Source organism: Sorex araneus, chromosome 6 (genome assembly GCF_027595985.1).
Source record: "Sorex araneus isolate mSorAra2 chromosome 6, mSorAra2.pri, whole genome shotgun sequence".
Classification (NCBI taxonomy): domain Eukaryota; kingdom Metazoa; phylum Chordata; class Mammalia; order Eulipotyphla; family Soricidae; genus Sorex; species Sorex araneus.
Window position 1 is genome coordinate 112,614,214 of NC_073307.1, and position 288,358 is coordinate 112,902,571.

The 288,358-nt window shown below is 41.7% G+C and overlaps 1 protein-coding gene, 1 non-coding gene and 2 pseudogenes across 2 annotated transcripts in view; 1 reads left to right on the plus strand and 3 right to left on the minus strand.

Annotated features, from left to right (window-relative positions):
• Nucleotides 1–3,031: 3,031 nt before the first annotated feature.
• LOC101536956 (ATP synthase F(0) complex subunit B1, mitochondrial-like) lies at nucleotides 3,032–3,883 on the minus strand (annotated as a pseudogene).
• Nucleotides 3,884–95,075: 91,192 nt separating this feature from the next.
• On the minus strand, nucleotides 95,076–222,444 carry LOC129405937 (uncharacterized; annotated as a pseudogene).
• Nucleotides 180,251–180,409, plus strand: LOC129406364 (U1 spliceosomal RNA). Its single transcript, XR_008630966.1, has one exon. It is a non-coding gene; the product is annotated as a U1 spliceosomal RNA (small nuclear RNA).
• A 64,567-nt stretch (nucleotides 222,445–287,011) lies between the features above and the next one.
• GALNT18 (polypeptide N-acetylgalactosaminyltransferase 18) overlaps nucleotides 287,012–288,358 on the minus strand; it is a 383,589-nt gene continuing 382,242 nt past the window's right edge. The window contains exon 11 of the mRNA XM_004613599.2: nucleotides 287,012–287,471. Within this exon, the coding sequence (XP_004613656.2) occupies nucleotides 287,325–287,471 (147 nt within the window). The 3' untranslated portion in view covers nucleotides 287,012–287,324. The remainder of the gene's footprint in view (nucleotides 287,472–288,358) is intronic.

Below are 288,358 nucleotides of genomic sequence, written 5' to 3' on the forward strand. Positions count from 1 at the left end.
CTACTTTCAGCACACATCTCCCATCCCGATCAATCCCTCCAACCATCATTGTCTTAGTGATCCCTTCTCTATTCCAGCTGCCTTCTCCCCCAGCTCATAGGGCAGGCTTCAACTATGGAACTATCTTTCTGGCCCTTGTGTCTACTGTCCTTGGATGTCAGTCTCATGTTATGTTATTTTATACTCCACAAATGAGTGCAAGACCCATACTTTCAAGGTAAGTACTCTATTGCTGAGATACCCAGGAAAGTTCCAAATTTCATTTTTAAAATATGTGGATGTTCATTGCCCCAGGTCTACTGGGTGAATCTTTCTTCCTTTGAATTACATTTGTACCTTTGTCAAAAATCAATTCAGTATATTGGTGTGGTTTACTTCTGGGTTCTCTATTCTGTTCCATTGATGGATGGCACCTATTTTCTTACTAATCTCAGTAAATTCTCATTACTATGGCTAGATAATAAGTCTTGAAATTGAATGCATTGATTTTGTTTCCTCTTTTTTCAAGATTGTGTTACTTTTCTAACTTTATTGGCTTTCCATACATTGCAGGATAATTTTTTGTAAAACTTAAAAAAAAACTCTTTATAATTTTAGCAAAAATTGCAAAAGACCTATATATTAATTTAGGGAAAATTGACATACTTTCCATGTTGTCTTTCCATCAATAAATAGAAAATATATCAATTAATTTAAATTCTTTTTTGTATATTTCATCAGCATTATGTAGCTTTCAGCATGTAAGTCTGGTATTTATTTTACTATTTTTGCAATATTTTAAATAAATTTATTATTGCATTTTTTGCTCTGTTTATATATTAATTGCTAGTACATACATATATACAATATTTGAAATATTAACATTTATCATAGTCATATCATAAGAGTCATTTTGTAAATGCTCTAGAATTTTTCTACACAATCATATCATCTTCAAATAGGGACAGTTTCATTTGTTTCTTTCTGATTTCATATACTGAATAAGGTATATTGCCTTATTCCACTGAATAGAAATTTTGACTCTGTTGTTTATGTTCTTATGTTGAATAAGTGTACTGACCATAGACATCCTTGATTTGTTCATCATTTTATGGGGAATCCGCTAAAGTTTTCACTATTCTATTAGCTGCATATTTTGTGTTTAGTAGATGCTTTTGATTAGGTAGAGGACTTGCCCTTTATTATTATTTTCCTGGAATTACAAAAATGACTAAATGTTGAATAGTTATGGTTTTTATGCATTGATGGATTGATAATATTTAAAATTTTTTCCCTATAATGATTGTAGGTTATATTGATTGGTTCTAAATAATGAGTTAGCCTATATCCTTTTTTTTTCTTTTATGGGTCCCTGGCAATGCACAGAGGTTACTCCTGGCTCTGCACTCAGGAATCACCCTTGGCAGTGCTCAGAGGACCATATGGGATCCTGGGAATGGAACCCGGGTTGGCTGCGTACAAGGCAAATGCCCTACCCGCTGTACTATTGCTCCAGCCCCCAGCCTATATCCTTAAAATAAAGCACACTTGGTCATACTGAGTGCTTTTTAAAGATATATTGTCAAGTTCTACTTGTTAGTACTATGCTTAGGGCTTCTGTATTTATATTCACTGGGAGGTATTGGTCAGTACTTTTCTTTTTTCATAAGTTTTTCTCTTGCTTTTATGGGAGGATAATTTTAGTTTTATAAAATGTTGAAAAGAATTTCTTCCTCTTCTGTTTCTTGCAAGAAGCTGTAGAATTGGTATTCTTCTTTCTTAGAATTCTCCAGTGAAACTGGAGGATTTATTTCTGGAGATTTCTTTCCTTCCTTATTTTAGTTTAAAAATATGAATTAAATTATTGTAATACTAAAACAGTTTATCTTGGGAGTTGGAGCAATAGTATAGTATATAGGGAAAATACCTTGCGTGTGGCTGACCTGAGTTAGATCCTTGGCATCCAATACTGCTTGTGAGCCCACCAGGAGTAAGTATTGAGCATTGCTGAGTGTGGCCCCAAACAAAACAAAGCCAAAACAGAACAAATAAAAAAAAACCAGTTTATTTCTATTGGGTGAGTTGTGGTAAGTTTGTTGTTGTTGTTGTTGTTTTTCAATGGCTCGTTTTGTGCAAGTTACCAAATTTAAAATGTAAATTTGTGTATTCTCATATTATCCTTTGATGTTCAGAGGATCTACACTGACACCCCTTGTTTTATTCCTGACATTGGAAATTATGTTTTTTTATTCCTTTTTATTCTAGAGATTTGTCAATTTTATTAGTTTTCAAGTAACTCATACCTTGTTTTATTAGTTTTATTTATTGCTTTTCTATTTTCACCATCATTGATTTCTGTTCTTTGTTGTTTCCTTCTTTTTTGTTCACTTTGGATCTATTTTGCTCTTTTTTGAGGGCCACACCCAGCAGTTTTCTGGGGGTGATTCCTGTCTCTGTGTTCAGGAGTCATCCCTAGTGGTATTCAGGGGACCATATATGGTTCCAAATATTTAAACTGAAGTCAGCCACATAAACAGCAAGTGACTTACATACTATGTCTCTGGTTCCTATTTTGCTTTTCCCCCCAAGATGGTTGAGATAAATTAGGTCATTCATTTAAGATACTTTCCCTTTTCTAAGGTATGCATCTAGTACTACATTTCCCCCCCCTCAACATTGCTTCATTCATGTCCCACTGATTTTTATATATTTTATTTCTTTTTTTTCTTGTTTAAACTGTTACTTTATTCCCAGCTGATAGAGTTAATTACAAGCTTAAAATATAATTGGACAACCTTTAGTCAGGCACCAAATTTTACTAAAGACAAACTGTGTATTTAAATGTGTTCATAGAACAGTTCAAAACGCAGAGAAAGTAGGATGGGAAACATCTCACTGGCCAATACATTGCTCATTCTTTCATTCTCTCGCTAAAACTGAACTTTAAAGGTAAACTGTAACTTCAGTAGACAGCAAAACAGAAAGATTCAGTCAAGCAGGAAAGTTTCTATTTAGTGCCAACTGCCTCTAGCTGGCTCAGGGGCCAGCCATCTTACATAACTGGCTGTGATTGAGCCTTCTTTGCCAGCAGCTTTGGGTCTGAAATGCTCTCGGCGATTGTCTCCTTTTCCTGCTGGGCAGAAATGCTCGGCACCATGTGCTCCTTCACTGAGTTAATCATCTGCTACGCATCATATTCCGAACAGATACGACAGTCCAAGCGATTCCTTACCTCCTTGTGTACTCTATGCAGCCATTTCCAATAAGTAATTTCCAAGACCATAGCAATGTTATTCCTCTGGACACCAAAAAGGTAATGGTGCTTTTGAACCAGTGCCTGCTGTGTCTTCTCCATCTCAGTCGCATTGTTAATTTGCTTGAAGGAAGCCTCTTTCACCGGTTCTAGCCGGGCGATTTTTTGCTGATTGAGTTTATCAGCTAAAATCTCAGGGCTAGGAGGAATGGAGACGTTACTGGTGCCTGCTCAAGCAAATGGATGAACAACGACGATGACAGTGATACAGTGAGCTTATCAGCAAATTCTCCAATAGGGGCACCCTATTTTTTTACCAAATAGATAAGCAACCCTATTGCTGCTACGGCAGAGAAAGTGTCTGGGAAAATCACATCTATTTCTTTGGATAGGAAATACAAGATAAGCCCAGTACCAAGCACATAGGGTCCTGTTACACCACTTTTAGGATAAAGGAACTGGAAAAATTCCTCAGGGATCATCCCTGTGTACTTTCCCTCCATGTTCAGGAAGAGGTGGTACAGGGACGAGACTTGGCTGCCCTGTGTGAAATATCCTTGTTGCCTGCAATAACCCCGATCCGAGGAGGCCTGCGTTCTTCAGAGTGGGGGCTGCTGCGGTGGCCGCAGAAACTAGTACACAGGACAGCATGGTCAGAAAGGGTCCAGGTAGCAGCCGTCTTAAGGTCCCAGGGACCCGGACCTCCTGTATGTTCTATTTCTATTTAGTTCAAGGTACTTACAACGCTTTCCCACTTTCCTTGAATGGAACCCGGGCACGTTACTCCATAAGGAGCACCTGCCTTGCGTGCAGGAGCGCATGAATTTGAACCCTGGCACTACAGGGCACGATTGAATGCAAACCAAGTATGCAGCTCCCACCGCTGCCACAAGTGTGCAGTCCTCACATAACATAAAAGATGCTGTCCCTGAATGCAGCAACAACAAACAACAAACAAAATTATAATTTTTTTCTCTTAAGACTTCCTTTGTCATCCGTGGATTACTTAGAAGTATGTATTTGGCTAGAGCGATAGCATAGCGGACAGGGTGTTTGCCTTGCATGCAGAGGACCCCGGTTGGATTTCTAGAATCCCACATGGCCCCCTGAGCACTGCCGGGAGTAATTCCTGAGTCAGGAGTAAACCTTGTGCATCACTGGGTGTGACCCAAAAAGAAAAAAAAAAAAGAAGTATGTGTTTAGTTTCCAGATGTTTGGAGATCTTCCTATTACCTTTCTGATGGTGAATTCAAGCTTTATTGTAATAAAATAGATTATTTTATGGTGAAAACGTATTTTCTCTGGCTTAAAAATGTGGCTTGTTTTATAGCCCAGGGTAAGATTGACTTGGGTTTATGTTCCATGGGCACTGAGATGAATGTGTATAAAGCTATTGGTGAGTAAGTTTTCTATAAATGTTAATTAGATCTTTTTTGCCTGAATGTGCTCTTGGCTTTTTCATATATGCTGATTTCCTACTTATTTCATTTTTGAAATGGGGCATTGAAATCACCAGCTAAAATTGTGGTTTGATTTGTCCATTTCTCTTTTTATTTCTATTATTACTTCATATGTTTTGCAGATCTCTTGTTTGGTGAATATCAAGTTGGAGTCGTTCTATTTTTTAGTATGTTTGCCCTGTTATTGCTAAATGTGTCCCTCTATGACTGATCATTTATTGTCTCCGAAATACACTTTTTTATTAATATGATCATTTCTATTTTACTTTAATGTTTGTAAAACTTTTCCCATCCTTTTGATCCCTTGATTCATGTATATCATTATATTTGAAGTGAGTCTTTCTGGGGGGGAGTATTGGGTTACACCCTGAGAATGTGCTCATACCTGGCTCTGAGTTCAAGAATCACCCCTTGTGGTACTCAGGGAACCATATATGGTACCTGGGATTTTAATCAGGGCCAGCGGCATGCAAGGCAAATAAATGCCTTACCTCTTCTACCATCTCTCTGGCCATGAAGTGTGTTTTTATAGACAGTATATGATTGTGCCACTTTCTTTTAAATTAATCCATTTAAACCACTTATAGTTAATGTAAATATTTATATATTAGAATATATCTGTCATTTTAATTTTCTCTGTTCTCTCTAGTTTCATTTTTCTACTTAATTTTCCTGCCTTCTTGTGGGTTACCTGAACAATTTTTATAATTATATTCTTATGTACTTATAGTAATTTTTGTATGATACTTGGGATTATGGACAGTCAGGTTCAGACAGTAGAACTGCCAGCATTGTGCTTGATGTATTCAGGATACTAGAAACAAAAATGCTTATCTCTTGTTGCTTTAAGAGTTACTCATTTATTTAACTTGTTACCCCCTCTTCCATTTTTGTTGCAATGATCAGAGGTTGCATATACCTGACTTCAGTTCTTGCATATTGGTGGTATTTGCTGGAGGCTGCACATCTGGCCGTAGTGTTCATACATTTACTTGTGTTTTCCTGGATATGTGGTACATTTTTTTTTTACTTTTTTTTTCTTTTTGGGTCACACCCAGCGACGCTCAGGGTTTACTCCTGGCTCCTCACTCAGGAATGACTCGTGGTGGTGCTATGGCTCTGGCCCCTATATAGTATATTATTTTTGCTGGTGCACTAGAAATCCCAAATGACAGTGCTGCAGGTATTATGGTTGTTGCATGTGGTACAGGGTTGGGGAACAAATTGATGTCCTCACACTTAGAACACTTTTGCTAATTCCCCTTCTTCATAAATTTGTAAAATTTTCAGTTGGTACTTCTTTTATATTCTCTATATTTACTGATGCTTTCTATTTCTTTGCTGACATTTTCCAACTTTTCCCTTTTCAAGTATGTTTATAAACACTCATTAAGGCATTAACAATAACATTGATACTTTAAGCTCTATGTCAAATGATTGTATCATTTCTTTCATCTTGAGGTTGACATTTTTTGGCTGTTTTTTTGGATAATTTTATGGTATTCAGGGAACCATCAGTATATCATTCCTTTGTTCCATGGTTTCTAGCTAACTTAATTACTTTCATCATATTTACAAATAGGCTGGAGCAATAGCACAGCGGGTAGGGTGTTCGCCTTGCACATAGCTGACCTGGGTTCAATTCCTCCGCCCCTCTCGGAGACCCTGGCAATACCCATGGTGTATTTGATATGCCAAAAACAGTAACAAGTCTCACAATAGAGATGTTACTGGTGCCTGCTTGAGCAAATTGAGGAGCAACGGGATGACAGTGACAATATTTCCAAACGCTCTTAGCCTTGGTTTTTGACTAAAATGCCAATGAATGGCTGTTATACTAAGCATTATGAATAGGGAGATTTCCCCTTAATTTTACAGGTGTATATCTGTATATTGACTACATACTGACTCCATTTATACAGGTGTATGTCTCTTTGGGTGAGAGACTTTTTTCATTTACAAGACATAATGGAAGGACCAAATTCAAGAGAACAGGTGGCTGTCCTAAGGCACTTAATACTTGCTGTCTTCCTACAGCAAGTCTGGGACAACCAAATTACCTGGTATAGCTGCAATATGGAAACTAACTCCACATTTTGCTTTGTGGATTAGCACTGTATGCTCTTTAATGCATGGAGGGAACTTTCCAGCTGCTAGCACAACTTTTCATGTTCAGACAGCCTGTCATGGAAGACTTTTCTTTTTTCTTTAAAATTTTTTTTTTAAATTTTTACATGAATCACCGTGAGGTACAATTACAGACTTACAAACTTTCGTGCTTATGTTTCAGTCATACACTGATTGAGTACCCATCCCTCCCTCCCTCCACCAGTGCCCATTCTCCACCACCAATGATCCCAGTATCCCTCCCACCATCCCCACCCCTCCCCCCACCACACCCTGCATTCCTTTTCACTCTCTCTCTTATTTCGGGTGTTGTGATTTGCAATAGAGATATTGAGTGGCCATCATGTTGGGTCAATCGTCTACTTTAAGCTCGCATCTCCTATCCCGAGTGGACTCTCCAAGCACCCTTTACTTGGTGGTCCCTTCTCTATATGAGTTGTCTTTTCCCCCAGCATATGAGGCCAGCTTCCAAGCCATGGATCAATCCTCCTGGTACACATCTCTACTATTCTTGGGTATAAGTCTCGCATTCTGTTACTTTATATTCCACAAAAGTTACTTTATATTCCGCAATCTTTCTATGTCTGTCTGTCTCTTTCTGACTCATTTCACTTAACATGATACTCTCCATGCTGATCCACTTATATGCTAATTTCATGACTTCATCCTTTCTAACAGCTGCATAGTATTCCACTGTATAAAAGTGCCAAAGTTTCTTGAACCAGTACTGTTCTCAGGCACTCAGGTCTTTTCCAGATTCTGGCTATTGTAAATAGTGCTGCAATGAACTTATAAGTGCAGATGTCATTTCTACTATAATTTTTTGCATCTCTGGGATATATTCCCAGAAGTGGTATTGCTGGGTCAAATGGGAGCTCAATTTCTAATTTTTTGAGAATCGTCCATACTGTTTTCCAAAAGGGTTGAACCAGTTGGCATTCCCACTAGCAGTGAAGGAGTGTCCCTTTCTCCCACTTCCATGCCAATACCAGTTGCTTTTGTTCTTTTGGATGTGTGCCAGTCTCTGTGGTGTGAGATGATATTTTCTTGTTGTTTTAATCTCCATCTCCCTGATGATTAGTGATGAAGAGCATTTTTTCATGTGCCTTTTGGCCATTCAAATTTCTTCTTTGAGAAAGTTTCTGTTCATTTCATCGCTCCATTTTCTGATGGGGTTGGATGTTTTCTTCTTGTAGAGGTCAACCAGTGCCTTATATATCCTTGATATCAGCCCCTTATCAGATGGGTATTGGGTGAATATCCTTTCCCATTTTGTAGATTGTTTTTGTGTTCTGGTCATGGTATTTTTTGAGGTGCAGAAGCTTCTTTGCAGAGATCTAAACTACTTTTCCCTGGAAATGTTACATCAGAGACTAAAAAATCAGAGACTAGGTTGGGAAGGAGGAGATGTTAGACAACTTATGAAGGCTTTCTAATTCTATGATGATGAAATGAGCTTGCTTGCCCTTTTCCCTCATAGGTTCTCAGAAAAGAGAGGCCATGTATCATTTTTAATTGTTTGGCTTCAGTGTCAATGCTGAGCTTTTCACACAAAATGCTCAGTTGGTATCTCAACAGAGTGCTGACTGAATGGCAGGCTGTCTGAGGAGTGCAGAATCTATCTGGTATTCTATCAAACAACTAAGTTTAAGCACAAAATGTATATGTGTAGTTGAGAAGAAGTGGTTAATACTCAAATTGTGCTGTGGAACTGGGCAAACATATGCCAAACTTCCTCTTATACCCACCAGCCTCGTATATGATATAATTCTCAATCATTGTTGCAAAGATGAGCTGACTTAAAACTCACAGCACATCAGTTATCCTTAGAGAATGTGCAAGCATTTTTCCTTGCCTTGCCACTTTATCCTTGGCTTAAGACAATTGGTCCCTCCTGGATCTGATTACAGCATGGGAGCCAGATATCCAGAGTTCAGATTTAAAGATTTAGAAGTACATTAAGTGGGGTGGCGGGAGAGGGAGAGAGAGTGGAGAGAGAGATTAAGTAGGGAAGAGAACGAGGTGATATAGAGTTGGCTCAGCAATTTTCTTCTGAGCTGTGCATGACATCAACTGAAGAAATAAAGCCATTAAGAAAAGAACATTGAAGAATTCCTTTCAAGTACATGGAGGTCCTCCAAAGAAAAACAAGCTCATGGCTAGAGATTCAGGAATCTCTGGGAGAAAAAGTCTCTTCCCAATTGTTTCTTTGAAAGAAGTAGCAACTGCTCTATTTCAGACACATTCAGATAATCTCAGTTAAGTCTCATGGAAAATCCATAAGTAAGTCATTGTTAACTCAGTTTTTAGGAATTTTTAGATAAGAGGTTGAGAATGTTTTCTAAGTTCTCATAGCTGGCAAGTTGCAAAGCCATGATATGTTCCATCTACTGACTGGCTCCATCCTCATCCTCATGCCATCATCCTGCCTTTGCTACAAGTAGACGAACAAAGGGAGAAGTAACAAAATGTGCTATGTAGAGATTACAGGATTAGAAAGGTAGAAGGTGAAACATTCTTTGTCTTTGGTGTTTTGCAGATTCACTATGCCATGTCTTAGAATGGTTTATTTTAATTATTTTGCTTAGAATTTTCTGAATCTAAAGATTAAAATATAAGTTAATCAAAATATATAAGTTCTTAGTCACTATTTTTTGGCCACAACATGTACTTGCCCCTTACTCCTGGCTTTGTCTCAGGGGTCACTCCTGGAGATGTTTAGGGTACAGTAGAAAGTGCCACAATTCAAACCAGGGATGGCCACATGCAAGACAAGTGCATCAGCCTTGTACTATTTCCGCCACTCCCCTACCCTGTTCTTCAAACACTTCTCCCTCTTGTAACTTTGGTTAGATATAAGTTCTTTCTTTTGAAACTTTGGTTAGGTCATTTCAGTGTCTATGTCTCTTAACATTTCTTTCAGATAATAAACTTTAAGAAAAGTTCTATGTTGCATTTTGTAGAATTTTCCTCTCCTCTCTCTCCTCCCTCCCCACATTTCTACCTGCCTTCATTGTTGATCCTGTGTATGACTAGGAGTTGCACCCAAGGCTGTCAGTGATGGTCATAAATTTTAACTTTGGTGTTTGCTGGGAGTAGTGTATCAGATTGTAGTGCTTGTACACTTGGCCTCAGTGCTCAACAAAGTTTGCACTTCTTTAGCTGTAGTGCTTGCTAGGATCACTCATTTAGTGGTAAGGTATGCTTATTCCAGTTGCAGTGTTTGCAGTGGGGGAGGCAGTCACTGAGGTGCTCACATACATGCTTGCCAAGGTTTGCCCTTTCTGGATATGGGGGTTGCACATGTTTTTATTATGGAGCTCACCAGAGGTCATATACCTCTGTGGTCCTTAGGCTGTGTTGCAGCTGGAAGTTGTGGTGTCTGGAAGAGTAGACTGTAGGGCTTCCAGGTGCAAACAACTAAGCTATCAGGATCATACTTGGCACTGTGGTGAAACCAGGGATTGAATTCATGACCACGTGCTAGCAAGGCATATGTTCTATGCCTATGGGTCTCATTTTTGTTAATTTAAAAAATATTTACCTTAAAGCTGATGAAATATGTCTTAGGTCTATCTATAAATATTTATTCATTGCCTTTTCCCTTGTCTGTAGATTGGTGCATTTGATTCTTTTCCAAATGTTTTATCATGCTCTCCCTACTCTTATTTTTATTTTCCCTTTTCTTTCTACACTTACCAAACATATTTTATATTTAACAGCTGTTAGTACTTCACATATGTTAGTCTTTATAGGTATGATGAGGCTGATATTGTTTCTGCTGGCTTTCCTTGTGGTATCATTTATTCTCGTGTTTGGTGCTTTTTGGTGTATAACTTTATATTCCTTGAGTTTCATCTGATGAAATTATATGAGGCCTGAATTGATGTGTTTTTCCATAGAAAGCTTATTTGATAGATTTTTGAAAGCTGTATTTTCAGTTCTATATTTTGTGAACAATCTAAGAATTATCAATTTATGCTTCAAATCCTGATTTTGACCTTTGAGATTTGTAGCTGCAATTCTTAGAAACTTGTGTCCTCTCTATAGGTGCGAGGTAGTTAGTTTTATTTACTATCCTCTTTGGGGTCAAGGGATAAGCTATAATTTCTACTTTACCCTTTAGAGGATATGACCCCTTGGGTTTCTAGCTTTATGCAGGAGGATGTGAGTCTTTTTGTTAGTTACTCCATCCCCCACTGCACAGATACACATAGACGCTCTGGATAGGTCACAGCTTTGGCACCTTGTTTCCTATAAACTAACAGGCCATGAATATTGAAATTCAAGATCACTTGGACTTGCTAATGCTTTCAAGAAAATTATTGACTCCATCAACATTTTGACTAATATATTCTGAGATTCATCTTTACATAGTTTTGAACACTGAGAATTTTTAATTTCCTAATTAATTTTATAGCTTTGTTTGTTTATCTTTGGAGTCATGCCCTGTGGTGCTTAGGGCTTACTCCTGGCTCTGTGCTCAGGGATAACTCCTGGTGGGGCTTAGGGGACCATATGTATGCTTGGGATTAAACACAGGTTGACCTTGTGCAAGGAAAACACCTTACCTACTGGAGCTATAGCTCTGGCCCCAGTTTTTATAACTTGTTTCTGTTTTGGGGTCACATCCAGCTGTACTAAGTTACTCCTAGCTCTGTGCTCTGGGATCACACCTGGTAGTGGCTAAAAGCCTGGTGCCCAAAGGTCTATAGGGGTTAACCAGTTGCAAAGCAAGCACATAACTACCTTTATGGCCCCTATTCTATGCTTTCTTTAGGATAATAGAAGGGATTGTTAAACTATCTAGTTTGATCTAAGTACTAGATACAGCTAAACTAAATAAAATGCCACAGTCTTCACAATAAGCCTAGAACTATTTGCTTTTCATTTGGCCCACAAAACTCAGGTGAAATTTACATAGAGAATAATTTGCAGAGCAGGAATGGGTTTAAAATTATGTATTATCTCCTACCATATTTTTTCTTTGTTCTCCTTACTACATTGTCCTGGTTCCTTGTTTTTTTCTATTTAATACAAATTCTAGATCTCTTTGGAATTTGGGGTGCTCCTTAAGGAAGGACCTTGACATTTGAGCATAGAAATGTCTTGGAGGATTCAGACTTCACTTTTTCTCTCACTGGACCAAACACTATCTATCTTATTCAAAAGAGACCCAACTTTATTAGGGTGAAGGACCTAATAAGGTCTGTTACAACTGATAAAGTGTGTCTTGTGGTTGCGACCTGTGTTTCCCTGGAAACTGTGGAAGTGAAGGGGTACAATCTCCTTGGACAGCATTTGCATCCTTCCAGTGTTTACAGAATGTACTTTGCATTCTGGAGTCCCTTTGGGAATAGAACACTTGTAGAAAGCTGTCCCTTTGTCTTACGAAGCCCTCTATTCCTCCCTCCCTTCTTGCTTATTTATCTTCCTCTTCTATCTAGTCCTCTATGACTACAAATAGGGATTCAAATAAATTCCGGGAACTGAATACTTGTGTCAAACAGACATCAATATTGGAAACATCAGAAATACACATTCTGCACTTCTTCCAGTCTTGCAGAAAAAAAAATGGGGCCAATTAAAAGTGAACTTTTAAGAGAAATGAACATCTTGCACGCCAGGTTTCAGCTAAATGTCACTGCAATTGCCTAAATTATAACTATCAGGGAAAAAATGCATTCTAATTATGGAAATGCCATTAAGAGGAGTTCCTTCTGCCTGCAGCCAGCTTAAAGGATGACTACCACCCACCCCTACTTCTTTCCCATCTCTCAACAAAATTTCTGTGTTTCCGAGGGATGAAAAGCAAAATGTTGCAGTGCAAGGCAAATTTATATTTTACAGAATCTGCGGGTATTTCCTGCCTCCATTATTTATTGACTGTGACCTGGACAAAAGGTTCACCACTCAGCTCACCCAAATTCCATATCTTTAAAATGAGGCTAACAATCCCTACTTCAAGTGGTCATAATAAAGACCAAATGAGAAGGTATATATGAATGTACATAGCATCCTGTGATTATAACAGACACAGTAATATAAATATTTCCTCCCTGCCACAATCTCTACTGAGATGCTCTTTAAGTATGGCAAGTCACACACTCATTTATATATTTCTTCCTGCTGCCTGTAGGCATGGGTGGCAAGCTGTAGGTATAAAGTGAAGAAACATGTATGACTGAATCTTTCTAGAGAAGCTTGGCATCTCCTTTTCCAGCTCTGGGAGCATCCCCATTTCTTGATATTTCCATACCTGGTTCCATCTCATGAAGGTACTTGTCATTTGGGACAGACACTCTCCTCCCACTAACAGTGACCCCAAATAACCTGGATCGATCTCTTCCAACCTGGGAAAAGTGAACTTACTACGAAGTGTTCCAATGATGTGTATGCTCACCCAACATTGCTTATTGATAAGGATAACTTAAAGTGTTCATATGCAGTTATATTGAAAATATTTTCACAAGTTCTTGTGAAAATGGAAATAGTGAAATGCAAGAGTAGAGTCAGAGAATTCTTTGAAATTGTTTCCTTAGTCAATGGATATAAAATGTGTAACCATGGTCTATAGATGTGAATATGAAAAAATGTTTAATCTGGAAAGGTTAGAAGGATCTGATAAAGTTGTCATGCGCTAATGGGTTAACCATTCTTCCATTTTCCCAATCTATTGGGCAGGTACTGAGGAAGAGGATGGTATCATCTCTATCTGCCGTGAAGGCGTCTTTCCGAATGTAGTGATAGCCCACCTGTGCTTCCAGCTGTTGTCCCCATTGCCCCCTAACTAGTTAGTTCTTGACTTTGTGCTTGCTTTTCACGCTCAGGCTGGTCATAGTGGAAGTGGAGGCTCAGCAAAGATCACATCAAAGGACAGACAGGGGTGGGAACACTGAACGGAAAAGGGTAAGGTTACTGCAATACAGAGAAGCAAGATGAGAAAGGGTTGGATGAAGAATGTGAAAATACACACACACATGCATGCACACACACTGGCACACACACACTAGAGTGTGTACGGATATTTTCACTTACAATTTAAGAAATTACATTGAGGGCAGATTCAACCTCCATATTTTCCCCTTTTCTCCAAATTCCTCCCTCATTTTTTTTTAATCTCCTATTCCCTTCATTTTCATGTTGGAGTGCTTTTCCTACAGCTTATCCTGCCACAGGCTTTGTCCCACAGCCTCTCATAATTTCAGAGACTCAAGTTCAGTCATCAAAAGTTTCTTTTGCATTTTAGCTTTCCCATGGTTTCCCCCAAGCAAGCATGTGGTCACTGAACTTGAAGTCACTGAGCTTGAAGAGATAAGGTGTGTGATCTGTCAGTTCCTCAAATTAGTGTCATCTGGCTTCTGTGTCTATCCTCAGCCCTCTCTGGGAAAGTGGCCAGTGTCTTCATCATCACTCCAAGCAGACAACTCCCAATTGTTTCCCCATCGGGTCTCTCTGGACCATTCGACAACAGATCAATCACTTTGCTTGCAATTTCCTTATTGTGAGACTCAGCTTTAAGCCTTGGTGATCTTTAGGAGTCTGAGTTCTCTTGAATTTTTTCCTTTTGCTTTTACCACATTCCACTCCCAGGACAATTGGTGGCTATAATCACTATAATAAAAGCAATCTCTGAGCGTGATTTCCAGATCTGCTCTGGACCTTCAGTTCTGGACTCATATATATACAATCAACAAGTAGATTTCTCCTCCTGGGTACCCCAGAGAATTAGCCTAACTGATACTTGTCATCATCAAACTGCTGAGCCACTTGTTTCCTGCCTAGATTTTGTGTCTATTTGGTGATACCCCCCATCCATCCAGTTAATTAAACTAGAAGCCCACTACCACTCATTGCCCTGTCTGCTCACCCCATCTCCATTCAAAGGTTGAAGGTCTAATAGTCAGTGCCAATGCTGTATCTAGAGAGAGGGTTTGTAAAGTTAAACAGTCTATATGGGTGGGTTACTAGCCCCTGGGACTTTGGTTTCATAAAAGGACCCATGGGGACACAGCAAGACAGTGGTTGTCTAAAACTAGAAAGAGAGTTCTCACCAGAACCCAACCCCCGTGAACCTTGATCTCGACTCTTAGTTTTCAGAAGTGGGAGAATAAATTCTTGTTAGCTGTTTTACAGTGGGAGAATAAATTCTTGTTAGCTATTCTACAGTAAATTCTACAGTATCACTCACGATTTCTGGTAGCCTGAACAGACTAACATCCTACCCCCATCTTGTCACACTTTTTAAAACTTGTCACAATTTACACTTGATCTTAGCCAAAAGCAATAAAACTTATCACAATTTAGAGAGTCCTGTCAATCTAAGTGTCTACAGAAGTTTTTTTCCAAAGTGGATGATGCTAGCCCTCCACTCCCACCTCAGGATGGCACTAGAACAATTGGGGGTGGTAGTAACCTTGGGTATTGGGAAGAATACTTTTATTTTTCTTTTCTTTCCTTTATTTGGTGGGGGGCTCACTTAGTGATGCCCAGGGGTTCCTTCTGGCTCTGCACTCAGGAATTACTCTTGGTGATGCTCAGGAAACTATATGAGATACAAGGGATTGAACCTTGGTCAGTTACATGCAAAGCAAGTGCCCTATCCGTCTTGCTCTCTCTCCAACTCTGGAGGGATACTTTCTATTTGTCTCTCTAAAGAAAGTCACTTTTCTTGGTGTACTGACTTTTTTGTTTAAAGTTTGTGGTGGGTCAAATAAGCTTGGGGATTCTGGATCTAAAGAACTCTTGTAGTTAATATTTGAATTAATTATTTTAGTTAAATTAATTTTTTATCAAGATTTGGGATCATACCTGGTGGTATACAGAGGTTATTCCTGACTTTGGGCTTAGGAGTGATCCCTCACAGTGCTCATGGGAACATATATAGTTTTGTGGACTCTAACTAACATTGCTGCATCCAAGGCAACTGTCTTACCTCATGTATTATCTCTCTTAATGTTTTTAATAGCAAAAAGGGACTTTACTAACAATGAAAACAAGAGGTTGCGAAGAATGTCTATTAGCACTTATTAGAGAATGGCTTCAAAGAGAAGGAGTAGGAGATTTGGTTTTATACCCAGCTGAGATAAATGTTTTAATTTTAATTTTTTAAGTAAAATTTGTGTATGGCCCTATAGGTTATCAGATAATCCTTCACAAAAATATGGTAATCCCCAGCTGAGGTCACTCCATCTTGGTAATTCTTATTCCTTTTGTGGTTATTGTACTGATTTCCTCCAGCTTTGAATTATCTGTTTATATTCCCACTTCTTGGTAGTTCAGCCTTAATTTGTTCTGTCAGCATTCTCTGAGAACGTTGAGAATTTAGTCTCATTCCACCCTTCCTCCTTATGTACACACAGCACACACATCTGCAACTATCCTATCTACTTTTTTTAATCCATGTGATAATTTTGGTTTGATCAAGATTCCATGTTCATATGATTGTGATTATGTAAATGTTATTTGCCACTTAGTTATTAATTGCCCTTTCTTGCACTACTTTTTGTTCTCTGTGGAATTTATAATTATCTTCCATTAAAAATTCCCTCATCACTTTCTTTGTTCTTTTAACTAATTCAATCCTTGTGCTTTCTCCCAATGTCAAAATCTCCTCTCAGTTTGTTCAAACATATAAGTCACTTTATTAACGTCCAGAAGAAGTTGCTTTGGAAGCTTCTGCCAACTCTGCTCTCTATACTTACTCCCTTTATCAGGTTTTTATATCATTGTTCATTTGTCCTCTACTAACCTCCTAAGAAAGCATCACTGGAGGGCTGGAGAGATAGTAGCGATGTCAAGTCTCATGTCTTGCATTTGACCGATCCTGTTCAAATTTCTACCATTACATGTAGTTTCCTATGCACTACCAGGAGTAACCTTTGAGCACAGAGCCAGAAATAGCTACTGAGGACTGCTGGGTATGGCCCAAAATCAAACAGAAAAAAACAAGATTCACAGGACACCATATGTTTTAATTTTATTTTATTCATTGTGTGTGTGTGAAGGGGGAGCACACGTGGCGGTGCTTAGGCATTACTCCTAGCTCTGCACTCAGGAATTACTCCTGATGGTGCTCAGGGGACCATATGAGGTGCCAGGCATTGAACCAGGGTTGGCTAAGTGAAAGGAACATGCCCTGTATTATTGCTGTATTGCTCTAGCCCTGGTCATAAATTTTTTAAAGTGGCAATTACCTAAGTATTCTTATTCTGCTTTCACATTTATTTGATATCATAAACAGATAAAATACTAAGATGAAAATTATTTTTCTTTGTGTCTGGAAGGCATTGTTTCATTCTCTTCTATATTTCCGAGTTGCTATTGGAAAGTCTCTTATCAGTCATATTTAGATAGATTACTTGTAATCTTTTAATAGTCTACACCCCCCCAAAAAATAGTCTACACCCACTCTCTGTAAGGTTTCAGGGGAGTTTGTTTTGCCCCAGGGACCTGAAATCCCTTCTGTGTCTAGAGTGACTATTTTTATCAGCTGTGCTTGGATATGCAATGGATCCTTTCATTCTGGAAACATGTCATTCAGCTAGAGGATATTTTCTTTTCTTAGAGAAAAAAAAATTCCCCTCCCCACCACTTTTTATTTTCCATATCTAGATTTTCTACTTTTCAACTATTAGATCTTTAGAGTTGAACTTCTAGTTTTTAAATCTTCTCTCTCATTTTCTATTTATCTTGTCCTGTATTTTGTGGGAGATTGACTCATTGTTATCTTCCTTCACTTCTACTTAATCATTTATTTCTGCCATAGTTCCTATCAAGCTCTAATAGTTCTTCTTGCTTGTTTACTTAATATTATTCAAAAATTGCAAGTTATTCTATTTTAATAAATTTGGAATCTTAGCATTGTTCTGTTGGGCTACCAGTAGATAGTTGGGAACTTTTTCTACTATAGTTTCTTTACCTAAAATTGTGTTTTTTTTTCATTTGTTTTGGTTTGTCTGGGTGCGGATATCTTTTCACAGGTTTGAGGGTCCTTATCTATCTGTTCATGATTGGGACACAACAACACTCGGTAATTTTTTGAGACTGTATGTGATGTCATGTGTTTCAGCATTATTGTTAGATGGGTCACATTTTCTAGAGAAAAACCTTATAGTTTCCTCTATGGAGAGTATAGATCTGGCTTAACAGAAATCATTGGTGTTCATGATTAGACTCCAGAAGAAGATGGGATAACTCAACTTTTAATGCAAAACACAAATGCTTTTGAACTTCCTCTGTTTCTACTATTATGTTTCTGTTTTCAGATGGTTGGGTGTCCCTTAATTCAGAGATAAAAACTGAACTCTCTAACTTACTAGCCCATGAGATGAAATGTAGCTAGTACAACTGAAGACTCAAACCTTTGATTAATTTATTTTATATTTATTTAGTTTAAACTTTATTTAATCACTGTAGTTTACAAAGTTGCTCATAATGCAGTTATTTCAGGTGTTTGATGTTTCAACACCATTCCTACCACCAGTGTGCCCTTCTCTTCACTATTGTCTCCAGTTTCCCACCTCCCCCACCCCATGCCTGCTCCCTGGACAGGTACAAAATAATTTATTTTATATTGCTTGTTACAATGAAAAGGTGAGTGGGATTATCATAAAACAGTTCAGTAAAGTTTTCAAAAATTATGATATCTCACAACAGGGTTATTACAGTCATTATTTAAGGATTTACTGAGCTATTTGTTGCAAGTTCTGCCTTGGCTTCTATGTTACTTCTATGTTTCCTATTTAATTTGCTGTGCTCCTTTGGGGCTGTAAGGATTGTGGAATATGGCGGTGTTGCACAGTGCTCTAGGAGCTCCAGGATCTGTGTATCTGGGAGTTTTGTTAACTTGGCATCTCTTCAGAGATTAGTGGTGAAGCAGTGAAGTTGGATTTTCCATATGGCAGTGGTTGTGGGGTATGTGGGTGTAGCTTCTGGGGCTTCAGTAGGTCAAGGAGTCGGCCCACCACCCTCCTAAGAGTGCTCCAGAGTTTTTGGCTCAAGACCAGTACCCATAAGTTTCAGCGATTTGGCTTGCATCTCTTCTGAGATTAATTGTGAAGCAGTGAGGCTGAACCATTTATATGGTGGCAGCTGTGGAGAGCTGGTGTGGCTACTGGGGACTTCTGGCAGTAGGAGGAGGTAGGGGAGGCTACGCACACGCATAATTAATTATTTTTTAAAATGCCAATTATATTTGGTGTTGGGAGACTTTTGCTTGTTGTTTTGGTAAAAATAATTGGACATATAGATCTACTTTTTAGATAGTAGATTTTATGAAATCAAACAGATAAGAGTATTTCCTATGAAAATTTATCAATGATGTTAAATAAAATCAGAGGTATTTGGTAAATATGAAAGCAGAATATAAACAATCTCATCAATAATTTTGAATAATGAGGAGGGGAGCGGGTTGAGTCTCCCTCCCCACCCCAAGTAGAGCCCCGGCAACCGAAAACCTCCAGAACTCAGCCACAGCCATGCCCAAGGCCACTCTCTACACACTCGGATGAGCCTCACCCATGAAGGAACCGTCAAAGGAACCCAGGTATGCGGGACATGTGGCTAAGACCTCCAAACCTGCTCGGATCGGGACTGGACCTCTCCACCCAGATCCCCAGTTTTCCAGTAGCTTGGCAGTAACACCCACAAACTGCCCCTAGTGCCATGTAATCTCATCAATGGCAAGATCCAGAGACAATAAAACAAAGCTCCTGTAAGAGAGTGATGCAGAATCTCGTATGGCAGAGCCTGGCAAGCTACCCATGGTGTATTTGATATGCCAAAAATAGTAACAATAATGGGCCTCATTCTCCTGACCCTGATGCGACAGGGATGAATGAAGACATTACTGTTTCTCACTTGAGCAAATCGATGAACAACAGGACAACAGTGATACAGTGATAATATTTTTGATTCATTTGGCTAAATAAATTGCATTATTAGAGTTAATTTAACCCAATTCTTCTTCCCTTTTTGTATTAAATTCATTTTATTTAGAAAAATGTGAGGGTATGTGTATGTGGGGGTGGGGGGAGAGAAAGTACACATTAGAGGTTGTGATGTTGTTGTGTATATATAGAGAGAATATGATATAATGTAAAAGTCAACCTTTACAGAGGTGACATAGTAAGACTTTTCCCAAACTGCCCTACCTTGGTCTGCACTATAGCACTGTTGTCCCATTGTTCATCAATTTGCTCAAGCGGGCACCAGTAATGCTTCCATTGTGAGACTTGTTGTTACTGTTTCTGGCATATTGAATATGCCATGGGTAGCTTTCCAGGCTCTGCTGTGCAGGTGGGATACTCTCAGTAGCTTGCCAGGCTCTCCTAGAGGGATGGAGGAATTGAACCTTGGTCATCCTTTAAAAAAATGAGGATGGTAGGTTATTTAAAATTATGTATGTTTCTCACACTGTATTTGTTTGGCAATGCTGTACTAGAGACAGGAGATATGTTCCAGTAGGAAAGATAGTTCTTGATCTTGGGCCCAGACTTTTTCTTTGACCATTAACTAGACAATCTCCTATGGGCTCTTGCACTTCCCTCATTGCAGTGGTTCCCAAGGCTGCCCATGCCCCACACAAAGGGTCTTCTGTGGTGTTGTTTAAGTGATTCTTAGTTTTGCTCATTGTGTGGTTTTAGAAACCTGTCAGGTATCTAAAAATTAATTGTTATTGACTCTATTCTTGTCTTTAAGGCTTATTGTTTAAAAATACTATGGCTTTAGTGAAATTTCTAGAGGGAACAGAGATAAATGCATGCTTTCAAGGGTCTAGAAGATGTCAGAGGAGGGGAACATCTGGATTCCAGACTATAAAAGGCTGAAGAAGTGTGTGGTTTGGCCCTGGCACATGTCTGGTTGGGCAAGTGTGCTTCTCATTGGTTCTCCAAGTCATTGGCCTATACTGTGGGTCCACAAATGATACTATAAATAGTCAAATGGTCCTTAGCATAAACAAAGTTCATCATCCTTGTTATAAGAGCTGGAGCACATGCCTAGCATGCAAGGTTCCCTCAATTCAATCCCCAGACTTGTATGGTTCACAGAGCCCAGAGAACTGCAGGGGAAAATGTGTATTTACCAAAGATAAATTACAAAGGGGGCCTCACGTGGCTTTCTGTACCTCTCTCTCTCTCCACTGCCTGCATTCGGTAGTCTCATGCTTCTTCTCCCACCCCGGGGAGGTCGAATGGGATGGGCAGGTGAAAAGAAGGAATGAGAGCCAGGCTGGTTGGTGTCAGTTGCAGTTTATTCCATTCCCATCTCCATTCTCCTCTGATTCTTCTCCTGCTTCTTCCTCCCCCATGCTACTTCATTCTCCTTCTGGATACCACTTCATTCTCCTTCTCACTCTGTAATTCTCCTTCTGGTTCTGGATTCCCCAGGCCCCTCTTACAGTCTAGTTAAATCCCCAAGTATGAGGGGTTGGGGCTTACACATAGGTGTGGTCACAATCAATAGGGGTAAAATTTTTCCCTCAGGGGATGCTTCTTCTAGGGCAGATACTCATTCAGCAAGATGACCTATCCAAGACAGAATCCCATGGGTGTGTTTCTCCTCTCCTTGTCCAACAAAAATATAGGCATTCATAATAATAATAACATTTTGTATGGACAGAGTAAGAGATACATTAAGCTTATAGAATTGCTCTCCTGGGGTCATCTCAACCTCAGACTAGAGTGCTCAGGCCATATTAGTCTTTCCTATCCCTAGCAGGGTCCTAATCTTGTCCTTACTTTTAGATCATGGCAGCATTTGTCCATGACTATGCTTTCAACTTATAGTTGAGTATTGTAGCACTTTGGCCTGGCCCATTTTGATTCCAGGGTAGCTCACAGCTTGCCCTGGGTCCATTCAGTCCCTCGCTGGAACCCTAAGTTTGGGATGCTAGGAACTAAGGGGAACTGAGGCTTAAGTCAAGAAAGCAGATGCCCAGGAGTGAAAATTATTTGGAGACAATTTACACCCAAGTTACAAAAGCATAATATTAACTGTCTTCCTTTGTCCATACAAAAAGGACATTGTTTTAAACTAAACTATTCAAAAGACATAAGGAGAAGAGAAAGGCATTATTAACTTACAATACAAGTTCAATATCCTAGAAGGATCTGACCTTAAAAATTAACAGAAATAATTAGGGGGAAAGCTGACTAACTGGCTGGGGAAGAGAGCATAGAAAAGTGGTTATAGATAAACAAAAGAATGGCAGTGACTTGGGGGCACTGTGATGGGTGTGACTCAATAAACCGAAGATCCCTGTAGCAAGGGAGAAAGGGCAAACCAATGTTATGCCTGAAATAGTTAGAGCTATATTCCAACAGGAAGGCCCCTATAATGCATGGATTCAAGTTGCCATCTTCAACTGACTATCCTAAATATAACTTGATTCTCTTTCTTGATCCATATAACTTTGTGTCTTCATCATTTCATAGGAGAAAGATTATATCAATTTTTGATCTGCTTACTCTACTTCTAATTTCTTCCCATGTCAAGCTGCTTCCAAGGCTGCTAATATGATTATGTAGCCCTTCTCCTTAAAACCTTTCAACAGCTTCTGACACACGGAAGCCAAACTCCTAAGCATGACTTATAGATCCCCCAAGAGCTGCTCCATACCTAGTTTGCTACTATCCACCTCTCAAAATCTTATTATTACTCCCACGATAGGCTTCTCCAGAAAACATATATTTTAAAAAACTTATTGAATCACCATGAGCTACAGTTACAAAATTTCCTGGAAAACATAGCTTTTGTTGTCTTTACTTTGCTCATGCTATTCCATCTTCCTCCTATCTCCTCTTTAAAGTTTCCAACTCCCCTAATCTTTGACAACACAGCTCTCGAAGCCTTCCCCAAACCTTATCTTTGGTGGTGTTGTAGAGGGGGGAAGGCATACGTTGAGTGCCCTGTTAATTAGACTGGCAATCATAATGGCCAGCACACACAGCTGATCATAACGGCCAGCACACACAGCTGGTAACAATCTTTTGGGCTCTGTATATATGTTAAACTTTTATTACCGTCCTCATTTTTGACATGACATAAGGGAGCACAGAAAGGAGCAATGACTTATCCAGCTCAGCAAGAGTTGAAAATTAAGCTCTCAGGTTGCTGTGAGAGCCTATACCTCAGAGGCACCCTGTGCTTTCATCAGGCTCAGTTGCTGGAATATCAGTCACTCGCACTAGACAGGGAAGTGCCCAAGGCTCAGAACCAGGTATTAAAAAACAAAAACAAAAAAAACCCTTTGTGTAGAATGCCTGGTATATAGTATATGTGCTCAGAATATATTTGTTAAACAGACTTTAATCATTTTATTGTGGCCACCCCATTTTCCTTAGGCGCATGATGCAGTCCTTGGACCAACTTTTCTGATCTATTCCATTTCCCAACCCAATGACAAAGAAAACCTCAGTTACTGGTTTCTGAGGTTGTTGGGAGATAAGGACCTATCACAAGACACCTTTAACGGCTTCTTAGGCATTTGTTTAAACATATTTTGTGTATTTTAGAAATGCCATATTATTGTTTTGTTTGACATTTTTGCAAACCCACTTAAGTTAACACAGAAGCTTTAATGATGTGGAAAATTCTAATGATATTCTTTGGATTATTTTTTTTTCTGTCTCAATACTTAGCATAGTCTACCTTTGAATGACTCCAGGAAATCATGAAATTAGTGCTTTATTATATTTTTGTGGTGATTCTCCTTTTGAATGCCATACCAGTGAACCATGAAAAGGCATTATTTTGATATGAATTACCCAAATAAAAGTTCCATTTCAGAGGGATCTCAGGCATTACCTGGAAGCCATGAAGAGACCCACAGAACATAATGGCCCCTGATGGCGATTTTTTGGGGCGTGGCCTCAGGCTTGAGGGCAGGTTCATTCATAACAGGAAATGTCAGACTATAGATCCAGCAGAGAGGAGTCTCTGGGCTGATGGACATGAAGGTCAGTGAAGTGGGCTTGTAGAGATTCTTCCTCAGAGTCTATCTGCTACATGTGCCTTTTCATGTCTGGGGCAAGAACACACATCCAGATGGGGGATAATAGACCTCAAATTCCTGAGATCAGTACTTATGGGTGGGAGTGGAACCTGGCCGCTTGGGCTCAACAGCAGTGTACATCAGCAGGAAATAGACTGATAACATCTCTGACTGTATACACTGCTGAGGAGAGTCTCCCTTTGATGTAGGCAGGCAGGTAGATAGGGGAGGCACCCCCAACCAAGGCAGTGGAAATGGATTTTCTGGGAAATAATATTGTCGACAGTATTTATGAAGTTGCAAAAAACTAACTTTGCAGAAAACAGGAACTCAGGCCTGATAAGACTTTCACCTGGTGCCTGCAAACACACCCAGAGAAGGCTGAACCCCCCTCCGAGAGAAGCTCCATCCAGGAAAGGAATTTCAAAGACCATCAATGACTCCCAACTCTACTCCAACCCCCACCCCGCCCTTGAAAACCTCCCTAGCAATGGAATTTTACCCATTTAGAAGCCCCACATGAGGGCAGTTTGGGCAAACCCTATAAAAGCCACCTTGAATAAAGAAAGTGCATATGCTGCCTGAACCCATGTGCTGCTTGTGCCCACATGGCCAAGCACACATGGCACCTGAGCGCATGTGGCAGGTATCTGCATCTCCTGTCTTGAGGATGTGGACTTTCATGCTTCCACATCTAGTGCTGGAGTGTGTATAGGGGCTTCTCCACCTTTGGGAAAGCCTGAGCTTAAGAGTGAGTGCATTACTCTCTACTCTCTCCACTTTCTCTCCTCCCTTTCAAAGATCTCCAAATAAAATCTGTTTTTACTTCACTGCTCGTTTACTCCTGAAATTCTTTTCTGCAAGGTGAGAAAAGAATTCAAAACCCTGGGTCCCAGGGTAGCAGAGGTGGATGGAGAGAGAGCGACTGTGGGGTCCACCGACATCACCTTTACTCTTCCAGATGGGGGTGTGGAGAAGAGTGATGCAAATCAGTTTTGTGTGGGTGACTAGATAACATTCATCAATGTCATTTCAAGAGGCGTCTCAGCAGAAGAAGGCAGGTCAGCCTCAGGAGCCCCCGTAAAGCAGGATCTGCAGGTCCGAGATGGCATGCTCGTGCAGGAGGAAGTGAGGGTTGGCCTGTGCCTTACTCAGTCCCTTGACTTGCTGTTCCTCTTGGAGATGAGGCATTGTTGTCTCCTCACTGGCCTGCTCTGCCTCCAGGATCCCTGTGCCAATTTAACCACCTCTAGGGACACAGGGCTGATGAGACCCTGGCAGGCAGGCCATTGGCATGGAGCACGCTCACTGCAACTTAAAACATGGACAACAGTCTTTGACACTAATCTTGACTAAATCAGCCTTTCTGAGTGCTCTTCTTTCTTCCTCTGGGGCTAATGAAATCCCGTGTGTAGGCCTGTGATGCTAAATTGACTAAAGTGGTGAATTCTTTCTTGAAGAAGATCAGGGACTAGCAGCCTGAGATGGCACACATATTGTGTGTGTGTGTGTGTGTGTGTGTGTGTGTGTATGTGTATATACACCCACTGGAGGTATATAAAGAGTCTTAGCACAATGACACAGTGGAACCTGTACAACTCCCTTTTCCCACCTACCCTTGCTCTTCTTAGGGATCACTACTTGTTGAAAGCCACGTAGGAGGCCTTGCTGGGATTTAATTCCCACCTTTCTTTTTTTAAAATTTATTTATTTTTAATTAGTGAATCACTGTGAGGGTACAGTTTTATATATACAGATTTATACACTTTTGTGCTTATGCTTCCCTCATACAAAGTTCGGGAACCCATCCCTTCACCAGTGCCCATTCTCCACCACCAGTAAACCCAGCATGCCTCCCACCCTCCCCAATCCCATCTCCCCCCACCCCACCCTGCCACTGTGGCAGGGCATTCCCTTCTGTTCTCTCTCTCTAATTAGCTGTTATGGTTTGCAATAAAGGTGTTGAGTGGCCACTGTGCTCAGTCTCTAGCCCTCATTCAGCCCACAACTCCCTTCCCCCACATGGCCTTCAACTACATTATAGTTGGTGATCCCTTCTCTGAGTTGCCCTTTCCCCAGAATGTGAGGCCAGCCTCCAAGCCATGGAGTCAACCTCCTGGTACTTATTTCTACAATTCTTGGGTGTTAGTCTCCCACTCTGTTATTTTATATACCATAGATGAGTACAATCTTTCTATGTCTGTCTCTCTCTTTCTGACTCATTTCACTCAGCATGAAACTTTTCATGCCAATCCACTTAAATACAAAATTCATGACCTCCTTTTTTTCTAACAGCTGCATAGTATTCCATTGTATAGATGTACCAAAGTTTCCTCAACCAGTCATCCGTTCTAGGGCATTCGGGTTTTTTTCCAGATTCTGGCTATTGTAAACAGTGCTGCGATGAACATACATGTGCAGATGTCATTTCGATTATACTTTTTTGCCTCTCTGGGATATATTCCCAGCAGTGGTATTGCTGGGTCAAATGGGAGCTCAATATCTAATTTTTTGAGAATCGTCCATATTGTTTTCCAGAAGAGCTGAACCAGTTGGCATTCCCACCAGCAGTGTTAATTCCCACCTTTCTTATACAGTCCTTTGAAAGATCCCTGACAACGGAGTCAGATGGACCCAGATTATAAGCTAAATGCCCCAGTTTACTACTTCTATGTGTTTAGGCCAGTCTCTTGGACATGATGAGCCTTTGTGGTCAAATGGAGATAATGGCCTTTAATGGTTGCATGGGGACTAAAAGAGACGACGAATGTGCACATGTGAGGTACAGAACCATGCCCAGAACAAAGGGAGATAGAGCAAATGGTTGCTTATGCTGTTTGCTAAGTTATGAATGGGTTCACTGTGCAGCATATGCATGAAGTAAGTGTAGCTTGGTGCTTGCCTTAGCAGGCTTCAATTTTATTCTTCCAGCAGTTCAGGTTGGTAACCACAAAAGTTGTATGGAAGAGGACATAGACCTTGATTCAAAGATGCTGAAATTTGTAAGGTACAAATATGTGTTTGGAAATAGCTGTTTGTGTAGTGGGGTGGGAAGTGAGAGAGAGAATTGCTCTTTCACTTAGAACACATTCACTCTGAATTGCTGTTATAAGACATACTGATTTATAAAACATGAAAATATTGACAAATGTGTACCTTTAAAAATGTAAGATTGTCGTTAATACTTTCCTGAAAGCTTGCTATGAATGGGGACTTGCTATGTGCCAGGTGCTGTGCATCTTTGCATCAGCTATATGGTTGAATCCTCACAATGACTCTTTGGGTTTAACCTGTTCAGGATTCTCACTGGAATAAAGAAAAAGAGAAAGCTGCTGGAAATCTCTTCAGACCCTGTACCAAGCCAATTTCACCGAGGCACCTCAGATGGAGCAGGTGTACCCTCTCTTCCCACTCCAGATGAAACCCCGGCGGTCACGAGCTCCCAGAAACAAAACCCAGGTATGCAAGTTCCAGGACTAAGATTCTAGGCCTCGTGGCGGCAGCATAGATGGGCCATCCCTCCCTGTCTCCCCACCTACTTGGGGTCCTGCCTGTCATACCCACGATCTGCGACCGGGTGCCATCTCAGTGCATCAGTGGCCTTGATTCAGAGACTCCCAAGTGAACCTCAAAATGGATTAGCTCCCTACAGAGATGTCTCTGGACCTCAACTATTTATAAGTTTAGAATTTCAGGAGCATGAGGCTGCACAACCTCTCATGATATTCATAATAAGCAATAGAAATTAAATGATCTTGCATCTGCCCCTGACAGGCAGGCTTGAATATTGAGCAAACCATAATGCTCAAAAGTCGAGACAGTGTATGGGAGAAATTGCCATAGAGGCAGGGGAAGGGCTTGGATGGGGGCAGAGATATACTGAGGACATTGATGGTGGAAAATGTACACTGGTGGAGGGATGGGTATTCAATCATTGTATGTCATATTCAGTGCTTCAAAGGAAACTCACATTTAAAAAATTGTATTGAATCACTGTGAGATAGTTACAAGCTTTCATGTTTGGGTTACAATCTCACAATGATCAAACACCCATCCCTCTACCAGTGCATATTCCCCCCACCACTATCCCCGGTATACTCCCCTTTCCCATCCTCCCCATGCCTCCATGGCAGACAATATTTCCCATAATCTCTCTCTGCTTTTGGGCATTATGGCTTGCAATACAGACACTGAGAGGTCATCATGTTTGGTCTATTATGTACTTTCGGCATGCATCTCCCATTCCCACTGATTCCTCCAGCCATCATTTTCTTAGTGATCCCTTCTCTATTTCATCTGCCTTCTCCCCTCCGCTCATGAAGAATGCTTCCAGCTATGGGGAAATCCTCCTGGCCCTTGGTTGTCAGCCTCATGTGATGTTATTCTATACTCCACAAATGGAAACTCACATTTCTAAACCCACTTCTGGTAGGGGCACAGATGGCTCAATTAACATATGCACCACTTTAAGTTCTCTGGTTTCAATACAATATACTTCCTAGAAAGAACCTATTAACCGATCACACTTTAATGTGAATTCAAGTCACAGAATCATATAATCTTACGGTGTCAAGGGACATTAGATTGCATCTCATTTTACTTTTCACCACATGCAGAATTCTCTGGATGGTGATGATAAGCTGGCCACCCAGACTGTCCTTTGCTGCCTCTGCTGACAAGGAGCTCATTGGCTCCCACTTCACCACACAGGAAATTGCTAGATTGTGTCAAACTGAAACTGCCTCTCCTCACTCCTCTCTGGAGCCATTACAAACTAAATTTGCTTCTTCCTTCATGCGACAACCTTTCACACATGTGTGAACTCTCAGATCCCTTCTCTCTTCCAGCAATGTGCCTGGTTTTTTTGATATATTCCCCCTAGGACTCATTTTCAATTTTCTCACCCTTCTGGCCACCTGGACATCCATCCCTGCTCCAATTTTTAAAATTCAGCACTGAACGCATCTTCCCAGGCAGAGACCTTCTTTGGGGCCTCTGGAAACTCCAGCTTGACTCAGTGCAGGGGATGAGGTCCTTGATCCAAACAAAAGAAATTTCAAGCATGAGCTTCTAGCAGGGAGAAGCATTCTTAACCAAGGGCCACTTACCTGTAGCCCTCCCTGGACACATTTTTAATTAATTAATTTTATGGAATCACCATGGAATACTGAGTTACAAAGTTGTTCATGGTAGGGTTTCAGTCATACAATGTTCCAAGACCCACTTCTCCACCAGTGTACATTTCCCACCACCAATGTCCCTAGTTTCACCCCTGGCAACCTCCTCCCAGTTTGTCTCTCTGTCAGGCACTTTCCGTCTTTCTCTCTTTCTCTTTCCTTTTGGACATTATAATTTGAAATATGAGTAGTGAGATGTTATTATGTTGGTTCCGCTACCTATTTTCAGCATGCAGTTCTTATCCAGTGTGATCATTTCCAACTGTCTTAGCATGGTGGTCCTTTCTCTATCCCAACTGCCTTCTTCCCCAACACCTGAGGCAGACTTCCAACTGTGGAACAATCCTCCTGGCCCTTGTTTATACTGCCTGGACACATTTTAGAGGCCTATTAAACTGGATGGGGACAGTCTGCATGTCACTTGGTCATTATCCTAGATGAGCATTGTCCACTCTTCTCAGGGACTCCCTAAAAGCCCCCTGCATTTTCTCAGTTGCCAATAAATGCTGGTGTATGATGGACTCGCTGGGGCCTAAGAAGTCATTTTCTGCCCTACTGCATTTCAGGAAGGATCCAGCTGTGCTGAGTGGAGTCAGCTCTGCTGCTTGTCTGTTTCCTCCATGAACGTGAACCTGCATCCTCACGGCCCATGGATCTCAGTGGGATACCTTTCACGGTGGAGTTCTGTTCTCTTGTACCTGACCAGAGGGTGGGCATGGGAGGATATCAGAATTTGGAGTGGAATGACATCTCCTCATTTTCAAAGAGCTCAGAATCCCCACTTCCCCGGGCATGGGAGGGAAACTTCTATGTTTCTGCCAAAGCTTAGGGAATGACATTCTCCAAGATGGAGGCTTTCCTGGCCTACCATCTGGAGCAAAAGGGGAGTCGTGGCAAGCAGATGTTTCCAGCCTGTCTTCAGAGAGCCAATTACCTCCTTCATTTGTGGCCCTCTCCCTTCTATCTGCCTTGTCCCTGATCATAAATATATGTATAACACCTCATCTGAAAATTGTCATCATCCAAATAAAGAGATGATGTACAAGGAATTCTGAAATAGCAAAGAATAAGCCAAATACTTCAATTTAGTGGTAGCAGTAAGTCAAGCGCCTCCAGACTCATCCTGGGAGGAAGAAGCCAGCAGGTCTCCATGGTTTCAAAATGACAAAATGCTCTTGGGTGTATTGTAACAAATCAATTATCCCCATATTGAAAACTGAGAAACTCTTAAGATACACTTTTAAGGATGCATTAAAAGAGGGGGAAAAAGCCTCAGAGAAGGAGAAGACCAGAATCCTTTAGTTATTTTTCTGGCAAAAGAAAAGTGGGGAAATAATAACTCTGCAGACAAAGCTGTCTGAGATGACATCCTTCACAGATCAGCACCCTGGGTCCGTGGAAGGCGTTCCGGAGATGCTCCAAGTTGGTTTTTCTTTTCCTTTCTTTTTAAAAAATCCAGTCTGAACAGGTTACAAGGAATCTGCCTTCACTCCGGAGGCATTTGTCATCCAATTCACAGGCAGCTCTCCAAAGAGCCCCAGAAGGGCATCCGGTCCTCACGCTCCCCCAGGACACTACCTGGCATTTTTCATTTTATGGAGACTTTCTTCTGTTTCACTTAAGGAAGCAGTCATGTCTCAGCAGCTGGCTCTGACATGGGGACCTGTGTTATCTCATTACATGCCACCCCAACTGTTGGGGGCCTCAGGAAGACTGGCATCCTTTCCCAGCCTCTGTTTTCCATTTCTCCCTCACGGCATTCATTTTGTCACACAATGAAATGGAGGAGCACCTTCTGGAACTGCTGGAACTGCTACCCTCAAAGCAGACCAGGGCTCAGTCAGGCTCTCTGCCTCCATGTGGCAGCTTTGTCACTTTCAAAGGCCTTAAAAGACTGGAGAAGGGTTTTGTTTTGTTTTGTTTTGTTTTGTTTTTTTTTACAATTTATAGGGTTTTTTAAAAGTCAAATCCCCATGAGATATACAGTTAAAGTTGTTCATGATTGAGCTTTAGTCATGCAATGTTCCAATACCCATCCCTTCACCAGTGCACATTTTTTGCTAACAATGCCCCCAGTTTCCCTCCTGCCCACCTCTCTCTGCTCTTCTCCCAGCCCGCCTCTATAGCAGACACTTTCCTTCTCTCTCTTATTTTTCTTTCGGGCACTGTGATTTGATACACTGTTTCTGAAAGGATATCATGCACATCACTTTACCTCCTTTCAGCACTCAGAAGTTTAAGGTTTTTAATGTTGCAGTTGTTTTGTCTCACTGGACTTTAGTTACATCTTATGCTTTGGGTGCCATTGGTAGCAGCATCTTGAAGAAAGCGTCTTGAAAGGTTCCTTAACTGTCCCTTTGTTGTGGGTAACTTCTATGAAGGGGAGAAGAAAGAGGTAGCAGCTCTAAGAAGGAGGTCTGGCCTTCCTATCTAACCCACTTCGGTACCCATGGAAGTACCTGGGGAAGTTTAGGGCTGATAAGAGTCTGATGAGCCCCTGCACAGTCGGAACCTGATGTCTCACCAGCCCCTGGAGGCGAGGCAGTTGCCAAACCACATCTGGGTCCCACTTGTTCTGCCTGGTTTTGAAAATGATCCCTGCTGTCCAATTTCTCAGGGGAGTTGTGGGACTCAGGCTGAAGCAAGGAATTGTCCTTTATAGAAAACGGAAGTCATTCATCCTAAATCCTACCCAGGTTTTTCCAGGAGTGGAATAGTGAAATAAAAGTTTTATTTAGTAATTATGAGGAGATTGAGATTGAGATTGAGAGAGAGAGAGAGAGAGAGGCTTTCAAGAGAAGTTGGTCTAAAAAGCACATAAAAAATCTCTGTATCACTAAGCATCAGGGAAATTGCAAATCAAAACAACAATGAGATATCACCTCACACCACAGACACTGTTATTCATCAAAAAGAACAGTAGCAACCAGTGTTGATGAGAGTGTGGAGGATATGTGCTGGTGGGAATGTCGACTGGTCCAGACTTTTTGAAAGACAATATAGACATTCCTAAAAAAACTAGGAATTGAAGTGTTAATGCTACTGGAATCCATGTGTTGCTGCTGAGCACATGTGTTGTCTGAGCACATGTGTCACCCACATCTCCCCTCTTGAGATGTGTACTTTCATATCTAATGCTGGGTATGTACTGGGGCTCCGTTTCTACCCTGGAGAAGACCAGGCCCATGTTCTTTCTTGAACCTATTCTCTCTCTCTCTCTCTCTCTCTCTCTCTCTCTCTCTCTCTCTCTCTCTCTCTCTCTCCCTCTTTCTCTCTCTCTTCTCTCTCTTTCTCTCTCTCTCTCTTCTCTCTCTCTTCTTTCTGTCTCTCTGTCTCTTTGTATCTTTATCTCCTCCCCCCTCAAACTTCCAAATAAAATCTGTTTTAATTTAAACAAAACAAAACAACCTAACTACTGAGCTTCCATATGACCCAGCAATTCCACTCCTGAAAATGGACCTCAAAACTGGAATGTGGTGGTGGAAAATGTGCACTGGTGGAGGGATGGGTGTTTTATCATTGTATGGCTGAATCTCAAACATGAAAGCTTTGTAACTTCATCTCATGGTGATACAATTAAAAAATAAAGTAATGTGGAGTTCATGCCCAATCTAATCAGCTTAATCAATGGCTGAACAACTAGCGGTACTCCTACATTATTAAAAAAGAAAGAAAGAAAAAATAGACCTCAAAGACCCCCAAACACAAATCAGAAAAGACCTCTGCACTCCTCTTTTTACTGCAGCACTATATACAATAGCCAAAATAAGGAAACTACCCAAATGCTCATGAACAGATGACTAGGTAAAGGAACTAAAGTAAATATGTACAATGGAATAATATGCAGTCATAAGAAAAGATAAAGTCATGTGATTTTGCTGCAACATGGATGTATCTGGAGAATATAATGCTGAGTAAATCAGTCAGAGGGAGAGGAACAGACTCAGCAGGATTTCTCTCATATGTGGGATATAAAGAAACTTCATAGGGTAACATCAAATGCCCAGTGGAAGTGCAGGAGAACTGGTCTTTGGTAGGAAGCTTGGCACTGGGGCAGGAATGAGAGGGGTAAGTTAGAGAAAGGAACACGAGGACAATGGGGAGGGGTAAAATGCCTGCACAGAGGCAAGCTGGGAATTGGGAAGGAACTTAGAGCATTGGTGGAGGGTAGTGGGCACTGGTGAAGGGATTAGTTTTGAAACGATATATGCCTGAAACTAAGTCAGAAATATATTTGTAACTTTATAACTCATGGTGATTGTATTTAAAGGAAAAGAAAAGAGAAAAAGAGAACTCAGGCTTTTCTGGAGGGAAGCATGGAGAGTATCCTCTTAGAGATGCCAGCTACCCTCTTCCTCCCATCTCACCCCCACAAGAATGGGAAGTGTGCTGCTTGCTTTTGCAGAGTTGGTTTTTATAGGTCTTTTCCTAAACTGCCACCCTCATAAGATCTTCTATGGAGATAAGAACCCATTGCTAGGATGTTGTCAAAGGAACACAGACCTTCAGATCCTTAATCACAACCTTTGTTCCTGCTGGAGCTTCTCTCGGAGGAGGGGTCCAACATTCTCTGGGAGGGTGATAGTGTCACTTAGGGTCTTATCAGACCTCAGTTCTTGTGTCCACAAAGTGGATTGGCCATAATGTTTTGGTTACTTTAGAAATGACAGTAATTTCTTTAAATCCTACCTTGGCTTTATTACTTCCGGATGGATCCCCTTCACCCACCTATCTACCTGCCTACTTCACTTGATGAATGGTTAAGGGACTATGATTGCTTTGAGAAAACTCATTGGGTAGGGTTGGGGGTGGGGGAGTGATGCATAACTAGTGCAGGGAGTACACACTGTCCATGGCTCAAAGGATCCATCCAGAAGTTGACTGGGTAGGAGGTAGTAGGTCACAGATGACCCAAATGGCTCCCTTGGCCCTTGCTTCTTAGACTTGTGTGACCCTGTCCATGCTGACTCTCCTTCCATAGTCCTAGTAGTGAGCTTTATCTACTCTGTTGGCCATACTCCTGCTGGTCTGCTCTCTGCCTCATCTCTCTGACTTATTCACCAATCTTCCATTCCACCTTCTTTCTGTTTTCCATAAAGCCTTATTTTTCTCAATATCTTCCTTTCAGTAAACAAATTTAAAAGTATAGTTTAGGTAATATGGCTGCAATAGTGTCCAAATTCATAGTATCAGTGAACAAAGTTACTCACACCACTCACACCACCACCATCAAACTTCCCATGACCTTCCACCACTGTCCCTCTGTCACCTCTGGTCTGATCTCTACTCTCTGCTGGCCCCCTCCTCTATTTATTAATTAAGTTTTATAATCCAAGGCCAAGGATTTTTCATTATTTGTTATTATCTATTCCTTTGTTTTGTGTCTCTTTATCCCACAGATGGGCAAGATCATCAGTACTTGTTCTTCTTCATCTGGCTAAATTTTCTTAACATGAAACCCTCAAGTTTCAACTACTCTGATGAATGGTTAAGGGATTCGCGAATTACGAAGTCTTGTTGATCATCAAATTTCTCGAATGGTCTCAGTAACCTCTCCATTCGTCCTATCCCTGAGATTTTAGAAGCCTCTCTCTATTCGGCCTTCCCAACAATGCCGCATTGGAGGCTCTTTCAGGATCAGGGGAACAAGATCCAGCTTGTTACTGGCTTTGGCATATGAATACACCATGGGAGGCTTGCGAGGCTCTCCCATGTGGGCAGGGAACTCTCAGTAACTTGCTAGTTTCTGCCAGAGGGAGAAGTAGGTCATAAGATATCGCATGGCCACAAAGCTTCTGGGAGCTTGCTTTTAAGTCTCTGGATGTTGGCCGTTGATGGGATTACACACACCTGAGTTCCTCTGCTGGTACCTTCATGCATGAGGCTTGTTCGAATGTGTGGAGACGGGCCTTGAGCATGGCTGTGGCTAGGTTCCGGAGGTCTTCGATCGCCGGGAGCTCTGCTCGGGGCGGGGAGGGAAGCTGGAGCCTATCCTCTCCAAGGGGCCCAGGGAAGACAGCCAGGCGCTCGGGCAAGAGACTCTCCTAAGGAATTAATTTAACTTAATTTAACTTTTAGAGGAAAGGGTTGTGTCACACCCAGTTGTACTCAGGGTTTACTTCTGGTTCTGTGCTCAGAGGACCATATCTGGGCCTGTGGATTAAACTGGGACCAACCTTAGAAAAGGTAAGCATCTTTACCCCTGTACGGTTTTTCTGGCACTAGGTTTTCTTTCCTTTGTATTTCATACTCTTCCTTTTCCCAATTCTTAAGTTGCCTTATTGGGCTGGAGAATCAATGGTCCTATTATTTATTCATTGGTTGATGGCATTCAGCAATTATTCTGAGTGCTTTTGATGGCTTAAACAAGAACACTTACATAATGCTTAATTTTATATATTCACGTGGCTGGGCTAAAAAACGCCCAGAGAGCAGGTGGACCATTATTTTCTTGGTGTGTTTATGAGAGTGTCTTCAGGAGAGAGTATCATTTGAATCTATAGATGGAATGAGAGATTGTCCTCTCCAATGCAGGTAGGAGTGTAATCTGCTAGGGATTTGAAAGGAGCAAAAAGGTAGACTAGGGTGACTGAGACAGCTCTTCTCCTTCTCTTCTCAGGCACCATGCATGGAGCTCCTAGATCTCAACATCAGACTTGTACTGAGACTTTCACCAGTGGCAACATAGTCCTCAGACTTTGGATTGGGAATCACACCACCAAATTTCCTTCTTCTTTCAGCCTTGGAGGATAGACTCTGGGGCAGCTCAAATCTCTGTAATCACTGAGCTATGAATCCTCTGATCTCTCTAGTCTTATAGTCTCCCTCTCTAAAATAATATTACACATTACTATTATCATTGACTCTCTATTTTTGAGGATAATAATAATAATCATATTATTCCTATATTTAATAGTGGTTCTGTTTCTCTAGAGAACCCTGACTAATACACTATAGAAGAAATTATACTTTATGAAGGCAAATGCAGATATTATTAGAGAAAATTACAAGGAGAACCTGTCTTAGATTGAATAGTTAGGAAGCACTTCTCTAAAGAAAGTTTTTTAAAAACAGAATTGGAAAATGAGAAATTCTGCAGATGAGAGCTGAAATGAGAGAATCCAGTAAGAGATGAGAATGTATAGAGAGCTTGGAGTGTTCCAGAAACTGAAAGAAATCAATCAGAACTTATTATTAATGAACATATTTATTTTTATGACAGCATTTGGGCATGACAAAACCCTTCCCATCTCCATCCAGGTCTCTTAAAAAAAATTTTTTTTTTGCTTTTTAGGTCACACCCGGCAATGCACAGGGGTCACTCCTGGCTCTGCACTCAGGAATTACCCCTGGCAGGACCATATGGGATGCTGGGAATCGAACCCAGGTTGGCCACATGCAAGGCAAACGCCCTACCTGTTGTGCTATTGCTCCAGTCCCACCATCCAGGTCTTTAAGCCTGCTTTTTTTTTCTACCTGGAAGGCAGGATCTCATGGCTGGTGTCTTCCCATTGTTTGTATCTCTGGTTATTGCCTTCTCCAAGAGGCCTCTGACCACCCATTTTTCTTCACCCTCCTTTATTAAACTTTATGGACTTATATTTTGTGACACCTATCATTGAGATTGTTTATTTGATTACATATTGATAGATGATATTTCCCCATTAGAAAAGAAATCCCACAAATAGAAACCCTGTACAAACAGCAGGCACTTAATAAATGGTTTGTGAAGCTAATGGATGATGAATGACAGGTTGAGCATTGGTGAGGAAATGTAGTTCCATTTATAATCAAGCACCCACAGGAAAAGTGCTCAGAGGGTAGGGGAAGGATATGTTAGGCACCCCTGCCAAGACATTGTTAGGTAAAAAGATGTGTAATGAGCTTATTTATTATGTGAATATAAAGGCTCAAGCTCCTGGCTTTTAAGTATGCTAACATGCCTGCTATTTGCATTATGAATCTGCGTAGTAACTCCTATTGCTTTTGTGATAAATAAATACAGATATTTTTCACATTTCTGTAACAGGCATTTTTAATCACTAAGCTGCTGCCAAGTCCCTGGTGATTTTGGTTTTCATATCCCTATAATCAATGCTCTTTTAGGCTGTAATCTGCCGATGTGACTCCCATTCCATGTCATACCCTTCTAGGTATTACAGCTAGTAATTTAATGTTTCTCTAGCTCTAACGGATGGGGAGAGCTGACCTGTACTTCAATTATTCATAGTTCTTTGTTGGACCTTTTAGGAACTCATGAATCCCTTCTGCATTCTTTCTATCAGGATATTCCAGTTGCTATTCATTAATCAAACATAACTTCACTGTCAAATCCCAACAAAACAGTAAAACTAAAAGATCCAAGTATTTGGAGAATGAAACAGCTTGGAAAGTAACATAGCATATTGGAAGGAACTTGGATGTGAGGCATGACAGAAAAAACAATTGAAATGGTATTTGAATTATCGCTTAGGTGACTGGTGAATGTGACTGGTGAATGTTTGTATCAGTCAGATTTCAACCAAAGAGCCATTCTAATACCTATCAACAATCAATAAATCTACTACTCTCTTATCTACCTAAAGATATACATATTTGTCCAGATATAAACAGATACGGATTTATTGTAAGGGTATATAATTGTGCAATGTGGGAGCTGGGTCAACAATTTATGTATGTTACTTTTGTGGAAATAGAGCAGGAATTGAGAAAAAGAGGACTGACATGATATGGAGATACAATACAAAAGGGAATATGCAGGGATGAGCTGGAACACACGAGATTGACCTAGATTATGCCTTGAGCTCTTGCAGGAGAAGCTGATTTTCCTCATTACATAGCTGATATGCACTGGCAAGCCTGCCTTGCTGAAGGAGAGAGCCAGGAAATGGAGGTGCTGCATGCTTGCCTATGTCTCAGATGAGTGAAAGGGGCTAGTGGATAAGCAGCCAAAGCACCTGCTGCCCTGGACAAGCTTTCTGAGAGAGCAGAACAACGTTATCTATGCTTCACATATGACCTCCATGTCTCACAGGAAATATCTCTCATCCTCCATACTAATGTAAAGCTCTGTAGGGAACTATGGGAGACATAACTTTAGGCTAGATAAATAGAAAAGTTTCCCACAACTGAGACTGCCGGATCCTCATTTAATCTAATGAAATCATTGTTGTAGATGAGATGATTCAGGAATTCTGTAGAGCCAGAAACTCTCTTCATTGAAAGGATGGTCAGAAGATAGAAATATATCATAGATAACAAGGAGAAATAAGAGGTAGACAGAATCTGTGAGAAGTGAGACTGAGGTTTTGGGTATAAATGTTTGAGAATATGGAGTCCATGAATAATGGTGATGACAATAGGTATGCCAATAGTTAGGCATGGTACTGATAATTGGTATCTATGGCACTGGCCAATATGAATGGGTACTGGACTATGAGGAGGTTTCAGGGTCCCAGGATAAATCATCATACTCCCATATGATCATAGGCATTGGATGAACAGTGGTTTGGAGAAGCAGCTACTTAACATTTAGTATGGGAGTTTCCCACTTTTTTTTTGGTTTTTGGGTCACACCCGGCGATGCACAGGGGTTACTCCTGGCTCTTCACTCAGGAATTACCCCTGGTGGTGCTCAGGGAACCATATGGGATGCTGGGATTAGAACCCGGGTCGGCCGCGTGCAAGGCAAACGCCCTACCCGCTGTGCTATCGCTCCAGCCCCCTCCCACATTTTGATAACCACTATTCTTCTTGGTGCATATTAATGGAATATTAGCCTTCTAGGCAGCTAACATCAGTTGAGTGTCTAATAAGGACTTGGTGCTCAGCTAAGCAGTATGAGTCTCTGTGGGATGGTGGATTTGCGTCTTGAGTGCTTCTACTGGCTGCAAGAGGAACCAGAATCTTAGATCTGGGCAGAATAGACTGTCACACCCAGAGCCAGAAAATATCTGCTACCCACTACACATTCTACTGCAGAAGAATAGACATTGGAAGGCTGTGTAATTCCTACTCCATTATGGGAGAGAATATTTGAGCAGGCAGCAGCTGCTAATGCTTGCCAGGCTGCTAATGAGAACAACTGGGAAAGGAGCAGCTGCCCCACACAGTGGTGGTTTGCAATGGTTGAAGCAGCAACATCTAATGGTTGGAGTACTGGAGGCTCTCTCTGTGGGACAAATTCAGGAAGCAACACAATTCAGGAAGACCCAGGGAGCATTCAACTTGGGAGTTTGGGCTTGAGTGACCTTATATGACTATCCACTCAGATCAAACACCAGATACCTGAGCTGCCAGTTTGTTGGGTGACTTATGTGGCATAGGTACCACATCTGATGGAGAACACACCAGGTAACAGGGAGTTCACCCACATTGGATTCATCTTTTCTCTGGAAGCAGAAAGAACATCATCTTCCACTTGACAGGTCAAGATTGATCCTTCCATCTCTCCATTTCTGAGAAATCTTAATTTGGGAAGCACTCCTGGTGGTGCTCAGAGGCTAATTCCTGACTCCATCCTAAGGGATCACTCCTGGCAGTGCTTGGAGGTCACATGCAGTGCCAGTTGAACCAGAGTTGGAGGCAAGCAATGCGAGTGTCTTACTCCTTATACTATCTCTCCAGTCCCTCAGAGAGAACTTTGAAGAGGTGCCAATGCATCATTAGCTTACATGATCTGGGCATTGATGTCAGTAAAACTACCAGATTGTCCAAGGGATTATCCTGTTCCAAAACTGCCTGCTGCCATTTGACTTGGCATTTGTTGAGACTGATGTGAACAGACTCAATTCACAAGGGGACCAAAGTAGCCTCACTCTGGTCACAGAGACATCTGGGCACTTGTCCAGCTAAGCTTTTGCTCTTGGGGGTGCAAGAAGGATGAAGTGAGCTTCTTATCCTCTCATCATAATCCTTAGGTAAGAGTACAAAACACATTCTTTGTTATCTGTGGAACAGTGAGCACCATTAACTTTATGGGACCACTTTATGTGACCACATGTTCTTAGTCTTCATCTCTCTCCTTAAATATTTTCTCTACATACAGAAGGAACCGATCAGAAGATAGATTTAAAGTTGCGATTTTCAGGAAATTTGTTCAGGAAAATAGTATAGTAGTTAGGGCATATTCCAAGTATGCCCTCCACCTGGGCTCAGTTCCTACTACTAAAAAGTCCCCTGAGCATTGCTAAGTCTTACTGGGTGTGGCCCTGGAAACCCTTGGCACTGCAAGGGTGGCTAGATATCTCCAGCACTGCAGGACCCTAGGAACGTCATGTCCTCTCGAACTGGAATTGAATCACCACCCTGATTGGCCAATAATCAACGGGACAAAAATAACAAAACAAAAGTTTGTGCATGATTTCTAAGACCTTAAATTGCATCATAGGGGCCGTATGCAAAGTGGCACCCCTGCTACTATTTGGTATAAAATAACAGGCAGTACAGTTGGAAGGCAGAAGGGAATTCCAGACAGGAGCAAGACACTAAGTTGTGGAAGTTGCTGGGTTTTAGTTTTGGAAGAAGTGGTGAGTCAGCATGAATGCTAGGTGTGGAGGGAACGAGGTTCAAACAAAGCATGTGTTTTCATTTGAATAACTTCAAAAGAGAGACTCACAGTGACTGTTTCAAATGTCCAAAACCAAAACTACAGTTTTATATTGTTGGCCAACAATGGCATTTAGACAAGAAAAAAAAGTTGAACTAATTTTATGCTTAATTATACAAAATTCCATCATGATTTCTTATACCTATCATATTTATGACTTCTCACTGCTATATAAAACATATTTCACAATTCTTGATGTTTTTATGTATACATTAAAGGTTTAAATTTCACATGGGTAAAGACAGGTTTGTCGAAATAATTTGATACAATATAGTTCCACCACTGGTGGGAATGCTCTCTGGTTCAACCCCTGTGGAAAACAATATGAAGAATTTTCAGTAAACATAGAATGGAGCTGCCATATAATCTAATAATTCCATTTTCGAGCATCTACCTCCAAGCCAAAACATTTATTCAAAATGGCATTTGCATACTTTTAGTACAATAATTTTAGTATTTTAATTTTATTTAGTAAAATAATCTTAGTACACTAATTGCTGCACTTAGTACAATAACTAAGTTATCTAATCAACCTAGGTGTTCAACAACAGATGAAAGAATTAATAAAGATGTGGTATATATGTACAATGGACTACTATGCAACTGCAAAAAATAATTAAGTCATGCAATTTTCTGCCTGGTTGGAATGGAAAGGAATCCTGTTGAGTGGAGTAAGCCAGAAGAAGACAGACAAACACAGGATGATCTCACTAATCTTTGGTATAAGAGTAATAGGATAAAAAAATGCAATGTAGCCAAAGGGAGATGCTTATATCACCCTTGGCCCCAGAAATCAGGGAGGGCATGGACAGAGAAAGAAAGAAATTGAGAGAAGAAGGAAGAAGGTGAGAAAGAGAAGTAACAGGGAACAGGGGTCAGTGTTACAGTTATACAGGTGATATGGGAGAGTTGTGTAGCTACATATCCAAAGCACAGACTCAACAATACTGAAAATATAAAATCTAAACTACATCCACAGAACTTTAAAATATTTATATCAAGGAGGCAGGCAGGGATGGAGTCGTGGGGGTGGGGGAAGGTGGTAATATAGGCAAATAAATAAAAAGGGACCCCATGGCAATGCAATTCCCAGGAAATAATAGAACCAATATCCCCAAGGCTACCTAGCCCACCTTATGAGCTCAGGATCCTGATAAGACTTCACCTGGTGCCAAGAGACCCAGAAAAAGCTGGACCCCACTTTGAGAGAGAAGCTCCAGCAGGAACAAAGACCAAGGAAAGGAATTTCAAGGAAGACTGTCAGCCAATTCCAACTTACCCCCTTAGGAACTACCCAAGCAGCAGACTGTTACCTAGCTAGAAAGCCCACATGGGGGCAGCTTGGGAAAACCCCATAGACGCCAACTTGAAAAAAGGAAGAGTCTGCATATACTGCCTGAGTTGCCATGCCCATGTGGTGAAGCACATATGGTGCCTGAACACGTGCCACATACATCTCCCCTCTTGAGATGTATACTGGGGTTCTTTCCATCTTTGGAGAAACCTGATTTCTTTCTTGAGTGTATAACCTTCTCCCTTTCTCTACCTCCTTCCCTTTCCCCTAAAAACCCTCCAAATCAAATCTGTTTTTACTTCACTGCTTCTCTACTCTTGAAATTCTTCTCTGTGAGAAGGACAAGGACCTGTAAGCCCTGGGTAAGGCCTGAACCGACTTTCTTATCCTGCAAACAGCAATTCCTCACTCCAGTCTGAGTCCATGGCTCCAGAGAAATTGGATGATGGGATTAACTCCCGTGCTGTGCAGAACAATGTCAGGTATGGCTTTACAGCTGCCTAGTGGTGTGGCGGGACTCACATGCTGGACAGGGGCTAATCACAAACTTTGTCAGTCCTAGCCTTCTCAGCAGGCAATGGGGTGGATCAGGAGCAAGTGGCCATCTCTCTTCTTCCCACCTCACATGAGGTGAGAAGATACCATGGAGATCCACAGACTTCAGCAGGCACAAAGAAACATGTTAATACTTGTGGAGGGAAGCCGACACTAGTAGTAAAATTGGAATATTGAATACTTAAGACTCAACTATACATAACTTTGTAAATCACAGATCTTTTTTAAAAAAAGCAATCTTTTTTCCTAGGTGGCAGCTGAGAAGCTTGTCACTTAAGTAGTAGATAATCTGTTTAGTTTTACTGGGAACCTTGTCTCAATTTAACATGTAAGAATAGATTTTTAACTGCCTCGGTTGTAAATAATCTTTACCCTCCAGCTTCTCTTATCAGCCAAGAAAAGCAATTTGCGGTTTAATGCCTGAATAAACAAAAGTGCTTTTAAGTCTATGTGATTGTCTTCAGTTTCTCATTATTATAAAGGTGATTTGTTTCTCATTTCTATTTTTTGAGGGGTGGGGTCCATTTGGCAGTGCCAAAGATTGAACATGGGGCTCTTGCATGCAAAGCCATAAAGTATTCCAGTAATTCCTTTGATGATTTTGCTTTGACAAAATCAAGTGTACTTTCCCAGCAGTAAAATATGAAAGGACCTTCTCTAGCTCATAGTCTCATGGGCAGAACCAGACATTACAGAACCCTCTTGCTGTCTACATACTCCATTCTGTGCCCCCTTACTTTAGTCCCATGAAAGTTGCTTTTCTTCCAAACACCATAGTCTTCTCTACACTGATCTTGAATTCATGTGCTTTCCCTGGCCTGGTGCATTGCTTTTCAAGGCTACCTGCCTTCACCAACTACTACCAGCCAATTTTTGCTTAGAAGAAATTCTCTACCTAGGGAATTTTCTCTGATTACCCTCCCCAATACTTTCCAAGAACTTCCACCAACCCTGCCCTCGTCTCATGCTTCCACTGCAACTGCTTTTTTGCTTGCAATCTTCTTATAATAGATACTAATCCATTCTGGGTCTGTCCTTCCCACAGACAGTAAGTTCCTTGGGGACAGGACTATACTTGTTTGTTCACTGCTGTATCCCACTGTGTGACGAGATGTACTTAGCTAAACATCTTTTGATCAGAAAAATATGACTCTTTATTAAAGACACCAAGTGCATTAAAATAGAACACTTTATACACTTTTCAATATGAACACTATATAAGATATTTACTAAACAAGATTTGATTCAATAAACTAGACACATTTCAGCATCCTTTCTATTGATCCTTAACCACTAGTCATTATGAAAAACATTTCTTACTGATTTATCCTGGAATCATTATCCTAAAGTCACAAGTATCCCCCAGGCCGGCAATTTTCTCTGTGGCTTCAGCCCAGTGAATTCAAGATAGTTTAGACACACATGCACTTCCATCTAAGAACTCTTGGTGGCAATTTCTGTCTCAGTTATAAGAAATCTATAGTTTGCTCATGGATTCAGATCAGCAGATTTTTGCTACCTTCTTAGTCTCCAGCAAGGCATTTGCACTATAAGGCTAAAGGCACTGCCAAACAGTATTCCTCAAATCAAAAGGAAGAAATCTCTTACAACATCACCTTTTAGTGGCCTGGTGAATTGACTCTTCCTCCTTATCGGGCAGTGTGTGAAACAAAGTCTCAGTAATCCATATTTACTCACTGTGATATCCAATTCCTGCTCTTAAAGAACTTAACAGGTGTTTAGATACAAGAAGGTAAGAAGCAATTTAAGCAATTTAAGAACATTCTCAGAGTTTTGTGGTTGTCCCAGAATGAAATTCTCAAATTTAGGGGAGGAAGTGCTTTCCAAAGAGTTCATGTTGATCTTTGAAGAAGACTTTGAAAGTTGGAGGATAGGCTTTACCAAGATGTTCTAAACGGGCCTCCCAAAACATTTCACTTTGGCATGTGAATGACTTCAAGCTGAAGTTAGTGGGGGCCCTACAGACTCACAAAAAATTCAATAAGAAACAGAATCATTCATATTTAGTTTTTTTTCTGTGGAAGCAAACTTTCTTTCAGAGAAGCCTACGTATGTATGGGTTATGGCAAATGTCTCATTGTAGACAGTCTTCAAATGATTCATCCTTATTTGACAAGCTAGTGTCCTCTCCTTGCAGACCCTGACTCCTTTCCATTATTTGGCTCAAAGTAACTACCATTGGCTTCAGAATCCACATTCATAGAATTCTTGATCCATATGTAATCAAACTTAATGAGTTTGTTCTTATTGACATTAATCTGATATTAATTTGATTACTTGACTAGCCTGATAACTGGTCTGCCCTCTACAGTTTGGGGGTGGGAGGATTTTTATTAGCTCTTTTAAGCTCTTATCCTGGTTTTCACATTCATATTTCTGATCCAAAGTGATAGCTCATAAAAAGCCTTTCTGAACTTCCCTTCCTAAAACAGACACACAGCCTATACAGTTCTTTTTCTTCCCTTGGTTTTTCTCTGGCAGTGCTCAAGGGCTCTGACTCTATGTTCAGGGATCAGTCCTGGGGGAGCTCAGGGGACCATATAGGATACTGGAGGTCTTACTATGTGCACGGCAAACACACTATTGACTGTACTATTGCTCTGGTGCTGCCTGAGTAGTCCCTTAGCTCTCTTTTCACCAGCCTTTATTTTCCATCATCCCCTTTAAAATGTAAGAGTGAAAGAACTTTTTATTGGTCTTCAGTGGATCCCCACCATGAAGGGTGTTAGCACTAATGCTTGCTGAATAAGTGGCGGGTGGGAGTCGGAGAATGAGGTGCAAATACATACATAGGGACAATGGGAATTCTGATGGCAGAAATGGCATGAGAAAGAAATAAGGCTGTACTTACAGAAGAGAGTGGATCATTTAAATGAGTAGTGAAACAGTGGAGAGGAGGTTTGTGAGTACAATGAGGTAGATAATAGAAGGCTCTGATCCCCAGAAGTCAGCTGTTATACTTGAGGGCTCTGTAGGGTGGGCTCTGGACCCAGGACACAGCAACAAGAATAAAAGGTTGGGGAGATGTTACAAAGAAGCCTGCAACAGGATTTATAAGAGACCAGAGTGGAGAGAGGGAATTCCAAGAGGTGCTTCTGCTGTTGAATTTCCAAAAATGTGGTGCTCTGACAATCTGAGTGAAGCCAAAGTAGAAAAGGATTTTGAAGATAAGATTGGTGGGTTCAATTGGATTTTTTCTGGGGGAAAGAGAATGGCAGCACATGCTGCAGAGATGACCTGCAGCCTTGGGTCAGTGAAGCTCATGCCTATGTCTACACCACTCTTAGCCTGTATCTATGGTTCTTTGCTCTTTCTTCCAACACTCCCCATACTTGGAATATCTTGAACTCCAGATGCAAGTTGCACCTCTCTGATCCAGCTACAACTCTGCCCCTTCTCAGCTGCATTTGCAGTCTTCCTGCTCAGACTCAGTACAAATGTCTTTTCTATTCCAAGGAAGCATTATTCATGCCTAGCTAAGACATTATTCACATCAAGCCTTGGCCTTCTCTCAGGTATAACCAGCTGTTTTCCCACATCTCCATTTCTTTCTCATACTGCTAATCCTGGAAAAAGAAATGCTTCCTATTCTTAACTCTTTCCCAACAAAGGCCTATGTCCGTTTAGATGGACAGATACTTTCCTCAGAGAACTAGTTCAGTGGTGAATGTGGAAAATTCAAAATTGTCTTTGGACCCTCTCTCTCCATGTGTGTCCTGTTCTGGTCCCCTTCCCTCCATGGATCTCTTCCCAGTCCAGCTCTTCTTAGCAGAGTTTCCCTTTCCCCCTACCATTGTCCCATCTAGGGTTTGAGAGGGATCTTGTGACAAAGGATGATTTTCAGAGCCAGACTGACCTGGGGTTATAGCAAGGGTCTGTTGCCCTCTACAGATTGATGCAGGACAACTTACTTAATATCACTGAGTCTCATTCCTTGCCTATCAAATACAGGAAATTTCCCCTCACAGGGTTAATGTGAGCCAGACTTAGTCTCAATTAATCATCTGCATGCTTTTGTCTCAAGCAGCATTCCAGAAAGTTAGCTTCTTTTGTGTGTTTCTTTTTCTAAGAAAAGATTTGATGGAGTATTATTTAATTTACTGAGGTATTAATAGCTGATGAAGCTGAACATGGATTTGCCCTGAAGGAAAAATCTTTGGTGAGGTTTTAGGCAGAAACAAGAGTCTCTGGTGGGTTCTGGGGCCTCCCTCCAGGCTCTCCTATATGACATAAACACACTTGGCCATGGAAACACTTGTCTATCTTTTCCCTTTAGCCCTGATGCAGAACCTTCTTTTTTTCTTCTGTCAAAGTTATGTTCACCTGAAGTAGTAGTGCTCAGAGCATAGCCTTCTGTTTATCTGAGGTGTTGGTTCAAAGTAGAGGTCCCCACCTTCATCATGAATTCCCTGAACCTGGCTGTCTCTAGGGTGGGAATTGGGTATTCTTCACTTTACAAACAGTCTTTCCAATATTACTTTTGTATGTCAAACTTAAAATCAATGAATTTAGATGAAAAGGAATAAAGCTACTGGGACTCCAGAGTAATAAATCAGTGAGAGAAAAGTAAAAGAGTTTAAGACTTGGGTGCATCAAAATTCTGAAGATACAGCTGTTGGATATTAACCCTAAGTGTCTTAGGCTTCATCTATGAATTGCCCCTTTTCTTCCTCCCAGAGTAGTTTACCATGCTCTTGTTAACATCCCCAATTTGGTTAAAGTCTATCTTTAACCTTTCCTTTGTAGTTTATATGTCATTGTAACAGTTCCTAAAGTCAGTCTTGATTATTTATAAGCCAAAACTTTCTGGTAATTCTGAACTTTGTATTTGTACTGCTTTGTATTTGAAGTACTGTATGAGTTCCTGCTTTTCTGTTTCCCTTATGGCCTTTTTTGTATCTTACTATAGAGCAATGTTCTTTGATGAAACACAGAAAGACCATTAATACTATGCTACTAATGTTTGGAAGTTGAATGTCTATGAAATATAACTACTCCTGGGCAGAATTTCTTGGTCATAATTACTTGACTCAGGCTCCAGTTGCTATAGTTCCTAACACCCCAAAAAGGAGATCCCACCGTGAGACTGCAATGGACCCAGGACGAGTGGTAAAGCTACCCTGGCATCAAAATGGGACATCTAGAAAGCATAAAAGCATGGCCTTGATGCAAGCTGTTACAACTTAAGAGACAGGACCCCCATGGGGAAGGACAAACTGAATTGTCCTACGGACTTAGTCTGGGATTTACGGTAAAAGCCTTACTTACTCTAAGAGCCCAGAGAACTAAGTGCAAAAGGCCTTGTTTGCTCTCAAAGCCCAGGGAACTAAGTGTTGGGATCTTTGTCTCTTACTGTATTTACCCAAACAATTGCAAGTATTGAAAACATATACAATTAGAAGGAAAGATAAAAGCAATGTAGATGTCCCTGGGAGACAGAGTGTCTCCTTGAGTTAATCTCCCCAAGAGAATTTCCTCTGCCAAATGTTTATCTTTGTAAATGATCAATCACATCTATGTTCTTACCTCAACTTCCCTTCAGATGTTTTATAAGTATGCTATGAGCTCTGCACTAAGTGGGCCATTTTCACCATCAAGCTGTGATCCCCTGTCTCCCTCTCTCTGTCTCTCTTTTGGGGAGGCCTGGGAGGCAGGGAGGTGGGGAGGCAGGGAGGCAGGGAGGTGGGGAGGCGGTTCTGGGCCACTGAACACACATGTGTCTCAGCAGCAGCCCTTCCCCCTCCCCCATTTTACTTTGTGAACTCACAGCTTCCTGTGGAGCCGAGGTCTATTCATCTTAGAAAGCCTTCCTTCCTCTCAGGCCCCTTCGTCTTCTCTCATCTCAGCCTGAATTTCAGGCCCCTTTATAACACTGGTCTGAGCAGATCCTGTGAGCTCTGGGCAGATGGGCTACCCCTGTTAGAAGTCAGAATGTCCCTTTTGGATCCTTAGATAAATTGTCTAATTTATACAATCTCACGAGACTACAAATCTCCAAGAGTACTCATATTTTGATTCATAGTATTTTGTCTTCTAAAAGCACTGCACCTTCCCCCCTCCCCTGATATTTTCCTGCTAGAATACAAAAGTACACTCAAATATGTGTATGGATGTGCATGCAACCCGGAGCAGACCCCCATCATCCGTGGAGTCCAAAGCCTCCATAATTCAGTGAGACCAATGCCTGGTACAATGTGCTTGTCTAATAAATGTCACTTATCTTCTCTTGACCCTTTCTATTTTCCGGTTGCTCTATTTGAGTGCAAACCTGTTCAGAAAAATAAATGGGAGGGAGTTAGAGAGGAGATACATGCTTACTAAGTTCTAAAATCTGATCAGTGCATGGGGCTGGCTGCTGGGTTTCCATGCCTGCATACCAATGAAGTTGTGTCTGGAGCAGAATAGTTTGTGCCCATAAACCGTGACCTTCATTACCCATGGAGGCGACCAGCAGTGGCAGTCCTTGTAGAAATCTTTCCAATCCCAATTGCAAGGATGGCAGATGCGACAAGACGATGCCATTTGTCTCGGCCTCACTAACAAATGCTTTCTATAGTGCTCTGCAAATTCTTCCTGGCTGTGATGGGCTTTTTTTTCCAATTAAAAATTAAAATAGCTGCTGAATTTATATTCAGTTCTTGGGTCTGCAATTCACGCTCCATTTCTCATAAGCAGCCTGCATTATCGTGAAGCTCATCTGCTTATATCACCTCTTGGAAAGAGACACTTAAATCTCTGGTTGGTTAAAAATGATTTCTTCATATCAGAATAGTAGGGTGTAGTGAGTGACTTATGGAATAGAGTGAGGGTAACATAAGGCCGTACAGCATGATCCTCATCCTGAAAAAGAACCCCCCCCATCCCAGGTCAGCTTCAAGGATTGTCTTGAGTCACAGAGAGACAGCTTCAATTCTTAGCTTTTTAATAAGTAGCTGCAATTTGTATCCTTATAACTTCTAGCTCCTGTTCATAGGTGTTCCCTTTAAGATACAAAAAAATCACATAATAAAGCTCTTCCTTCCCTCCCTTCTTTCTTCCTTCTTTACTTCCTTCCTTCCTTCCTTCCTTCCTTCCTTCCTTCCTTCCTTCCTTCCTTCCTTCCTTCCTTCCTTCCTTCCTACCTCATTTTCACTTTGTTTTGGGATAAATCATGATATCCCAAGATTTATGTTGAAGTAATTCAGCTGACTATTTGGAAATAGAGTAGTTACATATAAAATTGATTAAGATGAGGCCATACTGAAATAGGGTGTAATCTTAATCTAATGTGACTGATACCCTTATGAGAAGATCCACAGAGCCACAAAGCAAGAGTATTATATGAAGATAGAGGCAGCAACAAGATAAGTAATAGTGATATTTCCAGCATCTGGGAGAATCCAGGTCCCTTCTTTAGAGACTTTAGAGAGGGCATGGCACTAGAAATGCCTTTATTTTCAACTTGTAACCCACAAAACTGTAAGAAAAGTAATTTATGTTGTTTGAAACCTCATAGCTTTCAGTTATACAGTTTCTTAGAGCAATCCTAAGAAATGAGCACACACTGAGACTCCTGTAGGTAGAACATACTCAGCTTCCTCAGTTGTCTCTCACATGATATTGTCTGTGCCCAAAGAAATTGGCATCAGACAGATTAGTAAGGAAAAATGGCAAAATTTAATAACATACATGTGAACATGTAAATTCTAGAACATATATCCAAGTAAATTTAAATGAGTTTGAAATCAACTGGGAGCTTGTGTCTTGTGCTAAGGAATTGGACAGGAGCTTGGATTGTCAACAAGAGAAGTGAGAACTCACATGACCAGGAGGGGTAGCTTCATGTGACAAAACCTTGCTTCTAGATGTTTGTTCTGCCTTAACATTAAAATCGCTCCATCCAGACAACCATAAAAATATTTCTGAAAATGTCTCTAAATTTAGATAATCTGTGCTCTTTAAGGGTATGGTAACAATTTCTCTTGAGGTTCAGAAGAATTGGATCTGCCTACATTTCTCCTATTCAGGCAATGCATATGGGGAAAAGTCAGTCTGGACATTTTTGAGAAGGTCAATCCTACAATACTAGCTCCAACCTATTTATGATTTCCCTCCTTTGGACATATTTCAAATATCAAATCAATAACTCTAAATTTATCTGGGTCTATCACTTGTATTTGGACTTCATACTGCAGAGCACAGCTACTTTCATGACAACTTTTTCATATCTAAATTCCTACTGCATTTATGATGACTAGAATTCATGACTCTTCCCAAGTGCACTGTTCCTGAATCTCATCTCTGGCATGACCATTCTGCTAAATTTCTTATCATAATATTCATTATTGCTCTGTCATCTTCAGATAATTTGAAGCATGAGTTGATTCACCAAATGCACTCAGAATTCTTCCCAGCACCATTCTTATTTTATCTCTGTCCCCCCATCCTTTTATTTTTTCATTGAATTATTAATCATGGTGTGCCAAGAACAGAGAAACCTGGCATATTATCACAGAGTTCTCTGCAGACTTGCTGTGAATCCATACATTTGTTCACTCACTAAATTTTATTGACTTCCAAATATGTGCCAGACAAGTTCGAGGCATAAGGATTTGGTGATAAATAAGACAAATTTCTAGTCCTCAAGGAATGTAATAGTTCCACTAGTTAACCTATGGGGTATGCCTGACAATTAGCAGAATGTGCAGATACCTAAGTTGTGGCAGATCATTTGTCTTTTCACAAACACCACTTCCAAATCTCTTGAGTCAGGGACTTAGAGAAATATTATTTTCTAATGAAGAATTGAGTGGGGTTGTTATTTCTGAAAAGCAAGAATGTTTACTTTTATTCCTGTCTTCTCCTTGATTAGGTGTTTCTGTCTCATTTTGCACAAGCTTGATACAACACATGATGTAGGAGCCGGTGCAAGGGAGAAAATCAGAGAAAAACAAAATTAAGTTCAGTAAAGAAGGATTGATGAAATGGCACAAGGAAAGGAAAACTTGAAGGAAATGAGACCCAAATCTAAATATTTATATGAATCCATTTCTTTCCCTAACATTTAGATATTTACAAATGAGCTAATAGAATTTGTAAGCTGTAAGGAGCCTGGATGAACTTACAAGTGCATATCTCAGTTATGGACATTTGCTGTAAAGTACCTGGCGCTCTCTCAGTGTTCTGGCTGTTTGGGGTTCTGACACTGATCTAGTTTGCATAGCTTCTATTCTATTTGCATGTCATTCTCCTTTTCTTCTTATCCCAAACTAGTTTTGTGTTTTCTGGATGGACTCTTGGAGGGAAAATATGTGATAATCCTAGTGAACTATCACCAATCCCATTAACATCATGTTACTTTTTTTTTCAGTCTGTGGCCAGACTAGAGATGGGCTAATCTTTACCCAGATGCCTACTTCAGTCCATTTCGCTGCCAGCCCTTGCTCAAGTGATAATACAGGATCTTTTCTCTTGGCAGGGAGCACTGGGTGAGCACTTTCCCCTTTAAGGGAAGAGTAAATGCCTGATCTCCTAGATTGTCTCTTCAGCCCTCTCCATCATTTTTTAAGGAAAAAGTCAGCTTAGCTTTTGCTTTGTTTTTCCACCTCCGAATGTGACCTCTTCAAGCTTATCTCACTGTCCCAATTACTCTTTTATACACCATCAAAGGATAGCATGCTTTTAATTTTTTTTTCCTTTTTTTGGGTCACACCTGGTGATGCACAGGGGTTACTCCTGGCTCTGCACTCAGAAATTACCCCTGGCGGTGCTCAGGGAACCATACGGGATGCTGGGAATCGAACCTGGGTTGGCTGCGTGCAAGGCAAATGCCCTACTCACTGTACTATTACTCCAGCCCCGCTTTTAAATATTATTTTGTTTTTGTAATATTTCCTTACTCCTTGAGAGGCACTGTAGCACTCTAGCACTGCCGTTCCCTTCTTCATCGATTTTCTCAAGTGGGCACCAGTAACATCTCCATTGTGAGACTCGTTGTTACTGTTTTTGGCATATCAATTACGCCATGGGTAGCTTGCCAGGTTCTGCCGTGCGGGCGGGATACTCTCAGTAGTTTCCTGGGCTTTCAGAGAGGTATCAAACCCGGGTCGGTCGTATGCAAGGCAAACACCCTACCCACTGTGCTATTGCTCCAGTCCACTCCATGAGAGGCAAGGAAAAAAAAATCATATTTATGTTCAAAACACATTGGAGACATCACCTTCTCTGGGAAACCTACTTTAGCAACCACCTCTGCTTCTGCCTCCAAGCTAATCACTTTCTCCTGTGTACATTGTACATGATTCTATTGTTGTACTTATCATGCTGTATTAGACTTTCTTTAAAACATTTCTTTCTCTTCTACTAATTTGCATGCATCCTCAGAACAAGAGCTGTTTGTTATGCATATTTACATCTCCACTATTCACTGCCAGTGCCTCAATAAATGTTTGTTGAATAAATGAACGAATGAGGAAAAGATGGAGAAGAAGATAAACTAACCTATTATATACCAGCACTGTGCCAAGTGCTTTACATGCATTCTCATTTAGCTATCTTGTCTAATTCTTGCTACTGGATATCATCCGGAGATCAAGTACTGCTTCCAAGGTCAAGCATCTAATAAGACGGGGGGATTGGAATTTATCTGGTTCTTAAACCCTTGCTGTTATCACTGTGTTACAGGAGAAAGAAAGGTCTATAGAAATGGTTTGGCTTAATGAAAGGAGTTTTTAGTAAAGGACTGTTGCTATTCCAGAAGGAAAAGGCCACTCCCATAATTTCCATGTCAACAGAATGGGAACAACTGACACATAGCAGATAGTTTTTGGAAGCTGATAAACTTTTCAAAAGGTTATGAAATTTAACTCCCATGCTAATACAAAATGATCATACATCAATGATTTCACTCTACTCATTAATTAATGAATGGACCAAGAAGCTACTAAAATGGACTCAAAAATCATTTAAAAGACTAGGCATTTTGGGGTAATGCCAGGGGAAGACACAAAGCTCTTTAATGTCTAACAAGATCATAAAGGTAAACTTTAGGGTCATCTTTTTCATTGACTAGAAACTATTTGCAACTGTAGTAGTCAAAACCAACAAATTATTGGGTAAGAGAAATTCTGGGACTTTAAAATAAAATAGTGAGTTGAACCAAGTACATTATCCTAGACATTTCTTGGGTGCCCTTTGACCACTGAAAGGGCATGCCACCCACTCTTTTGCCTGATGTTGAACTTTTGGATACACAGTCTGACAGGTAGCTGTTCTGCTACCCTCAACTCCAGGGTCTCATCCAGAAAGTTTGCTTCAGGGTCTGACTGGGGGTTGGAATCTCTTCTCTCATGGGAAATGAAAAGAAGGACGTTTGATCATCAGGACACAATGTCCAATAAGCTTGATATTACAGCAATAAATCCTAACTAGAATGCTTCAGCTGGTGGGAGGTCCACCTTGCAGTCTCATTAATCCCATCACATCACCAAATAGGGAGTTTGATCTCACTTGCTTCTTGGCTTTATTTGGTTAGAAATAGTAAAGCACATCTCAAGCATTCTGTCAATTGACTTCTATATTGTTTAAATTTTCATTTTCCTCTCTATCACCAACATGGAGGAGGGGAAGGAAGCACTTAAATGCAACACTGTCACAATTATCTTCAAAATTAACAATAATTCCTTTTTAGTGTTTTTTTTTAAACCATACCTGGTAGTACTCTGAGTTTACTCCTAGCTCTGTGATCAGTCAGTATTCCTGCAGTGCTCAACAGACCATATCTGGTGCTGGGGATCTGACCCAGGTTGACAGTATGCTAAGTATGTCTTACCTGTCGAATAATGATTTCTTAATGTTAATTCTTAATATTTCTTAATATTAACTTAATTCATATTTAATATTTACATTTCTCTGATTGTTTTAAATGTATGTTTTTATAGCTCTGGCCATTAACATGTGTTGCATACCTAGTTGTGCTCACAGTAAAGAATGCTATGGACAGGATCTCTGCTCTAGAGGACTTGCACTCTCAGAGGCAGGAAATGTAAAGACTGATCCTCCCCACAGCTTGAGAGATAAGCTCACCTTGGAGCTCAAATGGCTCAGTGAATCTCCTTGGATTGGTGAGTCCCCATTCTGTCTGTGTATTTCAAAGTCAACAAAAATCATTTGATATAGTTCATTGGTTTAGTCTCTATAAGAGGTAGCTGTTATAGATTTAGGCTACAGACTGCGTGGAAGAATAGATGGTTACAGAGAACTCAAGGAAATAGTATCCCTTGAAGAATGAAAGGGCCTTGGGGCCAGAAACATTGTGTGTGTGTGTGTGTGTGTGTGTGTGTGTGTAGGGGGTAGAGTTAAGGCACTTGTATTGTTTGTGACCAGGTCTGGCTTGATCCTGGGCACCCTGAACATTGTCTGGAGTGACCCTTGAACACAGAGTCATGAGTAGCCCCCAGGAACTGCTGAATGTATCCCCATCATAGTCCCTCACAAAAAAGCAAACAAATGAAACAGCACAACAACAACAACAATAAACCCAAAAGAAGAAAAGAAAGGGTCATAGACTGTGGTACAGCATTTTCTTGTATCAGAAAGACTACAGGAGAAGGGCTCACCACAAGAAGAACAGAAACTGAGAACTCCCCAAAGGTACATATAATACCTAAGTGGGCAGAAAGATGACCATATGGCATAAATGAAACAAATTATGGTCTAATATAAAATTATTTTAAATAAAAAATTCATCTTCATAGAGATAACTAACATTGGCTTATGCTATATTTTTGCTCTGGCTATAACTATCAATACTATTTTGAATAATAGTGTTAAGAGTGAATTTGTTCTTGTACCTTAGAGAAAAATTTTTCTTTCAATGTTTATATGACTTTAGCCATAAGTTTTCATAAATAGCCCTTATCAAGTGTAGTAATTTTCCTTCTATCCTGACTTTGATGATATTTTTTATTTTATTGAGAATTTTAATTAAAATGCATGTTGAATCTCTTAACATGTTTTCTCTATTGTTCAAAAGGAAAATATGTTTTTTTAATCTATTTTTGAGGATGAGGTGTATTGCAATTATTGCTTTGTGTATATTGAATCATCCTTACTCACATAGAACAAAGCCCATCTGGTCATAATGCTTAATCCTTTTAATGTTTGGTTGAAGTTGATTTGCTAAGATTTTATTGAATATTTTTATATCTTATGTCCATTATTTTATTTTATATCTTATGTCCATTATTCTTGTGTCCATTATTGTGATCTTGCCCTTGTGCCTGGCTATTTTCACCAGGGCCCCTCAGAGAGGGGCAAGTTGAGTTTCTCTCCTCACCCCAAGCAGAGCCCCGGCAGCCGAAGACCTCTGGAACCCAGCCACAGCCATGCTCAAGGACCCTCTCCACATGTTATAACTAACCTTATGCATCAAGGAACCAGCAGAGGGACCCAGGAACTGAGATCTCTAAGCCTGCTCAGATTGGGACTGGGTTTCCTCCAACCAGACACCCCATTTTCCAGTAGCTTGCGAGCCACACCCACAAACTGCCCCAGGCACCGTGTAATCCCATCAATGGCCGAGATATAGAGACTATAAAACAAAGCTCCAGAAGCAACCTCTTATAGCCTAGTTGGTACTCCCTCTTGGAGAACCTGGCAAGGCATCAAGAGCATCTGCCCACACAGCAGAGCCTGGCAAGCTCTCCATGGTGTATTTGATATGCCAAATATAGTAACAATGATGGGTCTCATTCTCCTTACCCTGAAAGAGCCTCAAATGCGGCAGTAAAGAAAGGCTGCTAAAATCTCAGGGCTAGGACGAATGGAGACGTTACTGGCACCCACTAGAGCAAAACATGATCAACGGGATGACCTTGATACGGTGATACAGTGATGTCCATTATTTTATATCCAATATTTATTAGGAATTTTGGCCTGCAATTTATTTTATTTTATATATATATTTTGTAATGTCATTGTTTAATATTGGCATCAGGGCAATGTTAACACCATAAAATGTTTTTGTTTTTGTTCTTTTCATTTCATTCATTCATTTATTTAATTAATTAGTTAATTAATTAAATTTATTTATTGAATCACCGTGAGAGCAGTTACAAAGCTTTCGGGTTTAAGTCTAGGTCATACAATGATGAAACACCCATCCCTTCACCAGTGCACATTTTCCACCACCAAAATCCCCAGTATACCCTCCATCCCACACCCTTCCCCTACCTCTGTGGCAGATGATTTCCACATTACTCTCTCTCTCTCTCTCTCTCTACTTTGGTTACATTCAATATTTTGACACCAGACCCACCATTATTATTTGGGATTTTACTCCAACACTCAGTTCTACTGAAAAGGCAACATTGACAATCTGCTTTCTGTTGCCTATTATGTATAGCATATGCTGATTATGTATAGCATATGATTATGTATAGCATATGGTGTCAGATTTTAGAATTCTAAAATTTTAATAATTAAATCTGGAGGGATTTCTGCCAAAAGCTGCTGGGTTCTGAGATTTGTTTCTGAGTCTCTGGGATCATGGCCATTAAGCAGCTTGATCCGTAGCCAAAGGGGCCATTTGTGGGTGGCAACTCGGTGTCTTGTTGGGGCAGAGGAGGAACGGGCCAGCTCCACCCCCATCCCATGAAGCCCCACGTGTCTTGTCACTGCTGGCCCATACCTGACTGTCCATTGACCTCTGAAAAATGGTGGCCACTGAGCCGCCGGGGAAATGGGTGGAGGGACGGCACCTTTTCCCACCCGGGGTGGCCTGGCGCCGGTAACCTAATGTGAAGTCCAGACACCTTTCTGCCAAAAGGCGCTGGCTTCCGAGATTTGTTTCTGAGTCTGGGGATCATGGCCGTTAAGCAGCTTGATCAGTAGCCAGAGGGCCATACAATGATTTTGGAGGAAAATCTTTCTACCTCAGTTTTTTAATGAAGTTTGAGAAGGTATTTGATCATCTTTGAAGGGTTGGTCAATTTCATGGGTGAAGCAATCTGGTACTAGGCTTTTGTTTTTGGAGAGTTTTTAAGTTACTTTTTCAATTTTCTTGCACATAATTATTTAGGCTTACTATTTTCTCCTGATTTTCTCTTAGAAGGTTGTTTAATTCCAAGAAATTTTCTTAGAATTTATTTCTTATAGATTTTTCCAACTTACTGGTATATAGATGTTCATAGTATTTTCTTGAGAGCCTTTGCTTTTTTGTGACACCTATGTTACTCTCTTCTCTTTCATTTTTGCTTCTACTTACTAGAATTTTGACTCATTTTTCCTTAGAATTTTTTTCTTTTTATTTACGTATTTAAAATTTTTTTATTTTTCCCTTACATTTTATATAAACACTGTGGTTTGTAAAGTTATTCTTAATGATTTGTTACAAGCATTCAATATTCCAGCACCATTCCCACCACTGTTATGCCTTGCCTCCTTTACTGAGATGTTGTTACAGGTTAAACCTTCTATGCTTATATTTTGTAAATCGAAATTGGTTACCATCTACATTATCATTCCATCCAATCTGGTGTGCTACTCCTGGATTTATCGGTGTTTTAGGGTTTGAAATGTTTTACAGCTGCAAATGTGGCCACATGATCTGGGAAATCAAAAAATTTTAAATGGTTAATACACCTTGACTTAAATTTTTAGTTGGAGATTTGAGCCACAAAACCTACATACCTGGGCTTTTCAGTGGAATTATTTCTGCATGAGGCTCGAACTGAGCAGTGGAGTCCAGTCCAGCAGGGTGGTGTTTGTGGAGTTTCCCTTTAGCAAGTCTTTATAAGAATTTTTCCATTTTGTTTTGACACTTGAAGAACTAGCTCTTGGTTGCGTGAATATCCTTACTAGTCTTTTATAAATCAATTATTTTTGCTCTAAGTTTTGTTATTTTTATCCTTCTACTGATTTTTGGCTTCACTTATTTTTCACAAGTTTCTTTGAGAGTATAGTTATATTGTTTTAATTTAGTATTTTTCTTATATTATGATATAGGCTTATATTGCAATGAACTTATGTTTTAGTACTGCTTTTGACCACTCAAAAACCATGATAGTTTATGTCTTAATTTTTGTTTCCAGCAATTAAAAAATTTCTTCTTTTATTTCATCATTGATCCAGTAGTTTTTATCAGTATGATCTTCAGTCTTTCATACCTTTTGGATTTTTCCAGGTTTCTGTGGAATTTCTATTTTTATCAAAAATATATCTGATATGATTTCATTTTTCATGAATACATACACTTGTTTTATGTCATAAAATGTGATCTATCGGGGCTGGAGCGATAGCACAGCGGGTAGGGCGTTTGCCTTGCACGCGGCCGACCCGGGTTCGAATCCCAGCATCCCATATGGTCCCCTGAGCACCGCCAGGGGTAATTCCTGAGTGAAGAGCCAGGTGTAACCCCTGTGCATCGCCAGGTGTGACCCAAAAACCAAAAAAAAAAAAAAAAAAAATGTGATCTATCTTTGAGAATGTTTCAGGGGTGCTTGAGAAGAATGTACACTTGACTTTTCTGGGACAATAGTGCCCTGACTTTCTGGGGCCATAATACATTATGGCCTCAGTTTTAACTCCAAGTTTGAGCTCCAGTATCCTTTTATAAGTTTAGCTAGCTATTGAATTGCCCTAATACTAATGTGTGACTGTTACTATCATTCTTTAAGACCACTAGTTATTTTATATTTTGATGCTTCTTCATTTGATGTATATGTATTTATGAGTATTAAGTTATTAAGTCTTGTTGATGAATTAATTCTTCGGTCATTATAAAAGAAATGTGTACTTTGCGGTTTTTGAGTTTTTAAAATTTTTTATATTTATTTATTTATTTATTTTAATTTTTTTGGTTTTTGATTTTGAAGTCCAACTTTCTGATCTAAGTATTGCTGCTCCTGCTTTTTAGCTTATCATTTGCTTGTAAAATTGTTTTCCAGATTTTAATTTTTTTGGTTATTATTTTTGATTTTGGGTTTGGTTCACACCTGGCTGTATTCAGGTCTTACTCTTGTCTCTGTGCTTAGGGATCACTCCTGATGGGGCACATGTGGTGCTGGGAATTGACCCTTAGTTGACCACATGTAAGGTAAGTGCTATCTTTATGGCCCCAGACTTTAATTTTGAATCTATGCTTATCTTTAGTTATCATAATACTTGTATCACTTGTCACTTGTAGTCCAGTTGACCTTCAATTTGCTCGAGCGGGTGCTAGTAACATCTCCATTCATCCCTGTCACGAGCTAGTGCAGCCCAATGATATCTGCTTGCTCCAGGAACAGGAAGAGCCTCAAATCGTTCATTCAGGGATTTGATGAAGAAATCTGACCATCTAGTTGGTGGGCGGCCACAAGGTCTTCTGACTTTCTGTGGAATCCAGTCAGTAACAGCTCTAGTCCAGCAGTCGTTTCTGAATCTCATTACATGACCGGCCCATCTGATTTTTGATGTCTTGGCAAAGGAGACAGCATCCCTGATTTTTGACCATTGACTGAGGTCAGAACTCTGGATTCCTTCTCTCACTCAAATGAGACAAGATATTCCTAGCATAGCTCTTTCGATTCCTCTTTGGGATACCCGAATAGCATTCTCATCCTGTTTGCGTAGGGCCCAGGTCTCTGAGGCATATGTTAGTGCAGGAAGAACGGTGGAATCGAAAAGATGTGCCCGGAGTTGGAGGTTCTTCGTTCTCCTAACCAACTTCTTTGATGCTCTTGAATGCATTCCACACTGCTCTCTTCCTCCTGTGCAGTTCTGGCACCAAGTCATTCCTCATGTTGATTTCTTGACCCAGGTACACATAGCTGCTGCATTCGGAGATGTTCGTTCCATTGAGAGCAAATGGAGCTTCAGGGACCAGTTTGTTTTTCATGAACATCGTCTTGTTGAGATTCAGCTGCAATCCAACCTTTCCACACTCGTGGTCAAAGTCGGCCAGCATTTGTGCGGCTTGGTTAATGTTTGGTGTTATGAGAACGATGCTATCAGCGAAGCGGAGGTGGTGTAATTGCCAACTGACTATCTTCACTCCCATTCCTTCCCATTCCAGTCATCGCATGATGTTCTGAAGGTTGGCACTGAAGAGTTTCGGTGAAATAGTATCACCCTACTGCACCCCTCTCTTTGTATCATCATAATACATTTCCCTGAAATAGCAGAAAGTTGGGATTTACTTTTTATCCTTTAGCTTCTCTCTGCCTTTTGATTGATGAGGAATTAATGTTTAGGGATATTATCAACATATAATTCTTTGATATTTCAGTTTTCTTTGAAACTTACCTTTTGAGTTATATTTAGATTCTATTTTACCCTTATTTGTTTTTTCTAAGTATTTTATTTTGAGTTTACTTAGAACCTTAAACATAGTATTCTCAGTTTATAGCCAATTTTCAATTCAAAGAAAGTTTTTTTCAAGCTTGTTCTAATAGGACCCATTATTACTCTTGTCCTTCCATTCAGATCTTATGCTTAATGTCTTTCTGCTTCTAGGACTGGTTTATTTTCATTCTGCAAAGGCCCCTTTAGTATTTTCTGAAAGGTTGGTTGAGTGGAGATGCATTTTATTTTTTATCTGTTGTTGTTTGTCTGGGCTGGAGCGATAGCACAGCGGTTGGGCGTTCACCTTTCATGCAGCAGACCCGTGTTCAATTCCTCCGCCCCTCTCGGAGAGCCCGGCAAGCTACCGAGAGTATGGAGCCCACACGGCAGAGCCTGGCAAGCTACCAGTGCATATTGGATATGCCAAAAACAGTAACAATAAGTCTCTCAATGAGAGACGTTACTGGTGCCCGCTCGAATAAATCGATGAGCAACGGGATAACAGTGACAGTCTTGTTTGTCCTTACGTGTGGCCCACCCAGTTTCGATTCTTCCGTCCCTCTCAGAGAGCCCAGCAAGCTACGGGGAGTATCCTGCCCACACAGCAGAGCCTGGCAAGCTACCTGTGGTATATTCTATATGCCAAAAACAGTAACAACAAGTCTCACAATGGAGATGTTACTGATGCCCGCTCGAGCAAATCGATGAACAGGACGACAGTGCTACAGTGCTACAGTTTGTAGCACTCCTTATCATTTCTTCCAACATTGAGAGATAGAGTGCTTGTGTTTCTGAGTCTTTTTCATACCAGACCTAGGGCAGATCAGACCATTCCTTTTTGATCTGCAGAGTTTCTGCTGGGAAATTTGCTAACAATCTTGTCAGGGTACCCTTTCACATTTTTCTTTGTTCATCTCTTGTTGATCTTAGGATTCTTTTACTTTGATTTTCATTATTTTAATTATACTTTGTCCTTATACATATTTGTGTACTGTTTGGGTTTATTTTGTTTGGAGCTTGGTGAGACCCCAAGGTCTCTGTTTATTTGCTTCCCCAATTTGTGAAAGTTCTTTGCTATTATTTCTGCAAAGAAGATTTTTTTCTGTCTCCCTTTTTTTTTTATCTGCTTCTAGAGTTCCTGTGATGTGGGTATTGTTTCTCTTCATGTTATCTCATAAGCTCTTTATTTTAATTTTTAAAAATTTATTTTCCTTTGTTGTTACTTTTGTGTGTTTTCCACTTACTTATTTTTAAGCTTTGTCCATTCTACAAGTTCCTCTAGTTTTGTGTTCAATTACTGCCTTCTTTAGCTCTGTGAATTGTTTGGATCTTTTGCATATTTCCTCTGTCCTTGTTGGAGTTCTCATTTTGTTCATTTATTGCTCTTCCTATTTCAGTGGGCATCGTTATGACTGTTGCTCTGAAGTCTTTTCAGGTAGTTTACTTAGGTTTTGTTTCTTTTTTACATTAGGAGTTTTTAAGTTTTCCCCAGGGTTTTTCATCAGTTGGGTTAATTTCCTGGTCTCCTACTTAAGTATGATGCTTTGTCTTTTCACTTCTATGTTTTAACCTAAATGGTTTCCTTCCCAGTTCTGATATAATAGTCTAGAGTTAAAATCAAAGTTTTGAGTACTGCTCTAGGGTGTTGGCTTTGGATGTTGAGCTTTCTGTTGTTGGATAGGTTATGTTGAGTCCTCATTAGCAAACAGGATGACTGGAGCCCGAGGGCCAGTACAGAGGGGGGCTCCGGACCCCAGTCTATAGGGTGGGTCTTGGGAAATGGGAGGCACAGACTTGCTGTTCTAGTATTCCAACAGCCTATCCCTCCCTACGTTCTGTATTTGCTTGAGCTGAGGAAAGGCTCAGAAATCACTCTTTGTTCAAGATAGATTTTGTTAGTTGTGTTTTCTCAGAAGCCCCAGGCTGCAGCTGACCTCTCAGTTGCATCCTGCCTCTGATCTCAGCAGGTTTTGCAAACTAAATTTTTCTGCAGAGACTCAAGAAGGAGTTGGAAGGGAGATACAGAGGATGACTATGAATTTTCTATTACAGGTTTCCCAGAAACCTGCTGAGCCTGGTGGAGAGTCAGGGTAGAGAAGTGGGAGGTGGCTGTTTACTGGGACATGCTCTGCCAGCTTCAGCTAGCTAGTGCTAGAAAATTTCCCCCCAAAGCATTAGTTCCAGCATTCACTATAAGGCCGGCAAAGTGTGGGAGACCTGCTAAATCACATATAGGAAAGGGCAGGTGTTTCCCAGGATTATAAGCTGTTCACTCCCAGTTACTTCCATGAAAGCACAAAGAGCCTGGCAGAGGCTGGGGCACCAGGTGTGGTGAGCCTCTCAGGAGACAGGGGCTGCAGGTGCAGAGAATTCCGCACATGGCTTGAGCCACAGGTGCAGAGAGCCTTGCAGAGATTTCGGGCTGTGGGCAAACCCTCAGCTTTGGGTTTCTCAATTCTTAGTGAAGGGTCACAGAAATGAGTGCTTCTGAATTAGTGCTGTGCAGCAGGTGGAAAATAGGAGAGAGAGAGAGAGAGAGAGAGAGAGAGAGAGAGAGAGAGAAAGTGCTTCCCCTAATTTTCAAACCCAGATCATGCAGAGCTCAAACCCATGGAGATTCTTATTAGTGAGTCATTGACTGGCAGGGTCAGTTGCTTCAGATCCTCCTGTCACAACAGTTCTAGTGAAAATGCTACAGTTTTCAGCTCCTTTGGCCCACACTCTGACAGGTGCTGGGTGGTTTTCATGTGTTTGGGCAGCCAGTCCCTCAGGTTTACTGCCGCCTTGTTGATGCAAAATGAAGGGGAGCTGCCATTCTGTTACACAAGAGACCCGGAGTCCATCCTTGGCACCATGAAGGCAAGCACGTGCTTTTCTCAAATTAAACATGACAAGTCGCACCTCTGCAATAGGGATGAGGACTGGTTACTAAAAATAAGGGAAACTTTTTTGTTGTTATTAATTAGCTGTAAGTGTTCATATGCCCTTGCTCAGTTAACCCACTGGAATTGTTTTGTGGAGAAATAGTACAACAGGTAAGATGTTTGCCCTGCATGCAGCTGACCTAGATTTGATCCTTAGCAACCCATATGTGCCCACAAGCATTCCAGGAGTGATTTCTGAGTGCAGAACCAGGTTAACTCCTGAGCACTTCTGGGTGTGGCCCCCAAACAGAAAAACAAAACTAAACAAACTGTTTTTGTGAGGACCATTCCTTTTCTATCTGGGTAGTCTTCCAAAGACTCCTACTTTAACCTGGGAGAAGGGATGAAGAGGCTAGCCTGAGAAAGACCTTTAGTATCAGTTCCAAATCAGTTTTTAAAACCTCCAAAGGGAGGTTTTAGGAAAGAAACAAGATACATTCCAGGTTAAAGCAGAAGTAATGCCAAAGGGTGAGAGTTGCAGGAATACAGCTTTGTTCTCACTGAAGGATGTGCCATCCAATCATCTGAGCACTCAAATACTCTTGGCTTTTAGGAGTTGGAATAAGTCAACAGGCAAATAAAATATTGGAAGAACCTCTGGGACTCTCTTGGACAGTAGCTACAAAGACTAGTCCAAAATTCTAGTCCTGTGCACCTGGTAGGGTGACAGTTCAGCCCAGCACCCAGCCAATCAGAGCCCCAGGAGTCGCTTGCTCCCACACTGCAAAATCACTGCCATGCCTCTGGCTGGAATTCATTGTCTTGAGACCAAGTCTCATCAGGAAATCAACCTGCCAATGACCTTTCATTATCTGTATTGCAATCTATAATACCCATAAGTAGAGAAAGAGTAAGAGGGAAATTGTCTTCCATAGAGGCAGGGGGAGGGGTGGGATGGGGGTGGAAGGGATACTAAGGATATTGATGGTGGAAAATGTACACTGGTGGAGGGATGGTGTTCAATCATTGAATGACTGAAACTCAAGCATGAAAGTTTTGCAATTGTAGCTCACAGTGATTCAATTTAAAAAAAAAGAAAAAAATGAAATTAACCTATTGAAAATTCAGGTAGGCAGGTCTTTGTGACTGAAATCTCCTGGTTTTCTCAGGGTCAGATGGGCTACCTCCCCACAACTCCCTGTATTTCTGGGAAGCCTTGGCAGTTCCATCCATACCTCAAAGCCACTGCTCAGTTAAAAATTAAACTCCAGCTGTATCATCCAGTTAAAAATTCTGGACTTCCTTTAGTGCATGGCTGCAAACTCTACAACAGTGATAATCCAGTAGTAGCACATCAGATTGAGTGGGATGTAACATAGAAGACAACCAATCTCAAGTAACCAAACAATAACATGGAAGGCTTAATCTATAATATATTAATAATCTCTCATACAGGGACTTAATGTCTCCATGGTCAGATACAACAATTTACACTAATTTTCTTCTGTCACTGTCACTGTCATCCCATTGCTCATCAATTTGCTCGAGCGGGCACCAGTAACATCTCTCATTGTGAGACTTACTTGTTTCTGCTTTTGGCATATCCAATATGCACGGGTAGCTTGCCAGGCTCTGCCGTGTGGGCTCCATACTCTCGGTAGCTTGTCAGGCTCTCCGAGAGGGGAGGAGGAATTGAACCCTGCTCGGCCGCATGAAAGGCGAACACCCTACGGCTGTGCTATCACTCCAGCCCCAATTTTCTTCTAAGAAAAAATTTTTTTTATCATTCCATTTGCAATTTGTTGATAACAAGCAATATAAAATAAATTATTGTGGGCCTGTTATGAAGGCTGGTTTGAGGAGTGATTGAGAAAATTGTAGATAATGATAGCGGCAAGGTGATAATGGTGATGGGATTGGTGTTGGAATATTGAATGCCTACAATAAATCATCATGAACAAGTTTGCAAACTACAGTGTATATATAAAATGTAGGGGGGAAATGTACATAAGTAAGCCTTACCAATTTCATGTAAACTCCAAAATATATTAGCACAGAATTACTTTAAAAGTTTTATTAATGATAGGTAATGCATGATTATTACCATAACGAGATCCAAATATAAAATAAAATTTTAATGCAATATATTTTATATTCCAGAGTTGAAAACTTATTTAAGTAAATGAGAAAAATTGGTTTATTATATTATATTAAAGGGTTTTATTTTCTTTGTTTAGAAAGGTTAAAATCATATAGCAATAACAAATTGACTCTTACCATTTTTTTTATAATCCTATTTGCCATTTCTTAAAGTTTTGTTGGAACAAGTAATATAAAGTAAATTTGTTTTGTGCCTAAGGGGGCAGGTTGGGGCTGGGAAGGAAAATGGGGACATTGGTGGAGGGAATGTCACACTGGTGATGTTGGAACACTAAATGCCTAAAAAACTGTACAACAAACAATGCTGTAAATCACAGTGTCTTTAATAAAATCAAAAAACAAAATTCTAGCCCCGAGACTAGTGCCAATCTGTGATCAATATTTACAAGTATATGGTAAAATAGAGAGTATCGAAATTTTCTGTAGAATTCATTTGTTCAGAAGCTTTTTTTCTCTCACATGTATTAAGGTATATTTTCTGGGACTGGTGAGATAGTACAGGGATTAAGGCACTTGCCTTGAATGCAGAAAATTCTGATTTGATCCCTGGTACTGCATGTGGTTTGTGGAGACTGCCATGAATAATCCCTGAGCACAGAGCCAGGAGTAATCCCCAAGCACAGAGCTAGGAATGATCACTGAGTGTATTAGGTGTGGCAAAAGAAAAGAAAAAGATACAGTTTCTCACATAAAACTGGTTGAATATATTACTTTTCTTATTTTTAATGTGCCTGTCTAGGTTAATGCCAATATTAGAAAGACTCCCAAAGAATATCACTGAAGTTCTAATGGTCTATAAAATCCAAATTCATGGAATGACTGATCTAACTTAACTGCCTTGTCTTCCTCAGAAAATTTAAACCAGCAGAATGTACTTTACCACTTAACCAGCTCAATACTCAAGTGAAGCCCTATCAATTCTTACCACATGTGCCTGATCTTAAGCCGTGAACTTCAGTAATGTGCGTTACTGACCTGTGATGTTTGGGGGACCTTGTCTTAAAAATCCTGAACTCATATTCACAACTTGAAGAAATTCTGGCTACAGAGAATCCTAGCTCCTCAGCACCAGAGACAATAGAGATTGGTGGGAAACTCACACTAGGTTGGTTTGAGAACTGGCACTTGTTCTGACTATGGGTCTGGCATACCAGTGGGAGAAGTGGGTATGGTAGAATGTTGTCAGATCACCACAGGGCTTCCCATAAGTGGACATATTCGACCCATGCCAAAGGGTCAATGGGTGGGAAAAATAAGGTCATCCAAAGGCTAAATAATATACAAAGTCACATGGGCCTTGTATTCCAAGTTCTCACTCAAGACTCCAGTCTCAGCAACATCCCAGGAAGAAACAGCGTACCTGGTTCGGATCTCAGTGCCTGGGGAGGAGTCAGAGAGAGGCAAATATCTGGCTCTCACCAAGTAGGTAGGAGGAAGACAGCAGAGATTAAGCACTGAGTGAAAACCCAGATGTAAGGGCAGATGAGAGGACCTATGAGAGGGAAAGAGTCAGAAACAAGCAGGCTGTGCCCTAAGAGTGGGGAGTCAGGGTTCTGCTACTGCGTCTTTTTGAGTTTCCAAAGAAATTTGTGGGCATGCCTGGGACTCAGGTGTTCAGTGGCTGAGAGAGAGCCATTCCCCTGGCTGGCCCATGGCGACAGATACACGAGGCACTGGAGGACAGAGAAACAGGGCCCCAGGCTGGTGGTAGTCAGTTTATTTCTCTCTCCTCCCCCACATAGCCCGATCTCTCCCTTAGAACACAATCATTGCCAAGTATCTATCTGGTAATGCGATATTATGTCCAGCTCTGCAGGGAACCCAGTATGGATGCCTCAAAGTGCCCTGGGTGCAGTGGGAAGTGCCACCCTGGAGGGAGTTCTGTTTGTGGGAAAGGTAGAGATATGTTTCCAGGCATCTGGGGGTCTCTTAGTTCCCCTGTAAGTAATCATGAGGCAGTTGAAGGGTAGTATCTGTAGCACAAGTAATAAATGCATAATACACTTCTTGCCACTCTTTTCTCCTGTACTCACAACCAGGTCAGACATCACTAATATATCTCTGCTCTCTCTCACAGATGCGATCTCAGATGCAGTGTCAGGATCCTGTCAACAAAGAGTTTCAGGCGGTCTAATCAAACAATCAACATTTGTGACTGAGACACAGACTAGACAATCTTTGAGCTATATAAAATCTCTGCTTCTGGGCAGAGTTTTTAGGGTCACTCTCTTAGCCACTTAGCTCCTGGATACTCTGATTTTGATCGTACTTTCCTAATCATGCTCATGCTCCTTCCTCTTATAAGAAATACTTTCTGCATCCTCCTCTGCAGCGTTTTTCTGAACTCATTCCAGATACTTCCAATAACTGCAGATCTAAGTCACTCAGACTCCACTGTTGGCAGGAGTTATGCCAGTCAGTCCCTGGAACGTAGAGGGGCATTGCTATTGATTAAATTGTGTCTACTGAAAATTCATACGTCAAAGCCTTAATTCCCCATGTGATTATTTTGAATATATGGCCTTTAATGAAGTGATTTAGGTTAAATGAGGTCGTGAGGGTAGAGCTCTGATCTGATAAACTGGTCTCCTTATAAGAAGAAGTGGAATGATCAGAGAACTCACTCTGTCATCTTAGGATACAGTGTTAAAAGACAGTTTTTCATAAGCCAAAAAGGAAATCAGCACGAGAAATTGGGCCCCACAAGAATCTTATTTTTACTTCCAGCCTCCAGAACTGCGAGAAAATAACTTTTAGTTATTTATTTTGTCCAGTCTGTGTTTTATTATGGTCACCTTAGCAAATGAGTATATTCCTGTTCATGGCCCAGTTAGCTTGGGTAGGAAACTGGGAATATTGGTGTAGGGAAGGTCACACTGCTGGTATTGGAACACTAAATGCTTGAAACAACTCTTTAATGAGAAACTTTGTAAATCACAATGTTTTTAATAAAAATTTGTTTTAAAATATTTAAAAATGACTTTGGAGAATAGGTCTTTGAGTCATCATCAGTATGTTCTTTTGAAAAGATTCCTCTGGCAATATATGAAAGATGGATTTGGAACTGTTGATAGAAGACAGAAATTTATATGAATATTTTGATGATTAGAGAAGTGACAAGGATCTGCATTAAGTCAACAGAGATGTGCACAGAGAGAAAAACTGCAGACCAAAGTGATAAAGAAATCTGATAATGAGGAGACCATACTAAAACACAAATGCAGAGGAGTGGCAAAAGTAAGGGTAGAGAAAGGCAGAAAAAAGTGGACAGAATTGACTCCCAAGTTTCTGTGTTGGCTAAAAGATGAGTAGCTGTCTCCTTGTTTTAGCCTGAAAGACTTGGGGCTGGAGCGCTAGCACAGCGGGTAGGGCGTTTGCCTTGCACACGACTGACCCGGGTTCGATTCCCAGCATCCCATATGGTCCCCTGAGTACCACCAGGGGTAATTCCTGAGTGCATGAGCCAGGAGTAACCCCTGTGCATCACCGGGTGTGACTCAAAAAGCAAAAAAGTAAAAAAAAAAAAAAAAAAGACTAGGAAGTAGGAGAGGAACCTGTGGACACACATTTTGATGTCCCTGAGTCATCCATATACACATGCCCCTGAGTAAGGAACTGAATGTAGAATTAGGAAGCTCAGGGCTGACATCCTAGATTTGGATATATCCTCACAATTTTAAATTGAAGCCAAAATCTGCATATGGTCACTTAGGGGAGAAAAAATCTAAAGAAGAAATCTATATAATAAACAAGGTACACGCAGACATTTTGGGAAAAGAGGAGCTCTCAGAACTAGAGAAATGATAAAGTAATCCAAGGTTCATGGAGAGCACTCTTATTAATTTAACAGAAGAGAAATCTTCAGGAAAGACACACCAGTAGTAAAAATGTCTCAGAGTTCCCGGATGAGATAATCACTTTGACTCTGAAAATCAGCCATCGGTGGCTCAGGGAAATCGTATAAAGGTGAAGAATGAACAGGAGTCAAGGGAGCCTTACTATTAGGCTAAAGGAACTAAAGGAACTCACTTTGGACTCTGATAGATACTCTTTGCAAAAGAAGGAAGAGACTTCCACAGGTTTGTAATTTGTGGAGAAGGAACCAGTGGAGAAGAGAAGTTACAGGAAAGTTACAGGAAGTTACAGGAAAGCGTGAATGATGTGCCCAAGTTCTTGAGGGGAACTTCCTTGTCTGAAAAGGGCCCTGAATGAATGTAATTTTAAATAGGGGAAGGGGAACGTCTTTCACTGAGGAAGACTAGAAGAAAAAAGATGCAACTGAGTTTGATGGCAACAAGAAAAAGACTTTCCTGGATGACTTGCATTTCTCTGTTGGGTAATGGGAAAAGTCTTATGCTGATACAGGGAATTTGAAAGGAGGGGTGACAGTTTGGAACAGTATCTAGAATCAGGGAGAAAATTGCTAGGACCATGCCAATTTTCCAGCTCTACAGGACCTCCGGGTTTGCAATAGAATCTGTATGGGAAAGAGGCTTGAGCATCATGGAGAGAACCATTAAAATGTTGCTCACGTGGAAGAAAGAAAAGCAGCTGAGAAGTTATATGAACAGTTGGAACTATGGCATAAGAATGGAGGTTGCATTGCAGTAAGAGAATTAGAATATTGTAGGCTGGAATTGAAAAATTGGTAGAGCAGAGCAAGTAATATTAGAAAGGTGTGGGAAGGGCAAAGTTCTAGGTGTGCTCATGAGTGACTGTGGTGCTGCACCAGGAATTGTGTAAGGTCAGTCTTCCACATCTGTGCTTCTCAAATTTTAAAGTGCCAGTAGGTAATTATAAGATTTTACATTCTGAGAGTTTCAGGCTACAAAATCAACATCCAAAAGTCCATGGCTTTCTTATATACAAATAATGAAAGAGAAGAAAGAGACATTAAAAAAACAATCCCGTTCACAATAGTACTTTAGAAAATCAAGTACCTTGGAATCAGCTTAACTAAAGAGGTGAAGGACCTATACAAGGAAAATTACAAAACAGTACTTCAAGAAATACAAGAGGACACTAGGAATTGGCGACACTCCCCTGCTCATGGATAGGGAGAATTAACATTATCAAAATGGTAATAATGCCCAAAGCACTATAAAAATATAATGTGGTCCCTATCAGGATAAAATGACATTTTCCAAAGAAATAGACAAAACACTCCTGAAATTTATATGGAACAATAAACCTCCATGAATAGCTAAAGCAATCCTTGGGAAAAAGAAGATGGGTGGTATCACCTTCCCCAACTTCAAACTCTACTACAAAGCAATAGTAATTAAAACAGCATGTATTGGCTAGAAACAGACCTGCAGACCAATGGAACAGAGTTGAATATCCTGTCACAGACCCCCAAATATAAGACCACTTAATCTTTGACAAAGGAGCAAGAAATGTGAAGTGGAACAAGGAAAGCCTCTTCAAAAAGTGGTGCTGGGAAAACTGGATAGCTACCTGCAAAAAAAAATGAACTCTGACCTCTGTCTAATGCGAGGCACAAAAGTCAGATAAAAGTGGATTAAAGACCTCAATATTAGACATGAATCGATAAGGCACATAGAGGAAAATGTAGGCAGAACTCTCCGTGACATTGAATCTAAAAGCATCTTTAAGGATGTAACAGCACTGACCATGCAAATGGAAGCAAACATAAATGAGACTACATCAAACTAAGAAGTTTCTGCACTTCAGAAGAAACAGTGATCAAAATACAGAAAGAGCCCACAGAATGGGAAAGAATATTTACCCAATACCCATCTGATAAGGGATTAGTATCCAGGATATACAAGATAGTAGTAGAATTATATAAGAAAAAACCCTCCAACCCCATCAAAAAATGGGGATAAGAAATGAACAGAAGTTTCCTCAAAAAAGAAAAACAAATGGCCAAAAGGCACATGAAAAAATGCTCCACATCGCTAGTCATCATGGAGATGCAAATCAAAACAACAATGAGATATCATCTCACATCACAGAGACTGGCACACATTCAAAAAAACAAAAGCAACCAGTGCTGGTGTGGATGTGGGGAAGAAGGGATGCTCTTTCACTGTTGGTGGGAATACCAACTTCTCCAGCCTTTCTGGAAAACAATATGGACAGTCCTTCAAAAACTAGAAATTGAACTTCCATAAGACCCCTCAATACCACTTCTGGGAATATATCCAGAGAATGCAAAAAAAGTACAGTAGAAATGACATCTGTACCTATATATTCATTGCAGCACTGTTCACAATAGCCAAAATCTGGAAACAACCCAAGTGCCCTAGAACAGATGACTGGTTAAAGAAACTTTGGTACATCTACACAATGGAATAATATGCAGCTGTTAGGAGAGATGAAGTCATGAAATTTTCTTATAAATGGATAGACACGGAGAGTATCATGCTAAGTAAAATGAGTCAGAAAGAGAGGGACAAACATAGAAGGACTGCACTCATTGTGGAGTATAGAATAACATCACATGAGGCTGACACCCAAGGACAGTAGATACAGGGGCTAAGAGGATTGCCCCATAGCTGGAATCTTGATTCATGAGTGGAGGGGAGAAGAAAGATAGAATAGAGAAGGGGTCACTAAGAAAATGATGGCTGGAGGAATCAGTCGGGATGGGAGATGTGTGCTGAGAGTAGATAATGGACCAAACATGATGACCTCTCAGCGTCTGTGTTGCAAGTCATAATGCCCAAAAGTAGACAGAGAGTATGTGGAATATTTTCTGCCATGGAGGCAGGGGGAGGGTATACCGGGGATATTGGTGGTGGGAAATGTGCACTGGTGGAGGGATGGGTGTTTGATCATTTGGTGACTGTAACCCAAACATGAAAGCTTGTAACTATCTCACAGTGATTCAATAAAATTAAAAAAAAAAGATTTTACATTCTGATTCATGAATTCTAGGATGGGACCTAACATGCTACCTTCCAATAAGTACCTTCAGTATACTGATTCCTCAGATCACACTTTGAGGTGCATTCTCTAAATGGACATTGAAATGGTCCAGAATGCTGGTATGCACAGGAAGAAAACAAAGTCTGTATCCCTGGGCTTCCAGATCATGGGTGATTGTGGCTGCTGTCCTGGAAGGAGAGAGTAGAATAGAATAATGTGAGGGGAGCCTGCCTGACATGTCCCACAACAACCTCCCCACAACCGGAGAGAAGACTGCTAATTGGCTAGCAACACGATATTAATTAACTCAATAGGATGGGTCCCTTGAAGCCTGTTTTGCATAATGAATGAATGCTCAGCTATAAGCTGCTCAAAACACTGAAGCCAAAGTGTTGCAATTTTCCGTTCAGCTAAGCAGAAACACGGCAATCCATACTGTCTGTGGACCCGGTGAAAAGCTTAACTCTTACTAATTATTGAGATTGGCTAGAGAGCCCTTGGCTTTGCCACATCCTAATAGGAAGAGGCAGGGCTGTCCTGAGATACGTGTGCTCTGCAGGCTGGCTGATGATTTGATGCCTCTTCAACAAAGTGTTCTTTAAATGTTTGTTCAACAATTAATTAGAGAAGAAGTTGAGTGGGAGCTTGAGGAAGAGCAGAGTTGCAGAGTGCTAGGCCAGATGCAGCTTCTTCTCTGTTGTCTAATGCCATTCAGCTCTGGCCCAGACTTTTATAACATGCTCCGGGAAACAGGCTCTGTGGTGGAGGCTGCCCTACTTAACTTGCTTTGTTTTCACCTCTAAAAATGATAGGAGTGTCCCTGGGAGGTCCTGCCTGCCATTCTAACTTCTTCACTGAAAGTATCTCTGGAGTTCAACAAAAAGATTTTTGGTACTTTGTTACATTTTTAGAGAAATTTATTCTCATGTTTCAAATGACACTATGGAAAGCTATTTGGTGGCAGTGCTACAATAAGTTGTTAGAGATGGTACTGGGATCAGCCAGTCTCCCTAGCAGAAGTCAGCAGGAAACGTGGCTTACACCACTAATTGGCTGGTTTCTAGAGAAATTCTGGTACCAGATGTCCTGGTAGCCCTGGCAATTAGGCAAAAGAAAACAAAAAGAAATTAAAACTATTCAGAGAGAAAAAGAAGAAGTAAAACTATCTATAGTCACAAACAACATGATCTTGTATATAGAATATCCTAAAGAACCCACTAAAAATCTTTGTAAAGATATTTATTTATTCATTTATTGCTTTTTGGGTCACACCCTGTGATGCTCAGTGGTTACTTCTGGTTCTGTATTCAGGACTTACTCCTGGTGGTTTTGGGGGGACCATATGGGATGCTGGGAATTGAACCCGGGTCGGCTGTGTACAAGGCAAACGTCCTACCCACTGTGCTTTTGCCCCAGGCCCTAAAAATCTTTGAAACTAATAAACGAGTCCAGCAAAATTTCAGGATGCAAGATCAATTTAGAAAATCAAGTACAGTGCTATACATTTACAATGGATAATCCAAAATAAAAATCACTAAAAAACATTTATAATGGCAATTAAAAAGATTAGAAATAAACTAAAATGAAATGAGAAATACCTTGAAACTTACAAACCATTGTTGAAATTAAGGACTATCTAAAATATGTAATGGCATGTCATTTTTTAGAAGATTTAATATTAAGGTAACAGTACTTCAAAATTGAATTAAAGATCAAGCACAATCATATTAGCAGCTTTCTTCGTTTTGTTTTGCTTTATTTTGATTTTAAATTTTCAAAATTAAAAATTTTGAAATAATCAATTTAAAAATAATCAATTATCTTTTATTTTCTTTTTTCTTTTTATTTTAGCAGCTTTCTTTGGAGAAGTTGACAAACTAAGCCTAAAATTTTAAGGAGATTCAAGGATTATAAATAATCAAAACAATATTCGTAAAAAAATTGGGAGAACTCACAGTTTTTTATTTCAAAATACTACAAAGAAACAGACAGTATGTTTTTTTTGGCAACAGACTATCCATATAGATCAATAGAATTGAAAGTGCAGAAATGAACTCTCATGACATTTATGATCAATAGCTTTTTGAGAAGTGGATAAAAAACAATTCAGTAGGGGGTAAGATTGAACTTTCCATCAAATGATGCTAAAAAAAACCCAGAGTATACAGATGAAAAAGAAAGAAGTTGGACACGTACCTCACACCATATAAAAATCTAATTCAAAATGAATCAAGATTTAAATCTAAAAGCTGAAAATATAATTTCTTAGAAGAATTCATAGGAACCTTTTGGCTATGTTTTATGACAGAACCTATTATGCAATGAGTTCTCAGTACAGGAAACAAAACAAAAATAGATAAATTTGATTCTATAAAAATTGTAGCTTTCTGCATTTCAGAACTTTATCAACAAATGGAAATAAAGAAAAGAGTTCAAAGAATGAGACTTTATATATATGTATATATATGGTGTGTGTATATATATACACACACATACACAAATATTCTGCAAGCACATATGTACATATATGCTTGCAGAATTGTTTCTTGCCTGTATGGAAACTTCAAATAATAGGTTAGACTTTTCTATTTTATTTCTTACTATCTCCCAATTTTTAAAAATAATCTTAACCTTGGGGTAGAGAGGAAGGTACACTGGTGATGACTGTGGTGTTGGAATTATATGCTTGAGAAACCGTTATTAGCAGTATTGTGAACCCAGAATCTCAATCAATAAAAAAAAAACTTAGCATATTTCCTGTACCTTCAAACAGCTTTCAAAGATACTTTGTTTGCATATAATGTTTGCGTATAACTTTAGAGACTTGGGCTGAAACAACTAACCACTGCCAAATGCAGATCTTACCACAGAGATTTTAAAGATATTCTGCTTCATTGTGCAAAATAAGATCACAGTCTCAGAATTTAAATTTAGGGTTTTTTTTTCTATAAAAGGAGGGAAGCATTTATTAACCAAGAAGCTGAATGACCAGGAGTAGCACACCATATTAGATGGGGTGTAAAGTAGAAGGGAATCAATCTCGATTAAGGGAATATTAACACACAAGTCTTACCCTGTAACAATATCTTTTAAGCACCTATACAAGGACTTAATGGCTCCAAGGTTACAATAATCTTCACACACTTCCTCCTAAGCAAACTTCTAAAAATTATTTTTAGTGAATCATTCATAATGAGCAATACAAAATAAATTATTTAGGGCCCACAGCAGAGCCTGGCAAGCTACCCGTGGCATATTCAATATGCCAAAAACAACAAGTCTCACAATGGAGACGTTACTGGTGCCTGCTTGAGCAAATCGATGAGCAACGGGATGACAGTGACAGTGACAGTGATTTTAGGGCCAGTTTTTGGGGTAGTGGTTGGGAAAATTGGAAATATTCGTAGTAGGAAAGTGTAATAGTGGTGGAATTAGTGTTAGAATATTGAATGTAATAAATAATTGTGAACAACTTTATAAAAATAAAATTAAATTAATTAAAGAAAAACAAGTTGGATGAATGTCACATCTTAGTTCATGAGCCCCTAAAAATCACAAACTTTCAGTTTTACTCTTCTAAATCCTGAGGACAGCATTATGGTCAGTAGAGGAAGTGTTTTGCTATGTAGGGAGGGGATAATCTCATTAGACTCAGGAAGTTGGGTAGCACTGTATATGTCACTGTCGTCCCATTGCTCATTGATTTGCTCGAGCAGGCAGCAGTAACGTCTCCATCGTGAGGCGGCTTGTTGTTACTGTTTTTGGCATATTGAATATGCCACAGGTAGCATGCCAGGCTCTGCCATGTGGGCGAGATACTCACGGTAGCTTCCCAGGCTCTCTGAGAGGGGCAGAGGAATCGAACCCGTGCAAGGCAAACTCCCTATCCACTGTGCTATCTCTCCAACCCAGGAAGTTGGGTAAACTAGCAATTTTAGGTTATGACATTTCAAAAAGCATTTGCAAGATGTTGGTAGCATGCGTTTTAGAGATATCTTTATTTTTTGCTGAAGTTTTATATTTCTTGACTAACAATTCACATGTTAAGCATTTTCCTAAGCCTTCATATTTAGGATTCCAGCTAGGTTTCTTCACCACTTGGTCAGTTGAGGAAACAGTAGGATAAGAGTATGCTTTCCTGGGGCCCAGGGAAAACTCAGTGTAGGTGTGAGGCTGCAAGTTTAATCCTACTGCTATCACATATGCGAAGTGTGATACCAGCAGTATTGCTGTTTGTGATCCTAGAGCAAATCACTATGCACCACACCAGGTGTGTATGAGTACTCTGGCAAGCAATGCAACCAAAATGTGGAGAAGCACCACAATTAACTGAAGAGTGTGGTCTCCTGTCCCATGAGTACCTCAGTAGACTGTGTGATCCCTGATAAGGCACTACAGCAAAGTGTGTGCAACCCTGGGTCATCACAACATCAACAAAAATCAATCCTCAAATGCTGGAATGAAAGCATACTTTCCAGCATTTGGTAGAAAAACAGCTTTAGCCCTCTTTTGGCAGGTTCTAGGTCATTTCTGGCTGACTAATCAAGGTGCATTTGATGTAGACAGGTAGATAGAGAAAGGCCCTTAGCAATGAAACCTAGATTATCAAAGTCTCCAGGAAGGAGAATCCTGAGACTGACCCACTCTGTGGATACAGAAAACAGACCTGATAAGACCTTCAGCAGACCCTGAGGAAGTTGGACCCCTCCCCATGAAGTTCCTTGAATTCCCTTGACCTCTCCCTTCATCTGCCTAAAGAGGACCATCACCACTCCCAACCTTCCTGGTAACCTCCTTAGCAACAGACTTTTACCTGTAAAGAAGCCCCAGGTCGGGGCAGGTTGAAGAAACCCTATAAAAGACACCTTGAACAAAGGAAGCTCGCGCATATGCTGCCTGAGCCCATGTGCTGCTTGTGCCCACATGGCCGAGTACATGTGGTGCCTGAGCACATGTGTCGCCCGCATCTCCCCTTGAGATGTGTACTTTCATGCTTTCGTGTCCAGTGCTAGGATGTGTGTAGAGCTCTCTCCATCCTTGGAGAAGCCCGCGTTCTCTCTTGAGCACATTATTCTTACTATTCTCTCTCCCACTTATCCCTTCCTCCTTCCCTCAGAAACCTCTAAGTAAAATCTGTTTACTTCACTGCTTGTCTACTCCTGAAATTCTTTTCTGCAAGTGAGACAAGAACCCAGTAACCCTGGGTCCCGGGTGATAGAGGCAGTTGGGGAGAAAGTGACCATCTTTTGCCTCCCCACTTTATGTAAGTCACCCGTGTGGGGACCACCGACATCACATTTACGCCTTGGAGGTCTGAAGATGAAATAGTCTAGGTGTGAGAATATACAAGAGATTATATTTAATATTTATAAAGTATGTTATGCTGGAGCGGTAGCACAGTGGGTAGGGCATTTGCCTTGCATGTGGCAGACCTGGGTTCTATTTCTCCGCCCCTCTCAGAGAGCCCAGCAAGCTACTGAGAGAGTATCCCGCCTGCATGGCAGAGCCTGGCAAGCTACCCATGGCATATTTGATATGTCCAAAAAAGTAACAAGTCTCACAATGGCGACGTTACTGGTGCCCGCTCGAGCAAATCGATGAGCAATGGGATAACAATGACATTGACAGTGACAAAGTATGTTAGAAGAATGCAAGGCCCAGTTACTTGTTGGCCTACTTACCAGAATTACTTCAACAAGACTGGAATGTAGATTGGGTAGGGTGGTAGTTACCTGTCTGAGTCACCTTCTGGGGGGGGGGGGCGTGTGGGGGCCAGGGGTGTCCCTGATCAGATGTTCCTAGGCTGATAGACAGGAACAGGTGGCAAACAGATCACCAGATGTAATCAACAACCTTTATTCCCAATTCCACAGACTAGATGTAGGGGAGAGGAACCCCTGGGAAGTGGGAGGGGGGGCAGAGTGGTGGACTCAGGAACAATGCCGGGGAAGTGTAGCACAAAGTAGAAGTTTAACACTCCCTGGGGAGCCATGAGCCATGGAGCATTGCAATGGGTGAGACAAAAGTGTTGCAGGTAACTCAATTAACAACCTGCTAGCAAGAGAAATAGACCTGAGCTAAGCAAACTGTTTATAATAGAGGAGCAATGATCACAAAAATATGGGGTGCCAGCACCCCTTTAGGCACTGTCCTTCCCCTCTGAGACAAAAGTTCAGAAGCTCTCTCCACCTGAACGATAACCCCCCAGATGTACTATTAGCAGGCTAGCATCGCAGATGGTTTGAGAGTAGTGCCAGCAGGGCATCTCACAGTTGTCTCAGCCCTACCATACTCAAAGGAATGTATTTCCTACCTAGGAATAAAACCTTTTCAGAAGTTCCCTTTGCCCCAGTGTTTAATCCCATTAAGACTAATCAAGACAGCTTTGTGGAAGAGAGTGTGGCATCCACCTCACAGGAAACAGATGGCCACCTGGAGGAGAGGGGTCACACAAACACCGTCAAGGTGAAGTCTAAAATGGGGAAGGAAGGAAGGAAAGTATAGTTAGCAACAGCTGCTACTTTCTGCAAAGGGGTTTTTGGCCTCTTAAATATATGAATTTTTGAGTAATGGAGAAAGTTTTAAATTTTAAAATGGGGCTTGGGACATAACTCATTTGTCAGGGGTGCAAGATTTGCACGGACTGGGATGGAGTTCCTGAATCCCAGCACCACAAGGCTTGTTGTACACTGCTGCATGAGCCCTGGTGGTCCCTGGCACTTCAAGGTTCTGATGTCGGTGGGCCCCATGGGTGGCGCATGTAATTGGGGAGGAGAAAGACAGTCACTTTCTCCCAATCCCCCTCTGCCACCTGGGACCCAGGGTTATTGGGTTCTTGTCTCGCTCGCAGAAAGGAATTTTAGGATTAGATAAGCAGTGAAGCAAAACAGATTTTATTTGGAGGGTTTTAAGGTGTGGGAGGGAGAGAGGGTGAAAGAGAGAGTAACGCACTCAAGAGAGGACTCGAGCTTCTCCAAGGGCAGAGAGAGCCCCTATATATATCTCAGCATTAAACACGAAAGCATGAAAGTACACATCTCAAGAGGGGAGATGTGGGCACACATGTGCTCAGGCACTACATGTGCTTGACCACGTGGGTACAAGCAGCACATGGGCTCGGGCAGCATATGTGCACCCTTCCTCTGTTCAAGGTAGCTTTTATAGGATTTCTCCAACCTGCCCCCACATGGGGCTTCTTCCCAGGTGAAAGTCCGTTGCTAAGGAGGTTACCAGGGAGGTTGGGAGTAGTGATGGTCCTTTTTGGGCTGAATCACTAAAGTTAATCAGATTGAGGGAGAGGTTCTAGGGAATTTGAGGAACTTCCTTCATGGGGAGGGGTCCAATCTCCTCAGGGTCCGGTGCTCAAGGTCTTATCCTATCCACAAAGTGGATCAGCCTTGGAATTTTCCTCCCAGAATTTTTGCTGACCAGTTTCATTGTCCAGGACCTTTCCCTACTTATGTGTCTACATCAAAGGGACCGAGTAGCTCCACTGCTAACATTGAACTGCCTGACCTAGTTGATCTAGCATTGCTAGGAAGGTCCCAGGACTCCCGAAACATTGCTAGGGAGGTTTACCTCCCACAGATAGTCAAATGCTTTTTCATACTTTTATAATGAATTGTGCCTGATAAAGTTTATTTCTTTCTTTTTCAGAAATTTTTAGATTTCTTTTTCTTATCTGATATACAGTGAGCTTTTATATTACAGGACCACATAAGACAAGAGGTATCTGTTCTTAGGTTGATATTAGTCTCTACATTATTCATATTTTCTATTTTCTATTACTGTATTAATTTTTTCTAAGGTTTCTGTTTTGGAATAATTTTAGATTTTACAGCAAAGTTTTCAAACAAACATGGTACAGATAATTTATATATACTTTCACCTAACTTCCTCTGATGTTAGTCAGTAAAATGCAGTACATTTGTGAAAAGAAAGAACTTGACATTGGGGCTATTTTGCTATGAATAGATTTTATTCAGAGTTCACCTGAATGAAATTAAGTTAAAATTTATATAAATATAAATAAAATAGAATTAGTTTCCCACTGATCTTTTAAAACTAAAGTGTATTTAAATGTCTCATTTAACTCATTCTCAAGATTTTATGCAAATTTTGGCTTTGTATATTAAAATTCTATACAATTTTCCATATATATTTTCCATATATATTTCCATATATATCTTAAAGACAGTTTTATGTTAATGTAGTTCTTACCCTTAGTTACTATAATGTGATTTTTTTTTTTATTGAATCACCATGTGGAAAGTTACAGAGCTTTCAGTCTTAAGTCTCCATTATACAATGCTCAACACCCATCCCATCACCAGTGCACATTTTCTTCCACCAGGAGCCCCAGTATACCTTCTCCCCACCCCACCCCCGCCTCTGTAGCTGATATATTTCACTGTACTTTGATTACCTTCAATATTTCAACAAAAAATTCACTGTTATTGTTTGGAGTTTTCCCCCCAAGTCAGACCTGCTGAAAAGGAACCATTTGATAATGTTTAACATTGCTGACAATTAAAAGATATGATTATCTCTTCATCCCTGGTGCCACATGGGGCAGTGGCTCAGTTCACAGTCTAGAGACATTTCTGTGAGCTGCTGGTGCCCAAAGTAGTTTAGTTGGCCTCTGGAATCATGCTCGTGCAGCAGTGGAAAGGCCACACACGTGCGGCCGCTGCGCTTAAATCTTGGCCTGTAATGTGATCTTTTAAAATCCCATTTAACACTCTTTCTTTGAACTCAGCATTTTCTGAGGCAAATAAAACCCTAAATTCTTTTTCCTTAAACTTGTCTAATATTCTTTTCCCCGTTTGTTTACTTCAAGTTTTATGAATTATTTTGTTTGACTGTGTGTCCAGAGTCCTGGAAGGAAATTGATGCCATGCTTAAACTGGGTAGTTCAGCAAAGAAACTACTCACAGAGATATGTGTGGAAGATGAAAAAGCAGTAGGTCCATATGACTTAGCAATAATGCTCCTGGGAATATACCCTAGTGGCCCCCAAACACAATACAGATAAGTCATCTGTACTCCTTTGTTCAATGTAGCACTATTCACAACAGCCAGAATCTGGAAACAACCCAAGTGCCCGAGAATGGATTTGTGAATAAAGGAACTGTGGTACATCTACACAATGGAATTCTATGTAGCTGTTAGAAAAGACAAAGTAATTAAATGTGCTTATACATGGATGGACATGGAGAGTGAAATCAGTCAGAGGGAGAGGGACAACATAGAATGATTGCACTCATTTGGGGGCTAGAAAAAAACAACCAAACAAACAAAAAACCCTAGTATGTGAATAATACCCAAAGTAGAATCAAGGGTCAATAGGACTGGTCTATAGTAGGAAGCATGCCACCAAGAGGGCAGGGAAGTGCAGTTAGGACAGAGAAGGGACCACTAGGATAATGATAGTTGAAAATGATCACTCTGGACATAAACTTGAGTGCTGAAAGGAGGTAAAGTAACATGCATGATACCCTATCAGTAACAATACTGCAAATTACTGTGCCTAAAAGGAAAATGAGAGAGAAAATTTGAGAGAGAGACAGAAAGAGAGAGAAAGGCAGAAAGACAGAGAGACAGAAACAGAGAGGGAAAGAGAAAGAGAAAGGGAAGGAAAGAGAAAGAAAAGAGAGAAGATGTGTCTGTTATAGAGGCAGACTGTGAGGCTAGAGCAGGGGACACACAGGAGGGAAACTGGGGACATCGGTGGTAGGAAATGTGCTCTAGTAAAGGGATAGGTGTCAAAACATTGACTGACTGAAACTCTATCACGAACAACTTTGAAACTGTATACTTCAGGGCGAATCGATAAATAAGAAAAGATCCACTTATATGCAAAGTTCATGGCTTCATTTTTTCTTTTTTTATTTGAAAAGTATCATGCTAAGTGAAATGAGACAGACATAGAAAAATTGTATTCATCTGTGGAATATAAAATAACAGAGTAGGAGACTAACATCCAAGAATAGTAGAAATAAGTACCAGTAGGTTGGCTCCATGGCTTGGAAGCTGGTCTCACATGCTGGGGAAAAAGGCAGCTCAGATACAGAAGGGAAAACCAAGTAAAATGTGGTTGGAGATCCCACCTTGGAAGGGAAATTTGTGCTGAAAGTAGACTAGAGACTGAACACAATGGCCACTAAATACCCTTATTGCAAACCACAACACCCAATTGGAGAGAAAGAACAAAAGGGAATGCCCTGCCACAGAGGCAGAGTGGGGTGTGGGGGGGAGATGGGATTGGGGGGTGGGAGGGATACTGGGTCTATTGGTGGTGGAGAATGGGCACTGGTGGAGGGATGTGTTTGCGAACATTGTATGAGGGAAAAACAAGCTCGAAAATGTGTGAATCTATCTGTACCCTCATGGTGATTCACTAATTAAAGAATAAAATAAATTTTAAAAATAATGAAAAAATATTAGTAGGAAATTCATATGTAATATGTTCAAAATAAAGCTCTTATTCTAAAATAAATAAATAAATGAATAAATAAATAAATAAATATATAAATAAGAAAAGAATAACCATTAGGGACAATGTAGTTCCCTTGGACTTGACAGTGAGATCTTAAAGGAAGGGGCTTCCTGACAGGACTTTGGTGGCCAAAAGTAATCAGCTTTGGTGGCTGTGCCCAAGGAAGCTAGAGAACTGTGTACCTGAGGTTTCTTCCTCCTCCTCCTCCTCCTCCTCCTCCTAACCCTGGTGAGTGCTTTCTATGGCCAAAACTAAAGAGCAAGGCACCATAATTCTACATTGTCGTTGATCTCTTGGTTACAAATTTAGAGGGCAAATGAAAGATAACCAAATACCAACAATTTGATCTACTATGACTCTGTGCTCCTGTTTCTGCATCAGGCTGTCTTCATCAGGGTCCCCTCAGAGAGGGTCGTGTTGAGTTTCCCTCCCCGCTCCAAGCAGAGCCTCAACAGCTGAAAACCTCCAGAATCCAGCCACAAGGCCATTCTCCACATGTTTGGAGGAGCCTCACCCATGAAGGAACTGATAGAGGAACCCAGATATGCAGGACCCGTGGCTGAGATCTCCAAGCCTGCTCAGAACAGGACTAGGCCTCCTCCACCTGGATCCCCATTTTTCCAGTACCTTGGCAGTCACACCCACAAACGCCCCCACCCCCAAATCGCGCCCCCCTGCCATGTAATCTCATCAACGGCCAAGATCTGGAGACTATAAAACAGAGCTCCTGGAAGAGAGCAACACAATTTATTATTTTTTAAATTTTTCCCCTATATTATATCTCTTTTATTTACAAAGGATGGAAACCCCAACACAAGATATTTTATTTTATTTTATTTTTTGCTTTTGGGTCACACCCGGCAATGCACAGGTGTTACTCCTGGCTCATGCACTCAGGAACTACTCCCGGCGGTGCTCAGGGGACCATATGGGATGCTGGGCATTGAACCCGGGGTTCCCTACCCGCTGCGCTATTGCTCCATCCCCAACACAAGATATTTTATGTTGGCTAATTGGAGTCCAACTTAGCTCCCCTGTGTTTGTGACTGCACACAGCCAGCTTTCTGGGACGGTACTAGAGTCTGTTGCCCCTGACTTCATTTTTCCTTTCTGAATAGCCTGCTGGGAATGAACAGTCTTACATCCCTGGGAACTGTCCTCCACCACGGACGATGGGCAGGGTTTGGGATATCAATGTCCTAGTTCTTTTTATTTATTTATTTACTTATTTATTTATTAGTGAAACATCGTGAGGTACAGTTACAGACTTACAAACTTCCGTGCTTATATTTCAGTCATACAATGGTGAAGAATTCATCCCTCCACCAGTGCCCATTTTCCACCACCAATGGTCCCAGCATCCCTCATACCATCCCCGCCCCATTCCTCCTCCCTCCTCCTGCCTCTGTGGCAGGGGATTCCCTTTTGCTCTCTCTATCCTTCTGGGTGTTGTGGTTTGCAATAGAGGTATTGAGTAGCCATCATGTTCGGTCTTGTTTGCTTTCAGGGTGCTTCTCCTATCCCGAGTGATCCTCCTATCACCATTTACTTGGTGATCCCTTCCCTAACTGAACTGCCTTTTCTCTCAGTATGTGAGACCAGCTTCTAAGCTGTGCAGTCATTCTCCCAGTACTTATCTTTAATAATCTTAGGTGTTAGTCTCCCATTCTGTTACTTTATATTCCACAAATGAGTGCAATTTTTCTATGTAGGTCCCTCTCTTTCTGACTTATTTTGCTTAACATGATACTTTCATGTTGATTCATCTATATGTAAATTTCATGACTTCATCCTTTCTAACAGCTGCATAGTACTCCATTGTGTAGATGTACCAGTTTCTTTAGCCAGTCATCTGTTCTTGGGCACTCAGGTTTTTCCCAGATTATGGTTATTAGAAACAGTGCTGCAACGAACATACAAATGCAGATGTCATTTCTACTATACTTTTTTTGCATCTCTGGGATATATTCCTAGAAGTGTATTGCTGGGTCAAATGGGAGCTCAATTTCTAATCTTTTGAGAATTGACCATATTGTTTTTCAAAATGGCTGAATCAGTCGGCATTCCCACCAGCAGTGAAGGAGAGTTCCTTTTTCTCCCCACATCCACGTCAACACCAGTTGCTTTTATTCTTTTGGATGTGGGCCAGTCTCTGTGGTGTGAGTTGATATCTCATTGTTGCTTTGATCTGCATCTCCCTGATGATTAGTGATGAAGAGCATTTTTTCATGTGCCTTTTGGCCATTCAGATTTCTTCTTTGAGAAAATTTCTCTTCATTTCATTGCCTCATTTTCCGATGGGGTTCGATTTTTTTTTTTTTTTTGTAGAATTCAACCAGTACCTTGTAAATCCTTGATATCAACACCTTATCAGATGGGTATTGGGTGAATATCCTTTCCCATTCTGTTGATTGTCTTTGAATTCTGTTCACTATGTCTTTTGTGGTGCAAAAACTTCTCAGTTTGAGGTAGTCCCATCTGTTTATCTCTGCTGCCACTTGCTTGGCCAGTAGAGTGTCCTCTTTAAAGATACCTTTAGCCTCGATGTCTTAGAGGGTTTTGCCAACCATGTATCTGATGGTCTCTGGTCTGATGTTGAAGTCTTTAATCCATTTTGATCTGAACTTTGTGCATGGTGTTAGGTAGAGGTCTGAGGCATTTTTTTTGCATGTAGCTGTCCAGTTTTGCCAGCACCATTTGTTAAAGAGGCTTTCCTTGTTCCACTTCACATTTCTTGCTTCCTTATCAATGATTAGGTGATCATATATTTAAGGGTGTGTGTAAGGATATTCCACCCTGTTCTATTGGTCTGCAGCTCTGTTTTTGTTCCAATATCATGCTGTTTTAATTATAACCGTTTTGTAGTAGAGTTTAAGGTTGGGGAAGGTGATGCCTCCCATCTTCTTTTTCCCAAGAATTGCTTTAGCTATTCGTGGTGATTTGCTGTTCCATATGAATTTCAGGAGTGTTTGCTCCATTTCTTTGAAGAATGTCATGGGTATCCTTATAGGGATTGCATTGAATCTGTATAATACTTTGGGGAGTATTACCATTTTGACAATGTTAATTCTCCCAATCCATTGAGCAGGGGATATGTTTCCATTTCCTTGTGCCCTCTTTTATTTCCTGAAGTAGAGTTTTATCATTTTCTTTATATAGGTCCTTTACCTCATTAGTTAAGCTGATCCAAAAGTACTTGATTTTCTGAGGCATGATTGTAAATGGGGTTGCTTTTTCAAGTCACTTTCTGCTCTCTCATTATTTGCATATAGGAAAGCCATAGACTTTTGGGTATAGATTTTATAACCTGCAACTTTAGTGTACAAGTCTATTGTTTCTCAGAGCTTCTTGGTAGAGGCTTTAGAGTTCTCTGAATATAGTATCATATCATCTGCAAATAGTGAAAGCTGAATTTCTTCCTTTCCTATCTGGATACCCTTAATATCTTTTCTTGCCTAACCGCTATTGCAAGTACTTCCAGTACTATGTTGAACAGAAGTGGTGAGATTGGGTATCCTTTTCTTGTTCCTGATCTTAGAGGGAAGGCCCTTAGTTTTTCCCCATTGAGGATAATGCTTACCATGGGTTTGTGGTAGATAACTTTGACTATACTGAGTAAAATTCCTTCAAAACCCATTTTGGAGAGAGTTTTCATCATAAACGAATGCTATATCTTGTCAAATGCCTTCTCTGAGTCCATTGATATGATAAAATGATTTTTTTCTTTTCTTTTGTTGATCTGATGGATTATGTTGATTGATTTCCAAATGTTAAACCATCCTTGCACTCAGGATCAATCCCACTTGGTCGTGGTATATTGATGAGTTATTGGGTTCTATTTGCTAATATTTTGTTGAGGATCTTTGCTCATCATCAGAGATATTGGCCTGTAGTTTCCTTTTTTGTGTGGTGTCTTTGTTTGCTTTGGTATTAGGGAAATATGTGCCTCATAGAAATTGTTTGGGAGAATTTCTGTCTCTCCGATTTCCTGAAAAAGCTTGAGGAGAACTGGCAGTAGGTCATCTTTAATTGTTTGGAAGAATTCATTAGTGAATCCATCAGAACCTGGGCTTTTGTTTTGGGGAAGACTTTTAATTACAGTTTCAATTTCCTTGATATTAATAGGTCTATTTAGGTATTCCAGGTCTTCTTGGTTCAACTTTGGGAGATTATAGGAATCCAGAAATTTATTTATTTCGTCAAGGTTCTCTTGTTTCCTGGCATACAGGCTTTCAAAGTAGTCTCTGATGATATTCTAATTTCTTTGATTTCTGTTGTGATGCCCCCGTTTTAATTTCTGATATGGTTTACTAGAGTCCCCTTTCTCTCTCTGTCTTTGTGATTCCTGCTAGTGGTTTATCAATCTTGTTTACTTTCTCGAAGAACCAGCTCTTGGTTTCATTGATCTTTCGAATTGTTTTTTGGGTTTTCATGTCGTTAACTTCTGCTCTAAATTTTGTTATTTATTTCCTTCTGCCTGGTTTGGGTTCCTTTTTGTTGGTCTTTTTCTAAGATCTTGATCTGTGAAGTCAAGTTATTGATGTGGGCTCTTTCTTCATTCCTGAGAAATGCTTGCAGGACTAAAATTTTCCCCTTAACACTGCTTTCTCTGTATCCCATAAGTTTTGGTAAGTCGTGTCCATTCTCATATTTTTCCAGGTATCTTTTGACTTCTTCCTTGATTTCCTTCCTGACCCACCCATTGTTCAACATTGAGTTGTTTAATTTCCAAGTCTTTGGTTTGCTTCTCTGCATCTGTGCATGGCTAACTTCTAATTTCAGTGCATCATGGCCTGAGAAGATAATTGATACAATTTCTATTTTCCTGATTCTATTGAGGTATGTTTTGTGATCCAGCGCACGGTCTTTTTTGGAGAATGTTCCGTGTGCACTAGAAAAGAATGTGTATTCTTTCTTTTGGGGATGCAAAGTCCTGTATAGATCTATTAACTCTCTCTTTTCTATTTCTTCCTTTAGGGCCAGTGAGTTTTATATCAATAATAATAATTGATATAATTATTATTAATTACTCAGGGGATGCATTATTTTACATTGGACTTGTACAGGTTCTTGTGTCTATGGGTATAATGTTACAATTGGGATAAGCTAGTGGACTATTAGTTTAATGTATTTAAGAGGGCAAGGGTAGTCTCCCCAGAATTACATGATGGAGGCCAAGATATGAGTCCAAATTGCTGAGAAAGAAGAAAATAACTGTGGCTGCCAGCCCCACAGGGAGCCACGCCCCTGGATGGGAGGCCACGCCCCCTGGTTCCAGAGGTTACTCTAGGGGAGCTGGAAGCGGTTGTGGGGGGCTGAAAGGTGCTGGGGACTGGTGTGGGCTGTGGGGCAGAAGCATGCCCTTGTTTCGGGGGACTGCTCTTTGGACCCACTTGCAGGACAAGTGGCACACTGGTTCCCATGCAATTTGTTTTTATTATTTATTTATTTTTCCCCGAATGACAGAGCATGGCAAGCTACCCGTGACGTGTTTGATATGCCAAAAACAGTAACAACACATGCTCTTCGTGTTCCTGGAGTGAGCATACGCCATCTGGTTATACTAGCATGTGACAGGGACAAATGAAGACATTAGAGAGAGAGAGAGAGAGAGAGAGAGAGAGAGAGAGAGAGAGAGAGAGAGAGAGAGAGAAACCTTTTTCCTCATGGGCAGGCATGGGGCCATGGCTTAGTTTTCAGTCTGGAGACATTCTGCCAGTATCAAAAGTAGTTTAGCTGACCTCTGGAATCATGCTCGTGCAGCTGTGGTGAGGCTGCACATGTGCTGGGCAGCGAGCGGGGCCGGTGCCGCCCACCTTCCCGAGAGCACCCTCGGGTCCCATTGCTGCCGCTCGTACTTCTCATCTGCCTCTAGCTTTTGACCCTTTACCTTCAAAATTGAAACTATTTTGTTGATCAGACATCCTCCAGTGAGAAGCTGATATGAGTTGTATGAGATATATCACTTTTTTTTAAGGGGAACCATTTCCATGGTGCAGCCCATTTGGTCATGTTTCATAGGCACATCTTCTATAACCACTATTAAAAAATTTAATTCTATTGATTTGCCATTGATTTCCAATATTATAGAATTTGGAGAATATGGAGTCACACTTATTGTCTCCAAGCCTTACTACATCCACACCAAAAGTTCAGCATACCTCACTACTAAAATGATTCCAATGTGCATTATTTCCACCTCTTTTTATCTCCCTTGCTTTGTCTTTCCCTTGGGTAATTGTCGTAGTGTTCATGAGAGTTGTTTCTATTTTTTTAAACTATTTTTTGGGAGGTGAGTTATGGCCACACTCAACACTAATCAAGGTTTATTTCTGGTTCCATTCTTAAAAATGACCTGGTAGTGCTAAAGGGTCAAATGTAGTGCCAGAGACTAAACCAGAATCAATTAGTGCAATGAAAGTGCCTTACAACATGTATATTCACTCAAGCTCTTACCATATTTATTCTTTTGATTTGGGTTGGGCTGGAGCTATAGCACAGCAGTAGGGCCTTCGTCTTGCACACAGCTGACCTGTGTTCGGTTCCTCTTTCCCTCTTGGAGAGCCTGGTAAGCTACCGAGAGTATTTCGCCCCCCCCATGGCAGAGCCTGGCAAGCTACCCGTCGTGTATTCAATATGCCAAAAACAGTAACAATAAGTCTCACAATGAAACGTTACTGATGCCCGCTAGAGCAAATCGATGAGCAACGGGATGACTGTGATTGTGAATGTGATTTTGGTTATTTAAATTCAACACATAAATGAAATTAACTAGTATAGTTGTCTTTCACTTCCTGGTTTATTTCAACTAGCATAATTATCTCAAGTTCCATCCATCTTCTTGCAGATGGCACAGATTCATTTTTTTAAATAGCTGAGTAGTATTCCAAAGGATTGCATACATCTACAATTGCTTCCTTAGTCAGTCATCCATTGAAAACTTTAGTCAAATATTGATAAATCTTTAGATTAATCTTATGTATTGTCTCCAGTTCAGTGCTCTTGAATCCATTTAGTGTTTCTTCCATTATTCCACCCCTTGAAATTGTGGATGATTGTCTACATTATATGACTTCATTACTGAATCTCTCTTGGATATTATTCTTAGAGGCAAAAGTCTCTTGCCAAGTTCTCAAAGTTTTCATTTCCAAGGAGAAGATTGACATACAGAAACTAACAAGTATCTCTTCATCTGCAGTTTTGAGTAGTGTGTGAGCTGGAGAGAGCATCATTTTAGTCAAGTCCAGCCTTCAAGCACACTCATTTCTTCTTCAGATCTCTGGTATTGATGGACACAGAGAGTCTATACCCTCAACTATCTTATTCTCACCATCAAAGACGTTTTTAGCAAACACTTTTGTAGGACTCAATTCTATTACTAAAAAGCATCTGAACTATTGAACATTTGTGAGAGAATATTTTCCACAATCTCCTAAGTATATGGTCATTTCCAAAAGCTTCTTCACCTAAGAGCAAAGAATTGAAAGTCTACCTTGATATGTGTGCTAGTTCAGAGCTGCACAGGATCCTAGATTTTTTAGTTTCAGTGTTAAGAAAGCTGAAACTTCTGGAGGGGAAAACATTGACAAGAGTATCATTTATCTTGTTTTGTTTAAAAAGGCAATTTTAGGGGAAATTGAAATTTATTTTATAGTTATATTTTAACACTCTATAAATCCAAGCCATCTTGATAGCTGCAGAACATAAAAATGTATTATGGATGACTCGGTTTGCTCATAAAATGATTACATTTGACATATTAAATGTCAAGATATGGTTTATGAAGACAACAATTGTACATTTACTAATTGAACTGACATTCAAATGCATTGTTTGCAATGGAAAGAATAAAAAACATGGTGTAGTTTAAAGAATAGAGAATTTAAAAATACTCATGAAAACAACATATTTAGTCCTGTTCCTTTATGGACTTTATGATTCCTGACCCAAGCAGAAGTCAGCCAAAAACTCCAATTTCCGAAATGATACTTTTTTCTTGCACTGTCTCTCAAGAGGCAGGACTATGTAGTGGTAAAGACCAAAGCATCTGAAGCTATATCATTCACATTTGAGTCCAAGCTCTTCTACTTACTTTGAGTGAACTTTGTCAAGTGTCCTAATTGTTCTATTCTTTGAGTTATATAATCAGTATAAGGAGAATATAATATTTCTTTATAGTATTCTTATGTCTCTTTTTTGAACAGGATATCTCTTCAGATGGGACGGGTTGAGTTTCCCTCCCCGCCCTGAGCAGAGCCCTGGCAGCTGAAGACCTCCGGAACCCTGCCACAGCCATGCTCAAGGTCCCTCTCCACACATTCAGAGGAGCCTTAGACATGAAGGAACCAACAGAGGAACCCAGGTGTGAGGAACCGGGGCTGAGATCTCCAAGCCTGCTCAGATCAGGACTGGGCTTCCTCCACCCAGACCCCCCCATTTTCCAGTAGCTTGGCAGCCACAAGCACAAACTGCCCTGGGCTTCGTGTAATCCCATCAATGGCCAAGATCCAGAGACTATAAAACAATGCTCCGCGAGAAGTATAGCCTACTTCTCCCTCTTGGAGAACCAGGCAAGGTACCGAGAACATCCTACCACATGGCAGAGCCTGGCAAGCTCTTTGTGGTATATTCAATATTCCAAATACAGTGACAATGACGGGTCTCATTCCCCTTACCCTGAAAGAGCTTCCAATGAGGTACCACTGGGAAGAACAAGTAAAGAGAGGCTGCTAAAATCTCAGGGCTAGGACGAATGGAGACGTTACTGGCACCCACTCAAGCAAATCGATGATCAATGGGATGACAGTGATACAGTGATGGTATTCTTATAATAAATTAGCATAGAATTGTAAAAGAATTCTTTGCATGTAATATAGATTTAATTCACATCAAGACTTACAATAATTCTTTAGGTTCTACTTCTTATAAGGAGTGAATGGATGCAGAGCTTAGAATTTTTCCAAAAGAAATAAATACTCTGATTTCTATTCTGGGTTCCACAGATTTGTGGTACCTGAAAAGCAAATTCAGCTCTCATATATTTTGTTCTACTATATATATATGTATATATATGTATATATATATATTTTTTATTGTGTTTATACAGTCTTTGAACTTGAAGGTTTCTGGATGAAGTATGTGTTTCCCATTTAGCCATTGTCTCTGCTCTTTTCTATTATTACTTGCTTAATATAATTATCCCATCAACCGCGCTGGCCAATAAAAGGTAAATATAAAGAAATAAGTGTGTAGTCATTTATTATGATATTTTAGCTGTAGAAAAGAATGGCAGATACAGCTAATAGAAGGAATAATTGTCACTGTCACTGTCATCCTGTTGCTCATCGATTTGCTTGAGCAGACACCAGTAACATCTCCATGTGAGACTTGTTGTTACTGTTTTTGGCATATCGAATATGCCACGGGTAGCTTGCCAGGCTCTGTGTGCCATGCGGGTGAGATACTCTTGGTAACTCGCCAGGCTCTCTGAGAGAGGCGGAGGAATCGAGCCCTGGTCAGCCGTGTGCAAGGCGAACACCTTACCCACTGTGCTATATCGATCCAGATATTGAAGTTATTGGAGGTATCTAAAATAGCTATAGCTACTATCACTATCACAGTCTGTCATCCCATTGACCATGGATTTGCTTGAGTGGGGCCAGTAACATCTCCATTTATCCTAGCTCTTAGATTTTAGAAGCCTCTCTTTATTCGTCCTTCCCAGCAGTGCGGCATTAGAGGCTCTTTAGGGTCAGGGGAATGAGACTGTCTTTGTTACTGTAATGACAGTTACTGTCTTTAGCATATGAATATAACATGGGGAGTTTGTCAGGCTCTCCTCTGTGTGGGCAGTAAACTCTCAGTAGCTTGCCAGGTTCTCCAAGAGGGAGAACGAGGTTGTCAGATGTCGTGCAGCCATATCGCCTCTTCCGGGAGCTTGGTTGTATAGTCTGGATGTTGGCCATTGATGGGATTACACGGCGCCGGGGGCAGTTTCTGGGTATGACTGCCTAGCTACTGGAAAATGGAGAATCTGGGTGGAAGAGGTCCAGTCCCGATCTGAGCAGCCTTGGAGATCTTGGCCCTGGGTCCCACACACCTGGATTCCTCTGCCAGTTCCTTTGTGCGTGAGGCTTGTCCAAACATGAGCTATAGCTACTAGTGTTAGATAATAATATAAATGCTTGAGAATGTTGTATATATTTTGAAACAAAAAAAATTGAGTGAAAAATATACTAACTGAATAAAATATCAGTGATTTGGGTTAACAACTTATTAGATACAGATGAATAGAGACCTGGTGAAACTGGGTACAACTTTGAAGACAATATTAAAAGAGATAGAAACACAACAGGAAAATAATTCATAGAGAAACATGGAGTGCAGAAGTTACAGCAAGACAGTGTCATCATATTGTTGGGGACTGTAGGAGTGAAGGGAAAGGGGGTCAGAAACCAGAAGATGTGAGTTGAAAACCTCAAAACCATGAAAGACCTCATGTTCAAGTTTATGGAAAACTTCAGATATGAATATAAAAATAAATTCATGCATAAAGAAATATGTCATAGAAACATTAAAAAAAGATAAATAGGAATTTTTTTCACTTTTTCTGAGGGGTTCACACTGGGCGATGCTCAAGGGTTACTCCTGGCTTTGCACTCAGGATTGAACCTGTGTCAGTTTGGTGCAAGGCAAATACCCTACTCACTGTACTATTGTTGCAACCCCAACAAATAGGAATTTTAAAAACAAACTTAAAATTTTTGTGGAGGGCCAGAGAGATAGCACAGGGATTAAGGTTCTGACCTTTCATATGAGTGTCAATCTCCAGTACTACACGTGGTCCCCAGATTTCTGCCAGAATTGATCTCTTAGCCATTTCTTTCTTTCTCTTTCTTTCTCTTTATCCTTCCTTCCTTCCTTCCTTCCTTCCTTCCTTCCTTCCTTCCTTCCTTCCTTCCTTCCTTCCTTCCTTCCTTCCTTCCTTCCTTCCTTCCTTCCTTCCTTCCTTCCTTCCTTCCTTCCTTCCTTCCTTCCTTCCTATCTTGCTCCAGAAATTCTAAAATTTTGGTAGGGTTATACTACAGCTTGGGTTAAATTTTTAACTAAATGAAGACTTTAGGTCTGGAAGCATCTCTGCAGCTTGCTGATCTCTTTTGAGATTTATTGATTAGTCTTTGGACCTTGGTTGGTTAATAAGAGCTTATTTGGTGCCAAAACAGTTAATGGGAGTGACTGACAGACTCCAAGAAGAATGGGAGATAGGGAAGATTGCCCATTCCTTCCTCTGTGAGAGCCTGGAGGTTTTGGTCACAAAACCTACAAAGCTGAGCAACAGATTCATTCCTGGGTGAGCTTCATCCACCTGTGGTGTCCAGCCGTGAGCAATGCGACGATTGGGTACGGGAGGTTTTCGGCTGCCAGGGCTCTGTTTGGGTGAGTGCAGGGACTCACCTGCCCACTTTGGAGTAGCCTGGAATGAGATTCAACCTGGCACAGGGTCTGGAGGCATCTCTACAGCTTGCTGATCTCTTTCAAGATTTATTTATGAGTCTTTGGATTCCATTGCTTTCTTGAGATGCATTTCTTCTTTCCTTCCTTTAGGGTTTTGTAATCATGAATGGAGTTTGAATCTTATCAAAAGCTTTCTCCATATGTATGATATGACATATGGTTTTTAGTAGTTACATTTATTGTCATGGTATATTACACTAATTGATTTTCTTATTTAATCAGATACTTTTGTTACTTTTCCAGTTTTAATATGTTTTTTCTTGTAAATTGTTATGCCTAAGAACTTTGCTACTGAATTAATCAAAGTTGTGAGTGTACAACCTTGTTTTGCTCTTGATTTTACATAAAAATGTTTTTAGTATTTCACTTGTATCACTTGTCATCCTGTTGATCTTCGATTTACTTGAGCAGGCACCAGTAACGTCGCCATTTGTCTCCATTGCGTGCTAGTGCAGCCCAGTGATATCTGCTTGCTCCAGGAACAGGAAGAGCCTCAAACCGTTCATTCAGGGAATTGACAAAGAAAAGAAATCTGACCATCTTATTGGTGGGCAGCCACATGGTCTTCTGACGTCCCTTGGAATCTATTTGGTAACAGTTCTAGTCCAGCAGTCGTTTCTGAATCACATTACATGACCGGCCCATCTGATTTTTGATGCCTTGGCAAACGAGACAGCATCCCTGATTCTTGACCGTTGACAGAGGTCAGAACTCTGGATTCCTTCTCTCACTTGAGTGAGATGTGATACTTCTAGCATAGCTCTTTCGATTCCTCTTTGGGATACCCGAATAGCATTCTCATCCTGTTTGCGTAGGGCCCAGGTCTCTGAGGCATATGTTAGCGCAGGAAGAACGGTGGAATCGAAAAGATGTGCCTGAAGTCAAAGGTTCTTCATCCTCTTAACCACTTCTTCAACGCTCTTGAATGCATTCCACGCTGCTCTCTTCCTTCTGCGCAGTTTTGGTGCCAAGTTGGTCCTCATGTTGATTTCTCGACCCAGGTACACATAGCTGCTGCATTCGGAGATGCAGCAATGGAGATGTTTGTTCCATTGAGAGAAAATGGAGTTTCAGGGACTAGTTCATTTTTTCATGAGCATCGTCTTGTTGAGATTCAGCTGCAATCCGACCTTTCCACACTTGTGGTCGAAGTCGGCCAGCATTTACCGCTTGGCTAATGTTTGGCGTTATGAGAACAATGTCATCAGTGAAGCGGAGGTGGTGTAATTGCTAACCATCTATCTTCACTCCCATTCCTTCCCAGTCATTGCATGATGTTCTCGAGAGTGGCAATGAAGAGTTTCGGTGAAATGGTATCACCTCGCCACTCCCCTCTCTTTACATCAATGATCACTTCCTTGTAGAAGGGTGAGATCCTGGTGGTGAATCCACAATACAGCTCATGGAGGATTTTGATATACTGAGTTTGAACGCCCTGTTTGGCCAGGGCTTTGATGACCGCCTCAGTCTCAACAGAATCGAAGGCCTTCTTTAAGTCAATGAACATTAGACAGAGCGGCATCTTGAACTCTTGCAAAACTTCAATGAGTTTGGTCACTTTGTGGATATGGTGGATCGTGCTGAATCCCCTTCAGAAGCCGGCTTGCTTGCATGGTTGTTCTTCGTCTAGTGTTCTGCCTATTCTATTCAGTATGACAAGAGTAAACAACTTGTAGACGACAGACAGCAGGCAGATTGGGTGATAGTTGCCGATGTTGTGGATGTCTCCCTTCTTGTGCAACAGAATGGTCCTACTGGTTTTCCACTGAGACGGAACCTTGCATTCAGACAGGTAACGTGTAAAGAGCCAAGCCAGTGTATTGATGAGTAGTGGCAGCAGAATCTTCAGGTGTTCGGGCCTGATCTTGTCCAGACCAGGTGCTATATGCATATTTATCAATAAAATGGCGTGTCGGATTTCGGAAGGGAGGACATTGGGAATGACATATCTATCCTTTGGAATTTGGTATGTGGGCAGGTGGACATGGCTGTCAAAGAGATCCGAGTAGAAGTCATGAATAATCCTCTCCATTGCCTTTCTGGAAAATGTGATAGATCCATCAGGACATCGGAGGGCAGTCATCTTGGTCTTGTAGTTGGCGAAGGATAGGCGAGTGTTGCGAATACCATCCCTGGCTTCTGCTGCAACAGCCAACACTGCTTCTCTTCTCTCTTTGAGGTCTTCCTTTATCGCATCTCTGCACGGCTTTGTGAGCTTGGACGTTAGCTTGTGGTTGCCTGAGGCTTGCGCCAAACCACGTTGACAAATGAGCTCAAGAGTTTCTGAAGACAGGAAACTTATTTACTAAATTTATAAATTTAGTATTTATAAATTTAGTATTTAGTATTTATAAATAAGATTTTGACTACAGGTTTTATAGAAAACGTGTTTACTATGTTTAAAGAGATTCCTACCATACTCATTATATTTATGCAATAAAATCTGTTTTACTACAAATGTTCACTTAACTCTTGTGAAATGCTTTCTCAGCATCTATTGATATTATTATATAATTTTAGTATTTCATTTTTTTGATATAGTGCATTGCAAGGATACATTTTCATATATTAAGCCATTCTTGTATTGCTGGAATGAATCTCACTTGGTCATAATGCATGAGCCTTTTGACACCTGTTGAACTTTGTTTGCTATATTTTTGCTGAAGTTATTTCACATATACATTCATCAGAGATGTTGGTCAATAATGTGTGTATGATGTCTTTGGTTTTGGTATCAAGGTAATATTGTCCTCATAAAGGTATTCCCAAATACTTACAATTATGTAGTAATTTTAAATTTTATTTAAAAATTATTATTAAAATTAAAAATACTTAATTTTGGAGGAAGAGTTTAAAGAGAATTGGTTTAGGTTTTTTAAAGTTTTGATGAAATTTACTGGAAAAGTCATCTGGATCAGAAATTTCATTTTTTTTTTAAGAATTTTATTTTATTGAGTCACCATGTGGAAAATTACAATGCTTTCAGGCTTAAGTCTCAGTTATACAATGCTGAAACAACCATCCCTTCACCAGTGCCCATATCCCACCACAAAAAAAAAAAAACACAGTATACCTTCCATCCCGCCCCCCCCGCACCCCCCCGCCTTGTAAATTTCGCTTCACTTTCTATTTACTTTGGTTACATTCAATATTTCAACACAAACCTCACTATTATTGTTAGGAGTACCCCACTAGAGTCAGACCTGTTGTGAAGAGATATGAGGTTTTGGATTTCTGTACTTTAGCAACTAAGTCCAGGGAGATTTCTTCCAGATATTGGATCATTGCAAGCTTGTAAACCCCATCTGTGGTCATCATAATATGGTGGTCACCACGCCCTTCACCCCCGGCAAGGAAGAGGCAAGAGAGAGAAATACTTTTCCCCTCCTGGGTGGGCATGGGGCCTCGGCTTAGTTCTCAGTCTGGAGACATTCTGCGAGTTGCTGCCCATGCCGAAAAATTTAGCTGGCATCTGGAGTCACGCTCGTGCAGCTGCGGAGAGGCCACACACACGTGCGGCCCCCGGGATCACATCTTGGCGGCAGATGGGGCCGGTGCCACCCACCTTCCCAAGAGCACCCTGGAGTCCTATTGCTGCAGTTCGTAAATCCCATCTGTGGTCCTCATCAGAACTTTCATTTTGAAGGAGAGTTTTATTAGTGTTTTTATTCCTGTATTGTGATCAGTCAACTCAGATTTCATGTTTCTTCTTGTAATAGTGTTGTTAGATTATTTTCACTGAAATTTATCCTTATCCTCTAGGTTATTATTAATAGTAGCATTGAGCTGTTCATTTGCTTCTTAAAATCCTTCATATTTTTATGTTTATTTTATAGTCTCTTCTCTCCTATTTATAATACTCTTTGAGTTTTTATAAACCCAATTTAAGATATATAAATTCTAGAATCATTTTGAAAGATTAGTTCTTAGTTTCATTAACAGTTTCTACTTTTGCTTCTATTTCATTTGTTTCTGCTGATTTTAATTTATTCTCCCTAAAAGGTAACACTAAGTTTCATTTGTTACTTTTTCAGTTGCTCTTCCTATAAGATTAATTTACTTTTTTCTCTATAAAGATCTGTATTAACTTACTTCTTAGTAGTGCTTTTGCTGTATCCCATGGGTTATGATAACTTGGATTTTTACTTTCATGTTTCTAGGGATTGTTAAACTTCTGCTTTAAGTCCTTGTTGACCTAGTGACCTAGTGGTTGCTGAAAACCTATTATTTAGTTGTCACATGTTTTTTCAATTGCCTTTTTGGTATTCATTTCTAATTTCATAGAATTATGGTCATAGAAAATATTCAGTATAATTTCAGTTTCATGAGTTTGTTGATACTTGTTTTGTGTTCTACAATATGGCTTATCCTTGAAAATGTTCCATGTGCAGTTAAGAATGTGAATTGAACTGTTTTAGGATAAAATGTTCTGTTAGTCCCACTTGTTCTAATTAACCATTTAATGCTATTATTTTCTCTTTTCCCCTTGATTTTGTTAAAACACTATTGTGTATAATAGAGTTGTTTCAGGCATACAGTGTTTATACACCAATCCCACCATCAATGTCTCCTTCCCTCCCTATTTTCCTGCAATCCACAGCCTGTCCCCTAGTCAGGAACATAGCACTGTAGCACTGTTGTCCTGTTGTTCATCGATTTGCTCGAGCGGGCACCAGTAAAGTCTCCATGGTGAGACTTGTTGTTACTGGTTTTGGCATATCGAATATGCCATGGGTAGCTTGCCAGGCTCTTCCGTGTGGGCAGGATACCCTCGGTAGCTTGCCGGGCTCTCTGAGAGGGACAGAGGAATCAAACCCGGGTTGGTCACGTGCAAGGCAAATGCCCTACCTGCTGTGCTATCACTCCAGTCCTGGCAGGAACATAACAAATTTTTGACAGGAACATGACAAATTTATTTCATATTACTTGCTCCAAAAAAACTTGAAGAAATGGCAATAGAATTACTAGAAAATAAATGAACAAAAGTCAATTTGTAGTATTAGTTGCTATATGAGTTTAACCTATGTGAATAAAGAAATTAAAATCATTTAACATAATGTAAGTGTTTATTCTCACTTTTCAACTGTGGCATTTAAACATATTGCATTAAACTTAATTTGTATAATTTGGATCTTATTTAGGTAATCATAATATCTTCCTTGTTACAAATGAAACTTTTACTTTTGCCCCCTCATCAGGCTTATAAGAAATTTATTTAATATTACTTGGTGCAAAAAAAGGGTAAATCTAATACCCAAGAATAGTAGAGATAAGTACCAGGAGGGTTATTCCACAGCTTACTCACATGCTAGGGGTAAAAGCAGCTAAGATAGAGAAGGTACCACCAAATAAAGTGTGCTAGGAGGACCTGCTCAGGATGGGAGATGCGGGCTGAAAGTAGACTATCGACCAAACATGATGGCCACTCAATACCTATATTGCAAACCACAACACCCATAAGGAAAGAGAAATCAAAATGGAATGCCTTGCCACAGAGGCAGGCTGGAGTGGAGGGGACGTGATAGGGGTGGTGGGAGGGATACTGGGACCATTGCTGGTGGAAAATAGGCACTGGTGGAGGGTTGGGTACTTGACTGTTGTATGACTGAAATGCAAGCACGAAAGTTTGTAAGTCTGTAACTGTACCTCACTGTGATTCACTAATAAAAAATAAATAAATAAATAAATAAATAAATAAATAAAGGGTAAAAGAATGGCAAATAGAATTATCAGGAAATAAATCAATAAAAGTTCATTTATGATGGGTAATTGCTATATACTTTTAATCATTTTTTTTTGTGTGAAGCAAGAAAGTTTTTATTGAAACTTAATTTAGAAAGATGTGAGAGGAGAGAAAGGAAGAAGTACTTGTTTAAGAGAGAATACAGGCTCCTCCAGAGTGGAAAAAGGCAAGCAAAGAAAGAGACAAGCAAGCAAGATATGTATTCAAGGGAGAATGTGGGCTTGAAGAACAAACCTGTTCTTAGTCTTCCTTAATCTAATCTAGTAGAGGACAACACTAAGCACCATCAGTGAGTGCCGTACACAATGCCATGTTAAGAAGTTTCTCCTGTCATTTAAAAGAGCTCTTTTAACACTTCTAGCAAAACTGGTTTCAAGGCTAAATTGTTGCCTGTTCATGAAACTCTGTACAGTTCCTTCAAATCTAAATGATAATTTAGCTGAATAGAGTATTCTTGGTGAGGTGTTCATTGTTTTTTTTGTACTATATTCTTCCATATTCTTCTGGTTTATAGATTCTCATTTGATATATATTTTGTATATCTTATGGGCTTTCCTTTGTAAGTTCCTTTTTTTAATCCTACTGATTTCTATATTTATCTCTATCTTTAGATTTTTGTCATTTTGAGTATAATGTGTCTTGGAGTTTTTCTAATTGTGTTTATTTTCACTGAACTCTTCGGGCTTCTTGATGCCTGTAATCCTCAACTCTGGGAATCAATTTTTTTTCTTTTTTAAATGAATCACCATGAGATACAAGGCTTGGAAGCTGGCCTCACATGCTGGGGGAAAAGGCAGCTGAGATAGAGAAGGGACCACCATGTAAATGATGCTTGGAGGGCTCGATGTTTCCTTTAACTATTGTTTCTTCACCACATTTCTCTTCCTATTCTTCAGAGACTGATAATTCTTACAGTGCTCCTTTTGAACTCATCTCATAGTTTTCTGGTATGCTGTTCATTTCTTTTCAGACTATTCCTTCTTCTAACCTTGTTGTCCTTGAATCTTTTGCTCAGCTTCTGTTATTCTGCTATGCAAAGCTTATTGACTTTTTATTTTTTTGTATCACCTACCATGTTTTTCATTTCTGTCATTTCTGACTGTAATAGTTCTTTCATTTTGACCCTCATACTTTCTTGTGCTTTGCTGACTACTTGTGCTATCATTTAACTCACTGAAAATCCTCTTCAGCGTGTCACTCACACATTGTCTGAAGATTTACTGGGGGTGTTTATGTCTTCAGAGATCTTGTTTTCACTTCTTGAAATTTGTGGGTTTCTACATGTTTTCCTTATTTGTTTTCCAGTGTTCTTGCTGTGCTAGGGGTAAGCCTTTGTAGATAACTTGTAGTCTTTGTAGTTATGGATGATGTGGAGGGATTAAGCTAGGGATTGGTCCCTATCTTTTCCACCTGTCCTCACAGAATGACAGGAAAATGTTGTGAGTAGCATGCAATTTGTTGAGTAGATCTGTCCATGGCCTTGAACTTTAGGAGCTGTGGTATGGACCCTTAACATGGCTCAGGTTAGGTGTGGATGCTGCTGGGATCTACCTGGGAGGAAAGGGCTATCCCTCCCAGTTGAGCTCTGACTCCCATTCAGAACAGGCCCAGCTATATCAGCAAGAGGCTAGCCTCACCTGGGAGGGTGGGACAGCAAGCAGAAGGTCAGCTATTTTCTTATTTTTTTCTGTATGGCTCATCTATCCATACTTGTAAATGAGGTGTTGAAATTCTCTCTTTGTATTACTGTCAATGTCATTCTTTTGTTCTGTTATTTTTTTTTCTTTTTGGGTTACACCTGGCGATGCACGGGTGTGCATTCCTGGCTCTGCACTCAGGAATCACCCCTGGCGGTGCTCAGGGGAACCATATGGGATGCTGGGAATCGAACCTGGGTCAGCCGCGTGCAAGGCAAACACCCTACCCGCTGTTCTATTGCTCTAGCCCCATGTTCTGTTAATTTTGATTAATGTATTTTGGTGTTATTTCATTTGGTTCATATATTTTAAGTGCTTTTTTAATAACTAAATATTATATCTTCTTGTATTAAGTTCTTAATCTCTTAATAATGTCCATCCCTGTCTCTTATTATCTTTTCAAGCTGAAAATCTGTTATTCTATATAACTATGCTTGTCCTTTTAAAGTTACCAATTGCTTATAGTATTGTTTTCCAACCCTTTATCCTGAATCTATATTTGTGATGAAAATTAAGATGTGTTTATTCTAGTCGAAGAAAGATTTAAAAAATTAATCAATATCTCTATGCTTTTAATTGGTTAATTTAGACCATTAACATTGAGGGTAATTATTAAATATAGGCTTTTATTATCTCTTATTATTCCCATCTGTTTTTTATGATTTTGTTTTGAAAAGCTGTGTGGAATCTTATAGAGTTTCCTTAAGTATAATTTGTTTCTCTGTAGATCTTGTAGTAATCTGTTCCTTGTCTGATGGTGGGCCTGTTTAGGTTTATGTTTTTGTTCCTGGGGCTGGTTGGGCTACACCTGGTTGTGCTCAGGGCTTGCTCCTGGCTCTGTGCTCAGGAAATCACATCTGAAGAAGCTTCAAAACCATATGTGGTGCTAGGGATCAAACCTTGGTCAGGCATAAGCAAGGAAAGCTCCTTACTCACTGTACTATTTCCCTAGTTCCAATTTAGGTTTATATTGTTTGACAATTTTTCAAACTCTTATATTTGTTTTTTTTAATTTATTTTATTGAATCACCATGTGGAAAGTTACAAAGTTCTCAGGCTTATGTCTCAGTTATACAATGCTTAAACACCTGTCATTTTACCAGTGCCCGTATTCCACCACCAAAAAAAAGAAAAAAAAACAGTACACCTCCCATCCCCTACCCCCCACCCCCACCTGCATAACTGATAAAATTCACTTCATTTTCTCTTTACCTCGATTACATTCCATATTTCAACACAAAACTCACTATTGTTGTTGGGGTTTCAACACAGAACTCACTATTCTTCTTGGAGTTTATCCCCCCCCCCCAAATACGGCCCTATTGACAAGGAAATATTTGATAATTAGTTCTCCACTAATGAGAATGAAGATAAACCGTGGCCTCGCGGTTTAGGATTTCTGTGTTTTAGTAATTAAGTACATGGAGATTTAAGTGGGAAATTTCATCATTTCCCTTCCTGGGGCAGCATAAAGCAAAAGCTTAGTTCACAGTCTGGGGACATGGCTGCGAGCACTTTCTGGGTTCAGAAGTAATCTAGCTGGCTCTGGATCTTGGTCGTTCAGCAGCAAAGCGGCCGTGCAAATGCATGGCCACCCGGTTCGAATCTAGGCAGAGCGCGAACTGGAGCCGGTTCCGGCCCCAGCCCGAAACTCTCAAACTCATATTTGGATGCTTAGTTCCTTCCTCAAATTAGAGATATTCTCAGAAATGCTTTTATTCAAGCTGAGATTTTCTATCTCCACTCCTACCCCACCCCCTTTTATGTAACTAAACCTCATGTTCAATAAAACAACACTTGAAAGTCAATACTGAAGAAATAAGAATTGGCAAGAATAAAATATTTTATTTAGGTGATAGAAACCTAAGAAGATGGTGAATTTCACTCTCCCCTCATCTTTCTCTCAGGTTAGGGTTTTGGTTTTATATATTTGGGGAAAAAAAAGTGGGATAATGGTTAATGGAGAGGGATTCAGGCACGTGACTGGCTGGCATCAGCATCTTGTTGATGGTGATATCCTTTGATAAAAGTGTTTAAATAGCAATCTATGTCTCCAGGAGTCTTTGTGACAGCTTTTAGAGAGATATCTCTCTAGAAGACTAGTTGATTATTTCCTTCTACTTGTTATTTTCTGGTTTAATTTTAAATGCATAACAGATTACTTTTTATTAAGAAATAAACAGGCATGGGCCAGAGCAATAGTACAGTGAGTAGGGCACTTGCCTTTCATGAAACCCCTGGCATCCTAACCATCCTAATGGTCCCCCTAGCACCACTAAGAGCAATTTTTGAATGCAGAGCCAAGAGTAACCCCTGATCATTGGCGGGTATTATCCTAAGCAAAACAAAACAACCCCTTCCAACACCAAAATGAAAAGAAATAGACAAGGCAAAGGCTAAAGAGAGTGAGGGATTAATATATATGTATATAATATGTATTATCTATAAACAAAGGTTAAGATGGAGTTTCTAATGCTTGCTCATTTGTATTGGACCCCAATAATTTTTGTTTCTTTGATTGGTGTGGTTCCATAGAACTCAGACTACTTTAAGATCTTGAAATACATTTTTCTAGTTCTTGTTTTGTTTCTGTGTTTTCCTATGCCATAGTTCCCAACAATAACTTGTATCACTTGTCATCCCGTTGCTTGAGCAAATCATGAGTAATGGGATGACAAGTGATACAAGTGATAGTTTCCAACATATCAGTTCTATTGGCTAGCTCTGTCTCTCTCTCTTTCCTTCCTTCCTTCCTTCCTTCCTTCCTTCCTTCCTTCCTTCCTTCCTTCCTTCCTTCCTTCCTTCCTTCCTTCCTTCCTTCCTTCCTTCCTCATTCTTTCTTTCTTTCTTTCTTTCTTTCTTTCTTTCTTTCTTTCTTTCTTTCTTTCTTTCTTTCTTTCTTTCTTTCTTTCTTTCTTTCTTCTCTCTCTTTCTTTCTTTCTTTCTTTCTCTTTCTCTCATTCTCTTTCTCTATTTCTTTCTCTTTCTCTCTCTCTTTCCTTCTTTCTCTCTCTTTCTCTCTTCTTGTTATAAATATTTTATCAATTATTTTAATTTTATTTAATATTGTTTTACACATGGTCTTAAGCTTCAGGGAAGTTACTTGGTTACACTGCATTGAGCTTTTCCCTAAGGCTTTTGTTTGCTTTATCATTTGTGTCAAGTTTCTTTGTTTTCTCACTTTAATATGATATATTAACTTCAATTTGTTGAGTTAAACAGCTATCAATCACTTACTGTGAAGGCCTTATGTCAGCATTCTAAGTGGAAGAATACAATACTAATATTATTTAGCCGTGATACCGTGGTGTCTTTTGCTTTATATACTGGCTTTTTATACCTATTTAGATGATTAAAAATTAGTGCCAATAAAAGGTAAAATCAAAGGAGATTTTGGGTGTGGAGATAGTTCAATGGATTCAAGCTTCTCAAGGGGGCTGATAGTGGTTGAACTGAAGGGCAAGATTTGCTTCTATTCTCTCCTTTTTAGCCAGTTCCAACTACTATGCTTTCCCAATCCTAGGTTATAGCTAGGTTATAGCCCAACTGTTGTCTAATCATGATCTGTAAGTTCTTTAGGACCAATCTTTCACAAGGATACAGACAGGAGGAGAATGATGAACTGAGGTCAGAGCACAGTGGTTGGGCGTTCACCTTCCACGCTGCCGACCTGAGTTCGATTCCTCTGCCCCTCTCGGAGAGCCTGGCAAGCTACCGAGAGTATCAAGCCCATGGGGCAGAGCCTGGCAAGCTACCCGTGCGTATTGGATATGCCAAAAACAGTAACGATAAGTCTCTCAATGAGAGACGTCACTGGTGCCTGCTGGAACAAATCGATGAGCAACAGGATGACAGTGACAATGACAATAGTCACAGGCAGACATAGGGAAGGCGATTATCAGTGTTGATAGGTGCATTCCTGTTGCGTGAACGTTCCTGTGGTCGGAGGTGCTGAGTTAAGGAACACAGAAGAAATGTCTTGGCTAAGGCTTGTCTAAGGCTCTCTCTGGCTCTTAGCAAAGGCAGAGGGCCTCGTGGACCTCCTTTTATTGATCATGGTAGCTCTAAAGGGCGCAATATAGTGACGTCACCAGAGGCATCAAAAGATGTTACAGGAAGAACATTGAGGCAACATTATTTCCTTGTATCTGCAGGCCAGTAATCTAGGCCTCCGGAAAGAAGATGCAAAACCAAAACTGAAACCTTCCTTGGGCTAAAAGCACTTGGATTTACATCCCAAAAACCAGGCTGGGCTGCCACAGGAAATCTACATGTCAATTACAAACTAGGCAGCACCTGAAATCTACATCCCAAAGACTAGGCTGGGCCAGAGCCTGGAATCTACAATGTCAAAAGTCAGGTCTGGTGAGCACTTAAGATCTGCATGTCAAAGACCAGCCAAGCTTCAGTGAGAAAAGGAAAACTGCCTCTGAAATTATTTTCTGAAGGCAGCTGAAAAGGGGAAAATATTCCTATCTGTAGTACAGTGTCCCCAACACATTCCCTTACAAACTATTTTTAATTTGCGTTCTCTAGGCTCTGAGTAATGGCAGGAAGAACCAAAGATGAATACAATCACAGAGATACCCCTTTTCATGAACTGCATTGACAGTCCCTAAGTGCATAGAACAGTGGGTAGGGCACTTACCTTCATGCAGCCAACCTGAGTTCAACCCCTGGCATCCCGTATGGTCCCCCCAGCACCCCAAAGAGTAATTTCTGAATGCGGAGCCAGGAGTAACACCTGAGCATCACTGGGTATGATCCTAAACAAAACAAAATAAAACCCCCCACCCCCACCAAAATGAAAAGAAATATACAAGGCAAAGGCTAAAGAGAGTGAGTGATTAATATATGTCACACTGTTGCACTGTCGTCCTGCTGTTCATCGATTTGCTCGATTGGGCACCAGTAACGTCTCCATTGTGAGATTTCTTGTTACTGTTTTTGGCATATCAAATACACCACGGGTAGTTTAACAGGCTCTGCTGTGCTGACCGGACACTCTTGGTAGTTTGCTGGGCTCTCTGAGAGGGACGGAGAATCGAGCCTAGGTCATATATTATCTATAAATGGAGGGCTTATGTCTTGTGCATTATGATGAGATCAGTGCAGAGACTCTTTCCTGAGGGTGTCATGAGTACATCTTACTCAGTTCACTCCAGTCTCCACAATTTATGCCCATCTCTCTCCCCTCTGAACTCCAGCTGCTTGTACTTGGGAATTGCAGTCGTTATCAGTTTCTCACACTTGGTAAGAACCCTTCTCTAGCCACTGGACCTATGCATACATAAATCATCAAAATGTATAAAGATTTTACAAAGAGAAATAGGCAAATCCATGTTTCTGTGGAAATATTTTAGCACATTGATCTCAATATTTGATGGGCAAAAAAAAAAAGATAGGTATAGACATTCAAATAGTATGATCTCATAAATATTAAAAAGAAACTCTATCCAATAAATTAAGACATGCATTCTGAAAACTCAAATATACATGGAATACTGATTCTAACTGAACTTATACTTGGTCAAAGACCAAGTTTAATAAATGTAAATAATTGAAATCATAGGAACTGTATGTTCTCTTCTATGAGGCAATTGAATCCTAACAAAAGCAGAATTAAAGATTTTTCCTTTATTTAGAAATTTAGAATTACATTTCAAAATAACCCATGGAACAAAGAAAAGTCACAAGAAACATTAGAACTGTTTTAAACTGGATGATAATAAAAGTATGTTTTTTTTATGTGTTTCGAAGTGAACAAATGATCTTTGTACTAAGCAACAAAATCAAGTAATCTTGTGAAGGATTTTGATTCATGGCAATATTTTAACAGCAAAGAAGATAGAAACAGGTTAATAATAAATACAAGCAGAAATTAATGAAAAAAATTACAATGGAGAGGATCAACAAAACCCAGAGTTGGGAACTTAGAAATGATTAATGGCCTTGATATACCTCTTGAGCATATGAAGAGGACACACAGCCATTGTTAGGAATAAACATGTCAACATTTCTAGAAATTATTTTGATACCAAAAATAATATGACATTGATGGCATGTTATGAATAATAAAGCCCAAGCTTAGATTAAATGGTCAATATTCTGAAAAATATACTACTTGGCAAAGTAAAAATCTTCAAAACTTTGAAGTACAAAAAGAGTTTAAAATAATCTAGAATATGAAAACTCTAGTTGTAAAGGAAAATATTTTTTTAAATTACATATAGTGACGATTATTTATTTTGGCAGGGAAAATATATTAGAACTAGTTACCAAAAGTTGACACAAAACAAGAATTTAATAAAATTCAGAAGAAAGAAAAATTCATATTACATGGTATACTATATATTATTTGTTCTACATTTCTCTCTTATTCCTTAATCACCCTGTAAAAAGATATTGGCTAACATTATTTTATAGAGAAAATATAGATGTTATCTGTTTTCTATTTGGTTGGTCAAATTGTGGTTTTTTATTATTTCTCATTATTTTTAGAGAATAAGAAGAGAATAATAAGAAGAGAATATATTAAGTTCTATTTTTGCATTTTAAATTGAATTTTACATTTTTCAAGATTATGTGGATTTTTTTAATTTTTAAAAATTTTTTTTAATTTAATTTTTTTTTTTATTAATGAGTCACCGTGAGGGTGCATTACAGAGTTTTGTGCCTGTGTTACAGTCATACAATACTTGAGTACCCATCCCTCCACCAGTGCCCATTCTCCTCCATCGATGGCCCCAGGGTCTCTCCCTCCCCTCACCTCCCCATACTGTCCCCCCCCCACACACACACCCAGGTCCCATGACAGGGAATTCCTTAATGTTCACTCTCTCCTTTTGGGTGTTATGGTTTGAATGGAGATACTGGGTAGCTGTCCTGTTCAATCTATAGTCTGCTTTCAACCCACCTCTCCTATCCTGAGTGGATCCTCCACTGCACTTTGGTTGGTGTTCCCTTCTCTGTCTGAGCTGCCCTCTCCCCCAGCATGTGAGGTCAGCTTCCAAGCCGTGGAGCAGGCCTCCTGGTATTAATTGCTACTATTCTATTTTATATTCCGCAAATGAGTGCGATTTTTCTGTGTCTGTCTCTTTCTTTCTGACTCATTTCACTTAGCATGATACTTTCCATGTTGATCCACTTATATGCAAAGTTCATGACTTCATCCTTTCTGACAGTTGCATAGTATTCCATTGTGTAGATGTACCAAAGTTTCTTTAACCAGTCATCTGCTCTTGGGCATTCAGGATTTTTTTCCCAGATTCTGGCTATTGTAAACAGTGCTGCGATGTACATACAGGTGCAGATGTCATTTTGACTATACTTTTTTTGCCTCTCCGGGATATATTCCCAAAAGTGGTATTGCTGGGTCAAATGGGAGCTCAATTTCTAATTTTTTGAGAAGTGACCACATTGTTTTCCAAAAGGGCTGAACCAGTAGGCATTCCCACCAGCAGTGTAGGAGGGATCCTTTCTCCCCACATCCACGCCAACAGCGGTTGCTTTTGTTCTTTTGGATGTGAGCCAGTCTCTGTGGTGTGAGGTGGTATCTCATAGTGGTTTTGATCTGCATCTCCCTGATGATTAGTGATGCAGAGCATTTTTTCATGTGCCTTTTGGACATTTGTATCTCTTCCTAAGAAAAGTTTCTGTTCATTTCTTCACCCCATTTTTTCATGGGGTTGGATGTTTTCTTTTTGTAGAGGTCAACCAGTGCCTTGTATACCCTTGATATCAACCCCTTATCGGATGGGTATTGGATGAATATCCTTTCCCATTCTGTAGATTGCCTTTGTATTTTGGTCACTGTATCTTTTGCAGTGCAGAATCTTCTTAGTTTAATGTAGTCCCATTTGTTTATCTCTGTTTCCACTTGATTGCTCAGTTGCATGTCATCTTTGAAGATACCGTTAGCTTCAATATCATGGAGGGTTTTGCGGACCTTGTCTTCGATGTACCTTATGGATTGTGGTCTGATTTTGAGGTCTTTAATCCATTTTTTTTTTTTTTTTTGCTTTTTGGGTCACACCCGGCGATGCACAGGGGTTACTCCTGGTTCTACACTCAGGAATTACTCCTGGCGGTGCTCAGGGGACCATATGGGATGCTGGGATTCGACCCCGGGTCGGCCGCGTGCAAGGCAAACGCCCTACCCGCTGTGCTATCGCTCCAGCCCCGGTCTTTAATCCATTTTGATCTGACTTTTGTGCATGGTGTTAGGTCGAGGTCTAAGCCCATTTTTTTGCATGTGGTTGTCCAGTTATGCCAGCACCATTTGTTGAAGAGGCTTTTCTTGTTCCACTTCACATTTCTTGCTCCCTTATCAAAGATCAGATGATCATATATTTGGGGTTGCATGTAGGGTTATTCCACCCTGTTCCATTGATCGGCAGCTCTGCCTTTGTTCCAGTACCATGCTGTTTTAATTGTTACCACTTTGTAGTAATGTTTGAAGTTGGGGAGGGTGATGCCTCCTATTGTCTTTTTCCCAAGAATTGCTTTAGCTATTCGTGGGCATTTATTGTGTTAGGGCGAGGATCGAAATCTCCCTATAACGACAAAGAGACTCCAGAGACTGCAAACAGCAAGCAGGGTTTATTGTAAGACTGGCTAGCCAGGGTCCAGCCGCCTATGCTGACACGCAGGTCCAGCAGGTTGGGCAAAAGACCCCGAGCTTCTCCAAAGGAGATCTTATATAGGCCTTCCCGACCGTTACAGCAGAGCCCACGCATTCCCTAGCCAATAAGTTCATAATTCGACATGCCTCTCCATCCAATCCCGTTAGGCCGATCTGCTTGTCCAGCTATTAGATTTACAGGCCACAATTGCGTAAGCACCTGCACGGGTCCGAGGGCTGAGCCCTGGTCCAGGAGGCTATCTGTTTAGATTACACCCTTATATGGTCATAGCTCAGGAGCCTGCACATTCCTCTTGGAGCAAGCAGATAGCAGAGGCCTGAGTGGAAAATACAGGGTTTTCATTTTCTTTGGCTCCACCCAGGGCAGTCCTGCCCTAACAATTGTTCCATATGAATTTCAGGAGTGTTTGATCAATTTCTTTGAAGAATTTCATGGGTATCCTTATAGGGATCATATTGAATCTGTATAGTGCTTTGGGAAGTATTGCCATTTTGACAATGTTAAGTCTTCCTATCCATGAGCAGGGAATATGTTTCCATTTCCTCGTGTCCTCTTTTATTTCGTTGAGTAGCGTTTTGTAGTATTCCTTGTAGAGATCCTTTACTTCCTTAGTTAGGCTGATTCCTAGGTACTTGATCTTCTGGGGCACAATTGTGAATGGGATTTTTTTAAATGTCACTTTCCTCTGACTCATTATTTGCATATAGGAAGGCCATGGATTTGGGGTATTGATTTTATAGCCTGCAACTTTGCTGTACAAGTCTATTGTTTCTAGGAGTTTCTTAGTGGAGGTTTTAGGATTCTCTAGGTATAGAATCATGTCATCTGCAAATAGTGAGAGCTTGATTTCTTCCTTTCCTATCTGAATACCCTTAAAGTCTTTTTCTTGCTTAATTGCTATTGCAAGTACTTCCAGTACTATGTTGAGCAGAAGTGGTGAGAGTGGGCATCCGTGTCTTGTCCCTGATCTTAGAGGGAAGGCCCTTAGTGTTTCTCCATTGAGGATAATGCTTGCCATGGGTTTATGTTAGATGGCTTTGACAATCTTGAAGAAAGTTCCTTCTAAACCTATTTTGGTGAGAGTTTTCATCATAAATAGGTGTTGGATCTTGTCAAATGCTTTCTCTGCATCTATTGAAATGATCATATGGTTTTTATTTTTACTTTTGTTGATATGATGGATTATGTTGATTGATTTCCGAATGTTAAACCATCCTTGCATCCCCGGGATGAATCCTATTTGGTCGTGATGTATGATTTTTTTATGAGTTGTTGGATTCTATTTGCTAGTATTTTGTTGAGAATCTTCGCATCCGTGTTCATCAGAGATATTGGCCTGTAGTTTTCCTTGTTAGTTGTATCTTTCCACATGGTGATTCAATAAAAATAAATACATTTAAAAAAAGAATGTGATTTCTTCATGCTGTACATATCCCTTGATGAATAGAAAATGACCGTCACTCTCACTTCTAATCTTTTTCAGCCTGAAATCTATGTTGTTAGATACTAGTATGGCCACCCCAGCTTTTTTGAGGGAGTTGTTTGCTTGTAGGATTGTTTTCCATCCTTTGACTTTGAGCCTGTGTTTGCTCTGACTGTTCAGGTGTGTTTCTTGTAGGCAGCAGAAAGTTGGGTTTAGTTTCAGAATCCATTTTGCTACTCTGTGTTTCTTTTTTTTTTTAAATTAATTTATTTATTTTTAATTCGTGAATCACCATGAGGGCACATTTACAGATTTATACACTTTTGTGCTTATGCTTCCCTCATACAAAGTTCGGGAACCCATCCCTTCACCAGTGCCCATTCTCCACCACCAGTAAACCCAGCATCCCCCCACCCCGCCCTGCCACCGTGGCAGGGCATTCCCTTCTGTTCTCTCTCTCTAATTAGCTGTTGTGGTTCGCAATAAAGGTGTTGAGTGGCCACTGTGCTCAGTCTCTAGCCCTCATTCAGCCCGCAACTCCCTTCCCCCACATGGCCTTCGACTACATTATAGTTGGTGATCCCTTCTCTGAGTTGCCCTTTCCCCAGAATGTGAGGCCAGCTTCTAAGCCATGGAGTCAACCTCCTAGTACTTATTTCTACAATTCTTGGGTGTTAGTCTCCCACTCTGTTATTCTATATACCCTAGATGAGTGCAATCTTTCTATGTCTGTCTCTCTCTTTCTGACTCATTTCACTCAGCATGAAACTTTTCATGCCCATCCACTTAACTACAAAATTCATGACCTCCTTTTTTCTGACAGCTGCATAGTATTCCATTGTATAGATGTACCAAAGTTTCCTCAACCAGTCATCCGTTCTAGGGCATTCGGGTTTTTTCCAGATTCTGGCTATTGTAAACAGTGCTGCGATGAACATACATGTGCAGATGTTGTTTCGATTATACTTTTTTGCCTCTCTGGGATATATTCCCAGCAGTGGTATTGCTGGGTCAAATGGGAGCTCAATCTCTAATTTTTTGAGAATCGTCCATATTGTTTTCCAGAAGGGCTGAACCAGTCGGCATTCCCACCAGCAGTGTAGAAGGGTCCCTTTCTCCCCACATCCTCTCCAACAGCGGTTGCTTTTGTTCTTTTGGATGTGTGCTAGTCTCTGTGGTGTGAGGTGGTATCTCGTGGTTGTTTTGATCTGCATCTCTCTGATGATTAGTGATGTAGAGCACTTTTTCATGTGCCTTTTGGCCATTCGTATTTCTTCCTTGGTAAAGTTTCTGTTCATTTCTTTGCCCCATTTTTTGATGGGGTTGGATGTTTTCTTCTTGTAGAGTTCAACCAATGCTTTATATACCATTGATATCAACCCCTTATCTGATGGGTATTGTGTAAATATCCTTTCCCATTCTGTGGATAGTCTTTGGATTCTGGTCACTGTATCTTTTGCGGTGCAGAAGCTTTTTAGTTTAATGTAGTCCCATTTGTTCATCTCTGTTTTTACTAGATTGCTTAGTTCCGTGTCACCTTTGAAGATACCTTTATCTTCAATATCGTGGAGGGTTTTGCCGACCTTGTCTTCAATGTACCTTATGGTTTGTGGTCTAATGTTGAGGTCTTTAATCCATTTTGATCTGACTTTTGTGCATGGTGTCAGGTCAAGGTCTAAGCCCATTTTTTTGCCATGTTCTGGAATCTTCTGAAGGCTTTGCCATGAGGGTTAATCAGATTAAAGGAAGGAACTGGGGATCTTGAGGAATTTCCTTCTGGTGCTTTCTGTAGGGAGGGCTCCAATCTCCTCAGGTTCTGCTGCTGGAGGTCTTATCAGGTCTTGCTTCCTGTATCCACAAGATAGGTCCAGACAGTCTTAGGACTAGTGGCTTTATTACTTTCCAGGAATTTCTTTGCCATGGGGCGCCTTCCTGTCTATCTGCCTGCCTACATCATTTATAGCCTCAGTTCACAGTTCTCTTGGCAGTATCTTGGGGTTTGATTCCATTGGGGACTGTATAATCCCTTTATTTGTTTCTTTATATTCACATATGAGCAAGATCTTCTGTATTTGTCTTCTTTCTTACTCAGTCTGCTTTGCAGTGGTACCATTCAATTCCATCAAGGCTGAAACAAACTGCACAGTTTCATTTATTCTCCTCCTAGCCCAGTACTATTCCACTGTGCCTATATACCACAATTTAATTATCCATTTGTGTACCTGTGTCGAGAACTCAACATGAGGAACGACTTGGCTCCAGAACTGCGTAGGAGGAAGAGAGCAGCATGGGACGCCTTCAAGAGCATCGAAGAAGTGGTTAAGAGGACAAAGAACCTCTGGCTCTGGGCACATCTTTTCGACTCCACCGTTCTTCCCGCACTAACATATGCCTTAGAGACCTGGCCCTACAAAAACAGGATGAGAGCGCTATTCGGGTATCTCAAAGAGGAATCAAAAGAGCTATGCTTTGATTGAGGAATTTCCTTCTGGTGCTTTCTGTAGGGAGGGCTCCAATCTCCTCAGGTTCTGCTGCTGGAGAAGGTCTTATCAGGTCTTGCTTCCTGTATCCACAAGATAGGTCCAGACAGTCTTAGGACTAGTGGCTTTATTACTTTCCAGGAATTTCATTGCCTGGAAAAGTGAGTACAACGTTTCACTCAAGTGAGAGAAGGAATCTGGAATTCTGACCTCCGTCCCTGGTCTAGAATTAGGGATGCTGTTTAGTTTGCCAAGATGTCAAAAATCAGATGGGCCAGACATGTAATGCGATTCAGAGATGACAGCTGGACTAGAGTTGTTACCAACTGGATTCTACAGGATGTCAAAAGACCGAGTGGCCTCCCATCAACTAGATGGTCAGATTTCTTCGTCAAAACACTGAATGAACAGTTTGAGGCTCTTCCTGTTCCTGGAGCAAGCAGATATCATTGGGCTACACTAGCATGCAACAGGGATGAATGGAGACTTTACTGGCACCCGCTCGAGCAAATCGAAAATCAACGGGATGACAAGTGATACAAGTGAATTAATCTGTTGTAGGGCATTTGAGTTGTTTCCAGAATTCACTATTGTAAATAATGCTGTAAAAGATAATGTTGCATGCATATATCCTTGTAGATTTATGTTTGGGGGTCATGTCCAGGAGGGGAATCACTTGGTTATATCAAAGCTCTATTATTTTTTGAGGAGTCTCCACAAAATTTTGAAAAGGCCAAAACTAGATTATATTTCCCACAATGAATAAAGGTTCATTTTCTACTGAATCCCTGCAAACACTGGTTGTTTCCATTCTTTATAAATAGGCCATTGTCCCTTATGTGAGGTGGTATCTCACTGTTATTTTGATTTACATTTCCTTAATAAACAGTGACAGTGAAAACTTTTTTATATGCAGGCTAGCCACCTATATGTCTTTTTTGAAGATGAATTTGATTTTCTCAGCTTCCCATTCTTTGAAGGTATTGTTTGTATTTTTTATTGGATTTTGTGAGTGTTTTATATATATTGAAATTAGCACTCTGTCATATGTACAAGTGAGTAATTTCTTTTATTCAATATGCTGTCTTTTTATCTTGGTAATTATTTCTTCTCTCAATAATAAGCTCTTAAGTTTGTCATAGTCACATTGTTTTTTATATTTATATAAAAGTATATTATTTATATTTCTATTTTTGCTTTATTTGCCTGTGAGGTTATCTCATTGACGATCCCTTTGAGGTCAATATCATGGAGAACTCTATGTTTTTCTCAACACATTTTAATGGTTATTTATGTATTTAACAGCTCTGTTACTAAGGCCTTTAATCCATTTAGAATTAACCTTTGAGTATGATATAAGATAGAGGTCTTATTTCCTTCCTTCCTTCCTTCCTTCCTTCCTTCCTTCCTTCCTTCCTTCCTTCCTTCCTTCCTTCCTTCCTTCCTCCCTTCCTTCCTCCCTCCCTCCATTCCTGCCTCCTCCTTCCCTCTTTCTTCCTCCCTCCCTTCCTTCCTTCCTTCCTTCCTTCCTTCCTTCCTTCCTTCCTTCCTTCCTTCCTTCCTTCCTTCCTTCCTTCCTTCCTTCCTTTCTTTCTTCCTTCCTTCCTTCTTTCTTTCTTTCTTTCTTTCTTTCTTTCTTTCTTTCTTTCTTTCTTTCTTTTCTTTCTTTCTTTCTTTCTTTCTTTCTTTCTTTCTTTCTTTCTTTCTTTCTTTCTTCTTCTTCTATCTTTCTTCCTTCCTTCCTTCCCTCCTTCCTCCCTTCCTTCCTCCCCTCCCTCCATTCCTGCCTCCTCCTTCCCTCTTTCTTCCTTCCTTCCTTTCTTTCTTTCTTTCTTTCTTTCTTTCTTTCTTTTCTTTCTTTCTTTCTTTCTTTCTTTCTTTCTTTCTTCTTTCTTTCTTTCTTTCTTTCTTTCTTTCTTTCTTTCTTTCTATCTTCCTTCCTTCCTTCCTTCCTTTCTTTCTTTCTTTCTTTCTTTCTTTCTTTCTTTCTTTCTTTCTTTCTTTCTTTCTTTCTTTGTTTCTCTTTCTTTCTCTCTCTCTCTCTTTCTTTCTTTCTTTCTTTCTTTCTTTCTTTCTTTCTTTCTTTCTTTCTTTCTTTCTTTCTTTCTTTCTTTCTTTCTTTCTTTCTTTCTTTCTTTCTTTCTTTCTTTCTTTCATCAGTACCACTGTTGAAAAGATCCTCCTTACACCATGTCATGCACTAAGTTCCTTTGTCATAGATTAGCTGTCCATATATACATTCAAGGGGTTATCTTTGGGTTGTCAATTCTATTCCATTGATCTGAGAGCTTATCTTTATTATAGTACCATGCATTTTGATTGATGTTACTTTGAAATATAACTTAGGTTTAGGGTCTACAAAGACCCCCATTTTTATTAGTTTTGTTTTGGGGTGGTCAGGAATTACTCCTGGCTCTATGATCAGGCATCACTCCTGGTGGGGCTCAGTGTATCATGTAGGGTCCCAGAGATTAAACCCAGGTTGGCCAAATGAAATGTATATAATAGATAAATAATTAATGCTAGAAATATAAATAGAAGTTCTACAAGTCAATAAGAAAAAGTTAAGCCAATAGAATAGAGACATTGAAGAGGCAGATTTTGCAAATGAAGATACTCAACTGAGCTAGTATACTAAAGGTTATATTAAAAGTATATTCAACTACGGAAGTATATTAAAACCACTGCAGTCAACTGGGGTTTTAAAATTCTGGTAAAATCAAATGCAAGAGTGGATATGTAGAATGATTGAAACTCATAACATACATTTCTGGTGAGAACATAAATTCACACAACTTCTATGAAGAAGTGTTGTCATTATATTCTAAAGTTGAATATACAATAGCCTATTGATATACAAAGTCAGGTAGGATGCCCCAAAGCAGTAAATATCAGGGAGTCATAAAAACAAGAAGTGTTCAGAGATAAAAAGCCGTAAACCCAAAGTGTTTTGAGAGACAAAATTTTTTTAAAACAAAGTCATCCAACTCAGGACAAAAGCAAGATTCTACCTGCAGATTATAACAGAATAATGTCCTGAGATGATTGAGGGGAATTAACACCACTAACACCTCCCCAATTAAAAACCTTTCTTTTTGACAATTCCTTAGTAATAACCTAGACCCAAGCTAGTGAAGTTTTGTAAAAATCCTATCTGTTTAGTATCCTAGAGCATCTCAGGACACTTTATTAAAGTATCATTTTAATCTTCACACTCTTAGTGTATATGTAATTTTTTTACTTTATGGATACATACTCTCCGTCTTCACCCTCATATTTCCAAAATAAAACAATTTTGCTTCACGGTCTTCTCCAGAATCTCTTTTCCACTGTGAAAGACAAAGAGCCTCGAGCTGGGTTGAGATTGGGATAGACTTCTTTTCCTGCAAAGAAAATACCTTCACCCCTGAGAACCATGGTTATTCCAATATTTGGGTGGTAGAGACTAGCTCTCACACTGTAGAGACCAAGTGGATGTTAGGTACAGTTTGATCACTGCTTTGGTGAGGCTGGCAGGACATTAATACCAGTGTCATGCAAGAGCCTGCACAGACTTTTACTAATCTGTCCTGCCCACGGCACTTACTTCACTGGCAGCATTGTGGTGAGGTCGCAGGAGCAGGGAGCTCTCATATCTCTTTTATGACTACCGTCTCTTATTCTTGACACCTCCCTACACTAACGCTCGCCAAGAATATTCACTGTATCACTGTCATCCCATTGTTCATTGATTTACTTGAGTGGGTGTTAGTGACATCTCCATTCGTCCCAGCCTTAAGATTTTAGCAGCCTCTCCTTACTCATTTTTCCCAATGATTGGAGGCTCTTTTCAGGGTCAGGGGAATGAGACCTGTTATTGTTACTGTATTTGGCATATCAAATACACCCCGGGGAGCTTGCCAGGCTCTTCCATGACACCAAGAATATTATGACTCAAAGTTTATATTCCTAGATTTATAGCCAGCGAATGTGTGTGTGTGTGTGTGTGTGTGTGTGGTATGTTGCAAGAGGTTCTGTTGGTGGTAGAGGTTCCTCAAGTGGCGTATGCAAAACAGGAGGAGAGAGGAGGCAGCCTCTAGAAGGAAATCTACCGGCTTTCTTTACCCACCTCTATCACCTTGCAAGAGCACCAGAGATTTAGAACTGATAAAGTCTGCTATGAGCCCTTGCATAGCATGGATGGTCACATTCATGTGTCACAAAACAACTGCCAAGCTGCACCTGACACTCATGTACACTGTGCAGCATGGGAGATGATCATGATCACAACCATTCAATTTCTTGGGGAGCTGTGGACTCAGGCTGGAGCCAAGAATTTCTCTTTGTAGAAAGGAAAAGTCAGTCCTAATCTTACCCAGGCCTTTTGGAGTTCATTACTGTTACTCCACAGAAATGAATTTCAGGAGGAGGCAAAGAATGAAGTACATATAGCAAGTTTATTGTGCAGTAAAGGGAGAGAAGAGGAGACAGAGGTAAGTGCACATCTTTGTGTTCAGGAGACAACACGGGCTTCTCCAGAGTGGAGAGAGCTCACACATGCCCCCACGGGAAAGCATAAAAGTGCATATTTTAGAGGGGAGATGTGGGCAGGCAACATGTGCCCAGCAACCTGAGCATGGGCAGCATGGGCACTGGTGGCATGCGTGCTGACCACAGGTGCACATACTCCTCCTCTGCCAAGTTAGTTTATGTGCACTTTCCCCAAACTGCCCCCAAGCTTGCTACTAGAGTGATTGCCAAGGGGCACTTGGGGCAGTTGATAGACTTTTGATACTCTTACATGGTCTTTGTTCCAGAGTCAGTGGAGTCCCTTCTCCCATGAGAAGTCCGTCTCAATGGCTTTCTGAATCCTGAGATGGGTCTTTTGCATCCAAGTCCTCTATGCCTACAACCTGGTTCAGATTTCAGACACATTTTCTCCAAAATAGACTAACAGGGTTCCCCCTATCTACCTACATACAAGTTTGTACTAGAATTTCATAGCTGCATTATTCACCATGGTTCCAAACTTGAAACAACAAAATTACATCAAAAGTAAAACTGCACTTCTAGACTGATTTGCTTGTTATATTTGGTAGAAAAGCTTGACTCAAAGGAATCATTACTGTATGATTAGATTTATATTACATGCGAAAACCAGACAAAACATTAGTGATTGGCATGCATATATATAGAAGCATAAGAATTGGGGAAATGATGTCCTTATTTAGGAGAGAACATGAGATGGCTTCTGGAATGTAAATAATTCACTAAATCAGGAACAAGAAAATCAGTTTGATTATTACTATTGTAAATAACGTCTTATTGAAATAGTCAGGCCCACGTGTTTACTGTTGATCAGGCTGCCTTCACAGTACAAGACCAGAGTTAAGTAGCTGTGAAATGGACAAAATCAGCTAAGGAAAACAGTTATTATCCTACCCAGTTTTATTAAAGAAAACAATTGCCAGTCCCCTGGACCTATGTCTTTACCAGGAAATTGAGCTCACAGATGCTCTTTTGTGACAAACCACTGTTCTCTCTCTCTCTCTCTCTCTCTCTCTCTCTCTCTCTCTCTCCCCTTTGCCATACACTTTAGTTTTGTGTATTATCCAGTATATATGTTATATTTCATAATTTTGAATTGAAAATAATAAATATCACTGTGATGAATAAAAGCTTTATTTTTAGAGTCAAGGATGAGAGCTAGCCTTGAGATACAAACTGCCAGAGAATTCTGATCACTTGCTTCCCACCTGGAACTGATCACAACAGAAAAATCACATTCATGCAACAGGCTATTTGTGTCATATGGGGAACACGGTAATCTTCTAACATCTGAGTGTGAAGGGAAGTGCAATGTTTTTATTTCAAAAATCATTCCCTCTGCGGTCAGGTGCAATTTGTGTATGAGAAAGATTAAGAACTAGGTCATACATTTTTGTTTCAATAGGTGATGATTTTGTAGGTATGTGGATCTGGGTTTTGTTTTGAGTAGTGGTTGCGTGTGAGGAGGCGGGGTGTTGCCTGGAATAGTGGTGGCAAAACCTACAAGGTTGCTTCACATTTGTTAACCTTCTCAGCATTATAGCAGCAACTTTGCTTCTTGTGACAGACTAAAACTCTTCAGGTTCACCTTCTCTGTCCTCATTGTTACTCATTTTCCTTTTGCAGCAATTAATATTTAAAATTCATACTTGAGATTCAAACAGAGATTACCAGAGTTTCTTGGGGCTGTGGAGCCCAGGTAGATGATTCATTTTCTTGAAACCACCTTACTTACAATTATATCTCAGTAAACCTATATATTATGGCTTTCAAGGATGTTCAATATTGAAAAATAGTCAAAACATGACTGCCGCTATTTTACAGATGAAAAAAGAGGACTCAGATAAAGAGAGTGTGGTTTGGGGAAGTAGAATTTTTACTCATTCTGTCCACTTATGGTTTTCAGGATCACTCTGGTATAGCATAGAGGTGGGATTTTGATTATTGGTAAGCATAAGAAAATGAGTAGGAACAATTGAGCCTGGTCTTCGAGTATTTTAAGCACTTATACTCAGCCCCTAAATTTAGACAAAATGTTTTACTCCAGATCACAGGAAAAGAATGTTTAACTTGATATTATTTGGTTTCCTGAAAAATTACTTTAGCAAAAACTATGCAGAAAGTGAAGGTTAGGGAGGGATAGGAAGAGCTCTGACATTTTCTGGTTTTAGTAATTTATTTATGGTTATCCAGGGAAACCTACCTTTACATACAAGTTCAATTCCAAAGTTTGTAGGCCCAGTAGGTAATTGACAGTTTTATTTACTCCCCTTCTAAATCTTCAGCAGGTCATTAAAATAAAATGGCTCAACCACTCATTCCCCATAGAAATACCAGACTCTGCACTATGTCCAGGTCACAAATAAAACAGTCCTTTGTCTAGACAGATATGTCCTCTCTGGATTTTTTTTCTCCTTTGCCCAAATCTTTCATCTTTCTGCTCAATGGTTCATAGGTTGTAAATAATGGAGCAGATGAAGCTGCCTAATTTTATTCCCCTTCACTCAGTTATGTTGGGGGGGGGGTTCAAGTATTGTTTGTTAGCATGAACATGTACTTTTCTGTACTGGTGGAAGTTTTTTTTAGAATAACATGAAAGATGTGTATATAAAACTGGAAAGGTCAAAAGTTAAAGAGTGTATTGTACAGTTTAAGTGGATGGATCTGGGTTCTGTCCCAAATGTCCAGACCTCTCCTTTCCTTGCATACATCACTTGTCCTGTCCCCGGCACTGCTACATTCCATGTATAATGTCCCAGTACCATCCTATACAGTCTACTCACTTCCAGCATATGATGATCGAGTCCTGTCCCTGCATCACTCTCTATCCTTTGTACGCCTTCCTAGTCTGAAATTGTGTTTCTGTATTCCAATAGTTATCTGATGTCTTCTCCTACTTTCCTTAGTTTCTGGCCACGGCCATGTGTATGTGGATGAGGTCCCTGTGCCTGTGCTCTGTAATATCATTAGGAATCTCAACTGTACTCGAGCAGTTAATGTCTTTCTGTCTTAGCTTTCGTAATCTCTGGCCATGACCACATGTGTGTGGGTGAGACTCCTGTACTCAGCATTTGTCCCTGACTGGACATTCAAGCTCTGTCTGAATCTGAACTTTCCTGGGCATCTGAACCCTCCGAGTATTCTGCCACTGTCTAGGCATATAGGGCCTGCCTGCATTCAGCTACTCAGACATCTGTCCGGATGCACAAGTCCTACCTGATCCTGCAGTAGTCTGCTGGGCATGTGCAGAGAAAGAGAGAGGAAGAGGAGATCCGGAGCTGCCGCTCATGAAACGGCCCCTCTGCTCCTTAAAGACTATGATCCAGGAAGTCTTCTAACCCATTTTGGCACCCAGCGGCTTCTTATAGAAATGCATCTAGACTGTGAACTGAGCTAAAATATCAGAAATCCAAAACCACGCGGCTGAGAACTCATATAATCTTTATTCTCAGCAATGGAAAACAAATTATCAAATAATGTCTTTTCAGCAGGTTTGATTGTTGGGGGAAAATTTCAAATAATAATAGTAAGTTCTCTGTTGAAATAGTGAATGTATTCAAAGTATAGAGAGAATAAAGTGAAGATCATTAGCCACTCAGGTGGGGCGGGTGGGTGTGGGAGGGGGGTATATTGGGGTTCTTGGTGGTGGAACATGTGCACTGGTGAAGTGATTGGGGTTTAATCATTATGTGACTGAGACTTAAACCTGAAAGCTTTGTAACTTTTTTCACGGTGATTCAATAAAAAAGAAAGAGAGAGGGAAAGACAGACAGAGGAGAGAGAGTGAGAGAGAGAGAGGAGAGAAAGGGGGGGATATGCTGGGACAGTGAGTCCTGAGAGAGAGTTTGGGGAGGGAGAATGGGTATGGGGCCTCCTGTTATCTGCTGCTTTTTCTCACTGCAGCCATCTCATTATCTATTTTGATTCGCTAACTATCCCATAGACTACCTGTTACATGGGAGAGATTTTAAATGACTGATTAAATTCACCTGAAATTGTACCCTTCCATTTTCACTGTATCAGTGATTGTAAGACACTGGGCCCCAGTGATGATCATTGTGCAACTGGTGGGTGGTTCCATGCAAGAGTCAGACAATGTAATTGCTCTGATCCTGCAGCATCAGGGGTATCAGAGCCACCTCAGAGGTGCTAGAGTCCTCCAGGGTCACACTCAGTGTTGTTTGAGGGCCACCAGGTCTGCACCTGGGGTTCTTTCTTTCTTTCTTTCTTTCTTTCTTTCTTTCTTTCTTTCTTTCTTTCTTTCTTTCTTTCTTTCTTTCTTTCTTTCTTTCTTTCTTTCTTTCTTTCTTTCTTTCTTTCTTTCTTTCTTTCTTTCTTTCTTTCTTTCTTGCTTTTTGGGTCACACCTGGCGATGCGCTTGCCTGCATCTGGGGTTCTTATAGGAACCATGTGGTGCCAGGAAGAGGACCCAGGTTGGGTGCATGCTGGGCCTGCACCCCAACTGCTCCCCTCCTTTCACTCAGTTCTGCACAGGGAGCTGCTGTATGTGATTCCAGTAAATGTCCCTAAGTTCACTGACACTTATCCCCATGGGAGTGCTCAGTTCCTCTTTCAGGTTTCTTAATCTTCAAGTGACCTTTATTCATCCAGATTATCATGGGAGCATTTCTTTTTCATCAAACTTCAGGTTATTTATGGAAAAGGCAGAATTATACCTGACACTGTTGTTAGTCCTCAAGATATCAGGGGCATTTTGAACTAACGTGATTGATTTTGGTGCCAGACAAAAATGGGTTTGGATCCCAGTTTTGCCTCTTGTTAGGGAAACATTAGACAATTCAGACATATCAAGGGTGCATTTGTTACAATTCAATAAGTTTATAGAGCCAAAAGATTCACCATGTTATCGGTCTATAAGTAATGGCAGCCATCAAATATGGTGCGGAAATTATGGAAAATGGGTAGGAAGTGTTTATGCGGCCTGGAGCATGGGGGCGGTTGGGTAGTGGAGGTCGGCCAATGAGGAATTTATCTGGCACTGGCAGATAAGTGTCTTATGTGTGTGACCCCTGGGTCGCTGGAGATTGGGGAAAGCAGGCAGAGGATCTCTGTTTATGGTTCCCATTGAGCCTAGAGTCCAAGGTCACAAAGCTCCGCATTACCTGCTTCTGTGGGACTTCACTCATGTGTGAGGCTCGGCCCAAGCATCCGGAAAGCGGCCTGGAGCATGGCGCTTTATACTCATATAAAAGAGACTAATATCTAAGACCAGGGTTTGTAGGGACCAGGAGGACTGGTAAATGGATGGAAGCTTGCCCAAGAGTTTGTGGGGTGAAGGACTGTTGGGATAGAGAAGGGACCAGTGTGACACCAACAGTTAGAAATGATCACTTTGAACAGGCACTGAGAGTTGAAAGTAGATAAAGGGATATATCTGATAACCTTTCATTATCTGTATTGCAAATTATAAGGCCTAAAAGGAGAGAGACAGATAGACATACAGAGACAGAGACACAGAGAAACAGACAGACACAGAGAGAGAAAGAACAAAAGTGCCTGCCATGAAGGCAGAATGGGGGTGGGGGTGAAAGGAGGGAAACTGGGGACATTGGTGGTGGTGGTGAGAAATGTACACTGGTGAAGGTATGGGTGTGAAACACTGTCTGATGGAAATCCAATCATGAACAACTTTGTAACTTTGTACCTCACTGTGGTTTAACAAAACAGATAAAGAGGCCAGGACAGAAAGATTCGTGGTATATTTATTAGAGTCAAGAAAGCTGAGGTTCAGCTTATTATAATAATGTTTATAATATAAATCACACTCATCTTGCCAAGGCAGTGTACAGTTACCATTACAATCCCTGGCAGTGACCAAGTATGGTCAGGATATGGGTGGTATCTTGACTCTAGGAAATTTTCACCCGAGTCCTCCTTTTTCCTCTGAAAAATAATGACTATTCCACCACTAATAAATTTTCCTACTCCTCTAGACATTTGTGCAGAGACAATACTACTCCTGTTAGCCTGCACTCTCACTCTTAAAATGTGAATGCTCACTTTTACTATTTCTTTAATAATTTTTTCTGTTTTTTATTTCTCTGAGTAGTACTTGAGTTCTTTCCTGTGTGAGTCAAACAAATGTGGCAGTCAGATTGGAACCTAGTGGCTGTGGTTCTGACTAGGTACTTCCAACATTAGTAATGTTACTGTTATATATTTTGTTAATTTATTGAAACTCTAATTTTATTCATAGACTAGACAGACTGGGAGTGACCAAAAGCAATGAGAAGGGTTTACGAAGCCAGATGGAAATGAAAAGTGTTGGCTTAGAATGAGAATTTACAGCTAGGAGATAATTTGGTTATAGAAAATCTTAACCCCAATTCTTCCCACCCACATTCCCTGGGCAGGAGCTTTGCTATCCAACCATCCAAATCTATTGTACAGCTGTGGACAGAATGGTTCTTTATTCATAAACCTCTTCTTGGCCCTGGTTTCACAGCAGCATAATTCTTTACAAACTTCTGATTTTAGTTATTGAGGTTTTTTTTTTTGTTTAGGTTTGAAATCAGAATATATTATCATTTGGGCACAGCAGGTAGGGAGTTTGCCTTGCACGCGGTTGACCCGGGTCCGATTGTTCCATCCATCTCAGAGAGCCCAGCAAGCTACCAAGAGTATCCTGCCTGCATGGCAAAGCCTGGCAAGCTACCTGTGGCGTATTCTATATGCCAAAAACAGTAACAAGTCTCACAATGGAGATGTTACTGGTGCCCGCTCAAGCAAATCGATGAACAATGGGAAGACAGTGCTACAATGCTATGTAGTCATTTAATTAGGATAAAGAATCATTACTTCCTTACTACTTCAGTCTGTGCCTGTGTGCCAAGTCACATTGTCTGTGAGGGACAGGGTTGCACCTCAGACCTGGTCTGGTTTTGCTATGAGAACTCTCCAGTAAAATGGGAGTCCTCATGAGCCCAAATAGAACTGGTTGTGACATGCCAGATCTCCCAGCCTAGGTTATGGCACTTCTCTAATGATGCTTACTGTACTTTTCTGACAAGAATTATAGGTACAGAGGGGGTTCTGCACCTATAACTCTTCTGGGAAGCCAGTCCTTAAAATACCTGTCCTTGGTCTGAGGCAGATCTTCGGTTCTAGGTAGGAAGAAGATTCACATCACACTTCTACATTTGAAGGCCTGCTTCTGACCCTACTCATGACTTCTTCCATGTTTTGATCTGCCTAGCACAGGCCGTCATCTGTCCTTCATGTCTTCCTCTGCACACCTTTCTCTTGACTACTCCCTTTGGTTACTTCCAGCTTCCAACTCTGTCTTCATTGTCTGGCCACTGATATATTCTGCTCTCAGGCAGCCTTTATTTTGAGTTTGCCTTTTGGACCCCAAGTTCATTGATATCACCTAAGGATCTATTCTATTCTGAATCTTTTGTACCTGGTACCAGATCTCATCTGCAGGTGTGAGTTGGGCCAGAAGTTGAGAACATATATGTACCTAGGCAAGAATTCGGAGACATTAGTACTGCTGGGTTAATACCCAGACATAGCTGGCCCTTGCCTGGTGATATCCAAGACTGGTCTTTGGAAGTCATTATACCTCTCTGCTCTCTGTATCTCTGTGTCTGTTTCTGTCTCTGTGTCTCTGTGTCTGTTTCTGTCTCTCTGTCTCTCTGTCTCTCTGTCTCTCTCTCAGTGTCTGTGTGTATTTCCTGTGACCTTGTCTGCTCAAAGTCCCTCCCAGACTTTTACTTCTGTCATTTTGTTCTGGGTCTGCCCCAACTCTTAGCTCCTGCTTAATAGCAGATCCATTTTCTTTGTGGTACAGTGGGTTGAATCATCTAATACAGTGGTTGGTTAAAATTTTTTTTAATTTAATCAAATGTTCATTTTAACAGTCAACTTTAAAGCATTTTAAAACTTTTTTGTTGTGGCAAAATTACTGTAATATGAAATTTATTATTGTAACCACAAATTTACTGCTGTGACTATTTTGAGGTTACAGTTCAGTGGCATTAAGCACATTCACAGAAAGGCACATAAGTATTTGTGCGATGTTCACTACATTCCATCTCTAGAACTGATTCTATTCCCCTTTCCTCACTGAAATTAAACACCTCTTAAATAGTAACTCCATCCCCACCAGCCACCCTTCTTCCTTTTCATGTGAATTACTCTAGGTGCCATATATAAGTGGAATCATGTCAGTAGTATGTGTCCATTTCTGACTGGCCTATTTCACTTAGCATAATGTCTTCAAGGTCCATCAACATATGCATGTTAGAAAAGAACTTAATGGTTAAGCCAGCTATTAAGGCAGGTGTCCTTGAGCAATTTCCTTACCTGCTGAGTCTTCTCAGCTGTGAAACAGGGGCTATAATAATATCAACCTTACAGGGTCAGTAAATTAGCATGTGGGAAGTATTTAAGCAGCAGCTGGCTCATAGCGAGTATCCCCTATGTGTGCTCATCTACTGTTATTATGTTCCACTCTCATCTGGCTTCAAGGGTTGGGTTTTTCCCCCCCAATGCCTCTTGCTCTGCTTAGTGTAATGTTCCCCTTTAGCACCTGGTTCCTGGTTGTTTCGATAAGCATCTGGAGAATGACCGTATGATCCAACTTATTCTCTACCTTGTTTGGCTCCAGAGGACCAGATGAAGGGCAAACTCTAAAACATGGTACGGTGAGAAATAGCACTCTCTTGAGGACCACACTCCTTAAAATCCAACAGCTTTTGATGTGGAATCTAAACGCCAGTGAGAATGATTTAACAACTCCCATCTCTTTGGAATAGGAACAACATTGTCTACTTGACGTGAATCAGCCCAGGGAAAAACTAAGAACTCACTTTGCTACACAACGCACAACATTACACTAAAAATTCACTCTTGTTTTTGTTTTTCAGTTTTGTTTTAAGGCCACACCTGGTAGCACTAGGGGACTGCTCTTGGTTCTGGAGTTGTCTCGAGTGGTACTTGGGGACTGAGATGCTGAAGACTAAACCCAGACCTCCCACGTGCCAAGCCTGCACTTAGTGTGCTGCACTGTCTCAGGCCCTAGACGCTTGCTCTAGATGAGCAGAGGTGTTTGCTTCTGTCAGTGTGGACAATACCCCCTTTAGCAACCAGGGCCACCATGAGAGGCGCATGAAGTCCTAACAAAGCTGATCCTGTCAGCTCTCTGCTTCTGTACCCACAATATTAATATTTCCCCGAGGAGCCACCCCGCTTCGAGGGAGGTCTCAGGCTCGAGGAGAGCAACACATTATTACACTTGGATCCAATTTCCTGTCAATGCTTCTTTTTGTTAAAAACATAATAAAAGTGGAAGAGACAGATGGCATGACTTGATTCATTTTTGCCAACTGTTTCTAGGGAGCAAATATAAAATGGAAAAGGAGGGGGATGTGAAGGGTAGCAGCAATCTGGGGATCGGGGGTGGGTGCTGAAGATGTCCAGGCCCCAAAAAACGGCTGGGAGCTTGGCCAGTGCCCCACCAGCCCTCCACCAAGAAGTGTCCTGAGGTCTCTGCCACTGAGCAGGGAAGGAAAATGGGTGGACTTCTGTCTGGATGTGGCACCTTCTACCTGGGACATAAGGAATCAGGGCAAGGATCACAGAGCAACTAGTGGCTCTGGGTCAGATCAAATAATGTTGCCTTTACAGGAAGAGCAAGGGCAGCCTTCTCTGACCTGTGTGTGAATCCCCCTGGAACATTTGGTTGGGCCAAGGGGTTCTCAATATGAATGTGCAAATATTCTCCCAAATTTTAAAAGCCTGAAATGTCTGAAGCCAGGACTGAATACTTAGAGGGGGGATAAAATTGCCTCCTACCAAGAACAACTGAGTTCAGTCCATCAGTAATACCACTTGGCCTCCCCTTTTAGGTGTGGTGAGTCTGAGTGTCATAGGGATAAGCTCTGCCAGTCCTGAGCTGGCCACCTGCAGCTCCCTCCAGCCTTCTCCACCTGGGCGAAGGTTTCTCCCCTTCCCTCTAGCTCCTGGTTGGCTTTCGCCAGTGGAGAATGACGGAGGAAGTTTGGGGAAGGGAGAAGGATGAAACCCTCGTCTTTATCCCCTTTCTTTCTGCGGCCCCCGAGGGGCGGCTGCCTCTCTTGCTCAGTTCTGCCAGCTGACCCCTGCAGCTCTGCTCACATTCCTTCACCCTAGCAGGCTCCAGCCTGCTCGCCTATTCCCAGTGCCCTGTCTTCACCTGAACCCCTCTGTGACCCAATTGCAGTGTGTTCTCTGTTTGCTGTTAAAGCTGCTAACTAATTCAGATACACCAAGTAACCTTTAAGAAACATTTTTATGGGGACTGGAGCAATAGCACAGCAGGTAGGGCTTTTGTCTTGCATGCGGCTGATCCAGGTTCGATTCCCAGTATCCCATAGGGTCCCCTAAGCACCACACGGCCAGGAGTAATTCCCGAGTGTAGAGCCAGGAGTAACCCCTGTGCATAGCCGGGTGTGACCCAAAAAGCAAAAAAAAAAAACACAAAAAACCTTTATGAACAAATAATGTTCATAATTGCTCTATTGTTCATAATGTTTATATTACAAATTTATATTTATGTTTATGTTTTTATTTACAAATTGTTCATAATGCTCTAATTGCTCATTAGACTATTCCTGTAGTTAAGAGTTTTTCATGTCTAATTTGCTTATAAATGGATAGACATGGAGAGTATCATGATAAGTGAAACGAGTCAGAAAGAGAGGGATAGACACAGAAGGACTGCACCATTTGTGGAGTATAACATGAGGCTGACACCCAAGGACAGTAGATACCAGGGCCAGGAGGACTGCCCCATAGCTGGAAGACTGCTTCATGAGTGGAGGGGAGAAGGCAGATGGAATAGAGAAGGGATCACTAAGAAAATGATGATTGGAGGAACCAGTTGGGATGGGAGATGCATGCCGAAAGTAGATAATGGACCAAACATGATGACCTCTCAGTGTCTGTGTTGCAAGCCATGATACACAAAAGTAGAGAGAGAGTATGGGGAATAATGTCGGCCATGGAGGCAGGGGGAGGGTGGGAAAGGGGAGGTATACTGGGAATATTGGTGCTGGGAAGTGTGCACTGGTGGAGGGATGGGTGTTTGATCATTGTGTTATTGTAACCTAAACATGAAAGCTTGCAACTGTCTCACAGTGATTCAATAAAATAAAATAAAAACAAAGAGTTTTTCATCTCTACCTCTTCTGCGCGAGGCATAGGATCAGACGCTGGGTGCACAGACATGGCTCACACATGGTCCTTGCCTAAAGAGACCTTATGTACTTGGAAGGAACCTGACACATGATTGGTTCTGACCCGAATATGATGTTCAGGTGCAAAACCTTACATCTTCTGCTGCAGAGTCCAGGGAGAGCATGACCCCAGGAGAATCTTCTCTAAATACACAGTTTTCTCAGATGATTCAGAACTTCCCTGATCATGGCAGCTTATCCCAGGAAGTATCTGCAGCTTCCTCATTCAGAGTCCTGGGGACTCTGTTCTGGCTGCTGCTCCAATTGGCAAACCTCTTTGTCATGCCCCAGATGACATTGCCCTGAGACCCACCCCCTCTTTGACCACTTGATGACCTTGAGTAATGTCACAAAGAGATGCAATGGAGATGTGTCTAAATGATAGAATTATTTTACTTCTTATATATGAAACACTAGGACAAGAAAGAAAGAAGAAAGGGTGGGAAGGAGGGAGCAAGGGAAGGAAGGAGGGAAGGAGGAGAGGCCAGAGAGATAGTGCAGGTGCTACAGCAATGACCTTGCAAGCAGCTGATTCTGCTTCAATCCCTGGCATTACATGGGCCCCTGAGCACCCTGGAAACAACCCTACTGCATGTGGCAAAATTCCCTATATCTCCCCCCTACTAAAAAAAAGTATATTATGTATGCATGTATGAGAGAGATACAGAGAGAGAGAGAAACTGAGAGAGAATGAGAGACAGAGAGAGAGAGAGACTGAGACAAAGACAGCGAGACAGAGAGACAGAGAGAACATTCTGAACAGAGACATCCTTTCCTGCAGCTGCTGCCTTCCTGTTGCCTGCCACCAGCTGTATTTCAAAGGTTACAATTTCCTCCCAGCAGTTTTCTGCAGAGCTAAAGTCTCCAGGATCCTGAAATAAATTAAAATATTGATTGATTCTTAATATTCTCTCAAATCTCTCAAAAATTCATGGGCCTCATATAAATCAACTTGCCAGTTACAGGGACTTCGTCAATAATCTGCCAAGCATCCTGCTCATTACTTTTGGGTTCCCCTGATAGAGGCAGCCCCCTTTCCATCATTTTTAGGGCTCTGGGTACAGTCACCTCTATAGGGACTCTCATTTTTAATTTTAATTATGGGGCCTCTTTGACACAGAGCTGGTGCAGCATGAGAAAGGCACATAATCGGGGAGCATTGGGGAGGGTGAACTCTGTGTGGCAGACTGGGGTCAGGAACCAGCAAACTCTGCCCCCTCTTTGCTGTCATGTCTTGTCTCTCTCCCATATATCATCCTTTGCCAGCGTCCTTAGCTTTCTAGCTATGACAGTTTAGAAATTAATTTAATAGCACCTCATTTCGTCAGCTTAAATAAAGAGCAGGTCTTACTGGAGGAAAGCCTCGAAAAATGCCTTAAGCACATCGGCACTTCACTTCAGCTGCTACCCAAAGCAGCTGCTCGGTTTGAGGAGCAGGATGGAAGGTGGCCATTTGCCTCCCATAACAATGCTTGTTTCTTATGCAGCAAATAACAGATGTGACTCAACTCATTCTGGCTTGACATGGTTCTCTGCGAAAGTGGAGAGCATCTAACTCCTAAGCAGGAGATGTTTCTTTAAGCAAGTCTCTTCTTCATCTGTCCCCAGCCACGCAGAGCCTTGCACTACGTGTTTGCTCGGTCATCCTGGTTTTGAAACTCCAGCCGGCTGGGTGGCCAGCCATCCCTGCCATGTGTTTCACTCTTTTGCTATTTTTCACCTATAAATACAATATTCCAATTATCGGGAATACTTTCTTCTTCTTTATTCTCCTGGACAACCCCTTTATCAGATATCAAAACCTGCTCCAAGAGCCAGAGAGGAAACATAGGGGTTAAGGTACATGCCTTACCTGCAACCAACCCTTGGTTTAATCTCCAGCACCATGTGATTCCCCGAACATCAGCTAGGACAGACCTAGAGGCTCCTGACCACACTGCTGGGAGAGGTCCTAGAGGGCCTCTCTCCCTACCCCTCAGTACCACCAGGGTGATTCAGACAATGCCCAGCACCACAGGACCCAAGCAATATTGTATCTTTGGACTCTTGCTTTAAACTGCCATCCTTCTGGGTCAGCAGTAGCCAGGAGGAGCCCTGGTGTCCTGAGCTCTGCTTGGGAGACTCCTCCCTCCCAAAAAGCCCTACTCCAAGATTAACTGTTGCTGGAAGGTCTGTGCCCTTACCACATCTCATGTTTTCCTCTGTATCTTGGGATTCACGTAAGTGTCAAAGATTTTATAGACATGTCTGCAGGGAGAGGACTTCGTGCTAGCTGAAACTAAAGCTCTCACAGTGACCTTCAAAGCCCAGTGATATCTGCCTTCCACGACCTTTGTGCTTTCCTGCTACACTCTCCCCACTCCCAGACCCCCAGGCTCTGGTCCCATCAATTGCATCACTGATCTTCCAAATGTGGCAGGGCTCCCTGAAATCTTGTGTTTGCTTCTGCCTGCAGTGTTTTTTTCCCCCCACCACTCTCCATAGCTCTCTTATCCCTTGAAAGTTTGTTCATTGTCCCGTCTGTCTGTGGATCCCTTTCCTGACCCATTGTCTTTTGAAAGAGTCATGATCTCATCTCCTTATAATTTTTATTTGGGGGGCTGGGGAGATAACTCAGGCTCATATCTTGCTTATTCAAGAATGGATCTGAGTTCTATCTCCAGTACCCCTCCTCCAGAACCCCTGAGTGTGCCAACACTACAGGGACCCAGCTTCGCCACTGTGTTGGGCTCTAGTGTTGAACTGTCCAGCCCCATTGCTGAGTACCATAGGAATGCCCCCTCACCCCAAGAATGTTTTCACCCTGCCCCCATTGATTCTATTTTTATTTATAGCACTTACTGCCTGATGGTAAGTACTAAGTAGATAATAAGTGAGTAGATGTAATATCTATTCATTTATTATTTATGTTCCAAACTAAAAATGGATGTTTGTTTTTTCACTGTCATACCCAGAAGCTAAACAGTGCCACGATAGGAGATTCTATGTGTACATGTATGCATTATAAGACGAATGAAGGGCAAAGCTATATTTATGGACCTTATTAAGTTCTCTGACCTGGTGTAGCACTCGGATAGGTACCTGGCCTGTTGGAGGAAGGTTGCAGCCAGAAGATGAGGGAGCTGAGAGGGAGGTCACACACTTTGATCTCTTGATGAGCTTGTGAATCTGTGCTGGCAGTGAGGTCTCCTGCCTGCTTCTGCCTGAGTCCCAGTATTGCTCCCACATTTAGTGAGCTCCAGGAATCAATGGGGGCTCTCTGTGGGGAAGGACATGGAGATCCAGAATCCCTGAGTGCTAATGAGGAAATGCAGTTGGAGAAAGCCCCAGAGCTATGGAGAGCTACTTGCACATGACAGACCCAAGATATCACTTGGGGACCCCAGCTTCACAGTGTTGAGAGAGAAGAAGGAAGCTCTGAGACAGTGAGATCCAAGCTACCTCTGTGGTTATTGGATCCTATTCCTGCGCACAAGGTTAGAAAACAATTTACTGTTGTGTCCACAGGGTTGCCTGTGTTACTCATTGAAATTCTGCATGGAGACATGAACTTGTTTAAAGTAGTTACAAGTTTAACCATGATTACAAACACCACTCTCCCCCATTCCTACCTAGGCAGGCCTTTGGGAAATTAAAACTAATATTTGAGCTTATTTTCTTCAAGCTGTTGACTGTGGGATAAGAACAATGGAGTATATCTACATAGGTTCAGGCATAGTACCTCTCCTTAAACCCACCCCATGATAAGAGTTTGAAGAAACTCATCTTGGGGCTGGAGCGATAGCACAGCGGGTAGGGCATTTGCTTTGCATGCGGTCAACCCGGGTTCAATCCCCAGCATCCCATATGATCCCCCAAGCACCCCCAGGAGTAATTCCTGAGTGCAGAGCCAGGAGTAACCCTGAGCATCGCTGGGTGTGACCCAAAAGGCAAAAAGAAAAAAGAAAAAGAAAGAAAGAAATTCATTTCAATGTGACTATGTTGAGGGTGTGAGAACATGCCTTCTTAGAGTAAATCGGTCTTCCCTGAGCCTCCTTGGAGCCAGCACTGAGCACTGTGACTGGAGTCATGTGACTAATAGTCATTTCCTACCACTTAGAGAATATCAGCTTACAGAGCAAAGTTAACACCAGAGAGATGAAAGCAAGCCACTTAGATGAGAGAAGGGTAAGAAAGGCGCCTGCTCATTCCTTTTGAACCCAGATTCTGACAAAGCCTAAGTCCAATTCACTCTGGATTTATTAGGTTATAGCCAGCAAATTCCTTTTTGCTATTTTGCTTACTATAAGTGACAGAAATTTTTCACTTATAATCAAAATATCATGTAAACAGGTCAGTTACCTCTCCTTCTCAAACCTAAAGATCTGAGAGTTCAGGCCAGCTTCAGCTACAGGAGAAAACTGGAAGAAACACTAGACTCTTTCCCCAGGTCCCCTCCCTGTCTGCCTCCTGACCACTCCCTCAGGTGCCTTGGCGCAGGCAGACAGGGGCAGGCACTGCCCAGCTGCTACTCTAGACCACAGTGCCTTGTATTTCTTCAGTCAGTTCTGTTTCTTTGTTTTTTGTCACACACCTCTGAGACAGATAGGTAAATAGGGAAGGGCCCTCAAGGCAATGGAATTCCTCAGAAGTAATAAAACCTGAGAAATAATAAATCCCCAAGGCCGTCAGAACCCACCTTGCAAACACAGGAACTAAGGTCTGATAAGACCTTTACCTAGTGCCAGCCCAGACCCAGAAAAGGCAGGACCCATCTCTGAGAGAAGCTCCAGCAGGAGCAAAGGTCTGAGAAGGAATATTAAAGACCGTTAACTGCTTCCAACTCTACCCCCTTGACTCTTACCTAGGTAAATAGTCCAATGTGGGGAAGGTTTGGAAAAGCCAATAACAGCCAAGTTGAGCAAAAGAACTGCACATCTGCCACTGGAACCCATGTGCTGCCTGCACTCATGTGTTGTGATTGAGCACATGTGGTGCCCGAGCATGTGTGCCACCCACATCTCCCCTCTTGAGATGTGTACTTTTATACTTTCATATCTGATACTGGGATGTGTACTGAGGCTCTCTCTGCCTTTGGAGAAGCCTGTCTTCTTTCTTGAGTGCATTACTCTCTCTCTTCCTCCCTTCCCTTCCTCTAAAATCTCCAAATAAATTCTGTTTTAACTTCACTGCTCACCTGCTCCTAAATTTTTTTTTCTGTGAGAAAGGCAACGGATCCACAAGGCCGGGGTAAGGCCTAGGACTGACTTTCCTTTTCTGACTCTAGGCCGAGTCTACGATTTCCCGAGAAATCGGGTGGTGGGAATTAACTCCCACGCTGGGAAGGACAAGTGGACATCTGCTACCTATTGGAACTGGCAGAATTTGAGGTCCATGCCATGCAAGGAACTCATTGCACACTTTATTATTCCTAGACTTCCCAGCTGGGTTCTGGGTGTCAGAGGTGAATGGGGAGAAAAATGGCAGATTCCTTCTCGAGGCTGTGGTCTCTCTCCTCTCTGTTTCACATAAGTCACTCAGGGACCTACAGGCTTTAGGTCCAAATTCCTAGGAGACAGAATATGCAAGTCAACATAACATCATTGCTCAAGTCCCAGGTAAAAGTTTAGTGTTCAAAGCAAAAATGTCCAAATTCTGTTTTAGGGCTGGGGAGGTAGCTCGAAATGGCTAGAATACACAATTTTCATGTGGAGGCCCCATTCCTGGTATCGTATGACACTCCAGTCCCTCAGCTACCCCAAAATAAATCATGTTTGACTTGAGAGAATTGGGGACTAGTCTAGCATGTGGACTCCCAGTGGTAGAGCAGGGAGTTTCACAGACAGTAGATGGTAAAATGCAGTGGTATGTAGAGCCATACAGAAAGTTGAGGTTATGGAGTGATAGATTTACGGAGGCCAGAGAAAATGTCCAAGGGATGGAAGTAGAGATAGAGGCAGAAACTGGGGAGTTAAGAAGTTAGGAGCAGGCAGAGGGCAGAGAGGACATGAAGAGCTTGAGGGAAATCACCTGGAACAGAGAGCGGGTTTTTGAAGTTGACCATCCTTGATCTTCAGCGAGGTAAATAGGTAGGACTGACTTCACCAGGATGGTTGATTTCTCTGCAATCAGCTGCTGTTCTCTCTACATAATCCTCTTAGGACATTCCTTGTTCTTGCTTTTGCTAAGCCAATAAAAATAATTATTAGACAAAAACCTTTTTTGAAGAGACGTTGGATATGAGTTTATCCATCGTTATACATTTCCCCCTTAATTTTCTCTATGGCAACCACACGTCACTCACCCTATACCTCTTGTGAGGAGACACTTTCTAGGTCTTTCTTGCATCCCCCTGAGAGGGACTCAGGGCCGAGCTCACTCCTCCTATGCCCTTGCCCAGCTGTGTGACCTTGAGTATGTCACTGGCCTTCTGTAACCCAGTACTCTGCTGTTCTGGGATTCTGAAATCTATCTCCTTAACCATCAAATCTGTAACCCACGAGGACCCCATCCAGAAATGCTGTTCCAAGTTCTTGTTGGTGAGCAGGTGTCTGCCCACAGACCTCGCTCCCCAGATGCTACAAGCAATTTGGGAACTATATTTTTAAAATCACCACAGATGGAAAGAATAAACTGAAATGAGACTTGTCTGAAAATGCTGCTCTTTGCATTTTAGCCCTATCTCTCCAATCCCTCATTTCATCCAGTTTTTGGACGGATGCCCCAAATAGCCCATGATCTTCCTGATTGCTCAAAAAAGTCTCCTGAAAAATGCCCTTGGGTCTCTGCTGGCTCTGCACCACCCTCCCTTCCTCTGTGACCCTACAATTCTTGTTATAGTCCATTACAGGGCGATTGAAATCTCACAGAATCCACTGACAACATCTTTGCAGCTTCTGTCATCTGCGTTCACATGGGCAAACTTGACTTTCCATCTAGAGGTCAGCTACAGCTTCTGTTAGCATCCTTCATGTATCTGTAGCCTAAGCCTAAATTCTTGACTCTGTAGGTTCATTTGCATCCACCATCATTTTATTTACCCCGTCAAGCTCTTCAGCCTGTGTAGTGCTATGTTTCTTTCCTAGTAACTATCTTCAGCTAATATCCCAAAAATTGGAATCATTTCCTTCTTAACAAGCACACTCTTGGATTTTGAGCAGCATGCCTTTGGGGAAGGAGCTTGTCCTTAGGGCAGAATTGAAAGGTTAGAGCCTCAGACTGACCAGATGGTAAGCTGAAAGTTGGGAAGCAGGGATGGGTCAGGGTGAGTGAGTGTGGGCTGTAAGAGTCAGGGTAGATAGAGTGATGGCAGGATGGGCTTGCTGGGTACTGTGAGCTAGGGCTTGAGTGAGATCAACAAAGTCAGAGAGAAGGATCTTAGTAGCTGGGTTGAATCTAGAACCTGAGGGCATGGAGGCTCGGTCAGTTAAACCCAAATTCACATTGGAAACCCAGGTAATTTGACAGCTCAGCCCCCTGAGACTTCCTCAACTCAGAAGAGAGAAGGCAAGAGAGCATCTACTTGGAACTCTGATGCTAGATTGTCTGGATTTAAATTCTTAACTCAATTCTGTAGAGTAAATTAGAGAAACTTATTTATCTGTGGTTCAGTGTTCCCAGGTATAGATTGGAGGATTGTGATGGTATCTTTCTTATAGGGTTAGTTGAGTTAAAACACATACACTCCTTAGAAGTAGTATTCAACCCAGAGTAACACTGACTTCAACTATTGTATTTATTTAACTGTTTATAAATTTTGTTTTTTTGGTCATACTTGGCAGTGCTTAATCCTGGCTTTATATTCATGGATCTTTCCTGGTGGGATATGTGGTGCTTGGGATTGAACCCGGGTTTGTCATGTGCAAGGTCAGGGCCTTACCCACTATAGTGTCTTCCAGCCACTCAATTATTACCTTTAATTTTAAAAAGAAATTAAATAAATTAGATCATATTATAGGTGAAGAACCATGCTCCAAGGGCATATTACAGACTTGAAATCAATTCTGCAACTGCTTTGGGGGTATATTTCCTTTCAGTTAAGGTCTCGTCGTGGTGAGCATGATTTTCTCATCTCCAGTCTCATGTGCATGGTGGTGGAATTATTGAACAACTTTTCATGTTTGTTTCTCAGTTCCACTGGAAAAGTGAAAATTAAACAGTATATTATTTCTGCAACAATCAGACTGGGGGGAGCCTTTGGTTAGGCTCTTGATTTCAAATCCCAATTCTTCTATCACTTATCATATGATGCTATTTTTTAACTTTTCTGAATCTTGGTTCCTCTTTTTCACCTGTCCCACAGGATGAATTAAAGTCTAAGGTCTAAACCAGCCTCCCTTTCCCCCCTGATTCCCATACGAGCAGGGCTGAGGTTTCACCTGACAACTCCATCGGAGGGTGGGCCCTGTCCAGCCTCTTTCCTATGGATATTGCCAGGCTTCAGTTCTTCCTATGCTCAGGTGCTGAAGGCTATGAGCTGGCTGTTGATCAGAGGAGCCCCAGATAGGGCTGCTTTAAACATGACAGCCAGAGTGTGAGAGCAATCTGATGAACAACATGGAAGCTAGTTTTTGTTTTTGTAATTAAAAATCAGAAGTCACATCTCATTACTATTCATTGGTAACTCATATTCAAGAATGGTGGGATCACACAGGATACCAGAGGGAGAATCACTGGAGCGCTTTTGGAGATGCCCTGTCATACTCTTGCTATGGACTGGAATGATAGCACAGTGGGTATGGCGTTTAACTTGCATGCGGCTGACCCAGGTTTAATTCCTCTGTCCCTCTCAGAGAGCCCAGGAGCTACCGAGAGTATCCTGCTCGCACGGGAGAGCCTGGCAAGCTACTTGTGGTGTACTCGATATGCCAAAAACAGTAGCAACAAGTCTCATAATGGAGATGTGACTGGTGCCCGCTCGAGCAAATTGATGAACAATGGGATGAAAGTGCTACAGTACTACTCTTGTCATACCTGGGTTAGGGGTTTCCCACTCTCAGAGAGACCAATTCCACACGTGACAATGCAAGAGCAAAGGATCTTTATTGCTAGCTCAAGCTACAGTCCAAGTCTCATCCAACTCAGTGAATTCTTAACAAGGACCCTGAGTCCTTATTACAGCAGATTTTTATATCCTTACTCACATAAGCATAGTTTTCTTTTCTAAAAATCACTTTTATTCATGAAATACTCATTTTTCTTTTTTAAATTTTTAAAAAATTTTTATTGAATCACCCTAAGATAGTTACAAGCTTTCATGTTTGGGTTACAATCTCACAATGATCAAACACCCATCCCTCCACCAGTGCACATCCCCCACCACCAATATCCCGGGTATACCCCCCTTTTCCAAACCACCCCATGCCTCTATGACAGACAATATTCCCCATATTCTCTATTTTGGGGCATGATAGCTTGTAACACAGACACTGAGAGGTCATCATGTTTGGTCCATTGTCTACTTTCGGCACACATCTCCCATCCCGATGGATTCCTCCAGTCATCATTTTCTTAGTGATCCCTTCTCTATTCCATCTGCCTCCTCCCCTCCACTCATGAAGCAGTCTTCCAGCTATGGGGCAATCCTCCTGGCCCTTGTATCTACCGTCCTTAGGTGTCAGCCTCATGTGATGCTACCATACACTCCACAAATGAGTGCAGTCCCTCTATGTCTGTCCCTCTCTTTCTGACTCATTTCACTTAGCATGATATTCTCATGTTTATCCATTTATAAGCAAATTTCATGACTTCATCTCTCCTAACAGCTGCATAGTATTCCATTGTGTAGATGTACCAAAGTTTCTTTAACCAGTCTGCCGCGCACCGCTTCGACCAGCGAAGAAACACGCAACTCGGAGATCCTTCTTACCATGATTTATTCAGGGACTTTCCATGAAATGGGAAAAAACGGGAACGAGGGGGAATGAGGAGGAGAGAGGGACGCACGAGGGGGAACCAACTAGCTAGGCAGCTTCCCCCTTATAATACCTCTCGGCTGCTTGTTTACACCCAAGTGTCTGCAGCTGATAGGCTAGTTACACCTTGTGGGCGTGACAGGACATCCTGTTTCCTTATTAGGAGTTGTTTTGAAGCACGGTGCAATTAACAAGAAACAGGTGTTGTTTACAAAGCATGGTCCTATGGAGGCTCTCCACACCAGTCATCTGTTTTAGGGCACTCAGGTTGTTTCCGTATTTTGGCTATTGTGAACAGGGCTGCAATGAATATATAGGTACAAATGTCATTTCTACTGTGCTTTTTTGAATCCTCAGGATATATTCCCAGAAATGGTATTGCGGGGTCATATGAAAGCTCAATTTCTAGTTTTTGAAGGACTGTCCATATTGTTTTCCAGAAAGGCTGGAGCAGTCGGTATTCCCACCAACAGTGAAGGAGCATCCCTTTTTCCCCACATCCGCACCAGCACTGGTTGCTTTTGTTCTTTTGAATGTGTGCCAGTCTCTGTAGTGTGACATAATATCTCACTGTTGTTTTGATCTGCATCTCCTTGATGACTAGCAATGTGGGAGCATTTTTTCATGTGCCTTTTGGTCATTTGTATTTCTTTTTTGAAGAAACTTCTGTTCATTTCTTCTCCCCAGTTTTTGATGGGGTTGGAGGTTTTTTTTCTTATACAATTCTATAAGTGTCTTGTATATCCTGGATATTGATCCCTTATCAGATGGGTATTGGGTAAATATTCTTTCCCATTCTGTGGGCTCTTTCTGTATTTTGGTCACTGCTTCTTCTGAAGTGCAGAAGCTTCTTAGTTTGATGTAGTCCCATTTGTTTATGTTTCCTTCCACTTGCAATCACATAAGCATAGTTAGCAGGCGCCAACGATTACGCTTCTCGGGTTTTTCCAGTAACAGACTACAGGACAGGACAACAGGATGTATTGGTTACTGACTAATGTAAGGGGATAGGGACGGAGTCTGTGGTGGGGGTCTTTCCATTAACTCTAACCACACACTTTCGGGGATACAGGAACACCAGTCTTCAGGAAACAGAAACTTAGGCCTAACACTTGCTTTGCTGAAGTGCAGCCTGTCATGGCTTCTTGTTCTGCCTCACTCCCGCCCTTCACTCTGACATTGCGTCTCTCTACACTTGTGCTCACCCTTCTTCCTTTTAAAGCTACCATTAGCCAGCCCCTCTGAGTCATTTTTACATTCCCCATCTCCACACTCAATTGAAGCCCACCTCAAATGGTGAGGCTTTCAATCTTTGGGCAACTTACCTTCATAGAGGCCCTTAATACAGGGATTTCAATATTTTTCACTTGAAGATTTCTCTATTTTTCCTCTACAGTGTTTTAACTTTTCCATTCTTTTTGTGTGTGTGTGTCTTTTATATTTTTAGTTCTCATTGTTTTCACTTTTTATGTCTTCTGTATCAATTCCACATTCTGGGAACTGGACATCTGTTTTATTGTCGTTCATTCAAATCTTAATAGCTTTTGGTAAATAAATAAGGCAAATGAATTTTAAGGTGTTTTAAAAATCTTTGCAAGTCTAAGAAGTTTTTCTATTTTTTAAGTGATTTTTTTTTACTTTTCCATTTCTTTCAACAGAAAAGCGGCAGTTGCCAGAAATCCACCCATCTCCAAGAAATCAGAGTAGCCAAAGTCTGTCTTAAGCTTGTGTTTTACTAAAGGATATTTGAACTCTCCCTTAATCTTGGGTTCAGAAAACTTCTAACTCTAACACTGTTTAAAAATTGCCTTTGGCACAGCTCAGAAAGCAGGGCATGTTTGCTTCTGTGGAGATGGATTAGTCCTGCCATTCACTCCAAAGCTGAGCTGCATCTGCTTAGGGTATGCTGGTTTCTTCAGTCAAGTCTCACGTCAGGCTGAAAAAAGTGAAAAGATGCTAATATGGTGAGCTGATGGCAGGTGTGACTATCCCAGGAGAAGACAGAGAACTGTGTTGGAGGCTAATCCAGGAGGCCAATAAATGATGAGTCTCGGGGCTTAGCAAAGAATCCCAGAGCTAACTCTCTGTGCTACCATCCTGAATCCAAAACAATAATCAGGATTCAGGGGCCAGAGATTGTATTGTGGTTAGGATGCAGTGCGGAACCTGGGATTGATTCCCAGCATCACATAATCCCCCTAGCACCATCAGGTATAAGGCCTGGAGATCACGAGCACTGTGGAGCATATAGCCTCAAGCCTTGCATCAAATCACTGACTTGGTTGGCTTAGAATTACCAGTGGGGGCTGTGGACAACCTCAATTAAACTTCAGATTCCTCACACCCCTAATTACCCACTATCCCCCACTCTACAAAAAAGTAAGAGTTTAAAATAGGCCAGAAGTAGTAACAAATTCATCAGTTAAAATAAATCTGAATCTTTAACATACTGTGCAATCAGCATTAGTGAGAATGGAGATTTGAGGTTCAGAGCGGTAGAACAGTTTGCACAAGATCACAAAGCCTTAAAGTAGCAAAGATGAGAATCCAGGTTTGACTGAATCCCATTATGCTTCTCTGAACCACACTGGTGTTGAGATTCCTGATATTCCTGATATTCAACTTCTCAGGCTCATCAGATGATCCTTGCTTCTTTTTGGCCTGTTATCTATCTGGTGTAGGACTGGTGGGCATGGGTAGTAGAAAAGAGGCTTCATAGAAAACTGTGTTTTAACTACTCCAGAGGTCTCATCTGTCCAGGCTGGGGATTTACACAGTCCTTGGAGGAACTGAAATAAACCAGAACATTAGCATTGTGGAATCTGGTTGAGCCCTGTCAGAGACTTAGGAAATTTCCTTGTGGTGGATGCCCAAGGCTACAGGTGCCCAGACACAAGGGCTAAAAAGGGACTTGGCTGAGGAGCCAATCTTGCTGTTTGACATTGCTTTTTAATTTAGGTCTGGTCTCCTTTTCTTCCTCCTCTTTCTTCTTCACCCAACACTCTGCCCACTGACTCCCCCAGGCCCCTCCTGCAGGATGTTTGGCTGCATCCCAGCATCATGCCCATAGAGGGCACTGTGGCGCCCGGCCCACTGTCCTGCCCTCCACCTCCAGGAATGAGACACACAGCTTCCAGCTGAGTCTGTCTCCTGGTGGGCTCAGCCTCAGATAAAGAGTCATCACATGACTAGGGTACCCTTCTCAGGCCTAGGCTGCATTGACTCTATCTTGTCAATGCAGAGGAATAAGGGGACCAAGCCCCTGTCCCCACTCCAGGACACCTTTGCAGAGCCACCCCAGCTCCAGAGCATCCCCACTGGATGGATGCAGAAGCCGTTGTTGCTCCCACATTGTGGTTCAACACCTCCCCAATCTAAATCTGAGTCCCTCACCGCGCCCACAGGCATATGTGCCTCGTACTCTCTTCAATATTCTTACATGTTTCCTGTTCAGAGGCCTTTTCTGGAGGAACCTGACCTGAACTGTTCTCTCTGCTGTCTCAGGTCACTCACTTGGGTTCTCTGCACGCTCTAACCGTGCAAATAAGGCCTATCTTGAAGCCTAGCTCAACCCTGGCCCCAAAACACCAGATCCCTAATTGCCTCCCCTCAGACAGGATCCAGAGGCAGAGGGTCAGGCAAGCCCAGTCCCTACATTGCCCCAGTATGAAACCATACCCAGAAAGCAAGGTGTTTGCCCAAGGCCAGTTTCCTGAAATGGACCAAAGTTCTGTTTTCATTAAGATGCATCACTGTTCACTTTAGCAGACCAAATCCAATCCAACCACTCTTCTTGAGCAATTTCCTCCACCTCTCACCACAGTCCTGTCCCACCCCAGCCTTCCTGTCACCAAGAATACTTTTGTGTTCTCTTTTTTTTTTCCTGGAGACTTCATACTTTGAAAAATCCCATGACCATATCCTCTTGCCTTGCAGATCATCATAAATTTGTTTCCATTTTTTATTCACCTGAGCTGTATGCAACTGCCAATCAGAGCTTCTCAACCAGATGAGATCATCACAGTTGGTATAAATGTTGAGTTACTACAAATTGAAGCTTGTAACTTCATCACGATTTGTGTGGGGGGGGTGACAGGGGGGGTGGAGTGGAGAGAGGGTTAGTGACTATTGAGGAAAACATGCAATTCCCACAGGAAAGCTTCAAGGTCTTGAAAATTGCTGTAGACATTTATGCTTCAGCTGTGAAGGTGAATAGGTATCCCAATCTAGACCACAGGGCTCCCCAAGACCCTGCTAGAAGGAGTCTAAAGGCAACAGTCCCTGCAATCTGGCACTGAGCCCCCTCCCCAAGCATTGGCACCTGTGAGAGCTCTAATGTGAGAGCTGTGAGGGGTAGAACCAGGCGCCTTTCATTTAAGGTACCCAGATGTGCTTGGGGATTGAGCCTGGACCTCCAGAATAAAAAGTGTGTCTGCTGGTCCTTTGAGCTAACTCCCCAGCCCTATTGTTTCTATTCTAGAGAAGAATGGTCTGGGGAGGTGGGCAAGTAGGAACAATTTATTATTTTTTAAAATTTTATTCTCATAAGGTTGTTCACATTAGTTGATTACATCCAATATTTCAACACCAGTCCCACCACCATTAGACCTTCCAACCACCATTATTTCGAATTTTCCCACCACCATTCATGCCTGCCTGCCAGGGGCAGATGCTAGATAATTTAGTTTCTGTTGCTTATTATTAATATCAGAGAGGTTGCACAGCCGTGAAAGCTGTCACACACTTCTGGAGTTCTAAAAATGTAAAAGGTTGGGGTCCAGAGACATCTCTGTAGGGAGTAAAACCATTTTGAGGTTTATTTGGGAGTCTCTGGATCAAGGCTCTTGGTGTGATGAGATGGCACCTGGAGGCAATTGTGGGCTTGACAGCCAGGACCCTAAGTGGGTGGGGAGACGGGAAGGGGAGGACCCAGCTCTACTGTGACCATATGGCCTGGAGTCTTAGTCCTTAAACCAGTGTACCTGGGTTTTGCTTCCGGAAGCTTGTGGCCACCGGGATTTCATCTGAAATGGGCAGAGAGGGCAAACACACTTCATCTGAGGTGCCCCGGTGGAATTGGCTCATATGGGGTCCAGAGAGATCTCTATTTGCTGCTGTCTTCTGGGATTGCTGCCATGTCTCTGGATCAAGGGCGGGCATGATTTATACTGTGATTGCTAAGTACTCATAGTTAACAGGCCCTTTGTAAAGCTTCTGGACAACTCTTTAAGTGAATGGTTTGTGGGTCCCAGAGAGCTTCTGGGAGGTAGTGATGGTCCATAGTGACCTGGGGACAGTCTCCGGTTCCCCAGAGCCTATGTTTGTGCTTATGATGTACTCAAGCCCAATAAAGGAGCAGGTGACCAGATCAACCCTGGCACCTCTGCCTGGGATAGACTTCGTAGCCCAGAAGAACTGACTTCACAGCAGTTGATAGCATCAGCAGTTCTGCTGAAGGTGGGGCTGACCGAGGGGAGGAGCTTCAGGGTTGTCCAAACCACACTTGATTCTTTTCATGTACTGGCCACCCAGAACACAGCCTCCAGATCTCTTGGGAACTTACCAGGCTCTTGGTGGAGTATAGATATGGGGGTGAGTGACCAGGCAAGGGGAGGAAGTTGAATTACACAGAGTTGGTGGCAATGGAGGGGCCAGCTATGTCTCTTCTTAACTCCAGGTGCTGGGATCTTTTTCTTCCCTGGACTTCTGCAAACTTCTAGCCGCTAGCCCCTCAACTCTCCACATCTTGCAGGGAACCTAGAGTGTCAGAGAAAGTCATGGCCTTTGCAGAAGGAAAACCATGACCTACGCAAGTGACCTCCCAGTCTCTAGGGGAGATGAGGTAAAGCTGCCTGTGACTTGGCCTGAGGGAGCCTCTGAGGAGCTGCTCTCGTCACACTAGAATTCATATTTCCAATAGTTTCTAACCAAATGGATGACTGTGGCAAGAGGCCTGGTTTTCTTGGGACATCTGCCTATTATAGAAGTGCTATTTTGAAAACTGTATGCATTTAGTTATTTAATATTTAATAAAATAATCATAAGAGATATGTATGATTTTTTAAAATGAGAAATCACTTTTGGGGTTTTGATTTAATCATAGGGCCAGAAGATGAATTCAATTTAAAACAGTGGATAGAGTCCCCCAGAGATGAACCGGAGCCGCGGCATGAGAAGCAGACCCTCCGCGCCTATTGACTGTGATCCTGAGGTCTCCTAACCCATTTTGGCACCAGAGCGAATTCTTGCAGCCATCCATTTTTGACTGTGAACTGAGCTACAACCTCGTGCAGCCTGGGGAGGGATTTTTTTCCATCTCCACCCCATTTTTCTGAGCGAAAATGGCGGCAGCGGTAGCAGCCACGTGGGAAGAGCCACCCTCTAAGACCCCTCAACCAGGAGGTAGGACTTTCTTTAGTGACTAGCCTGTAGGTGGTCCTGGGAGGGGAGGCGTTCCCGGCGCGCCTTCCGCCCAGAGATGAACCGGAGCCGCGGCACGAGAAGCAGACCCTCCGCACCTATTGACTGTGATCCTGAGGTCTCCTAACCCATTTTGGCACCAGAGTGGATTCTTGCAGCCATCCATTTTGACTGTGAACTGAGCTAAAATATTAGAAACCCAAATTTCTAATAGCAGCCGCACGGACTCAAAGTCTTCACTCTTAGCAATGAAGAGAAATTATTAGATGAAGCCTATTCAGCAGGCCTGATTGTTGGGGAAAATTTCTAATCAATAATAGTGAGTTCTGTATGGAATTATGGAATGTACTCAATATATATAGAGAATAATGGGAATATCATTAGCTACTTAGAGGGGGGTGGGGTGGGAGGGGGGTGTATTGGGGTTCTTGGTGGTGGAACGGGTGCACTGGTGAAGGGATGGTGGTTTAATCAGTATTTGACTGTGACTTAAACCTGAAAGCTTTGTATTTTTTTCTTTTTTTTAACGGTAGTTCAATAAAATATTTCTTTAAAAAAATAAAATAAAATAAAACAGTGGATAGAACTGTTCTGATACAGGTCATGAAAAGTTCATTAAAATATTTTAGAAAAAGTAAAAAATAAATTAAGACTTTTAACCAATACCACAGAAAAGCAGTTTTTCCCACCTCAATATCCTTGACTAGCACTCAGTTTGGGGTGCTCAATTATTTTTTTTTAAAAAGTAGCCCATTATAAGAGAAAGACCTAAATAGCTAAAACATAATAGTGAGAGAACAAACAAACCCTAGAGGAAAAGGGCTGATCTCAACAGAATCGACAAGAATCTTTCCCACTGAAGTTATTACATGTATTTTTTCCCAGCAACTCTAAATGAGGTCAGGCTCCATTGGGCCCTGAGACCTGGTTTTAGGGATATATCAACACCCATCAAGCTGTGAATCCTGTGCCTTTACACCTCTAATTGTTTGGGTTTCTTCGAGTCCCAGAGGCAGTAATTCAAACGGCTTTTGACTTCTTAAGCCATCTTGATTTCCAGAAGCTCAAGCACTGCATTTCTTTTCATGCCTAGAACCTGAAATTGGCTTCAACAGCTCCTTTTTTCTTCCCTTTAAACTCCTAAAAATACTGCTCTTGGGCAAGCAGAGAGTTTGCACCCTCCCTCAAACCAGGCTGCAGGGAAGGAGAGGCTAGGGGAATGGCTGCCTGACCTAGGCAGGAGGACGCCCTGAGTGCTGGCCCTAGGGGACAGCTCCTGTCTGCTCTGATGCTTCTTTCAACTCAAGCTGTGGCATTGAAAGTGGAATAAAGTAATCCGAGAGGGCTTTACCCCTCTTTCCTCAATGACCTTCTCTGTGTATTAGTGCTAATTGAGAGCCAATCAGGCTGCCCAAGACACAGTTGACTGGCTAGAAGGGCAGTTCTCTTCTTCCAATTATGGTGGTTGTTTGCTTTTATGGTGCTTTGAATGGAACCCAGGAATTTACACATGCAAGACATATGCTCTACCACTAAACCATATCAGTGGCTTAATTAAGTGGTTTTGGTATAAAATCCTCAGGGATTCTCCACTAGTGTTACCCTATGTTCATAGAAATATGGGTTGTTAGTTGTGAACCAATACACCGCTCTGTTTAAAGAGTAAAGGAAAGGTGTCCACCACAACTGATTGGAGTTGGCTTGAATTCAGCTGCGTCCTAGATGATAATAAGCTGTTGCTTTGGTTTCAGTGCAGAGCCCAGGGTGCATGTAGAATTGGAATAATGGCATCTGGTGTCTGATTGTGTTTGTGTTCTACTGCTGCCATAGGAAATTAGCACAAACACAGTGACTTAAAAATACAAATTTCGGAGCCAGAATAATCCTTTGCACTCCACATGGTCCTTTGACCCCCACCAATGATCCCTGAGCACCACTGGGTGTGGCCCCCAAACAAAATACAAATTTACACTTAGGACTGAAGAGAACGCAGTGGATTCAACTCTTGCCTTGCATATGGCTGACCCAGAATCAGTTCCTGGCACCACATATTGTTTGCTGAGTCTGCTGAGCACTTTTGGGAATGGTTCCTGAGCTCAGAGTTGCGAGTAAACTCTGAGCATAGCTGGAGTGACCCAACTACCAGTCCCCCTCCAAATACAAATTCATTCTCTCTTAATCCACAGGTCTGAATTTCTGATGCAATTTTCTTGTGTTGAATTTTCATTCCTTACCCTTAACTCTCCCCCGATGGCCACCACTTGCTTTATGCCTTGGGACTGGCTAGGACTGGGCTACAGTGAGCCATCACTTGCAATCTTATTATCAATGCTATTTCTTCTGTTGGAACAACCTTCTGTGCCTATTGCCAAAGCCCACCTGTCAGGTACTGGTTTCTGCTACGACCCTCCCAGAGTTGTCCTCTGGGCATTGCATCCTGCACCTTCTAACTTCCTGGCAGACTCCACATGATCATTCCCTGATCAGGCCTTTCCTTGGCCTCTGCCAGTTTGAGTGAGAACCCCATTGTATTATTCTCCTGGATACTCCTTTACCTGCAAGATGTAGGACACTGTAGAAAGCACCCGGGAATCCCAGAGCTGTAGACCCACCTTGACTCTTATTTAGCAGCCTGCATTCTGTGCAACGTAGGATTAATTGGGTCTCTGCTGCCTCCAGCGCTTCAGTTCTCAGGGAAATATTAGAGAAGACCTGAAACTGCCAAGGAGCCGGCTGGTGATTTAATTTTCCCTAATTTGTTCTACCTAGAGGGAAATTGCCAAATTAATAGGAAACCTGACCTCACTACTCCACTGCAGTACGTGAGCGTTTGCTCTGGGAATGGGGATTGATGGGCTCAGCTGGGAGGTTTCAGACACTGTCCAATGGAATAGGGCTTCCTGGGAGTCCCTAGAAAGCTGTCCCCTAACCCCCTGCTGTGTGGCCACAGGGTTGAGCTATTGCCTTGGCATTTCTGCTAAATCAAAGTTGGCTCTCAGCCTCCCTTGACAGAGGCTGCCCTTCAGTCTAGTCTCTGCAATCCGCAACCCTGGTTTTTTTTTTTTCTCTCTAGTAGAACTGGCACTGTTTCCATTACTTCAGAGGTTCCAGATAAAGCCTTGGTGTGTAGCTAGAATCCAAAAATGTAATGCATTTGGTTGCTTCTGGCCTGAGCCTTGGCACTGCTGCCTGAGATGGGATTCAGTCTATAGCTTTCCTAACACCGTTCTCAGAACGCTTTGGTGTTCCAAGTGCACTGAATCACATCTTCTCATATCATGCTCCGTGGAAGACATTTAGGAAAATGTTATTCTATTATAAGATTTATCACACAGTACTACAGTGATTTATTTGTATATCTGGCTTCCTTACCAGACTGTGATTTCCGAAAGGGCAAGAAATGTATCTTACTCTTCTTTTGTGTTAGGAACCTAGCACAGTGATTCTTTTGTAGAGTGGAGATCACCAACAGCTTTTAGCTTTGTTCTCTTCTTACGAAAAATACCGTAATCATTTATTTACTTGGCTTCATACTTCTTCCTTCCTTAAGCACCTTTCCCTGATTGGTATCTGTGACTCCCTGTGTCCTTGGTTTTCTCCCCAATACCAAAGACTCCTCTGCAGTCCAACTTTCCCCCTTTACCTTCCCCCATCCTTTGCCTGAATATTAAAGTTTCCTGTTCTGAATTTGAGAGATTCTCCGCTCCAGCAGCACTCTCTCCCCAGGGATGTCAGACAGATCTGTGACAAAACTTTCTATAAGCTGATGGTAATTGTGTTTCTGTCTCTAAGTGTGACCTTTCTTCTGAGCTTTAGATTTATGTCCAACTACTTATTTGCCATCTTGTCTTAGATGTCAATATTGGAGAAGTCCCAAACAAAAGGAGAAAATTGCTCAAAATTTTACTGAGCAAAGCTTCGTTTTGCATTTTTAAATTTCTGACTTTATTTTTCTTTGTTTGGCCACACCTGGCAGTCCTCAGGGACTGTTCCTGGCTCTGTGCTCAGGACTAAACCCTGGCAGTGCTTAGGGGACTATATGTGGTGCTCAAATTTGAAACAGGGCCAATGAGATGAAAGGAAAATGGCTTAGCCCCTGAATTGTTTCTTCAGCCTCTTATGTTTCTTCATATATTAGTAATAGCATTATCAGCCTGCCTGCAAATCATATCACAACTTAAAATCTTTTTTTTTTAACCTTTCTTTTTAGTCTAGTACTACCTATGTGGACTGAAGCGATAGCACAGCGGGCCTTAGGGCATTTGCCTTGCATGTGGCCCACTTAGGTTCGATTCCTCCGTCCCTCTTGGAGAGACCAGCAAGCTACTGAGAGTATCCCGCCCACACGGCAGATCCTGGCAAGATACCTATGGCGTATTCGATATGCCAAAAACAGTAACAACAAGTCTCACAATGGAGATGTTACTGGTGCCTGCTCGAGCAAACCGATGAACAATAGGAGGGCAATGCTACAATGCTACTAACTATGTGATTGCTTAACATATTATTTACCAAAAATTCACTCCACTGTTCTGCACTCCTTAGAGTTAAAACCCTCCCCTCTGTCCAGTTTATATTTCATTTGGTCAGGGGAGTCGTTTTGGTCATTGTGAGGTTAGCAAACTTTCCCAGCCATGAAGCCCTAACTGTGTTTGAGAAGCATGTTCTGGAACTTACATCCTATGTGGGTGACGTATATGTTTTTTCTCAGCATCAAAAATCACCATTTGTTTCCTGGTCTATAGAAATGGAAAGACCTTTTACAAGCTCTTTTCCCCAAATTTTATTTTATTAAAGCACTTCAAATACAAAGTTATTCATAATTAGGGTTTTTTTTGACATATAATATTCCATCATCAATCCCATCACAGTATCAGCTTCCCTCCACCAGTTTCTTCTTCTTTTTTTTTTTTTTTGCATAATGAAACATTCTGTCAGAAAATGACACTAGAGTTTCTCTCCCAGCTCCAAGGACCCAACCCCGGCAGCCAAAAACCTCCAGAACCACGTGGCCACAAATGCGACCAGGAGACATGTCATACCTCACACCACTAGTATTTCAAGAGTAGTGTACCACATTTGATGGGAGCTAAAGTAAAAGGCACCAATCTTAGAGGGAAATATATTTTTACAGATATATACATATATATGTATATATGTATGTATAATCACATAAGGTTCACTTTAAACAGCACGATGGTAATCTTTTTTAGAAGGGCTTAATGGCCCCCGGGTGAAAGACAACAGTCTTATGCACTCTCCTCTAAGGAAAATTTTTGATTAATTTCAGCAGTTTTTCATAACAAACAATACAAAATAAATTATTTTGGGTCTGCTTTGGGGCAGGGATTAGGATTCAGTATGTAAACTTCCGAAATATGGTGGTGGGAAGGTGTAATGTTTCTGGAATTGGTGTTTGAATATTAAATCTAGTCAAATATTGTGAACTACTTTATAAAGATTTAAAAAAACAAATAAAAAATAAAAGTAAATAATAAAAAATTAATTTAAAAAGAAAAGAAAAGGACACTAGATGTGGTCTACTCCCTCTACCATAACTGGCCATTCTGCAGTGCCTTTCTGGAAAGGTCTTCCTACCACTCTCATGACTGGAGTAGTGCTAGCTTAGAAATTCAGGGTACTTCTCTGTCATCATGTTCTCTTGCACTATTCTCCAAAACCCTTAACTGATCTGACATTTTCCATTCTTTCTACTCTGCAATATATCTTTTTTTTAAAATTTATTTATTTTTAATTTGTGAATCACTGTGAGGGTACAGTTACAGATTTATACATTTTTGTGCTCATGTTTTCCTCTGCAATATATCTTGATCCCATCTGACTTATGATGCATATATCACATGTAAAGTTTAAATATATTTTAAGTTTTTTATCAAACTAATTTATTTGACTCTAGAATATTGACCCATATATTTATTTGATGTTTAATTTCATATTTTGTATGGCAGGACTTCACTGTTCCTCGGCACACTTAAAATATTTTTTGATTGATCAAGTGACTGTTTTAAGTGATGGGGGCCAGTTTGGGTCACACCCAGTGATGTGCAGAGCTTACTCCTGGCACTGTGTTCAGGGATCTCTTTTGCAGTCCTTACAGAACCATATGTGGTGCCAGGGATTGAAGTGGGGTATGCTACATGCAAGGCAGATGCCTTAGGACTGTACCATTTCTTTGGCCTTGGGTATATTATTATTATTATTACTACTACTACTACTACTACTAGCTGTATTTTTCCATTCACCATTCCAGATAAATTTTAGAATTATTTTGCCATGTTCTAAAACCTACTATATTAAGAAGGCTATTGAGTTTTTCTACCTATTAGACACACCTATAATTATCCTCTTTATTTAGTTAATAAAACTTTCTGATTTTCATTACATAGGCCCTATAATTTCTTTGTTATTTTTAGGACTTTGTGATGTTTTCTACCACTTGCATATATTCTTAAATGCTTCTTTATATCCTTCAAATGATCACAACTATATTGAAAAAATTGATTCTTGCATATTTATTCTATAGCTTACCATTTGTTGAATTATAATCATTAATTACGTGTTGTCAATTGATTCTCTTGATAGGGGCCAAAGAGATAGTGATAATGATTAATGTGCTTGTCTTGAATGTGGCTGACCATGGTTCAATCCCTTGGTATCACATATGGTTCCCCAAGTATTGCCAGGAGTGATCTCTAAGTATAGAATCAGCAGTAAGCCCTGAGCACAACTGGATGTAGCCCAACCTCCCAATGAAACTAAAATTACATTGGTTATTATATGATTTTCTTGCTCTTTTAAAATAATTATAACTCTAACTTGAACTTTATATCAATAAGCTGACCAGAGCTTCTGAACAATGTTATATAACTGTTCTGAAAAATTTTTTCAGTCACATACAAAAATTTTTCATTGATTTTTTAAATGCTGTAGCATTGTAGCATTGTAGTCTCGTTGTTCACCAGTTTGCTCGAGCGGGCACTATATGGGATACATAATGTCTCCATATGTTTTTGGCATATCAAATACACCACAGGGAGCTTGCCAGGCTCTGCCATGCGGGTGGGATACTCTTAGGAGCTTGCCCGGCTCTCCGAGAGGGATGGAGGAATCAAAACCTGGGTCGGCCACGTGCAAGGCAAATGCCCTGCCCGCTGTGTTATCGCTCCAGTCAGGGCAAAAACAAAAAATATGATACAAACTGAAAAGAGGGGACACTCCTCTGCACTCTGGTGGAGTTCTCCTGTGTCCCCTTTCAGTGGATCAGTAGATCTTGGCCTCTGGAGGGATGACTTTCTGAGCCAACTGCACCATTGGCTTTGAGAACATTTTTCAGTCTGAGCCTTGGTGGAGGTCAAAGGACAAATAAAAACAGCAGAGAAGTGACCCTCCAGCCAAGGGTATTCTGAATGTTCAACCCAGCTGGTGCACGAACTCTGCTCCACCAAAACTTTTGGGAATTGTATCTCATTGCTGGCTGAAACAGACCCCATACCCTGTGAATGTCTTACTGAATTTGTTGTCATCTGATTTTATTCACTTGCAAAGCATGTGCTCAAGCCTTTCTGCCTGCTTTCCTACTCACCTATTTTTGTCTTGCTGATTTCTTTGTAGATCTTATATATTTCAGACTGGGACTGGGGTGTGTGTGTGTGTGTGTGTGTGTGTATGTGTGTGTGTGTGTGTGTGTGTGTATGGTACTCTATTCTCCTGATCTGTGTCTTGTCTTTTCATTTCCTTTAAAATTTTAATGTAGTCCTAATTGTCAGTTTTCTCCTTGGTGTTTAAGACTTTTTTATAGGTGGCTTAAAATTCTTTGGGATCAGAATTATAGTACAGTCGGTAGGGTGCTTGCCTTGCATGCAGCACACCTGGGTTCAATCTCCAGTACCTTAATGTGGGCCCTTTAGCATGGCGAGGAATGACCCCTGAGCACAATTCAGAAGCAAACCCTGAGTACAAGGAAGTATGACCCCAGACCTCGGAAAAAATTTCTTTTCCTCCCTAAGGTCATAAAGATATCTCCTGTAGTCTTTTCTAGAAACCTTGTTATTTTTGTTTTCACACTAATATGTATAATACACCTGAAACTGATACCTAGCTCTAGAGTAACAAAGTGGGTAAGAGTCAGATCTTTCCATAAGCAACAGATCGTCCTTAAGACCACCTTGCATTATTAATAAATATTAGAGTTTCATAGTTGTCATGCATGCACTAATAGTTCACCTGTGGGCCTCTTTCTGCACCTTCAATCCTGTGCCAGGCACTATGTTGACTCTGAAAGCAAGCATGGCCATAAAGGTGGAAGTGGTGTAGAAGGCTTCTACGATTCAGAGGCTTGCAAGCATCTCACCCCCATTTCTTAGGAACTGCATCCAGGTTTGCTTAATTAACTTAAAATGTATCATAAAGTCTAGTAAGAAGTAAAACCATAAAACTTTTAAAGATTATATTTTTTTTAATTTTTTTTAAATTTTATTGAATGACCGTGAGATAGTTACAAGCTTTCATGTTTGGGTTACAATCTCACAATGATCAAACACCCATCCCTTCACCAGTGTACATTTCCCACCACCAATATCCCGGGTATACCCCCCCCCTTTCCCACCCTCCCCGTCTCTAAGGCAGACAATATTCCCCATACTCTATCTCTCTAACTTTGGGCATTATAGCTTGCAACACAGACATTGAGAAGTCATCATGTTTGGTCCATTATCTACTTTCGGCATGCATCTCCCATCCCAACTGGTTCCTCCAGCCATCATTTTCTTAGTGATCCCCTCTCTATTCCATCTGCCTTCTCCCCTCTGCTCATGAAACAGTAAAGACTATATTCTATTGTATGACCAAAACCTGATCATGAACAGCTTTGTAACTGTGTATCTCACAGTGATTCAATAATATAAGAAAGAAAGAGAGAAAGAAAGAAAGAAAGAAAGAAAGAAAGAAAGAAAGAAAGAAAGAAAGAAAGAAAGAAAGAAAGAAAGAAAGAAAGAAAGAAAGAAAGAAAGAAAGAAAGAAAGAAAGGAGAGAGGGAGGGAGGGAGGGAGGAAGGAAGGAAGAAAGAAAGAAAGAAAGAAAGAAAGAAAGAAAGAAAGAAAGAAAGAAAGAAAGAAAGAAAGAAAGAAAGAAAGAAAGAAAGAAAGAAAGAAAGAAAGAAAGAAAGAAAGAAAGAAAGAAAGAAAGAAAGAAAGAAAGAAAGAAAGAAAGAAAGAAAGAAAGAAAGAAAGAAAGAAAGAAAGAAAGAAAGAAAGAAAGAAAGAAAAAGACAGACAATGTTTTTGGTTAGGTACTACTTTATTAGATAAGACATAAAAACATTATTTATAAAAGAGAAAAATAATACTTGGATGAAATCAAACTTTTGCTTTTGAAAGACACTTGTCTAAAAATGAAAGACAGACCAATCTGGAAAAATATATTGCAAAACACAAATCTTCTAAATAATGAGTACTCAAAATTTATAGAGCATTCACAGAATGGTGTATACCAAAAATGTTGGAAACAACTAGTGTTGGTGGAGATATGGAGAAAACATAGCCTCATTCACTGCTTGTGGGAATGTCCTCTGATTCAGGCTCTATGGAAAGCAGCAAGTCTATTTCTCAACAAAGTAAGAATAGAGCTTTCAGAGGGCTCAGAGATACCACTTCTTGTTAACTGCCATCAAAACACAAAAATCATTAATTCAAAAGAATATTTGCATACTTATGTTCATTGCAGCACCTAGCACAATGGCCAGGAAGTGAAACAACCCAAGTGTCCAACTGCAGATCAATGGAAGTTAAAGTGTAAGTACATAATGGAATACCATACAGCTGTAAGCAAAGATGAAATCATGCAATTTGCCACTATGTGGATGGATCTGGCGTATAATGTGCTGAGTGAAGCTAGTCAGAAGAAGAGGGAAAGATACAGAATGATCTCTCATGTGTGGGATATAAAGAGACACAGTCAGGGAATAATAGATGACTGGAGGCAATAGAACTTGAGAGCTGGTCCACAGAATTAAGCTTACCTAGAGGGAGGGAGTTGGAGATAAGAAGGGACATTGTGGAGAATAAGCAGGCACTCTGGTGGTGGGCGGGGTGTTGGAGAGGTGTATGCACAAATCTCTCATTAACAATATTATAATCACAGTGCTGCAATAAAAATGGTGCAGGGAGAGGAAACTTAGAGTTCAATAGAAGATAAATGAATAAATGTAAAAGAATAAATAAGACTGGTTTAGGCATTTCACCAAAGAAAGTTTATCAGTGGCAAAACAACACATGAAAATATTCTCAATACTGTTAGTTGTTAGTGAATTAAAAATTAAAATCACATTAAGAAGTTGCTGTATATTTACAGACAAACAAAATAAAAAACAATAGCAAGTGCTGTGGGGGGTGTTGCAGAGCAACTGCGAGCCTTGCAATGTGTTGATGGGAATGTAATGGTATAGAACTTAGGAAATTAGTTTGGTAGTTTCTTATAAACATGTACACAGCATGACCCAGTGTTTCTGTTTGGAGATATTTGTCCAATAAACATATATATGACTATTATAAAAATTACATAAATGTTGATAAGCTTTTCATTCATAGTATTCCAAAATGAAATAACTCACATGGCCTTCATTCATTAAGTGGACAGATTTTGGTACATGTATACAAAGGAACACCACTCTTGAACTAGCCCTCGTGAACCTCAAAAGCCATGTGCTTGCACTCATTTGCGGAATATAAAGTAACAGAATGGGAGACTAACACTCAAGAACAATAGAGATAGGTACCAGGAGGATTACTCCATAGCTTAGAAGTTGACCTTGCATGCTGGGGGAGAAGGCAGCTCAGATAGAGAAGGGACCACCAGTGCTAGGAGGACCTGATCAGGATGGGAGAGGTGGGCTGAAAGTAGACTACAGACCGAGCATGATGGCCACTTGATACCTCAACTGCAAATCACAACACCCAAAAGGAGAGAGAGAACAAAAGGAAATGCCCTGCCACAGAGTCAGGGTGGGGTGGGGTGGAGGGGATGGGATGGGGTGGTGGGAGGGATGCTGGGACCATTGGTGGTGGAAAATGGGCACTGGTGGAGGGATGGGCACTCGACCATTGTATGACTGAAACTCAAGCATGAAAGTTTGTAATTCTGTAACTGTACCTCACTAATAAAAAAATTTTTTTAAAGCTGTGTGCTAAGTAGAAGAATCAAGAGCACAGGGGCTATTATGTGATCTTATTTGAAGGCATTCTTGGGGAAGTAAAGAAATAATATTAGTGGTTGTCAGGAGAGCATGGGAAAGTTAACTATAAGGGAGCTTGTGGGAAATTCTTGAGATGATGGAAATAGTTTATATAGTCAATGTTGTGGTTCTTTGATGACTGAATACATTTGCTAAAACATCAAATAGTACACTTTTTAAAGCGGTAAACTCAGTTTATGCAGATTGCATCCTAAAAATCTGTCTTTAAAAACTAATAAGTAACACTAGGTATTCTCCATGCCTTGCTCTTTATTTAACCTAGCAATGCCATCTTATTCTGACCATAGGTTTGAGAAAGAACATTATTCCTTATTAATGTTAGAAAGAGCCCTAAAGTTTCCTAGCCTCCAATAACAGAAACTTACCCTCGATGGTTAAAATAGGAAAGGATTATATCAGCAGGTTCCTGGATATCTCAGATAATGACTAGAACAATGGGATTCTGGACACTTGGTGCCACAGCCCAGTAACCATACAGATCACAGAGGAGCAGCCACCTCGTGTTGGAACTTGGACACAGCAGCTGAACTGCCACCACTGCTTGCCTGAACACAGCTCCCTGTGCTTCTGTTGCTATGGTCCCGGCTGCTATTACTGGAACTACCGCAAAATTCTCTCACTAAATAATACTGAAATTAAAAACTACTTATCTCTACTGCCTGGCTTCTCTGCTCTGCCATCTACGATAAGGCTGAGTGCATCAGCATTGCTGCCTGGGTAGGCTAGTGTGGGAACAAAGAGGCATTCTGCTGACCCCAGGAACTTAGAAAGAGAGAATTTTCAAAAAAACAGGAAGGGTCTTCAGATAAGTTGCCACTAAAAATATCCCACACCTGTCCCCAGGTACCACATATTTCTAGTATTTTAGATAATGTCTCCTTTAGGAATTGTTGAATCTTCATACACACTCTTCCTACTTCTGCTGAAATAATCATATAGTTTCCCTTACAAACACATTGATGTTTTCTATAAACTAATTCACTCATATTAAAACAACCTTTCCATCTTTGGGGAAATACTACTTGGTTATGGTAAATTATTCTTTTAATATACTCCTGAATCCAATTTCCTGGCATTTTGTCTTGAATTTTCATGTCTATGAGTGAGATTGGTCTTATTTTCATTTATTTCTTCCTCTTTGTCAGCTCCAATGATATTCTGGACCCTTCCTCTCATGCCCCTGGGCTTAGATTTGAGTCCTGAAATCTTTTTTAATAAACTACAGGCTTTCCTACAGCCTGCATGGCTCATGGAGTGTTAGGACACTATGGGAATAGACACATATATGATGAGAAAGTCCAGATGCCCGAGGCACCCCTTAAATTACTCTGGGACATTTACTAAGGGCCAACCAGGTGCCAGCTGCTGAATTATTTAACCTGAAGCTTAAATAAGCTTCTCCTCTGTGGATAGAATTTAAATAACTTGTGAGAATCATCTGGAAATTGAGACTGTGAAAAGTAGAGCCAGAACTCTTACCTCGTCTTCCTGTGTTTTATGGTAGGGAAATAAAAAACTCAGAGAAAAGGTACCCAAGGAACATACCCAAGTTTCTCTGACTCTCCAACTCTTAATCTTTTTAAACATCTTAATTTATTTATTTAATGTGTTTCTGAGCTGGAGCGATAGCACAGCGGGTAGGGCATTTGCCTTGCATGTGACTGACCTGGGTTCGATTGGGAGAGTCCGGCAAGCTACCGAGAGTATCCCGCCCGCACGGCAGAGCCTGGCAAACTACCCATGGCATATTTGATATGCCAAAAATATTAACAAGTCTCACAATGGAGACGTTACTGGTGCCCACTCGAACAAATCGATGAACAATGGCAGGACAGTGACAGTGACAATGTACCTATACATCGTACTGAGGATTAATTCCCAGGTCTCACATATGTGAAGTATGCACACTCTCATTAGCCACATTTCCAGTGGACCTTCATTCTTTCAAAGACTCCTTCATAGACAGGTTAGTGGGGAAAAAAAACAAAAACAACTTTAGACCCTGTCAACACTTTTAAGTCCCCTTCGAAAGATCAGACAAACAAAAACACTAATAGCATCTAAATGTATATCTGTTTGGTCCTATGTCTCTTGCAGACCACCTGGACTTTGGAGGTGATGCAAATTGATGCAAATTCCTGCCGGTCTGCCCCCTGCTTCAAATCCTGAGTAAAGATATTTCTAAGGAGCATCAAATATAGCCCAAGAGCTCTAAGCCCATCTGTCTAGATTTCAGTTTCCGCATTTCAGTTGTGAGGAGTAGTGTTCTCTTTTTTTTAGGGGATATGCCTGCCAGTGCTCAGGAATAACTCCTGGCTGTCCTCAGGGTGGTGTGTGTGGTGCAGAGAATCTAACTACAGTCAGCCCCATGCAAGACAAGCGCCATAACTCCTGCCTGTCACAACCTGCCTTCACCTTTGTCTTGACTCTTGCCTATCTTAACCTGCCTGCCTTAACTATCTTTCCAGAATGAGCACTAGGATTCTGAAGTCTCATTTTTTTTTCATTTCCAAAGTGGAATAATGAGATGGAGTAAGCCTGTCCCAGGCTCAGAGCAAATACTTGTCTCTATTAAGAGCCTGTCCAGTGCCGTACCTGTGTCTGACAGTGAAGCTGTTGAGATAACGAAGACTTCAAATTATATACCTGTGTGTTTATTTCTTTGGGGGCCTGACCCAGAAGTGCTCAGGGAACCATATGTGATATTAGGGATTGAACTGAGGTCAGCAGATGTAAGGCAAGTGCCTTACCAGTTGTACTATCTCGGACTAAGCCATGCATTTTTCTGTAGATAAAACATTTGTTCAAAACACATGACTTTCTACTAATGGAAATGATCACTTTAAAATGCATTGTCTTTTATTTTTCTCTGAAGCAGTATTTAACAGAATTTGAATGATGATCAGGAAATGTCCCTGCCGTCCCCTCTAGCCTGATTGCATTTTACGGAGGTGCTGAGTACGGAACAGCACTCAGTCTTGGCTGTTCACAGTCTCAGGCATCGGTGACACAAGCCCAGGGCCAACTCACCCCCGTGTTCTTCTTACACCAACTGGCGACCAGGCAAGTACTGTGCATTCTCGGAAAGCGGCGGGCTGGCGGCACCCATGTGGCAGGCGCCATCTTCTGTGACTCCAAACCCACAGGTATTCGGATTTTACTTTTGGGGCTCCCAGGAACTCATGGGAAGGGGGCGTAACCGGCACGCCCTCGGCCCAGATAAATCCGGAGCTGCTGAGCGCGAATCGGACCCTCTGCGCCTAAAGACTTTGAATTCAGAGACTTCTTACAGCAATGCACTGGGACTGTGAGCTGGGCTATGTAATTATTGGCAGAATTTTCCCTGGACTTTATACAGTAATCCAAAACCACACGGACGCTGCTGCGTCCGCACGACTTAACATTTATAATTGTCAGCAATGTGAAACGGTTCCATTTGAACAGGTCTGACTTGGGGGGGAAACTCCAAATAATAACAGTAAGTTTTTGTTGAAATATTGAAGGTTTGTAATGTAGCAGCCACCTCTGGACTGTGAACTAAGTAATAGCCCCACGCTGGCCGACACGGCGTGGGGTACACCATACTATGAGGCGCAGGAAGGGGGATGAGGGGGAAAAAGAAAAAAAAAAGGGAAAAGGAAAAAGGAAAAAAAAAAGAGAGAGAGAGAGTTATGTCAACTATAGTGAGTTTTGTGTTGAATTATGGAATGTAATCAAGGTAAAGAAAAAATGAAGTGAAATTCATTAGTTATACAGTAGGGGGTAGGGGGTGGGGCGGGGGGTATACTGGGGTTTCTGGTGGTGGAATATGGGCACTGGTGAAGGGATGGGTGTTTGAATAGTGTATAACTGACATATAAACCTGAGAACCTTGTAACTTTCCACATGGTGATTTAATAAAAATTAAAAAAAAAAAAGTACTGTGCATTCAGCTCAGCACTGTGTGCTTCAGTCTCTGATTATTTCCTCTTCTCTAAGCTCAGTGGCACTGAGAGTGGACCTAGGATCCATTCACACATCTCCAGGCTGTCCTTGTAGGGACCCCGCTTGTGCTGGCAGAGTGCTAGCAGACTCATGATCTTGCTTCCAAACTGCTATGTGAACTTCCGGTTCCAAAGTCCAACACTACCCTCCTGGGCCATAGAAACTGCTCTCACAATGCAGAGGTTAAAGCCCAGCAGTAAATTCTTTTCTCTCCACCCTGTCTCTGTCTCTCTGTCTCTCTCTCTGTCTCTGACAACAGATATGCGTGTGCATACATATGCATGCATGTGTGTTGTGTATCTCCTACTGTTTCTGCTTCATTAATCCAACCCTGATTTGACACACATACACATTCTAACTAGAGAAAAGTTGAAGCTGCTGCATAGATCAGTGCAGTAATGAACAGAACCAGGGTTTTCTAGAACAGTCACAGGTCAGAGGGCATGCAAATGATCACCCTTAAAAAGTTATGCCTAGGCTAGCACCTAGTTGTACAGGAGACTATATGACTAGGTTTGTGTCATTGCACTCTATGTTTGCACAAGAACAAAATTGCTTTATGTTACATTTCTCAGAATGCATCCCGATCATTAAGCAATGCATGCTTATAGTAGAAGCATAGCTGGCAATATATGCTCTTTATAGTGGTATAGGATGTGGGAAACCAGGCTCACTAGCCTAGAAAGAAATGTGAACAAGCCTAGAAAAAAATGTAAAGCCAATGGGTAAATAAAGAGCAATAGACCTGGTCCGTGTCAGCCGTGTTGTCCTAGCCTCCTGGAGTAAGGCTGTGATGGTATTTAATATAGAGAGGCTGGTAGTTACACCCATACCTCACCTGCCAAGTTATGCTGTGGTGGTATCTTGATGTACACACTACACGTGCAAGACTGAGACAGGCAGGTATATAGGAAAGGGGCCCTCGTGGCAGTGGAATTCCTGGGAAGTAATAATCAACTAGCCCTAAGACTGTCAGGACCTGCCTTCTGAACACAGGAACTAAGGCCTGATAAGACTCTTACCTGGCACTAACGGACCCAGAGAAGGCCGGAACCCCTCTAAGAGAAGCTCCAGCAGGAACAAAGGCCAAGGAAAGAAATTTCAAATAAGGTCATCAATCAATCCCAACTCTATCCTCTTGGCAACAATTCTAGCAACAGACTCTTATTTAGGCAGGCAGCTGGATATGGGGCAGCTTAGGAAAAGACCTTATAAAAGTCCTTGAACAAAGAAAGCATGTGCATATGTTGACTGAGCCCGTGTGCTGCTTTTGTCCATGTGGCCAAGCACATGTGGTGCCTGAGCACATACGTGCCCGCATCTCTCCTCTTTGGATGTGTACTGAGGCTCTCTCCACCTTTGAAGAAGCCCACATTCCCTTTTGAAGGTGTCACTCTCTCTCCCTTTCTTTCCCTCTTTCCATTTCCCCTCAACAACCCTTCAAATAAAATCTTTTTTTACTTCATTGCTCATATTCTCCTAAAATTCTATTCTGTGAGAAAGACGAGGACCTGGAGGCCCTGGATAAGGCTTAGGACTGACTTTCCTTTCCTGAAAAGTGCAATTCCTCTCTCCAGCCTGAATCCCCAAGAAATCAAATAGTGAAGATTTATGAAGATTTGCCCTGTGCTGGGCAGAACAAGTGGACGTCAGGTGTGGCTTGATGGCTACCTAGTGAGGTTGGCTGGACTCAAGGTCCATGCTGTATAGGACCTCATTGCAGATTTTATCAGTCCTTGCCTCCCCAGCTGGTTCCAGGGTGGCAGAGGTGGATCAGGATAAAATGGCCATCCCTTTCCTTTCCACTTCACATAACTCACCCTGGGGAGTTGGGGTGAGGTGGCAGGGGCTAGCACCAACATCGAGACAACATAGTTTGTTTCATAGTTTGCTCTGGTTCCCAGCCTCTTCCTTAGTGGTCCACACAAGTTCCCTATTTTTATTTGCGTGTTTGTTTTTGGACCATGCCCAGCAGTGCTATGAGCTTACTACTGACTCTGTGCTCAGGGATCACTTCTGGCAGTACATAGAGGACAATGTGTGTTGCTGGGGATTGAACCTGGGTCAACTCCTTGCAAAGCAAATGTCCTTTTATCTTTCTGTGCTATCTCTCCAGCACAAGGCCCCCCATTTAAAACCCTCATTGACAGATGCAAGACTCAGAGACATCTGATTGGTGAGCCCATCCTAAATGTATTCAGGTCAGGGCTGAGACTCTTCTAATTTCATCTAATCTTGGGACATCTGTTCTTCAACCATTCTCTCTCTTCTTCTTTCAGGGGCTATGCTTTCCACCCTTCAAGTCTGTTGGATGTTACTGAACTCTTAGGGTTTCCTGGGTTGGAGGTGATTTACTCAACATGTAACAATGTAAAAAGGATGTGAGCATAAGGAGGAAAAAACAAAACTGGAAAGTTTCCAACTGAGCGATAAGACTAATCAAAAAATATTAGCAACATAAAAGAATTAGGAGAAGAAGGTGTATTAACCAATGTTTGAACACATGATGGTCCCAGAGCAGAATTCTAAATAGATTCTCTGATATCTCATATATTTTATCTGGCAAGAGACCATGAGAAGGGAATTTGGAGACTTCATAGAGCACAGCTTATCTTCCAGTTCTGTTGTCCTTGGAAGACCCAGCTGAAGGGCTTATCCAGGAGTTCCCTGCCCCCTGCTGCAGCTACCCAGTAGCTCTGGGAACAGTGACAGTTGGACAGTTTTCTGTTGAGGGTTGTGTTGCTTGGAGTCGGCCCAAGGAGTTTGGTCACTGAGCAGGCAGCCAGGAAGCCTTTGCTGTTCTGTTTCTCTCCTTTGACTATATCCTAATATTTGCAGACATTATTGGTAGACTAATATTGGTAGACTGAAAAATTATTCACATCAAAATCCCTGGAACCTGTGAATGTTTGTCACTGTCACTGACCTCCTCGTTGTTCATTGATTGGCTCGAGCAGGCACCAGTAACCAGTAACCAGTAACCATTGTGAGACTTGTTGTTACTGTTTTTGGAATATCAAATACAGCACGGGTAGCTTGCCAGGCTCTGCCGTGTGGGTGAGATACTCTCAGTAGCTTGCCGGGCTCTCTGAGACGGACAGAGGAATCAAGCCCGGGTTGGCTGCGTGCAAGGTAAATGCCCTACCCGCTGTGCCATCGCTCCAGTCAATGGGGTGGGGGCGGGGTGTAGATGTGATTAAGTTAAACATTTTGAGATAGGGAGATCATCTGAGATTATTGACTCCAATAATACATGGGATCATGCACAATGCCATGTATCTTTATTAGAGAGAAACAGGGATTCAACATGCACTCAGGGAAGGTGATGTGAGGACAGAGCAGTGACTTGAAGATGCTGACCCGAAAGACTGGCATGTTAGTGATGTGGATCAAGTTACAGTGCACATATTCTGCATGCGTGAGACTCTGGATTTGATCCACGGTAGTATAGACTTACCTCTCAGCCCCCAACAATGACAAGGGTGTCCCTGGTGACCTTACTAAGGCCAAACATCGCTAGGAGTGGCCCTCACAACAGAACATACTAGAGTGTTGTGGTCACTAGCCAAGGAAAGTTGGCCTCCATTATAAATTAGAGGAGACAAAGAATAGATTCTCCTCAAGATTCTCTGGGGATAGTACCGTAGCTATGGTCTTGCCAGTTGACGCAAACGAAAGTCAATCACATGGCACAGGACTTTGCAATGAAAAAGGGCTTTGTTGCATGCTGACTAGCAAGGACAATGGAGCAGAGAGTTCAAATCTGTCTCATTGCTTGGTTTGAAACTTTCTAGGGAAAGGATTAGGGAGTATGTGCTGGAGTTGGATTGATCAGATGGAAAAGGGAAGTTAGGAACATAAAGTATGCCAAATGGTGCTTCTTCTTATGTGTAGGTGGGTTGCACATGTGATTTCACGGAACAAGGAGAATAAGTATCTGGTCTGAGGTGGCTTTTGATTCACAGTGTCAAAAGTTGCTTCTGCTTCTTTAGTCTCTTCCTTATGCATGTCTATCTTTATGCCCGGGGGGAATAGGGGCTGGGCTTTCTATTCTTCCTTATTTATTTAAAGTACTTGTCATAGGCTTGCTGTTTATGAAAAATAACTTGAGAAATATATTTTAGTTCTTGTTTGACAGTCTATGGATAGGCCTGCTCTATTTTGGGCCGTGATTTCAGTATGGTCCTGTGGAACATGTCAACTCCAGCACAGTCATATTGATTTAGGCTTGTGGACTCTGAAATGCTGAGACAGAAAATGTCTCTCAGGATACTAAGTTTGTAGCTAATTTGTTAAACAGGCACAAGGAGCTAACACAAAGCTCTGTGTTCACTGTGAAATGTTTCCTTTGTTAATGTTGGTGATACAGCTGGAATGGAAAGACTCTAGATGAATTTAGTTGGTCAGTTTAAAATCTCACCCATCAAAAAAGGTCTCCAATCAGAATAGATAATGGGATAATTGGGTAATGAGATACCATGAAATAAAATAAAACCTCCAGCGGCTGGAGTGATAGCACAGCAGGTAAGATGTTTGCCTTGCATGTGGCTGACCCGGGTTCAATCCCCAGCATTCCATATGGTCCCTTTAGCACCGCCAGGAGTAATTCCTGAGTGCAGAGCCAGGACTAACCCCTGTGAATCACCACGTGTGACCCAAAAAGCAAACAATAAATAAATAAATAAATAAATAAATAAATAAATAAATAAATCATCCCAAGTGGTCTCAGTAACATCTCCATTTCATCCAATCCCTGAGATTTTAGAAGCCTCTCTCTACTCATTCTTCCAACGATACCTACTGGAGGCTCTTTCAGGGTCAGGGGAATGAGACCCAGCTTGTTACTGGTTTTGGCATATTAATACACCATGGGGACCTTGCGAGGCTCTCCCATGTGGTCAGGAAACCACCAGTAGTTTGCCAGGTCCTCCCAGAGGGAGAACTAGGCTATAAGATGTCATGTGGTGGCGAAGCGGCCGTGAGCTTCTGGGAGCTTGCTTTTTTTTTTTTTTAATTCTTTAATTACTTAGTCACCATGAGGGTACAGATACAGATTCACACATTTTCGAGCTTTTTTTTCCCTCATACAATGTTTGCAAACATCCCTCCACCAGTGCTCATTCTCCACCACCAATAAGCCCAGTATCCCTCCCACCCCCCAAACCCATCTCCCCTCCACCCCACCCTGCTTCTGTGGCAGAGCATTCCCTTTTGTTCTCTCTCTCCAATAGGGTGTTGTGGTTTGCAATAGGGGTATTGGGTGGCCATTGTGTTCAGTCTCTAGTCTACTTGCAGCATGAATTATGGGAGCTTGCTATTAAGTCTCTGGATGCTGGCCGTTGACAGGATTATACGGTGCCAGGGGCAGTCCCTGGGTGTGACCACCTAGCTACTGGGAAATGGGAAATCTGGGCAGAGGAGGCCTAATCCTGATCCGAGTAGCCTTGGAGGTCTCAGCCCCGTGTCCTACACACCTGAGTTCCTCTGCTGGTTCCTTCATGCATGAGGCTCGTCCAAACGTGTGGAGAGGGGCCTTGAGCATGGCTGTAGCTAGGCTCCAGAGGTCTTTGGCTGCTGGGAGCTCTGCTCGGGGTGGGGAGGGAAGCTGGAGCCCATCCCCTCAGAGGAGGCCCCAGGGAAGACAGCCAGGTGCTCGGGCAAGAGACTCTGCAAATAAATAAATACAATAAAATAAAACCTCCAGCCAGTTTCTCTCTCTGTTTCTGCCTTACTTTCTTTCTCTGTCTGTCTGTCTGTCTGTCTCTCTCTCACTCACTTTCTCTGCAGCTGTTGGCACTCTCCTCACTCTCCTCAAATATGCCCATATCAGGTAGAGCTTGCATGCCCAGATAGATGGCTGGGTACAGGCAGCCTCAGAAACCCAGACAGTGGCAGCATATAGGTAGGGCTCAGATGCCCAGGAAGGCTCAGATTAGACAAGGTGCTGAGCATAGGAGTCTCACCCACGAGCACTCTGGCTATGCCAGTGACTTGGAAAGCCGGGATAGGATGATAGAAACTGCAGGGGTACGGTTGAGAGGCCCAGTGACACCCAGGTACAGAGCACAGGGATCCTGCCCACATGCACCAATGGCCATGGCTGGGGATTCAGGAAAGCTGGAATTTCTCTCAGGGAACTGTTGGGGTCCAACCCAAGAGAGGCCCAGTGACAGGATTTTGGAAGTGATATGCTGGACTGAGCATTGTGAGACAGAATGAGTGACATTGTACATTGCTCATGGAGAGACCTAGACATTTGGGGACGGTTCCAGACCCATCAACTTAAACTGTCCAGTAAAACTCTAACTTTTAATCTTCCAACTTTTGTATGTACATCTTTCATACAATTCTCAAGAAGCTGCAGTCAAGTCCACTTTCGCAGTAACACTGGAATAGGTAATAGGGTCACTAGGTAATTAATAGGTAATAGGTGTGGTAGGGTGGTGTGGTGTGTGATGTGATGTGGTGTAGTACAGGGTGGTATGGCATGTCGTGGTGTGATGTGGTTGGCGGTGTGATGTGTGGTGCGGCAGTGTGGTATGATGTGGTGTGATGTAGCAGTGTGCTGTGGTGTGGGGGGTGGGATGGTGGGGGGTGGAGTGTGGGGCATTCAGGACTCTCATGGCAGGTGGGTGGTGGGAGAGGGGTGAGCTCTGACACGGAAGAGGCCCACTGGGAACAGAAGCAGAGTAATTCTGGGGTTTCAGATTCAGACAAACTCATGATCCTGTCCCGGTTTACTGCTGAGCAGTTGTTTGATTTTAGGCACATCATCTAATCTTTTTGAGTTTTTGTCCTTGGCTAGGAAAAAAACAATACACACCACACTAGAATAAAATAAGATGAGAGGCAAGTTAAAAATAGTGCACAGCATCTAGCACATTTAAATGCTAATTAAGTGATAATTAAAGGGTGGTGACTCAGGCAAGGTTCTGGCAACCTAGCCTCCTAGAGGATAAATCCCTCAGGTCAGGGAGGGTGGCAAGAGCTGCTACACTGCACCTTGATTCACCTCCTCCAGGCTGCATTCAGGGCTGTGAGTGGCAGGAACAGAGCTCAGAGCAAGAGGCACAGGAAGCAGGGTCTGTTGTGGGGAAGGTGGCCGTGGTCAGATGCATCCTAGAGGGTCCAGTAGTTTTGTCCAGCAGGATTAACAAATTTGTGGATTTCAGTACAAAGTGAACCTATGAGGGACCTTGTTGAAAAGTTATTCCATATTTCCAGATAGCCATGGCATGGCAGAAAACTAAGCCCTAGACTTCTTGGTCCTATAACTGATGCTTTGGGGCCACGGGGAGTTCAGGACAAAGTCCACCCATGTGACCTGCAAAGTCAGGCTGTAGGGAGCAGAGTGATGTCAAGTCCCGGACTGTGAGAAAGAGAAAGAGGAATCACATGCTAATGTGACTCCTGCAGACTTAGATCCCGTGTTTCACCTGGGGGTGCTGACGGTGACTATCACCTAAAGACTGGGCTCCCAAGAGGTGCCCTAGGTAAGCACACAAGAGTGTTAAGTACCTGGGCCTCAATTTTATTTTTCTTTTCATCCTAGTCTCTCAGACCTAATTGATAGGGGCCTGGCCCTTTAACCCAGAACCAGTAGGAGGGCCCTGGAATTTCTTATTTACTTGTTATTTGAGTAGTCAGGCTGAGAGAAAGTTTAGATCTGCTACAGGTGGGTTGCCTGTATCAACCCTACTACTGATCATACTAAAAGCAATGATGGAAACGTTTTCTTAGTAAGCTACTAAAAACAGAGCTAAATACTTTGAAGTTACTATCTTCTTTGTATTTTATCATTTCTTTTTTTGGAAAATATTTGGTGCCTGCTTGAGCAAATCGATGAACAACGGGATGACAGAGCTACAGTGCTATTAACAATAATGACTAATACACATAATCCATTCTGACACGATCCATTCACTGTCACTGTCATCCCATTGCTCATTGATTTGTTCGAGCGGGCACCAGTAACGTCTCTCATTGTGAGACTTATTGTTACTGTTTTTGGCATATCCAATATGCCATGGGTATCTTGCCAGGCTCTTCCCTGCGGTCGAGATACTCTTGGTAGCTTGCCGGGCTCTCTGAGAGGGGCGGAGGAATCAAACACAGGTCGGCCTCGTGAAAGGCGAACTCCCTACCGCTGTGCTATCGCTTCAGCCCAGATTATGTATATTAGTCATTATTATTAATTAATATCAGAATGGTATTATTATATTAATAATATTATTATCACTGTATCATTGTCATCCCGTTGTTCATCGATTTACTCTAGTGGGCACCAGTAATGCCTTTATTACACTCAGCCCTGAGATTTTAGCAGCTTTTCCTCCCCTTCTTTCCCAACAATGGAGGCTCTTTCAGGGTCAGGGGAATGAGACCTATCGTTACTGTTTTTGGCATATCAAATAAGCCACGGGAAGCTTGCCAGACTCTGCCATGTGGGCGGGACACTCTCTGTAGCTTGCTGGGCTCTCTGAGAGATATGTATATATCTGTTAGTATATTTGGGATATGAATACACCACAGGGAGCTTGCCAGGCTCTCCTGAGTGAATAATTCTTCACTAATAATAATAATGATTATTATTATTAAAAATAATCCCAAGTAAATTATTATTATTATTATTATTATTATATCATTATGATTATATCATTATATCATTAATATCAGAATGGTGAGAAGGCAAGAAGGGTCTCCAAGGCCAGAGGGTCAGAAGGAGAGGGGAGAAAGAAGAAGAGTTAGTTGGTCACAGGGTTAGAAGAGGTAGAAGAAGAGACCAGAGATTGAAGAGGACAATGGCAGCAGTCTAGAGACCAGGAGACAGAGTGAGACAGATAGACCACAATAGTATGGACAGAAGACAGAGGACTTAACAGCGCTGCGCCAAGATTAGAAGTAGAAGACAGAAGTTAGAAAAGGACAGACTACCTAGACTGGAGAGAAGAGCCTGAGACCAGACAAAGAGACCAGAGGAGAGACTACAGAGTTAAGAGTCAGACAGAGACTAGAGAGATAGTAGAAAAGAGCATAACTGCACACATAGAAGCAGAGCACAAAGGAAGAAGCTAGAAAGAGAGCACAACAACGGAGAGAAGACAACAAGAAGACGAGGAGGAAAACTGAGACTTTGCTTTGGAGACTTTGAGGTCCACGAGGAGACTAGGATGATGGAACTCTGATGACTGAGGCTACGACCGTAACAACGACTACAACTGCACCATAAAGGGACAGATCGAACGACGATTGGGAGACCCCGTCGCCCATCCTTCACCTGTGGTTCCAGTTCCTGGGGAGGCCACTCCCAGTCCGCCCAGCGCTGCCTCAGCACCTGGCCTGCGCATGGGCCTGCCTTCGCAACAGCCCACCGTTATTTCTTATGTATTGTTTCTTGTATATCGTGTGGTGTTGTGAAAACTCACAAGAAAATGGCTAATTTGCTAAAAGTCAGGACCTAGATCTGATACCGGTTTTATGACTCCAGAGAAAATTCTCTTTCTAGTATATAAGTAAACGTCAAACTGTAACAATATTAAGATTTTGGGTGTTGTTCTTAGTTTCAAATAATAGGAAACAAAGTTGAGCTAATTTAACCACTACACAATAGAATATTTGTGAGTGCATTATATGGAAACCTCAACAGAAATCTTGGCTTTAAAAAAGAGCTGGGAATTTAGAGAGAGAAATGGCTGGAAGGGCTGGAACACATGCTCTGCATACTGCAGTCCTGGCTTTGACCCCTGGTACTGCATGGGAGCGACTACAAAGTGCTAAGTCAAGACCAGCCACTGAACATCCCAGGTGTCATCCCCCCCAAACCAAACCAAAACCAATACTTAGGCTGCCGAGATGTGACCTCGGGGGCCGCACGCGTGTGCGGCTCCTCCGCAGCTGCACCCACGTGAATCCAGACACAGCTGAACCAACTACAACATGGACTGCTCCTAGCAGATTGTTTCCTGCCAGAGAACTAAGCTGCGACCCCATGCCCGCGCGGGAGGGGAAAGGTATTTCTCTCTCTCGCCTGTCCCTTCCCGGGGATAAAGGGCGTGGGGGCCGCCATATTATGACGACCACAGATGGAGTTTACAAGCTTGCAATGTTTGAATATCCGGAAGAAATCTCCCTGGACTTAGTTGTTAAAGTACAGAAATACAAAACCTCATTTCTCATTTCTCTTCACAACAGGTCTGACTCTAGTCGGGTGCTCCTAATAATAATGGTGAGGTTTGTGTTGAAATATTGAATGTAACCAAAGTAAATAGAAAGTAAAGTGAAATTTATCAGTTATAAGGCGGGGGGGTGCGGGGGTGGGCAGGATGGGAGGTGTACTGTGGTTTTTTTTTTTTTTGTCTTCAGTGGTGGGATATGGGCACTGGTGAAGGGATGGTTTTTTCAGCATTGTATGACTAAGACTTAAGCCTGAAAGCATTGTAATTTTCCACATGGTGATTCAGTAAAATAAAATTAAAAAAAAAACCAATACTTAAACAAATTTAAAACTTCAAAACTGGAAAGCTATATGATTTGGGAGGGGCCAGAGAGATAGTACAGTGGGTAGGGTGCTTCCTTTTCATGCAACTGACCCAGGTTCCATCCCTAGCCCCCAAATGATACCCTGAGCATCACCAGGGATGATCTCTGAACACAGAGCCAAGAGTAGGCCCTGATCACTGCCAAGAGTAGTTAAAAATAAAAAAAAAAAAAAAAAAAACAAAGCTTGGAAGGTAGGGACAGGTAAATAGGGTTGGGGGGGCGGATAAAGAAAGCTGGGGATGTCTATAAACTAAACCACATAGTCAATTCAACTAGAATAGCCTTGTTTTATTACATTTTAGGTTCCACAGAAAGCTGTATTTGGGGAAAACGGCTATTACATATATATGCATATATATGTAAATATATATGTATATATATATATATATATATATATATATATATATATGTACACACACACTAGAATCTCCTGCCCCCACACCAGGCTGTCTTCACCAGGGCCCTCTCAAGGGGGCAGGTTGAGTTTCCCTCCCTGCCCCAAGCACAGCCCCGGCAGCTAAAAACCTCCAGAATCCAGCCACAGCCATGCTCAAGGCCACTTTCCACATGCTTGAACAAGCCTCATGGGTGAAGGAACCAGCAGAGGAACCCAGGTATGCGGGACCCATGGCTGAGATCTCCAAGCCTGTTTGGATTGGGACTGGGACTCCTCCACCCAGATACACACTTTTCCAGTAGCTTGGCAGTCACACCCACAAACTGCCCCCATTGCCATGTAATCTCATCTACAGCCAAGATCCAGAGACTATGAAACAAAGCTCCCAGAAGAGAGTGATGCAGAATCTCGCATGGCAGATTCTAGAAAGCTACCCATGGCATATTTGATATGCCAAAAACAGTAACAATAATGGGCCTTATTCCCCTGACTCTGAACGTGACAGGGATGAATGGAGACATTACTGGTGCCTGTTCGAAAAAATCAATGAGCAATGGAACAGTGATACAGTGATTCACATAATCCAAGCCCTGTTGAAAGGGATTGTGTACAAATAAATTCATATAACGGCATAAAAATCTTTTTTTTTTTTTTGGTTTTTGGGTCAAACCCGGCAATGCACAGGGGTTACTCCTGGCTCTTTCCTCAGGAATTAGCCCTGGCGGTGCTCAGGGGACCATATGGGATGCTGGGATTAGAACCTGGGTTGGCTGCGTGCAAGGCAAACGCCTTACCCGCTGTGCTATTGCTCCAGCCCCAACGGCATAAAAATCTTTACTTAAAAAATTGACATCTTTCCTTTTCCCCACCTCTATACCTCTGGTAACTGCCATTCTGTTATGTGTTACTTTGAATGGAGTTTTGGGGAGTTGTTGTTTCTGTTTATTTTTATTTGCAAACAGTCCATTTCTATCAGTATTGGTGAGGTTAGGTTGAGTATTTTACATTAAGACCAACTAATGAGAAATGGAAAAGATGTGAATATAATTCAAAAGTAATAAAGAAAATTTCTTGATGAAAAACATATTTTTAAAATATCATTTATTTTTATTGAAATATAATTGACACATTATATTAGTTTTCATATCCAATGATATTTTACCCACTTTAGTTATTTTTATTGGGATAATATGGGCTGGAGTGATAGCACTTTGGGTAAGGCGTTTACCTTGCACGCGTCTGACCTGAGTTTGATTCCTCCACTCCTCAGAGAGCCCGGCAAGCCACAGAGAGTATCTCACCCACATGGCAGAGCCTGGCAAGCTACCGTGGCGTATTCGGTAAGCCAAAAACATTAACAAGTCTCACAATGGAGACGTTACTGGTGCCCGCTCGAGCAAATTGATGAGCAACGGGATGACAGTGATACAGAATATAGTCTACACCAGTTCCCATATTAGTTTATTATTTGTTTAATATTTGTATTTTTGCTTTGTACTTGCAATGTACCACACTACCCTCAGTAGCAGCATTCTAAAGGCCCACCACTGTCCCAAGGCCCCTTCTTCCCCACCTCCATTTTTTCAGCTTCAATTCTCTGTTCTGTTTGGGCTTTGTCAGCAAATTGTATCATTACAATTCGTGCAATTCATAAAATTCATGAAATATTTCATGTCATTTCATAGACATAGAAATTACATCTGTGTTGCTATTCTTATGCCCGTTTTACAGATGTAGAAACTGGAATTGAGAAAGGTTCGTCAATTTGCTCCTCCCTTTCTCCAAAGCCCATGTTTGTAAGCTCTCTCAGGCAGTTGGTTCTCATTGTGAAGAACCAAGATTGACTTGGGGGCTGGCCAACACTGACGTGCTCTCACCAACTGCCCCATGAAGCAAGGTTGGCATCCAGCACATAGAGAATGACATGGAGGCCTGGAGATATTGAACCATTTGTCTGAATCCACAGCGTTTAAGAGATGTGGGAGCCCAGGGGAACGTGGGGGGGGGGGGGGCTCTGCGGTTTCCCAGGCTGGAGGCAGATGGGACAGGGCTATTCAAGGAGGTAGACATCCAGCTCCTAAGTCTGAAAAATCCGGATGGTACTGAGTTCCACTGGCCATCTGTTCCGGGGGACGCTAGGAGAGTACCCCGTACTTCCCAGCAGAGGGCGCTGTGCTTCTGCTGCCGCGGGAGAAGCTCCGGAAGCACCCACTTCCTGACAGCTTTCCTCCTTTCCTCCAGCTGGGCCAAACAGCGGAGTCAAGGGCAGGAGGAAGGCTAGGCGCTCTCAGGGAGGAGATTGATTCCTCCTCTCTACTGGCCAGTGTCCTTCAGTTGCACGCCTGCCTCCTTGGATACCCCCATCCCGTCAGTGTCTGATGGGAAAGTGCCAGCCTGGGGGACCGCAGGGTCCACTTTGCATTGATGGCGATGCCCCAGGAGGAGGAACGTGAGTTTGTCCATGCAGAGCTGGGAGGGCATTGGACTCTCCCTCCTAGCTGGGTGGCATCTTTGGGGGCTCAAGCACTGTTTCTTCGAATTTCCAGTGAACCCTACAGCGGCTCCCCTGACTGAAGGAAGGACTGAGCATCTTTGTTTGAACCCCTACTAGAAGATCTGAAGTCTAGCATTTGGGGAAGCAGTTGACCTTCCCTGCTGTACCTAGGGGGCATCTATAACCCTAGAAATGGCCCCAACTGCTGCCCTACGTGGGATACAGTAGAAACAACTCCCTTGAGGAACAGAAGAATTTTTTGCTTTAGGGACTATGTGATTTGGAGGATACCACCAGGGCATTCTGGGGCATGGTCTTCTATATCCCCCGGAAATAGAAAAATTGAACTGAATTGAAGTAAGAAGTATTCTGAGTACATACCCCAGCTAGGTAAGGTATGGAGCTCCAGAGGTGTATGATTAAAACCCCAGCTTCAAAGCAGAGCCATTTCTTTTTTTGGGGGAAGGGGTGTTGGGATCACTCTTGGCTGTACTTGGGGACCATACAGGGTGCTGGGGATTCAACCCTGATCAGGGGCATGCAAAGCAAATACCATACCTGTTGTATTAGCTCTCTGGCCCAAAGGAGCTCCATTCTGTTTAGCAATGATCATCTACAGGCTATGTTTCACTCTCACCTAAAAATTATGCAGCCTCTCACCTTTGGTGCTGAAGAGGGAACAAATACTTATGTCTGTAGTTGTTCATTGTTTCTCTGTTAGGTACCTGTTCTGGTTAAAGAAAAATACATTAGGGTCTAAAAGATAGTACAAGGGTCAGGTAGTTGCCTTGCACAGTTTTATACTTAGCACTGCATATGTTCCTTTGAGCATTGCCTTGAGTGAGTCCTGACCACAGAGCCAAGAGCAGCCCTGCCTACTGCCAGGTAATGCCCAACCACTACCCCGCCCTCCCACCCCAGTACCCTCATACACACACAAATCAACTAGACTAAGATCTAAATTCTGAACCCCTGGGTATGGTGGTATTATCCCAACAAGATTCTTATTGGTCAGAGTCTGGTTTCTTCCAACATTTAGACCCAGTGATAATTAGGTCTATCTTGAGTTTCTTTGGGTTGCTAAAGACACATTCTAAGGTCACCTCTGACTTCTGCCCCACTCACCTTTACCCTTCTCCAGGAGGCCTCTGTTGGTACTTAAAATCAGCAGGCTTGGAGGCTTGTGTCTCAGTAATTCAACAACTACAACAGCCGGTTCTTTTCCCTTAAGATTTAATACTTGTCATTTATCTGTGTCAAAACTGCAAAGGAGCAAGTTTCCAAAGACAGATTTATTATGTGTGCTGAGTGTCTCAGGTGCAGTGGTGCATAGAGATGGGCCGAATACCATATTTTCCCTGGGCTTTTGTTCTATAAAAATAGCTACTTTTACTTTACATTCAGACAAGTGAGAAATATACCGTCTTGAGCTGTGAGTCACCATGGGCCACTCAGAAAGTAACATCATTGTGGGACTAGGTTCTCGACATTGGTTTCAGGGTCAGCTGCCAGGCTTGCACAAATGCTGGCTTAGTCAAGGAGCGAGTTGTAACGAGGACTGGCTGCATAATTTGTGAGGCTCAGTGCGAAGTGAAATTGTGGGGCTTCACATACATAAAGAAAAGCCAGGGAAAGTGCTGTGACAGAGAAAGCTTTCTCTCTTTCTTCTGCAGTCTCTCACTTGTTTTTCATTTGCTGATTAGTGCCATTCTGAGAAAAGTAAAATCTTCAATTATTGACATGAATTTTACTAATTTTAATATTTATCTTCATATTGCACAATATAAATATAAATGCAAATTTAAGAGCATTTAGCTTCTAGGCGGAGTTGCAGAAATTCTGCAAATCTTATTTTTCAGCTTCTCCCCAGAGGCTGCCCTGAGCTGGCCCGGGGAAATTAATCCAAGGAAGGTAAAAAAATCCAGAGGGGAAGAGGGGATGCCCCAAGCCATGGAACTGACTGAGGGGTCCACCCAGGCTTGGGTTACTTGCAGGGGAATGTAGATGCTTTTCTAGTCCAAGAGTTCTCCCCCTGCCCAGCCTCCATTTCAGCTAGGCATCTCCTCCTGAATTCACCATTCCAAAGCACTGCAGATGGGGCTCCTATAGGTTGTTCAGAGCTTATTCTAGAGCATGCTGCAATCTGGGTGGGGGTAGATGAAAGTTTTCATCCCCTGGAAACTTGGTCTCTGACAGGCCACCCACCAGAACTGCCAGGATGCTGCCAAACCCCATCCTAAGGTGCTGTAGGTTGTACACAGGAGACAAATATTACCTATACCCTGCCTGGGGAGAAGGAAGTGAAGGATTTGGGAAGAGAGAGGGTCCTATGTTTTCCCAAACTTTTGGGGGAAAAGTGGTGACAGGAAACAAAATTATTAAATGACTTAAAGCCTAGCCTCAGAGTTCACTTAGAAAACAAATTCAAATGGATAACGTTTTCATTAGTTTCAGAATAGCAACCACAGAGCATCAAACCCCAAGCACAGGTCCTATTTGAGTTTCACTGCCCAGGATATCACTGTATCACTGTCATCCCATTGCTCATCGATTTGCTCGAGCAGGCACCAGTAATGTCTCCACTGTAAGACTTGTTATTACTGTTTTTGGCATATTGAATATCCACAGGTAGCTTGCCAGGCTCTGCCGTGCAGGTGAGATATTCTCAGTAGTTTGCTGGGCTCTCTGAGAGGGGTGCAGGAATCAAACCTGGGTCAGCCATGTGCAAGGCAAATTCCCTACCTCTGTGCTATTGACCCAGCCTGCCCAGGATATATCTTAATTATATCCTGATTATGACTGGAGATTCTCAGCATGGTCTGGGATGCCAGTATACAGTCTGGAAATCTATGGGTGCTGGCTGTGACAAGATCATTTCCCCAGAGGCTGTGGTGGGAAGAAATAGAAAGAGAAAGAAAGAAGGAAAGAAATAAAGAAAGAAAGAAAGAAAGAAAGAAAGAAAGAAAGAAAGAAAGAAAGAAAGAAAGAAAGAAAGAAAGAAAGAAAGAAAGAAAGAAAGAAAGAAAGAAAGAAAGAAAGAAAGAAAGAAAGAAAGAAAGGCTGTAGAATGGGTTTCTCTTCACCATCTCAGGGTTTGATTCACCTTGGCCCTCATCATGCCAGGTACTTTTGCCCAGGTACCAATGACCTGTTGGCTCAGGCCTCCTTGCTCCTGTGGACTCACAGACACAGAGCCACAAGGAAGAACCAATTGGCTTGAGGGTATAAGCAGTTGCATTGAAACAGGAATGATAGTGATGCCTCCTGATCGATGAGAACCTCGTTCTAATGCTGGACATTTTTTCTAGCTTACTTAGTGTTTCTGGACTCCCATACTTGAACTCACTAGCAGGCAAAACCTGTGTGCCATGGGAGAGCCACTGTGAGAGTCACTTTCAATCTCCCATGTTTCTTTATGCTGCTCTTTTTGCCTGAAACGTGCTTCTGTTTTCTTGGCCTCAACCTTCAAGGTTTTGTTCAAACCATTGTCTCCACTGTAAAGCTCTCTTGACCTCCCATTCTTCTTCTCTCTTTTTTTTTTTTAATTGACTCACCATGAGCTACTCTAAACAAAACTTTCATGTTTGAGTTTCAATCATCCAATGATCGAACACCCATCCCTCCACCAGTGCACATTTTCTACCACCAATGTTCCTAGTATCCCTACCCCCTACCCTATCCCACTCCACCCCCCCCCATGGCAGACAATTTCCTTCTTACTCTCTCTCTGCTTTGGGGCATTATGGTTTACAATATGATACCGAGAAGCCATCATGTATGATCCTTTATCTACTTTCAGCACACATCTTCCATCCTGAGCGATCCCTCCAACCGTCATTGACTAAGGGATCCCTTCTCTATCCCAGCTGCCTTCTCCCCCTGCTCAGGGAGGCTAAGGAAGACTCCCAACCATGGAGCAATCTTCCAGGCCCTGTCTCTACTGTTCTTGGGTATTGTGGAATATTTTATATTCCACAAATGAGTGCAGTCATTTCATGTCTGTCCTTCTCTTTCTGACTCATTTCACTTAGCATGATACTCTCCATGACTATCCACTTATAAGCAAATTTTATGACTTCATCTTTCCTAACAGCTGCATAGTATTCCATTGTGTGGATGTATCAAAGTTTAACCAGTCATCTGTCCTCAAATACTCACTGACCCCCCATTCTTATTTAAAGTTGCTTGCTTTTTCCTCTGTTTTTATGTTTTTCTATGTCTTTGTATTTCCATTTATTTGCTTATGTGGATATGATTTGTTTGGGTCCTTGTCATAGATATAGATATAGATTTGACTCTTATTCTATCATCAAATATGCTTTTTGATTTGTTTGTTTGTTTGGGGGTCACACCTGGCAGTGCTTAAGGCTTACTCCTGGCTCTGAGCTCAGGGATCACTGCTGGTGGGCTCAGGGGACCCTATATGGGGACAGGGATTAAACCAGGGTCAGTTGTATGCAAGGTAAACATCCTACCTAATTTACTCTCTCTTTGGTCCCACTAAATGTGTTTTGTGTGGGTTAAAAATAAAGTAATTTATACTTACCTTGCGCTGGAGTGATAGCACAGCAGGTAGGGTGTTTGCCTTGCATACAGCTGACCTGGGTTTGATTCCTCCACCCCTCTCAGAAAGCCCAGCAAGCTACCAAGAGTATCCCGTCCCCACGGCAGAGCCTGGCAAGCTACCCATGGCATATTAAATATGCCAAAAACCATAACAACAAGTCTCACAATGGAGACATTACTGGTGCCCACTCGAGCAAATTGATGAGCAACGGGATGACAGTGATACAGTGATACTTCCCTTCAAGATACCATGATCACAAAAGTGGTTTTCCCAGGGTAAGGCTTATCCATTGCACTCTGGATGTGCTGACCCCTGCAATTTCTCCAAATGTGGGAAACCCAACTGTATAATTTGTATGAGTGGGGGAATGTGTTTGTACTCTCACTTATTAAAAAAAATTAACAACAAAACAATCCCAGCAATTAAAATAATTTGTCAATTATTTTATTCACATTGTTCACTATGTTTGAAATATATATTTCTAATTTAATTATTCTAAAAACGGTTATAATTATTATATCAGCCTTAAAGATAAGTAATTCCTCTATTCTTCATCATCATCATCATCATCATCATCATCATCTCATTGATCATTGATTTTCTCGAGTGGTCTCAGTAAAGTCTCCATTTGTCCTAGCCCTGAGATTTTAGAAGCCTCTCTTGACTCGTCCTTCCCTTCCCAATGGTGCCTCATTGGAGGCTCTTTCAGGGTCAGGGGAATGAGACCCATCATTGTTACTGGTTTTTGCATATAAATACTTCACAGGGAGCTTGCCAGTCTCTCCCATGAGGGCAGGAAACTCTTGGTAGCTTGCCAGGTTCTTGAGAGGGAGAACTAGGCTATAAGATGTATAATTCTCTATTAGGAAGAGTAACTAAGTGATTAGGCACTAAGATATTGAAATCAGCCAGCCTTGGGTTAAAATCCTAGCTCCCTGCTAGAATATAGTACAAACCACCTTAATTTCCTCAAATAATCATTTTCTCATATTTACAGGGGAGATAATAAAAAAATAAGCTATGCCAAAGAAATTAAATGGCCTTTTTTTTTACAGATGTAATGATTGCATTCCTATAACATCCAATGAATCCATAAACTGTAGTAAGCTAAAAACTCTACCCCCTCTCAGCTCCCTCTTCCCTATGAAATGAGATTTGAATCTCTGAAAACTGAAAATATTACCTTATTCAGAAATAAGTTATTTGCAGATATGATATGATGAAGTTGTGGATCTTGCCGTCAGGAGATTGTGCTGGATTATTTGGGTGGGCCCTGAGCATCATCAGAAATATTTCACATGTGAGGGATGGGTGAGAGAGTCCACACATACATAAGGAAGAGAAGGCAAGGTGGAGGGCAGCAGGGACTGTGGTGATGGGAACACAGGGGATAGTGGAGTCACTAAAAGTTAGGAGAGGCACAGGTAGAGCAGAGTTCCTTTCTCCGGAGAGATTGAAACCCTGCTAACAATTTGATTTTAGAAATAAAACAGCCTTTGAACTTTTGGCCTTAGAACTAGAACAGAATAAATTGGTTTTAAGTCACCAAGTCTGTGGTAATTTGTTACAACAGTCTTAGAAAATGAATCACAAATGGTTAGAATTAGCATATTTAGCAAAGTTTCTAGATACAAGATCAATATAGTAAAATTAGGCAGTATTTATGTCAACATGAGAAATAAAAACTAAAATAGAATATTTCTTTCATAAGAGCACTAATAAGCACCAAATTCTTAGGATTAAGTAATAAAGCCCCAAAATATTGAAAGAAATTAAAGAAGACTTCGGTGAGTGAAGGTATAAATCACATTGATAGATGGAAAAATGAAATGCTACAAAACACAATTCTACCCAAATTAATTAAGAGTTATAAACTCAGTGAAATCCTTGGCATCTTTTTTGGGCAAAAGTTGATAAATTGATTCCAAATTAATATGGAAATTCCAAAGACCTGGAGTAACCTAGGCAGTCTCTAAGAGAAAGAATAATATTTGATAACTTATCCTGACAGATAACAAGATTCATTATTTATTTATTATAATATAGATTGTGGAATTATCAAGAATGAAAAGACAATCAATTGTGCAAAACAAAGCTCAGAGACAGACTCACATATATAATTGCCTAATGAAGACAGTGCATGGGTAAAGGATGTTTGTTCAGTAACTGTTGCTTAGTTTGATTGTATAGAAAATATAGTATTTTTTTCTCTTTCACACTAAACATAAAACCAAGTACATATGGTACTAGATGTAAAAGATGAAATAAAAAATTTGTAGAGGGAAGGAGAGAATGCTAACTTTATAACCCTTGAGGAGGCACACATTTTTGAAAAGAAAAACTGCTAAACCTAAAGAAAAAAAAGTTTGATTTTCCAAGACACCATGAAGAGAATAAAAACATAATGCACAAATGGGAAAAATACTGGGATACATATTTCTATTTAAGGAGAATCTATAAAGTGCTCCTACAACACAAGGGAGGGGGAGGATACCAAAAAAAAAATAAAACCCTGACAAATGCGCTTTTATTGACACTGCCAAAAAATGTTCATGCGACAAAAATTAAATAAGCCACAATCCCCTCAAAAACCACAACTAAGACCCCAAGACAACCCTATGAAAAAGTGCTATATTTCATTAATCATCAAGGAAATGCCAAGTAAAGCTACAATGTACCACTGTATACCCACCAGAATAACTTTTTTAAAAATCAAAAGTTGCAAGTCAAGACTGGTGAGAATGCAGAATGAAGTTTTCTCTTTTATACTCTGGTACAAGTGTAAATTGGAACAGTTATTTTGGTAAACTGCCAGTTTTTAATAAAAGTGAACATATGTAAATCTTATAAAACAACTTTTTTACTTCTATTATGTATCCATTTGGGATATATTCATGCAGTCAACCAACGATATGTACTAGGTGATAATAGCATTCTTAGTAATTGTGAGAAACTTAGATATGACCTAGATGTCAATCAACAGTAGATTGAATGAATAAATCAAAACATATTTATATGATGGAATATAATAAGAATGATAATAAATGGTCCAAATTCATTTAAAAATATATGAGAATTAATATATAGCTTTAATTTTAAAAAAAGCTGGACCCAAATGAGTATCTATTTATTATTCTACATGTATTACACAGAAAACCAGCCCAAACTAGTCTGTACTGTTAGACAATAGAACAGTGGTCACCTTTGATTTTTGTGCAGTAAACTGGAAAGCATCTCAAAGAGGACCTTTGGGGCACTGGTTACATTCTATTTCTTGATCTTGGTGCTGGTTACACATGTGTGTTTTGTGTAAGGAATTTGAGACTTTTGGGTTCCCATGTGGCAAGACGGACAGAGACATAAAGACAATAATGCAAAAGCAGAAGGAGTTTTATTCCAGTATACTGGGGTCAACTATTTCACCCACAGAGTGGTCTCTTGATAGCAACCCCAACTTCAGGCAGCAAGTAATTTATATACTGTTTGATTACATAAGCAGTTCAGACGAGCCTCACTGATGAAGGTACCAGCAGAGGAACCCAGGTGTGTGGGACCTGGGAATGAGATCTTCAAGCCTGCTCGGATCAGGACTGGGCCTTTTCCTCCCAGATTTTCCATTTTCCAGTAGCTAGGCAGTCACACTCAGGGACTGCCCCACTGCGTGTTATCCCATCAACGGCCAATATCCAGAGACTTAAAAGCAAGCTCCCAGAACTGCGCAATATTTTATAGCCTACTTCTCCCTCTGGGAGAACCTGGCAAGCTACCAAGAGTTTCTTGCCCACATGGGAGAGCCTCGCAAACTCCCCATGGTGTATTCATATGCCAAAACCAGTAACAAGTTGGGTCTCATTCCCCTGACCCTGAAAAAGCCTCCAATGTGGCATCGTTGGGAAGGACAATTAGAGAAAGGCTTCTAAAATCTCAGGACTAGGACGAATGGAGACATTACTAAGACCTCCTGAGAAATTTGACAATCAACAGGATGATGATATGATGATATGATATACATAAGCAGTACATGCCTTATTGTTTCAGAAAGAATCTTACTTAGTTACCAAACAAAGGTGTTTTGGCAAGTGTCTAGGGTAACAGTGGTTAGGCAACAATTAAACAATAATTTCCAGTATCAGTACCAATTTTGATTAAGTAGATTTCTCATTCTTTTACGGTTGACAAAAGGCAACTTCTGGGGCATTGTGAGGATTGATTAATCAAGCCCACTTGCTGCGCCCAGGATCTTTCCCAGGTGGGTTCAGGTTGGCTAGTTACACATTATTTTATTGCTGGGAAACTGAATCTGTTTCAAGTTCCAGGAACTGAACTTGAGGCCTGCCTGACTTTTCTCATTTCTGCCACCTGTCATGGCATCAGTTTTGCCCTTACAAGATCAACACCTGTACTATCTGCTGAAGAAAAGTATATTTTACACTCTATTCATATAAAATTAGTACAAACTTACCTTATTTTCTAACATGTTTTGTCAAGGATTAAGGAGAATGAATAACTTCTTAGCTCAGACCCTGGCAGAGAATAACTATTCAGAAAATGACCACGGTTTTAAATCATTGTTACCTAACGTAAATTATTTTATGATGTATCTGCTTCCAGCGTCATGTCAGCTTGCTTATCATTAGCCTGACAAATGAGGCCCTATCTAGTCCTGACTCTGCTACAGCAACTTTGAAATTCATCAAAATTTGTGCAGCAGTGTTGAGCGCCATCAGATATGTGAAACAAGGTCCGGTGAACAGTAATGTCTGTTAACATGGAATTATTACTCTCCACTAGAGAAATGTAACATTTTTCTAAGGCACTTCTGATGAGGCCAACAGCCATGAAGGGAAATGACTGAGGTTTTCCAAAACCCTGTCTGACATGGATTTGTAAAAAGGTGTGATATCTAGGCAAATTCGGTAATAGCTTCACTTAGGACTTTTGTGGGGCCTATATGTTTGAAGAGTATTTTTTAAAATGGAATCTCAGTGAGATACACAGGTACAAAATTGTTCGTGATTGGGTTTCAGTCATATAAAGTTCCAACACTTGTCCCTTCACCAGTGTACATTTCCCACCACCAATGTGCCTGGTTTCCCTCCTTCACCCCCACACTGCCTCTATGAAGAAATGTGTTCTTTTCCTGTCTCTTCAACTTTTACTGGTTCCATTTGCTTTTGTGAAGTTTTTTATGCTCTCTGTATGATATAAGGATTCTAAGGACAAGGTCTCAGATGATGGAGATATAACTCATGCTGAGCATCTCCATCCATTTTTAGTCTCTTTACTATATTAGGAAGTAAACTAGTTTACTTTCCTATTTCTTGCTTTCCTCTTTTCTATTTCCTTTTAATTTACTCTTTCCTATTCTAGGAAGGCTCAAAGGACCTTATATAAATATTCCTTTTAAAGCCATCGTTCAGGATAACTGCTGAAGTAAGTAACTTCCTCCAAGAGCTGCTGTCACTCACATTAAATGGGTCTGGAAGTCAAATTTGTATGACATTACCCTCCTACCCCCATCTCCACCTTCTACAAGGTCCTGGTGAAGAGGGGAAATAGAGCTGATAGATGACTGATGGGAACTAGGCCAATTGCAATCTTTCTTTTGTGAATTTGCAATTGGTAGGTGGAGATACTAATCCTTCCCATTGACTGTCCGAATGGAACCAAGTCAACTTAACTCATTTCACAGAAAAGAAAGCCGATCTAACCAGAGGCTAAAAGAATGAAATAGATATAAAGAAGAATACAACAGGGTGTTGAGGAAAAGAAGAGAGAAATCGAGAGAGTAGATGCTTTGGTTTTTGACATTTTTCAAATCATGCTTCTTCCTCCTACTTACTAAACTTCCTCTTTGGTCTCTATGAGTTCACCCTTAATATTACAGTAACTGGGGCTGGAGCGATAGCACAGCGGGTAGGGCATTTGCCTTGCACGCGGGCCGACCCGGGTACGAATCCCAGCATCCCATATGGTCCCCTGAGCACCGCCAGGGGTGATTCCTGAGTGCATGAGCCAGGAGTGACCCCTGTGCATCGCCGGGTGTGACCCAAAAAGCAAAAAAAAAATATTACAGTAACCATTATTAATCCTTTATAAGCTAGTTCAGGAAGCTTATCCTTAGTCTCTGACTAAAGAATGCACAGTGCAACAGAATACGGTTATGTTTGAAATGTGTCAAAAACGGGCTGGGAACTTGAAGTGGCTCACCAGTAGAGTGCATGCCTTGAAATTGTAAAGTCCTAGTTTCACTCCCTGGCACTGCTAAATAAATTAATAATAAATAAATGAATAAGAACTAATATCAATAAAAGACTGTGGCCTGAAGGCTGATAGATGTCAGGAGAAAGAGAAGGAAGCCAGTGACCGCTTCAACACCCTGTGTGTTTTCTACTTCAAGGAGCTAATGCCAAGGAGGATGAGTCATCAGGTATCATCCTCAGCCCTGACTGCACATTAATTGCACTGGGGACCTTCTGAGAAATACCTCCAGATCTCCCACCCTAACCAAAGACCATGATTTAATTGGTCTTGGTTGTCATCTTTATGTTGTAAAAGTTCCCGAGTGACTCTAAAGTGCAGCCAGGGTGGAGACTACTGAGTTACATTATTCACAATAAGTAGAAATGAAAATAAATAATGAACCAAGCAAAATAAGCTTCTCCAGAGAATCTAGGAATGCTAACAAGGCCACTGAATCCCCATAAATCCCTATTTTCAGGCCACATGTAATGGAGTGAACAATGTCCTCAACAATATCCCTAAAGTAAATCCAGAAAGAGTCCTGCAGATGAATACATGGATAATCCAAAAACACCAACTAGAAAAGTAATTTGCTTCAAATTGGAATGGGTTTCATCATGTTTAGAATATATTTTTACATGAGATCTTCCAACATTTAAAGCCACTCATTTCCCTTGAGTAGACGGCCTATAGTCTTCATCCAAGATCCCCAAAGCATCAGAACAAACTGGACAACAGGCGTTCATGTGGTGTTTGAAAAATTCTCTGATTTTACAGAGGTCTCCTGTTTGTCCAGGTGGGCATCCAAGTACAGTCTTTTACAGACACTTGGCCTGTGATGCTACTGACGAGAGCCTAGGGGTAAATCTGCCTGAAGAATCAGCTCAAAGGTTCAGGATCAGGGGCCCCTTAGAAAAGTTGAACATCTCAGTAAGGACAGATACATGAGTAGAATGGAAAAATATGGCTGAAGAAGTGAGCCAATGTCCTCTGTTGGAAATATTAGGGGCACATTTCAATACATAGACAAAAAGGCAATCGAGCCTTAAATTTCACCATCTGAGTATAACCAGAAATAATTTATTCTTGGAAAAAAATTACAGCCAGTGGGCCAAATACCCATTTTGGTCATAAAACATTACTGTAAACACCATGAAACATTTAACCTTGAGAAATATGGTTTCCTGGTGCCCTTTCTAACTAAATTATTTGCAAATGTATGCCTATGTGACTGAATTAGTTAACTTCTTCCTTAGAGCTATTGAACATAAGTCCATTTACTATTGGAAGCTATCTACCAAATTGATGACTTTGTTTTTAACAAGTGTTTGATCTGCAGTTCTTCTTTCCAATATTAATTAGGTATTAGGTAAGCTATCTAATAAGGTCAGTCTTGGCTCATGGTTATCTATGAATAAATGAATAACCCCATTCAATTTTTTATAGCAAAAAATGTAATATCCTGTTATCCAAATCATTGAAAAAGAGTAGCAGGACTTTGATATGTTCATTAAACAGAAGGCAGGCAAGAAGAAATATCTGCCTTATTTCTTTAGAAAATGCCATCTGATTCAACAAAAGAAATTCATACTGATTAGTTTTTAGTTCAAAGGTTAGTAAACTACAGTCAATGGAACAATCCTGGTGTGCAGAATGTTTCTGTGTGATTTTCAAGAATATGTTTCGTGTGTTTTCAGTTGGAAAAAACAGCAGATGAATACCATTTTGAGACATGTAAAAATAATAAACTCAAATTTCAGTGTATGCATAAAAGATTATAAAAGGGGCCGGAGACAGTACAACAGATAGAGCACTTGCTTTGCATACAGGTGACAAATTCAATCTCCATCACCACATGTGGTCCCCTGAGCACCACCAGGCATAATCCTTGAATACTGTCAGGTAAGGCATTGAACAAACAAACAAAAGCTTAGGAACTCAACCAAGCTTTTTTATTTAGATACTTTCTATGGCAACTCTCATTCTACAATGACAGTGCTGAGTTGTTGCAACAAATACTAAATGACCCACACCATCAATGTTTTTTATTATCTGGCCTTCTACATAAAAAGTTTGTAGAACTCTATTCTAGATAAATATATGTAGTATCTGTAATGAGACATGAAACTCATTTTTATTGGTCAAAGGCCAAAGAAATGTCAAATGCCTACACACATAAGTAAATTGAACTAAAGTCCTTGAATTATACAAACAGTAAATCAATCACTATTTTTGATAAAATAAAAAAATTAGGCATCATTTTAGGTACGTAAATTAATGATTAATAATTCTGTGAATACATTTTAATATTTACATGAAATAGATAAAAATTACAAGTGTAAATTAGAGTGAGGAGAGTTGAGAAAAATTTAAGGGGAGAATCTTGATAGAAATATAAAAGTGTATTTTATCCTAAGGGAATATTGGCTTGATGTTATAAAATATAGATACTGCTTACATGTCTGCATTAGTAGTAAAGGATTATAATGAAAATACCTATAGATGAAAAAAATCTGATCAGATATATAACACTTGATGTAAATAAATATGAATTCACTTTTGTGAAAGCATAAAATTTCTTAGCAGAATAAGAGTAAACAAACTTTTCTTACTCTAGTTGAGGCAACCAAAAACATCATGAGTGAATCTTATATTCAATGTCAAGTGCTGAAGAGTTTGTCTTGCCTTTTATTTTTTTATTTTTTGTCTTGCCTTTTAAAGAAGCTCATTTAATGCTTCTTTCAAGACTTATTTCAAGCCTATAAATTCCCTAAACTTTTGCCTGTCTCTAAAACTCCATATTGTTCTTTCAAATCTGATTGATAGTCTAGCTGGGTAGAGTATTCTTGGTAATGTGTTGTTCATTACATTGAGTTTTTATACCGTACTCCTCCATTCTCTTCTGACTCTTAGAGTCTCATTTGATATATTGGCTGCGAATCTTAGGAACTTTCTTTTGTATGTAAGTTCCTTTTCTGACCTTGCCACTATTAATATTCTGTCTCTTATGGATCTTGTCATTTTGAGTACAACATGTCTTGAAATTTTCTAGTATTTTTTCACTGGAACCTTTCAGTTGTCTTAAATCTGGGTTCATGTAGTCCTCAATACTGGGAAATTCTTTCTTTTTTTTTTTTTGGTTTTTGGATCACACCCAGCAATGCACAGGGGTTACTCCTGGCTCATGCACTCAGGAATTACTCCTGGCAGTGCTCAGGGGACCATATGGGATGCTGGGATTCGAACCCGGGTCGGCCGCGTGCAAGGCAAACGCCCTACCCGCTGTGCTATCACTCCAGCCCCAATACTGGGAAATTCTTATCTGTGATTTCTTTTTTTCTCTGTCATATTTGCTTTCCTATTCTTCAGGGACTCTGGTGATACTTATACTGTTCTCCTGAGCTAATCTTGTACTTTTGTAGTATGCTGTTCATTTCTTTTCAGGCTATTTTTTACCTTCTGTTGTTTTCTAGAAGTTTCCTCCATTTCATTTCAGAACTCCTTTATCTATTACTAAACTATTGTTAATCTGTTGGTCAGAGCTTCTATTGTTTGTTTTTTTTTTAATCACCTACTATACTCTTCATTTATCCTTGTAGTTTTCTTATTTTAGCACTCATACTTTTCATGCTTGCCTACTACCTGTGCTATTTTTTTTGAGAACAGAGAGAGAGTTAAAATATGAGATAATGAAAGAAATATAGCAAGGGAAAAACAAAGCTATTAGAACTGAAAATTTTGTCTGTTGAACTAAACTTACACTGGGCATGGATTGGAAGGGGTACTGGGATACTGGTAGAGGCAAGTATGTTTTCTGATGGTAGGTGTGGTCTTCTAATGATGTATCCATAAAAAGTATGAATTACAATATTGTAGTGGCTAATAAAAATGGTTTAAAAAGAAAAAAGACAGCTGGTATTGACATGGATGTGAGGGGAAAAATAAATATTGACTGGTCCATCTTTTGAAAAACAATATGGATACTCTTCAGAAAGCTAGAAATGATCTCTCATGAGAACCAGAAATTCCACTTCTTGGAATATGCCCCAAGAGTCCCAAAACACTATTGAGAGAAAATATTTGCACTCTTATGTTCATCACAGCACCATCTACAGTAGCCAAAACCTAGAAACAACCAAAATTTCTAGGAACAGAGGGCTGGATAAAGAAACCATGGTGCCTAGACATAATATAATACTACTCAGCTGTAAGGAAAGATTCATTCATGCTAGATGGATGCATGTAGATATTGTGATACTGCATGAAGTTAGAAGGAGAGGGAAAGACACAGAATGATTCTATTTTAAGAGGGCTATAAATAAACAAAGTAGGGAAATAATAAGTGTAGTTAAGGCAGCAAAAATGAAAGGCTTGAAAGCTAGTTTTCAGTAGGATACTTGGGGCAGGGCGGGGAAGATAGTCTGGGGTACACTACAACAATTGTAGAGGAAAGCATTCACTCTGGAGGAGGTCGTATTGAAAGGTGAAATGTATGGAACCCTCTCAGTCACAGTGTTGTAAACCACAGAGCCTAAAAGGAAATAGAAATTGCTTGTTAAAGATTCAGGCTGGGTGCGTGGAGAGAAACTGTGGACTTTGGTGGAGGGAACTGGACACTGTTGAAAAGTTGGTGTTGTAACATTGTATGCCTGAAAATGCATCATGAAAAACTTTGTAAATATAATGCCTCAATAAATGATTTAAAATAAATTAAAAATAAAGATATAATGTAGGATAACATTAGTTTGCCCTTCCTCCCTTGCCGCAAGGAGCTTGGGTTTGTGACTGCTCCCCCAACCTGTCAATTAACTTTGCCTCCTGATCAGACACTGTTGACTTGTAAATATTGTTTTTCCTCTTCTCCTTAATGTCCTTTGGATGGTTAGTTACTCCAGAGCAATTACTTTTTGTATGGATACAGGAAGGTAGTTAAAAAGACAAGCCTGTAACTTGGAAGTTAATTGACTCCAGATCATATTCACTCCTGGGCATCTGTTCTCTCAATCTAAGCCTCAGTTGCCCTTAGTTCCTAGCACCCCAAAAAGCAGGGTCCCAACGAGGGACTGGATGGACCCAGGGCAAGAAGCGAGCTACCTTGGAATTGAAATGGGCCAGGCCAAAGTTCCATAATACTTAACTATAAGTTATGAGCATGGTCATGGACAAATTCTGTCATGATCCAAAAAGTAACATCTAGATTACGACCCTGCTAGAGTTAGGAAAGATTAATCTGGCCTGAGCACTATAGTCTGAGATCTATAGTGAGATGTCTCCAGGAGAACCACTCTATAAGCTCAATGTATCTCTTACTGTGTCCATACAAAATAACTGATACTAAGAAGTAGAATTTAGATGTTAATTAAGTTATTGGACTAAGGAGAGGAGAAACACCCCTACGTGGTACGTGGTATTTCCCCCCCTTGAGCCTGATTGGCGATCAGGAAGGGCTTTTGATATGTTGATTGTGCTACAGTATGTTGATTGTGCTATGTTGATGGAATGTGGTGTTTACCCCCAATTCAAGGAGCTGAGGAGAGACTAGAGAGAGACCAGGACAGCAAAATGGAGTGTGGAGAGACTAGCAAGGGGGAGCAGGTGTATGCAGAGACGAGACACAGCTGCAAGAGGGAGTGTGGAGAGATGAGTGGGAGAGACAGGAGAAGACGGGAATGAGGGGCATCATGAAACTAGAATGAAGAGATTAGTTAGACTGGGACAGGTGCGTGGGGAGAATGGAATAAACAGCAACTGATCATCAACCAGCCTGGCCCTCCTTTCCTCCTTCGTCTGCCCATGACATTGGCCATCTGGGGTTGGGGAAGCGGCTAAGTCCACTGAATGCAGGCGACGAGAGAGAGCTGCCAGATCTCCCTAGCCACCCAGTGAATACACAGTATAGTAATACAATCCTTTATAAAGAGAGAAAACTTGAAAAGAAATGTCAAATGTCACCCAGCATGATATTATTATTAAAAATGATAAAATATTTAGTAGTAGAAAAAAATTGAGAAATAATATAGTAGTAGTAGAAAGTTCATTGCCTAAAACAACAGGAGAGAATGCTAACATAACAATTTAACTTTTGTTTAGAAAATAAAAAAGAATTGATATACTTTTAGAAAGTATCATAGTAGAGAGTAAAGGAAATTATTGAACATTGGAAAACACCTCTTTTTGGTTTATTTCAACATTTTAACAGTTATTGAAAAATTAATATGAATGCAAAGTGTAAAGCCTACAGTACTCATAACAAATTCAAAGTCAAAACTGAGATTATTAGATAATCCTTGAGCAGTCTGGGGACACAGAAAATTTTGTTCAGGTGTTTCATTTAGCTTGAGGATTTTATTAATCAATTGAATAAATGATCAATAGAAGATTATTATCAGGATTTAGTAAAATGTGACTTGGGATACACAAAGTTTGAATAATTGGCTTTTGTATAGTTCCAAAAATTAATCTTCCTGACCCTCAATCACCAAATACTTACCTTTTGTATTGATTTTCCAGACTTTGTTCCATTTGTTTAGTGGTATGGCCTGGAATTTGAGACTAAGACTGAGTCACCGATAAGCTTATTGGATAATCAATATTTAGATGAATTAGCACCTTCTTTCTCGGGATACAGTATGGATAAAGTGTAGGTAGGAAGTCAGAGAGTAAACAACTCTCTTGAGGCAAATTGAAGCAAAATATAATAACTCCTCCCCATCCCCAATGGCTACAAGTTGGGTCTAATTGACTTAGAGATGAGGTATTTTGAAATAGGGAGTCTCTCCTACAATATTGGAGAGTATGAGACAATAGGCAACAAGCAGATTTTCCCAAACAAGTATTCAGGAATCCAAACAGAAAGTTTTATGGATTTTTTGTGGAGTTGGGTGGCATAGGGTGAATATCTTTGAATAAAAAGGGATAGCTTTGTTGTGCTGGCACAAGCCGCAAATGAATGGAGAGAGACACAGAGAGACAGAGACAGAGACAGAGACAGAGACAGAGAGAGAGACAGAGAGAGAGACAGAGAGTGTGTTCAGGATAGGATAGTAAGTTTATTAGAGGCTCAGCACTGAGGACCCAAGTCAGAGAGAAAGAGACTTGGTGTCTGTTTCCTGAGAGGGTCTCTCTTTTATCCTCTAAAGGTGGGCTACAATCTACATACAGTCTTATCAGTGAAACAGGAGATACAGAAGTAATTGACAAAAGAAAAAACAATCAGTGCATCCTTCCCACATGACATGGTCTTCAGGAACCCCAAAGGAAAACAGCCAGTGTCAGTCTATCTTGCCCACTTGGTGCCGCCTCCAGGTGCCATCTCCTGTGCACTGCCATAAATTTGTGGGGCCTAGTACACTCCCATAAATCTGGTGGGCTGGTGGGCCCTTAACTCCATTCATTGGGATCATAAAAGGAATGCTTCTCCCTCCCTTCTCTTGTTTAATTTAGGGGTCAGTTTCAGTTTCTTAGTCCCTATCACATTTTCTTAATTTTTGTTACAGTTTCATAATTCTCATTACATACAGTTTCTTATTTGTCATTACAGTTTCTGATTGGAACAGGAATGGAGCAACTAGAATAAATGCAGGAAGAAGAGTGCAATCTCCTTTCTTTATGGGTGAGCTTTTCATCTGTTACTATAGCAATGTATTTTGGCCAACCGGGTGAAAGAAGTTAAAATCATAGTAGATATATAAGAGAAGGGGAAAATAGGATTAATACTTTAGAGAAAGAACAGAAGAAGATTAAAGCAACAAAAAAGGAGCAATACACTCCTTTTAAAAAGAATATAAATCACCATACAGGCAAAAGATTAGAACTTAAAAATAACAGAATAAAATGGGTGATGTTTAGAAGAAAACAAAGAAGAGTATAAACCAATGAGGTAGAGGTTAAAAACATAAAAGTATATGAAATGAAAGAGCAAGAATAGAAGGTAAAATGTAAAAATGTAAGAAATAAAGTACAGGAAGATAAGACTCAAGGATTAAGTCTTAATTGGAGTCACCTGTACACAAAATTTAGCACCAATAAAAATAAATCAAGTTTCAATCAGTCTCTGGAATTCTGAGAAGCAGGAGTTTCTCCTTTGTTTTGTTACTGCTTGGGGGACGCCAGGGTTTTACTTATTTATTTTTTAATTTTTAATTTTATAAGTTAGTTCACAATATTTGATTACATTTAATATTCAAATCCTGATCCCACCACCATTACACCTTCCCACCACCAAATTTGGGATGCTTCCATCCCAAGCCCCTATCCCTGTCCCAAAACACAACCAAAAGAATATATTTTTGTGGAGGTCACTGCTGGGGCTGGGTCCCTTGGGGCTCGGAGGGCTCTCACGCACTCCCCTCTGGGGCGCCCCGAGTGAAAGCAGCCTGGCGTGGAGTCCGGTGGCATGGCTATGGGGCCTCATGTTATGCTGCCTTCCAGGAGAAGCAGCCGTGGCATCTGGATGGTGGCCAGTGATGAGACTATCTGGCGCCGGCAGGAGGAGGTTGTGGGAGTGACTCACGCATTCCTTTCCCTACATGCCTTGCAACCTGGCTGACAGTCTCTTTTTATCGGAAAGCTGTCGCTGAAGATTCTGATTCTGCGTTTCAATTTCCCGTTGCAGATTGCGTTTAGATTCTTCATATGTAGCAGTTACTTTCTCTAGAATTTCATTCTGGAAAGATAGACATATTCAATATTGGCTATGTAAAATATCATGTAGTTAAAAGTTATAATTGACTTCCTTTGAAAATTATCTTTTCCCTAAGTTTAATGCCTAAAACTACTATTTAAGCTATTTTCAGAATAGACTCCTGCCTGGGTCAGAGATACAGTACAGGGGTAAGGCACTTGCCTTGCATGCAGTGAACCTAAGTTTACTCCTGACACCTGATATGGTGCCCAGGGAACAGAGCCTGGAGTAAACCCTAAGTCTTGCTGGATGTGGCCCCAAACCAAAATCAGAATATAGACTACTGTGTTAAAATTAATTTCTCTCCAGAAAGTGTATATGCCTCTAAATAATCCTCAGAAAATAAGAAAACAAACATATATTGCAAGTTATAGTCAAAAAGCACATTGCAACCAAAGCTAAACTCTGAAAAAGTCTTCTACAAGCTCCCTTGTTAGGACCAGAGAAACTACTCTTAAATTGTTGAAGTCTAACTCATAAAACATTTATCTAAACAAAATTTTAAAACATGTGAGTTTTTAAAATGTGAGTCCACATGTAAATATAAACATAAAAAAATTAGTTCTCATAAAAATAGTCTCTATAGGGGCTGGAGTGATAACAGCGGATAGGGTGTTTGCCTTGCATGCGGCCGACCTGGGTTGATTCCCAGCATCCCATATGGTCCCCTGAGCACCGCCAAGGGTAATTCCTGAGTGCAGAGACAGGAGTGACCCCTGTGCATCGCCGGGTGTGACCCAAAAAGCAAAAAAAAAAAAAAAAAGTATCTATCAAACCAAGCTCCCAGACATCTAATAGCCTAGTTCTTCCTCTTGGAGAACCTAACAAGCTACCAAGACTCTATTGCCTGCACAGGAGAGCCTAGCAAGCTCCCTGTGGCATATGCATATCCCAAATACAGTAAAATACATTTACATACCTCTCAGAGAGCCTGGAAAGCTACCAAGAGTATCCTGCCCACATGGCAGAGCCTTGCAAGGTACCTGTAGTGTATTTGATATGCCGAAAACAGTAACGATAGGTCTCATTCCCCTGACCCTGAAAGAGTCTCCAATCCGTTGGGAAAGGCAAGTAAAGAGAAGCTGCTAAAATCTCAGGGCTGAGTGTAATACAGACACTACTGGTGCCCACTCAAGTAAATCAATGAACAATGGGATGACAGTGATACAGTGATTGGTTCTGGCCTATAATGGCAGAAGGCATAACTCTTTAGGACAGCTGGGATATCTGGATTGACCCAAGTTTGTCTTTGGCAGTTGAAAACTCCCAAGACTTGCCCTTGGCAATCTGGAGGCTTGTAGAACTGATTAAATAAATTCTAGTTCAAATGTTATCAAAAAGAACTGGGTTTTTATTTCAAATTTAAAGACAGGAAGGACTTTTGTTCTTGTTCTCATAGTTTCCTTTTGTTCATAGTTCTTTTTGTTCTTTTCAGGTATTCTACTGATTAGATGAAGGCCACACCCACTGGGGTGGGGGGGCAAATTGCTTTATTGATTCTCTCATTCAAATGTTAATCTTATCCAAAAGACTCTCACAGGAACATTCTGAAAAGTGTTTGACTACCTTTTTCAGGGTATCACCTGGTTTAGGCTGATACCTAAAATGTCCCATCACATTCTACTGTTTTCCTTAAGAGAGGCTCTTGGGACAGTGTTTTCAGAGTTCTTGCTTATTTAAACTGTTACTCTTGAGACTTGAAAGATGGTGTGCATAGATATGTTATCTTTATTTCCAATTTATTCTCTTTATATATCTTAAAACGAATCACTTTACTGTATTGGTGTTAAACAATGCCTGGTGAATGGTTGATGTCAGTCTAATTTTTCCCTAGTAAGTGATTGGATCTTCATGCCTAACTGCTTGAAGAATTTCTTATGCAATCATTTGATTGGGATATGTCTTAGTTATGAACATTCAGAGTAAATTGTTCTTAGTACATGATTTGTCCTTTCTACATGTAAATTTAAATCTTTACTTCTGCAAAATATATTAAATTTGACATTAAGTATCTACTCAGCAAGTGGCAAAGAGATTGTACAGCTGTTAGGGCATTTTGCCTTGCATGTTGCTGACTGGGGTTCAATTCCCAGCATCCCATATGGTCCCCAAGCACTGCCAGGAGTAATTCCTGAGCCCAGAGTCAGGAAGTCAGGAGTAACTGTGGAGCATCACTGGTTGTGAACCAAAAGGATAGTAATAATAATAATAATAGTAATAATAATAATAATAATAATAATAATGTACTCATTTTGTAGCTTTTGGTTTTCTTCTTTGGAGATGTCAACTTTGCTTGTGTTGAGCTTTTTGTGCTTGTGTGGATCCTCCCTGTCATTTCTGGGAAGTTCTTTCAAGACACCCCAACTTATTATTCATCTCTAAAAAAAAAACCAGGAGGGTTTCTGTTTCACTTAGCAAGAGATCTTATCTCATTTCTTTCCATCATTCTTATCTTTCTGGAATTTTGTCTTTTTTTTAATCATTGCTAGTTTTAAATTTTTTGGAACATTTGGTTATAATATTTAGATAGTGTATTTTCTTCATCTGTAAGAAAGATCTTCTAGACTCTGCGAATGTATGAATGGGTCTTGTGCCTATTCAATATTCCTTAGTCCAATTGTATTAGATGAATTTCTGCAACAACTCTCTGTTGGACGTTGCTTTGTGATTATGTTGGAAAGAGTTGTGAAGTAAGACAAGGAATAAGGACATGGGAAATATCTGGATTTCCCCCATCCTCTTCTTTTTAAAACAATGGACCATTTTCTTTTTTTTTTCTTTTTTTTTTAAATTTTTTATTGAGTCACCATGTGGAAAGTTACAAAGTTTTCAGGTTTAAATCTCAGTTATACAATGCTCGAATACCCATCCCTTCACCAGTGCTCATATTCCACCACCAAGAATCCCAGTATAGCTCCACCCCCACCCCCTCACACCCCTAACCCCCCCCACGCCCCTGCCCCCCCACCCTAAGCCCCCCCCCGCCTGTGTAACTAATAAGTTTCACTTTACTTTCACTTTGATTGCATACAATATTTCAACAAAACTCACTATTATTGTTTGGAGAGTCTCTCCCCTAAAGTCAGACCTGCTAAAGAGGAAGCATTAGATAATTTGCTTTCCATTGCTGAGGATGAAGAGGTATGAGGTCGAGTGACCACACTTATCGGCCTCTCAGTTTTGGGTTTCTGTAATTTAGTATTTTAGTAACTAAGTCCAGAGAGATATCTGCCAGAAGTTTCATCGTTGCCAACTTGTACTTCTCACTTCCATTATATTCCACATATGAGTGCAATCTTTCTATGTCTGTCTCTTTCTTTCTGACTCATTTCACTCAACATGATACTTTCCATGTTGATCCATTTATATGCAAATTTCATGACTTCATGTTTTCTGACAGCTACATAGTATTTCATTGTGTAGATGTACCAGAGTTTCTTTAACCAGTCATCTGTTTTGGGGCACTCTGGTTTTTTCCAGATTCTGGCTATTGTAAACAGTGCTGCAATGAACATAGAAATACATATGCCATCTCTACTATACCGTTTTGAACAATGGACCATTTTCTTCAACTATTCCCTTATGCAGCTATACTTGTTTGACTATCTGAGCCTTAGTTAACTCAAGCACTTTGATAGCCAACCTAGATTTTCTCTATTTGCCTGTTTAAAAAGTTGAAAATATGGTGCACGGGCGTGACCTCCAAGCAGATAGCTAGTAGCACCTGACCATTGATGCAACCTACAAAACTGTGACTTTTGGACATCCCAGGTTAGAAGCTCTGGGGGCATGGTCTCCTGAGCAGTGGTCGCATAATCTCCCCTATCATATCCTATTAGAACCACAAATTAGCCTCTTATTCGAAACCCACTAGGGCAGCTTGACCACCTAGCCATATTAGACCAATAGTCCATTAGCCCCAACTCCAATCAACATTCCCCCCAAAACACAAAAGCAATGTTGAGCATAAGAATTCAAATGGCAAAGGTCACAATGATAAAGCAGTGCAGAAACCACCAGGTTTAGCCAGTGAAGAAGCTAGTCCAGGTTACCCAACAAGCAGTAATGAGCTAATATAATCTCTGATAAGGAATTAGAATGGAATTGTTAAGGATGCATAAGGAGCTCAAAGAAACAATGGAATGTTCTGCCAATAAAATACAGGAGGATATGAGAGCAGAAATGAGGAAAATGCAAGTGAAAAGACAAGCAGAAATGACAGATCTGAAAAACAAGGTAGGTGAAAAGAAAAACTCACGGGAAGGCCTCACCAGCAGAGCGACAGCTGCTGAGGACAAAATCAGTGAACTCCAAGATGAAGTGCAGAGAATCCCTAGACTACAGTAGAAGATAGAAGAGATCCTCAAAATTGAGAAAATCAGGATGAAGCCAAGAGGAACAACACAAGAATCATTGGATTACCAGCGGGGCAGGAAGAAAACCCTGATGAAAGAGCAACTGTCAAAGCTATTATTGCTGAGAATTTCCAAGAGCTGAGGAGTGCATGCACCCAAGCCCAATAGGCCCAAAAAATATTCAGCCTAAAGAAATGCAAATAAAAATACTCCAAGATACATCCTAATCAGAATGACAAAAACCATAGATAGAGATAGAATACTGAAAGCAGCAAGATCAAAGAAGGAAATTGCTTATAAAAGAGCATCTCTAAGATTCACAGCAGATTTATCAGATGAAACCCTGTGGGCTTGAAGACTGTAGCACTGTAGCACTGTCATCCCATTGTTCATCCATTTGCTTGAGCGGGCACCAGTAACGTCTCTATTGTGAGACTTGTTGTTACTGTTTTTGGCAAATCGAATATGCCACGGGTAGCTTGCAAGGCTCTGCTGTGTGGGCGCAATACTCTCGGTAGCTTGCCGGGCTCTCTGATAGGGACAGAGGAATCGAACCCGGGTTAGCCACGTTCAAGGCAAATGCCCTACCCACTGTGCCATGGCTCCAGTCCTGGGCCTAAGGACAGTGGTGGGATATAGGGAACAAACTCAATGAAATGAATAACCCACCAAGAATACATTACCCAGCCAGACTCTCATTCAGATTTAAAGGAGTTATATACAACTTCACATACAAAGAACTCAGGGACCTTATAAACTCAAAACCATTGTTAAAAGAAGCACCAAACTCTTACATAAAGATGACACAAATCCTCATCACAATACTCTCTCTCAATGTCAGTGAACTAAATGCACCAACAAAGAGAAACAGAATGGCAGAATGAATTAGAAAATTGAACCCAACATTCTGCTGCCTGTTAGAGACACATCTGAACAATCAAAGCACACACAGGCTCAAATTCAATTACTGGAAAACAATTCTCCAAGCAAACAACCCCTCAAAAAAGCTGGAATGGGCATCCTAGTATCAGACCACATAACCTTCAGGCTGACGAAGGTTATAAGAGACAGTGAAGGTCATTTTTTAATGATCAACAGATAGGTGCATCAGGAAGAACTCACACTCCTAAATGTATATGCACCTAATGAGGGACCAGCAAGATACTTAAAACAACTGTTAATAAACTTGAAGAAAGAAATTGATAGCAACATAATAGTAGTTGGATATTTCAACATCGTTTTGTCACCTCTCGATAAATCAACCATACTAAAGCTCAGTGAAAGGAGCTTTTCCCCTCATTTTTTGAGGGGAAAAATGGTAGAGAGGGGGTTAATATATAAATATATATATATGAGTTTTCATCCCCCAAAAGCTGAATACACATTCTTCTCCAGTGCACATGTGACACTCTCCAAGATAGACTACATGCTGGGCCACAAAACATACCTCAATAAAATCAAGAAGATAAAAATTGTATCAACTATCTTTTCAGACCAGTGGTCTGGAGAATAATTGCAATAATCTTTATCTCCTTCTCTTAACTGATAAGTAACTGGGACTGAAGACTTCCTTCTGCTTTATAACCTTCCTCAAAAACTTATAGCATTCTCCCATGGGAGAAGATCAGAAGGCTCATGGCTATAATGATAATAATAATGATAACAAAAATAATTTTCTAGTGCTATATATAGTGGCATGGGAAATTGTGTATTTTTAAGGAAAATAACGTGTGTATATCAATATATAAGGCCATGTCCTATTTTTGTAATAAAAAGTCAAAGGTATTTCTATATATCTGTTTATTTCTCTCAGTTATCTCTATCCTATCTCTCTCTTTTCCCTTTCCCTATCCTTTATATCTATCCCTTTATATTTTATCTATATGCAGAAAAGATTTGAAATGGTTATCATGCACTGTAGCACTGTCATCCCATTGTTCATCCATTTGTTCAAGCGGGCACCAATAACATCTCCATTGTGAGACTTGTTACTGTTTTTGGCATATCAAATATGCCACGGGTAGCTTACCAGGCTCTGGTGATTATTCTTAGAAGGATAAAGGAAAGAAGTACTATTTCCTTATGTAATAAGTCTAAAGGATGTGATGAGTTCATGCATAATTTTATTTTATTCTTTTAAAAGTGTATTTTAAGGGCTGGAGCAATAGCACAGCAGGTAGCATGTTTGCCTTGCATGCGGCTGACCCGGGTTTGATTCCCAGCATCCCATACGGTCCCCTGAGCACTTCCAGGGGTAATTTCTGAGTGTAGAGCCAGGAGTGACCCCAGTGCATTGCCAGGTGTGACCCAAAAAGTAAAAACAAAAACAAAACAGTGTATTTTAAATCCAAATTCAAAATAAAATGCATCTTTTCTTGTAACAACTATTATCTGGGTCATGGGTTCTTGCTTTAAGATCCTACCTTGAAGTGAGTCCTCTGCTTCCTCTCTAAGGTACTGAGGAAGACTTTCGCCCTGCACCCCCTCTCCCCTTTGCCAAAGTTATAATTCATTATCCAAAGGCTGAACAGTTAGGACCAAAGTTCCCAACTCCATTTTTCTAGGATTTCTTGGTGCCTGGTGGACTTCTTAGACTCAACTTGAAAGTAGCGTCACCTTTGGGGGTCAGGTTTTTATTTAAAAATAATGACCAAGGTCGGCAAAACCCTCCACGATATTGAAGATAAAGGTATCTTCAAAGGTGACACGGAACTAAGCAATCTAGTAAAAACAGAGATCAACAAATGGGACTACATTAAACTAAAAAGCTTCTGCACCGCAAAAGATACAGTGACCAGAATACAAAGATTATCCACAGAATGGGAAAGGATATTTACACAATACCCATCAGGTAAGGGGTTGATATCAATGGTATATAAAGCACTGGTTGAACTCTACAAGAAGAAAACATCCAACCCCATCAAAAAATGGGGCGAAGAAATGAACAGAAACTTTACCAAGGAAGAAATACGAATGGCCAAAAGGCACATGAAAAAGTGCTCTACATCACTAATCATCAGAGAGATGCAGATCAAAACAACCACGAGATACCACCTCACACCACAGAGACTAGCACACATCCAAAAGAACAAAAGCAACTGCTGTTGGAGAGGATGTGGGGAGAAAGGGACCCTTCTACACTGCTGGTGGGAATGCCGACTGGTTCAGCCCTTCTGGAAAACAATATGGACGATTCTCAAAAAATTAGATATTGAGCTCCCATTTGACCCAGCAATACCACTTCTGGAAATATATCCCAAAGAGGCAAAAAAATATAATCGAAATGACATCTGCACATGTATGTTCATAGCAGCACTGTTTACAATAGCCAGAATCTGGAAAAAACCCAAATGCCCTAGAACGGATGACTGGTTGAGGAAACTTTGGTACATCTATACAATGGAATACTATGCAGCTGTTAGAAAAAAGGAGGTCATGAATTTTGTACTTAAGTGGATCGGCATGAAAAGTTTCACGCTAAGTGAAATGAGTCAGAAAGAGAGAGACAGACATAGAAAGATTGCACTCATCTATGGCATATAGAATAACAGAGTGGGAGACTAACACCCAAGAATTGTAGAAATAAGTACCAGGAGGTTGACTCCATGGCTTGGAGGCTGACCTCACATTCTGGGGAAAGGGCAACTCAGAGAAGGGATCACCAACTATAGTGTAGTCTAAGGCCATGTGGGGGAAGGGAGTTGTGGGCTGAATGAGGGCTAGAGACTGAGCACAGTGGCCACTCAACACCTTTATGGCAAACCTCAACAGCTAATTAGAGAGAGAGAACAGAAGTTAATGCCCTGCCACAGTGGCAGGGTGGGGTGGGGGGAGATGGGATTGGGGAGGGTGGGAGGGATGCTGGGTTTACTGGTGGTGGAGAATGGACACTGGTGAAGGGATGGGTTACCGAACTTTGTATGAGGGAAGCATAAGCACAAAAGTGTATAAATCTGTAACTGTACCCTCACGGTGGTTCACTAATTAAAAATAAATACATTTTTTAAAAAAATTAAAAATAAAATAAAATAAATAAAATAAAAAGATGAGTAGTGTTCAAAAAAAATAATGACCAAGGAGATATATCTAATATAGACTTGAAACTAAGGGATAACCTTTCTCCTTCTCAGGAGACCCTGATTTGGGTCATAAATAGGAGCTGTGATTTGGAATCGCTAATACCATCCCTCAGTGGTTCTCATTAGGTCAGCGACCTTGTGTCATTGGGGGCAGAAGGGAATTGGCGTGCTTTGTCACCCACTTTTGGCAGTAAGTGAAGGCTGTCTTCAAACCAAAATGTTTTGCTTTCCTATAGGCACTTAACTTATAAGAATGGGGACACCTAATCTGGAGGATGATGACAAGTTCTGATCTGAATCGAATCCAAACATGACTGGTGTTGAAGGGGAAATAACAGGTCCATAGTGGAGGCATTTGGGCTAAGTCCACCAAGACTTAATATCTAACCTAACTCTGCTTTCAACCTATCCCAAAAATGTAGTCTGAATTGGTCAGTATGGAATTTTTGGTGAGTAGCAACAACATCTCCTTTTTCATTTTCCAGTAAAATGAAATAATCTATCAGAAGACATTTTACCATTTCCCCTAGCCTGTAGTAATTTGCTTTTCCTTTTTCTTGCCCTTTTTCTACCTGTAAACACTTTCATTTTGTATAGCTTTTAGGAACATATTTTATACTAACTAGATGGGATGTTTTCTGATTCAGAATAGGTTAATAAAACCCAGTAGATCTTTAAATTTAACTGAATTGAACTGGAGCGATAGCACAGCAGGGGGACATTTGCCTTGCATTCGCCGACCTGGATTCGATTCCTTTGTCCCTCTCAGAGAGCTCGACAAGCTACCGAGAGTATCCCATGGCAGAGCCTGGCAAGCTACCTGTGGCATATTCGATATGCCAAAAACAGTAACAAAAAGTCTCACAATGGAGATGTTACTGTGCCCGATTGAGCAAATCAATAAACAACGGGATGACAGTGCTACAGACAGTGAATTGGATTGAATGTTTGCTATTTTACACTCTGTAAATATGTCTGTTATTTAGCAGGATGTGTGATTATTCTTGGGTGTATGGAGGTTCCTACCAATTCATAGGTGTTTGGCCAGTATTTCTAAAAGTTGCTCCCCATATCTCAAACTTGCCACTTTAATAAAAGAATAGGTTTTTTTTTTCTTCATTTATAGTAAAACGCCAAAGATATCTTCTTGTCAGATGAGGCTCTATTGCTCCTACAAATAGAGTTCATTATTTTGTCAAAGTGAATTAAAATAGAATGTCACCTACTGAATGTCACATTTCTGGATTTAGCATTGTATATAAAATTTTCTTTCTTTCTTTCTTTCTTTTTTTAAAGAAGAGAATGTCTGAAAGATGTGACTGGAAACCCACTTGAGAAAGAAGAAATACAGGCATTAAAAATCCCATTTGGGTTTCATAAAATTTCTTTCAAATGTGACAGTCTGATAGAAATCAAGTTAGTCTTCAGTTCCTAAGATACAATTTGATTAAAATTTTATAAAGCTATTTGGAGGAAAGATACTACATAAATTGAGAATAAGTCTTATGGATCCCTGAGAGAGAAGCTGGGAAATTTCCACACTGAAGTGGTATAGTTACAAACAAATATCCATCATAGTGTTTGGAGTGAATCTCTATATTTCAGAGGAGGCTATGTGGTCTCAGAACCATTTGAGATGTCAGGAGGTTGGCACTAACCCAGAGATGCTCAGTAAGTCACTTACTATACCTGCTACTGGTGGTAGTAGAGGTGTTGGTGTGTCCAGAACTTCATCAATTCAGTTCACTTCCTAAAAAGTTGAAACGTATAACCCGAACCTTCTGGTGGTAGATAGAAATGGGGCAAAAAGTGAAGCATGTTTTGTTTTCTGCCAATAGAAATCCAGAGCACAGCACACACATGACTATTTGCAATAAAATGAAGTAGAAATGATTGGGGCACATTTCCCTGGATTTGCTCTTAGTGTCCTTTCCTTTCCTTACCCTACCTACCCTCTTTGCTTGATGAATTCATTCAAGTGGTCCTTTTCTTATCAAGATTCTCCCACATAAAACTTACAGCAAAATAATGAGATATTCCCTCACACAATGAGATAGGCATATATCAAAGAGAATAGAAATAATCAGTTCTGATTATTTGTGGAAGGAAAAGGATTCCCTCATTGACTGTTGATGAGCGTGTCATCAAGATCAGTCTTTATGGAAAAAAAGACTTCTCAGAAAAATCAAGAATTGAACTTCCTTATTACCTAGAAATTCTGCTTAACATCTACGCAGAGGGATCCCCCAAAAGAATTCCTAAAAGACACTTGCCCTCGGAGCTGGAGAGATAGCACAGCGGGTGGGGCGTTTGCCTTGCACGCGGCCGACCCGGGTTCAAATCCCAGCATCCCATATGGTCCCCTGAGCACGGCCAGGGGTAATTCCTGAGTGCAGAGCCAGGAGTGACCCCTGTGCATCGCCAGGTGTGACCCAAAAAGCAAAAAAAAAAAAAAAGACACTTGCCCTCTTACATTCATTGCAGTATTACTTATAGTCACCATGATCTGGAAACAGCCCAAGTGCCTAAGAACAAGTGAGTGGATAAAGAAACTGTGGTACATATACACAATGAAATACTATTCAGCTATAAAAAGATGAATGCAATTTATCATGCAATTTTCTACCATGTGAATATAACTAGAGGACATCACATTGAGTCAGGTCAGTCAGAAGAGGGAAAAATAAAAAATTATTTATCTCACATGTGGGAGATAATAAATATAAAAGAATAACAAACAGCCAGTGGAAATGTAACCTGAGTATCGGGCTAGAGAACCGAGTCTGCTAAAGGAATTAGTGGATGGTAGGTGGGAAGGGATCTTGAGACATTGATGGAGGGATGCTGATACTTTGGTGGTGGGTCCGGTGTTGAACATTGTATGCATGGAACTCTATTGTTAACAGTATTATAAATCATTGAGCCCAAATAAAAATGGGTAAACATTTCCTCTCACATCCAAGCTAGTATAAAACATTATATTTATATCTTCTATAGAGGCTAAAACATTACAATACAATTATGTATGTAAACAACTGCCAAATACATTCCTGAGAGGAAAGATTTTTTTAAAGCCTAACATATAGTAGGGTATATAGCACCTAATAGGTGTTCATAAAGATGTGATGAAAGAACCACTGACTGGGTTAAAGACTAGGTTAACTAGTACATGAATGAATTAATGGATGGTTGAATAAATGAAAATACAAATGAATAAATTCCAGAATGAAAAGAAAAGTAAATATGAATGCATGGACAAAGGAACAAATCAAATGAATACTCTAGTGATTAATTGCTATTATTTATCAACATTTTTAAGTAACAGTCACCCATGTTTGCATATTTAAAGTGGGCAGAGCCTGGGAGCAAGACCCCTGTGTCTCATCACCACGATGCCAAGCTAGCTGCAGTGCAGAGTAGGTGTATGGAGGGTCATATGGGGCAATGTAAGGACAAGGTGCTGCAGAACAGACACTCCTGTAAATAAATTAAGACAGGCTCAGATCATCCCTATCTTGTCTCTTCCATCCTTCTTGGTGCTTAACTAGGAGTATTCAAGATGACCTGTATCCTGAAGACCCCTGAATAGTAAGTAGCACCCGGTCCCTCATGTTCTTGATCCTTCACATTCTGAACCCAGGGTTTCCTGGAATATGCTGAGATACAAGTTCTGGCTGATATCTTTTCTCCTGGGACCACCATCCATTAAACCAACCCCTGTGAGGCTGTCACCAGGTTCATTCATATGCATATTAGATCATACCCGTTAGAGATGCCCATTAATTAAGCAAAGCAATTTGTTTATAATTAACTTGAGAAATTTATGACTTTAGAAAACAATTACAGGAGCTGATATAAACACATTACCTAATGGAGGCAATGCCAACTTTAATTGTTTTCAAGAAAGAACTACTGATATTAATGCCACAGCCATCACTAGTCATGTTTGACAACAGCTTGTAAATGCATCAGTTCATCTATGAGCTAACCCCCAGGTGATTTGGATAGAAAACTTCAGTTCCCTGCAAATGACTTACCAAACAGTGCTAAGCAAAGAAAAACTGGATTGAAAACTTTATAAAGTACAGTCTTAATTTGGGAAAAATGTTCCTTGTAGACATACTACTTCTTCATATGAAACACTTTCATCTCAATAACTATATAAATATATATCATAGATTTATGTGATTCAAGCATTTATGTGTATAGATGTGCAAGCATTAATAGACTTCTCTCACTAGAAACACATAAAAATGAAAGAAATGCATATGTATTCATATAAAAGAATAAGCAAGGTGGTTGCCTAGGGTGATAGGATTACTGACTAATTTTTACTTTTTTTTAAATGTCTTTTTGTATTTACCCCCAACTCTGCCAAGAAAAAAATTAAGGATTATTGACAGGGTGGAAAGAGAAAAGAATAAAAAGATAACAATATTTTCTTTTCGAGGCACATTACTTTTAAAATAAAAGAAGATATCTCTGAAATAATTGTATGTGCTGCTTCATTGACATTTTAAGATTATCCTAGTCCTTTTATGAGAAAATGAAAAAATAAACTCACATTTTCTACAGACATTATTCTTATTATTGATTTATTTCTGCCCTGGTTCTACAATTGGGAGAAAACAAAAAAGCCCCTTTCAACTTTTAAGAATATTAGCTCATGAAAACACTGCAGGAGGCTGTTGGCTGAACTCCCACACTGTGGGTGCCTGCAGATTCACAAGAAAACACACCAACTACTCATTCTGGACAAGGATGCATTCTCAAAAGTCTCATTGAATCAACCCCTTATTGAAAAGCATGTGTACTTAGAAGAGGGGTGAAGACCCATCCTGGCCAAATGATTCATCCTTCTGAAATGCCACAAGTGAAGAAAAGGGGCATTTGGCTAAGAGTTGTGAATGCTTCTTCAGAAAATGCACTCCCAGAAGGTCAGGGCTCATCTGACCCCATCTGCTCTCTCCCCTTGGAGGAGAGACTATGACCTGTGGGGTCACTTGCCAGCTAGAGACAGTGCTCATTATGAACACAGATCAGATCCCCTTTCTGTGAGCATTTAATGAACACGGACTCTGCATCAGGCAGTGACCTCTTTCAGATTGTATCATATTTATAATTCAGCCTTTGCTCAGTAAAGTTTTAACCCCCTGATTGGATAGTCCACAAAGTGTAGGCCTTGAAATAGTCTTTAATTTGGTGTTCTTTGAAAAAAAATTATTTAGTCCAGAAATTTTAGGAAATCTTGATTAATTTCGTTCTCCTGGAGATTCTCAGTGGCATCCACCTATCAAAGTTTGGGAAGAACCCCTTAGTCAACCAGCTTGCATATCTAATACAGGGTTCTTGGAATGTGTGGCCACAAGGATGCTCTTAGTCCTATGACATCTCTTCATATCTAAATTAGTGTGACTCAAAAGGCAGTCAGGGAAAAGCCAACAGGTTCACTTAGTTTGAAGATTCAGCACAATTGAGTGTAGGACAGTAACAGAGGCCAATTACTTCACCCACAGCTCCCTGGGCTGTTGACAGGTATTTGTAACAGAAAACCCTCAACAAACATTAGTTGAATCAGAGGAAAATGGGCAGACCTGACCAGTGAAGTGGTTGATTTAATCACAAAAGCATATTCAAGGCACTATTTTCATGACACATATTCTTTCAGAGAGGAAAGTCTAATATTAAATAGAGTAGAAGTCTGTAAAACTAGTCATTCGAAGCTGGATAGATAGTACAGTGGTTAAGGTGCTTACCTTGCATCCTGTCAATCCTGGTTCGAATATACAGACATTGCCAAAGATTGTTCCTGAGCACATAACCAGTAATTTCCCCTGACCAATGCCAGGTATGGCCCCAAACAAGCAAACAAAAAACCAAAACTTCTTCTTTGACAGTGAGTACATGCTTTTGTTTGACTTGGATATTGAACAGTGGACTTGAATAATCCTCACTTCATTTTAAAGGTAAAATAGATGGTCATAGATCACACCACAATGAAACTCATACAGAACTTAAACTCAGGTGTCCCCAGCAAGCTCAGTTCTTTGCAGACTCTGATTTCTGCCCTGCACCCTGTGATAACACTCAGAAGTGTTATCCTGTGATCGAAAACAGAGTCTTCTAATTGAGACAGTGGATTTAAACCTTTGCTGTACAAACCAGCAGCTGGGAGCATGGGACCTATGTACATTGGACCTCAGTTTCTTCACCTGTCTAACAAGATTAATAAACATACTCAAACAGCTATTGAGAAGATTAAATGATAAAACACATTTGAAAACTAACTCTCATAAACAGTAGGTGGGAGAACCATTTTTTCCCCTTGTTTTCATTATCTTTTGACGAGTTCTTGATGACATTTTCTCCTTGGGACAGAAACTCAAGTTTTCTCTGTTCTGTGGATATGTGACACCCTGAAGTGGTCCTGAAGTAGTGTATCACAAGAATCTTTCAATATAAATAAGAGAAAATGGAATTAATAAGAAAATTGCCTATTGATAAGAAACTGTTGAATTCTGAAGGTGTGAAATGAAGAAAGGAACAAATGTGATTTATCACTCCCCGGGCTGTCTTCCAACAGGATTTGCAATATGGAAACCAAGTCAGTTCTTACGAGGTTCTTAGGTTATATAGTACAAGAAGCATTTATTCTTTTGGGCTCTTTAGAAATAGACATCTTGTTTCTGACATCTAGGGAGACTTCCTCTCTCACATTCTCTCTCTCTCATTCTACCTTCTCGGAGCCTTTACTCCAGGCTCATTTCTCTTGGCACCTTATATCAACTCCTCACTGAACTTTTGACCTAGCCTCTGACTCCCTTTTCCTTTAATTTTGAAACTAGCTCAAAGTCATATAACTATTTTTTTTAATGAGAATGGTCTTCTCCGCAGTGCTTTGGTGTGTGGGGTCAGCTTTGTGTGATACCTGGTCTGGAGGTTCTGGCCTGACAATTCAGTGCTTTGGCCAACTGATATGGTGCTGCTTGAGCAAGTGAGTGCAGGGCTAGTGCTAGGGGCCATCAGGACTACATTTGTTGTGCTCAAAGACTGTGCAAGGAATCTAACACAGGATTTCAAGCATGCAAAGAGGCATGTGCTTCAGCCCTTTGAGTTGTTCCCCTCTTCAAATGTCAGCATATTTCTTTCCATACTTCTGAGAATAAACCATATTCTCCTCTTCTCCCCCCAGTTCCCACAAAACTCTTTTCATGCTCTTCATAAATGCTTATAAAAATTATCATCGACCTTCCCCAGGTCATGAGCTTTTTCTGTGCTGGCACTGTATTTATTTAGCTGAGTATCCTTGGTGTTCCATCAGTGTCTGATATGTAGAACATGCTCAATAAATGATGAATTGATAGATGACTGGAGGATGGATGTAAGGAAAGAAAGAAAGGAAGAGGAGGGAAAACATCAATGACTGTGTGGATGCAATAGTGAAAGTGTACCTCATACTGTTGGAAAAATTTCAAATTTACTCGGGTTTTCCTGTTGTGATGAGGGCTGTGGTTGATTTTGTGGAAAGAATAAGGGGAGGAGAGGAAGAAAAGGAAGGGGAGAAGAAGGATAATGACAGTGGAGAAGAAAAAAGAAGGTTAAAAAAAAGAGTGCTCTTGTATCGCCTTGACAAAGTTTGGGACTGAGAGAACTGGTAGGAGGTTCAAAGCAGATATTTTGTCACCCAGGGATAACCAGTCATCAGGAGAATCCTTTGTGTCTGAGCAATAGAGAATTTCACAAATTTAGTGGGTGCCTAATTACAACCAGGGACTCAGTTAACACTTGTTGATGTTTCTTTCACCCATTTTTGAGGTGCATGTGTGTGATGTTGTTGCTCTCAAACACTGCATGTTTGCAAGTGGGTAGCTCTGAGTTAAGTAGAGAACATTCCCACTCCAATCATGGAGGCTTTAGGCAAGAGAAGAAATCTATTTACTTTGAAGCTAACTAAAGCCAGAAGAAAGTGCCGCCTACAACTAAGTTTGATTTCTCCTTGTGGAATGTTAGGTATGTAGGCACTTAATAGAGCTACAACTGCAATTCTAAAAGATTAAGGAGGCAAAATGGGATATAGGACAAGGACATCTCCTTACAAAAGATTCCTGGATATTAAGAGAGATAGCTTGCCAGCAAGCTACCCATGACGTATTTGATATGCCAAAAACAGTAACAACAAGTCTCACTATGAGACGTTACTGGTGCCTGTTCAAGCAAATCAATGAACAATAGGATGACAGTGATACAGTGATTGAGAGAGACTTGCTTGTGTGGGACTGTCTCAATTACTTAAGGATTCAGTCATATGTAGATATTTTAGGTTTATGATTAGAAAAAAAACAAAAACAAAATTCTATTTCCATATCCTTCAGTTCTGGCATTAACAAGAACTTTGAAAGGTCCCTGCTCTCTTTATTATGTCATCAAGAACATGAAGGAAGCGTTAATTTTATTTATTTATTTATTGGATATAAGTCAGAGATGCACAGGGTTTACTCCTGGCTCTGCACTCAGGAATTACTCCTGTTGGTGCTCGGGGGACCATATGGGATGCTGGGAATCTTACCTGGGTTGGCCACATGCAAAGCAGATGCCCTACCTGCTGTGCTATCGATCCAGCCCCAGGAAGGATTAATTTTTAAAAATTGAAATTAAACAGTGGGGGTCCAGAAATGGAGAAAACAGGCCCTATCCTCAAGAAACTTTGTAGGGAGAAGATGCACCAAACATCAACAATGTTACCATTGGCCTTAGTGGAGGTACAGGTACCAAGACCTGGGGACCTGTAATGGAAGGAGTTGTACTTCAGGCTACATGGGGGAACTCATGAAAATCTTCACAGAGGAGGGAAGCCTGTGAGAAGGAAAGGTGTCCTAGGAGGACCAGAGAATGAAGATACTCCTGGCAGATAAATCAAATGTTGTTTGAGAGGAGTGCAAAAGGGCAAGTAGGGGGTATGAAAATAATGCAGCTATGAACTCCTGAGAAGTCTAAATTTGACTGATTGCAGTGGGGATCTGGAGCTGTAAACAGATCTGAGATGTGTACAGGAGATGGAATTGACTGGGATGGACAAATGACTATAAGTGAGCAATGGAGAAGGTGGAGTCCAAGCTGACATGTTTCAATTTGCATGACACCGTTTGCAGAGACATGAATGAATGGGAGGATGGGAGGATGAAGCTCAAGGACAACACAAGAGGATGGATTGGAGCATGCAAGCCTGCTGAATTGGAGGATGCTTAGGGAGGAAAGAGCCAGGTAAATGAATCTGAAGTTCAGCACAAAAGACCAACTGGAGGCACAAGTTTCAGAACCAAGAAATGGCTTCAGAGGACCCTAGTGATGCTCTTGAGTGGGCAGGTTGTAAAACCTATTTCACATAGGCCCTTGGCATGGGTCTGTTTTCTCAGTTCCAGGTTTTCTGGGCTGTCCCTGTTGACTTCATTTCTTCCATCACCCACCTCCCTGCTTCTGTCTTTCCTGGTTCGTCCCTACACTGAGTGGCAACCACATCATCAAAACACTCACTGTCACTGTTACTGTCATTCTGTTGCTCATTGATTTGCTCAAGCGGGCATCAGTAATGTCTCCATTGTGAGACTTGTTACTGTTTTTGGCATATCAAATATGCCACGGGTAGCTTGCCAGGCTCTGCCGTGCGGACGAGATACTCTCGGTAGCTTGCCAGGCTCTCTGAGAGGGGTGGAGGAATTGAACCCTGGTCGTCTGCGTGCAAGGCAAATGCCCTACCACTGTGCTGTCACTCCAGCCCATCACACATCAAAAAATTCAAGAATAGTATATCCAGTTTGGGTAGCCAGTGTCAAATCCCCACAGCAACAAGGTGAGCACAAAATTCTCTTGACAGAGTAGGAGCCACTTGAAGTGTAAATCAGGGAGCTGTGGGTGCTCCCCCACCTGTTGTGCCAATAAGGGGTTTGGCTTGGTAAGATTTCTGAACTGGAGAAAGTGCGGGCCATTCATCATGCCACCAAACAGCTCAAAGTGGCCTTTCCCAGGTCAAGAGAGTGTAAAGAATGGCAGAAGGGGAGCGGGCCTACTGCAGGGGAGCGGGCCTACTGCACGAGGGTTCTATGCATTCTGCACAGGAAAAAGCAGCACCAGCAAGGGGTGGAGGCTTGTGTAAGAGAATTTGCAGGCTTAGAGAAGGTGTGAACCTGATGAGCAGAGGCCTGAACTGGGAGTACTATTGGCCCTACCTCTTTAAGACTTAACCTAGTCTTTCTTTGCTGGTATCCAAAGCAAAGCGGAGGGGGGTTGCATACCAGGCTACCCTCACCATGGTAGGCTCCCAAGAGGAGAGCACTAAAGCCAGCTCTGGCACACTGATGTCCAGGCCCTGCCTTCCTGTGGGCAGAGTGGATGGTGTGCCAGGCCAGCATTACTAAGACTTAGTCTTAGGGATTCATCCCTGGGCTTCAGTTTGCCACCTGTACCTCCTCATAAGGGATAGTTGGGTAGGAAGAAAATAATACTTTCAGATAGGAGCAAATGCTGCTGAGATTCAAATACTCACCTCTCCCTGTCCCCCTTTTCTAAAAGACCCTGGCACTCTGGATCTCTCACACTGGATTCAGTTATTAAGCTAGCTAGTGGTTTCTAGAACAGGCATGTTAAAATCAATGGAAAGGGGTGGATGGTTCTACTTCCTTTCTAGGCACATACTTATGTCTCCACCCACATGAACACACCCATACACACACACACACACACACACACACACACACACACACACAGAGGCAAGAGTCAGAAAGTGCCATTATTCCACTAATTTAAGCTGTGAAGCCCCCAGTTTATTATTATCCAAAGGAAGAAGGACTGGGAAGTAACACTTGTGGGTTCCCACTATAAGGTGGACAATGTGCTGCTTATTTGCCTACAATCACTATATTTTCTTCTATGCAGGAGGCCAGCACTCATAGGGACTAAGGGACTCACTCCACCTCACTCAACTATTAAGTGGCAGTGTCAGGACTTGCACTTGGAGGCCTGGCTGCCAACACTAGGCTCTCTCTCACTGTGCTCTTCTGAGATAAGGATGTCTACAACCGTGACCTTTGTAGGAATCCTCCAGTTTGGGCTCCACTACAGGTCATGCTTGTCTCGCTGCTTTACTTACAGCTCCCTGACACAGGTTTCTCTCCATCCTTCCTGAAGCTGCTTCTTTGATCTTATCGAGCCAGTCTCAACTTCAGAAACTCCCTTTCAGCCAACTCTTTAACTGTATTGTATATGATTGATTGGCAACTTCTGGGATTTCATCTTAGACATTAAGATCCCTTTCTTTTTCCTGGGTACCAGTTTTCTACCTTAATATGATGTCAAATGAACCCTGCACTAAATGAATGCTGGTGCTCTGCACCCAGCACTCTCTGGGGTAGAACTGACTCAGGGCTCCAGTGAAAGTCCTCTGTGGACTGATTGACTGACTTGGGAACTATTTTTGGGGAGGAGGGACACACCTAGCAGTACTTAGGGCTTAATCCTGGCTTTGCACTCAGGAAGAACTCTTGGCAGACTCAGGGGATGATATAGGGTACTGGGGATCAAACCCAGGTTGGCAGTGTGCAAAGCAAGCACCCTACCTGCTATATTATCTCTCCAACACCCAGTCCATCATTTCTGGAGACTTGACTATACATTTTCTATTTTCCCATATTGGTCTCTAACTTTGGGTCAACCAAAAGTTATATGCTATTCCTTCAGATCTTAGCCATTTCCTAGAGACTTCAAATGAAAACTCTAGCTGCCTATCCATGATTTTGTTCAGGGCCATAAAAGGAATTACTAACAAGCCATGATGAACAATCCTTCTTAACCCCCCTTCTTGCCCCTTTACCCTTTTTACCCAGCTTGGGGCATTTATAAACAGAGAAATCAGGGTATAACATATGTCAGTGAGACCTGATTATCTCTCAACAATCACTGTACAATGTGGCTGGCAATATCTGTCACTCTGGAAGTGTTGGGGAGCAGGTACTTCTAGAAGCAACCCTGGGTCTACGATGGGTGGAAATTAGAGGGCAAAGACTCCCCGGTTTCAGAGGTATCCAGAGAGATCCAGTCATAAACTGCTAGTTGACTCTCTTCCTCTTCTTGTGTTTTTACCTCATGCCCCTGGAAGAACTTCTGCTATCACTCAGATTTTGTTTAGGGTTTGCTTATGGGGCAACAACATCCACCACAGTCTTGCATCCAGGCATCCACTTTCCAATAAGATCACAGTCACCAAACTCCTAACATCGTCTCAGGACCCCTTCGGCACACACGCAAAGCTCTGGTGAGCGTGGGAGTGAAAAAAATGGACTAACATAGTCATCTTTAATGGAAGCAAGTTATGGAGCTAATAATACTGATACTTTCAATGGGCCGAATTAAATTATGCTTCCCATCTTGTATCTTAATTAAAGGGATAAAAACTGTTTCACATTTTAATTAGCAAGTATATCTATAAAAAGTCTTAAATTAATATGGGAGTCATCACCATAGGAGAGCAGCCCTCTGCCAAGATTCATGAGGCTGGAAAGAGCACAGGAAAGGGAGAGGAGTTTTCAGCATGAAGGAGCAGTCTGGCTGCAAGTCGGAAACCTGAGAGCTTCCAATTTTGTAAAACTGATAGAAGTAGGAGTCTAGTTTGCAGCTGGCATGGCTACTTTGCTTTTATCAGAGTCCACTTTCTACGCATGAGTTTTCTCTGAGACATTTAAACAGCGAGAATGGAAAATATGTGAGTAAACACAGCTAATTTCATAGAAGCTGAGCCTTGGTTGTTTTTTTCCAACAAGTTTCTTGGGTTTCTGGAAGCTGTGAGGGCAGAGCTTCAGGACAAAGGGGTTTTAGCCCTCGGGGAGAGTCATCAAAGACCTCAAATAAACAGCCTGTGTGGGTCTTAGAAAGTAATCACCTCCAATAGCTGGTTTTCCTCTGTCTCAAGAGAAAAGTTGCTAATCCCCACTGAACATGACTGTCGTGATGTAATTATATAAAACAAACTTAGTTTCTAATTTAAATGTGTTTCATATAAAGCAAGCTTTTTTTTTCGATTTAACTTTTGAAGTCTTACAAGTAATACTTAATTTACAAAATGATCGTATAAAAATCCATTGATATGAAGTGAAAAATAAAAACTTCAACCAAAAGTCATCATCCCTTTACCCAGAGAGAATCATTTTGATATGGTTTTGATGTAGGCAGGTAGATAAGGAAAGGCCCTTGGCAAGGAAACTTAGGTCAACAGAACTACTTGGAGGAAAATCCTAAGACTGATCCACCATGTGGATACAGAAAACAGACCTGATAAGAACTTCAGCAGACCCTGAGGAGGTTGGACCCCTCCCCATGATGTTCCTTAAACCCTCAGACCTGTCCTTTAATCTGGTTAAAACGTGATCCAGCCCTGAGAAGACTCCAGAACTTTGGATCAAGACAACCTGGGAAAGAGCCTATAAAAGACACCTTGAACAAAGAAAGGGCACGCATATGCTGCCTGAGCCCATGTGCTACTTGTGCCCACATGGCTGAGCACATGTGGTGCCTGAGCACATGTGTCACCTGTATCTCCCCTCTTGAGATTTGTACTTTCATGCTTTCGTGTCTAATGCTAGGATGTGTGGGGGGGTTCTCTCTGCCCTTGAAGAAGCCCATGTTCTCTCTCTCTCTCTCTCTCTCTCTCTCTCTCTCTCTCTCTCTCTCTCTCTCTCCCCCTCCACACCTTAAAAGTCCTCCAAATAAAATCTGTTTATTCACTGTTTGTCTACTCCTGAAATTCCTTTCTGTGAGGAGAGACAAGAACCCAGTAACCCTGGGTCCCAGGTGGCAGGGGCGGATGGGGAGAAAGCGACCGTCTTTCTCCTCCCCCTTCACATAAGTCACCCATGAGGCCCACTGACATCAGTTTCTTCTACAATTGCTGAGTCACAGCTGTTTCCAACAATATGGGGGGTGGGGTGAGCTCGGACGTTAGCTTGTGGTTGCCTGAGGCTCACGCCAAACCACGTTGACGAATGAGCTCGAATAAGCTTAAGAGTTTCCGAAGACAAGTGTCTGTTTGTGGCTTTCTCACTCTCGGCATTCTTCGCACAGACATGGAGGTGCTGAACCAGTTGATTGTATTCCTTGATGTTGTCAAGGATGGCATCTTCCCACGTTGCTGCAGAAGTGCCAAAGAGCTCCCAGCTGGTGGTCATTCTGGGAGTTGCCTTTTTAGACTTAAAATTTGCAGACTTTTCTCCCCGCTCTGTGAAGTAGAATTTTGCACGAAGGAGACGGTGGTCTGATCCCATTTGGAATTTTGAGACATCAGCGACATTGGTCAGGCAAAACCTTCGATTGAATATGATGTGGTCAATTTCATTGTGGAACTGTCCACCGGGAGACTCCCATATCCAGCGTGAATGAATCGATGCTTATGGCCAAGTTCGTGTTGACAAGGACACCAAAGCCACCAAGGCCTCTGTTGTCGCATGTTCCAAGGAACAATTCTTCTCCACTGTCAAAAATGGCGTGATGTAATTGATGTCTCCTCGTTTTGGTCAGACCAATGATGTCGATGTCGTACTTGATTAATGGATGCTTCTGATGCCAGTGTCCGTGCATTGAAAGTACAGACAATCATTTTAATCTTTCTTCGTTTTAGTCTTTCACAAAGCTGTGCAGAGATGGGATAAAGGAAGACCTCAAAGAGAGAAGAGCAGCAGTGTTGGCCAGTGCAGCAGTGAGGCAGAAGCTGGGAAAAGTATTTGCAATGCTTTCCTGTCCTTCGCCAACTACAAGACCAAGATGACTGCCCTCTGATGTCCCGATGGATCTATCACATCTTCCAGAAAGGCAATGGAGAGGATTATTCACAACTTCTACTCGGATCTCTTTGACAACCATGTTCACCTGCCCACATACCAAATTCCACAGGATGGATATGTTGTTCCCAACATTCTCCCTTCTGAAATCCGACATGCCATTTCATTGGTAAAGATGCAGAAATAAGTACCAGGAGGTTGACTCCATAGCTTCGAGGCTGGCCTCACGTTCCGGGGAAAGGTCAACTCAGAGAAGCGATCACCAACTACATTGTAGTCGAAGGCCATGTGGGGGAAGGGAGTTGTGGGCTGAATGAGGGCTAGAGACTGAGCACAGCGGCCACTCAACACCTTTATTGCAAACCACAACAGCTAATTAGAGAGAGAAAACAGAAGGGAATGCCTTGCCACAGTGGCAGGGTGGGGTGGGGGGGAGATGGGATTGGGGAGGGTGGGAGGGACACTGGGTTTACGGGTGGTGGAGAATGGGCACTGGTGAAGGGATGGGTTCCCAAACTTTGTATGAGGGAAGTATAAGCACAAAAGTGTATAAATCTGTAACTGTACCCTCACGGTGATTCTCTAATTAAAAATAAATAAATTTATAAAAAAAAAAAAAAGAATTCAACTCGGGTCAGCCACATGTAAGGGAAGTGCCTTACTCACTGTACTATCTTGCCAACCCCCAAACTCAATTTTCAAAATAAATGAATATGTCATCCTTCAAAAAAAAAAAAAAAAGATGCGTACAGCACCTGGTTTGGACAAGGTCAGACCCGAACACCTGAAGAATCTGCTGCCAGTACTCATCAATACACTGGCTTGACTCTTCACATGCTACCTGTCTGAATGCAAGGTTCCGTTCTACTGGAAAACCAGTAGGACCATTCTGTTGTACAAGAAGGGAGACATCCACGACATCAGCAACTATCGCCCAATCTGCCTGCTGTCTGTCCTCTACAAGTTGTTCACTCATGTCATCCTGAATAGAATAGGCAGAACACTAGACGAAGGACAACCATGTGAGCAAGCCGGGTTCCAAAGGGGATTCAGCATGATAGACCATATCCACACAGTGACCAAACTCACTGAAGTTTCACAAGAGTTCAAGATGCCACTCTGTCTAACGTTCATCGACTTAAAGAAGGCCTTCGGTTCTGTTGAGACTGAGGCGGTCATCGAAGCCCTGGCCAAACAGGGCGTTCAAACTCAGTATATCAAAATCCTCCATGAGCTGTATTGTGGATTCACCACCAGGATCTCACCATTCTACAAAGAAGTGATCATTGATGTAAAGAGAGGGGTGCAGCAGGGTGATACCATTTCACGGAAACTCTTCAGTGCTGCCCTTGAGAACATCATTTGATGACTGGAATGGGAAGGAATGGGAGTGAAGATAGACGGTCAACAATTACACCACCTCTGCTTTGCTGATGACATCGTTCTCATAACACCAGACATTAGCCAAGCAGCACAAATGCTGGCCGACTTCTACCACAAGTGTGGAAAGGGATTCCACCGTTCTTCCTGAACTAATACATGCCTCAGAGACCTGGGCCCTATGCAAACAGAATGAGGATGCTATTAGGGTATCCCAAAAAGGAATGGAAAGAGCTATGCTAGGAATATCATGTCTCACTCAAGTGAGAGAAGGAATCCGGAGTTCTGACCCCCATCGGCAGTCAAAAGTCAGGAATGCTATCTCATTTGCCCAGGCATCAAAAATCAGATGGGCTGGTCATGTAATGCGGTTCAGAGATGACTGCTGGACTAGAGCTGTTACTGACTGGATTCCACGGGACGTCAGAAGACCTCGTGGCCACCCATCAACTAGATGGTCAGATTTCTTCATCAAATCCCTGAATGAACGATTTGAAGCTCTTCCTGTTCCTGGAGCAAGCAGATATCATTGGGCTGCACTAGCACGCTACAGGGACAAATGGATTTGGCATTTGGATATTGGATATTGGCACCAGCTTGAGCAAATCGAAGATCAAAGAGACTACAAGTGATACAAGTGATGGGGGATGGGGTGCAGTAAGGGAGGTGTGGAGCACAGTGTTTGAATTCCCCTGACTATCCTGTCTGAATCTCACTTGCAATCCCCACGTGGTCTCTTTCATAGCTGCTTTTCGATCTTCTATCTTTTAAATTTTTTTATGTTTCATCCTCAAGCAGTTCTCTCCTCATTCTTCATTTCCAATAGGATGACTAAAACAAGTCTATTGTTTAGTGACCTATGGGGAAAGATTTGGATAAATTGGTTTTAACAAGGTGAAAGGAATTATTATTTAGAAGGGACATCATTCATTCCTTGAATATTATTTTTCACTGCCCTTTTGCTTGGTCCAATGTCCTGCCACCGATTGCTTGGTCTTGCTTTCTCTACCTTAATTTTTTTTTTTTTTCTTTTTGGGTCACACCCGGCAATGCACATGGTCACTCCTGGCTCATGCACTCAGGAATCACCCTTGGTGGTGCTCAGGGGACCATGTGGGATGCTGGGATTCGAACCTGGGTCGGCCGCGTGCAAGGCAAACGCCTTACCCGCTGTGCTATCACTCCAGCCCCTCTCTACCTTAAATCTTCTCAAAAACTCTCTCTTCTTTATCCATTCTACACCCCATATTCCTTCTATTCATTTTCCAAGTGAACACTCTAGAATGCCTGTAAGTCATTCTAAGTAACATAGTTCTTTTCATGTCTTTATCTCTCATATAGATTAGGCCAAAGCCTTTCCTTTCTATACCTAATATCCAGAGTTGGGGGTAGGAGAAGTTTGGGCTACACCCAGATGTACTCAATGCTTTTTCCTGGCTTTACATTTCAGGATCACTCCTGATGGTGTTGGGGACCATATGAGGTACTAGGGATCGAACTCAAAGTGAGTGCCTTATTCCTACACTCTTTCTTTTGTCCTAGATCTCATTCATTTTAAATTTAGGAATGGGGGGGGGGACTTGGGGCCATACCTGATAGTGTTCAGGGATTATTTCTAGCTGTACTTGGGATCATATGCTATGCCAGGGATCAAATCAAATTTAGCCACATGCAAGGCAAACATCTTAAACCCTGTACTATTTCTCTAGTTCTCCTCCCTCCTAAAATGCTTCTGAAAATCAGAAAGTAAATAACTCTTTTTAAAACTTTATTAATTTTTTTATTTGGGGGATTACAGTTGGTGATGCTCAGGGGTTACTCCTGGCTCCGCATTCAGGAATTACTCCTGGTGGTGCTCAGGGCACCATATGGGATGTGGAGGATCTTGTGCAAGGCAAACACCCTACCCTCTGGCCACTGCAAACAAGCGACTCTTGAGATGACTTTTCCATCCCTTTAGAAGGTAAAGGTTGCTGGGGTTTATGTTTATTTTTTTCTTTGCTTTAGATAGCACAGCGGGTAGGGACATTTGCCTTGAACGAGGCTGACTCAGGTTCGATTCCTCTGTTCCTCTCGGAGAGCCCAGCAAGCTGCCAAGAGTATCCCGCCTGCACAGCAGAGCCTGGCAAGCTACCCGTGGCATATTCAATATGCCAAAAACAGTAACAACAAGTTTCACAATGGAGACGTTACTGGTGCCTGCTAGAGCAAATCGATGAACAATGGGATGACAGTGATACAGTGCTTTATTTTATCTTATAGTAACATATTAAATAAAATATTTTAAATGATCTTTTAATGAAGTTAAGGTGGGTGTATGCAAACTTTTAATCATATGTTTAGATTCAAATCTTAGAAGTAAAGGTATAGCTCAGGAAATATTTAGAGTTTCAAGTCTTGGCCAAATTGCTGTGTAGGAAAAGGTGTCAGGTTACGCTTGGTCAATACTTGGTGAAGACCTGTTTTCCCCTACCCTGGCCAACTTTGAATAATAAATTCAAAGAAGAGAGTTTGTTATTTTGATGGGTAGGAGTCACACTTGCATATTGATATAATTTTGAAAGCAGTTTCTGGGTCATGTGTGGGCAGGGTCTGGGAAGCAAGACCTTCCCTGTGACCCCCACCTATCACCTATTTGACACCAAATTTCCAAATGGAATCTTAAGTTCTGCAGAGCCATTTATCAAAGAGTTTCCAAGTGCCACTTCCAATTTGCATCAGACCTTATCTACATATTAATGTGATTCTGTTAGTAATGTATATATTTTTGCTGATTTGCCTATATTTGCATTTGAAAACACTAATGAGGCTACAGGATGAGACAGTTCTCTAGTGAGGGCGTCAATTCAGTTGTTACCCTTCATGTCCTCTGGGATTCACAGGAAAAATCAGAATTCACTCCAGCTCCCTGCCTCAGCCTTCAGTCATCTCTGGTGCTCAGCCTTGTCTTCACCCAACCATTAACAACTGAGTTCTCAGGTTCTGAACAAGTTCCGCCTGGTTCATTTACTCTGCCCCTTCAAGAACTTGGTTCTTGACTCTAATACCAACTCCCTATATTCAGGGTTCACATGAGCTTTCTGGGCTTAAGGTTCGTCAGGTAGGAAATGGGGTTGTACCAGGGTGTGCGATGAGAGAGAGGGTAGCATATGGGCAGTGGAACCCTGGGTGTGAGATGAAGGGAGAATTTTCTTTATTCTCTTTATTCCTGTACCTGCCCGCCTTCTAGGGTGAGGGTTTTTGTTTCTAAGGAAACATGAGGTGCCATGCCAGTGTGAAGACGGAGCAGGGTTATCTTTAGAAAGAAAAACTACCTTCCTCTCTCTCTCCTCCTGACCAGTCCCCTCAACCCCCCACTGAAAAACAGAGTAGAACACTTAACTCCTCTGAGACATCAGTCTGGGGACCCGGCAACAGGCTACAAAGGCAGAGGGGGCTGTGGTAAAGATGGGAGAGCGATGACACTTCAGGGCCTATCTGGGACCAATGCAATATCCAGTGCAATATCCACTGTGACACTGCAGAACATTTCTGAATTTGCAGCCAGAACTCAGGGATTGCAGACATGGAGAATTTAACAAGCGTTAATTCTCTCCCCTATTTTCTCTTGAAGCCAGTGCTCTCTTTTGTTAACATAATTTTTATTAAAAACAGTGTGATTTACAAGGTTGTTTCAAGCATGTAGTGTTCCAGCTCCACCAGGGTGACTTTTTCTCCATCAATATCCCCCAGTTTCCCTCCCAGCCCCAATCTGCCCCCTTAGCCCAAAACAAATTTACTTTATATTGCTTATTCCCACAAAACTTTAAAAAATGGTAAATAGAATGATCAAAAAATAAATTGGTAAGAGAAAATTTGTGATTACTGTATGATTTTGACCTATGTAAATAAAAAATTAAAACCATTTAATAAAATATAATAGAATGCTTATTCTCATTTACATGTATGTTGCGGTTGCTGGGATAAGGAACTCGGAAGAAATATGTCTCATGGAGGACCAGGCTCGCTCTGGCTCTTGGCAAAGGCAGAGGGCCTCGTGGACCTCCTTTTATTGGTCATGGTACCTCTAAAGGGTGCAATACAGTGACGTCACCAAAGGCATCAAAAGAAGTTACAGGAAGAACATTGAGGCAGAAGAATATGCATTAGTTCCTTGCATCTGTAGGCCAGTAATCTTGGCCTCCAGAAAGAAGATACAAAACCAAAACTGAAACCTTTCTTGGACTAAAAACACTTGGATTTACATCCTAAAGACAAAACTGCTCCTCCCCCACCTGAAATCTACATCCCAAAGACTAGGCTGGGCCAGAGCCTACAATTTACAATATCAAAGGTCAGGCCTGGCTAACACCATCTGCATGTGCATGTCAAAGACCAGCCAGGCTTCTGTGAGAGAAGGAAAACTGCTCTTTTCAATATTCTGAAATTATTTTTCTGAAGGCAGCTTGAAGGGGGAAAATGTTCAGCTTCATCCAAACCAGTCAGGACACACAAGAAATTTCGCCCATTTTCATGGGTCCCTATGTTCCTGTCCATAGTACGTTACAGTACACATGGGCTCGCCCTGATAGCTCAGTCCAGCCCCAACACATGTATAAGTTTTAAACTCTGGAATCTAAAGTATGTTACATTAAATTTTATTTTTATAAAGTTTATTTTATATTTCTGTCTCATTACAGTAATGTCTCACCTGTCATTAATAAAACTTTTTAAGAAATTCTGTGTTAATATATTGTGGAATTTACATGAAATAGATAAGACCTATGTATGTAAATCTACCCCCTACACTTTATATAAACACTGTTTATATTTACAAAGTTGTTCATGATGTTTTGTTACAGGCATTCAATATTCTAACACCAATTCCACCACCATAATATTGTCCCTCCATCATTGTCTCCAATTTTCCCAACCACCCCTTAAAGCCTGACCTCATAGCAGGCCTTCAGTCATTTATTTTATATTGCTTGTTAATAGTTTGCTAGCAGAATGATCTTTTTCAGAAGAAAGTTAGTGGAAATTGTTTCTCACTATGGAGCCACTAAGTCCTTCTATAAAAGATTACTAAAATGTTGTTACCGGTAAGCCCCCGTCTGTGTTTATGTTTTGTTAGTCAATATTGGTTTCCTTCTATGTTACATCCTGCTCAATCTGGTGTGCTACTACTGATTTATCAGTGTTGTAGGGTTTGAGATGTCATGTGGCCTTAAATGCAACTGTGCATTTCAGGAAGTTCAGAATTTTTAACAGCTGGAGATGAATTTTTAACTGGGTGGCTTGGGAGTATGAATGTGACTGTCAGGGCTTCTGAAGTACAGGGAGGTGGAGGGGGGAGTAGCCCATCCCAACTCTGAGAAAGCTCGGAGTTTTCAGTCACAAAACCTGCAAATTTGAATTTTCAGCACGTTAAGTTTTCAGTGAGGTTCATCCAGAGATGATGGAGTCAGGCATTTGGCATGATGGTGATTTTGGATTGTGGGAGTGAACAGCTACTAGGGTTATGTTTCAACAGGCAATGGGCTGATCCGCCATATTTCAGGTACCCCAGATGTCTCAGCGATGTCTGAAAATATTTTCTGTGTGAAACCTCTCCATCCTAGGTTCCTTTGCTGTACTTCATCTCTAATTCAATGACAACACACAGGGTTGATACTCCCATCTTTCTGGGTCCTGTCCCGCTGATAAAGTAAATTCAGGAAAATTAGGTGTCAATCTCAAAGTCACGATATTCACTGAGGCTGGAGAGGCAGGAGGGGTACCCACAGATACCCACTGGGGCTGGACGGGTGGGCAAGAGCAGAGGGCAAGCAGGGATGGTTTAAGGACACTCATTTGGTGAGCTCAATTATTTCGGAACTACCTTTAATTATGAACCCCACACAGGACAGAGTTTTAGTTTTCACTATTCCAAAGTCAAATCCAGGATTAAGGAGTCTGGTAGTCACTATGGATTTCAGTGATGGGTGAGTTTAGTTTAAACAAGAAACAGTTGATGATGAATATGCAAGCAGAAGTTAATTAAGACCAAGCTTATCTTCCTACCCTGTTTCAGCATCAGGTCTCATTGGTCCTGTGACATAGCCCTTTGGTGCCTAACCCTGAGATCCCCTATCCCAGCTTGCCCTCTTCATCCTTCCAGGATTACTACTCAGGATTTGAATCACTTGGGCCTGAGTCCAGATCAGCCTTCCCCTCCTAGTGGGAAAGCACCTACTCATGCAGCCGCCTGATGAATTAACCTCGCTCAGTGGAAGGCCTTTCCAGGGATGGATAGAGGAAAGCATATAGCTCTTTATGCATGCCTAATTAAGCTGGATGAGATACAAAACTCCTTAGCAACGGGCTGGACCTCAGTGCCAGCCTTGCTGCATAGTTGCACGACATTCTCTGTAGTTGAGAGTTTGAGAGGGGATCGATCTGTCTGGAGGATGCCCTGTATGTTTTGCCTTCGACACACTTTCTTGTCATGGTCAGATTAGCCGAGCGCTCTGAGCAATGTGGCCCTCCCCAGACTCTCCTTCAAGCTGAGATGTGATTCTACATCTCAGAGAGCTTGACCAGGGGCTGCCAAGAAAGGAATACAAGATGTATATGCAAAGTAGTGTTAGTCAGAGCTAATATTTGAAATAGTGACAGGCACAGCACAATCAGAACCAAAAATAGCATAAGCAGCAGTCAGAGCTATACTGGCAGATACTAGCTGAATATCAGCTATAGAGAAATGTATTATTTGCCAAAAGTTACACAGTTGCACATGTATTTACCCTTCAATCAGAAGGACACAGCTCTATAAGATGAGTTTGGATATTTTTCTGATTATACCTCATTGCTATTTTAGAGAGGATCTTCCAGACAGTGCTTAGGGAGCCCAGATACCATTCTCAGAGATACTCAGCCTGGCACTACTCCAGTGCCAGCACTGCCAGGATCAAATCTGGGACCCTGTGCATGACAGAGATATGTTCCAGTTCTTTGAGTTATATCCCTAGCTCTTACTTTCTGATTATAGGGGAGAAAAAGACTCAGAGAAGTTAGGTTTTCAATGGCACTATCTTACTCTTCTCCCACCTAACTTGGCTTGTCCCTGTCTATGCACTGGACAACCAGGTTCAGAGATATCAGGAGGAAGAACTCAGAATATGGCTGTGCTGACTCCTGGTAAGCACAAGGTCAAGATGAGAGTGAGGGCAGGTGGGAAGAATAACTGGGATTTCTAGTCATTCCAGTTGGAGTCAAAGAACAGGGATTTTGTTTTGTTTTGTACCATTTGTGTAGGATAACATAGCCTCACGTAGTTTAGGTTTATTTGGTTACTCCCATTACAGTGCTCCTATTCCTCTTTGTTTATTTGTAGCTTCTTTCTTAGTGTTCTGTCGACTTGTAAATAATGTTTTTCTCTTCTCCTTGAGTCCTTTGCATAGTTTATTCAGAGCAAGTCCTTTTTGTATGGACACAGGAAGACTTAACAAATGTTATGCTTTTGTAACCTGGGAGTCATTTGACTCTACATGATATTTTCCTCCAGGGCATCTGTTCTCTTGACCTAAGCCTCAGCTGCCCTTGCTTCCTAGCACCTCCAAAGTACGGTCCCGACGTGGGACAAGAAGGACCCAGGGCAAGCGGTGAGTTGTGTGCTACCCTGGCATCGAGATGGGCCTGGCCAAAGTGCCTAATGCTTAACTATAAGTTAAGAGCTTGATCATGGACAAATGTTGTCATGATCCAAACAGTGATAACCAGATTTGGACCCTGCTAGGGTGAGGAATGATTAATCTGGCCTGAGTGCTGTGGTCTGAGCCTGTGGCAAGATGTTGCCAGGAGAGCTGCCTTGCAAGCCTCAATGTATCCCTTGCTATGTCCATACAAAAATAACTAGTATTAAGATGTTAATAAGTTCCTGGACTAAGGAAAAGAAAAAAACCTTAAGAGTGAGGAAGGGCTTTGGAATGCCCTGCCCTCAGGAAGGGCTTTCTTATGTTGGTTTTGCTATCTGGCTCATTGTAGCCTAGAAGGCAAGGAGAGAGGAGAGAAGCCAGAAAGAGGCGGCAGTTGAGCAGCTGATCCAGAGAGAGGCCTGAGCTGGGAGTGCGGGAGATGAGAAAGATGGAAGATTGAATAAATGGTAACTAAGCAGCAACCAGCTTGTCCTCGTTCTTCCTTTGCCTGTCCTTGACCACCGGCCGTCCCGATCCAGCCCATACACTGCGGTTCCAGGGCACCGAACGCGGGCGGTGAGACAGAGCCGCCCGGAGAGCCCGCGAGTGCGCTCGCCCCATGCCTTAGTTTTTTACACATTTGTTGTCAAAGCTGAATAGTCTCAGAGGAAAAAAAGGCGGTATAGCATAAATGCAGAGAGAGGTATTCCTAAAGGACAAGTCATGGCTATTTAATTGGAAGGTGGTCCCAAAAAGTACAGTGAGGAAGTGGTGAGAGTTGGATATGGAAGGTGAAGTGCCATTTGGGAAGAGCACCAATGAATGAGGCATCATGGTGGGTGATGACTTCTGAAAACTACGTGGTCTTTGCCTCAGGAATTGTGCCCATATTGAGGCAGTGAGGCTGCCCACTTTTCTGCCCACTGCCACTCTCCCACCGCCCAGCTCCAGGCATTCACTTCCCTGCTGTACCTGAGGACTCAGGCTAGAGGACGGAGGATTAGGCTGAGCACTGAGGTAAGGGCTGTTTAATTGCTGCAGGTGAACACAGTTGGGCTGGAGGGATACAGGTTGGGACATCCATAGTGTGAGATCCCAAAGGATCTCTGGAACACAGGAAACAGGGTCTCCCCAGTATGGGCTTGGTCTTTTCATGTATGTATGGAGACTGAGGGCAATGCTTATTCTTAGAACAAACATCCATTTGCAGGAAAATTCAGAAAAGTGCCCCAGTACTCTTTTTATTTTATTTTTAAACAATTTTTTAAATTATTTTTTAATGAATCACTGTGAAATACCAGTTACAAAGTTTTCATATTTGATCCACCACCAAACCCCCGCATACACCCCCTACCACTCCCCCTCTGCCTGTGTGGCAGACATTTTTCATTTTACTCTTTCCTTACTTTGATTACATTCAGTTTTAAACAGGAACCTCAATATTATTATTTGAAGGTTTTCCTCCAACAGTCAGACATGCTGCATGGCATCAATAGATTGTATGTTTTCATTTTTCAGAAAAGATTGTGCGGCCGTATTAGTGGCCACGCGGTTTGGAGATGTCTTAGTCCAGCATCCCGGAGCCGTGTTAGTAGCTGCTCAGTGTCACCGGGGCTCCATCTGGAGAAGGCGTACCGGCTGTACCTCCTCTGTCTGGCTTCCCGGTGTTGCTGGCCCGGTCTGAGGTCTGGAGCATTCTCCGGGCCCGGATTTTTCTCTCGCCCCACTACTCTTTAGCTATGGGGTTTTGCTATCTGGACTTCCTGTTTCCCTTTCTATAACCTATTTAGGGAGCCTCTGATGCCTCCACAGTATGTGAAAATTGGAGAGCAGGTCTTTCCTTGGTGGGAAATACCCTCCAATATCCTAGAGCTGAGATTCTTTCTCTTCTACAACCCACCTGCACAACAATTCGTCACTGAAGCTTCCTCCCTGCGGAGGACCTGGAGGAAAATTGTGACAGGTACAAAACGTTTTAATTTTGGAAGCCATTGATCTAAAGCATATTAACAAATGGCATCCTTCAGTCCAAACATGGTTCACCATTCATCTTGTCTTATCTGAGCACCAACTGCATCTAGATAGGAGCTCTGTCAGACTTCAGGGACTGATTATCACAGGTCCTTACCCTCTTCCCCATCTCTACAGTCAGGAGGTGTCTCCCCCCCATCCTGTTAAAAACAAGGGCAGGGCCTCTGCGGATGGTTCAGAGGTCAAAGGCAGGAGAAACATCCTGGAATTTCCTGGAGTTGATAGGTAAACTGTCTCTTCAGATGGCAAGAAGTGTTGGAGCTCTCTTCTTTATAGTTATTCCTGAGCTCCACGCAAGTGGAGAGTGGCAAGGATGTGACTGAGTTTCTGCGGACCACAACAGCCTCAAGGCAGTTCTACCAGTGGAGCATGAAGCCGTCTTCCTCTTGCTGTGTGGACCTAGGCACTGGCCGGACCCTCTTCTCTCATCACACTCTCATGAGATAAGCCTAGAGGCCTCAATAACTCCCTCTCCTGAGGTTGTGGACAGAGCTGACACAGACGGCACTGAGAAAAGCAAAAGGCAGCCTGGGAATATGTTTTATTTATGCCCTAAACTCCCCCAGGGCTGTGATTTCTTTTTCTCCCACACCCCCCCTCCCCTGCATGGGAAAGAATCTGCATGCAGATGAGCCAGAGTCAGTCTAGTGTGAGCAGGGCAGAGAGAGCTTCCATGAGCCCAGATGGAACGGTGGGCAGAAGGGGTGGTGGGGAGCCCAGAAACTGCTTCAGAAAGCAGGGCTGGTCGGCGGCGGGTATTTGTCCCCTCTAGACACAAACTCCCCCTGTGCTTGAGGAGGCTGCCCCAGTCTTCATGGAAATGACTCCCCTACTCTTAACAGTCCCCTCACTTCCTTCAGACAAAATACGGAAGCCTCTGAGGAGTGTTTTGTTCTCCTTCGTCCTATATCCCCATGTCCTGTGTCAGGGCGGTGGTTTTCCTTTATCTTTCTCATCCTTTCAGCTGGAGAGGAGTTAAATCAGCATGCAGCTGACTGACGGGAGAAATAAAAAGACCAATTTAATTTCCTGTGCACAGAGACGCCCTATAAACATGGACTCAGTGATGTGAGAGAGTGACACATTTCAACCCCTATTCAAACAAGCAATTACCGGAATTTTTGGTTTGGGTGTTAACTTAGTGAGTGGAGCAGAGCTCACTTACACAAAAGTAACTGGCCCTTAAATTCAGTCCTGTAATAAGTTGCTTCATCTGTCCTGGAAGTGAGGACACCCCTTACCCTAGAGATTTGTCTCTTGCTCTTAGGAGATAGACGGGGGTCAAGAAAAATTCCCACTTTTGTTGTTTCTCAAGCAACTTTAATTAAATCTATACACTGTTTTGGCACACTTGGGGAAAGTCTTCCCTGAGCCCCACACCTGGGGGAGCTGCTCCTTGCTGTCTGGCATGAAGCCCTGTTAGTGGGACTATAATAGAATAATCAAATCTTTCTGTACCTTTGTGCACCTTCTTCCTCCACATGGAAGTAGAAAAACCCCATGGGGTTAGCAAAACAAAAGCAAACTGACAGATTTGGAAGCTGTTACTTCTTTTCCACAGTAACTTCCTTGGCCCTTCCTTCCTTCCTTCCTTCCTTCCTTCCTTCCTTCCTTCCTTCCTTCTTTCCTTCCTTCCTTCCTTCCTTCCTTCCTTCCTTCCTTCCTTCCTTCCTTCCTTCCTTCCTTCCTTCCTTCCTTCCTTCCTTCCTTCCTTCCCTCCCTCCCTCCCTCCCTCCCTCCCTCCCTCCCTTCTTTCTTTCTTTCTTTCTTTCTTTCTTTCTTTCTTTCTTTCTTTCTTTCTTTCTTTCTTTCTTTCTTTCTTTCTTTCTTTCTTTCTTTCTTTCTTTCTTTCTTTCTTTCTTTCTTTCTTTCTTTCTTTCTTTCTTTCTTTCTTTCTTTCTTTCTTTCTTTCTTTCTTTCTTTCTTTCTTTCTCTCCTTATTTCTTCCTTTCACCTATTGGTGCTCAGGAACTACTCCAGTTCAGTGCCATGGCACCATGGGCACCATGTGGTTCAGGGTCCTCCTGCATACAAACCGTGAGCTCAGCCTGTTGAGCTATTTACTTGATATTCTGTTTGTTGGGTTTTGTTGTTTGTTTGTTTTTGTTTTTGTTTTTTTCTTTGCTTTTTGGGTCACACCCAGCAATGCTCAGGAGTTACTCCTGGCTTTGCACTCAGGAATTACTCCTGGAGGTGCTTGGGGGACCATATGGGATGCCGGGGATCGAACCCGGGTCGGCCGTGTGCAAGGCAAACGCCCTACCCGCTGTGCTATCACTCCGGCCCCTCTGTTGGTTTTGATTGGGTAAAGACACAAACTGACACAAGCATTTTTACTGATAGGGAGTCTAGACCCCTGCTGGGCAGTACTGGTCAGCGCAGACTGTAGAGAAGCCTCAACATTTAGTCACCCTTCTCACTACTATACTGAAGACATTTCCCTGACACTTTCTATACATATAATGTGTGTCCATTATACGTTCCTCAGTTGTGCATGTCCACCATTCCCCCTCATAAATCTGCATGAATTTCCTGAAAAAACCATTGAATATACATTGATGTCGCATCTCCCTCACTCTATCAGGCATCAAACTGACCCTATTTCTTCTTTTAGGAGCTGGTTCTTCAGTTTGTTCTGGTTAGACTTGTTGACTAATTTACATAAGTTGCTTTCTTACCAATAAAGACCTTCTTTTCTAGTGTAGTTTCTGTGATTTGTAAACCCATATCCAATTTCCCTCACTCTCACCTACTCTTGGCTCTTGTGCTTTGTTTGAGGCTCCTTTTTCTTTCTTTCTTTTTTTTCTTTTATTTTTTAGGATGTGATTTACGCCTTAGGCAATCCAAACATAACATTGCTCTGTTGGCTATGGGATTAGTTCAGGATGGCTATATGACCTAATTAGAACCCAGGAGATACAATAATATGCATTTCAGAACTTTCAGAAGGAATTATTTTTTGGGGTCAGAGGGTTTGGAAACACACAGAGCAGTGGTCTTGGGCTATTCTTAGTTCCATGGCTGGAGATCACTCCATGCTTGGTGGTCGTACTTGACAGTGCTCGGGGTATTGTATATGGTGCTGGGTAAAAAAACAGTTCTACATGTGCTGCAAGCCATTGGGCTGTCACTCCAGCCCCCAACAAAGAATCATTTAGTCTTGCCAACTAGACCTGAAGTTGAAAGAATGGGATCCTGGAGGGAAGAAAGTTGTCTTGATTGCTATGTAAGTTCTGAGATAAAGTCAACTTGGAAAAAGACTTAACTCAAAAAAAAATAAAAACAAAATTGAACTTAAAGTGTTCTATTATTTGTGCCCTGGAACCAGCTACACCTGAAGCTAGATATACCCCAGAAACTTTCATCTTTGAAAAACAGTAAAATTATTGTGTGCATACATTATCTCATGCGACAGGATTTTGAATAAGATTAGTGTATTGAAACTGAAAACCGAAATCATTGGAGAGGGTCAGCAGAAGTTTATGCACCTTCACAGTGTTTGGAACTCTCACTTCTTACTAGTATCTCTTGAGCCTGGATTATGTGAGTTTTGCCTAAAAACTGATGATATGGGCATGCATGAAAAGCATTCACTTTCTGAATTTGGATAACAAAAATGTTGGTCAGTCTAATCCACCTGTAAAAGACTCTTCCTGTGTAACTTTGTGGGCACAGAATGACATCTCCCTAATCTCTGTGGAGGGCCCATTATTTATGTATCTTCCAACTCACCCATACATCCCATGGCCATCCTTCCTCTATGATTTATTTATTTAATTTTATTTTTTATTGAATCACTGTGAGATACAGTTACAAAGTTTTCATATTTGATCCACCACCAAACCCCCGCATACACCCCCTACCACTCCCCCCTCTGCCTGTGTGGCAGACATTTTTCATTTTATTCTTTCCTTACTTTGATTACATTCAATTTTCAACAGGAATCTCATTATCGTTATTTGGAGGTTTTCCTTCAACAGTCAGACATGCTGGATGGCATCAATATATTGTATGTTTTCATTTTTCAGAAAAGGTTGCGTGGCCGTGTTAGCGGCTGCACGGTTTGGGGATGTCCCAGTCCCGCATCCGGAGCCTTGTTAGTTGCTGCTCAATGTCGCTGGGGCTCCATCTGGAGAAGGCGTACCGGCTGTACCTCCTCTGTCTGGCTCCCTGGTGTTGCTGGCCCGGTCTGGGGTCCAGAGCAGACTCCGGCCTGCGTTGCTTACCGGAACGCCCGGATTCTTCTCTCCATCCTTCCTCTATGATTTAGATTGGCCAGATAGTAGGTACTAAGTCTTCCATCACTCATTCATTTATATACTCAGGTATCCTTAAGTTCATTCAACAAAGAAGTGAATGAAAGAATGGTAACCAATAAGTTTGCTACAGCCGACTAAGGGAGGAATCCAAATATTGCACTTAAACAACCAGCGTGGTAAATGCAGTACTTGTAGTTACCAACTGTCCATGCAAGGATGTCTCAGTGCTGGGTCTTAACTGGGATCTTGGCACAGCATTTGCCTACTGGGTAAATGGTGTCAAATGCCAGAATAGGCATAGTCTCTTTCACCAGTGCGCTGGCCAGGAGATACATGAGCAAGGGAATAGTCCAGTGGATGGTAAAAGATCTTTGGAGAAACACAAGTATTTCAATATTTTCATAGATGAAGAGACTTTATTGGTAGTTGCGTATCAGGCCTGAATGGAGATCAGATTTTGAGATTTTGAAGCATTATATGCCAAGTAGACAAGTCTACATTCTATCTTGAAGGCAATAAGGAACCATTGGCAGTATTAAGGAGAATGACATGACCAGACTTGAATTTAATAACATACTTGAGATCCAGTGATCATCTATAAGATTTCAGAATGAAGAAACAGACAGGCAACCTTGAAAGGGCCTGACATCAGTAATTCAGAGAAAAGATGGAGATCCAGGAGTCAAATAAAGAACCAGAGATGAGGCGCTTACTTTGCATGCAACCAGCCCGGATTTGATTCTTGGCTCTACAGATGGTTCCTTTAGCACCATCAGGAGTTATTCTTGTGAAGAATCAGGAGTAGTTCCTGAGCATCATAGTGTATGATCCAAACTCTCCTACTTACACCAGCCCTCCATCCCAACAAAAATTAAAAAGATGGACTTATTTTGTGTTAGAATAATCCTTCCCCACACAGGGTCTTCTGAATGAGTTCCCTGGAAAGGTTTGGCTTTGAGAATCATATGTGTGGGAACTTGACATGCCATTTGATAGTGTAGGATGGGAGCTAGATATTTAATACATTTCATTTTCTTGGAGTAGAGCAATAGCACAGTGGGTAGGTTGTTTGCCTTGCATGTGGCCAAACCGGGTTTGATTCCTCCATGCCTCTCGGAGAGCCTGGCAAGCTACCAAGAATATCTCACCCACATGACAGTGCCTGGCAAGCTACTTGTGGCATATTTGATATGCTCAAGACAGTAACAACAAGTCTCACGATGGAGATGTTATTGGTGCCCGCTTGAGCAAATCGATGAACAATGAGACGACAGTGCAGCAGTGCTTCATTTCCTATTATATTTAGGAAATTTCTAAATTTCTTGGAGACTCCCAGGAAGTTTTCAAGGAAAGCTGTCCTAGCAAGGTATCTTCCCTACCACATGCCCGTTCTTTAATTTGGGTATCCCCCTGCGATCCTTTGAGAAGTTTGAGTTCACTGATATACGTGAGCAAGAAGTTGCTGGGATATTTAAAGTTTGACTTCTCTACTTGAAGGCTTGAGAGAAAATTTTTGATGAATGCTCCCTCCCTCAGTACCACTGGAGGGGAGAACATTGAACTGGCTTATCCCCACAACCAATTATAATCTACCAGTAACCCTGAGAGAGTTCTTGAAAGTTTACTTCAAGACTAGAAATATGTGAATCAACCTCAGGGACATTTGTTCAATCAACATTTGTTAAGTCCCTACTGCTGCCAGACCCTTCTGCTTCCTTCATGCCAAACCATCAGGAAGTGTCAACTTTCCAAGCTTGACAACCTCTACTGTGTACCTGGCAGAGTTAGAATTCAGAGAAACTTACCAACTACTCACCTTCTAAAGTAATTCTTGTGCATTCAAAGACTATGGTTCTGTTCAACCCTAAGTCTTTCAGAGCAATAATATAGCAGGTGACCCCTCTTATTCCTACAAGTCAGAGAACAGCCCTTCTACAAAGATAGCTCTTATTGCAAGGTGATGTCTTTTGCAGAACTTGGAAGTAGTAGCTAAGAGACCCAAATCTCCCCCCAGCCCAGACTTTGGCCTTGGGGATGGTTTTGCAATTAAATATGCAATATGGTTTACTGCTGATAATACCCCTGTTGCTTCTAGGAAGCAGATTTAAAGCTGCTTCTCACTGGAGAGCTTTCTTTTTAATTCTGAACTGGACTCTTAAAGGATAAAGTTAACTCTTTTTGTACTGAATGTTTAAAACCTACAATTGCAAAGATAGCTATGGAACACAAGAGGGAATCATTTCCACTCGTACACTCTTGGGATAGCATGAAAGTCTAGGTAAGGCTATGGGGAAGAATTGCTGGATTAGAGGAAATGGAAGGGGACCAAATATAAAAGAAAGATGAGACACAAGTGTGCTGGAAGAACCCCAGGAAGAATCTTAATTATCTCGATGGCCAGACTTGCTGATGGGCACAAAGAGGTTGAGCACACTCACTGAGGGCGCCCAGGTATGCAATAAATTCCTAAAAAAGCAATTTATTGCAGTTCCTTTCCATGGGGCTGGAGTGATAGATAGCACAGCGGGTAGGGCATTTGCCTTGCATGCTACCGACCCAGGTTCGATTCCCAGCATCCTATATGGTTCCCTGAGCACCGCCAGGAGTGATTCCTGAGTGCAGAGCCAGGGGTAAGCCCTGTGTATCGGCAGGTGTGACGTAAAAAGAAGGAGGAGGAGGAGGAGGAGGAAGAGGAGGAGAAAGAGGAGGAGGAGGAGGAGGAGGAGGAGGAGGAAGGGAGAATTTATTGCAATCTTGGATCAAGGTTACCGCTAACAATAGTTTATACTTCTGTTGGACTTACAACGTGCCAGGCACTAGTCTACATCTTTTGCACAGATCAGAGCCATGTGATAGAGGCCATTATTATGATGATCATTTTCCAGATGAGGAAACTGAAATAGAGAGAAGTTTAATAATTTGCTCAAGTTACAGAGTTGGCTAATGGGAAATCAAGGATTCAGAGCTGCAGAATGAACTCTAGGGTCTGTGTTAAAAACCTCTGTGCTAGGAAGGGGTCTGGGGAGTGGTTCCCCCCTCTAATTAGCAGGAGTATCTGGGTAACTCACTGTATCTGAAATTATGCCAAAGATTAATATTAGACATGAGAAATTGCTCTTGAACCAAAGCCTAAAGCTAAGGACAATGTTCCTCATCCCCCCCCCCAATCTAACTTTTGCTTATTGAAGTTTGAGATAAGATAAAGTGTGCCACCAGAGATTAGCCCAGTGGGGATTTTTTTTTTTTAAGTAACTGTGAGACACACAGTTACTAAGTTGTTCATGTTTGAGTTTCAGTCTTACAATGTTCCAACACCCACCCTTTCACCAGTGCGCATTTCCCACTACCGATGGAAGGACCCTTCCCGTCTCCTCCCCACAGTCTGCCTCTCTCTATGGAAGACACTTTTATTCTTCTCTCTCTCTCTCTCTCTCTCTCTCTCTCTCTCTCTCTCTCTCTCTCTCTCTCTTTCCCCCCTTTTCCTTATAGGCATGTGGTTTTCTATCCTGTTACTGAAAGGATAGCACTGTCACTGTCATCCTGTTGTTCATCGATTTCCTTGAGTGGGCACCAGTAACACCTCCATTGTTGTTACTGTTTTTGGAATACCGAAAATGCCATGGGTAGCTTTCCAGACTCTGCCATGTGGGCTGGATACTCTTGATAGCTTGTCCGGCTCTCCAGAGGGTTGACCATATGCAAGGCAAATGCCCTACCCCTTGTGCTATGTGATTGATTCCAACTATCATTGTCATTGTGGTCCTTTCTCTGTCCTACCTGTACTCTCCAGCCCACTCCTCTTGTGGCAAGCTTCCTACATGAACCAGTCTTTCTGGTTCTCATTTCTATTGATAAAGAAATTATGGTGCATCTACACAATGGAATACTATTCAACTGTTAGGAAAAATAAAGTCATAAAATTTGCTTATACATTGATGGGCATGGAGAGTGTCATGCTGAGTGAAATAAGTTAGAGGAGAGGAACAGACATAGAATAATCACACTTATTTGTGGACATAAAAAATAGTATGAGAATAATACCCACAGTATTATACCCATTCTTTCTAAAATCTTCCCTGTTCTCTCTTAAAAACTTCTATGACAATGCAGAAAAGATGGTTACTCTGAAGACATGAGTTCGTTATTTTCCAACCTGCCAGCTTATTGCTAATAGAACTCTTACAACCTGTGTCTCTGTTTGACTGACCCTCCACTGGGAGTGGAGCTGGACTTTTGTGATCATGGTTCCTATTTTTTTTTGTTGTCTATGGAGTTGGAATGTGGATAATGATGGATCCTGGTGAAGCATAAATAAGGAAGTGTAAGGGACAAAGAATTTGTGGCCTGGAGGGCTCTGGTTATATGTCCAGTGAGGTTATGTGGTTTGTTCCTGCCATGTGGAGCATGAGAGAGTTATGCTCTCTAATAAGATTTTTCAAGGGCAACTTACAGACTCTGGAGTCTAGAAAACCACTGGAATGCAAGAGACTTCCCGGAAAGAAAGTAAGTGTAACAGTCACCCCACACAGGAGGCCATATAGACCCAGAGACGTGGTCTGAGGGCATACTTCTGTAGTTAGCAAAAGGTGCAGCTGAAAGGGGCAGCCACAGAGCTGAAGAAAGTATCAGCAATGGAGACTATCACTGTCCTCCTGCATGGCTCACCATCTGTTGCTGATGGTGTGTGTGTTCCCTGGATGCTCAAGACTCGTTAAAGTCTGCATGGCTCACTAAGGCAACTGCCTGAGACACACTTGAACTATGTGTCACGGGAACTATCTCTACCATTCAAATTTAGGGGGAGTATTATTCTTAGACTGAGGCAAGATTATGTTCTTAGGGGGAAAAGAAGTCAGTATCAATCCTCATCAGAGTTCTAGTTTCTTTATTTCTCTTAAAGAAAATAATTTCAAAAGAGGGATAGTGAATTATAAAAGATTTATTAAAGAAAATGAGAAAGATCCAAGATACAAAGGTGGGCTCTTCCAGAAAAATAATAGGCTGTAAAAACTTGAAACTGGATCTGCATCTCGTATCTCACACCTTACACAAAGTTCGAGTCAAAGTGGATGAAAGACTTTGAGATAAGACCAGAATCTATAAAATACACTGAGGAAAATGTAGGCAGAATGCTCCAAGATATGCACCTCAATGGTGTCTTCAGTGATACAATGCCACTGGCAAAGATGACAAAACATAAATTTAAAATAAAATAAAATAAAAAATATAAAAAATAAACGAATAAGACTACATCGAATTAAACAGTTGCTGCGGAACAAAAGAAACACAGGCTAAAATTAAAAGACAACTAACTGAATGGGAAAACAATATTTGTAGTCAAGACAGATAAAGTGTTGATATCCTAGATATATAAAGTATTCACAAAGATAAATAACAACAGAATCTAAAACCTCATCAAAAATGGGAGAGGAAATGATTAGATATTTTTCTGAGGAAGACAAACAGATGAATAACAGACACATGAAAAATGTTCATCATCACTGATTATCAGGGAAATTCAAATTAAGACAGCAATGAGATACCATCTCACACCAGTGAGAATGGAATATATCAAAAATACTGGGAACAATCTGGGTTGGCGGGAATGTGGCAAAAAAGAAACTCATCCATTGTTTGTGGGAATGTAGTCTGCTTCAACCCTTGTGGAAAAAGGTATGGAGGCTTCTCAGTAAACTTAAAATTGAAATGCCACATGATGCAGCAGTTTCACTTTTGGGTATTTTACTCCAGGATTAAAACAAACAAACAAACAAACAAAAAACATTCATTTAAAAGGATGTATGCCACCATTATTCAGCACTCAGTACAATAGCTTAGATTTGGAATCAACCTAGATGTCAAACTACTGATCAGTGGGTCATGAAGAAGTGATCTATATTATATATTGTATACACACAATGGAACACTACCCACTTGTATAGAATGATGAAATCATGCATTTTGCTGCTACATGGAACATGATATGATATCATTGATATGTGGTATATAGTGTACCTGGATGAGGAAATGCTATAATTTAAAGGTCCCAAAGTATAGGGAGGAGAAAGACAATGAGTGAGCCAGGAGTGGGGAGACAGATTAGAAGCAACAGGGGGCAAGGGTCCAGCACATCTTTGGTGTTTAGGAATGATAGAGTTGAATATTCAAACCACAGAGTTAATAACAGTGAAATAATGAGACCCAAACTCTAAATAACCAAACTTAAAATGGCACCTATCAAGATGACAGTCTGGGGCTGGGACTTGGGGGTGGGAACCGGGAACACTGGTAGAGGGAAGTTGACACTGGTGGCAGGATCAGTGATGGAACATTATATGTCAAAAGCTCAACAATAAATAACTTTGTAAATCATGGTGCATTAATAAAATAAAATTTGGAGAAGAAGAGGCAAGAAAGAAATATTATTACACTTCTTGGGGAGCGCTGAGCTGCAAATAGATTTCCCTGAGTGGCTTTGGGAAGCTGATTATATAGGGACTTTTCTAAGCACCCTTAGTTTGTGGCTGTCTGTACTGATAAGAGTCATTGCTAGGGTATATTCAAGAAAAAAGACTTTAAATTCTGCTGATTTCTTCATTTAGATTTTTATCAGGGTTTTGTTTCTGCCTGTGAATAGTCTCCTACTGGGTTCTAGCCTTTAGTAGGAGCGAAGTGGGACATTCATCTTAACTCTTGAGCCTCTAGTTGGTAGCAGGGTAGCTTCTTTTTATATCAAATCTTTTGCTTCCAAACATTTGTTATTTTTAATGTCTTCCTGAAATTCATAGACATGGGGATTCTATACCTAATTGTCTGTGGCACCTCTTGGGATCTTTAGATTTTCTATTGAAGCCCAGCAGAGACATTCTTTTTTTTTGGGGGGGGCAGGGGGTGGTCACAACCAGCGATGCACAGAGGTTACTCCTGCCTCTGCACTCAGGAATTACTTCTGGAAGTGCTCAGGGTACCATATGGGATGCTGGGAATCGAACCTGGGTTGACCGCATGCAAGGCAAATGCCCTACCTGCTGTGCTATCACTCCAGCCCCCAGCAGAGACATTCTTACTGCTGATCTAGACACTGGTCCTCCTTTCTCTAGCCCATTGAGTTCCAGATATTGTCCTTATTCTAGCACTCTTGCCTCTTTTCACAACCTATCACCTCAGGCCTAACTCAAAGGTCTCTTTCATGAAATTTCCAGGCCACTTCCAAGTCTAAAGCTCACATTCTGCATGGTGCAGAGTACCATGTTCTTCTTTCTCCCTTTGTGAGTCTTCCTTGAATCTATGTCCTGTGAGTTTTCCAGGTGGTGGGAAGAAACTTGCTTTCCAGTCACACCCTGGACAGATGACTGTTGGGTTGATCTTAGAAGCAATTTGGAGGCAGTCCAAACTGCAAACTGGATGAAACAGTGCAGGCTTATTCTAATGCTGCTAAGTTTCCAGGGTTTAATCTTATCATCTGATGAGAAGAGGGTTTGAAGAGGATTTGGAGAATAATCTTGATAATCCCTTTAGTTCCAGCATTTCCAGTGTTCTAGGTTAGAATGCTACGAGGTGGGACAAGCACAGGTCTGCTGTGAGCCTGAGGGTCTGAATCTATGGGTGTTGAGGTCTCTGTGGAACTTCCTCTAAGTTGAGCCCATGTTTTTAATGCTCATGATTCTCATAAATGACTTTGGGAAGTTATTTAGGGCCCTGAGTGGGTAGAATTAAATATACACTTGATTCAACTGGCAACACAGATTTGGTTTGAAATGCACCGCTTTACCAATGAAAGCATAATCACTTCTCGTCAGATTACTCCTTGCTAGAAGCTCTTCTGAAATCCTTTCTGTGACTCATCTAGCTCCTTCTCGACAATGAAGGAAAAAAACTGGAAACATATTTGATGAAAGAATGATGAATCAGATGAAGGATGAAGATACCTTGAGGCTTTTGCTCCTGTAGAGAGAAATGGGAAGTGGAAGCGGGAAATCTTAGGAAGCAGCCAAAGGGGTTCCAGGTAGCAGGAACTAGATGCTCTGTAAGTAGAAGGGTTCAAACCCCGTTCTGCCACACAGGCAGGAACTTATTTCTGGTCAAGCAGGCAATCACCTGCCCTGAGTTCACCAAAGTTCCAGTTCTTTTTCCTCTTATGTCCAATTACACCTAGCATGTAAGAATGAAGGGACAAAACATAATTTCAGTGCAGAGATTTTCTCAGCTTCAGGTTGCTAGAAAGCTTCCCAAATCAAAGGCCAGAGTCATAACCACAGTGGAGGGGTAAAGGGCAAAGGCCTTCTTGTGTCCTGTTCATGCAGAGATGAATCTTGTTTCCAAAGTAGTTTTAGCCAGTCTGTGTATCTGAACATATTTCATTCCATGGTGCAAGTTCTAGTATTCATCTTGCTAGTTAGCAGGTAACATTATGCCTATCACTGAAACCCATGTCAGACATGCAATATGGCAATTTTTATTCTCAGATGTTGATTGAAACACACACAGCAGAAATGCTCATAAGGGTCACTGCTGACATTTGGGCTTCCTCTTGAGTGTGCATGTTTGCTGATGACCCTAGTTTGTGCATCTCAGTTAGGGCAACGGCTCTGAAAATTGAGTTCTTCTTTATGCTGAAGTATGCGAAAATAAATTATGGACATCATAACAAGGAACCACAATGGGAGACCTTGTGACTTTGCAAATCAGTAATTTTGGAGAGAGAGAAAGTAATTTACTAAACCTTATATCATAGAGATGTTTAATCCCTGGCTAGAGATTCAGTTGTTCACTGCAATCAAATTGTGGCCATGGACCCTGATCCTTGTCACTTGCTGACCTCTGAGTCTGACTCTACTCACTCATACTCTGTAGAGCCGGAGCCCCTGAAAGTCTTACCCTCAATCACAGAGAATCCTGGTACCATCTTTGAACATTTCCTGATGCTAACTATTCATGAGCCTTGAAGAATGAGCCTTCAAGCTGAGGTTCTTCCTTCATTTTCGTCTGGGTTTGACTTTTATGTTGGCTATATTCCTTGGAGAGATGTGGCTTTTCACCTCCTTACAATATAAACTACTAATCCTGGCTGCTGGGATTTATTTCTTGGTGGGCTTTCATGTCCTATAAATGTAATGCCTAGATTTTTGCCACGTTTGGGGACTCGGAGTCAGTTTAAGATTTTTAAAGAGGCTGAAGAATATGTAAAGCATTTTAATAAAAATATTGTTAGAAACCAGGCAGGAGGAATAATTGTTACATTAATGCACTAGCTTTTATTCCCAACGGCATTTTTTGCTTATATAAAATTCTTTCTCCTGCTGGTTACTGGTCTCAGGGATTGGCAATGCATTCACATGTTTTGTTATGTCTTGTTCTCTGAGAACATTGGACTTCTGAGCCTTGGTTTTGAAGTCCCATCAATGTTTTATTTATGAAGCAAGATATAATATAGACAGTACTATAAATGTGTCCTGAAGTTTTGAATTGGACACTTGAGCTTCCATTCTTAGTTCTGCCACCAATCAGCAGAGTAATTCCAGACTCTGAACTTTGCATAGCCTCTCTCTCTCTCTCTCTCTTTCTCTCTCTCTTTCTCTCTCTCTCTCTTCCCTCCCTCTGTCACTCACTCTCTCTCTCTCTCTCTCTCTCTCTCTCTCTCTCTCTGAGTGTGTGTGTGTGTGTGTGTGTGTGTGTGTGTGTGTGTGCATATGTGTGTCTTTGCTGTGTGGACAGGATACTTTCAGTAGCCTGCCGGGCTCTCCAAGAGGGATGGAGAAATCGAACCCCAGTCGGCTGCATGCAAGGCGATCACTACCTGCTCTGCTATCGCTCCAGTTCCATGGCATATTCGATATATTCGATATGGCAAAAACAGTAACAAGTCTCACAATGGAGACGTTACTTGTGCCCATTCGAGCAAATCAATGAGCAACGGGATGACAGTGATGACAATGATGAGAGTGTGTGTGTGTGTCTGTGAGTCTGTGTGTCTGCGTAAAATGGGGCTAAATAAACTTATATTGTGGGAGGTCATGGATGATGAAGATGATTACTATTTAAAAAGTTGTTGCCATTTAGCACCTGATCAGTTCATGATGGTGGCTATTATCCAAGGTCAACCCAACAAAGAGGTTAGCTATAGAAAAAGAATGCTTGCATTTGAAAACTGTGAGAAATTGTGTTCTGAAGAGTAATTATTTGGGAGTGAATGTCAATGGGATTAAGAGATTCAGTTCTGAGTTAGAACTGGATGTGGGCTCCCACCACTCCCCTTGGTGTTTTTCCAACATGTATTCTAAACTTCAAAGAGGTTTTTAGAAGCAAATTCAATATACCTGGGCTTTGTATTGGGGATGGAGCAGTGCTCAGGTGATTTTGGGGCCACTTCCAGCCATACTCAGACAACTAGCTGGAAGGTTTAATGTTCGGTCCCCATGCTATGCATGGTGTTGTTTGGGCTCAGCAGTGCTGGAGGGTCACACCTGGTGGTTCTCAGACAGTCATGTGGCTCCAGGAATGAAATTAGGAACCTTGCACATGCAAATCACCCACTTCTGCCCTGCCCCTGAGCTATCTCCAACCACCCTGGATCTACACTCTTAATAATGTTTTGGAGTAGTGTTCTTGCTGTCCCAAAACTAAAGAGAAGATGTTCTTCGGCCTGGCTATGTATTATATGAGGAATTTTAACATACATAGATGGCCCACAGCCGCCACCATGTTGACTCACCTACTAGCCCTGCTTTACCAGTTCCCAGCTAAATCTCTGAGGAGATGTATGCCAAGCAGCTAAATTTTATGGAAACACCTGTCCTTGCAACTAAAAATTTTGAGGCTACCCACCATGCCAAAGTCCCATAACCATATCCACACCCCATTGTTGCAGCCACAAGAATAGACTCTCTGCACCTGTCCCAAGTTTATAGATTCCTATGATCCGTTACCAAAGCCAATTGCCATTTCCAACCATTGCTTTCAACCTTTCCACCCATCACAATTATTTTTTTCCATCATACAATATTCAGATCTTCTTTAAAAAATTTAATAAACTGTCTTTGTTTTGCGTACCTATGTTTAAGCACAACTTACTTCTGGCTGATTTTCTTCCTGTCAGAATAACAAAAAATTCCTTAAAACTCAGACTATATCATATCTCTGCTTCTCTGTTGATGACTAGAATATAATTTTTATGTCATAATTTATATAGTACCTCTTTACTATTCTTCTTTATCATCACCTACTTATCACCTTGCACATATACACAACAAACACATGTATGCGAACCCTCAAAGTACTTTTCATACATAATACTATGGAGTGGTATATCTAGACTTCTATGAAGTTCTTTCTTGTTCCTTCCCACCACCTTAGAACTAACAACTTACCTCACTCACTTACCCACCAGGGTTCTGCATAAATTTTTAGCATAGTGTCAGTACATTTCACCAGGCTTGTTTATTTTTATTTGTTTGTCATCCACAGTGATGATGAGTTCTATATGCCATGTGTCCATCAGTAGCAAAGTACCAAGCATGCATTGGTATTTTCTCAGCAAATGCTTATTAATTAATATTATGAGGGAAGGAATGAAGTATGTGTAAATGGATAATTTGCATACATGAATGCTAAGGTTTACAAAACCCAAGTTAGGTTTTTAAAACATTCTTTGGAGCTTCCTGATGCCTTTTATCTAATTCCCCCACAGGTAACATGAGACATAAAAAAGGATGATTGAATTGCCTTTAGGACTGATCTATATCACATTGCTTCTCTTCACTGATAAGCAGAGTGGGAGAGGGAAACATAAGCCATGGCTTGCACATTTTAAACACTTACAGCAAACTGAGATTCACAAGCATAATTTCACTGAATGCTCACAACTCCAGTAGGTTGGAAGATGACAGACTCATGTTCTCAAAGCAACCATCATGTCTAAGAAGTCATAAGAAATAGGGTTTTGTTTGTTTGTTTGTTTTGTTGGGGGAAACACCCAGTGGTTCTCAGGGCTTACTCCTGGCTCTGTGCTCAGACAATAAGAGGTTTTTATAGGAAAAGAAAAGGACATGCCAGTGGGCTCTGACTGAACAATAAATCCCCTCCTGGGCTATCACCCTGAGACACAAACCTCCTCATCTACAAATCCAAACAAGGTAAGGATGGGACTTGGGGAAATGGTAATCTGAGTATAAATTTTTATTATCATTAGGCTTTGAAGCAAGGATAATTGTTAGTCTATATTAACACATATTAATTAATATTAATAGATAAGTAATATTAATATTTGTCCTATTTACACCTAGATGAAATGAAAAATTATTAAACATTATAACTTCCCAAGGATGACTCAGAAAGAAATAGAAAGGTTAAACAATCACAAATACAGAAATCAGAGCAATACTAAACAATTTCCCTTAAGAACAAAGACCCAGAACAAGATAATATCACTAGTGAATTACATCAAAGAAGCTATAATGCTTATTCTTGGAAACACTTTCCAAATATCAAAGATGAGGAACACTATCAAACATTTTACAAGGCCAATATCACCCTGTTCTCAAAAACAGAAAAGTGTAGTACAAGAAAAGGAACCTATAGAGTAATATTTGTAATAAACATAAATGTAAAACTCTTCAATGGGATCTTAGCAAATTGAATCCAGCAATATAATAATAGAATTCTTTATTATGGGTAAATGTTATTCATTCTAAAGATGTCTCAACATATATGGATTGATGTAATATGTTACAGGAATAAATAAGTAAAAATAAAAGTTATATGAATGTACCAATATATACTGAAAAGCATAAGAAAAAATTCAACATCCATTTATGATAAAAAAAAAAGTAGCACTATAGCACTGTCGTCCCATTGTTCATTGACTTGCTCGAGCAGGCACCAGTAACGTCTCCATTGTAAGGTTTGTTGTTACTGTTTTTGGCATATCAAATACACCATGGGTAGTTTGCCAGGCTCTGCCATCTGGGCGGGATACTCTCGGTAGCTTGCCAGAGGGACAGAAGAATCCGAGAGGGATTCTTTCTCTGAGAGAGACAGAAGAATCAAACCCTGGTCAGCTGCATGCAAGGCAAATGACCTACCCACTGTGCTATCACTCCAGTCCGTGATAAAAAAGTACTTTCAATAAATTAGGAATAGAAGGGGCATAGCTCAATATTATGAAGTTCATATGGATAAATCCACAACTAACATCATACTGTATAGTGAAAAATGGAAAACTTTTTTCCTAAGATCCAAACTAGAAAAGGATGCTCACTATTACCATTGTTGTTCAGCATAGTTTAATTTATTTTCATTTGGAAATAAAGTCTCTCAAGCAGGTGATAGTTGACCACTGGGTCAGATAGTTCAATGGGTATTCAAAATAAATACAAAAGCTGTGACGGCTCTCTCTCACCACCTGTGTTCAGTAGTCTCAGTCTGCTTCCCCCACCCCTGTGGCGGCTAATGATGATTGGCCGATGAAGGGGGAAACAGGGCCAGACTGGTTGGTATCAATTGCAGTTTATTCCAATCTTGTCTCCACTCTTCTTCCTCATCCTTCTGATCCTCCTTCATTTCTCTCCCCTGATCCTCCTTCATTCTTCTACATCCTCTTTCTGGATAACCCAGCCTACTCTTACAGCTTTAGTCATATCCCAAATCATGAGGAGTTCTGCAATGGTTACACATAGGTGTGGTCATACAATGAACAGAGGTTAAAGTCCTTCCCTCAGGAGAAGCTTCTTCTAGGAGAAACTCTCATTCAGCAGGACAATCAACCCAAGGGCAAAATACCATTCATGGGTGTGTTTCTCCTATCCTTAGTCCGACAAATTTACAAACGTTCATAATATTAGTTATTTTGTATGGACACAGTAAGAGACACATTAAGCTTATAGGGTGGCTCTCCTGGGGACATCTCACTATAGATCTCAGACTGCAGTGCTCAGGCTAGATTAGTCTTTCCTAACCCTAGCAGGGTCCTAATCTAGTTGTTACTTTTTGGATCATGACAGAATCTGTCCATGATCACATTCTTAACTTATAGTTAAGTATTATGGCACTTTGGCCTGGCCCATTTCTATGCCAGGGTAGCTCACAGCTTGTCCTGAGTCCATCCAGTCCCTCAACGGGACCCTGTTTTTGGTTTAAAGAAGTAAGGGCAGCTGAGGCTTAAGTCGAGAAAACAGATGCCCAGGAATGAATATTATTCAGAGTCAATTAACTCCCAAGTTACAAAAGCATAGCATTAACTGTCTTCCTGTGTCTATACAAAAAAGACATTGCTCTGAAGTAAAAGGACATAAGGAGAAGAGAAAGGCAATATTTCATTAATGAATACAAGTCCAGTGTTCTTAGAAGAATCTGACCTTACAAGTTAAGACAGTATGATTAGGGGATACAGGTGATTGACCGGTTGGGGAAGTAGAGCATAAAGAAAGAGGTTACAGATAAACAAAGGAATGGGAATGTCTTGGGAGCACTGTGATGGGTGTAACCCGATAAACCTAAGCTACCTGTATCAAGGGAGAGAGGACAAACCAATGTTATCCTACAGTTCAATGCTAGTTCCTGGCAATACAGCACTGCTCAAGTGCAGCCGGAGCCTATAGTCACTGGGGTTACACCCAACAATGTTCAGGGGTATATTGTGTACTGGGGATAGATCTTGAGTTCTTATGCAGGCATGGTATGTGTCCTAAACCCCTGACCTACCTCCCAACCCCCCAACATAGTTTTAAAAGTCCAAACCTTTAAAGATGAGTCGCTTTCAATTCTTTTCAGGCTTACTCAAAAAATTGAAGAAACAAGAAAGCTCCCTGCAAAATTTGTCTGAGTCAAACATTTCTCTGATACTGAAAGCAGACAGAGGCATCGTTAAAAATAAAAACTATAGGACTTTATATCTAATAAATATAGAAGACTTTACAAAAAACATCCAAGAAATAATATATTAGTATAGCAATGTGATAGGTTACATAATCAACATGCAGAAATCCATGGCATTCCTATATACAAACAATGAAATAAAGGAGACAGAGAAATAAATGAAAATGTTTTTTTAATAATTGTTCCTCCAAAACTCAAGTACCTAGAAATCAGCTAAACATAATAGATTAAAGACCTATGTAAAAAAAACTATATTTCACTGCTAAAGGAAATCAAAAAGGACATAAGGAAATGGAAACACATTCTCTATACATGGATTGGAAGGATTAATTTTGTCAAAATGATAATCCTACTTGAAGCTTTATACAGATTTAATGCAGTACCTATAAAAATACCTATGATATCTTTTAAAGACATAGACCAGGTGCTGTTGAAATTTATGTGGAGTAATAAAATCCCCCAAGTAGCCAGAGCAATCCTAGGGAAAAAAGAAGACAGGAGACTTTTGTTTTCCTAACTTTAAATTTTACTATAAAGTTATAATGACCATGACAGTATGGTACTGGAATAAAGATAAAATGTCATACTAATGGAATTGAGAGCACAGAGATAGACCCTCAGATATATGGTCATCTATTTTTGTATAAAGAAACTTAGATAATGGACCAAACATGATGACCTCTCAGTGTCTCTGTTGCAAGCCATAATGTCCAAAAGTAGAAAGAGAGTATGGAAAATATTGTCTGCCATAGAGGTAGGGGAAGGGTGGGAAAGGGGGGGCGTATACTGGGGATAATGGTGGTGGGGAATGTGCACTAGTGGAGGAATGGGTGTTTGATCATTGTGTGATTGTAACCCAAACATGAAAGCTTGTAACTATCTCACAGTGGTTCAATAAAATAAAAAAAAAAAAAAAGAAAAAAACTTAGAGTATGAAGTGGGGCAAGGAAGTCCTCTTCAGGAACCACCTCTAGCACCATGTAAGTTCATCTACTGGCTTTGCTTTCGAGGCTCAAATAAATCTTGGAAGAGATCAACTGGCTACCAAAATTCCTTTGGACACCTGCTTCTGGCTGAGACTTCTGGGGCATTTGGAGCAAGAGGTTGGCCCTGTGCTAGCCTGCCCAAACAGAGTGAGTCCCAGCAGTCACTAGCTCCCACACTCCAAAATTGCCACCACCCCTGTAGCCAAACTCCATTGTCTTGGGAACAAACATCACCCAGAAATTATCACTTGTCATCCTGTTGTTCATAATTTGCTGGAGCGGACACCAGTAACGTCTCCATTCACCCCTGTTGCGTGCTAGTGTAGCCTGATGGCATCTGCTAGCTCCAGGAACACGAAGAGGATCAAACCATTCATTTGGGGTCTTGATGAAGAAGTCTGACCATCTTGTAGGTTAGCGGCCACGAGTTCTTTTGATGTCCTGTGGAATTTAACCTGCAGAAAATTCAGGTATGCAGGTTCCTGTGACTGAAATCTCCAGGTTTTCTTTGAGTTGTGATGGGATAACTCCCTGCACCTCTCTATACTTATGGAAGCCCAGGAAATCACGTCCACACCCCAAAGAGGCCACCCAGTTAAAAATTTGACTTCAGCTCTCCCACCCTGTTAAAAATTATAGATTTCTGGGACCATGCTATCGACATCTCCAAACTCTACAACACTGATAAACCAGTAGTAACACAGCATATTGTATGGGTTGTAACATAGAAGGCAACCAATTTTGACTAACCAAACAGTAAAGCAGAAGGTTTAACTTGTAATGTCTTTGTAATCCCTCATATAAGAACTTAAAGTTTCCATGATTAAATACAAATTTACACCAATTTTATTCAAATAAAATATTTTTTAATTATTCTGTCTGCAATTTATTGATAACAAGCAATATAAAATTAATTATTGTGGGCCTGCTATGGGGGCAGGATTAATGGGTGGTTGGGAAAATTGGAGATAATGGTTGAGGGAAGATGTAATGGTAGTGGAATTAGTGTTGAAATATTGAATGCCTATAACATATCATCATGAACAAGTTTGCAAACCACAATGTTTATATAAAGTGTAGGGGGGAATTTACACAGGTAGGATTTACCTATTTCATATAAACTCCAAAATATATTAGAACAGAGTTTCTTTAAAAGTTTTATTATTGGCAGGCTAAGCATGATTATTACCATAATGAGATCAAAAGTTTTGTTAGAACAAGTAATAAAATAAATTTGTTTTGTGCCAAAGGGGACAGGTTGGGGATGGGAGGAAAAAGGGAGGTATTAGTGGACAGAAGGTCACACTGGTGATGTTGGAACACTAAATGCCTGAAATAACTGTATAATGAAAAAGTTGAGCCCATGAGCACTGCTGGGGTAGCCCAGGTAATAATTTGCACGTGGGGTCTCAAGTAGCATGACATCCACCAGCTGGATGGATATAGAACTGCTGGTCAGTTTGGCATAAAATCAAGTAAAGTAACCCCCAGTAATATAAAACCAAAAAATGGTCCTAGGGATAGCTCAAATAGTAAGCAGAGTACATGCCTACAATGTGCTCTAGAATGTGGGGTGCCTTGAGTTAGATCCTGGCACTTTGTATCCCCACTGGCTGAATCACCATTGGATAAAATCCCGGTTGTTACTTAGCACTACCACATGTGGTCACTATGTAACAAAAACAAAACAAAAAAAGGGAAATACCATATGTTAAAATAGTAACATCCTTAGGTATTTATAAAGAATATGAAAATGCAAATTCAAAAATATATATGAATATATGCACCCCTATGGTTGTAATAGTTGGTCACAATATCCAAGACATGGAAACAGCCAAAATATCCATCAATAGCTGACTAGATAAGAAGTGACTATGCATATAAATTCAAAGAAATACTGTAATTAAAAAGATGAAATGTTGCATTTTGCAACTATCTGGATAAAATGTGACATTATAATATTAAGTGGGACATGTGAGAAAGTGAAAGATAGTTATCAAATAGTTTTTCATATGGGGCATATAAATAATCAAACCAACCTCAATAACAAATGGCAACAAAATAACTTAAAATAATACACAAGGTATAGTGCATACTAGAGAGAGAAGGCAAAGGGGGTTAGAGGAAAGGAAAGAGGAGAGTCAATATGACCATCAGAACTGTACTAGAAGGTTGGTGCTAGGTGTGGGGAGATAAATAATACACAAGAGGTATCCAGAAAGTTATATAGCTAAAATTATTGGTAAGTGAATTCACATATAACAGTAAATGTAGTCAATAATGTAAACCAAAGATAAGCTAAAATTTGAATTAAAAAATTCCAGAGGTAGAAATACAAAAAGTATGGACAATAGTTTTTACTATTGTCATAAATTTATGCAACCATCACCAACAACTATCTAATTCAAGAACATTTTATAGCCTCCCAAAAGAATCATATATCTATTAATAACTTCCTATTATCCTACCCCTCCCAGTCCCTGGCAATCAATTATCTACTTCCTTCCTATGTGGATATATTTACATTGGATATTGATATAAACAGAATCTAAGTTGATATGTAGATGGTATCTTTCACTTACAGTGACATTTCAAATTTCTATTTAAGTTATAGAATGTATAAAGAAATCATTCCTTTTTTCGTGGCTGGATAATATTCCTAAAGTTGGTGGAATAATGACTGCCAAAGACATTCAGGCCCTGCCCTATGGAATGTTAACTGACATGGTAAAAGGGGATTTTGCAAATGTGATTCAATAAAAGTATTGAAATGGATAAGAGTAGATGGATTATCCATGTGGGTCTAAGTACAATCAAAAGATTACAAGGGGAGGCAGAGTGAGATTTTACAACAGGAGATGGGAAGACACTCTGATGATAAAAAGTGTGTTGGACTTTGATGGATGAGAAAGGAGCCATAAGCCAAAGAAACAGGTGGTTGCTAGAAACTGCAAAAGGAATGAAAACAGACACTCCCTGTAAGACCTTCTGGAAGGAATAAGCTGTATCCATATTTGCTATAGCCAGTGAAACTGATTACAGACTTCTGACTACCTGAACTCTAAGAAAATACACGTTGTTTTAAGTAACCAAGTTTCAGGTAACTTGCAACAGAAGGGACATAATAATATGGAAATGCCACATTTTGTTTATCCATTCATGAGCTGATGGGTATTTGTTTACCACCACCCTCCCCTTTCCCACCTGGCCGCCTCATTTTTTTGGCTTTTATGAATACTGCAGTTCATTTTATTGTGCTTTGCAGATATAACTTTTTTAGAAAAAAAACAAATTAAAGACCTGTGATAACTGCCAGGCAAGTCTATTGGCAAGGTTTTGTAACAGTATGTACTCACTTCATGTCTCAGTGTCATATTTAATTAAGATATGTACAAGTACACTGGTTTTCTTTAGATATAATGCCAAAGAACACTTAACACAGTACAGTATAGTGTAAACAGCATTTTAATATGCACTGGGAAACAAAAAATATTTGTGTAACTCAATTTATTGCAAGATTTTTTTCCCCCAGGGTCTGGAATATTTTTTTTTTTTTTTTTTTTTTTTGCTTTTTGGGTCACACCTGGCGATGCACAGGGGTTACTCCTGGCTCTGCACTCAGGAATTACCCCTGGCGGTGCTCAGGGGACCATATGGGATGCTGGGATTCGAACCTGGGTTGGCCGCGTGCAAGGCAAACGCCCTACCCGCTGTGCTATCACTCCAGCCCCCAAGGGTCTGGAATATTTTTGAGACATGCCTACCTGGACTGTTGCTTTAAACATTCACATACAAATTTTGTGTCCACACACTCTTTAAGTTCTATTGGATTTATATTACGAGTGTCATTGCTCGGTCCTCTGGTAATTCTCAGTCTGACTTGTTGAGGTTTATTTTGGCAAATAAAGCACATCCTGAGCCAACTGTTTTAAGCAGGACAGCCTGATGGTTGGGCAGCCTGATGAGGTTATCATACAAGAGCTCTGGGACATCAGGTAGTCTCTATGTTGCAAAGAATATTTCTGATATTCCAGCTGGCACTTCATGCATAGACTTGTAGCATTTCCAGCTTGCCAATGGAAAAGTGGCTGCAGTTATCCTTTTTGTATTCTTCCTTGAAAATAGAAGCAAGTATTTCACAGAGCTGGTGCTGAAACAGTGTAGACAGATCAATTTGGCAACAATAAACCAGTAGAATTTCAAAGGATAGTAAAACTGGAATTGTTAAAAGCAGAGTTTGCCCAATGAACTCAGATGCAGACAAACGTTCCCTGAGTAACTTCTAGGAGTCCTGAGCCTGGCACAGGGCTGAGTGCCTTCACATCAGTATCTAGGCTTGATTCTGTCTAGAGCATGCATTACTAGGGAGGTGTCGCTTGGTTCCAGGGATGACATGGAGGGTAGGAGAGAGGAAGCATCTGCCTGAGTCAAGAACCATTCAAAGAATCTGGATTCATTCAACACTGGCTGCCTTTGTTTCTGTAAGGAAAGGAAGATCTTAGCTTCCAGGCATTTGTGTGGGTTTGTAAGTACACACACTGGCACCTCCAGCAGTCACTTCATCTACCACTTCTCTGGATATCTTGAGAGTGCGTGGGGACTGCTTCTGGGAGAGGGAGGGAGAGAAATATCACCTACTTTAAGGCGGGCTTCTCACTTAGCCCTCCCAGCATCTTTGTGAGACTTTTATTGTTAGTCTGTTGGACACACTAAGATCTGGCTATCATTACAGAAGAGAGGAAGCGCTTTTGAGAGGTTATATTCCCCAAGAGACACACTAGTCACTATAAGATCTAGGATCTAAATGCAGGTTTGCTGATTGAAAAGTCCCTCTATATTGTCAACACTCATTTCTTCTTGGTGGAGGGGCCACATCCTTCAGTGCTCAGAGTTTACTTCTGGAGGCACTCAGATGACTGTATGATGTACCAGGGATTGTGTTGGGGCTGACCAACTGCAGGAGAAGCATCTCAACACCTGTACTATCTCTCTAATCCTTCAGTACACATTCCTATCACTTCTTGAGTTGGAATCCTATACCCTGAAAGAACTGAAATTCATCTTTCAAGTAAAAAATATGAGACCAGAGAGGTCCAAACAATTGCCTCCAAAGCTGTTGTAGGTGTGAGTTGGGAGGAAGAGCTAGACATAGGGGAATAGACCAGAGAGAGAGAGAGAGAGAGAGAGAGAGAGAGAGAGAGAGAGAGAGAGAGAGAGAGAGAGAGAGAGAGAGAGAGAGAGAGAGATCTGATGCAAATTCTGTGCTTTTTCTGAGCCTGATTCTTCTTCAGATAGGGCATTAGGAGATTAGGGGTCCCTCCTGTCCCTCCATGTACTATAGGGCACACTCGGGCAATTTAATCAGAACCTCAGTCTTCGTGTTTAAAATGAGACTGAAAGTCCTGTGGAAATAAGAAAGGAGGCAAGAAGAGACCTGGAAGTAGATAGTCAGTAGGTCATGTAGCTTTGAAGGGCAAAGCAGAACACACCACCTCTTCCCTTCAAAAGTATTTTTGAGGCATAAGATAGCTGAGGAGGATAGTTTTACCTCAGTCAACACGGAGAGTCTGAGTTCTTATAATTGGACTCATCTGCCCCAGACATCACTGAGGGCCTGAGTAGGACTTTTAGGCAAACAACCTTTCAGACTCTGGAAATCCTACTAGCGTTTTCTCAGCCTGTATCCCCAAGAGACTTGAGTAACAAAGATACTGCAATCCCACTGGCGGCTGCTTCCTTGTTGCTAAGCAACAAGTATTTGATATTAAGTTCCTGTTGATGAAGCTAATTGCAAAGGTTAATTGTCCTCGGAGATAAAAAATGCTCCAGGAATGTATTTAGGAGTTGGTCTCTGTGAACTTGAGTGAACAAAATTTTTTGAAAAAGTCTATTTTTTCAGATGGTGATGACATTAGCATTTTGTTATTTTGGCTTTGTTGATTTCTTAGAGGAGAAGTTTTCAAACTCACCAAAGAAACTATTAGCAAACTTACTTATCCAGGAGACTCTTAATGAAACCTTACATAGAAAAGAGAATGGTGACGGTCCAGAGTGATAGTATGGTGGGTAGGGCATTTGCTTTGCAGGTGGCTGACCTGGGTTCAATCTCTAGCATTCCATATGGTCCCTCCAAGTACTGCAAGGAGTAATTTCTGTGTACAAAGACAGTAGTAACCCCTGAGCACGAGAGAGAGATAGAGGTTAACGTGAGAGTTAGGGAAGATTCCCGTGCCAAGTCAATAGCAGGGGTGCAGAGGTGGGATGGGTGTGGGGGACGAAGCAGGTGGGAGATATGGGGGTGTCTGTCAGAACAACACCCATAGAGAGCCATGCCCATATGCAGTTCCCTCTTGATCCTTCCCTTATGCATTGTTTTCCCTGCAGTACATGTGGCTGGCTTCTTATCTGCCTCACTGCGATTAGACTGTGAGGTCCTTGAGGGGTAAAGCTGTGCTCAGGCCTGAGTACACAGTATAGAGCCTGATGCAGGCAACTGAATAGCAGAGCCATCTCTAATAAATGACATGGCTGTTTGTTGTGATTCCTTGTCAGATAATACAGCAAAAATACTTGATTCAAAGATCATATAATGGAGTTCCAACACTGTAAGTTGCTGGGTTATGAGTCCCTTGGGATGCAACTCAGGGACATGAGAAAAAGCAAAGTAGTGGGTTTTCATTTCATAACTTCCAAGGAGCTCACATTCTATAGAAGGGTTGACACACTTTTTCTGTAAAAAGCCAGTTAGTATTTTTAGCATTGCCAACCACACAGCCTCCTTTACAATGCTACAACTCTCCCACTGGAGAGAGAAAGAAATCAGAGACAATATGGAAACTAATGGATATGGCCAGAATCTAATAAAAATGTATATAAAATCAAGTTATAAGAATAAAATTATTTCAAGGACTATAGCCCCTTAAAGAAAGACAAACGAGTAAATAGAACATCAAAGCATAAAGCAGTATCATCAAATGGATGTTACAGAGGGCTACAATGTTTCAGAAGGGGAAAAAAGAAACTCCATTTGCTTAATAAACTTCCTAAAGAAATCAGCTAGATGCCCTTGGGAAAGTCACTCTCTGTATCTCTATGTCTTCCATGGGATATTGATATTACAGATATCATGGGAGAGGTGAGGAATTATGTAAGGAGCTATGCATAGTTACTCGTATCCATAAATCAACACAGTGATAGTAATAAAGCGAATGATTTGAGGGCCTTACATATGTCAGCCACTTTTTCATGTACTTTCTAAATATTACTTCACTTAAACATCATAATTAAGCTATGATATTTACTTAGTAAAGGTAGAACAATTGTTTCAAGGAAGAGTCCAGAGCCAGAACTCTAACCACTATACCCACAAACACCACCAATTCTATATATTTGGCACCACTCAGACCAAGAAGGACAATTGTTGGTTTCCATCTCTGTAAATTCTGGGGATTGGGATTCTCTGCTTTCTGTCTGGCTGCAGAGCGTGATTTTCTGTGAACTGGTTAATGAGTAATGACCACTTTCTTCTAACAGACACTAAGGAACTATTCCAATCATGTCTCCATCAAGGATGCATTGTCTTCCAACCCACTGCACCTTGCTGCAAAGGGTGTCTGTCTGTCTGCCTGTCTGCCTGCCTGTCTGTCTGTCTGTCTGTCTCTCTCTCACACACATATTATTGTTCTAGCAGGACCATAATATACCTGTACAATAGGTACTGAGAGTCAAGTATAGAGCTAGACTTTTAAATTTATGCTTTCTCACAACCAGATCGATATTTCTGCTTCATTTTACAACTGAGGAGACAAGCTCTCTGAAATCAGGTTGTTTGTCCCAGTCGAGCGGCATGAAGGAGTCAGAGTAGGAGCTGACAATGATGGGTTCTGATCCCGAGTCTAATGTACTTCTCATCAAACTTCACTTCTCCTCTCTTCTTTCTCTCCTGATCCTTCATCATCATTCATTCCCCCCACCCTAAATCAAAGGAAATATACATGGCCTCCCAGGAGAGTAAGAAACTATAACCTCTAACCATTTTGAACTCATCTTCTTAGAGTTAAATGTTCATGCTGTGCCCACAATGGGGCAAATGAGTCAAGCCTATCAAGAAACAGAGTCAGAAGTACTGCTGGCTAAAAATGCTTCCATCTGCCTCTTGACGGATGGCCTCCCAGGGATCAGATAATCTGACTTGCGATCTGTGCTTTTAGCAGCTAATTGCATTTCTTAACCATGCTATTTCAGACCAAGTAATACAAAGTCCAATTCCTGGAAGTCTGACACAGCATGTCAAAGTAGCAGGGAAGCGCTCATCTTACTGGAACTCTCCCTTGGTCTCCAAAGGGGATTCAGTACAGAAACAATCAGAAGTCCTGGTCCTTTAGTGCTCCCAGGGCTTGCAATTAGAGTTGGCCTTGAAGTTGAATTAAATTATCTCAGGTAGGGCTGAAAAAGAGATTTTCTCTATCTGGGTCCTGTCTAGGTCAGAAATGTAAGATCCCTAGAGACTGCCTAAATTTTGGTCCAAAGTAAAAATTCTGAGCATCAAACTCCAGAGAAGAGCTCTACATTCAAGGACAGTGCCTTTGTCCCCTTCATAATGTTAATAATAATTATAACAATAGATACCATTGGCAGATTTCTTATGGCTCCAAATCTTCTTAGACAACAATATTGCTCAGTATCACCTTTCTCTTGTTATAGCACACAGCGAAATGTCTGGTTTTGTGGTGTTTTATCAGCGTGTCATGAGTACACCTGGGCAGGTCTCACCTCATACATGTACCTGTTTCACTTGCCTCCCACTCTGAAATTTCCCTCTGCTTCCCCTGAGAAAGCCCTCTCTGTAGCCACATAGGTGGAACACAAAAAGTGCAAGGAGCTAGACCCTTGCAAGACTATATTCCTTGACATCTCTCTGTCCTGATGTTCTAACTCATGTTGCCGTTTAGCTCAGGGATCATGCTGTAAGGTGTGATGAGGTAGATTTTAATGGGTAAAGCAGGAATTTGGTGTTATAGTGTGTTCAGGTTGGTGGATTTGGGGACATGAAATAGGGGATAGTCATTGGAACAGGGTCTGTTTGGAAAAGATGCCCCACCTAGTGCTGAAGACACCAGTTTCACTTGAAAGGATGGATTAGATTGATTGAAATTAGAACCAAGAGGTCTTGACTTATGTTTTCAACTTTCTGCAGAAATTGCCTATTTATGGCCATAAACGTGAAACAGCGTGAATGCTACATTCTTGCACCAGAACGGACCCCATTTTGCTGGTTTCAGGTGGGTTATGTAGTTAGTTGAGAGTTTTCTCAACCAAGGGCTTAAAGAATATTATATCTGAGAGGGTTATTTTTGGATGATCTTCTATCAGCACTTGAGTCAAAGTTTCCTTTAAAACTCTAAATTCCTTTTAAACCGCTAAAACGCCAGTCAAAATAAAATCAGGACAGAACCTCAGTCCTGATGATATCCATCTGGGACACTGAATCTGGATAGGATTGGTTTGCCATTCACATTTGGAAGGGTGTGACATGCTAACATATGGGGGTTAAAAAGGAGGAGGTCTGAGCCAGATTTTTTTGCCTCTGCAAACTGCACATCACTCTTGCAAGCATCAACAAGAAATGAAGTGCCCCAGGAGTCACAGATGGGATGTGGCAGGCACAATGCTAGCACAGAACTTGAGGATATTCTATTCCACAGCTTTCCTTGCAGTTGTATGTGGCCTCAGACTGGACTCTAGCCAATGGAAGGTAGGGAGATACATACCATGCTTTTTTCTGACCCTAAAACAATGTCTATTTCCCCACTTTTTATTTCCACACTTTCTGATTGTTTACTGAAGGAAGGTTAATTTCCAGGGACATACTGAGTTGCTGTTTTATGATTGTTTTGGGGGTTTTTTGTTTTTTTGTTTTGTTTTGTTTTGTTTTTCTGAAAGTCAGACCTTAGGGCAAGTAAGTTTGAGCACCTGTAGTTTGGGAATTAACAAAATATGAGAAAATGTCTTTCCAGTAGTCATCCCTCCTGAATCAACACAAACCTTGGAAAGCAATGTGGTCCCTTTTTGGATCCCCTGCCTCACCAGTTTTTGCTATACTGGCTTAGAATGACTGTGTGGGAAGGTTTGGGAAGAACACTATTCTCCAGCTGAATAAGCTGGTAACTGACCTTAATTGTTTCTCAGCACAGACAAGGGAAGAAGCTGCAGGAAGAATTCTGCAGGTTGGTTCCTGGTTCCCTTTGCTGCCTTTTTTAAGTCTACTGGGTTTTGTTCTAGTCCTTTATTCCACCCCCAACCTCCCCACCAAGAAAGCAAAAACACAACCCCAAGGCTTTAGCTCTCCAAGCTTTTAGGACTTGGAAACAGGAGCTTCTGTTTTTCTTCCCTCTGACAAGGTAATCCATGATGCTGTCCCTGGGGTGAGGGGAAGCCAGGGTGACACAGACCCCACACCCACACCCATGTGCCCACCCACCAGGGCTGTGGCTGATTTACCCCAGACTCATCTGGGAAGGATGTGCACCTCCCCATAGGGAATAGTTCCTTATTTCAGGGACAGCTGAGACCCAGACTCCTCAGCAGAGGGAAACATCTCCCTGGGCAAGAACTTTTAACCTTGTTGTGACTTTACTGCCCTTGGTATTCATGTTTGGACTGAGCTATGAAAAGTGGCTTTTGCTTCCCCTTGCAGAGATGACAGCCCCCTTTTGGGGAAGAAATGCTTCCAAGGTTTTCATTTCTGTTGGGGGATTCCCAAGTTATTTTTATACTTTTCCCAAATAATACTTGTGTGCATGTACGTATCTATGAAATGCATACACATATGCACACACATAAATACACTTAGACACATATACACGTTCAGTACATATACATGCATACACACGCACTGTCAACCCATCTGATGGAGAAAATTTCCTCACTTTCAGATTCCACCAACCACACATGAAAATGTGTATTATGTAGTTAGACCTATGATAGTTGTATTCTACTGAAGAGTAAAGACTTGATTTTTTTGCCAGTTATAACAACTACTTATATAACATTTATATTGTCTTATAAGTAATCTAGAGATGATTGAACATATATAAGAGGGAATGTATATAAGTTTTATGCACATATGATACTATTCTATACAGCCACACACCACACATACCACCTAAGGCTCACAGCTAAATGCTGGTCCCTGTGTACAGCCTTGGTGTGTAACAGGTTGTTTTGATTTGTGTAAGGACACTTACTGATGCTAGCAAGATGAAATTCCCTAGTGAGGGGCCAGATAGTATAGTGGTGTATGTGACTGACTGGGATTCAATCACCAATATCCTATATGGTCCCCTGAGTACCACCAGGAGTCATCCCTGAGTGCAGTGTCAGGAGTAAACCCTTGAGAACTGCTTGATAGGGCCCACAAAACATCACTAAAAATACATTAACTCCCAGCCATTACAAATGCACACAATTTGTTTTTAATTTTATTGAATCACTGTGAGATAGTTACAAGCTTTCATGTTTGGGTTACAATCACACAATGATCAAACAACCATCCCTCTACCAGTACACATTCCCCACCACCAATATCCTGAGTATACCCCCCCCTTTCCCACCCTCCCCCTGCCTCCATGGCAGACAATATTCCCCATACTCTCTCTCTACTTTTGGGCATCATGGCTTGCAACAGAGACACTGAGAGGTCATCATGTTTGGTCCATTATCTACTTTCGGCATGCATCTCCCATTCCAACTCATTCCTCCAGCCCTCATTTTCTTAGTGATCCCTTCTCTGTTCCATCTGCCTTCTCCCCTCCGCTCCTGAAGCAGGCTTCCAGCTATGGGGCAATCCTCCTAGCCCTTGTATCTACTGTCCTTGGCTGTCAGCTTCATGTGATGCACAAATGAGTGGAGTCCCTCTATGCCTGTCCCTCTTTTTCTGACTCATTTCACTTAGCAGGATACTCTCCATGTCTATCCATTTATAAGCAAATTTCATGACTTCATCTCTCCTAATAGCTGCATAGTATCCCATTGTGTAGATGTACCAAAGTTTCTTTAACCAGTCATCTCTTCTAGGGCACTTTGGCTGTTTCCAGATTTTGGCTATTGTGAACATATAGGTACAGATGTCATTTCTACTGTGCTTTTTTTTCATCCTTGGGATATGTTCCTAGAAGGATACACACAATTTTAAATGGGACTTGAGCACTGGAGGCCTGAAACCAATCCCCACTTATTAAGGAAGCATTGTACACACACACACACACACACACACACACACACACATACACACACATGCACCATATGCACCCTGGAATGTAGATTACTTTATTCTCAGCACAGCATACAGGTGCCACAGGGCCCTTGCACTCTCTGCTCCCTGTGCTTTGATGACTCATTTTACAATCAAAGTCATTTGTTTCTTTCTCTACATCAGGTTGTGGCTCAGGTGTCATCTTCTCATGGAGATATTCCTGAGTGTCTCTATTTCCTATCCCAGCTTTATATGATTTCACAGTACTTATCACCTTCAACATGGCATATTTTTCACTTTTTTTTCCAAAACAGTTTATATATACAACAAAAATATAGGTGGCTTTTTTTTTTAAATAAGTGTTTTTCCTGCTCTAACCTCTGCCTTGAAAACAGATCCCAGAAAATGATAGGTTACTGATACATATTTGTTGAATTAATGGCTTCTTTTTGCAAATAAAGAAGCTTAGTGTCAGAGTGAGCAATTAGAGCTCTTAAGTGTCAAGAAAGAGTTTAAACCGAGGAACTTCTGTTCCTACTCATGTTCTAATTGGCGCCACATCTGGTTGTGCTCTGGGATTACTCAGAGTTGCTAGCACAGGGCCTCAGATTTCAAGCAGTCCCAGGGATTAAAACTGGGGTCCCAGCATACAAAGGATTTACTATAGCCCACTGAACTAACTTCACTGCCCTCAATACACTTTCTAAAATTGCTCTTGCAACTAGACTTACACCCAAGAATAGTAGAGATGTGTATGAGGAGGATTGCTCCACAGCTTGGAAGCCAGCCTCATATGCGAGGGGGAAAAGGTAGCTCAAATAGAGAAGGGATCACCAAGTAAAGGGTGCTTAGAGGGCCCACTTGGAATGGAAGATGTGAGCTGAAAGTAGACTATAGACCGAATGTGATGGCCACCTCAATACCTATACTGCAAACCACAACACCCAAAAGGAGAGAGAGAGAGCAAAAGGGAATGTCCTGTCACAGAGGCAGGGAGAGGTGGGGGGGGGGGAAGAAGTGGGGGTGGTGGGAGGAATACTGGGATCATTGGTGGTGGAGAATGGGCACTGGTGGAGGGATGGGTACTCGATCATTGTATGACTGAAACATAAGCACAAAAGTTTATAAGTCTGTAACTGTACCTCATGGTGATTCATGTAAAAATTTAAAAAAACCCAATAATATAAAGTGGAGGGGAAAGAGGGGGAGAGGGAGGGAGAGGGAGAAGGAAAACAAACAGCGGAAAAAACACTTGTCTTGCAGGTGGCCCACCCACATTTGATCCTCAGTACCATATATGGTACCCTGTTTATCATCAAAAGGGATCTCAGAGCCAGGAGTAAGCCATGAGCACTGCCAGAAGCGGGCTCCCAAAATAAAAGGAATCATACAAAAATAAAATAAAATAAAAATAAAATAAAATTGCTCTGACATTAGACCTCAGGTATGAAACATGGCCAGAGGGCAATTACCTGAATGAAGGACCACAAGGGTAATGCGGGCACCGAAAAGCTGACAGTGCTTGTGTACAGACTATATTTCTAGTGTTTCTGTTCTAACTCCAGAGGCATTTGCCTTGCCAACAGCATCAGAAGTCTTTTAAATTGCTTTCCTTTCCTCTGGATCAAGCCCTTCCACTGGAAAATACTGCCTTTGAGGTTTGCAGGCCAAGTTTCAGCCTAATCAGGCTTGACAGACTTGGGTCAGGTGGTCCCTGACCCCGCGGGCAGTCAGCTGCTTCTCCTTGGCATCTTGTCCTTGTCTTCCCTTCCCAGGTCCAGTTGAGATTTGCTTCTCATATTCTGCTGATGAGGATTTGCTGGTGGGAATTTCTGCTCTCTTGCCATCAAGATTAGGAAGGGGTCAGGTCTTACTTTATATTGGGGGGAGGGAGACTTTCAATAATGTTAAGTCTACATTCCACCCCCAGAGATTCTCTATCAATTGGTCTGAGCATCATACTTGATGTTTGTTTTTGTTTGAGGTTGCAATGCTGGTGATTAACTCTTGTCAGGCAAGTGCTCTACTGCTGAGACACTGAGCTATGCTCAGGGCCTTGAATATCAAATGGTTTAAGTCCTCCCAGATAAGTCTGAATATGCTGTTTAGGATGGTGAGAGATGCTCTTCCTGAGAGGTCGAGAAGATAAAAGCAGAGTAGTTCAGAGAAAGTTCTATTTCAACACCCTACCCCCACAATGATTTCTCCTGGACTTCCTCACCCCACAGCTTGCCAGGATCTGGATATTTTTTCCTCATTTCACTACAAAATTCTGAAAATTCTGTCTTTTAGTTAGCAGTCTTGCCAGAGAGTAAGCAGTTTTTCTCATTGATCGTGTAAGCCTCATTTTTTTCATCAGTAAAATGGGCCCAGTAATAGCAGCACTAATGTTACAGCTTGGTTAGACTTAAAAAGTTAATATATGTAATTAACACTAAGGTACCTAGTGTGCATCCAGGTTGGAGTTAGGTACTTATTCTGCTATTAGGTCTCTTATAAAATACCAACTCCAATATCCATCCTTGCAAGCATGAGTGTCAGCTCTGACATAGACTTACATTTAGATCTTGCATGACTCTTTAAAAGCCTTTGGCTTTAGCATGTTTCAAAGACATTACTATGAAATCGTCATTCCACAATTCTTTAAAAATGAGTTAATGGCATTAACTCAGGTCTTGGGCCACTTGCTGAGAACTTCCTGTTTGGGGACAGGAGAGTAGGGGAGATAGCTCAATGGGCTGAGTAGGGAGTGATCTACAAGCACTAAGACAGAGGTAAAGCTAAAGCATTGCCAGGTGTGCTCTGTCTCTTCCCTCTCCCCAGAAACTTTCCCTTTGGACCTGGGTCACCACACCTGCTTCTGAAAAGGCTTCCTGGACTTGTCACCATCATCCTGCTCAGGGGTGACTTTGATTTTCCTGCTAGACTCTGAAACCTAGACCAGTTGTGGAGTCTCCAGGAAGCATTCTGAAACAGATTTCTCTTGGTCCCAGACCAAATTGCTTCACTCCTCGATATAGTCCCAGAGGGACAGTGGAAAGCCCCAGCTTGTGGAAATGGACACAGGAAGGGTAGCAGAGGACTGAAGGGAGGCACCCAGAACTGGCAGGTTCTGACCACAAGGGGACCATGGGCTTGCCTCACTGGGTTATGAGGTCCAACCACAATACAATGGTTTCTAGGAATGGAACTCAGGATATTAACAGAGAAGTCCCGGTGTGTTGGACTCAGATTAGGGAGCAAGAATTTGCATCTTCCTATGACCTGAAGTGAGAGCACCCACACAGCGCAGAGATGACAGCACAGTGAGTGAGACAAGGCAATGGTTCATTCCCAGCCTGTGGGGGTTGCTGCCACAACAGAGGTGGGGTGCTGACACTGTTGTGAATAAGATGCATGGTCCATTTGAGAGACAGCCAGTTAGTGAAGAAATTGCTCTGGAAATAGGATATTTCTGAGGTAGATGCAGAATCCATAGGCTTTAAGCATCGATCACGTCATGTTTTTGAACACATTGCTCTGTGCCGACAATTTCACTTATTCTGCAGGTTGTGCCTGATTCAAGAGCCATAATTTCTGCCAATGAGACTGGAGCCATGTCATTTAGGTTTCCAAATTGGGTTTGTGTAGTGCAGCTAAACGGCCGGTTCTTCATTTAGGGGAGTTACGGTTTGAAGTTGCACTGTCAGCACAACTACAGTGACAGACGAGAATCCTCCAGGCTGGCTAATCGTGCACCTGGCAGGCCTTGTCTGCACCTGCTGCGATGTCATCTCACTTGGGGGATGGCAGGTGGGTGTCAAAGGCAGCTGGTGTGCTCAGGGGCAGATGGGAAACACGCAGAACTCCAGGGTTATATCCAGTTTTCCAAGTCACAGTTCACAAGGACCAGTCAAGGGCAGACACTGTGCAAGTGAGGCTGACTTCCCAGGGACCACAAAGAGTGTGAGACAAGCCCCATGTAGAAATGAGGAGCCTGGGGAAGTCTAACTTCATGAGGTCATTTAAAGGGGCATTCACAGGTGAACTGCAGCAATGGGGTCATGGAAGGAAACGTGTATAGGCAATTTGCAATGATGGGGGCTATATAGCATCCAGGGCAATATGGAGCATCTTGATGGCTATGCAACCAACACAAGTTCCCTTCATGTCCAGGATTTCTGGGATGGTACCAAGACATCAGATTCCTTGAGAACCCAACACTGTCTCACCAGGACTGAGGGTCCTTGTTTCCCAGTATTTGTTGACTAGGACTTCATCTGTTTTCTTGGGATTGGAAGTCAAAATCCCAAATAGAAATCAGTGGGTGGTACTATTGGATAGCCCAAAATTTCTAGATATGATCCCCCGGATGCATCCCTGAAGTGCACTTCTCAAATCTACAAAAGCCAATCTGCAAAAGCAGGAGCTTGGCAGTCTTTGGGGTGTGAATGGCTAACACGGCGGTAGTACTGAGCCTTTCCCCTTTCCCTTGGAAGGGGAATTGGGGAGATCAACCCAGCCCTAACAAAGTACACAGGGCTCTAGGGAAATGGTAGGGTCTGAGGAAAGGGAAAGTTGCTTTCTGCCCCTTGATTAGATCCCCACTAAGCCATGAGAGCCCCAGATTTTCCCTCTGTGGAAGAAGTGGGGAGGACGACTGGGAGGTGACAAGCAGAGAAGGATAGAATCAGGCAGAAATAAAGATCCCATGGCCAAAGGATCCTGCAAAGGTTGTGTGGCCTGAACCATCTCCTGAAACCTTCCCCCAACAGACTACATCGTGCATCATGCAGGCAGGAAGTGAGAAGGCTCCCAGTGGGGCTGGTGTCTGCTTCCCAGAGGACCTGACTCTCCCAGAGTTCACAGTGGCATGGGCTGGGGGAGAGACACATGCTCCTTTCCTTGATCCTCTCCCAGCCCCTACTCACTGCTGAGGAAGAAAAGGTGATGGACAGGCTAGACATCCCTTCATCCTGGGATGCCCTTAACTTGGAGTCAAATCTGAGCTGGTGGGAGGGAAGGGAGTTGAACTGGAAATAAAGTGCATGCTTTTATTAATTTATTTATTAATGATAAAGCAACTTTTTACTTGTAGAATGAAAGGTTATAGATATATATTTTATAACCAGTATAACATATTGTAGATATGAAAGAAACAGGAGAGATATAAAATGCACTTCAAGGGTTAACTATATCCTACCTATTTTAAGTATTTTGGTAGGGTTGAGATACAAATATACATCCATAAACAGAAAAACTGCATTGACATCAAATTAAATATAAAAAGTTCATATTTTTATGGAAGAGGTGGGCACTTCTTTCCACTTAACATGTTTTACCTTCACATTAACTATACATTCATTTAATTGCACAAGGGTTCAAGTTCTATCCCAGATACCACATGTGCCCCTCATAAGTATCACCTAGTATAGTCTTAGAAATCCCTGAGCACCTCTGAAGTGTCCCTGGTGGTCCCTAGGACCACTGGTCTGGGTCTGAACAGTGTCACTTCACCCAGTCACAACAATCAATTGTCTCATTTGATTGGCCAAGTAACACAGGAATGACCCTGGATCTCCTGAGCAGTTCTTGAGAGCCACTGCCTCCCCCACACCCACTTCAAAAAACTGGATTTTTTGAATATTAAAAATTATAACCCAAGGCTAGGGAACTAGCTCAAAGAGGTGGTACACGTGTCTTTCATTTAAATAATCTCCCAATACATACTCCTGGGAATGGCCTTGGTAGCCCCCAACTCCCAGTCCAAGTAACACCACATTACTGGTCCCTAACACCCATAGGTCCACATCACTGGACTGGTTACCACCAGAAGGACCTGAACAGAACACTGGTCAAGGAGTTGGTCACTGCCCACTCCTTCTCCCGCTCCTGATATTCCTCAGAATCAGGAGCAATACTGTCCCTAGGTCCTGTATGCTGCTGAGGAATCCTCCCCCTAAAAAAAATTATAACCCCAAGTGACAAAATGGCTCTAGTCTTTTTCACAAGACATAAGAGTTTGAAAAAATAAAGACGATAGTGCTATAGTTGAAGGCAGTGGTTGGGGACAAGTAGGATCATTTCACTGATTTCTGATAATAATCCACATGGGCCATCCACGGCTGGGTGGTCTGCAGAATTGGGGGGGGTCATCATCCCTGCCTTCTGCTTGTGCATCTGTCAACCCAACTCAGGGGCTGGAAGATGCTGCTGCCGAACAGCCCCCACCAGGGCCTGCTAAGGTGGGAAGTGCTGGCTCAGATCTACTCCTCACACTGTAGGGCAGAGCCTGGAGCCCTTTGCCACCTGTCCAGAGAATATCTGCAAATTGCAGAGAGAGAAAATTTCAAGTACTTTATAAGAAAAACCGATTTCACTCTGTGTGATGACGGCCGTTAACCAGACTATTATATGGCTTTTGTGTTGCAATACATACATACACCACAAAGCCTTGTGCTGTAGCAAATATTTAATCCAGTGCAGCAGCCACTCAGAGGTTATGCAAGAGGACATAACCTGTAAATATGTAAATGGACACCAGTGGAATCCAGCAATTCTGAGGGCAGTCCAAAAAGGCATTCCAGGACCTCCTAGAAAGGGAGGAGAGGTCTAGGGCATGCTGGAGGGGGAGAAGGGTTGCTGTGGAGTGGGTGGGACAACGATGGAGAAACACATCAGGACAGAACACTGGTCCAGGAGTTGGTCACTTCCCACTCCTTCTTCCAGGCCCTGATATTCAGTCCACTTCCTCAGAATCAGGAGCAATACTGTCCCTAAGCCAGGCATATGTTTGGCAGTACGAAAGGGGCTGTCTGCAGCCTGCAGTCAGGGAGCTGAGGGCTCCTTGGTTTGAAAGAAGAGTGGAATGAGGCTGCAGCTAGGACAGTTAGGCTGGGACCAGCCAAGGCTGCAGTGGTGCAATTGCGGGCCCCTTTCACCCAACGGGACCCAGAACGAGGCAGGGGATGGTCACAGTGATGCTGTATTCCGTGCCAGGCTCTAACAATCACAAGAATTCTCACAGTGATTATTTCTGGCTTAAAGATGGAGAAAACCTCTCCAAAAGGCCTTTGCACAGACCAATCCCATAGCCAAGCTTGTTTTTCCACGTTTTTGTTTTTGCTTGCCTCTTGCTTGTGCCTCTCCTTGCATATTGCCCCACATATTCGCTCTATAACCCTGAGCACTACCCAACAAGTGGTTCCTTTGCAGCCTTTCTCTGTAGAGACAATTTACTCGACTAGAAAAGGTCATATACTATGCTTATTTTGCTTTTTTTGCTCATGGTTTCTTAGGTAGCTTGTTTGCTTGGAATCGCCTGGGGCCTAATAAGGACCTATTTTGCCTATGTGGCCTGGTTGAGAAATGCTGCCCAAAGGATGAAGTAAAAGACATACAAGAAGAGATGGGCAAGGTAAGCAGATTCCAAGAAGAAAGGGAAAATGTTAAAAATAATAAAATAAGGTAATGGAAATGAAGATGGGGCTGGATTGATAGCAAGCAGGTAGAGCGTTTGCCTTGCATGCGGCTAACCCGGGTTTGATTCCCAGCACCCCATATGGTCCCCTAAGCACTGCTAGGAGTAATTTCTGAGTGCATGAGCCAGGAGTAACCCCTGTGTATCGCTGGGTGTGACCCAAAAAATTAAAAAAAGAAAAAAGAAAGAATGCCTTTGGTATTATTATACTTGGTATTATTAGTAGACTTCATTTGATCAAGGACCAAAGTTCCCAACTTGAAGATTTTTCCTTAGAAGTCTTCAAAGTAGATGCCCTGGCTGGTGGTTCAGAAATGAACCCGAGACAACTGGATGAACGATCATTCAAATAAACTGGAGTAGGTCTTCTTAAACTTATCCCACACAGGACCCCTTTTTACTTGAGAAATGCAACATGAGCCAGTGCTGCCAGGAACACCTAGGACTCATGATGTGGCTGATTTTGAGTTGAATTTTGGTCACTGTATGGTTAGAAATCTTTCACTTGTAGGATAATGGTTGGTTAGCCCTTCCGCCCTGGCCGCTGGGAGCTTGTGTTTGTTGATTGCCCCCCAACCTGTCAATTCCCTTTTTCTCCTGATCAGATTCTGACTTGTAAATATTGTCTTTCTCTTCTCCTTAATGTCCTTTGCACGGTTAGTAATTTCAGAGCAATTGGTTTTTGTATGGATACAGGAAGACAATTAAAAAGACAAGTCTGTGGCTTGGGATTTGTTTAATATTACTTCCTGGATATCTGCTCTCTCGATTTAAGCCTCAGCTGCCCGTACTTCCTAGATTCCCCAAGGCAGGGTCCTGACAAGGGACTGGATGGGCCCAGGGCAAGTGGTGAGCTATGAGCTACTCTGGCATTGAAATGGGCCTGGCCAAAGTGCCCTAATGCTTAATTATAAGTTAAGAGCTTGTTCGTGGACTAATTCTGTCATGTTCCAAAAGTAATAACTAGATTTGGACCCTGCTGGGGTTAGGAATGATTGATTCAGCCTGAGCACTGTAGTCTGAGTCTGCGGTGAGAGTCACCCTATAAGAATAAAAGTGTCTATTACTGTGTCCATACAGAATGGTAAATATTAGGAGAATTAAAGATGCTAATTAAGTTGCAGGTCTAAGGAGAGGAGAAACACATCTAAAGGCTGTTTTGCCCTCATGGGCTGCAGGTGGTGGAGAAATCTGGATAAACATTTTTGATGCCACTTCTAATGGGGAGGCATGGTTGGGGAGGCGTGGTGAGAGGATAAAAAAAAGTGACTGCAGGTAGTTAGGGGGAATTGATGGTTGGAGAAGGGGATTGATGATTGAAGAGAATTGGTTGTTGGATTGTGGAAGGAATTGATTGAAGGTTGCTGCAGGAGGATTGAAGGAGAGACAGAAGAGAGAGAGAGAGATAAAGGAGATGGATACAGTGGGAAGAAAGAATTGTGTGGTCAGAAAGAGATACACAGAGAAAGAGAGCTGGGAGAGACAAGAGATTGAATAAACGGCAACTAATCCTCAACCAGCGTGGCCCTCATTCTTCCTTCGTCCATCCAAGGCAACAGCCGTCTCGGGTGAAGTGGCTGGAGAGCACCAAACGCGGGCAGCAAGAGAGAGCCGACCAGAGAGCCTGCAAACATTCTTTCCCATGCAATCCTCGAGCTCCTGAGGGGCTTACACAGTCTGAGGTGGGGAATTTCACAGTTCCTCGAGAGTGCAGAATTTGTTTTTACATTCACTGTTGCCAAATTTTGTGTGACCACCCCTCCTATTCAGTTGTAAACTCCCTATGGGACCACAACCCAGAGATTAAGAAGCTAGGATTTCCAGTTACCTTTTTGCTCCCTTTTCCAGTGAGGTGCTTGGCCCAAGCCTCAGGAATGAGCTAGACAAGAGCCAGCTCACCTGGGAGAGCTTTTATAAGTACATCTCCAACTAATGCTTTTCACATTACATCTGGCTTCATTATCACCTTTGCTCTCATGCACATCTGCTTGGGAGATGAAAAATAAAAACCAAAAATTTCTCAGACAAGCAAAGTTTTCTTTTTTTTTAATTAATTAAATTTTATTTTAAATTTTAGTGAATTATCGTGAGATAACAAGCTTTCATGTTTGGATTACAATCACACAATGATCAAACACCTATCCCTCCACCAGTGCACATTCCCCACCACCAATATCCCCAGTATATCCCCCCTTTCCCACCCTCCCCCTGCCTCCATGGCAGAAGACAAGCAAAGTTTTCTGTCCAATGGCAGTCCTCAGATGTCACAGAGCCTGATTAATTCAGTAGAATACAGATGAAGCTCAAAATCCTGGTGAAAATTTATGAAGAGGCATTTGTTGTATATGAGAAAACCACAGAAGTAATTGGTGCCCTTTGATGGGGAATATGAGAGTATATTGACATCCACACACACATTTATAACATGCATATATACATGTGTACATACATAGATGCCTTTTTTCTTTGGATGTCTCCCTAGAGTAATAACCTCTATTTCCATGTACTCCTCCCTCACCCCCAGCCCTAATTGATCTTTCATCGAGGGACATCACCAAGTGGCAAAGAACTTGAATATCTTTATCAGTATAGCACAATCATCTTCCAGAGCCAGGTGATATTTGCAATCAATCTCAGAGAAACCCTCTGGGTCTCCCAAGTCTTAAGAGATAAAGTCAGAAACTCCCAGCTTTACTTCAAGCTCAGCACATCCACCTCTCCACAAAGCATGCAGCCTGGACTTACCATGGAACTAACCCGGGAGACAGTTCTTATTGGCAAACACCAGGAAGTCCTGAGTGTTCCCCTTTTCTGCTGATTCAGGCTTTCTTCCTGAGTCTCTCATGTGGTTTCTCTTTCCTTCAGTTTTCTCCCAGTATTTTATATAAGGAGTCTTCTGTGTGACTGGCTCGATCAATCCATTTGATAGGAGGGGGAGAAAAATGAATTAGAATAATAGCAGTTAATGTTTATTGAGCACTTAGTATATCCCAGGTACTATGTCAGGCACTTTGCATACTTTGAAATTGATTCAATTCTCAAAATAACCTTATTAGTCCATATTCTTTTGATTGCAAATTATTGAAACTCCAACTAAAGCCAGCTTAAGCATAAAAGACAATTTATTGATTTAAATAGCTGAAAAGTTCAATACAAACAAATGGCAAAATTAAGCAAACAAAACAGTGCCATGATTACCAATGGGTAGATCTTTGATATTTTCTTTTCCCTTTTATGTTTCATATTATGCATTTGTCTGCACAAAACATTTCCTATTTTTATAATCAGAGAAGCATTATTTAAAGAGTCACATAGAGAATTCCCCATGTTATGTTATAATCAGCTGGGATTCTTAGCTCTTCAAGGGCAGAAACTTTTCCTATGCACTTGGTAGCCTCTTCCTTACCATTTCAATTTGTGCTCAAGGACATATGTAAAGCGGATTGAATTCACATGTCTCATAAGAAAGGCTTTCTGCAGTTCCAATTCTCCCAGAAAGTAGATGATAATAAGAATGTAGTTTACACTTGATTCAATACATGATTTCTTAGGACAAACCTTGTAACCTCAAATGGAGGTAATAATCCCAGGTTATTGTGAAGTTCAAATGACTTAGAGCCCCTTGTGGGTTATAAAACTCTGTATACCTGGCAGTAGGTAATGACTTGGGTTTATAGAGACTGCTCATTCTGCAGCCTCTATCCAAGGTGAGTCATGTCTATTTCTAAACTTTCTAAAACCATCATTATCTGACTTGATGAAAAATACATAGGAAGGAGAGAGAGAAGCTGGGAACATCAATTTAGGGCACAGTTGTGAATCTCCTGCCTTGTGCACACTTCATGCCCACAAATCCTGTTGGCAGATTCTCCCCATACCTCATTCTAGGTAGCACTCCCCCTGACTCCCACCCCAGCCCATGCACACTTCAATTGGTTTATGAATGGAGCTCAGAACCTTGCCTCCCAAACCACTTCTCTTGCAGTGTTCTCCATTCCTGCACATGGTACCTGCTTTCATCAATTCCTCTCTCCTTTTCAGGTTCCAAATTCAAGTCAATGGCATGATCAACTTTACTTCTTACCTACCCTGTGGGATTTGTGTTCTCTTCATCTTCCTGCTATGATCCCAATCCAATCCACCCTTATTCCCACCTCTCTATCTGACAGAACCTCAAGAGGTCTTGCATTCTTTTCAAGCAAGCCCACTTAGCAGCCAAATGCAGTCGTGATGAGGGATTGCTTCATTCTGTCACTCCAAGAGTAAAGAGCCCGCTGCAGCAAAGCCTGCACTGAGAGCTTTCTACCAGCAGAATAGATTGCTCCTTACCCACCTGCCACCCTCAACACTTACCTAGCACCTCTTCACTCTTTCCGCTCCCCCTACCTGGGTTTTCCCATAGGCCTCCCACTGCCCTCCATTAGTTGCTTTCCAAACTGGAAAGACATTTCTCTGTCATCTCTGTCTCTTTAATGTGCACATCAGCTCAAATTCCACTTTCTCTCTTTATCTTTTGTTTCTCTTCGTAGTTTAATCTGCCAGTTATACTGTCAGATCAATTGGTCTCCTTATTAGTACTCACACAGTTGAATTAGTTGATTAGCATTTGTCTTGGCCACTTGATTCTCTAAGAATAAAGTATAGTGATTAATAAGGGGGATGCACTTAAACAGGTGATGGATATGTACGTATTGAAAGGGTGAATGAATAAATCCACAGAATCACTGCCTGCATGGGAGCTAGGACACCGAAGACAAATCAAGCAATGGCATGACCCACATGGTTCCCATAGTCTTTTTGGAGGGGCAGAACGGTAGATAAGTAATTCAGTGTATTTGTGGAGATTTTCCAAAAATATTTTAACAGGAACAAAATGCATTTGACTGGAATGAATAGTAGTCACATCAATATAAAAAATAATTAAGTTATATATGTAGATACTTGACTATACAGGGCACCTATACACATCTGTATTCACAGACATATGAGTCTTTTTGACTCCACCTTTCTTCCTGCACTAACATACGCCTCAGATACCTGGGCCCTATGAAAACAGGATTGAGAATGCTATTTGGGTATCCCAAAGAGGAATCGAAAGAGCTGTGCTTGGAGTATCACGTTTCACTCAAGTGAGAGAAGGAATCTGACGTTCTGACCTCCATTAATAATCAAGAATCAGGGACGCTGTCTCATTTGCCAAGTCATCAAAAATCAGATCGTCCGAACATGTAATGCGATTCAGAGACGACTGCTGGACTAGAGCTGTTACCGACTGGATTCCATGGGACGTCAAAAGACCACGTGGCCGCCCACCTATGAGATGGTCGGACTTCTTTGTCAAAACCCTGAATGAATGGTTTGAGGCTCTTCCTGTTCCTGGAGTGAGCAGATACCATTGGGCTACACTAGCACACTACAGGGACAAATGGAGACATTACTGGCGCCCACCGCAAATCGAAGATCAGCGGAATGACAAGTGACAAATGGTACAAGTGATAAGGGCCTATCTATCACACACTCCTAAGCACCAGCATGTGACTTCAGTAACCCGCTTACACATATACACACAAACAGGTACAAACCTGTGCTTGCACACTTGCTCACACATGTGACACCACAAAGGTTTATACAGCACAAGTGGATTTGGATGTTCTATTAATTTAAAGGTGTGGATGTTGCAAAGTTTCAGGGATGAGCCAATGTGTGAGCAGAGTCGGGGGGGGGGGATTATCCTATATGAGCAAGAACCAAGGTCCAGTTCCCAGTGGGGGTCTAAGTTCAGACCTAGAAGGACCTACTTCCCTCACACCCTCGTGGCCCTCCTGGGGTAAGCATAGTGAGCACAGAAAAAGGAATTAGGGGTGGAGGTGTCTCACAGAGCTATGGAGACAAGTAGACAACCCAATGCAGCTCAAATGCATCATGGCACAAACCTGTTTTGGAGGCTCAAGGAACACAGTCACTAGAGACTTTGGGGTAGGGATGCTGAGTGGGACTCACCTAGAGGTGCTCAGGGCTTAGATTTTTCAATCTGTGGGGCTTAGGGCACCAGATATGGTCGTGGAATCAAACCATGGTTGGCCATGTGCAAACAAGTGCCTTAACCCCAATATAATCTCTTCAGTCTCCAAGAGGAGACAGTTTTTTAAGTTGAATTACAAAGCATCACTAAGTGTTATTTGAGTGATATCTACAGTAAGGGTAGCCCAAATCTGTATTTTCACAAACACTCCAATGACTCAGCATGGGTCTGTGGATGAAACATTGATGTCGGCTGTTAGGGTCATTACAAAAACTTAGGCAAAGAGAATCTAGGGACTCTCAGGATGTAGTGAGGGAAGTGGGGGAGTGGCATGTGAGAGGGAAGGAGGATTTTGTCCAACTCTGAGCATATCTGGTGGGGATGAAACCCACAATGCATCTCTTTACTCAGATGGAGGAAGGGGCTACTCTCCAACAAGGCAGAACTGAGGGCCTGGATACCAAGACTTTGGACTGGGCACTGTTCATGAGTGGTAAACCTTAACTTGTGCACTTGTGTGACTTCCATAGAACCATGGTTATGGTTCATGATGTATGCCTCCGTGGAGGATATGACCTGTTTCTCTAAGGGCTGCTTCCCCCAAGGGCTCTGCTAGGTTGATTGGGGGTGGGGTGCAGTGGAGGCCTGGAAAAGCGAGGAAAGGAACAGCGTGCTCCTCCTGCTGCTGGTAGAGAGGTACAGCACCTGGACACCAGGGAGGTGAGAGCCAAGGGAAGACCTAGAGACAGAAGTGAGTGAAGGGGCCACATGAAAAATAGTGACATGTCTTCATTCTTCTCCTTTGTCTCTCTTAGCTCTCACTTCCAGTCATTTCCCAGGCATGTTTGTTTCTTGTTACCCATCTTCCTATTCCATCCTGTTACTCTATATCAGGTGGAACTCTCATTTCTCCTACCCTTTCCATTAAGAGAACTGTACACTCAGCCAAGACCAGGTTATGATATCACCACTGCTTTCTAAGACCATTGCTCAGGTTAGTATCATCACCGTCAGAGCTATCATAGGGAGACCACCATCACTCACACACACACATACACACACACAGACATACACAATGTATGTAAAAAACAACAACTCTGGTCTTAAAACCTCAAGACCTAGACAAGAATGGACATGAATGGGAGCTACTTTACTTCATTTACTTGCTCAGAGACCTTGGACAGACTTTGATCCCCTCTGGACTTCCTCTTTTATTTCTCACCTGTAAAATGGACACTTCATATTGCTCTCCTAAACTCCTGGAAGTTGTAGTAAAATGTATATCAAAGTATATAGAACAAAGTGTGTCATAAATGTTTCAAGGTAAAATTTCTCTTTCTTCTGATCACATTGAGCTTTGGCAACTACTCACCCATGTAGGACCTCTCCTTTGGCAGAGTGGTGGGGGGTGCTCACAAAGCCCTGGGACCCACCCTAGTCTTCTGCTCTCTTTCTCCAGGTTTGCACACAGGTATCTGCAGGAAAGAGCTGATAAATGCACGACTGGGCGCTCCCTCCAGTCTCCAGGAGAGAAGGAGAGTCTACCCTGTTTTGGTAGAGTCTGGACAGACTGCCCATGTTTAATGTCCCCAAAGTGCACATGTTTGAAGCAGAAGAAAGAAATTTCGACCCCTGCTATGCCCTTCTCCTCAGCCCACTCTTATCAAACTGCCTTGAACCATCTCTCATGAGGCTCCACTCTGCACTTTCTGGACAGCGGATCACACCTGTGGATACTCAGGTCCTGCTCTCTGGCTCCTTTCCCCCCAGCCCTATATGGGTCCGCCCGGTAGTCTTGCTGTTCACATCAAAGGATGAATGTGGTCCTATATTTTGAAGTCATTGAGAAAATCTGATTAATTTTGGAAATGAACAACACGAATATTCATCACAAACTTTCAGGTATGAGCAGCCATAAACAAAACCAGAGCATGGAGCGCTATTTATTTATTAAAACAGTAAATTGAAGGGAAATGGGCTATTTATTTTGCACGATGTCTTCCGCAGAAATAATTGGCTCATTAATCACACTTTCACTGTGGTCACGTTTGGAAGGTCGAGCTCATTGGGGAGCAGAAACGGGAACCACAGCACGCACAATCCTGCTGCAAGTACATGGAGTCCAGTGGGGTTGGCTCCCAGGGAGGGGTTTAGCTTGTCTCATGGATCTTACCTCACTCCAAGTCAGCCTCGTGGAACTTCAGAGTGGTGAAGGCCACAGACTGGCAGCAAGAAGCTCAGGTTTAATCCTGATGATGGCCACTTGCAAGTTATATTACTCACGAGCACTGCATAACCTCCTTGTCTTCATTTCTTTGGCTTTGTAATGATGCTGGTAATGGTACCTTGTGGGTTGCCATGAATTTTAGTGCTTTGTTTGGCAAAGCATAGTCTGGATCTGGGCAGGTCCATTCCTTCTGTAGGAATCAGCTGTGCAGGTTTCTTGGGTCTAAGCAGAGCTTGAAGGTGGGGTATACCAATATCAAATGAAGCTTAGAACACAGGGTTCCTGGATCTGCTCCCCAAGGACAGGTAGGCAGAGGGCTAAGAGTTGAACCCAACCAGCCAACCTCCCAGGGTTCAAACACACCCTCTTTCTTACTAGCTATCTATCCTTAGAGTATGGTTTAGTCTTTCTGTGTCTGCTTGCTGAGCTGGAAAATGAGCTACCCATCAAGGCTATCAGGAATATTAAAAGAGAAAACTAGTAGAAAGTACTTATCTCAGTACTCGACTATGGAAGTCATTAGTTCATTTTATGATTCTTTTAAGGGCCGTCCAGGCCAGACACTAACCATGTCTTGGGGAGACCAGCAGGAGAGCAGATATGCCTAACGACAGCCCCTTTCTTTGGCAAAGCCTCATGAGAGATGGTTCAAGGCAGCTGGGATTGTGCAAAGAGGGGAAAACTGCCCCTAAGTCACAGATGGATGTTCCAAGTGCACCTTGGAGGGTCTTTGCCATTTGGGCAGGTGATAACAATGGGCAGAGCTCTGGGGCTCCCAATGGAGCATAGATATATAAAGCAGGGATGAGTAGGTGGTTTAAGGGGTCAGGTAATACCACCCTAGCCACTGAGGTTTCCAGAGCATCACCCCAGGGGTCCCAGGGAGGCTTGGTCCGAGTGGGAGTGATTCCTTTGGAATGACACAGTGCAGAGGGCAGGGCAGAGCACCAATCCCTCGCCCACCCATTAACAGACCCATGCTCACACCTCTCTCCTTCACTCCCACCGTGGGGCGGCTCTTGCCTCAGGAAGCCAGTCTCAGCCACAGCTCATGGCGGTACCTACACTGTGGAGACTGTCTGCCGCCCTCCACAGTTGGAGCCTTGTTGAGAGTGAAATGCTTTGTACTGTAGGTTTTGACCCCACAGGAGAGTCCTGTAACCGAAAGTCAGGGTCCTGAAAAATTTGGCGCTAATAAAAAGTTTCTGAACATGCAATCAAAAACAAATTCAAACTCAAACATGTGATGAATCCAGGTATTTTTGTAGCACTGGCCTTTGTTGTGTCATACTCCACTGCAGCCTTGCTCTATCGGCGAATGCCATTTCTCTGGGCTGTGCCAACCCTCTCTCTCCAGGCTGTCATCAACACTGCCCGAGGCACCTCACTTATTGTACACTGTGCTGTGTTAGGAATTTCAATGCTTTTACTGTGCATACGAAGTTTTCTGCTCTTAGAGAAGCTTAATAGTTTAATTATGAAAAATAATGTAAAAACTAGTAAACACATTCAACTCAATGATGTTCAGATATGCTTTTGCCTTTAATAAATGGTAAAATTCTCTGAATATTTATATACATTAAAACAATTATATATATGCCAAATAACTCTTTTAAAATAATTTTTTATCACACTGATAATACAGAGAGTCTCTGGTCCGTACGCCTGGCTGTCTTCCCAGGGGCCCCTCAGAGGGGATGGGCTCCAGCTTCCCTCCCCACCCCAGAGCAGAGCTCCTGCAGCCGAAGACCTCTGGAAACTTAGCCACAGCCATGCTCAAGGCCCCTTTCCACATGTTCAGATGAGTCTCATGCATGAAGGTGCCAGCAGAGGAATCCAGGTGGGTGTGTAGGACCCGGGGCTGAGACCTCCAAGCCTGCTTGGATCGGGACTGGGCCTCTTCTGTCCAGATTTCCCATTTTCCAGTAGCTAGGTGGTCACACCCAGGGACTGCTCCTGCGCCGAGTAATCCCATCAATGGCCAACATCCAGAGTCTTAAAAGCAAGCTCCTGGAACATCTTACAGCCTACTTCTCCCTCTGGGAGAACTAGTAGGCTATCGAGAGTTTCCTGCCCACATGGGAGAGTTTTGCAAACTCCCTGTGGCATATTCATATGCCTAAAACAGTAACAATGATGGATCTCATTCCCCTGACCCTGAAAGAGACTCCAATGCAGCATTGTTGAAAAGGATGAGTAAGGAGAGGCTTCTAAAATCTCAGGGCTAGGACGAATGGAGATGTTACTGAGACCACTCGAGAAATTCAATGATCAATGGGATGATAATGATGATGATGATGATATGATGATACATTTTATTTTTGTATTGGGGAAGAGGATTGGAATGAATGGAGCCTTGTGCCCTAGTTGGCAGCCATGATTTCCTGATGCCCATGAGCTCAGCGATGCTGGTGTCTATAGCAGGAGTGGAGATGCCTCTGTGCCAGGACATGCTGACCACGAGAACCTAGGGTCTGTCTTTCTGGCACACCAGGAGGCTGCTGAGACATTCATGCAGGGAGAGACACCACTGGCACTGACACACACCATCACACCAATGGACTTGCTGACTCAGAATGTCTTGCACTCCTGGTTGGAGTGCAGGGACACGGTGACCTCCTGCAGCATATGGGGAATCTTGCTGGTGTTGTGCTTGTTCTTGACCCAACAGGTGGTGCCACCCAAAGAGTAGTACTTGGTGTGTAGTAGGCTCACAACCAATAGGGCCTGGGAGAGGCAGGGGGCTACGGACAGCTTCAGTGGGTTGATGCTGATGCAGTTGCAGATGGTGGCTATATACCCAGAGCCAGGTTAAAACATCTCATGGGGAAGTCTGGAGTGATAGTACAGCTGGTAGGGTGCTTGCCTTGCATGCATCCAACCCAGGTTCAATCCCAGACACCACATAGTGTCCCCTGAGAACCACCAGAAGTCATCCTTGAGGGAAGAACCAGAAGAAAGCCCTGAGCAGCCCCCTGTACTCTCCCAGAATAAACAACCAAATAAAAATGATCTCAAGCAGAAGAGGGCTGCAAGTGAAAAAGTTATTTTTTTCTTTATTCTTTTTCATTAATTTATTTTTTAATTGAATCACCATGAGATACACAGTTCCAAAGTTGTTCATAGTTGGGTTTCAGTCATACAATGTTCCAACACTCCTCCCTTTGCCAGTGTACAGTTCCCACCACCGATGTCCCCATTTTCCCTCTTGATCCCTGGTGCCACACAAAACTTACCTGGCTCCAAGCTGTGGCTGTACAGGGTCATTGGAAAACATGCCCACTGTGGGGTTAATATCTCTCTCAGCTAGTTCTGATCAGTCATGATAAGACATTTCCACCTATGGCTGGGAAGGGATCGGCTGAGGCCAGAGGGTGGGACAGCAGGCCAGGAGGTCTTGAGGGCTCAGGTGCCAGATACAGTCCTGGGAATCTTGTTCTCCTGTCTCCTCTATGGAGCTGAAAGCAGGAGAGGGGCAAGGCAGATGGAGGGTACATTTTGTTGTGACTGTTTTCCTGAGACTGTTGTGACCATGAGTCTGAAGGCCAGAGTCTCAATCCTGCCTTAGAATGTCCTTGAAGCTTTGACAGCCATTAGAAAGAAACAGTGAGGAAAAGAGATCTCCAATTGCATGCAGTTTGTGGCAACGTGGATGGTGCTGGAGGGTATCATGTTAAGTGAAATAAGTCAACTGGAGAAGGACAAATACTGAATGATCTCACTCATCTATGAAATATGAGAAACAAAGCAAGAAAAGAGATGGAATGGAATAATGACAAACTCTTGACCTTGGATAATAAAACTGTTTGATAGAGGGGAGATTGGTGGGAGGAATGAAGATTGAATTGGGGGTGATATAGAGTGGTGGTGGGGGTCTTCAGCACTTTGGTGGTAGTGGGGTACAGTAACTTTGTAATAAATGTCATAAACCTTAACTCTATTGTAGCCATGTTACCTAAACTTAAAAAAATTACATTAAAAAATAGAACTCTAATGGCCAATGGCTTCTCAATAACCATGTTAGATGACTACATGCTTGTTCTTATAAAACAAAGATTTGGGGGCTAGAGAGCACAAGGATTAAGGCACTTGCCTTGCATGTGGCTAACCTTGGCACCACACTTGGTCTACTGAGCACCCAGAGAACCACCAGTGACCCCTGAGAACACAGTAAGGAGTGGGCACTGCTTGGTGTGTCTCCCAAACTAAAAAAAAAAAAAGAAGAAGAAGAAGGAGAAGGAGGAAGAAGGAGGAGGAGGAGGAGGAGGAGGAGGAGGAGGAGGAGGAGGAGGAGGAGGAAGAGGAGGAGGAGGAAGAAGAGGAAGAAGAAGAAGAAGAGGAAGAAGAAGAAGAAGAGGAAGAAGAAGAAGAAGAGGAAGAAGAAGAAGAAGAAGAAGAAGAAGAAGAGGAAGAGGAAGAGGAAGAGGAAGAGGAAGAGGAAGAGGAAGAGGAAGAGGAAGAGGAAGAGGAAGAGAAGAAGAAGAAGAAGAAGAAGAAGAAGAAGAAGAAGAAGAAGAAGAAGAAGAAGAAGAAGAAGAAGAAGAAGAAGAAGAAGAAGAAGAAGAAGAAGAAGAAGAAGAAGAAGAAGAAGAAGAAGAAGAAGAAGAAGAAGAAGAAGAAGAAGAAGAAGAAGAAGAAGAAGAAGAAGAAGAAGAAGAAGAAGAAGAAGAAGAAGAAGAAGAAGAAGAAGAAGAAAAGAAAATAAAATCTGGGAACAGTGAACCAAAATCTCTTTCCTCTGAGGTCTGTGTGTACACGTGTTTGTGAGAGTGTGTGTGTCTGTGTGTGTGCATACACATCTGTGACATACTGCATGTGTAGTGTACACATAGTATGTGAGAGGTTGGGTAAGCTGGCTGTAGGTATGTGAGAATACATGCATATATGTGTGTAGCGGAAGGTTCACATGCCTGCCTCTCTCTTACATGCATGTGCAGAATCTGTAGCAAGAGTTTGTGCTTTCACGAACATGTGAGGATCCATGCAGGCATAAGTTTTGGTGTCTAAAATCTTTTGGGAGGCATTCCTCCTAAGCAAAGCCACGGGGGTCCAGGCTGACTTTTGGTGATAATTGACCCAGCTGTGCAGGCCTAAAGCTTCAGTGCTTGCACCCACTAGAGCCAAACCAGCAGTGTGTGTGTGTGTGTGTGTGTGAGAGAGAGAGAGAGAGAGAGAGAGAGAGACAGAGACAGAGAGACAGAGATAGAGAGAGACAGAGAGAGAGAGAGATCAGGGATAATCTCAGGGACTTTGCAGAGAAATGTGTTCCAAGCCTCGAGCTATTGCCCCGGCCCTGGTGTCTGAAATCATTGTCCCCTGCTTTGTTGTCCTGTTTGCTGCAGACAGATAAGAACTGTTGACTGCTGGGAGTGGAGGGGGGTTAATCATAGCATAGCAAGAGCACTGACCATTTCTCCCACAGTTTCTGCAAAGAGTCATGAGTCGTGTCCATCTTTCAGTGGGGAGTGAGGATCCAGTCTCATGATTTCATTACTTATAACAGATGGGACTGTGGGTGGGGATGGGGTGAGGACTTGGGCTGTGGAATTGCGTTATGGGCCAGGTAGCAGAACTGCATGTCCTGGGGTCTCAGGGTGGAGGATAAAAGAGCCCAATCAGGGGAGAGTTGTTTGATGTGCAAATCATTAAGAAAAATAATGATCTCACTCAGGAGAGCCCTGAACACTTGCTAATTAGCTTGTAGCAGTAGCAGAGAAAGGCAGACAGCAGGGGCTGGGCTGGGCTCCTTGCCCTTCTCCCTCCTTTATGCTGCCTTCTCCGTCTCTCATCCACCCAGCACCTCTGCTGTGCAGACACAGGGCCCTGGTGTCCTACCTTTCTCTGGGCTCGCTAAATGGTCGCCACTCCTAGAGGTCAGGTCCTCTCAGAGCCCCTTGCCCAAGACAGCCTGAGAATTGAGTTTCTGGAGATGGTGAGAGGATGTCCTGGGAGGGGGGTCACAGCTCTGTTTTAACTCCCACCCACCCCCACGGGCTAGCTTATGAGGGAGGGTGTCATTCTCTGATATTGTTGAGAGTGGTTCAGGAGGTGCCTTTAAGGACAATACAGACACTGGCACCTGGATGGCTGTGGGGGTGGGTAGCGAGGGGTATGATGTCAAGTGGCCTCTGCAGGTGACTCAGACTCAGACAGAGTGGGATGCTGGCACAGGTGAATGGGCCATGGGTGTTGACAAGCAGGGAGCAGTGTGGGTGTAGATTGGTATAGAGATGTGGATAGTGGTGACAGCAACTGGGTGTCAGGATGTCAATGGGTGAAATAATAATAGCTCAGACTTTATAGCACTTATTATCTACCCATCACTGTTCTAAGTGTTTTACATAAACATAACCATTTAATTTTCAAAATTCCACCAAAGAATATTAGCAGTGCCCCTACTTTTTTAAAGTAGAGAAAACAGAGGCACAATGGGAGAGTACGGTGTCTAAGGGCCTGGCCTGGCCTGCAGCCAATCTAGCTTCAATCCCTGGACTTCATATGGTCCCCCAAGCACCCCAGCAGTGATTCCTGTGTGCAGGGCCAGGAGTAAGCCCAGAGCACAGCCAGGTGTGGGCCCTAAGAAAAAAACAATAATAGTGAATAACTGGGGCTTGAAAGATGGTGTAACCGTAAAGAGCTTGCTCTGCAGAGGCCCAGTGAGGACTTGTAGCTGCCCGAGGTGATGCAGTTATTCAAGGGCAGGCTGGGACTTGAATTCAGATATTCTGGCTCCACAGCCCATTCTCTATACACATGTGAGCAGTGAGGGGTGTGTGTGTGTGTGTGTGTGTGTGTGTGTGTGTGTGTGTGTGCCGGGCATTCTCACCATGGCCTGAAGCAGAGACTGTGTGAATAAGGGGGGCAGCCACTGTGGAGCATGAGGCCCTGGTCAGCAGAAAAGGGACGTGGGGTGGCATAGGTGCTGAATGGACTGGGTGCTGGTCTTGAACCTCAGAAATTGAAGCATCTGGAGAGTCAGTCCCTGGATGAACTGTTTCTGACTAAGGAGATCTGGGGTTGGGCTTGAGGATTACATTTATGGTAAGCTCCCAATGGGTGTCAATATCTCTGGTCTGGGGACCAGACTAGTCTTGAGAGGGCACACACAGTGCGAATTCTCAAGGACAGGAAGGGCAGGAATTAGTGCTTTTGTATCTCTTATTTGTTTCTAACATCACTGTATTGGCTGACCACTGGCTCACAATGCTGTAGGCATTTGGGAGTAAAGTTTCATAGTATGTGTTAGGCTCATGCACCAACAAAATGACTCCTTACCCACTCCTTCTCACCCATCCTCTCTCCCTCTAGAAAGAGGAAAAGAGGAGACAGCTTTAATCACTGTCATCTTCACAGAATCTAAGAGGTAGCTTTGTTATTTTTGCAACTTTGTTTAAAATATATATTCCATATGATGAAACCATCCAGTAATTATGTTTTGCTTCCTAACTTATTTCCTGTAGCATCATCACCTTGAGTTCCAACCATCCTGTCGCAAAGGGCACACGTTTTTCCTTTTTAATGTCTGAGTGCTAAGGAACGGATGTGCTAGAGGTGAACAATGAGGGATAAAGTGAGACAAGAACAAAGACCAACTTTAGAAGTGTGGGGTGGATCGACCTCTAAGAAGATGCTTCTTCAGGTGAGCAGACGCAGGAGTACAGAAAGGAGCTCCAGTTTCTGGAGAAGGAAGCTCTTTCTTCTTCAGGATCCTGTTTCCTGTGTTGACTTCTCAACTGGGGCCCACATGGCAAATGTCTACGGTCCCCCTCAATGGTTTAAGTTTAACTCCAGGAACACTTGTAGAATTATGACATTGACCTGAGGAGTCACTGACAGCTCCTCCAGGATAAATCTATGCTAGGTGGGATGCTTAGTATACAAAGGAGTCCAAGCAGGATACCCCAAGCAGGAGTCCCAGGGGTGCAGTGGTTTCTCCATATCTATACAATTTTCAACTGTAAATTGCTGCTTCAAAGGGCAGCTTCTGGGGCTGTAGGGCAAGGGTACACGTTTCAGAGACCTTGAAAGGATGAACAGCCTCAATCCTACAGTGTGTTGCTCATTATTGCTTAGGGTTGGCATGGTGATGGAAGGGCAGTGAATGGGGCTTCTAATACATGTAAGGTACGAGTCCCCAAAGGTCACTTTGGACCAGGAAAGAAAACATTCAGCTAGAAACCACTGGAAGGAGGACTGGGTCTCTAGGAAAGACCATTCTCTTTGGGGGTCACCCATCTCTCTAGGTTGACCACAGAGGGAGCTCAACCTAGAGAGCCATAACTCCCAAAACCAGAATCAAAAGTTAGTGAGGCATATATTATGAGTTGAACTGTGGCCCCTAGGTATTTTTGTATGATAAGGTTCTACCTCCAGAACGCAGGATGTGTTCTGTTTTGGTTATAGCCTTTTACAGAGAAAAGCAAGTTAAATTGAGGTCATTAGGGTGGGCCCTAACCTAAAGTGATGTGTCTCTCAAGGAACATTAAAAACTGGGGGCCAAAAAAATAGTACAGCTGTTAAGGTGCTTGGTTTGCACATGGCTCACCCAGGTTCAATCTCCAGCAATGGTCCCCCCAAGCACTGCCAGGAGTAATTCCTAAGTGCAAAGCCAAGAGTAACCTCTGAGCATATGAGCACACATTTGGGTGTGCCCCCAAAACGAAAACGAAAAAATTATAAATTTGGAGGGATGGAGAAATAGTACAATGGGTAAGGCACTTGCATGACATGTAGCTAACCCGGGTTCCATCCCTGGCACCTGTTCCATATGATATTGGTATCCCTTGCACTATTTGGTGTGGCTCCTGAGCACAGAGTCAGGAGTAAACCAGGCACAGCTGGGTGTGGCACCTCCCCCCGCCCCCCCAAAAAAATATGAAAAACTTAGGTCTGGAGAGATGGCTCAGTGCTCTGCATGCAGGAGGCCTGGGTTCAATCCCTAGCTCTGCAATCACAAGGTGCCTGAGCACTGCTAGGAACAACCCCTAGCACAGAGCCAGGAGCAATCCTCCAGCACCGCCAGGTGCGCCTCCCAAAACTAAAGAACAATTTGGAGCCAGAAGCAGACAAGCAGAAGGCAAGCAGTGCCCGAGGCTTCCACTAAGGGAGAGAAGCGTTTTCACTTCTCCAGGGTCCCTGCACGACGCCCCCCCCCACCCCACTCCAGTATTTCCTGCAATAGTGGAACCTGGTTATTGTCTGATTCACTGAAGGAGCCTACACATCTTTGACAGGAGCCAACTTGTCTTTGCTGCTGGATGGGCCATTTGCGCTCAGCGTGCCTGCCTGGGGGGTGGGCGGGTGGGGGGGTAGAGTTCTCACATCTCTGCGGGTGAGCTGGTGACTGAGAAGGCAGAGCCACCAAAGCTTGAGGGCCAGCAGGGGGCACTCCAGTGCCCAGTGAACAGCCTGGAATTCTCCAGCAGTGCCGAGGGCTGCTCCAGTGGAGAGGGAGAGAGAACCTTTTTCTTGGAGGCTGTCCCTGAGGGCCTTCATCCTGCTCCCACGCTCCCCCGCCCCCCCCCCCCCCAAAACGGAGAGAGCTGACAGCTGCAATGATGCCCATGGATGGTAGTTATTTAAGGCCTCCTTCCTTAGCACAGGATTGTGTCTCCCAAAACTCCAGGTTCAGAGCAGTCAGACTCTGCCCCAAAGGACCACCAAATCCCTCTTCTTAATCAACAGTATTTTATTGTCCGTTATAAATATTTTCCATGTGACCCTATTTACAGTTGCAAAATAGTTTACGATAGGAGCCCCTCACCCACCAATCAGCATCTCTCTATAAACTCCATGAAAATTCAATAGGAAATAAAAAGCTCTGTTTAGGGGGACCCACTCACCTGGTTCCCCAGACGCCCAACAACCCCATACAGACAGCAGGCAAGGTGGCAGCGGGTGCTACACAGTAGCAAATGGGTGGCGAGGGGAAGGGGGGGTGAGGGGCGGGCAGGTGGAGTTCCCCGCGGGTCCAGGTCCCGGTCAGGAGGCCACGCCCCTCAGTACGTTGGTGAGGCCCCAGTGCTGGCCTGAGCACTTCTGCAGCACCAGCTGGAAGCCGAACTCTGCGTCGCTGTTCTCCTGCAGCTCCAGACAGCGCTTAGACTTGAGGTTCTGGATGGGGCCTCCCTAGAGGTGAGGGCAAAGAGCTGGGTCAGCAGGAGGAGAGGGCTCATGGGAACAGAGGGGGAGCCTTGGACCTAGCAGCTGGCTGGGGTGTCCAGGGGAAGGGTGGAGGGGCTGGGCCAGCTCCTGCCTCTGATGTGTAAGCCTCCTTCGGAAGACTGACCCCAGGGCTAGTTCCTTGCTTCTGCGTGATTTGTTCCAGCAACTCCTATTCCCCTGATAGTCTGGGACCCCTGCTCTGTGAGCCTCGTTTCACCTCTTTTGGGCCCTGCGTTTCAGCATCACTGGAATATCAGTGACCTGCTTTTTAGGGTCCATGACCCACTGGGCCTCTGGAACTGTAAGTGCTGATCTCAACAGAACCCAGATTCTTGGATGGTATTGATGAAACCATAAGACTCCCTTAACTCCGGACATGCATAGTCTCCTCAAGCTGCCTATGCTACTAATGTTCCATTGATGTATACTGTTTAGGCCTCAGCGTCTTTTTTTTTTTTAAAGAAAGATTGATCCTTTAAACTTTACTACAAAGTGGTAACAATTAAAACAGCATGGTATTGGAACAAAGGCAGACCTGCAGACCAGTGGAACAGGGTGGAATATCCCTACACACAACCTCAAATGTATGATCATCTGAACAAGAAATGTGAAATGGAACAAGGAAAGTCTCTTTAACAAATGGTGCTGGCATAACTGGACAACCACATGCAAAAGAATGGGCTTAGACCTCGACCTGACACCATGCATAAAAATCAGATCAAAATGGATTAAAGATCTCCACATCAGACCACAATCCATAAGGTACATCGAAGACAAGGTCGGCAAAACCCTCCATGATATTGAAGCTACAGGTATCTTCAAGGATGACATGCAACTGACCAACCAAGTGG